Source organism: Plectropomus leopardus, chromosome 14, assembly GCF_026936395.1.
Source record: "Plectropomus leopardus strain MGB_pleo_1.0 chromosome 14, ASM2693639v1, whole genome shotgun sequence".
NCBI lineage: Eukaryota > Metazoa > Chordata > Actinopteri > Perciformes > Serranidae > Plectropomus > Plectropomus leopardus.
In genome coordinates, this window is record NC_142189.1 from 25,634,920 (window position 1) to 25,912,224 (window position 277,305).

At 38.7% G+C, this 277,305-nt stretch overlaps 9 protein-coding genes across 9 annotated transcripts; 4 read left to right on the forward strand and 5 right to left on the reverse strand.

Annotated features, from left to right (window-relative positions):
- Positions 1 to 1,175: 1,175 nt before the first annotated feature.
- On the forward strand, positions 1,176 to 2,725 carry mrpl33 (mitochondrial ribosomal protein L33). The gene is made up of 4 exons (XM_088087243.1): positions 1,176 to 1,315; positions 1,730 to 1,748; positions 1,956 to 2,062; positions 2,589 to 2,725. The coding sequence occupies exons 1-4, from the start codon at positions 1,294 to 1,296 to the stop codon at positions 2,636 to 2,638; spliced, it is 198 nt and encodes a 65-aa protein (XP_087943369.1). The 5' UTR covers positions 1,176 to 1,293; the 3' UTR covers positions 2,639 to 2,725.
- On the reverse strand, positions 2,425 to 42,618 carry rbks (ribokinase). The gene is made up of 9 exons (XM_042500421.2): positions 42,563 to 42,618; positions 39,956 to 40,017; positions 29,175 to 29,307; positions 28,106 to 28,169; positions 27,637 to 27,699; positions 26,432 to 26,596; positions 19,748 to 19,839; positions 11,020 to 11,208; positions 2,425 to 3,416 (listed from the first exon to the last, which is right to left on the reverse strand). The coding sequence occupies exons 2-9, from the start codon at positions 40,012 to 40,014 to the stop codon at positions 3,243 to 3,245; spliced, it is 939 nt and encodes a 312-aa protein (XP_042356355.1). The 5' UTR covers positions 40,015 to 40,017; positions 42,563 to 42,618; the 3' UTR covers positions 2,425 to 3,242.
- Positions 42,619 to 42,794: 176 nt separating this feature from the next.
- Positions 42,795 to 141,134, forward strand: babam2 (BRISC and BRCA1 A complex member 2). The gene is made up of 12 exons (XM_042500946.2): positions 42,795 to 42,938; positions 43,615 to 43,771; positions 44,533 to 44,609; positions 50,782 to 50,876; positions 72,972 to 73,166; positions 74,575 to 74,649; positions 108,990 to 109,099; positions 126,465 to 126,564; positions 137,371 to 137,441; positions 137,601 to 137,683; positions 137,821 to 137,974; positions 140,153 to 141,134. The coding sequence occupies exons 2-12, from the start codon at positions 43,635 to 43,637 to the stop codon at positions 140,214 to 140,216; spliced, it is 1,161 nt and encodes a 386-aa protein (XP_042356880.1). The 5' UTR covers positions 42,795 to 42,938; positions 43,615 to 43,634; the 3' UTR covers positions 140,217 to 141,134.
- Positions 141,135 to 158,202: 17,068 nt separating this feature from the next.
- On the forward strand, positions 158,203 to 167,611 carry fosl2 (FOS like 2, AP-1 transcription factor subunit). Its single transcript, XM_042500437.2, has 4 exons — positions 158,203 to 159,041; positions 161,819 to 162,073; positions 162,901 to 163,008; positions 164,846 to 167,611. Exons 1-4 carry the CDS (start codon positions 158,913 to 158,915, stop codon positions 165,401 to 165,403), a joined length of 1,050 nt encoding a protein of 349 aa, XP_042356371.1. The 5' UTR covers positions 158,203 to 158,912; the 3' UTR covers positions 165,404 to 167,611.
- A 43,756-nt stretch (positions 167,612 to 211,367) lies between these two features.
- LOC121953621 (delayed-rectifier potassium channel regulatory subunit KCNS3-like) lies at positions 211,368 to 217,982 on the reverse strand. The gene is made up of 3 exons (XM_088087565.1): positions 216,353 to 217,982; positions 216,057 to 216,136; positions 211,368 to 214,793 (listed from the first exon to the last, which is right to left on the reverse strand). The coding sequence occupies exon 3, from the start codon at positions 214,728 to 214,730 to the stop codon at positions 213,459 to 213,461; it is 1,272 nt and encodes a 423-aa protein (XP_087943691.1). The 5' UTR covers positions 214,731 to 214,793; positions 216,057 to 216,136; positions 216,353 to 217,982; the 3' UTR covers positions 211,368 to 213,458.
- Positions 217,983 to 218,136: 154 nt separating this feature from the next.
- wdr35 (WD repeat domain 35) lies at positions 218,137 to 235,408 on the reverse strand. The gene is made up of 28 exons (XM_042500820.2): positions 234,947 to 235,408; positions 234,734 to 234,851; positions 233,507 to 233,578; positions 233,288 to 233,380; positions 233,075 to 233,203; positions 232,064 to 232,197; positions 231,694 to 231,859; positions 231,440 to 231,585; positions 230,860 to 230,985; positions 229,721 to 229,906; positions 229,402 to 229,437; positions 229,236 to 229,296; positions 227,363 to 227,507; positions 226,870 to 226,939; positions 226,319 to 226,372; positions 226,112 to 226,221; positions 225,758 to 225,977; positions 225,577 to 225,657; positions 225,127 to 225,263; positions 223,611 to 223,814; positions 223,307 to 223,453; positions 222,120 to 222,252; positions 221,866 to 221,976; positions 221,090 to 221,254; positions 219,984 to 220,124; positions 219,733 to 219,889; positions 219,284 to 219,524; positions 218,137 to 218,653 (listed from the first exon to the last, which is right to left on the reverse strand). Exons 1-28 carry the CDS (start codon positions 234,968 to 234,970, stop codon positions 218,503 to 218,505), a joined length of 3,558 nt encoding a protein of 1,185 aa, XP_042356754.2. The 5' UTR covers positions 234,971 to 235,408; the 3' UTR covers positions 218,137 to 218,502.
- A 1,571-nt stretch (positions 235,409 to 236,979) lies between these two features.
- LOC121953902 (uncharacterized) lies at positions 236,980 to 258,992 on the reverse strand. Its single transcript, XM_088087610.1, has 22 exons — positions 258,210 to 258,992; positions 257,086 to 257,250; positions 253,331 to 254,023; positions 251,410 to 251,529; positions 250,196 to 250,315; positions 249,597 to 249,737; positions 248,376 to 248,495; positions 247,659 to 247,778; positions 247,317 to 247,457; positions 246,903 to 247,022; positions 246,562 to 246,702; positions 246,218 to 246,337; positions 245,370 to 245,489; positions 243,945 to 244,064; positions 243,448 to 243,567; positions 242,552 to 242,671; positions 242,275 to 242,394; positions 241,975 to 242,088; positions 241,484 to 241,609; positions 241,131 to 241,250; positions 238,756 to 238,857; positions 236,980 to 238,177 (listed from the first exon to the last, which is right to left on the reverse strand). Exons 1-22 carry the CDS (start codon positions 258,679 to 258,681, stop codon positions 238,125 to 238,127), a joined length of 3,588 nt encoding a protein of 1,195 aa, XP_087943736.1. The 5' UTR covers positions 258,682 to 258,992; the 3' UTR covers positions 236,980 to 238,124.
- A 2,558-nt stretch (positions 258,993 to 261,550) lies between these two features.
- On the forward strand, positions 261,551 to 266,434 carry LOC121953622 (G protein-coupled receptor family C group 6 member A-like). Its single transcript, XM_042500809.2, has 6 exons — positions 261,551 to 261,755; positions 261,846 to 262,158; positions 262,346 to 263,146; positions 263,360 to 263,566; positions 263,648 to 263,765; positions 264,755 to 266,434. The coding sequence occupies exons 1-6, from the start codon at positions 261,556 to 261,558 to the stop codon at positions 265,678 to 265,680; spliced, it is 2,565 nt and encodes an 854-aa protein (XP_042356743.2). The 5' UTR covers positions 261,551 to 261,555; the 3' UTR covers positions 265,681 to 266,434.
- A 1,980-nt stretch (positions 266,435 to 268,414) lies between these two features.
- odc1 (ornithine decarboxylase 1) lies at positions 268,415 to 273,472 on the reverse strand. The gene is made up of 11 exons (XM_042501202.2): positions 273,322 to 273,472; positions 272,239 to 272,387; positions 271,865 to 272,002; positions 271,404 to 271,577; positions 271,081 to 271,253; positions 270,756 to 270,972; positions 270,585 to 270,668; positions 270,281 to 270,443; positions 270,063 to 270,178; positions 269,740 to 269,954; positions 268,415 to 269,651 (listed from the first exon to the last, which is right to left on the reverse strand). The coding sequence occupies exons 3-11, from the start codon at positions 271,964 to 271,966 to the stop codon at positions 269,474 to 269,476; spliced, it is 1,422 nt and encodes a 473-aa protein (XP_042357136.1). The 5' UTR covers positions 271,967 to 272,002; positions 272,239 to 272,387; positions 273,322 to 273,472; the 3' UTR covers positions 268,415 to 269,473.
- Positions 273,473 to 277,305: the final 3,833 nt, after the last annotated feature.

The following is a 277,305-nucleotide window of genomic DNA, read 5'->3' on the forward strand; positions in this document are numbered from 1 at the left end:
TGACTCACAGTAAAATCCCCCTGACCTGTTTCTGAGATGCCAAGCAACATTAGAGATGCAATGATCTGTGGCATAAAACAGCTTTATTCAGTGTTTTTAGCAGTTTAAATTTTGTAATCCATTTGTTTTGGAGAGAAAGAGACCTCTGCGAATAATTTGGCTACCAGTAAAAACCTCTCGAACAGTGAACACTGAAGGAATTCTGAATAAGTTTCCGCTGGTTGCGATCTACTGCAATTCACTGCTAGATGCCACCAAATCCCAATAAATCTTACACACTGTACTTTAACATGCTGATTAAATTACTCCTGACACAAAAATGTTTAAAAGATTGTGAAACTCTGTTAAAATGGCAGATGACATCTAACTTAACCTGTTCAAGTATAGTCTGTGGTAAGGTGCGTGTTTGGTGCACCACACAGGCAATTATGTGATTAAAATTACTGGTTAAATCAATCCCAGTGTTTATAATAGATGACAGAAACAAATTTGTCTACATGATGATGGACACCCGGATGAAATTCAGAATTACTGCACACAAACATGTCATGTCATTACCACATCACCTTCCTATTTCAATAAAATAACTTTCCTGTTGCCTGTGTGTTACATGTATTGCATTGTGTTTAATCAACAGTGGTCTGATTTTTGCCAGGTTTTCCTTTGGAGTGTTTTTTTTTTTTACATTATTATTTTTGCCTCAATGGAAGTTGTCAAACAAATACCTTTTAATGTCTCAATCATGTTGTTAATAATATATGTTATTACTTTTGTTTTGTTTTGTTGGTCTCTTTCTTTTTTGGGTCCGTTTTTGTTTGTCTGTCTGCTTGTTTTTGTGTTGTTTTTTGTTTTATTTTTTTGTTTGGTAGGGGGATTTTGTTTTGTGCTGTGGGGATGTGTACTGTATATATGTTGAATAATGTAATTAAAATATAGTAGATAAAATAAAGTTAAGTCACTCAGTAAAAAACAAACAAACAAACAAAAAAAACAGCCATTTAACCAGCCTGGTAGATAGGCATGTATCTACTATATCTACTACTATTTATCTATCTATTTATCATACATACTATTCATAAGCTACTCCTTAATTTGAATCAATATAGTAGGTTTGGGTTTGTAATTTCAGCCTCATGATGCTTCTGTGCTGAACCACCGTGGATGTAATATAGCTGCACTACCTCTTTAAGAGGACCCGGAAGTGCTTAATAAACCGGATGTACACACTTTCCAATGTGACTTACCTCAGCTAACACTGTTATGCGTTAATTTTGTCTGGCAGGTGTCTACAAAATGTTTCTTACCACCGTAAATTGTGAGTATATAAATGTATGTAGTTATTTAGAGAGTCACATGCATGCCAGTGCGCGGCTGTCTCGATCATAGCTAAATTAACCAGTTTGCTAACCTTGATTTAGCTAGCTAACGTTAGCCGTCGGCTCTCAAGTAGTTAACATAAACCTAATGTGACACTGTAACTTTAAATCTACTCACTCGTATTCATGTGTTTTTGGAGTTTTTTTTACGATAAGTGTTGTGTGATTAAAATGCTGTCGCGCTCAGCTGTTATTATTTGCGTTAAGCGGTTAACTTGAGTTAGTAGCAGCTAACTGTTAGCCTGTTTACTTCTCCACGATGCTAAATACATTCACACATAATATCTGAACAGTTTGCCATGCATTAGCTGTATGCATCTGCCTAATAAACATCTGTTTTTTTCATATCTCAGTGGCCAAGGCAAAATCAAAGTAAGTGAAAGTTCTGTAATTATTAAAATCACAAGGTTTTTCAACTGATAATAATAATCAATCAATCAATCAATTAATATATTTGGTACATGGGATTATATAAAGTACAATTTCAGTGAAATGTCATTGGTGTTATTCCAGCATACAAAGCTCCAACATGAATATCATAAATGCAATTTCATGTTTACTGATGTTATTTTCCATCAGGACCATCTTAGTGCAGATGGTGAGTGCTGCAGGGACAGGCTACTTCTTCAACACAAAGAGGAACCGTCTCACAGAAAAACTGGTGATTCGCAAACATGATCCATTTGGTAAGATATGACCAGCCAGCTGTTTATATTATACAGATGTAACGTGCACACTAAAACATTAAACATTAGTCTGTAGTGCACTGTACCAGATTGTAAATGCCACTTGGGACTTGGCAACAGAAGCATGTATGTCTGCAGTGTAACGGGAAGCTGTTTCAGTCCCGATCTCTTAAAATCAATAAGTCACTGAGACAAAAAACCTCCATTGAGATACTGACAGTGGTACACATATTTGTCTGGTGGAGCGCTCAGGTTAGGTCAGGTTTTACAAAAAGGTAGCAACCACGTACCAGACTGTAAGCAGCATGCAGGAAGCTATGACAATCACAGACACAGTGCCAGAAAAAAAGAAGAAGCAAATATAGGATTTTGGTTTGGCTTTACTTTTGCTGGTAATGCAATTAAAAACAATAGCCAACAATTTCTGTATAGCACAGTTTTAATAATATGTAGTCATTGCATTGTTTCTCTTTTTATTTGGTCCAGACCGTGCCTCCTACTTAAGATCTTCTTTCTATCTTTGCAGTGAAGAAGCATGTCCTGTTCTTTGAGAAGAAGAAGATCAGATCGATATAATGATGCGTCAAAATATATGGACAACATAAGCCTGCTAGGTTTAACACAGACTATTTTTACTGTCATGGATTATACAAGGTGTTTCATCAGTCAACATCTCCGTTTGCTGTCAGAGGAGTTCTCCTGGGATCTGTCAGAGGGCCTCTGCTTTCTCTCCACCGCAAACCCTGACCGAGCTTCAAGAGAATCTGGACTACAACCATTTTAAATTACTCCTCATGACATAAATTAATGTTATTCAATGGGGCTATACAGTATCATTGATTACTTGTCATGAAAGAAATTGTGAAGTGTGATCTGTTTGGGCTCATTAAGTAAGTTAAGTTCATAAGAAATTAAGTGTTAAGATGTTTTTCAATTATTAAACACTTGAGTTGGCGTTTCACCACATAGGCACTGTTGATGTAACTGTTATATTGACAGTCAAATTGAAATAATGACCGGCTTCATATTAAAATACCATTGATGACATCATTAACAATCAAAAAAAAGTTTCATAACTTTTTTCATTCTCGCATCTCTCAAAAGCAGCTCATGTCATACGACAGTGTGGTTCACAGGTCAGTTAGATCTGTTCAGGTCGAGCTCCATTAACAGCAGCGTCTTAGAACAGTTCAGCCGGCAGGTCCTTTTTGAAGGGGTAAGACGTCTGCGTGCCAACAGCCTGCACGCTCACTCCTGCCACCTGATTGGCTCTGCGGGCCATCTCCTCCAGAGGCATTGTGGGATAATGAGCCATGTAAAATGCCAGCGCACCAATAAAGCTGTCCCCAGCACCCTGGCAAGAAACAATATTACAAGGATGCTTTATTAAATTCCACCTGTGGTTCAAACCGCTCCACTGTGTAATTCTGCAGCTGTGCTCAGCAGAATCAGGGTATGTAAGGAGCAATAAGACAGTGCATCTATGTTAAAATTGCATGATACATTGAAATGTGTTACAGTTAAAAATGTGTCATACAGTGTTTTTAAAAGTGTAGGAACACCAGGTAATATGAAAGGATGGGGAGGCACATTTTCCAATTCAATATACAGTCAACAGTAGGGGGTGCTATGGCATTTGTTAGCTATTTTTCCAAGACTTCTGTTGGTGCCTGAAATCTCAACTACTCTGAAATTAGTTACTGAATTGTTACCTTGTGTGAAAGTGTGCCTCAGTCAGCACTTTAAGGGAAACATCTGTATAACATATCTTCAAATACAGCTCTTAGTGCCATCAGAATTATTAATACAGCCTGAGCAAATCACCTTGATTACTCTCAAAAAACATGGGAAAAAGACAATAAGCAAATGATCTCAAAATCAGCAAGAAAATTGTGAAAAGCTATAAAAATTGCTTAAAAATTAGAAAAAAATCAATATCCCCCAAAACATGGTAATGACCTAAAAAAAAATCTGTATAATAAGTAAAAATTATAAAATAAAATAATGATAACTATAAATATAGTTTTCTGGAAAATTCCCCCTAGCTTAAAAAAAAAAAATCCAAATCAGCTAATATATTTTGCAGTATACAGGACATTCCCTGCCAAGTTGCTCAATGCCTTTCTCCAGGTTTTCAAAAAAAGAAATCAAATCAATAAGCTCTGGGTTCACTTGTGAGAGGTTTCTGAACAAGAATAGACCAAGAAAGGTTTTGTTGATACAGGTTTCAAAGGGTTAATATACAGACAAGCAGAGTATTTTTCACTGAGCTACAAAGACAGACCAAGTCTTCAAGCTTAATCCCCAAATAAACAAATTAACCATTATTTGTTTTTAATGTTTTTATCTAAAACAACTTTCGAAGCAGAAACTGGAACAAACCAACAACAAAGCCTTTGGTGATTGCTTTTAAAGTCAGCTGAGCTGCACATGGCTGCTTTAGTCATGCGTCAGTGGCTTCACCATAACTGCCAACAGCTCTGGTTTTGGCCATCAGTTTAATAAACTCTCCATTTTCCCTCATCATCTATTGATAGAGATGGAATGTGCCGTCTACGCCCCTGAGGGGGTTTGGCAGGAGTGTGATGCGGCGAGAGGAGGGGGGGGTGGCTCGCTGATGGGAAAAGGCACAATGGTATGTGGCGACACGCTCATGTTTAACCACAAATTCCCCCCCTGACGCTGGTTCTCACAAGCCCGCTCCATTACTCATCACTGTGGCCCTCAAAAGAGTTCACTGCACTCTCTCTTCTGAGCACCTCTTTAACCCCCCCCTCCTCCCGACACCCGTCACCCTGCAACCTCAAAGTGACCCTTTTGTCAGGGGTAAAGTTGTCGGTTGTGCCGGGATGAATCAGTGACACGGGGCAAAAAACAAAATCCCTAATGCTGACCCCGGCCCGGCAGAGAGGGCAATGCCCTGTGATTGACAGGGCACCCGGAACAGAGAGGGGCCAAACGCGGTTGGCAGTAGCCGGGGCAGCTGGAGGGCATGGTCCAGATAACATGGACTTTTTCTACAAACATCTAAGCTGGTATCATTTAACCCTTTGAAATCTACTGGATTTTTTATTTTCAAAAACATGGGAGAAATGCAATAACCAACCTAAAAGGAAGTGTACCAAATATTAGCAAGAAAGTAGTTAAGAGTACAAGAACATTTCCTAAAAAATAGCAGAACAAAAAACTAAAGCAAAAAAACCCGAAAGAACATTTAAAAAAAAAAACTTAATTTTTTTTTCTAAATCTAAAATTTCTTTCAGTTTCAAAATAAATCAAACCAATTTGCTCAGGTTTCGAACGATTTAATTACTTGTGAAATGTGTCTGTGCACAGCACAAGAAACGTGATGACGATCCAGGTTTCAAAGGGTTAAGGCTTTGTTCAAATAGGTGATAGATACAAGCAATGTAGGAAAAAAAAAACCTGACATTTGAAAGGCCATTTTTTTTCACCCCACCCCCACCCTCGCTGCACGCCGCTGGTGTGACTCCTGGAGAGATGCTGGAAAGAGTGAGATCAGAGCTCAAACATTTCACAGGCCTGGTGGATTTCCATGTTTAAAGCCATGGTATGTTTATGTCTCCTGTCTGGTAGCTGGGCTGGGCCACGAGACAGTCCAGCATTTGGAAATAAGGCTTTGGTGAAGCGGTCCCACTGGTTCGGCTCTGGCCTCTATCCCAGTTCAAAAATTGTGGTTGAAATGGTGATATCACTCGAGCGGGGGTTGATGTTTGGGAAGAGACGACCAGTGGAGCATAATACAGGGGAAAGATCTGTTTCAACAACTAGATAAGGTGATAGAAAATTAAACATTTTGGTCTTTAAAGTCATGACAAGACATTTTGTTTTGCACGATTTCCTCATTTTTCTTTGACGTTTTGGATCACCTGTTGACAATGAACTAATCTACAACCAAATCCCTGCCAAAACACCCGCCTTTGTTGAGTCAGACTACAATAGGGTGGGGCCAAACAGGTTTCCAAAGGATAATGCCAGTATTAAAGGCTAAACTTGCTAATAGTCAATATTTTTTTTGTGCTGACGAGTAAAATTTCTCAGATATCAGATCACAGAATCAAATCTTAGCAGTTAAGCTCAGAACTATATTCTTTTCAGGGTGTAAAAAACCCACAGACAGAATTTAGATTTAGACAATGTCAGAGTTTTATGCAAATAACATTTCAAAAAGTTTGATCTGAACTGAATGTAAACAGTGACATTTAAATACCTCTCAATTTGTAGCATTGCAAAAATATTTTAATAACCATCTACCTTTTCTGAATTTTCCTCTTCGAAATTTCAATAATGTAATTTCAAATTTTGCAATTTTTGAAAAGTTTAAAAACTTTAAGCATGTTTTCATAAGGTTTAAAAATTCCAGGTTAATTAAACTGGATTGGCAAAAGTATTTCAAAAAAATTAAATGAATCATTTAAACATGCAATATTTGAGGACATTTAATTAAGGGCATCAAGCAGGCGGACAAGTCGTAAGTGTTCGGATCTAAACTTGAAGTCACTCTGCTATACAGGCCGCCATCCAACCGTTCTCAGTCTTACTAGCGTCTCCTCTGTTGAGACTGGCATGTGACGCTACTGGATCCAGTGACTGAAGCTCAACGAGGCTGACAAGCGCTACCCCCTTCAGCCCCGCCACCGCTGCCCTCGACACAGTTTGGTGAAGGTTAGATCTGGAGGCCTGTCAATCAAGTGACACAAGCGCTTGCCGCGGATGAGCTGTGATGCTCTTACTGGTCGAGTCCGTCCGCCGTGTCTTGACCTCTGTGACGCTCCTCTGCCCGCTCTCCTCCGCTACTCAGACTGGAGTTAGAAATTAGGGTGGCAGATTTGTCTCTGCGAAACTTGCCAAATTAACAAAGCATGATTTGGGAAGTTCTCTAAAGTTGTTTGACGTGTGACGCTGCGATAAAAGCATGTGATCAGAGAGCCAGTCATTGTTTTTTGAGAATTAAAGCACTTCCAAAAATGTCCTTGACACTTTTATAGATTTGGCTCAGTTCCATTTAATGTTTCAAAGTGTATTTTTTTCCGTATGACAGATAATTACCTTAAAGTGATTCAACTTGGATCGATTGAACATAACAGTGACACACCTATGGCTACTGAAAGCTTTCCATTTGCTGTTGCAAACACTTTTGTGCCTGGCAAGATGACACAACATCAGGGAAGTGACCTTTTTGTGAATGCGTCAGACAGACAGCAGCTTTAGTGCTGTGAGTTTAGAATAAACAGTAGACAAACTGAATAGTTAACACAAGAAGCAATAACCTCCATGGCTGTAAAGCTAAACAAAGGAGTGCATACAGAAGTCCGTCGACAAAAAATCCAAGGACAAAGACGACAGCGGCGCCCACACGCTCTGATTGACAAGTGATCTTTGTAAAGTGCAGTGCACAAACACCACAGCAATGAGCTCTAAAACTGAGAAAATGCAGATCTCAAGAAAAGGCTGCATGTCTTTCATGTTACGGCGTCCGCTGAACCTTTCGAGCCTCCAAAGCCTGTGACTGTATTTCTCACTCCAGAGGCCTCCTGCGATCATGACTCCCCGCGTGCCATGAACTCCTGTAGCCTACAGCCTTTGTCAATGAAAGGCACCCAGGGGAGAGCAAAGACCAACTGAGGGGCATGTGATGACTCACAGTGGCTTCCACGTCCGGAAGCTTCCAGTAAGACTCGCGAACTGCGAAGCGGCATGGGAGGAAGACTGAGAGATCAAAAACGCATTTAATTGGACCAATTAGTGCTGTGACATCTTTGATCCATCCGCAGCGCTTTGTCTTAGCCCTCTTTCACCCTTTCTGTGTGCGACTCTGATCGACACGGTGCTGGCAGAGGCCTGGCCTAACATCTGGGTCGCCAAACAGCAGCTGCTGCAGCATGTGCACTCCATTAAAACATGGTGATGTGGCAGTTTTTTCTCTCAGTGTCACGCTGACCTTAGCAACACAATGCTCAGGAGGTATTCCCTTACCTTTGGCTTCCAGGAAGGAATCATGCAATTGGCCCTTACGCGTCTCCAGTCATTGGAGAAGACTGGGAATAATTTGACTGTCCGGACCCACCGTGCAGCTGTAATGTCTGGTTTAGACTGCGCTGTCTACCTTTCGCCCTACACAGTGGACCTCCCGGAGCAGTGGAAACCGAGGCCACCCAAGTCCTGCTGGGGCTAAAAGGCGCTGGCTGTGTGTGTATGTGTGTGTGTGTGTTTGTGTACGTGCCTCATCTAACTGTCCACACACACACACACACACAAAAAAAGCCAAGGCTCTGATCTCAGCGAGGGAAGCCTGTACTCAATTTAAGAAAAAAGGGAGACAAATGGATGAGACGGGGGAGGGATGGGGGGAGACCCACAGTGGATGAGTGTGTTATTCACGACCCTGACTCAGCCCATGATTGCTCGTGCCATGTAAGATGTGTTACTGAGACAGCTGCAGGAGGAGCGGATGATGACATAGTTACAGTCTAAATGATTTATCGGCCATATTGGCTCAAAAGAAATGTTTCATCAAAGTGATGAAATGCATCTGATCCAGCCATACACACACAATTTCGGATGTGTTTTTTTAAATTTCTTTTTAATTATAGCTATTATTGTTGTTGTTTTTGTTATTATTAATAATGAAGATGATAATTTTTGTATTTTTTGCACTTTCTCCTTTCTTTCTTTATGCATTTGTGCATGATTGTTTGCCTCTATGTATGAAGCTTTAATTTACACACAAAAAAATGCAGCAGACATGAAGTAATGATTTGTATGAAATATTAGTAAAATGTTGAAAGAAACATTGCGATAAAAAAAAGCATGAGAAATGCTAAAAAAAAAAAAGGTGGATTTGTGTTTGTTGCCATTAGCAGCACGCCATGCCACCCGTGGTGCCCGCAACAGTAGCCTAGCTAAAATAGCGAGAAACCGCAAGTGACTCACTGTGTTGATATCGAAGAATCGCAGCCTAGAATACGGCCTCAATTCACAGTCCGATACAAGAAAAATCCTACTGATGACAAGTCCGAAGCTTTCAAACACATGGCCGTCACTGCTGCTCGAGAAAACACAATCAAAGCAGTAAAAACAATCATAACGAGAGAGGCCTGTGTTACCAGAACAAGCTCAACGGAGTGAATAATGATCTTGATAACAACCTGTTTTTTTTCCCCTCCCTCTCTCCAGTAACAAAGACTTACTGGAATAGGGATTATAATGTCCAAAAGAGTTAAACACTCCAGAATTTATGGGCCCATCAAAGAACACAAGGGGTGGGGTGAGAGCGTGTGTGTGTGTGTGTGCAGGGGGGACATGCAGCAGGCCCAACCACAGCTTTCTGCTGACTGATGCAAGCCCAAGAGGTGAGTCATGGGAGAAGGAGGGGGGAGGACAGAGGTGGTGGGTAAGTTCTCCTGGGGGCTACTGGGAAGTGGGGTGATTGAAGCAATGAATAAGGGTATTTATGCTTCGAAACGTGGGGGCACAGAGGAGGTCGCGCACCGTTAAAGAAGGCCTGCCCTTTGTTCTGGAAATGCCACGGTGACCTGTTGGTAGATGCTGCTGTTTGCTTCAGCTGCACTTCCTTTAGAGTGAAAAAAACACCACAAGATTTACTTTTTTTTTTTTTTACTGCTGTCGTTTTTTCCTGACTTTCACAATACCTAATGTGGGTTTCATGTAAAACAAAGACTCCATGCTAGTCGTTTTTAAGTCGTTTTTTTTTTTTTTTTTTTTAACAATGATGCGTGATGAATAGTATTTGGAAATTACAGCACAATAAAAGTCCCTAGGGGGAACTATTCGGTTGAAGACTCCATTACACAAACAATTACAAGGCTTTAATCAAATGAGAGGTGATTAACACCTCTGTGCAATGACGTGTTTGGTTGGTAGAACACAGGCCCCACAAAACCCTCAGAGACAGGAAATGCAAACATCTTGCCGAGGCTCTTGTGACGAAAACAAGCCACAGAAGCTGGTGTGAAATGAGTCAAGTGACGCTGGCCTTTTTAAAAGATTAGAGTCGTCCTTTTAGGAGTGGAAACAGCCGGTGGTCACCACATCCCCAATGATCTTAAAGCGTTCCACTTGAGCGACACACAGATCTGCAGCTCCACTAGAGCTCAGAGGACTGGGAGTTTATTCGACCGTGATGAACGAGCAGATGAAAGTTCTTCTGTGTGATAATGTTTTGGAGGAATGTGGAATGTGCCCATTTTCTGTGAAAAAGAATTTAAAAAAAAATCCCTCCACTGATGAGTGGGCTGGTTTACATAATTTTTCTTTAAACTTTTTTCTTCTTTTTTTCTAATAACACGAGTGCCATCGCCTTCTGACTAATGAAAACGAATGAAAAAAGAAAAAGATGAACATTTTTAAATATGCAAACTCATTCTTAAAAATGATTATATCATAAATACTTATTATTGCTGTATATTTTAAATGATTTAGATGATAAAAAATAATATTACATATATTACAGACTAAAAATGAAGCAGCGTCAGCATGTATTAAAATATTAAAGACTGACCTAATAATTAAAAGTTAATAAATCACTAAAGGTATTACAATCAATTCTACAGTGAAAATGAGCATTAATGTGTGTGATAAGATTTCATGCACAACTCATGGTGTTGCTAAAAGACAAGCCAGGGGATCATCAAAATTGGTAGGATTTATCATCTGGGGACCATGAATGACTGTACTTAATTTTGGCAGCACTGGTTGTTAAGATATAACAGTGTGGTCCAAAGTGGTGGGTTGACCAATCACCATCCCTAAAGCCATGCCACTAGTGTGGCTAAACATGCTCTAATCAAGCTTCTGAAATGTGATCATTTGCTACTTTCACGATAAACTGAATATATTTGGATTTTAGGATGCCATTTCAATATATATGCTTAACTATATAACTATTTACTTACTATAAGTCACTACACGCTTACCGTAGTGTCCACTGTTGTGACTGGTGTAGCTTGCACATGTTTTGAGGTCGACTCCTGTGCCTTGAGCACCACACAGCCTTGGGGTCCCAAAGTGATGATGACTGACCCACAGCCTCGCTTCAGCAGCTCCTGACTGGCCCGATGCGCTTCTTCCACATTAGCTACTGAGTAACCAGTCAGCAGCTCAGCCTGGAAGGAAAAGCAGCAGAGGTTAGACAGACACTGCAGACACACAGCACTGTATAATCATATATACTACACACTCTTCATTTAAACATTCAGTTAGCATAAGATGATAATGGGACACTATTTCTTTCATTTTCTCCTAAGCCAGTCTATTTTTCTTTTCTAGGTCAGGGAGCTCAGTTAATCAGAGGTTAGGAATTAAAATTAAAGATAGGGCAAAACCAACATTGGTGTGGGATACTGGGAGGATGCATTATGGAAATTCCCCAAGGCAAAAACTCCCAGTACCACGGGACAAGCCAGACGTTAAAGCAGTGCTTTAAAAAAAAAAATAAAAAAAAGTAAATCAACACTAAAAGCTAGTTTTGCCTATCTAAAGAACACAATGAAGTACATCACAACCATTTACTATGTCCAAGGATCCCTAATTAGTAGTCCATTACAAGTCGTTTGCTTACTCGCTTTAGTTTACTGTTTTGTATGAACAGTTCTGTGATGAGTCAGCGCTTAATTACACGCTGACTGTGGTCAGACAGACTCATTAAACACATTCAGTCTGTTAAGGATTTGCTGGATCCGTCAGCAGTCTGCGGGCCAAACATTTTCAAAGAGTAGATTCTCTGACTCCGCCGCTTCATCTGGCTCCAAAATGACTAAACAGTGACAAAGCAGGACTGCACAGCTGATGTTTGAGGAACTTCAAGGAAACTCAGAACCACAGCAGCTCTCTCCTGAGTAATGGGCACCCTTGATAAAGATGAGCCACGTAATTTCTCTGTGGCGATTAAAGACAGTTGCACGGCAAGTTTATTTGCAAGCATAACTGAGGCTTTATAAAGTTATGTGACATATAATTTGTATGAATCCACCCGTCACATATGGTATCAATATTTTTAATTTGAAATATTTTAACGATTCACTGCAGTTTTTATTGACTGAGTGAAAAGACTTGCTCAAACCTATTGGGTCTTCTTTTTTTACTACTTACTGTATTGCTGTATTTAAGAATTTATTTGGCTCAGTTTTTCCAAGCTTCAAGTTTCAATTTGCTAAAACAACTTGCTAAATTAAAATCGTTAAACACAGCATGCCATCCATACATCGTGTAAAACACAAAATCACACGCTCATTCCTCAAAATGTAGACACGTCCTATTCATTCCAGTCCTTACTGCTATGTAAGGTGACTGCAGGCATTTCTCTGTGTTTCCTCTCGTGAGCAGCATTGCAACATAATTGCTCATCACTTTACGCCCACTGCCATCGATTTTAAATAGTGGGGAAAGAAGGAAAAAGAAATGCAATTTCTTTCCGTTTAATTACTGTCAAAATCCTAAAGTGTCTGGAGCATAGTTAGCATAGTGCAAATTGTGGTTTAATGTTCTGTGCGTTCTGTATTTCAGGTAATTACAGCAAACTTAAAAGTTATTTAAATTTTTTAACAGAAACCAACTTTGTGGTTAAAACACAAAAGGAAAGTAAATTGATGCACTTAGGTACATTAACAGTGATCATTTTGTCTTGTGTGAATGTAGAATATATTAAAGTGTGACTACATTATTTTCATTTACAACCATACAGCATATCCAATTTGTATTTCATTTTTTTATTATAATTTGTATAATTTTAAGGAAATAACCACTGCAAAATAAGTTACTTTAATTTGTTCACAATGACGAAGTTTTGTTTTCTGTACTATATGAGATACTGAAAGCAAAAGTAGAAATATGCCATTCAGAAACAGGAGTCCAGCAAATAGAAATATACTGTAAGGTATTATTTTTCCTATTTGACAATTATCTCTCAACCCTTACATACCTCTACACACAGACTGATAGAAACAGTCCTACACACACTCAGAAAGATAAAGTTGATATTTTCAAAAGATGAAATATTGATATAATGTTAATTGAAGAAATACAATATAATATTATTATGTAAACACTGCCTGTTTAAATGATTTCTTCTGTTTTCATTTGGTCTCCTTCTCCACCTCTTAACACTTGTATTTTGAGTGTAATTCATTGTCCAAAAAAAGAGACAAAATGCACAATTCACAAATTTAAAGATATTGTTATTATTATTTCATATGGTCTAGATATATTGTGATAATACCATTATTGTGAATTCTTTTGGCCAAAATAATCAAGAAGTGAGCATCTGATATTGTGCTGGCTCAAAATGCTCAATAAATGGTAATAAAATACATTTTTACCATTTGTGATTTAAAAAAAAAAAAAGACTTGCATGGACACTGAATGTAAACGCACGCTTTCTTTTTACCAAATTGTCTTCTCTGTTAAGCTGATTGCATAAATATTTTGTCACTGTATTACACTAATAAAAAAAGATTGTACTCATACACAACAAAGACATCATCTGCTGTAAATCAAATAACAACAACATTTCATTAATGTGACTTATTTTGCACAGCTTTTGTCTTTTATTATCCAAGAGGGAAAAAAATCATAGCTTTGTTCACAAAACCACAAGTGGAAAAAAGAATGATTCGATTAGTGTTATTTATGAACTGAAAACACTAAAAATAAAATAAATAAACACAATGTGGAATCCATTTTAAGAGTGGACTTCCCCTTTAATTTGCTGCAGCAATTACAGGTCTAAAATCCCTCTGCTCTACAAATACCAGCATCATGAAAAACATACAACCAAAAACACGACCTCGCTGCTATTAGGGCGTCTATGAACGTGTGCGTGAGATCCCTTTCAGATCTGTAGATGATAGAGATGTGGATCCATTTTGGCACGTGAGGTCCTCAGGTGGACATCAAAGATAATTCCCCTCACTATAAAGCACTTCAGCGGAGAATGTGGGCTGAGGATCAAAGAGCGCCTGCACTTTGTCATCCTTAAGCCCCTCCATCCCCGCCCCCCCCTCAGCTTTACCATGGTACAGTGAGACCACACACACACACACACACACCTGTACAGAATGTATGCCAGCTATAACCCCAAACGGGAGGGTCGAGGCTCGGCTCACACTAGTGTTGAATAGGGGTCTGAGGATCTGATCCCCCCCCCCCCGCTTATGTGATCTGTCAAAGTGAACAATGACCTTGGACAGTTCAAAAATAAACCGCAGAGTGTATCGGTGCTTTTAGAGCCCGCAGCCACCCCGGCGTTGTCGGATGCCAAGAGAGAAAAAGAGCCGTTTTGTTAGTCATCAGCTTCACACCAGGGCAGGGAATCAATCTACCTCCCTCTGTGCACAAGAATATGAGAAAGTTGAATTATGTCTCTCTCGCTGTCTCCGTGTGCTGCATCAGTTTGTCTTGACCAAAGCTTTTTACATTGCCATGTTTTCTTTACACACATTTACAGATTGTACAGTCTTTTTTTTAGCATTATACCATAAATTGTTTGAGTAGGAAAGTGAGCATATATATATATATATATATATATATATATATATATATATATATATATATATATATAGTATTGTTATATGAACAGCAGTTAAAACATTTAAGGCTCTTTGATGGATGGGGTACTTTCCTGGCTAAATCGACAAACAATGGAAAATTCCTTAAAGTATTAGTACATTTTAAAAGTTATACAGCTAAATACATAAAAAGCTTTGCAGTACAAGAAAATAATAACAAAAGCATCTGATAACATGTCTTTTTTTTCAATATAATTATACAGTCTTTAAAATAATGCACATATAAAGCAAAGCTCATTATTTACAGGATATTAATTTTTTTTTTTTTTTAATTTTTTGTTGTTTTAGTTGTATAGCTCTTGTTTTTATTGATTTCATGTGTTTAAAAGATTCTTTTGTGAAGCACTTTGCAAATATTATTTTTGGTGAAAGGTACACCAAATAAATTATTAGTATTAGAAAAAAAAGATTTAGTCCAATTATAAGTAGTTTGTATTTAAAGAAATATTGTGCAGACATTTCAAAATTAAACTACATATAAAGCAAAACTGGCCTCTTAAAATATTTTCGCTGACTGCAGCTTACAGCAATAATGTCCCATAATGAATACGCTAAATCTCTGTAGTGCCTCTGATTGTTGTTTTTACATTGTCGATGAGGCTCATAGGTATATAGTATGTAGTGCCAATACAAAGAAGTAACCATATGCACATGTATTTTAAAGTATTTCTTTTTTTTTAACACATTTTTATATGTTTTACCCCTCCCTTTGTCTTGCAGGCTGACGTGGTCGGCCTCATCAGGCAGCTGGCTGATGGGATGCTCATTAGCTTGATAACGCTCACCTGGGCCTTCTCAGGCTATAAAAGCTGGGCAAGGTGTTCACTCGTTTTTTCCCCTTCCTCCAGGAGACATCCACCCTTCATTGTTGGTTGAGTTCTTACTAAATCTCTTGTATGCACTCCCTCCTGAGCCAGTTTGTGACAAACATTATACTTTAACTGTTTGCCATCATGATCCTGCAATAAATTATCAAACTTAAATTAACATTGTGGCAGAAACTATTTGCTCCACATTTTTCACTACTTCATTCCTGTTAAATTAAACAGGAACTTTACTCATTTTCAGAATTCATACTTCTTGTTCCTTAAACAGCCCAACAGCAGCTCACTCCCAAGTCTAACAGTGTTTAAACTCAAATTCATAAACTCTTGAACTGCTCCACAGACAATGGATTGAAAAATATGTTATATCTCTCTGGTTTCTGGCTTTGAGAGAGTGGCTCAGGTTCACAGACACTGACTAAACATGGAGATAACATACTGGAATTCTTAATTTAAGTGGTGCTCCCGTTTAATACCTACGAGGATTTTTTTATTTCCTTTTTTTTGTTAAGACAATTTTAAAAGCCTGCTCACAAGAAGATGATGTCTTAAAAAATTAAATCAAGGCATACTGCTTGAAGTCCAAATACTCAAATATCTATTGTCATATTTATTAATTCATTTGCACTGTTTAATTTGTAATGTTTTTATCCTTGCTTAAGACTACATTGTTTTTATTTCTGTTCTTAGATTCTAGTTCCCTATTTTATGTTGCTTTACCAGGACATCAGTACTTAGTTTCTTTCCCTCTCAGAAATGACGACAAACCTTCGTCAATCGTGAATCTTAAAATAATAAAAGGCTTTGATCCTGGCTACTTGATTAATAAACACGATCAACAGTTATCTAAATCACTGGGGCGCATTTTGATTATTTGTGCACCAACGTCCACCTCATTGTAACAGTTCAAATGTGTCAAATATGAAAGCAATGAAGGATTATATACATATACATTTTATATAGATTTTCTTGAGACAACATGTAACATATAAGATAAGACATATGAAAATAAAAGGAAATAGGAACAATTGTGACGCTAAAATAATGAAAATTATCTTCTTTGTAGCTGATAAAACATGTTTTATACTTTAAACAAGGCAGTGTGCCTTGATTTTTGGGAGATATCCACTGTTCTTCTTGTACACTGAGAATACACTGCCAGTGCATCAGGAGCAGCTGCTTTGTGTTTCATTACTGTCAGATCAGCGCTTCTCCCACTGTTTTTTATTACACTCATAAAGCTCCTTGGAAACAGTAGCAATAATTAAAGTAAGTAACACGTTTTAGTGCTTTAAACTTTAAATCATGATGATGACCATGATAATCAACTAATTATACTTTAAACTGTTTAACATTCAACGTTTGCCTTGTTAAGTGTTTTCTTCTTTTTATTTATTTATTGCATTAGAAACAAAAAAAGCTTGTTAACTGCTATTTCAGAAACTGTAAAAGCAGATTTTTAGATTAAAAGAAAAAAAACAAAACAAAACATTATCAATATTTAACCTGTCCCTAAGTGAAATATTTTAGTGCCCTTTCCACTGGTGCAAACAACCTCATATATAACAGGACTGTGCCTCCATGACCTGAGACTTAAAAAAAAGAGAGGACATGTTGCACTTTCGTCAACTCTCCCTTTCATGTCCCCACACCTGGCTGCAGCTCCTCTACGCCCGCCATCACCACATCAAATACAGACTCCCAGGCAAACTCACATCCACTTCATCCCCGAGGGGCTGGCTGACTCAGCCAAAGAGCACATCTGCCTTGTTGTTTTTACTACAATTCCCATCTAACCCTGCCCCCGCCATCACTCATCTGCCATCACCTGGCAGTCAAGACACGAGGTGCCATGACACTCATTTTTACGGTAAAAGGGTGGAGAGATACCAGAGAGTTTACATGCATGTATGGCTAAAGGCTATATGGGAGGGGGGGAGGGCTTATTGATGTGCTGGCAGGGGTCATGACCCAGAGACACAGCTGAATAACTGTGAAAAGGTGTGTGTGTATGTGGGCGCTCATAACATCTCAAACCTCTGATCTTTTCCTTTCACAGAGAAGATAAGAAGAAATATTTCTACCCGACTCAGAGGCTACGGCTGCACAAAAAGTCTTCCAGTGTTACTGTTCAACAAGTGCTCCAAGTGTTGACACATTCAAACAGCAGCTTGTGTCGATTTTTACGCTAACATCAGGTTTTTTTTGTAGCTCTCCTTTTTCAAAAAGGAAAAGGATTAGTGAAAAGTGTAAGGAATTGAATAAACAGTGTGTTCATCTGCTCTATTGTAAGCTGCAAAAGTTAGCATGCCCGGCTAAGTAGCTTACCATGTTTTTACTTTCAAGGCCAAGGAGCACATCATTAACTGCAACATTTTTTAGTTTGTGGGGTTACAGGTTATATAACACTTCTGTTACGGTAAAAGCCTCATAATGACCAGAACACCCACTGTGAAGTATTACTTCACAATAAGGGAAGCCGCTCCTGAATGTTTATCAGAGTTTAAGCTAACATTAGCTGCTCTTTATTGGATTTTGAAAAGTTTTTGCTCTAATAACTCCAGTGAACATTACCCTCCTTGATAGCGTTACTTTCTAACACACATTCTTCTCCCAAAAACGTTTTCTCCTTAAGTTAAAAGTAAAACTGTTTGAAATTACAAAGAAATTAGCTTAGCATCCAAACTGGCTTTTGTCATAACGAAATAACAAGTGGCAACCTTCAAGGCCAATGAAGCTGATGCTAAAGTGCTAAAAATTGCAAATTCCTGAATGACCACTTGAGGCTGGCTCCAAAACAAAGTCAATCCCCATAGACCCCAATGTGAAAATGTCCAGATCTTGCAGCAGTAATAAACATGTTTACAGCCCGGTACAAAAAACTGTTTTGGTCTCTATAGCTAATTACAACATCCATGCTAACTGTACGGGGAGTGTCTTTCTTTTTATTTTATGACTTAACAATTTACAATGTATTAAGGCCCAAAGTTATGCATATTTACAGGCAGGGGCAGGGACATGCTGTCTGCTAGGCCTACCACAGTCTTTAAGCCAGATCCACCCATACATTTCATTAATGAAATGGCAGCGATTCATTCAAATGGAGTTGCTTACCTACACATACACGAAAAAATGTTTTCCAGCTTCCAGGTTTACCCCTGCAATATGTGGTGCAGTAAATATGTGCATTAGTAGTGGGGTTTCCATTACCCCATTTTTTTTTTTACATAAAATGAAATTGCAAATACAAAATACACCTAATGGAAACACTTTAAAAATAAAAAAAAAACAAAAACTCCCATACCTCACAGAATTTTTAAATTCTTTTTTTTCAGCTTGAGGAAGGTTTTACAAATATAAAACCAAAGTGGTTCAAAAATTGACAATATAAAGAGTAATAATAGATTTTGTTTGCAGTTCGATATTTCCTGTCAACAGTTGTCTTGTACAATGGTGCTTTTAGGGTCCCACAGGATGTTTTAGCTGTGATACTGCAAGCGGCCCCAGGGAAAAATTGGCTGCAAGGCTGAGCGGCTTTCCTGCGGGCTTGGTATTTGCCAGGTGAGCAACTCCATTGAAATGAACAAGCACTGTCTTGGCATCTGGTATGTAGGTATTATTATAAATCTATGAGCACTCCCAGCTGCTCCCTGCCACACTTTTCTATTAAACAAAAAGGCCAGACACACATTCTGAAACATTCTGAAAATTAATGAATATTTGATATTTATTATTAGGACTGATGTTGGTTAAAAAAAATATAGTCAATGAAAGTAGAAAAAAATACTGATGTATAATATTTTATATAGCATGATTTTGAAAAGTGCCCTTTTGTGTGCAGAACATTATAAATGTATGTAAAATGAGTATTTGACAGTGCACAAAAAAAAATAATATATGTGTGTGTGTATGTATATATAATAATCTACTTAGCATGTAGTATATTGATTTTTTGTGTGTGTGTTTTTTTTAATCAAAAAGTGTGGCATCATGACAAAAACCTGGCATTTAAAGGGTGAATTACTTAGCAAGTAGCTGATTAAATCAACTAGCAACAGAAAACTGGTCATTTCAGGACAGACCATTTTGCTGTGTAGGACTGATTTCAGTTTCGTCTTTTCTTTCTTGTTGTAAGTGTATACATGTGTGAGAAGGCAGAGTTACTGTGTGAGGAAGCATACATGCTGCTGTGAAAAATACTGTGAGCTGTGTGTGTGTGTGAGTGTGTGTGTGCATGTGTTTGTGTGATTCATCACCTCAGACTCATTACAGCAAAACACATCAGAGGCTCTGTAGAAATCTGCGTCCAAGTCGGGAATGGCCGGCGCTGGGTTGAAAATTGTCTTTACTGTAACAACAAACCAGGCATTAATCCGTTTTAGTGACCGCAGTGTTAAACATCAGAATCTACAGGTCACTCAGGATTACAAGCAATCATCACCAAAGGTTAAAAAAATACAAACGTTCTCAGTTATAGTTGTCAGCTCGCCTTTAAAAAGGATACAACCGGACAATGTCCCGCAGTGACACATTTTACAATCGTGTGATGTTTCTTTTCCATTTGCTAAGCTTCAATGTCAAGGTCTGACGTTACCTTAATTAAACTTTCAATGGGAACAAAGGCTAGTGGGCCACCACTGGGAATTGCTCTTGCAGGCAAAGCTCAAGTGGATAAGCTTCTATAAAAAGACACCTTTTAAACGATTAAATTAGCATTCCCCGGAAAGGAACACTGGAGGGAAAAAAAAATGCTGATGGAAACAGCCTCACATCCTGCGGCTTTTTGTCGTACGCTGTAACCCCTGCTGTTATAGGATAGTGCGTGTCAACAGTGAGGTATATAACCCTATATATGTGTGTCAGTGTGTGGGTGAGTTGAGTTGTGACCCTTTCTCTGAGTGTTGAGGAGCGCAAGAGAGGGAGAGCAAGTGCGAGAGAGAGCAAGAGTGTTTGTCAGAAGTAATCCTCTGTACGTGTTGCACATCACTGTCTTATGCATATTCATGAGCAGAGAGCATTAATGCATCTAATACCATGATTTCTGTGTATGTGTGAGGATAAGCCCAGCTTGACGAAGCGATTAATTCCGATATCTCTGTGTACAAATTAAAGCCTCATGCAAGTGCGTGTGTGTGTGCGTGTTTGTGAGGGAAATATATGTTCAGCGTTGGTGACATCAAAGTCTGTTGTGCAAAAAGTGTGTGCCTAGTTGCTGTATGTGTGTTTGCGTGGGCACATAAGAGAGCAGCTGCGTGGGTTTGTGCAGGGCTTTGGCCACCTGGCGCTTTGAGGTGGATGCTGGGCTGCTCGCTAGTAAAAGTGGAAATAGCGTCTCCCTCTCGCTCTTTCTCAACACACACTCATATATTGTATGTGTACCCACATGCCAAGGCCATGTCACAAAAAAAGTGACACTAGGCGCTCTCTGATTCCTCTTCTTCTCTCCCTCTGTCAGCTGAATTGCACCTCAGCTTCCATCACTTTGGTTTCCAAGACAAGTGCGAGATCTCTGAAATGCCATGCCTCCGTTTTGCATAAAAGGAGGAATCTCTGTCTTGCCCAGTCGCCTGTTTTTAGCCCTTTCTATCTGTCCTTCATCTCATCCTTCACTACAAATGCTGTCCAGAGATCCTTAGGGTTTTTTTTATTTCTTCTTACTGTCAACTAAAGCCATGAAAAGACCAAAACAAAACCTTATTCACTTTCTCAATACTTTCCAACTCCCCTACACTCTGTGCCACTCCAAACCCATTGGTTCTTACTGAAGAGGAAAATCTTTAGAAATGGGTCACAGACATGAAGCCTTTTTATTCACTTTACTGAAGTATAATGTTATAACAAGACACGTCCTTGAGGTACTCAGAATCATACAAAGTTGGAACCTTTGCAGTTCTGTGGCGATTCATTCAATATGCTGATGAGGACTGTGTGACACACTCCAGAACAGCCTCTGAATAGACCTTTGTGAACAATAAATGTACAGTTTCATTTATAAAAAAAAAAAAGCTCAATAATTTCCTTGAACAGCTAGGCACTGTAGTTATTAGAAATTTCTTTCAGATTATTTTTGAATTTATTATTATAGTATTAATTCTAGGGCTGTCAAATCTAATTTCAAGTCCAGTATTTTGCATTACAAAACAGTTTTGAAGTCCATATTAACAGCGTAAAGCAATTCTTACCAGACTGCCTTGATTAGGAGTCTAAATGACAGCAAAAAACTGCATAGGACTACCATAGAGTGGGCATGTCTGTAAAGGGAAGACTTATGGGTACCCACAAGATTCATTTTCATTAAGATATCTTGAGGTCAAGGGACCCCTGTGAAATGACCATGCCGTTTCTCCATCACCAAAATTTAACTTTGGAGCATTATTTATCCCCTTTCCTGAGAAACTAGCATGGCATTGTTGGTATCACTGCCACTCCTCAGGTCTTATCATTCCAGTATCATCACTCTAACTCCGGTACTGCCTCTTGAACATGGAAATATAGGCCAGCAATAAAGTAACTCAGTAAATAATTATTGGTCTCAAACAGTGGTCTGCAGGTTAATAGGTGTCTTTCTTAGATGTAAGGGCTGAGAGTGGCTTATAACAGAAAGACACGTACCTTTTGATTCACAGACATGCACAAGATCATGAGCTAAAGGACAACCCCATAATGGTTCATATCAGAGTTCATACAGACAGGCATACACACACACTACTGAACTCATGAACCTGTTGTCATAGAGGAGGCATCTTTAGATTTGTTTGTGAGGTTATGAGGTTGAATGTTTGTGTCTGCATGAACGCATTGGACGTCTGCGTGCACAGGGTTGCAGCTATTGCAAATTTGCGCTGGTGCCAATGTCCTTCAAAAACCCCCACGCATATCAAACAGGCGACGCAAATGAAGGACAACAATTGGACCCTCTGATGGTTGATTGCGTTGTTGACTGGAATAATTGTCACAGCATAGGTGGGGTACTTTGGTGGCATTAACAGACGCCAATTAGTCAGTTGTGAAACACTAACAACATACCATGTCAACAATTAAATAAAGTATTGCTGAATCATGTAAAAAGCTTACTCATGCGCTGCTCTGACTATTGTCATGTTATTATTTGCAGCCATGCACAGAACTGGTAGGAAGTGCGTCGTCTTCCACTATCTGCTCCCTTATCTGCCATCTGTGGCGCGATCACAGTGTTTGCGTCAAGCGTGTCACTTCAGTGCCAATGTCAAATGCACAGGCCCAATGCTCATGAAGTATACATACAATTAGAGGATGGAAGCCCATCAATATGCACGCAAGAGCAGCTTGTGTGAAATCCCTAATACGCCGATGCATGCAGGAATCTGCCTCTCTGGTGGAGGGAGCTTCCGCTGCGGACGTCACGTTAACCAGTGTGTCAGTCTCAGGTTGCTTTGTTTTGCTCTCCAGGTGTTGTGTGAAACCACACAAACACACTCCAGCACACACACACGCACACGCACACGCACACACACACACACACACACACACACACACACACACACACACACACACACACACACACACACACAAATACGCACACTCACAGCTGCTGGGACAGATGTGGTAATACTGGGATGTGTGCTTACTGAGTCACGTCTGGCAGGAGAATGTGTGTGCGTGTGTCATGACTCTGTACTTTTTTTTTTTTTGCACAGAGGTTCAAAGTCTGGTCGCACATGCGCCAGAAGAGCAGCCAGAAACAGTTTGTTGCTGTGGCTGGGCTGATTTAGGAGGAAAGGTGGATGGAAAACAAGGGCAGGGGGAAAACAGGGTAAGACAGAGATCTCACACATACACACACACACACACACACACACACACACACACACACACACAAAAGAAATGAGTCATCAGTGAGTATGTGAAAGGGCTTTAAGAGGCTCTAATTGCATCTGGTGAGAAATATAAAAGCGACTTCTTGCTCAGACAAGGAAGAGGGGGAGGAAGACGAGAGGAAGACGGGTTGAAGACGGAAGAAGAAAGAAAGAGTGAAACCACACAACTCCTACCACTTCCTCAGTCCTTAGAATTAATTTAATTCCATTAACTTTTCAGTATTACTTGGCAATGAATGCTGTATATATGTTTTCCTCTCAAAGAATCACAGAGAATAAACTCTTCTTGTTTCTAGTCAAGTGTTTCTGAGAGCTGGCATCCACAGCATGTGTGGCTCGATGGTGACATTTGCGTAATTTGAGCGGCGCTTCACCCCCGCGCCATTAAATCCTCGCCGCCAAACCCATTAACACCCATTCTCTCCAGAGAACTCCATTTACGCAACGCTCTGGTGCGGCAGCATCGAGGTGGCATCTTTTGCCAAGCGTCTTTGCTCGCCTTGCCTCTCTCCTGGCGCCACATGCCGAGCCTAATCCCGTGGTACGTTCGACACGGTGAGGAGGTGTAGGGGGGTGGGGGCCTCGGCGGGGCCATCTGGGTGTCCCATCTGCAACATGGTTATGGCTGCGACTTTTTCATTCTGGCAGCCTGCAGCGAGCGATTACCAGCGACAGGCCCCGATGACAGGGGCGAGAGGCTCCCCAGACGTCTCGAATGACGTGGAGGGCTGCTAATAATAGGATGCTGTTAAAGATGACGAGCTTGGTAACCTGGTTATCATCGAAAAGGTGAAGGGAAGAAGGGACAGCAGGAGGGTGGTGGACTAAAATAGGTTTTGTTCATGCAGGACAAGAAATATCCTGTTGGCTTTTATGTGAGTGCAGACCTGGTGGTCCATGTACAATGCGAGCAGCAGGGACTCGACAATCACTCGTGAAATATATTACATTTATCCACTTCTCGCACTTCGCTTGATAAAGTGATACGAGTCAGTGGGGAGCCTCTCTCGAGAGGAAAGTGTAAATGTGGAATACAAGCTGAAAAGTCACATGACTGATTGAAACAGATCTTTCTCTCTCTCCTGTATTTTTCTGTGGAATCCAACCATGTCTAAGGGAGAAAGTGTTCTGCTGCTTGGTTGTATACACACCTGTGTGAAATGACCTTACTTGTTGATTTGTCGGTTGAAGATAGTTAACCACCCTGCAAATTCTGATATTGCAAAGGTGTGGGGGAGGCGGTTTCAGAGAGTGTTTGACAAGCCGACAAGCGCTTTGGTTTTAGTGCACTGACGCCTTTAGGCGACTGACAGAGGGTGAGTGGAATGGGACAACAAGCAGGAAATAACAAATATGTCTCTTGGTGAGATACAACAGTTTTATAACAAATGTTTGTGATATGGTAAAAGATAGTGTAACTGTAGCAGACACAGAAAAGAGTCATAAGCCCTTTTCACACTGCCCGTTCATGGCGGGAATGTCGCGATATTGTGTTGCCTCAACATTCTGTATAAAAGGTATAGTGGAATGCAGGAACAGAGTTGTCTAGCCTTTGAAATGGTAGTGTAGGTAGTAACGGTGCAGAATTGACATGCGTGTGGAAGTGACAGCTAGCAAGACAGTGTGATGGAGGATTTAAAAAGCAGCTAGCAGCAGTTAGCAGCTATCTCAAAGAGGAAGAACTGTAGCCGGAAATTTCCAACAATTGGGGAAAAAAATGAGGTTTGGAAGCTCCTTATCCTCTGAGCAGAGGACCAGATCAACTATCACAATGCCTATGTAATTTGTCACGCTAGGGGCGAACGCTCTTGTGTGACTGTCAGCCTTCTTTTGTTTCTGTAAAGCATGTATTTTATCCAAAATCACACACTGGGGTGGCATTATGCTGGCGTAGTTTAATTCTGTATAAAAAAAGGAAAGCTGACATAATGAAGAGTCTTTGTTATGGCCCCATAGCAGGATCACTGTATAAAAAAGGGTGCAAAGTCTGCAATTTTGGTTAGTAAAGTCAGTTATACAGCTAAAATAACCAGACCAAGTAAGGCTGCAGCAGCATAGCCTCTGAGTGTGCTAAAGAATCTATTTTTTCATTCCTCATACAGTTTTAAGGCTTCATGAAACTGCATTTAAAGTGGTATATTGTGCGTAAGATTTTTCTTTTCACAATGTCTAATGACACATTAAAGTGTGTCGGCTGTTGTCTATTTGTATTCATAGCAGCTGGAAAAGATTCCAATAATTTGATGGCATCAACATGTATTCCAATTATGCCAAAATAAACTGCTTTCATCTGCATCCTTTTGCTCTCTGCTGTTGATTTTGTCAGTTGCCACATGCATTGGTTTTTACCCATGAGAGCGCCTGCCGTCCACTCCGGTCTTGTCTTAATAATCGGCTAGCCTGACAAACTTGTCGGAATTCCAACTGCAGTTTTCCGATCAGTCACTCTAGCCTCTTCAGTAAATGCAGACAATAAACTTCTTATTTCAGCAATGTGTGCTCTGTTGGGTTTATACAGTGTCATGCTAGCCAATGGGTACGCTTGGACAGAGCAGGCTCAGCAGGGCCGTGCATTAGAATTAAGATCATGATTACAAACTGTCCAAAGCCCTCGCTCTCATTTGGGAGCAAACATTTTCTAGCCTTTATCAAATCAACATGGGATGTGTTTTAAAAGAAAGACTTTGGTTGAAGTCTCACTTTAAAGGTATACTATGCAGGGATTGTGTCACTGTATGTAAACACACAATTTGGCCCTTCCTCCCTTCACTGCTTGTACACCGCAAGCTAATTGCTATTGTAGGGACATAACAATTGTTGTAATGGAAAAGCTGATATTTTAACAAGCCAACTAAGCTGACAGCCAACTCCTACCTGTTGAACAGAAAACAGGCCAGCTGCTTGTGTCTGACTGAACCACAGTTGGTGAAAACAACCACAGTTAATGGAATGCAAATGTATTCCCAGTTCTACATTATGTAAGAGTGGCATTATAATACGTTTTCAAACGTCCTCAGAATTTAGAAGAACCTGAACATGTGCTGTGGACACACATTCACATCCAGTATACTGACGCTTACTGACCTTTGTTCTCCTGAGCCATGCGTAGCGCCTGCAGGGATGTCTGCGGGCTGATCTCCAACTGGCACACAAGCACTTTTGCATGACTGATGGCTGGAAGAGCGTTCTGCAGGTCCTCGCTGCCCAGCAGCATGTTGGCACCGGCCACGATCACAATGGCATTCTCACCTGCCAATGGACACCAAAAGAAACGTGTGAGGATATATTGGCCACCGTGCGATGACTTTGAGAATCCACGGGAACTCTCTGGTCCATAAATAGGGCTATATTAGGGATATGTGATGTAAGACACTGTGATGACTGAATGCAGATTTATTTTTGCACATTTTATTTTACATTTTTAAACTGCTAGCAGCTTAATATACCAACTGACACTGGTGTGAAAATTGAAAATACATACAGTGACCAAAAGGACATCAACAGTCAAGTTTTCATCAAAACTAGCATGCCTTAGTAAGCCTTTATGCATACATCACACTGTAACCTTCAAAATACTTCAAATGAGCCCATTTTTAAACACATAAACCCCTACGTTTTGATATGTTTTGGGCTGCTTTCCTTCTTGAGCATTTCTTTTTATCACTCAGAGAAATAGCTCACCACATTTGAATTAACTGACCTTTTCACATTAATGCAAAATGGCTTCTGCAAATTGTTTTATGAGTGATTATTTCCTAACTGCAATCTCTCAATTAACTACTTTCAGTCCGACCTCTGACTTTTTTCAAAACATTGAATTCAAACACCTAACTGCACAATGATGCACAAGAATGCACTTTCCTGACTATAAATGGTAGAAAAGGGATTAGAATCCAAATGGACATCCATCGATAATTGGAGTTTTACATCACCTGACTGTATTTGCTACATAACAGAAGTTGCTTTCCATGTGGAACGCCTTGTATTGTTGCAGATTGGAACCTGTGGATACTCAGCATGGTTTGATGGTTTGAACTTAAATATTTGTGTGTGTGTGTGTGTGTGTGTACATCCAGTGATTGCAGTCTCTTGAACAGTAGTGAGTCAACATCGGCACTAAATGCTAGGGGTGTGCAGTGAGTCTGTAGTGAGAAAGAATGCACCGGTAGGACACACGCACTCTTAGTTGTGAATGTATGACGCCATTTCCACAACTCAAAGAGCTTCTGGGTTCTCGGAGATTTTAAGATCTCAGCATGGTGGTGTCGGCAAGTGAAAAAAACATTTACCTGCATCATTGACAATGATGGAAGCAGCTCCTGTGGCTGCGTCAGAGGTCTGCCCTGCAAAATCTGAGACAGAGAGAAAGGATCAAAGGTGTTAAACAGAATGGAAAGCATCAATTATTTGTTTTGCTGTCGAACACACCTCTGAAAAAAAAAGTCACCATAGTAACCATTGCTAATTGCATGGAGTGCTTGGTTCAGGTGAGCTTTTTGGCTATGAAGAGAGACCACAAACATCTGGAGTCTGATATGTGCACTGAGCACAACGTTATTTTTAACAAATCCAAATGGTTTAACAGTCAATCCTTATAACAATAGAGAAACTTTCTTGTGTATCCAAAAGCCTCGAGTAACTAACCAGAACTGGCAAAATACAGACTAAAAAAAACATTGCTCTATATGTGAACTTTTTGCCATGCAAGATGGAAATGGCAACCAATTTGGCATGCACAATAATGCAAAAAAACTGTACCTGTGTGTACACCATTGTTCTTGAAATTCTGAATGTAATTGTCTCCAAAGAAGTCTTTACCAACCTAAAAAAGATTGAAGGCAAAACGATTACAACAAAGAGAGTGTCAAGCGGGGTCAGACTTGGTTAGCGGCAACTTTTGAAAAGTGGTCTACTCAAACCTCAGTTGGGTTGGATTTTCGTGTGCCCTGCCAGCATACTGGCATGGTGCCGCCGCCGAAAATGTGCAAAACCTAACACACAAAGTCAACAAACGCACACACGCGCAAACACACGACCAGCTGCGCCAAGCCTTGAAGACACGATAACCCCGCCTTCACGCCTCTTCATGCCCACCTCGCTTTCCCTCCTTCCCCTCTTCCCCTGATCCGCATAGGGATGTCCACATCTGTAGCTACTTTGGGTTGTGGAAGGGGTCCCCACCTTGCCCCGAGGCGCCTACATCGAACCCACGCTTTCCAAAAAACGTGCCAAAACGCGGGCACTTCTAGCTGCCTGTGATAATGGGTTGGACTGGTATTGGCTGCTTGGCCCCATTCTCTTTGAAGAGCGGCCTTCCGTCTTGGATGTTTTTGACAAGCCGGGGTGTCTATTTTTGGGTTCTCCCCATGCCCGGAGAGCTCCTCCCGCACTGGGTTGTTATCGATCGGGCCTCTTTGTTCTGACAGAGGTGGGGCTTCGATGCTTTAGTGCTCAGGTTGAAAGGCCACACTGAGCTTACTGATTGGAGACTCTGGGTTGTATGGTATGGGAATAGGCTTGTTTGAAGGCACTCAAGCGTGGGTGGGCGTATGCATGCGGTATAGTATTGATCAAGAGAAAATGAGGCACGGAGAGTTGATGCGGTGAAATGACTGAAGTGTGAACGAAGCTATAAGGTTTTTGGGAGTTATTAACTAGTTGGTGGAATACAGTAGCTGATGGCTGATTATTTACAGAGTAAGACGAGGATGAGTCAAAGGTTGGACGAGCAAAAGAACTGAAATGCACACATTCATGCTAGGCTTCAAACAAACTGTAACACAAGACTCCATGGCGAATGGCTGCAAACCTTATTCTAGCGTCATACCTTGCAGACCATAGCGGTTTTGGCCCCCAGTCTTGCAGCTTGTATGCACTGGTTGGCCCCTTTACCTCCGAAGCCAATGAAGAACTTGCGGCCGTGGATGGTTTCCCCGGCTTTGGGTAGCCTCGGTGCCTGGCTGAGGGAAAAAAGCAGGCAATGAGCACAATTTTAAGTATGCATAGACATTCAAAAGAACCTCATGGGAATTAAAGGATGAAAATTAAAATTACTTTCCTTACAGGAATGCTTGGCTTGGATTTTTAATCTAAATTTTTTTGCCCCAAAAGTCTCTTCACATTGCCGATAAAAGTTTGTAAGTGTTCCCTCAAACTTTGAAAAATGTTTTATTTGGCAGTGTGAGTGTTCTATATTGAAACAGAGGCGTTAAGGGGGATGCCAAAATATGAAGATAACCCCTCAGGGCCGAATCTTTTCCTGGTTACGCTATTTATTTATCACAGGGAAATGTTTAAAAACCCAGACAAGAGGTTTCTGTCAAGTCTGCTGAGGATTATATCTTTTGGCCTTGTGAAGGTCTTTCATAGAAAGGTCAACAGAATGCAACCACTGCCGGAATAAATGGAGCAAATTAAACTTTTTTCCTTGAGTCTTTCCCCCCCATTTCTTTTGGTTTCCATACTCAAACACAAGAACAGTAATAAAAAAACAGACAGACAGAACGTGGAGTTTGCAATTTCCTCATCACTCAAAAAAAGCACTCTCCATATTTTACCTCAGTCAGGTCTGCCCATGCAAGTGTCTTCAAATTTGCAAATGACGCAACCAGCAAAAACCATAGATGTCTCAACTTGACACTGGCCGCGCCAGTAATGCCTGAGTCATCAGGGTTGGGTGAAGAAGTCCCACCTCAAGGTTGATATGCCACAGGTGGGTGCCCTCAGGAGAGGTTGTCTGTTCCGTGATTCCTCCAATCACGGTGCCAGAGTGGATGGTGAGTAATATGGGGGAGAGACAACAGACGGCTTCATACTGTACGTCAGGATGCTGTGGTCTGGCCCTGGGCCAGCACTGCCCGGGGCCAAAGGGTTTGCGGATGGCAAAATGTTGTCATAAACTTGTTTTTCACCCTGTTGTTGCTCTTTTCTATACTTGTGTGTGTGTGTGTGTGTGTGTGTGTGAGTGTGTGTTTGTGGCAGGTGCGCTATTACAGTAAGCTCACTCAATCCCAGGATTTCCAGTAACTGAGAGGCTGGTGGCAAACACTGGAGGTTGCTATAAATGCTGCTGTTTTTGCACCAGCGTGTGAAAACACTAAAATGCCCAAAGCTATAACAGGATGTAGGGTCAGTGAGACTGAAAAGTGGTGAAAAGGAAACGGAACAAAGGTTGGAAACATGCAAATACACATGCACACACATCTCTTCCACATACACATTACAATTTCTACTTCATGCAGCCTTTTTAATACATTTTTCCCACCTGTGTCACAGCTGTGTGACTCTTGGTGAAAAAAATAGCGCTTGCACACAGACTCTAATGAGACTCAGTGTTGTGCATGTTCACGCTTCACAACAGCTAGCTCAGAGATCAGTTCACACAGATTAAAATGAACTAGTTCATTATCATAGTTCGCAATTTGAATTTCAAACCACGTTAATAGCCCCCAAAACTGGTTGGTGTTCATGTTTTCTAGTTTTTAAATAAAACAAAATCTTGCGATCACTGATTACTTGCAGATATTTCCCAAAAGTGGTCACAATGTGTTGTTTAAATCTTTTGCTGATGAGGCTGACATTCGGACCCGGCAGCACAATTAGCAGATAAATGTGAGGTATTTTCTGTTAGAATCTGCACTGATTTGTTTGCAAAAGTCCTTTACATATTGATATGAACTGGTTTCATCAGTAGCAGCGTTGCCTAAGTTGACATTAGCACCAGCCATGCCGCGTGCCATAAATTCTCAGGTGTTGTAAAATTAGCATTGTTAACAGTTGCAAAAGTGAACAATGCTCATGTTCAAGTTCATAAGTAACAAGTGTGAACCCAATCTGACTTCATGCATTGGTTGTCGACTACTGTTCTGAAGCTCCAAGTTTGGCATCTTGCTTGTCGCCATCTTCTTCATTTGCAACCAGAACTCACTGGAAATTACCATGTTTGGTCAAGAAGGTGGAGCAGGGTGGGAATGATGACTGAGAATTGACTGAGAACCAAAGGACATGATGCCAACCACATATACTGGGAGCAAATTTATTTTTCCTAGGATAGTGAAGACCAGATCTGACCAACTCTGCCTTATTCTTCCTCTGATTGGCTTACCCAGACAACCTTGCCTAACCCCAAACAATCTCACAAGGTGGTTCATGCTACACAAGGACACGAAGTTTGCCTTCTGGCAACCTTACTGCACTGCAATGTCGATAATTTGAACTAAACCCGCTAAAGTGTTTAAGTAATCTTAGCAACATCTGTTAATTAAATATATGTCCATATTTGGCAACAACACATGAGGAGTGACCTTGAAATGTTATTAAAGCTGAAGTTAATGTTTACCTGCAGTATCCAGACACAAAGAATATCTTCCCTGGAAACACCCAGAGATGCAGGGGGATGGCGGGTGCCATTTCGGAGATGATTGACAAAGTCCACAGGTTTGTGAACAGTGTTATGGCCATGTCTGATCAGTGTTTTAAGAGACAGCTTTGTACATCAGCCACACATAATTTTTGACTCTCCAGTGCTTTTTTTTCATGATGCAGTCCATTAAAGCCCAACTATCGCAATGGTTTAGGTTAGATATGTCACTAATACTGGAGCCAATCACCGTCTGGTACAGGAAGCACATACCAATGAGGGAAAAGACTTCAACATAAACCTGAGGCACAGAGCTGACTTGACAGTACAGAGAATAGAGTTTGTATATAGTGAATGTTTTGACAGAAAAAAAGTGTGCAGTTTTTTGGATGCAAACCACACCAATGAGAACACGCTGTAACAAGAGGATATGCTGACCTAGGGCAAACAAACACAGGACTTTCCCCCAAGAGCCTAGTGTTTAAGACCAAATGAACTCTGAGATATTTTTAGGTACGTTCTTGCCATGTTTTCTCCCTTAAACCTAACCTTTGTAGCTTTATGTTGGGAATTTTAACATGACAATACCCAAACATGATTGTTTTCCTAAACTTAACTAATGCAACTTTATGTTAAGCATGCAACTTGTCGTAACCTAACGATACCATTGTCATTAGATATCATACAAAGTGTTATATGAGGACACGCTGACCTAATGGAAGCAGTGGTGGTGGGTGGGGCAAGAAGCCAGCTCCAGAATCTCTCAGTGAGAGAGAGTGATTGAGTTTCCAGCCCCATCAGATTTTTTAAAAAAAGTATTGTTGCTATTATTATTATTATTATTATTTATGTTGGAAAACCGTGATAATTTACAAAATATTTATCATAGCAGAGTATTTTTGCCAGTGTTGCTTAGGTATGGAATAGTACTCTTTTATACTATTTGCTTTCCATTCAAGAGTTAGATAATATGGATAACACTCTGATTTCTGTACACTAAATATGAAGCTAGAGCCAGGATACAGTTGGCTGTGCATAGCATTAAAACTGGAAACAGGGAGAAAGAGCTAGCGTGGCCTGCCAACACCTCTAAAAGATCAGCAGTTACCACAATATATCTTGTTTGTTTGATGCGTGAGCAAACAAAAATGGATAACCTACGCTAAGCTTTAGCTACTAGTGGCTCTAGCTTAATACTATACAATGCATCCATCTTCTCATGTAAGTCTCAACAAGACAACAACCAAGCCATTGAATAACTGGTGCTATCTGATTCACTTGTTAAGATAGACGATGACAGCATCCATTCATGGCCAAGGTCTAGTTCAACTTGATGTTTTCCAATATTTGCTTCTCTTTATTACTTTCTTTAAAAAAGAAATGCTTGTTAACTGACTGATAGGGAGGCTTTTTGTCAGGTGTTGAGGCTGAAAGGATTATCATGCAGGAAGAGGCATATATCTGTGTCCGTCATACACAGTTCATTATCCAATGTTCTGCCTTCCTGCTTTATAAAAATGCCCAATAAAATGATTACATGTCCTATTTCGACCTTAGCATTTAAGTGTTTAAGTGCACACGATTGTGGTAAATAATGAGCACAACCTTTGTAGATTATAAGAACATTTTCAACATAGTGTTTGCCCGACAGCCACCTAAAGCCGGGTAACTGACAGGTAAGATAAACAGATTTCCAAATTCTTAAATAAACCCACCCACGCCTCCTCATGCCCAGAGAGACACTTGGCTATTGTTGTCTGTGGTGAGTGCACCAAACAAACAGGGCAGTTATGTGCTAAAGTGCAACCTCAGTGCGTTTTCTCCCATGGAACCAAAAGGCCAAAGCAGGTGTTCAGTGACGTGAAGTGTTTGCTTTGAGGCTGGCTCTCATTTCCCTCTCCTCCGTCTCTATTAAAGTCATTCCTCAGCTGTTGGTGAGCAACAGGGGGAAGTAGACTTGGACAAAAACAAACTGAAATACTGTTTTCCAAAGTTTGAACTACAGCTTGTCTTTCCAGTTCCAAGTAAAACCTCCAAAGTGAACTTACAACTTGTAAAATAAGATACTGAGAGTGTGCTCAAGCTTTTGTTTTTATTTATCAAAATTTTATATAAGGGCAGAATGATACGTATGGATGCTACATGGTTGTACTAAACACAGAAGCCATTTCAGTCTAAGTGTAATAACCTTCTGCTCATGTTGAGCCTCAGAAAAGAAGCTTTTCAAACCTCTGCGTCACTGAGAGTCATTTTTGTTCCCATCTTGTATAATTTCCCTTTTCCACAAAGGTCCCTTTAGCGGAAGCTCTAGTAAATCAGGACAAGGTGAAGGAACTTAACAAAGAACAGTCTGAGCAAAGCATACCTTACATGGACACTGTGAGCTGCGTCGCTAACAAGAGGTGCAGTGTCGGAGTAGGATGTGGGCGTTTATTTTTGTGTGGTCAGACCATTTGTTGGACCCACGTGCATGTTGCTATTATTCACTCGGTGGTCAGAAACTGCCTATATCAGTGGGTATAATAAGCCACTTATCAACCTATTCAGTGTTTAAATTGGTGCGCTTATGGGAACATTACAGCTTTGTTTCTCTTTTTTTTTGTTTTTACATTTACATAAAAGGTCGGCAGACAGATTTCTGACAGAGCTTATGGTAAATAACCATTCTACTGCAGAATAAATATAACACAGTGGAAAATACTATGAAAGTAACATTTTAATACTTTGTGAATAGCTTTTTAAACCTGAGGAGAAAACACCTGTATTCCACTTGTGAGCATCACTGTATCACAAAGCATCACTGAATTGAAAATGCCCTATGAGGGGAAACTGTGCCAACTAAACTAGAGATGCAATGATTAGTCGATTAAGTCATTAGTCAATCAAAAACAAATTAATCGCAGACTATTTCGACAAACATTTAAGTCATTTTTCAAGCAAAACATTCAGACAATTAATGTGAGAATTTGCTGCTTTGCTTTGTCATTCATGATAATAAATGATGTAGAGCTGCAATGACTGTCGATCCATCGATTAGTCAATTGAAAGAAAATTAATCACCAACTATTTTGATAATTGGTTAATTGATTCAGTAATTTTTCAAACAAAAATATCAAACATTTGTTGCTTTCAGCCTCTTAAATATAGATACTTTGCTGCTTTTTTTTGTCATTTATGAATTAGTTAAATGAAGATCCATTGAGTTTTGGACTGAAAGAAACAATCAAAAGATGTCACTTTTGACAAGCATTTTTCCATTTTTTTTGACATTTTATAGACAAAAAGATTAATTGTGAAAATAATCAGCACGTCAATTGATGATGAAAATAATTGTGAGTTGCAGCCCTGAAATAATGTATGATATAGTTAATATATGACAGTCTTTGGATTTTTGACTGTCGGTTGGACAAAAGAAGCAATTAGAAGATGTCACTTTCAGCTCTTGAAAATCGTAATGAGCATTTATACATTTTTTTGACATTTTATAGACTAAAAGATTAATAATGAAAAAAAAAAGGAATCTTTTTAATAAAAATAACTGTCAATCACAGCTTCATGTTGTACCGATAACAGTGCTTCCTAAACTGGGGGTTTGGACGCCTCCAAAGGTTCAGAAGACAAATCTGAAAGGCCATGAGAGGAATAACTGAATTTCAATGACTTTTCCAAAAATTTCTATGATGTTTACTAATTTCATTACTTTTCAGGCCTGAAAATGTAATTGTGAAATTCTGTGAGTTTTTCAGGTTGTCCATGACCATTTCAACCCTGCTAAACCAATACAATTAAAATAAAACTGAGATAATAAAATACAATAATAATTAAAAAATAGATAATTCAAAATTATTGCAGAATATCTTCTGACTAATTGTTACACTTACAATTGGGGCCCAAATTTGTGAGTTTGCATTTGAGATCACTCTAATAAAAACATCAGATGAAGGTGTGTTTACCATGCTTTGGTTCTGTAGTTCTGCTCTATAATTTGGGAAACTCAGATTCTCAGTGAGCAGGTGATAAGTGTCTCCACTCAGTGAGCTGAGGCAGTAGGGGGCACTGTACGGCTTTGACAATTGGTTAAAAGCCCGAGAGGCTCTGCTGCTCCTCCTCTTAGTGCACTGCAGATAGCAAACGATTAAACGTGACCTTTTACTACCAAACAACATGCCGTAAAAAAGGAGCACAGTGTGCTCTGCAGCCTCTAAAATTTATAACAAACACCAGAGAGATCTGTGTTAAATTTGTGTATTTGTATGGCAAGACAGAAGCAGGGAGATTCACTGTATGTGTGTGTGTGTGTGTGCCTCTGCTGTCTTTCAGTCAATTGTACTGCCACCCAAACACTGGCTGTTCAAGACAACTGGATTTCTAACTTCAAAGCCATGCATATCACTTTGAAGGGCTGCGAATGGATTCCAACTACCCTCCCCTATCCGCATTCTGACCTCCATCCAAAAAGCCCCAACCCCGCACACACATACACACACTCTCCAAAAACAGGCCATTTCCCGTTAGCTTATTAGGGTCTTAATTGACAACGCCTGCCCTTCAAAGCAAAAAGTCACTGGTTGAATTGCTAACGAGCAGCAAAATAAATACTTGCCCACCAAAAGAAAAAGAAAAAAAACAGTAGGAGAAGCATATGTTTTTGATAAGTTGGACCTCGTGAGTGACAACAAAAATGTGACAACTCGCATCAGAGTCGCTAGAATGCCATGAAACTTTTCTCCCACTGGCACATATTTGTTTTTTTTTCGGCTCTCCATTTGCTGGCAGCCAGGTGACAGTTATTTTTCCCCGTGTTTCACATGAAAATATGACACAAGCTGTGTGATAAAACTGTTGCAATAACAACACACTCCTTCACGCTGACAGGGAGACATTTAGGTGGCTGGAGCCCATGAAGATGTGACATTATACTGTATTGACTTTATGTATCTTTTGTGATTGTGTCATCCCTCACAAAGGTTATGGTAAATGAGGATGACAAATTGTTTTCAACTCAACCCATTGTGCTGGAGTTGATGACTAATGATTTGTGGGAATGGATCCTACTTGGCTCAACAAATCTTACCACGTATGACGATGATGCAACACTGACATTTTAGTAAGCAGTAATTATACCAGATCATCTGCACACTTTGAGTGTTTGAAACCGGAGTCAGATTAACGACGGGAGGGTCACACCTCCATCATCTGTCAATGACTTGATCATCGATTTGGTGTGTGTACAGTAATAATGACCCACTGTGATAGCTTAATATCTTAGAGAAACAGCTAAAAAAAAGATCTCTCTTCTGGCAGAAAACTGTTTAATGAATTTTATTAAAAATACTTCTCCATATTTAACAAGAAGCCTGCTCTACATTGGTGGAAGAAGTATTCAGATCTTTTACTTAAGTAAAAGTACTAATGCCACCTTGTGAATATACTCTGTTACAAGTAAAACTTAAGTAAAAGTAAGTAAGTATAATAAGGGAACTGTATTAAAATTATCAAAAGTAAAAGTACCCAATGCAGAAAAATCTTTTAAGAAACTCAAACAAAAAACTCAAAATTATTAAAAAAGAAGAAAAAAAAAATCCCAAAAAGTCAAAATTATGGAAAAAAATAGAAAAAACACCCAAAGCTTCAAATGAAAAAAAAAAAAACACTACAAAACTCAAAATTATTACAACATAAAAGAAGAATCAAAATGTTTGGCTTTCTTATGTGAACTGACTGATTAATTAATCAACTAATTGTTGCAGTTGCATTTGTATTAACTCTTTGGTTATTTAATATATAACGAAACATATATTTTTATTATCCCATCTTTTGTTTTAATGTTTTTTTATGCAAAAATTGTAATTTGTAAACTAACTAAAGCTGTCAGATAAATGTGGTTAAGTAAAAAGTGCAATATTCCCTCTGAAATGTAGTGGAGTAAAATAATAAAATAGCATGAAAATAAAATACTCAAGTAAAGTACAGGTCCCTCAAATTCATACTTAAGTACAGTACTTGAGAAAATGTACTTTGTGCCATTCCACCACTGCTGCTCACTATTATTGTCCAATGGCCTAAAAGCTGTTGTACCCCACACTCTTCGACCAAGGATGTTCTGTACAACAGTTTGGGCATAAGGGACAAGTATTGAAAGAGCAGCCAGCGGCATTATCTAAGTTTAGCCCACTTCCTCTATTCTTGTGTGGACAGGACAGTGCAGTCCATTTCAAGCCATCATGGAAAAAACCCTTCAGACCTTCTGCCATATTTTCCACACGCTTACATGTCAAACTAAAATCCCTAAAGGAAAATTGTGGTTAATAATAATAAATGGGGAACATGTTTCGAGCAAGGACAATTGACCGTTTGCTATGCTAAGCCTGCTGTTGCTCGGCCTGAAGAGCTCTTGAGCAAGTTATAATGCAGTCTACATTTATGATGGTAGTGTATGCTGCTAATTAATATATGAGTCTGAGGATATTATTGATGTTTTCCATGGTCATGACTGTTTGGTGTGTTTTTTATGAGTATGTGCTTTTTGTGTGATTGTATGTCTAATTTGTGTATGAACTTCTTGAGCAGATCTGTCCGGGGACACAAAATAAATTTTGTATCGTATCCTATCCTATCGTATCGTATCGTATCGTATCGTATCGTATCGTATCATAGCAGACTTGATATTCTTAGTCACAATGCATCCTAAATAGACAGACATACACTCCTCATATCTAGCCACCATCGTTAATTTTGCTATCTGAAATGACAACTGTCTGATTTTCCTAACTGTGGCTAGACAGCTAGCTATGCTAACATAGCCCTCATGAGTTGGTTGAAAACACTCTCTGCTGACTTTTTAATGCCGCTTGCTGACTTGTTTTAAGACAAAAGTCTTGTAAAAGTTGGTTTTATGTGAACTTAGGAAAAAGGCAAAAAGTCGGCATCCTAAGCACTTGAAGATCCAAACTGAAGACATGAAAGTAAAGAAACAGCATTATTTTTGTGTTCTGCTGTAGAGCCTGTTAACCCTAGTATTATTCATTAAAACTATATGATCCAACTTATTTCGTTCTAGCAATCCCCTGTTAAGCTGCTTAGTTACATTGCTTCATTTTAACTCAAATTTGGCAGGGGTTACAACTGTGCTAAATACAATGAAAAGCAGAACAGAGCAGCCAATGTTGTAGGTCAAACTCTTCAGGCAACTGTGTATACTAAAACAATGTTGTCTCTGGCTGGTAATATAACGTCCTGCCCCTTTTATGCAAAGAACATCAGCTTTAGCCATCACACAGAAGATTTACGTACCAAAGGCTTGACTGAACAGGTTGAAGAACTCACTTGTTCCTCAGTCTGTGGACCAACTAAATCAGAGTTTGAGAGTTGGGATTCTATGTAGTCTCAGTCTACCTGGGTCTAACACTGAATGTAATAGGGAATGATAAATATATTGCACTGCATCCACTTTTTGCAATGCTTGATGTGATTTAGCATTTAGCACTCATTCTACGTGTAATTCATTCATGTGTAAAAATCCAAAGCTCTACAGGCCTCCTGTCTACGACCAGGGTATGTTTGATAAGACTCTACTTGTGACCTTTAATTTTCATATGGTCTTCACTAAACAGAGATTTTTTTTTCTTGGACTGTTTCATCTGAGGGATTTTTAGAGGCTTGAAGTCATGAAATAGTCCAATATTGTGCAAGAAAACAAAAACAAAAAACAAAAGAGCATAAATTCAACTCAGAAAGTCATAAAAAGTAAATGTAATTGTACAAACATCTTGTGGCTACATTTAAAAAATACATACATAAATACAAATACTAGTCCCAATGCTATAAAATAAGTCTTTCAACCTTTTTAGAGATTACTATAAAAATGAAAAAAATAAAATGAAAAAAAAAGGTGATTTGAGATTTTAAAATCTATTTTCAAAAATACAGGTCAAACAAATCCGCATTGGAAACTCTTTCTACATATTGAGCAAAGCCACACAGGTCCTGACCCAAAGGTTGAGAAACATTTTTGAAATACATGCCCTAATATGATCATGAAAATTTGCCCAGTGTCCGGCTTCCTGCTTGGCCCACCTGAGGAAGCGGAGGAGTTTCCTGAACCCAGATTTAGCTAGAAGTTTTGTGCTCAGCCTTCTCATAAAATAACGTTGATTCAAGGTCATTTCTGGGAGCACACAGAGCGCTGACACAACTTGTTTCACTGATGATTTAGAAAACAATATTAAGTAAGAGCTACAAGTACTCACCTCACCAAGTCAGTCATACAGGAGCCAACCACCATCACATCAAAAGCCTCATCAGTCATGATCTGATTAAGACAAACATTTGTGTTATTTCTAAAGCGACAACAGTCATTTCCGGAAATGAAAAATCTTTAAGATTCTTTATTCAAATTACATGTTGATGATTTGGGAGATTCTCAAATTTCTCAACATCCGTCCAGCCTCTCCAGTAAAACCTATTCATAAACAAGGACGCGATCTAAAGCATGGCGGACTCCTTGGGGGCATATCAGGCAAAATATGTAAACTAGTTTCCCCAACAGCCTCCAAACAAAAATCACTTTATATTATTTATCTCCCACATTAGCATGAGCTTGACTGAAACAAGAAAGAAGGTAAAAATAGAGCATTCATTGCTGGCTGAGTTGGACAGGTTCCAATCTTATTGGGGGTGGAGAGGGGGGGTGTTTCAATGCAACACCACGTGAATGCACCGCAGCCCAGCAAAGTCTATAATTAATTCAATCCTCGGCTTGTATCAGAGCTAATGCTACTGTGTTAATCTCTTCAAATCTCTGCCTAGGCAGTAGAAGACTTGGAAAGCCTGGCCGCTGGCTGCAGGATGGCTCAATTCTCTCTCCCACATCTTGCAGCATATTGTCTTCCTTCGGCAGGCATGAAAAGCTAGCCTAGAACCCTCCACGTCTCCACTGCAGGAGAATATTATGAAATCTTCATTGTCCAACCACTTAAAACAGCAAGGAACCCTCTTAAAAATCTCCTTGTCTTGCTGAATTTGAGGCCAAATTATCATGCAGCAGCTGACCAACTTGAATAAGTGTTTCAAGATACATCTTAATGAATATGGATGAAAGAATAAGTGAGATGATTTATAAGTTGATGCTCACATTTTGAAAATGAAACAATTAAAGCAAAAAGACTGCAGTCTCAAGTTTGGAACATTTTTAGTATAAATGCAAATCAAAGTTGCAAACAGTAAGTTAAACTATTTAGACTGAACAATAAGCAAAATCCAAAAGAAAACCATCTTGGATCCATTTAAAAAAACAAAACAAAACAAAACAAAACAACTTGTAAGATTACATATTTTGCCTGTCTGGTTGGGGAGTCAAGACTCAACTGGATAATGATTGTTGATATAATGATATGAGCATTTATGTTTTAAAAATGCTTTTCAGAAGTTTAGATAGTGACTATAATCACAAAAACACTCCTTTTTCTCTCACGCCACCCCTACTCCATCAAATGCACACACTTTGTTTCCTGTGTCCTTTTCATTTTCAGTGTCATATTTTCCTAACCGTTTAGTGGAGCATTGAACTAATGAGACAGTCTTGTATGCCATTACATGAATTACAACACTAATGGTTAAATGATAACCAACTAAACATGTTTTACTGTTGATGTTTAGATATTTTATCATTCTTATTTATTCTGAATCACCCCCCATGAGGGTGGAATTTCCCAATTGTGACTCAGACCTATTGCCCTCATGCGGAAACATCACTGTCTTGCTGCACGTACTGTTATAGAAACAGTACGTGCAGCCTGTACTCATAATGAATTTTATTTTCCAATTTCCAGATTTGTGCATAACAAACACATATCAGGTGAAATTTCACATGACGTTCTGAATGATTGTCATTCAGTGAGACACCCCCCCCCCCCTTTTTTTTTTGATGGGCTATGATAAATTAAAAAAAAAGCATTTAAGTCAAATAGCCATCCATCTTTCCAGTTTGTAAAAGACCATGTATTTTCTTATTTTGCAGGATTTGAGCAGCAATTTAAAATTCAATTTTATTATGCAAAAATCTAAAATGAAAAACCACTGGTTTGGCTTTAATTAGACTTAGACTTAGACTTAGACACGTTTATTTATCCCACTTGTGGGAAATTAACTTGTAATTACTAAACCTTTCTATATAAATACCAAAAAGGTAAAGGTGACAATATCAACAGAGGATTAAAAAAACAAAAAACAAAACAAAACAAAACATGCATTAGCGTTTGTGAATGTTACATAAACTTTTAGGTATACCTGTATTGTTACACCTTGGCGCAAAAATGAATGATTATAGTAACCATCTACATTTGCTTTTCTACAATATCGAAGTTATTTTCAAAAAAGAGACTTCTTACAAATACTTCTGTTTAACAACACGCACAAAAAAGGTAATAGCAGGCTAATGATAATACTTAAAGTGGGTTCTTACTTAAGTATTATAAAGACAGATATGAATAATGCTGAGAGTTATATTGTTGTATTTACCAGTAAGACGCTATTTGTTAGGCTACTTCACTGTTATTACGTTTACATAAACTAATGATGTGAGTGTAAAGTTAGGCAAAAAACCATGGTATTGGCTTATTGTAAAGTCTGGTTTTCATATAAATTCTTATCGTGCAAGTAACGTACCTGTCGACTTCAGATAAACACTGTCACAACATTTAAACATAAAGGTAACTTTACAGCAACTGTGTGTGTATTCAAACACTCTTTCCAACGTCTGGAAATGACGGAAAATTGAATAAATCACCAAAACGCAAAGAGAATATGATGAACTAATAAACAGACAAAGTAAGATACGATAATTACATAATAATTACCTTGTATTCAAATTTGTTCTTGCAGAGCGAACAACTCAAATACAGACAAGTGACGGCCAAAGTGCACAATGACAGCTGCCTGACTTTATCGCTATTGCCAGACGCATTCTTGTTACTAAGTCAGCGCATACACATTTAGCATTAGTTGGAATTGTTTAAGTATGATTATGTCATAGAAAAATTATTTTATGATTTTTTTAATCTAAAAAATGTGTCTCAAGGAGTGAAAAAGCTCATCGTTTCAGGCAGGCATTATATCAGACACCTGACCGCGGGGCTATCCAAAGGACCCAAACAACATGTACCGGAAATTTTGAGAGCATGAAGTAAACATTGGATGTTAACGCTTAAATTGTCGGACTTCCAGCTCTTTCAGGTACTTTAACTTACACCGCATACTGCATCGAAACTGATAATAATGAGCAGATTATTTTTCAAGTCAGCTTGGTGTTGAAAATGTTAAAATTTGACGCTCCATTCTGTGGCAAGCTAACAGTGGCTAACGACACCAAGCTTGCGAGCATTTACTAAAACATTCGGACAAAAATGTGGCGTACAAACTAATGCCTGAACCGCAGAACACTTAACAACAACCAAAGTGTTGGGAATTTTGTCAGTACTTTATTGTGTACTTCCCATACAATGAAGCTAACATACAAAGCAGTTTCTACTGAGGGAGAGGAGGCAAGTAGTTATTTATTTGCTTGTGACAACTCTTGGTCCTTACACGGTTTTATCATAACCTAAATAATGTCAAGCATACTTTGTCCGCGTGCATATTCCTCTTGTTGAAACATTTGTTTTATCTCCGAATAAATCTCGTCAGCAAGCTAAAATCTCAGATCAGGAAACGTATTCTGACGTTCATACAAAAATCCCCATTACATCAGGAAATGACAGCTAAACATGACCCCGTCACCTCCGTGATGAAGCTCATCACGCTTTGACTGTGCTTTGACTCTACAGTCCAAATACTTGCTTTTTGTTTGTAAAACGCTGTTCTAATAAATGACTTAATAGAATTACCGTGAATTGTTTCTGTATCTTCACAGTTCTCTACAGAGTGGATAAAATGAACAACATGTCCCCTGAGGTTGCTCTGCACAGGATCTCACCTGAGTTGCGGCCTTTGCTGTGCAGTGTTGTGCGAAATGGCAGAGTGGGACTCGACTCCACAAACTGCCTTCGAGTCACAGACCTCAAAACTGGGTGAGGAGCAGTATTGGACCATTAGTTCCTCAATTGAAACACATTGTCCATGCAGTGTATTAAATTTTATTTTTTGTATACATGAATATCTACACATTCAAGATGAGTCATGAATATAATTATTACAATTAGGCCATTGATTATCTGCATTATTGTAAACTGGCCCTTTTACACATAGGTCACACCAGGGTCGCTATGAAGTCCCTTCTTTATGCCTTCTTTGCATATTTTAATAGATTAAAATCTAATTATAATTACCTGTTGCATTAAGCCACTCCAGTGTGTGATTTTAGATAGCATGCTGGCTCAGTGGAATCAAAGGAGGCGAGACAGGTGTGACGTTAAACACAACAACGTTGACTTCTAGTGTGACATAAAACATACCTGTTGGCAGGACTTTCTAAACAATAACAATGGCAATAATGGCAATAACAAGAATTTACAGACCTTGTTTTATAGGTTGATCACATCCTCTGCTCGGAGGGTAAGGAGCTCCTGAATCTCAATGTTACCCCAGTTTGATGACATTTACAGGGGCTGTTTCTCCTCTTTGAGTTAGCCGCTAATTGCTATGATCTGCTTTTTAAATCGTCTGTGGGGGGTTGCACACATATCATGTTGTCAAAACGTCTGTTTAGATAGACACCATTTCAGCGCTGCCGTTTGATTAATCCTAAACCTTCCTGTTGCTTACTGTTACATGTTCTCAGGCTATTAGATTAACTATGTTTTTTGTTGTTTTCATAAATTCCCATGTTCAGATGTACATCTCTGACCCCCGGTCCCTGCTGTGATCGCTTCAAACTTCACATCCCCTATGCTGGAGAAACCCTGAAATGTAAGTAAATGAGCCAGTCTCCTATCTGGCATCTGGTATCTTTCAAATTCTTCGGAACAGTTTAGTCTCTAATGTTGGTTGAGTCATAACAATGATTTATTCATATAGCACTTAAAAACAGAATTTACAAAGTGCTTTGACAAACAAAGCAAAAACAGATATGAGAGACGTCAGAAGGCAATACAGCAACAGAATGCCAAGCGGTCCTACTGAACACAAGCTAGAGGACACTAGGTTAGAGTTAGGATAAAATGAAAAGACAAATAATGCAAGATGCAGGTGGCAAAATGTCAATATAAAATAATACAAAGAAGTATACCAAAAACAACAAAAAGCAACAAAACCACTGATTAAAGGGAAAAAACATAAACAAAATAGATAAAATCAATAAAAATAAATAAAATAGCCACTAATATTTGCTGAGATGATTATTTGTTATAATTCTTTACTTTTAGGGAAATAGTATTGGGAGAGAAAAACTATTAGCAGACAATGATTTACCTTATTAGGTCACATAGACTAAGATCTTGGGGTCACTTTAGGCTCCTCACAGTCTGAGAATTAGGCTTTTCTGTTGGTCTTTGTTTTTCATTCTGCTCTTAGACTGATTTACAGCAAACAGAAATTAAGGAACAGTCACTGACTGAACAATTTTGACCATTTTGATTAATTTTATTCATCCTTTTGTTTGTTGTTGTACACTAAAACGTAATTGCTGACAGCATTTCAATTTACAGGTTTCCCGCTGAACTCAGGTTAATTGTTTTATTTTCTAGAGTAATGGACCTGAACTTTGGAAAAAGATAAAACATTGAATTCCAACCTTGATTAGTTTTGAGAGATCCACTTCTGTCTTACTGTGGACTGGCTTAAAGATGAGAGGTGCTTTCAGGTAAACGCCAGCTGAAGTCACCTACACCAGTGGACAAATTAAATCAAGATGCAATTTAAAACACATATTTTAGGACACTTTGGTGGGAACATTTTGAACTCAAGTTGACTAGAATAAGGGTTGCCAATGAAAGTACCATGTAAACATTCTGTATCACTTGAAGAAATTGCATAATTAACCAAATGGCACCATGGGAGTGTTTCGTGATGGCAGTTTCTTTGCAAGAGGACACGAATTACCCACAGGAATCCTACAAAAACAAGATATTTTTATGATTATGGTAATGCTTAATCAGTGAAATGATACCAGTAAACATGTTGTTGTTGGTGCCACTGAACTTTTACTGGAAGGGCCTCTCACCTCTAAATAAAGTCCCCACATCAGAGACTCTCCTGCATGAGCATGCCTCCTAAAATGCCCAATGGCAAACATCAGCAAATGTTAAGTGATTTTAATCATTGTTAAGAATGATTTCAACTTAGTGTTACTGGAATTGTGGTGACTCACAAGATCCGTCAGGTATGTGTGTAAAAACCGCGTCCAAACAAGATGCTATCAGCTACCTTCTCTCAGGTTTACGTAGACAATATGTTTGTCACTTTTTAAATTACAAGTTAGGAGAATTGCAAAGAAAGTGCTTTAGTCAGTAGATTAGAATTGACTGTGCTCAGAAATGTCGAAACTTAAAGGGTAACTTAAGCATTTTTAAACCTGGACTCTTTCTGTTTTTGTGTCCAAATGAGTATGGAGAAAACTATTTTTGGAATTTATCCAAATTTTGAGCGAGAGCACAAAAGTGAAACATACTGCAGTGTAACCACCAAGGGCATATTTACAGAAGTCTGATGAAAGTGCTTGTTTTTGCCACTGAGGCTCAATAACATTATGGAAAAGATCCCTATGTCTATTTCTGTTTTATTGATGGAACCTTGAGCACTTTAATGTTTTAATGTTTTACCTTTGTTTATGGCATGTTTGCTTAATTTTTCAGGGGATGAGTTGGAGGATGGGGGTGGGCTCTTATGTCCTAGGAGGTTTAAAATAACCTTTAGTTTTTCTGTTTGTTTCCTGTTTGTTCTGTGGCCTGCCCCTTGAAATGGACACTGTAACCTCACTTGACTGCAAAACAAATCTACGTACAGGTACAAATAAAGTAACATGAACCTGAACCTGAACCTGACATCCAAACAAAGATCACCCTTTTTTTTTTTTTTTAAAGGAATAAAATCCTTTTTGTTTAACCAGAAAAGGCTCTAAAATCAACATTGACAAATCCACATGATTCCATGTAAGTAAGCAGTAACTCTATAATTTTAACACACAATGCATAAGTTGATAAAAAGGACAGAACTTACAAAAACTTTCTTGAATCATCTTTCCACTGTTCCAACAATCACCACCTCTGGTTTGATTAAGATAAACCCCTTTTTTCACCACATTAGATGTGAAAGTACGCTAACTCTGTACACACTAAAATGTTTTTTTTATTTTAAAGGGCTCTGGTGGGTTTGGTTGCAGGGATTTTGGGGCTGTTTCTTTAAACAAAAAGGATCTTACTTTTTAACGCAAAGATCTATATTTGTAGGGATTCTTTCCAGAAGTTGTCAGCCACTCATACTTAATATAATAATTAATATAATATAATAACCTGATTTGTAAGTGGCAAAAACACATTGTTTCATTACACATGTTAATGGTGCCAAATGCCCCAAGCGGTTACATTGTAGCCTATTTTGCTGCTGCCGGCTGCAGTGGTCTCGCTCAATACTGGAGTGATTTCAAAAACTGTTGTTCCTATGAGTGACTTAAAAAACAAAAACATGGAAAAATAGGGTCCAGGTTGGAAATACCAGAGTTACCCTTTAAAGGAAGCTTGTTGAGATAAAGATGTTTAACCAATTCAGAAGATGAATCAAATTCTGATTTACACCGAAGCTTGCAAAAAAAAAAAAAAGTTTAATTTCATTTATTATCATTTGTCAGGACAATCTGTCAGAAACCTACTCATGTCAGGGGGTTGCAGAGAAAGAAGGTATCCTGTTCATGTGCAGGTCTAAACAATTAGTAAAGTAAAAGTAAAAAAAGAAAAAAAAAAGCCAAGCCTACAAGCTGCAGTTGATGGGGTCCAAGTCTGCAGTTTGGGAACACAATGAAATGATAAATGCTTGGCTCAGGCTATCTATAAAATTTGATGCAAATGTGGCACTGCTTGGTGAAAAAAAATAAAAACAACAATGTCTAGCAAAGGGAAGTAGGCTTTGCTTATTGTGCAAAATTTGCTCAAGATCTGTCAAGGCAGAATTTATTGTGACCTCAAGATGCTGTAGCTAGACTTGAGGAATGTGTGGATGTAAGGTTTAAGAATGTGCAACACAGCAATAAAGCAAGAAGTACTTTTATGTAGAAGTAGTGTTTTGTATTATAATAGTAACTTTACCTCTGAAGTGATGTTATGTAAATGTAGAGTATCTCTCATAGGTTAGGAAGTGGTGTTGAAACCTGGAAACCTGACAAAAAGCAAACAAATACCAACTAAAAACAGGCCACTAGCAGTCTGGCATGGCATGCGACATCTCTGCAGCTGTTGTACTTGTCTCTGTACCTTCCTGTGCTTTGGCCTGAGGAAGAACGTTTGTTTAATCAAGGATGCAGGGCTGCAGGTTGGTGTCTGCCAGTTTGTGGACCTGCCTACTGATCGCGTGCAAAAGCACAGCACACTCTGCACAGGGCTAAGCGCTATTAATGCAAGCCCAGCCCCCTTCCACGCCACAGCCGTGGCTGGTACTTCTAAACAACAATTTGTAGCAGTTGTTGTTGTACATATCATGCCCTTATGACCTTGATAAAATGCCAGGCAGGAATAGAAGTAAGGCTTTTGAGAAAGCATGTTATGTGGTGACTTGACCACACTTTTCATTCTGGCTATGTGAACAAAAAACTATATAAAAGCCTATGCAACCTGTAAAGGTTGTACTTCCAGGACCTCCATTTCCCTCTGGAGCCACGCCAGTACATCTCTGAGACTTCTAGTGGTTTGTAACAGATTTACAGCATATCCTCTCGTCTCCTTGTTTGACTCCTCTCCACTTGAAAAACATTTCCATATGTTTGCCTCCTCTTGCTGTCGCTGGAACGTTAAAAAAAAAAAAAGAAAAAAAAAAGCAGAACAGAACAGTCTTGCAGCACACAAATAGAATTGTGTAACATAATATCAGAACATTGTGAACCAGCCCAAGCAGTGTGTTATGTGATCATATTATGATGGGCTTGTCCTTGCCTCGATGAGGGCCATTCCCAGCCTGTATTTAATTTTATTATTTTTTAATCTTGTGTCAATGCATTATGCATAATTAAAGTATGGTGTTTCAGCAACTTATTTTTTTCACTCCTTTCAAATCTGGAATAAATGAACTAAAACCATACTTGATTTTAGCTTTGCTTTATGTTGCCTTTATTAAAAATACCAATGCAATTATTTTTACAAGACAGACCTGTTTGGCAGGATTTGAGTGGCTTCAATGGTAAATGTCAAGTTTGCTCATTACTGTAGGTACTTAAATTAAAAGACGTCAGGCTCAAATGCATATCATGCGGATGTTAGGGCAGCAGCTGAGAAAAAAAACATCTGCCTTTTGCATGCAAGATTTTTGATTAGATGGCTAAATTAGGAGAATGTGATGAAGTATTCCCACTTCAGTTTCCTTTGTTTCAGCAGTGTTCAAAATAACCCATCCTTTCTTGAAAGTAGACAGAATAAGGCACATTGCCAAACTAATTTTTCGAAAATGACAGAACTTTTTCACTCTGACAAAGCAAATTACATTTTAGGGCTTGGTGAGACACAAAATGACACATGGCAAATAACAGGAACAAATTTTCAAATTGATCCAGTACTGAACCAGAGCGCTGCAGCCGGCAGCCGTGAAACAAGATGCAATGCAATCCCTCAAGGCAATAGAGCACTGTGAATATACGTCCACTAAATTGACAGGCTCAAATTGTGATAACAATACAATGGAAAGGATCCCTACAAGGAAAAAAAAAAGGTTTTCTTTACCCTTCGCTTGATCTGCTCTGTTTGGTATTGTATTCCTGCAACAACTCAAGCAAAAAAGAAAGGTTTTTCTTTGTCAGACACTTATAATAACAATCTGAGCCTGTCAGTTGAAAAAACAAGCCCTTTCTGCCCCAAGTGGTTACATCGTAGCCTACCTCTTACCTCTCTGCAGCTACCAGCTGCAGTACTCTTGCTCAGTATTAATGCATTTTCAAAACGGTTGTTCCTGTTGGTCATTCAGTGACAAATACATGGGAAAATCATAGACTGTGTATAACAATGGACATAACAAGGTGGAGATAACCATAACGCTAGCTGTTTTTTTGGTTAGCACAGTGTATATACAACTATGGTTAACTTTGATAATACTCATGCTGATGCAATTTTTTGTGAGTTACATTAATAATAATAAAACCATTAAAACAAAAAGTACTTACCAAGAAAAAATTGTGTCTGACTCCTTAGAGGGTCTTCCAGTGCAGCCAAATGCTGAATAAGACTTTTTTGAGGTGACCAAACCACTTGAGTTAAAGTTTATGAACTGAAAACATAGCGAGAACTACGTCTATACTCTGTGAATCTGGGGTGACGTTACCTAACCAGTTATTTTTGCTGTGGGTGGCACCCACACGTCACTCAAAGCGCCGATGTCCTTAATTATACATAACTGACTGCAGTCAAAATCAGGACAGCACTCAAATTATAGCATTTTTTATTGCTACACAGGAGGATTCAGCACCCAGTCTTACAATGTTTAAATGCGAGAGTGTTGTCGTTTTTTTTGAATAATTTTAAGATTTAATAACATTTAAACTAGTGAGTTGTATAACAATTCACCCCCTGTATAGTTGTCATGAAGGTGAAAATTAGCTATAGAGACCAAACCAATTTTTCTACTAGACAGCAAACATGTTTATTTCTGCCATGAAGTCAGGCATTTTAACACGGGGATCGACTCCCTTCTGGAGCCAGCCTCAAGTGGTTATTCAAGGAACTGCAGTTTTTGGCACTCAAGCATTGGCTTTATTTTCCAGCCCCAGATGCTGCAGCATAGGAAAATGGAGTCCAGGTTGAAAAACTCAAAAAATTCTCTTTAAGATTGAATGTTTGTCCTTGCAGAGAGAGTTTAATATATAACAATGAGTTCAAAATGTTGTCAGCTGTTAGAATTCATGTTCATTTTACTTAATCAATCAGGTAATGAGTGTCCATTATTTTCTCAGGGGATATCATATTCAATGCACAGTATCCAGAATTGCCGCCAGATTTTATTTTTGGAGAAGATGCCGAGTTTCTGCCTGAACCCTCTGAACTACCGGTGAGTACCCACACTCGTGAGAACCATTACTTGAACCTTTTTCATACACTGTACAGTATACACATACATACACAAAGATCTCATCCCCTAATCCCCTCCATCACCTGTAAGTAACTTCTCAAATATGAGCCACAAAGATTTGCCACATTTGCCATATGTGCTTTATTTTATTACTTTGCCAAACAAAACAAATGTACTGCACGAGCCAATCATTCACACAAAGCTTGGTTGTCCTATGTGGTACTAAATGTCAGATAGATGTGTCAAATTGCTGATCACAACCTCACTGAACCCAGTAGCCAGAGGGAGTTGAAGCAGTGCCACAAACACACGTTGTAAAAGCACACTTGCCACCATGGGTGTGCGCTGGTAGATAGCTGGAAATGTTGCAATAATTGGCAGTTGTATTCCATTATGCCATAAACTCTGTTTTGACTTACTGGATATCTGCAGATCTGATTATCTCTGTCAAGACATAATTCAGGAGCAAGCTAGCCCAAACAGGAGAAAAGTGGCTGTGCTAGTTTGTGTAGAACATGTATGTGAACCTCCACTATAATAAAGACAGTGCAGATTACCCAGCGCTTGGATGATTGGTATAAATAACAGTTGATTAAATGGATTATGATGTTTGTGATAATGCTGAGCTTCCAGGAAATGCAACATGTTGGGGGAAATTCCAGCATTTGTTCCATCTTAGTTTGCATAATTATAACTTTTATACAACAAACATCATTCTTTTCCAAAAAAAAACACTGTGTTTCCAATGTTGACATACATGCTAACTTTAACCAGAAAAAGGTGTGATAAAGGTGTTGAGACTTAGTAAATAATTATACGTCTCGTATGAGAACTGGTTTTCAAGGAGTGATTGCATCAGCACTGTCTAGTTTCAAATGGGGTGTGGTTTTAATGTTTGTATAGTAATACTGCTGCGCCACAAAAAGTGGTTACAACATGACCATAAAATCCAGATAATCTGTATTCATATTTTAACCATGATTAATTTTCAGTCCCAGGCAATTAATTTAAAAGTCTGATCTTGCAGTTTATTTACAAATGTAGAAAGGATTACCCTGTAAATATTCTCCAGTAATAATACAAATGGGGTACTTTACAGAGATATTTAAAAATCTATTTCACAATTTAATTTTTAAAATTTTTTGTACATGGGCTGTGTAAAACACTTTTTCACCTAACAGATAACATCAACACACCAGGAAGGAATAACTTCCAATAAAGTCAAAGCAATTATTGTTCTCTTGTTACGAAACCTCTAATTTATTTTTGTATGCTCCCCTTGTAAGTCATGCGGGTTCCTTTCAAGACTTTATGCTCCATTAAAAGGCAAGCTTAGCAACAGCAAAATGTTCATCTCTGTCTCCAAAAGTGGAAATGTTAGTGATTATAGATGTTTTATTGTGACTTATGCATTTGAACACTGGGCTCTTATTGATATCTCAGTGATCTGTTCTGATAAATCTCCCATGTGAAGTGACTTTTTCAAAGATCTACAGGTTAAAGAAGTCTACATCATAACTATACATGAACAAACTTTTTTTTTGTTTTTTTTTTTCTCACAACAAACCCTGTAACTTTAATTGAAGGCTGATATTTAGCTCAGCAAAATATTTCTACATTGTAAGGATTTCTTGTTCTACAGTTACATTCAGAAATAGATGCAGTACTGCCAAAACACACCATGACAAAATAACGGAGGAGGTGCATGGAAAAGCTGTTAAGCTGTCAAAGTTATGCATTCACCCATATGTATGAATCTTCCTGACAGTATCTGCACATGGCAACTTGGTTATGATAAGTAAAATATGGCTTGGATATGATTAGGGTTAGACAGCTAAAATATTTGGTTAGGATAGGAATGATTGTAGTTATTGTTGTTGGGAATAATACGGATTAAAAAGAGATGTTAAAGGGACAATTCAATCCAACTCACTGTATCGCCACACAGAAAAAAGCATGCATCTGCTGCTAGCTCACCACCTCAGCTAGCTTATGTTATAGCTCAGCTGAGGACGGCAGTAACGTTCACATCTGGGGCTGTCACGAGCCTCTCCTCTGTGAGTAGATGCATGCTTCCTTCTGCGCAGTGATATGATTGGTGAGAGTATTTAGTTGAAATAAAGAAGTTCCTATATGGAACTGCCCATAACAAGGTCATGACTTCTGGAAAGATGCACTGCTGTCAAGTTTTTGAAATGCATATTTTTGGTGCTTTGAGCCCAACAAGCTGAGTGCCATCCGATTTCATAATATTGGAGAAAAGGCACACATCTCTACAGACAAAATCTTTAACGCTCTGCAGTTTACACCAAAAATAATCTAGATTGATAAATGGCACTGTATTTTTTCATTTGAGGGTGAACTGTCTCTTGTAATTGTATGTTTCCGACCTCAACAAGCTTGCATTTTGCTCCACCACATATAGGGCACCAGACTTCCTGTATTAGTACTGAACGTTTAGGTATTAAATCTAAGTCATGGGGTGCAGTATTGTTCAATGTAGACATACTTTCTAGGGATTCTGGGTCGTACCTTTCGTGTAGTGCCAGAATCAGGCCAAAAATTCTATCCTGTCAGTTCTAAATCAGTCAAATAAATGACCTTGTGCAATGCTGACTGGGAAATGAAAGTCTCTTGGTCTCAGTACGGTCTTGACTATTGGAGATTATTAGGCCCTGACGGAGATCTGCAGTCGATGTACTTCCTTGTTAAGTTACTACCATGCAGTTTACCCGGTGCTATTTTTGAAGCGGCCTAGCACGGAGAAGCTAAATTCCCCTGCTTGTGTCAGAGTCTGGGAGAAGAGAGGGGAGTATTGCTCACCGTCTCACAAATCCAGCTGTGCACATAAGGGGAAGTACCTCTGCTGAGCCAGTGCTTGGCAGCCCATTGCTTGTTTATTTTCCTCACTTATATTCTTGCTGTGTTTTTGCTGTTCATGCTTTCATAATCCTCCTTCATCTGTCTCTCTGCCTGAGATCCCCCTCTCCTACTCACTCCCTTTTCCTGTACATTTTCAGTAAGTACAACCCCCTCTGTTCCCAGCAATTCCTTAAATTTCCCCCCAGTGTCCCTTGGGAATATTTTTACCATCAGCACTGGCCTAGTGGATTCAGAGATAATTGTTTTGTAATGAATGGCCCAGGTACATTTTTGTTGACAGCAAATTATATTTATTAAAAAAAGGTAAATAATACAAAGTATATTGTAATGTGCTACAGATAATAAAGTAACTTTTAATAGATAACATCCATGGGAGCTGCACTTCACTTCTGGCCCTCACAAGCAATATGTTTCTAGCCTTTGTTATCCTGTGGGGGTAAACATTAGGCTAATTTTAGGTCCTCTGTCAGTGGCTGCTTGAATTCTTGATGTCTCAGCAACACATTGCTCTTGTTTACAGCCGGCCAAGGGTATCATTAGCTCCTCTGTTTAGCCTTGTGTTTTCCCCTGCTGTCACCAGGCCTTGAGTTAGGTTAGTTATCCGTGTTTCTGTTTAGACAGAGAAGTGTATTGCTGTTGCAAAAGGAAAAAAAATGACAGGACAGAAAGATACTCATAACAAACCCATGGCTGCAACCCTTCATGACACAGTATCCATATTATCCTTACCCTTATTCTAAAAATGTTTTGATTTTCCGCAAATTAGGTGTGCCATTATGACAGTTTGTTAAAACATAAAAAAATCCCATCACCACAGCCTTCCTGTGCCTGTCCTGCATGAAACCAAAAGCAGAATCAAAACTGAACATTTTTTTAAGCGGCATCAACATCTATTTTATGAGTGTGCTTAACTACAAAAGAAACTGTTGTCTGTTATCTGGTAAATGTGAAATGCAAGACAGTTTCAGTCTGACAATATTTGTAATCAAAAGGAAACTGCCTCTACGAGGAGGATGACCTTGTCCGTAAAACTTTGACCATTTTTTTTTTAACTCAGTTTACATGTAGCTTTGCCAAATTTTAAATTGGTAAAGGAGATATGCAAAAAATGTGTAATATGTGTGTGTATGTGCATGTAATTTTATGCCTGAAAAATCAGCAAAGAGGACTTTTTTTTGCTGTTTACAAAGAGTGATGAGTCTGGATAATAAATAGTCTCAGCACATAATTTTCCAGCCTTACTGCTATAGCAGTTGGGCACTGATCCACAGCTAAGCCTAGCAGATAATAATCAATAGTCGGGATCCCCGATTGTAGAATCAGAAGTTGACCTTACACCAAGTTAAACTTTTGGAGGCAGGCACCATCTTGTGAGGAATGCACTCTGTTAAGTGTGCTGGTCAAGCAGCTGTCTTTGGACGTATTAATTATGATAAACATAGATTCATATGACTTGGCAGCCCAAGGCTGGATTCTGAACCCTGATGCACTACCATCACTCATACGCACAGATATTGTAAACTATCTTTTTATGGACTACAGTTGACCAAAACCTTTGGTAACAGACGTAACAGAGTGAGTACCTCATAAGATGGGGTCCCTGTCCCACAAAGTGGGACGTACCTTCGCATTGACTGTGCTTTATATATATCAAATTCATTTATTTATTTTTTAAAAAAATCACCCTAATCAAGGTCTCAACCAGAGTTTAACCCTGTCAGTCTGTAGAATTATAATGGCTAACATTAGCGCAGGTTCCAAACTGTCAACATAATCAATTTACATAATACCTGCTATCTTCAACTTTAATCATCACATGTGACTTACCAGCAGTGTGTCATAATTAACATAAGTGGAAAACCATATATCTAAGAACAGGTATAACAAGATTTTTGATTGTGATGATTATAGTAATGAAAAAGATGTTTTGTGTACCCCAGTTATTTAGTTATTGTCACTGAATGTGAACTACTGTAAATTGGTCTTAATTTTCTAGACTTTGAAGTCACCTTCAAACAGTACATAAAATATTAGTCAGTGCCACAATACACCCTTAAGTAAGGGGTGTACTTTATCACCCTGTTATATTTTTATTTTATTTTCTTATTTATTTATTTTTGTATCCAACATACTGTTATAATTCCCTAAAATGTCTGATATTAATTCTCATGAAATTTTTAACTTATTTGTAGCAATCACCAGGTGTACAGCTTTTGCATTAGATGAAGCTGACCCTGTACTTAAGCACTAATGGGCCTTTTTGACCCTCTACCAAGGGTCTTTTTCCTCAAACACAGCTGACTGCCTGCATGCCATGACTACAAGGTGTAGTCACCCAAACATGAAATACTCCAGCAATCCTCAAACCTTGGTGATTACTTAGAAATGTCCTTTTAACATTTAAACCACAATGCCCGGGGGATGAAAGAGACCTGAATACCCCAGCTGGATGATGAGAGGCCACATGTCCCTCAAATAAACCTTTTATAGCCAAACAGTTCCACGAGCCATGGAATATGAGTAAAGTCTGCCGCGAATTTATTGAGGTTCACTGTTGCATTGTTGCTAGGGTGCAAGGTTTCACTGGAAAGTGCAAATGGAGGCTAAATAACATCCAGATCGGGGCTAATTGGCCACCAGAGCAGTTCCCCACCTCAGAGTGCTTTGATACACATATTAAAAGGCTTGTTTTTAACTGGTCACTCATGTTGACTCTCACACTAGCTTCATGAGTCTAATGCTGTTAGGGCTGTGGAAAAGTCTAATGGGTTTATTTTGGGCAGGGAGGGAGTCATTGTTCCTTTAAACACAGAAATAAATCTTAAATTGACCCGTGATTGCCATCTTTACTGTAATCATTACTTAACCACTCTGACACATTTATAGCTGTATAACCTGAAGATTTAATTGATTCCAGTTGGCAGTTAAAAGGCAACTTATATGAGATTATTTAATTGTGGTGAACATGTGAAGACTGTTGTTAAAGTTTTTGTAAACATGCAATGTTGATTTTACCATGGGAACCTAATTAACGTTGCTGGACTGGGCTGTGTGCAGGATAACATATAAACAGTACATGTGTACAATTAAGTCGCTAGTTAATTAGGGCTCAGCTAAAACTACTGCAGTTTAGCTACAGCCTTTCATATCCCTGAAATGAATTAGTTCATACGAAATGTCCAACTTAGACCTCTTCCAAATGGCCACACTTGAAAGAGAGACAAAGACCCTGTTGTTCTTTAATTGGCTGGACAGCCAAGACACATCGCTGTTTACGCTTGTGTCTCCATCCGACCACTTATGTTCAGATTTTTTTACTACCTATGTCACCTCAGTTAGAAGGTCAAAAAGACCCATACAGAGTTCATACATCCACACTATAGAGCATATGACAAAATGATGTACAGTAACGCAGCACTTCGTCCAGTTCATTGTAAAATAGGATAGTTATAGACTTCTAGAGTGCTGTCACCAAAACAACCACCATGTCTTACATTCATGACTTAGTCCTTGTTGTGTGCGCATCAGGACACTTAAACTTTTACACTAAGAAAGATACGTGGTCAAGTACTCTTTGTCCCAGACCTCCTCAGCAAGTGGTTTAAGTGTTCGGATCACCATGCACCTTTGTGGTCATTTACTTGTATTAGGCGCTTGTGATCAGATTAACCAAGACGTGTATTAATACCAGGGGTAAATGTAAAGTGAACATGATGGGGTTTGGAAAGTTAAGGTATGGTCTCATTAGCCTTTCACACAATGTAACTTCTTTTGCACTTGGATTGTGAAAATGGACCCGATGTCATGGTTCTAACATGTTGCTCAGGGCGGTCACCGATTTTAAACTGTGTGTAGGAGAGATGCTGCAGTTTTTAGTCTGGTGGTGTGATGTTTGGTCTAATGTTGTACTTACCATGATTTGACAAAACATGTCAGAATAATGAACTTTTCCATCAACACTAAAGCGCATCCAGTGTTTCTACGGGTCACCTTCGTGCCATAAACCTGCAAGGTCAGTTGGTTAAAATGGTCTTTACAATTCACTAGAGCAGGACAGAGAAAGTCTGAAAGTTGAAAAGTCTGCTAGAAGTCTTCTTGTTGTTTCAGCTTCCTTCGAAGGAAATAAGAATCAAATATTCATGTGGTGGAAATGTGATGTGACCACGCCATTACAGAAACTATTGGACAGTAATTCTCCAGTCATGCGCCAGTATATCACTGCAAAGGAAGAGGGCACAATGTGATGTGTTGCTGTAGCCTATGTGATAACAGTACATCATAATATTACATCATCATTTATTTGCTGAATTTGTTTCCATTGCACTTAGTCTTATTTACCTTTTATTGACACACCAATATGTCCACCACCACCACCAAGTGTAAAAACATTTTTGGGATATTTTGAGGTTTTTCATTTCCCAATTTTAGTTTCCAGTCAGGCTTTTTATGCATATTAAAACTGTTGGATGAAAATGCACCTATTATTTAACAAAAAGACAAGCAATTCATTTGAAGCGTACTAGTTGTACCTCCACTGCTACAGGACTTCTGAGGCTGGTTTAGGTTCAGGTTGATTGATTTATTTTGGAACCAGAGGTAGATTTGTTTTGCAGTAAAAAGAAGAGGAATCCATCCAGACACAATTAAAAATAGCAACATACACAGATGGAAGACAAAAACACAAAAAAACATGACAAAAAGTGCTCAGATGCTTTCCTATCAAACTGAAGACTAGGGTAAGGTCAAAAATGACAATATAACACTAAGTAAATAAATACATTTGTGCAAATGTGGGCTTGACTTGTTCAAATGAACAATTGGAGCTGGAATAAAATTATTTTTGCAGCAATTATTTCACACTTTGGGGCTGCAAACCTTCGGCTGGAGGGTAAAATCTGAAATTCCCCATATAAACGATGTGGGTCATCATGAGAGATAGAGTGGGCTTTTCCCTGTAACTTTCTGGTGTAAAGGGACTTTGCGCTCAGCTGGGACTCACCAACAGCCAACAGGACCATTTCACAATCCATCTGATATTGACTTTTGGGAGATTAAAAAAATCAGATCCTGATATATGGGTGGTACCTAATTCTTTTAAAACTCTCGACAGTTGCATCTTGATACAGATCATTAGCTGATTGTGTGTTTTTTTTAAAAAAAACAAACACATTTTACGGTGTAACAATTTCTTGTCAGTGCTGTTTGATGGACAACCTGTCATATTGTTTCTAAGTTATGTGAAACCTAGTTTGGCTTTTCTGCGCTGCAGTTTCTTGTTACTTTTTAGCTGACATGTACCGATAACTGACATATTGGCCTGGCTGATTTATGGGTTTGGCTCTCAATACGGACAACTTAAATCCCATCTTTGTGGAGGTGATATTGTTCAGTATTTGTTGCAGCTGTTTTACACATGTGTTGATGCAGATGTTATTTTAGAGGCTGCAGATGCTGTATTGCGTGATACATTGGAGGAGTTTCGAATATTTATTCTGCCCAGTCCATCAATGAGGGGAGACCAAAACCTTCAGCTCAATGTAGCATATACAGGATTATGGTTTTTGTATACACTGTGTTGACGTGTAAATGAATCTGGTATGGAAGACATGGACATGTTGTGCAAAAATGCTCTGGCATAGAGAAACGTCTTTGCCCAAATGCTATTTATGACATAAACAGAAACTCGTTATATTCATTTATTTTCATTATTGTCAGTCTTTTTGCCTCATGCTTTCCAACAGAACATGATAGGGGAAACATTTTAGCAGTTTTGTCATCATATTCTTTGATTATTATTTAGTCATTCAATTTAATTTTAAATCATCAATCATTGTGAGCACAACAACTTGTTAATTTCTCGTCAAAACTGTTAAAGTTCTGCAGAGGATCTGTTTCCAGACTTTTTCCACTGTAGCTTACAGTAGCAATGACAACACACCCTATTTCAGTCAACATTACTGTTTATTAAAGCTAAACTGGGTGGAGGGCAGAAACCCAGTGGAAAGGAGTTTGGAAATACAGTTCATGTGTTCACCCAACTTAGTGACAGTAACACTACAGAGTAGGTCTGACCACGAGTTACTGGGAAGAATGAGCAGAAAGAAGGAAATGACAAAGACAGAGGCAGGAAAGGAGGGAGGGAAGGTGGAGAGCCAATTACTTAAATCTCTTACGTAGATACACTCTTGCACAACATGGTTATTTCTTCTTTTCCCTTCGTCTTCAGTGATAAGTTGTTGATACGTCGTGCATACCCACATATGTTCAATATGTTAAGGTGATGCAGTTATGTAAATGACACAAAATGAGAAGCCATGAAAGAACAGCATAGGCTGTTTTGTTTGCTTTAGTCCAGTAAATATAAATCATGTGTACCTTAGATAACTAAAACTGGGCCTCACGCATCTGAATTCTCTTAAATGTCTCTTATATTTTCTCTTAAGAGAAAAGAAATAAAGAAAAGTGAACTTCAGATGCACCAAATGTTCTTAACCATGCTCTTACCGAGTTGTGCTGAATGATGAATATAACTTAAACATAAATGTCAGTAGTCTGTTATAAGTTTATGGCTAGTGGCCCCTAAACACTATATAAGGGCAGATGTTGTGCTATGTGCAAAGACACTGATGGATGCCCAAAAATTAGAGATATGCCATCAAAAACAGCGGCTGTAAGAAGAACATCAGCTGCAGTAAAATTTATGTACTGTTAAATAAACATTAAGATGTGATTTTCCAGTGTGTCAATACTGGTGTTGCAGGAAAATCAAAAACCCAGCCATGGCAAAACATTTGTGATGCTGTGTCAGCAGCTGTGGTGGAGGAAGTATTCTTTATCTGATTAAAACTACTAACACCACACTGTAAAAATAATCTGTTACGAGTAAGTCCTGCATTGAAAATGTTACTTAAGTAAAAGTAAGTAAGTACAATCAGGAAATATTAGTAGTATGTGATAAAAGTTAAGGAAAGAAAGGTGAAAGTATGCAATGCAGAAAAAGTGAAATCAATAAAATGCATACAAAAAAATAAATAAATGAAAGAAAGGAAAGCTGGAACACTGAGGTGTTTTTGCATGAGAAATGACTTAATTAATTAACAAAATTGCTGCTTATCAATTTTCTGATCAATCCACTAACAATTTTAGCTGCACTTGTAGATTATTATTATTATATTTTGTGTCTGTAAAAATATTAATTTGTAGGGTGAATAGTAACCAAAGTTGTCAAATAAATGTAATTGAGTTAGACGAATTTCCCTCTGTAGTCGAGTAAAAGTAGAAAGTGGCATAGATTAAAATACTCAATTAAAGCACCTCATGTTTGTATTTAAGCATATAGCAACTGAGTCGATGCACTTGTGACACTTAGCAGAGGGAAAATACCTAAACTAAAAAGAAAAAAGTTTTTTAAAAGCAGTGCTATTTGTAATATTTTATCCATCTCATCAAATAGATCTCTGTGATATCTCAAAACACATTCTGTGTATAAGATCTGGAAGGCCTAAACATCAAAAAGCAGTACATAAGCCATTCAGAGCTGAACGTACTCAATATTTTCCGCGGATTTTATAAGCTTAATTGGGATCAGCTGACCGATAGTATTTATTTAACCCACAAATGTAATTATCCAGTTATTTTTATTTCTCTAAATCATATTTTTTTATTTGATAATATAATATTTATCAATATTTTCTTTTTCTGTTTCTCAAATTTAAAACGTATGTTTCCTTGCATTCGACAACAATTTGTGTTCTGAAAACTACTTTTTTTTCTCACATCTTAAAGGATGCTTTTGACAGCTCCTAAAATTTCTCTTACCTAAGAGCAGAAATTAGAAAAAATTAGAAAGAAAAGGTAAATCTCAGAAATCAGTGGGTCCTAACAAAATAAAACAAATGTGGATATGAACAAAAATAATATTAGTATATTTGTCAATTTCCTGCATGAGGCTCATAGAGTGCTGCAAAGATGGTGTTTTTTTTGTAGGTCAACCCTGAAGTTAGCATGTCCCTGCTTCCCTCAGCAAATAGCCAATGGGAATTTTCCTTTTGGAATTTAGTTATTGCTGAAAATAAGCTCTTGTTAGCAGCTGCCAGACATGTAGAGGCTACAGAATTCTCAAGTGGGGTATTTACTAAAATATTTTATGTCATATAACAAAACTCGATAATCTTTTAAGTGTGTGATAACTGCAAACCTTATTTCAGGTATCAAAACAAAAAGGACATTTCAAAAAATAAAAAAAAATGACATTGAGCCAAGAAACCCATAATTTTAAAAATGTTTAATTATTTCCAGGTTTTAAAGACTCATTTCTGCACCACTCCATTGATTTGGATAAACAGCACAAGAGATCCAGTTCAACCATGCTGAAATTAGGGACCGCAGTACATGACCTGCAAATCTCAGGATGACCTTTAGAATGTTTTAGCTACATTGTCCCCCAGTTATAAACTGACCTGTTTTAATTTTTACTTAATTTAATACATGCAATGCATTTAATGAGTCTTTGTACGTCTCACATGTAGAGAAACCACATTGTGTAGGCTTTTACATTACATATTTGCTTGTGATACTTCATTGATACAGACTTAAACGTAGCCAACATATTCACCAAAGAACATGTAATACTCTCTTAATCTTCTACAGTAAGGTAGCAGTAAGTATGCAGTACACAAGAATCTCTAATGTCACCTTTCTTTCTGCGCACCTAATACTAATACTACTATTTGTCTGCCCCTCTGTCCCCCTCTTTGTGCGTAACGTATCATTTGTCTGGTCTTGACTTGTCCGGTGATGCGTGTAGGCGCTTAACATTTTGGGAGTTCCCCAGTGTTTTGCATCTTTCTTAGTATGTGTGAGTGTGCCTGAGTCCTGGGGTTAGCCCCAGATGCCCTCTCTAGATACAACGTCAACATGTTTCCACTTATCCTTCCTGCATTACTTTGCTGTGTGGCACAGAGGCAGGCTCTGTCTCGTTACACTGGAAGTTCAAGATATGGTTTACATTGCATTGTGTGGATTTTTTCTAGTTTGCTTCTTGTTCTGACACTTGAGAGCCAGTAATTAGCTCAATCTGTTGCATTTTGGGTCAATTTACTGGGTAAGGTGTAGGTTTTGTGTGAACATGGAAATATTAACACATTTTCAATAATGGAAAAAAAAAGTCTGCTGGCTAATTCAGCATATGGATATACATATCCACATATCTGTCCACACTACTCAGGCTTGAATAATAATGATACTCACTGCCATTTATTAGAGTTGGGTACCGAACCGAATTAAGAATAAAACATTTTAAAAAAGGCACCCTCGGGTAGGGATACTGAATTCAGGGTACTGGAACTGGTACCAGTAGTAGTTCAAAATGCGAACAGTACCCAAACCTATTATTTATAGTCTTTATGACAATCCAGTTGCCCCTTTAGTTTCTTATCCTTGCAGACAGAACACCAAATACAGACATATTGTCTGAAAAGCCCATACTTAAAGTAATTTATGGCAGTTTCTTGGTTAGTAAAAGCGGTGGTTTTGGATGTGACCAGCTCATCAGTGTAGTACAGTTGTTTTCCCTCCCTTTAATTTAGTCTAGGATTTTCTTTTGTGATATAAATTGTGTTGACGGGATATCTTGTAAAATCTTGCATGTTAAAGTTGTGGCTTAAACATCAACGTGCTTATTTTCTCCTTGTTTCTAATTGTCAACAAATACCAAACAAAAAAATGAACTGATCCCACCAACAAGTACTAAAACTATTAAACTATTAAAAACACACGAATGAGCTAAACCGTTGAATGTGGTGACATGTTCCCCTCAAGAGCATGGTCACTGTAGACTACTTTTTACAACCAGATGTGAAATAATCCATTGAAAGGCCCTTAATACATTCTCTATACCCTCCTGTTTAAGTAACTTTTGCAGAAAGCTGCAATGCCTACCTATTTTAGGGTATTGTTTAGCCTTAATAAAAAGCTTTGAAAGGAGGACTATGGCATTGTTGGTTTTGCCAGAAGAAAATGTTGGCCTTGTATGTTTTTGCAAACCACAAATAAGTTACATTTGCAAGTTTCATATGCACCATATCAATGTTTGTAAAGTAATGAAGTTTATGAGCTGACTTTGTCATTGGGAGGTGTAGGGGATGGTGGATGGCATGACACCTGCAGAGCTGCAGACTACTATTCAAGACTAATAAACAACAAAATTGCACGCGTTAGTAAGTCATTGGATGCTTTGTAGTGATACATTGCTGTGTTTTCTGCAGTCGTCTTAGGCACCAAATATGGGTGTTTTGAAATGACCTGTTGCAGCATAGTCTCTGCTGCTTCTCTAGCAGGGACTATGCCCCCAAAACTGGGTATTTTAAGCCAAAACATGAGCTTTCCCAAACCATAATAAAGTGCTTCCCAACTATACGATAGTCACAGTGTTCTAGAAATGTAAAGATTCATTGTATCTGCTACATAATAACATGCAAAATTAATGTATCTATGGTTTGCAGGGTACTTAAATGCCAACATTTTTACTGGCAGTTTGGTTGTAGATTTGGTATTTTCATTGGATTTGTTAATGATGAGAAAATATAGAGTAACACCAGCCACATCCTTTTACTGCTTTCATGTCAGTCAGGCCCATTGGCTGGTCATTTGTCCGGGTTTCTTAGATAAAATTGTGTTCTATTTAGTAAGAATTGTTTATTTTCCCACTTTTTTAAAGAATATTAAGACTCCTCTGAGAAGTTATAATCTCAGACAATGAAGCATTGTTTGTAGTTTAGATATCAGGACAACTCCCACAAAGAAAATGGAGTGTAAAGCCAATCTAAGCACTCCTGCGTCTAGAAAAAGGAAACATTCCCAACTTCACGTTACCCCCTGGTAATCTTGTATGCCAAACATTGGTGAGCACTTCCTATCTACTGCTCCAGCTCGTCCCCTGTTACTGCTTTAACAATGGACCTCAGACAGCCCATAAGGCAGCATTATGTCAACTTGGGCATCGTGTACCAACTGTTGCTCCCGCTTCCTTCCCGCTTTAGGGAATAATGCATTCCAGCTTTTATTAGAGTTTATTATTGGCAGGGCTCACTGACAGGTCTGGGAATGCTTTTAGTAGCCAGTCTATTGTTTGCTACCAGAGATGGATGGTAGAAAGGAGTTTGACAATTCTTAAACATCAACTGATGGATGGGAGAACATAAAGAGATGCAAGTGCCAAGCCTAAGATGGGACAATAGTATCAGCCCTCACAGTGGATTGGTAGTGGGTTAAAGCAGCCACATGAAAAATAGTTTGAGAAGTGCTATTTCTGTCAACAAGTTGTACTGTGTTGGACACAAACCACACAGATCACAGTGGGGGAAAAAAAGACACTGGGCTGAGAATGCCAAGTGTCTTAAACACATGACAAGAGCAATTTAGCATGATCTTAGACTTGGCACTCTCTGGGGGCGAAACAGGGTGTGAGCCCACACTTGAATTAGAGACTAACAGAGATTAATTTAATACTTGGGAGTTTTTTAATGCCTCACACTTTCAAGTCTACAGCGATTTATTGGATCAGGTTGCCAGCATCTATAAAAATCACATTTAAGACGTAAAAACAAATATCTTCTCTTGGCCTATATAATTATCTTGCATTTTCAGATGCCAGTCCCTCTCTCATTGGCCTAAGATAAATATTGGATCGAAGATGGTACAGACGGATGGCACAAGAAGACATAATTCTGTCAACTTGGGTCTATTCAGTGGGGAGATGCCCAATTTAGGTGTACATTTTGTTCTTAAAGGAAAACACTGTTTCTCTTGAGTTCTTTACTTATCCTCAACATATTTACAATACTTTAGACTCAATAAAAATGTAGCGTAAAGGAATCATTGCTTAGTGAAGAATATTGAAATGTCTATTAGTTTGATGCAATAAGTCACACATTTAAGGTGAGTAGTTTTGTCTTCATTCAAACACTATTACATGGTAGGCTGTTTCAAGCCATAATCATGGCATGGCTCCAGGGATGCCAGTCAGTCTGTTGGTCCAAACTAAAATATTTTTACACTCATTGGATGAATTGCAGTGAAATTTGCTTAAGATATTCAACAGACTGATACAGAGTGATGGCTAACTGTTGGATGGATTGCCATGAAATTTGTATTGAATTGATGTTCCCCACATGTGGTTTTAAGTGAAACAGAAATTTCAACTGTGAAATCTGCAAAAAAAAAAAGAAGTACTTTATCTGATTCTTTGGTTTATGACCTGCAAAACTAATCTAAACTAACTAAAAAAGCTTTGCTTTGTCTGTCTCACATATGCAATTTTAGCTTCCAGGTTTTTCAGTGACGGTCAATCTGAGCTTTCAGATCACTGAGGCAGTTTGTTTCTGAATTTTCAGCAGTGCTTTTGGATTCATCTCAGCTGTTAGCATCCACACGCATTTTTGGCAGGAAATGCATTTTCTCATTATCACATGTCATGCTAACATACAACTAAGATGGTAAACATAATAAACAGTATACCTCCTAAACATGTACATTTTATCATTGTCAATGTGAGCATGTTAGCATGCTTTTGTTGGCATTTGGTTCAAAGCATTGCTGTGCTGCGTGCAGCCTCACAGACCACTAGCATGGCTGTAGACAATTACTCTTGTTCATAACTGATTGTAGATTTCTAATTAAAGTTGTTTGAAACACATTCGGCCTAGTTGGCTTATTTTACCCTGATTTTGCAACATTTGAAAACTGTTAAATATATTTTCTGGCCATAAAATACTTGCACATTCTGTTTGTTTTAAGCTCATAGAGAAAACTCTCACTCTTGCTGTCTAATTAGAAATGGTGTAATTTCAGCAAATCAATATATAGGCAGAAGGAGCAAGTATTTAATTTGAAAAGGGTTAGTGTTTTATTGTATTTATGTCTGCCAAATGTGCTATTTTGACTGTGATTTTAGCAGTGGCTTAGGCACATTGCTACACTAAAATACTAAATTGTAATGGTAATCCAATATATTTTTAATATGCAGTTTTTAACATTGATATTGAATCAAATCCCAATATCTTAAGGTAATACGATTATAAAATGTTTCCCTTAGAGAAATGTGCTCTTTTCAAAAAAGGAAAGTGTCAGTGATTTATGTATTAGAGGTGCTAGGTTTTATCATAAGCCAAGTTTAGGCTTAATCATTTGACACAGGTTTAACCAGTGTGTTGTGTCAAAATAATTGGATTATAAGGTCCAGATTGAACCAAGGAGTATTGTGGAGGGCAATGTTATCTACCCCCTGTGGATAAAGGCTCACTCTTCCATACAGAGTGATCTAGAGGGCATGTAGATGGATTTTTTTTTTTCAGTTAATTTCATCAAATGTTAAATCTCAGCTCTCAAATAGCCTAGATTGTGACTATTGCATCTTTTGTTTTTTTATGTATCAAATCTGTACATTTTCTGCAGGGCTTATCCTATTCATGAAAAAAAACACATAGATTTGTTTTGGCACACACAGCCTTCAGCAGAGCGTATAAAATCAATTCAGAGAAGAGTCTGTACAGACTCTCATGTCTACACAAACACACACACACAAACACACATAGCAACACATGGACATTTCTTTTTGGCTCAGTGCTTTTCACTTTCTCTCCCTCTATGTTTCGACCAATGCTTTGTTGCAGCATTCAAGTGCTACCTCGTTAACTCAGAGTCAGAACATTCAGTACTATACAAAATGAACCAGTGCAGTATTCTGTTATTGACCACAGTAGAGATGGCAGTGCTGATCAGGGGCTGTCTGTCAGTTGGTCAGTCCACCTGTTTGGATCGAGCTGACAGTCGTAAAAACTTTAGGGTAAAATGCCATTAAATTTGAATCGTCCATGGTTACCAGAGGTTGAACCCTACTGACTCTTGATTTTTCCTCTTGCATCACCAAGAGGTTAGGATTTTTTTTTTTTGTTTTGTTTTGTTTTTATCATGATGTCTTAACAACTATTGGATGGAATACTAGTATGGATGTCAGTTTCACCAAATTTTGCTTTCAATAGAACGACACCCATAAACCTCTATTAACCAGTTAGTTTAAGAGAGAAATAAAAGACGTGCAATACAAGAGGTCTTTTTGCACTCCATTGTCTCAGTGAGCTTTACCACTACGTTTTAAAGCACTATCCATTTAGAGGTTGGGTAAATTTTATTATATTTTGAGATGTAAATGTCTTGCTCTTTACTTTATTCTTATTTTATTTCACGCTGGCTTTGCTGACAGACAGCCAGCTAGTAAGTTAACATTAGGAAACATAGTGCCAACTGTCGCCCCCCAAGTCTGCGATGGTTAGCTAACGTTAACCTTGGCTGCTCCGCACTGCACGCCACCCAGGTCAGCTGGAAGCCAGCTGGCGGGATTGATTTGGATATTACTGCTGGTAGCGGCATCCCACCACCGGGTCGACTTTGCTGTGCAAACATGGCAGCCAACCTTCACAGGTCTCCCTGCTAGGTAAGTGGCTCTTTTTTAAGTCTCAAAACCCCTTTAGCATTAACTTTATTAGTACCACTAACTGTGCTGACGCCGTAAATAGTGCTAACTAAGCCAACAGTGATATGTCACATTATGATACAATACGACATACTTTATTGTCCCCGTAGAGAAATTTGTGTTGGACTCAGATGCTGTACCCTTCACAGTCACAATAAAACAAACCACAAATTAACAAAACAGCACTAACTTCCAAATCACACCAATTAATTGCACATAGTCCAAATTGCACATAAAAAATGTTGCAAATACATTGCACATAACACATATACAGTGACAATGCTAAAGGGGATTTGTGGTTTAAAATTGGGCATCTTACTCACCTGGGCAAAATGGGAGAATCTGAGGGTTGGCACAACGTTTGCACAGCAACACTGTTGTAGTGACGGCATTACATTTTGTAATCGCCAAGATTAACCTATAGACTGACAAACATAACTGCTTTAAAATTTCAGCACACATAATAAACTTTGTCTATACTGGAAGAAGTCAACCAAGGTCTCTTTCAGCAACACCCTGCTTCACCCTGCTTCACCTGGGAGTCACCCAGTACAAGCTCAGCTACTCTGTCATTGGCCAGTGAATAGTTCCACCGTAGCATTTGAGGTTAAGTACTGAGCATGAGAAAACCTTAACCGTAATTACTGAGGGAGTGTTTCTGCTTCACTCCTGTCAGAACATACGGGAACATTTCATTTCTGTGCTTCTTCTGAACAACAGTTATCAGTTGGGTAAATAAATCTTTGTCTATCGTGTGCACATCACAGCTGTACCATTTAAATGTAAAGAGTAGTTAAAATCAACTGCAGCTCTTTTTGTGAATTGCATTTTAAAAGTTCAGTTTTGTTTACAGTGTCAGTATTACCTACCTAAAAAAAAAAAAAAAAATCAGAAGCCTGTTTACACTGGCCTTGGCCTACTTGCCTGAGCTCTATAGCTTTTTTCTTCCCCCTCTCCCACTTCTGATTTCTCCTCCCTGCCTCTTCTCCTCCTCAGTGGAGTTTCACTGATATTCTGTGTCACAATCCTGACACAGCACTTCCTCAGTCTCTCCTCAGTTTCAGCTCGCTCCTGCCCCGGAGCGCTGACTGCCTCTTTTGGACAATGCCCATCCTTGTTTGCATCGCCCCCTCGTTTCGGGAATCCCAGCATTGCTGGTAACCACTGGTGGATCAGGACGATGAGGTCACTGTCTCTGTTTAGCCTGGTATGCCCACCCCACCCCCCCCAAAAAACAATGGAATCTTTCTCCATTGGGCTGATACGGGCTGCCAGACAGACAGGCAGACAGGCGAACAAAAAGACAGACAGTGAAGGAGACAAGCTAATGCAAGTCAAAGACATCCTGCTTCTAATCTCTATAAACAGACATCTGCATATGAATTCAGAGTATGTGGGCAAAGGAACAAAATTTTCTTGTTGGAAACATTCTGGTGTCCAGTTGTAGTCTGAGTAGTACTGACAATCACTCTGGAGTGTGCTCCATGTAGTGAGTAAAAGAGGCGGGACACATTGGCTGAAATGCAATCTCAGAAACCGACTGCAATTGTCTAACAACAGTTAAGCTTTTTATCAACTTTTAAAGAAATGCGTCTGCATTCATGCATGCAGATATCTGTTTATAGAGATAAGCAAACAAAGACCGATGCGCAGAATAGGAAGTCTTGGTCAGGATATCTGCTGGCTACACAGGAACCTCTGAAATAATTGCCGTTGTTCTCAGAGGCTAAATCATTGCCAGACTAATAGCCAATGAAATCATTACCTTCATGTAATGGGGATTAATCTTTACAGTATTTCCAGCGTCTTTTAATCCTTCCTCCCACTCAGTACACACCAAAACAGCTCTATTTCTAACTTTCTCTTCCCAATTTGCTCATAATTTAGGTTGACTTTTATTTAATTGGCTTGAGTGCTACAGCTAAGAGTAATGATGATGAACTGTGGTTACACATTTACTTTGGCGTTGAAGTTATGTCATCAGGTTGCACTGTTTGAGTCTGCAAGCAGTATTTCACTTTCAGGATGAGTTGAGGAATGAGTCACTTTCCCTTTTCAGGACTCAAGAAGCCTAAATCATTCCCCAAAACTACTGTACTTACTGCTCTTTGTATCTCAGATATTGTCACCATTATCTCCATCGTCCAGGGAGAAAAAAAAGGGCACATTCAATTTCACCCTTCTCCAAAGTGACGTGTATTAAATCGTATCAACATGAAAATGTAGGGATCGTGTGAAAACTACAATTGACAAGTGCCAATTCTTCAAAGTGCTGTTTTCTTGAGGCAACATGCATTTCTTTTATTTCACATGTCAAAGTCCTAACAGTGAACTAAACTCCTTAAACTAGTTATGTGGTTTTTTGGGAGGGGTTATTTGCTTTGGTCTTTATTTGTATATTGTACCTCTCCATTATAAAGCTTTCAAAGCATTCATTCCCAAGAGCTCAGCCATCCATTTGTCTTTATTAGACCTGACATGTTTCCTACAATTTATTTTGCACAATGATAGTTGCATTAATTCTAAGCATTTCATTTCTCCTGCGTCATTGGATGGGTTCCCCTTAAGAGAAAAAAGTCTTATGTTTGATAGAATTGGCCTGGTAGAGAGTCACATTTGGTGTTTTCTGCTTACTCACATGTGTTAGGTGGTTGCATGGACCTGCAATATAGACTAAATAATGAGCTCAGATATTTCATATCTAATAAATTTTTGCACCATAATAGAATAGTTTGAGTGTTATACGCTGTACATCCCCAAGTCACAAAGTGCACCAATTTTAAAAATCAATAGCCATCGATTAGTATGGCAACAAAGGTGAGAAAAGTTGCAGATTAAAGAGGTCAGGCTCAGTATTTTTCCATATCAGTCTAAATCTCTGTGGAAACAGGACATCCTTTAGCTGCACAACCCTTTCCTTCTGATCTGGCAATGGGAAATACCGGTTGTCAGGATTAGGCTATTACATTTTTTTCTCCCAGGCAAAATCATTTTCATCTACCATGGTCTAGCAAACTACCCCTACTGATTCAATAGCACATGTTCTACACACTATACTACTACTGCCTTTTCATTCCTAACCATTCTCAATATTATTGACTTGTCATATAGAATCTTAAAGCTGGGGTTTAAGTTTGGCTTCATTGGGCAAAAATCCTTAGCATATTGTAACTCAATCTGTCTGAGAGAAAACTAGACTTCTGCGCCTTCATTTGTCTCTGTTTCCATGCTTTAGAAAATCCTGCCCGTGATGGGAAACTTTGGTCAATCACAGGTTGTTTCAGAGAGTTCCTATTGGCTATTCTACATTTGCAGATGCACGGGCACGTCCCTTCAGTGAAAGCTTAATTCATTGGTGGAAAGTCCTTTAGAAAAAAACTGCTATTTCAGTACTGGCAACAACTGCATACACTGAAAAGCAATACAAAAAAGGGTTACGAACTCGAGAAAAGAGAGTCTAAAGGGAGTCTGACAGTAAATGAAAGAAAAAACGTGTTATAGAAATATGTTGTGTGTTTCAGAGACAGAAAGAAAACATTGCTAATAGTTTGGCCTTCTGCTAACCTGAGCTAAACATTCATAGCTGTTGCTTCAAGTACATGTTTATGTGGCTAAGGTCAGCTAGAGCCTTCAATCACAGTGTGTCCTCCGCCTGAGTCCTGCCACTACAGACCTCTTCGCTTAGAAGAGATTGGGCAGCAGCTCCAGAGACATGCAACCAGTCAGCAGCCGCAGCAGCCCAAATTCAGCCAGTGCAAATCCTAGCTGTTGGGGATTGGACAGTCCCGACTCCCTGTCAGATCAGGAGACTTTCTGTTGCTGCCTTTACCAAGTTAGACTTGGCATGACTACTGGCCACCAGGCCACTCTGATGGCCAGCTGTGGTGGGTTTGCACTGGCCTAATTTGAGCCACTACAGTTGCCGACCAAAGGTTCGTCTCTGTCGCTGGTCCCTGCTGTCCTCCTGGTGAAGCAGTACACAACAGCAAGGATTGAGGCTGAGGGACCGTTGAGTGGCTTTATTTAGCTTATTTTAGTCTCACAAGCAGGGAGAGAAAGAGGGAGGGAAACAAGGGACTGAACAATTAAGCATTGCGCAACTGTACAATGAAATGCCTTTTAATAAATCACTGTATCAGAAGCACTGGGTTAAATAGGTCGTCATCTAACAACACATATGCCATTGAATTCAGATGTTCTCATTGAATTCAGCTCTTCATGTGTTAGTGCTTTGTACCTTTTCTAAATGCTTGAAACATGGATTCCATGGTCAAGACAAATGTAGTCATACACAACATTACAATTCTTCCCTTTGACCGGTGTTTTTTTTTTTATTTATTTATTTTTTTATCAGGGGGTTGCCATTAGAGGTCAATGAAATCTTGAAATCCTAAGCCCAGTTTGTGCGCAAAGCATAGTTTGTTGTTAATGCCATAATGAAATCTCTTCTAAATTCAGTCTTGAGGATCTGCCACAACATAAAAATGAGTAGATGCCAAATAAGGCTGCTAATCCACTCAGTTCATTTGCTCACGGTTATTTTAATGATGATGTCTTGATTTTTTTTTTCTAACAAGTTACTGACATGTTTTTTTTTTCCCCAAAGATGAATGGTATGTCTTATGTCTTTCCTTATGCCTCTTCTCTGGTGTCTACCTCAGCACTTGGTCCAGTGGGATGCTGGAGATCCAGAATGTTTGCTCCAGCTGGTGAAGGAGCTTATCCAGCAGTACCATCACTACCAGTGCCAGCGTCTGCGCGAAAGCTCCAGGCTGCTCTTTGAGTATGACAGTCTGCTGGAGGATCCCAACTATGGCCGCAACATGGAGGTTTATGCTGGACGCAAAAACAGCTGGGTAGGTTATTGTTCAATAACTTTCTGTTTGAATTTGGGTCGTGGGTTACAAAAAACATAAAGGACACTGATCCCTATCCAGTATTTAGTTGAGAACATAAACACTAATGCTTGTTAAAAGTTAAGGTGAGATGGAATTATATGTGCAAGGTTTAACTTTTTTTTATAATCCTCAGCTATTATTAAAAAGAATAATATTTATAGAATACAGTCTAAATTCCACTCAATTCTGTATGCAGGAAATTTCAAAACTAAAAAGAATTTGTGCATATCAGAATCATGTGTTTTTGATTTGTGTTTTTTGTTGTTTTTTATTTATTTTGGCCAGTCACATGCCCTATGGCACATGATTTGTGTGTGTGTGTGTGTGTGTGTGTGTGTGTGTGTGTGTGTGTGAGAGAGAGTGTGTGTGTGTTTCACTCTTGATGATACAATGACAGCAACTCATGAATAATGCATAATCTGATTTTTATGCCTACACTATTTTGTACTTTTCAAGTTAATTATTGGGTCTGGAAGATCGTACTGCAAACATTTGCATATTATTAAAGAAGGCAGACCTTTTATCCTGTGTATATAACTTTTCACAAGTTTGTATAATATCAGCTTGTGTGTATTTGATCAAAAATATATTGACATTAAATGGATTTTGCTAATGAAAATTGAATCGAATGAAAACAATAATTAAAGAAACTAATGGCCTGATGAGCACATTTTCTGAAGGCAGTAATCATATGTTTGGTTTTTAGTAATGTTTCTCTCAGGAAGTGATCATCATATACCACTGTACATGAGCAGTGACCCCAGGCCCGCCTGATAACTCACTTGAACCACTCACTTGACCATGAAGCAACGTGAAAGCAACTGTGTCATTTGCAAATTTAAGAATGTTCCTGTCCTGGTACTGTCTTCTACAGTTGTTGTTGTTGTTGTTGTTTTAGTCATAAACAATTGTGGGGACAGGACACAGCCTTGTGGGGTGCCATTAGAAATAGTGCATAGACCAGGGTTGCCCACATTTTTTTAACTTAAACGGCAAAAATTGAAACTTAATGGTGCCCCACAGACCAAAAGCAAACTAGGTACTGTATCTGAAGTTCCCTTTGCTGAAATTTATTTTTTCTGTGTTCCAGCGTGTCGGCCTATTCATTTTTTTTTCTTACCTCACTCACACTGACTTCTTGCACAAAGTGTCATTTTTATGGTCAAATATATATAAATATAGTATAAACAAACACACACACACACACACACACACACGTATATATATATATATATATATATATATATATATATATATATATATATATATATATATATATATATATATACATATAACTCATTTATTTTCCCTCTGTGACCTGTGTGTTGCACACTGTGTAAAGTTCTTTGCCTCTGTTTCTTCTCAGACTGGAGAGTTTTCAGCCCGTTTCCTTCTCAAACTCCCTGTGGACTTCAGCAACATCCCCGTCTATCTTCTCAAGGTAATCAACTTATCCTCATACATTGGTTCATATATTATTAGAAAAATAATGCCTCTATTGGTTAGACTAAGTTTAGATTTAGGAAAACAACCATGGTTGGATGTTGTAACAAACAGTGGTCTCCTGTGTCAAAGTCCTGTGTTTGCTTGACCAATCCATTCATCCAGATCACCACGCTTAGTGGACGTTGTCGGTCTTTATAAGATGGCACCATTTCTTCCTTTGCTCCCGTCATATGAGGGAGGAGAGCCTGCAAAGCATGGGTCACATGATAAAAGTCTCCTAGCTCATGATCACGTGGGATATGAATGATAGTGCATTACTTTTTGTAGGTATACGTATGAACAGTGAATGAGAGCAGCCTTAGGTGTTTAACAGTCAAACCACAAACACATTTGTGATCAAGGTTCACGCCTTCACATCATACACACACATTGAAGACTTGCAGGCAGCGCTGCAGACTTTATAGCCTCAAAGGAGATTTTTTAATGACACAAGTCTACTGTAGATAGTAGTGTTCTTTTGTTTACATACTTCAATTTTGTTTTTCATTGTTTACATGTATGTGTGTCCATATGTTTTTTCATGTGTGCATAGCAGGGTTTATTCAAATGAACTAGAAATGCAAGTGTGTATGTGTGCATGTGTGTATGTGTATGTGCGTGTATGCAGACTCCGGTCTTGGGGGCTGCGAGTTGACTAATCAGCAAGCCGTCACTCTCGATCTGCTCTGAGCCGCGTGGTGTCTGGAGGCAGCTTAGCCCCAACACTCTCTCTCTCTCTCTCTCTCTCTCTCTCTCTCTCTCTCTCTCTCTCTCTCTCTCTGTCTCTCTCTCTCTCTCTCTCTCTCTCTCTCTCTCTCTCTCTCACTCATCAGTGATTGCCTTTACCCCCTCTCTCACTCTCTCCCTTATCTCCAGTTCTCTCTTCACTCTCTGTCGCTCCCCCTTCAACTGCCTGCTTGCTGCGGGCCCTGGCTCTCTGGCCTTTTCCAGCCCGGCCTCTGTTTGTGAAGGGAAATGATGGTAAACATAAGGGAAACAGCAACCACCATCAGCCTCACATCAGCCTCTGTCCCCATGTTTGTCCGACCTGGAGCACTGAGACTAGTCTCTCACTGCAGGCTTTGAGTGGACTCATCCAATGTCAAAGTTTCTGCATTGCTGGTCTTGATTTTTTTTTTTTTTTACCTGTGTGTCTTGAGGCAGGAAAGTTTCTAGCTTCAGCCCTGAGGGGAGCTCTATTGGTGACATATTTTTCAAACAAGCGTGCTGTCACTAGCTGGAGGTTTCTGTGCAGAGGCTTTAAAAAAATAAAAAAAAAAACGAGGCAGACACACTGACACCTTTAACCAGTGGGTGGTGGTAGCAGTGTAGCCATTGACACAATGTTGTCAAAGAAGAACTCTTTGTAATATTTAGTGATTTTATTAGAGACGAAGCCTTGGATGTGGATGTACATTTCTGTCACCCCAATCATATCATGTTCTCTGCTTCACATACACACACACTCACAGTATTATGCTGTATTTGGCAGCTTGGGTATACATAGTATCACCATGGGAGCACTTGAAGACTAAGAAAGAGTATCGACTCGCGGAGAGAAAAGTAATGAACATCAGCCCACACCTTGTCCTCCTACGCATTACTGAGGAATGGGATTATGCAGCATATAGGCTGGACTCTAAGAACACGAATGCACTGTACGCCAAACCGATGACCTGAATTTTCAGTTTGACAGTTGTCATGCAATTAGTTCTGTCAGTGAGACTGCTGTCTGAAGTCAATTCATTTGTGCATTGCATATTTTTGCACTGCAAGTAATGCCGTACTGTGGCAGAGCAGTTGAAGTGCAATTAATCCACTCCTACAGGACTTCCTGACGGAGCAGACAGATATAGCCCTATATGTTCACAGTAAAGAAACATTGCAACCACAAGCTTGTTAAAATGAATATCATTTGTGAATGTGGTTGCCCCATTTGAATGATTACACATAGAATTTTGCATGTAAAAGCATGTCGTGCCTTAGCAGTTATCCTTGGCCTGTGGGTCAATGTTGCAACCAACCAAGAATGAAATCTATCTGCGTTGATTAACTGAAAAGGTCTTTGCTGAAGCTGAAGTGCTGTCCTCAAAGGCCCATGCCCATGACAGTATAAGAAAGAAAATACATGACATACAGGGGCAGATTTGTCTATTTTGCACCCATTTTTCAGGTGCAGATTTTAAGCATTCTACCTCAGATACATGCTAGGCAAGCCAGACATAGTCGCAGTTTGAGTGTCACTTGTGCAATTTCTTCAAGATGTGTTTACTTCCTTGTTGCAGTTGCATTTAAGACATGTTAACAGTGATTGATCATGTACTCTGCTGGATTTTATAAGGTTACACTTTTTGTGACTGTCAATTTCGCAGTGAAAATTCTCTGATTTTGAAGACCAGCCGTACACATAGCACAAATTGAATTTGCAAGAGCCACAAGGTAGGTTGTAGTGGGAAAAAGAACCATGATTAAAAAAGGGATTGTTAATTATCAATTATTCGAAACACAAACTGGGCTATTATTAATGAGCACTTTGCAGGTCCCATTTAGAGTAAACTACATGGTAAAGGGTGTTGCAACCTTGTGATTGACCATGGTGGATGTCTTCGCTCCTCCAAAGTGCCACTCTTTTGTCCTAATATGACTTCTTCACCTCTAGCTAAAAAGAAACACAAAATGGCAACGGCCAAAATGTTAATATTGAGGCTTAAAAAACAGTCCACAAACCAATGGGTGACGTCACATTGGCTACGTCCACTTTTTTTATACAGACTATGTTCTGAATGTGTTTGTCTCCTCGTGTGTATTGGTAATTAGAAATATGCTAAATATAATGTCCTAGTTTTATTATAGTATTCTCAAAATTTCATTTTATTTTATTTTTCCTGATATAGTTATCTCATATGAATTCTAGTGCTTGAATGCACTTACCAAGCTCTCCTTCACTTTTCTTCTCCTGACATCTGACCGTGTAATGAGCTGCTGCTGTGGTAAATCATGTGCTAAATACATGCAGATCGTTTCTGCAGACGTGGTGAAAACATTTATGCAAAATTTGCTTGACACAATTTACATAGTATACCTGACATTTTAGTTAATTTTTGATTAGCAGAATCTTTTTTTTCTATTCCTCAGCAAATGAACACCAACATTGATATTTACACACTACTATATCAAGAGAATTAGGTGGAAAAAAGACAGGGTAGTCCTGCAAAAATGTTTAAACTGGCAGTTTTTGCTACTATGCAATGCAATATAATTAGACAAGGCGCTGTTTTGGCCCATCAAATACCATAATGAACACCATCTTGGTAGATTACATAGTGTTGACTTCTACCCTAAGATAAAGTTTAGAACTTAAGATAATTGTCATTGTCTCTTGTCTCATAGTATTCTAAACCAATGTGCATTGTATTTGGTGTCTGATAAGTGTGAGTCATAGATCTGTTTCATAAATTCAACTTCCGTGATGTCACTTCACCATTTCACCAGAGGTGTCTGTTTGCATTATTTTATCACAGGGCTGTTTTCAGCCTTAACACCCACCAAGGCCTCAAAATGAGTTCTAACCTGTTTATTAGCAGGTCTTCCTTGACAAAAAGTCCAATGCACAAAATCAAAAAGGTGATGCTTTCCAGACAGAATATAAGCCATCAGCCAGGTATCGTAGGTAGAGGTCAGACTGTTGACCCTGATTTGAATCAGCCTCCTCATCAAATCCACGGATGTCCTTGCTTGAGGAGGGAAGGTTTGGCACCGAAGCGGAAATCTGTTCAGACATAGGCTACTCTGCACCGCTAGTGAATGCCGAGATGTTGCTGGTGGGCGCAGAGCTGTGGAGGACGACTGTTACCTGGAGCGAAGCATCCGCGTGGTCTGAGCTCACCACAGTGGACATGTTTACCTTCCTGCATCCACTGCCCAGCCTCAGGGATGGGGGAGGAATACAAGTTTATTTTTTCATTTTTTTTTTGTTTAAAGGGGGCAGCCCATCATAGTCAAAATGAAAGAGTGGGAAGGACACTGAGAGCGGAGACGAAGGGAAGATAGTGAAATGCACACAGATGAATGATGGCATTTTTCTTCCCCTTTAAAGGGCATGTGGTCCTGTTGGGCACCGTTTTAGTGTCTCATCCTTTGATCATACCTTGACCTCTGGGTTGTCACCCGTTTGAAGTTCTTTTTACTCATATCCTCTCATTTCGTGTTGGCCTTTGACCTCCCACTGTATAGGATATTTGCTCACATTGCTTAGGACTTAATGTGGTGGTTGGTTGCAGGACAGTGTGTTTTGTTCGTTGTCTACCTAACACATTCATTAAGGAAGGTTATGAAAGAAAGATTAGATCAGATATTCAGGTCCAGATTTGTTTATGGCATAAACCTCTGATTCTATCATACATTTCTTATCTTGTGTCTTGCTACTGCAGGATCCTCAGAAACACAGGGAACTGAATTTTTTTAATATGTTCTAGTTACAGCTTTGACCTTTCCGTTAACAGATGTCCTTTTTTCATCTCACTGGGCTGTCTGTCCGTCCATCCTCGCTCTGTGGAGTGCATATATGTGCAGCGGCGGCTTGCCTCTAAATGTCCACACTGATCAGCATGGAGCGACACCGCATTCGTGACTGAGCCCTCTGCTCTCGCTTCACTTGAGCTTTGTTTCCCCCACAAGCACTGGCCCATGTCACCAGCTCCAAAGTGATTGTGTGTGTGTGTGTGTGTGTGTGTGTGTGTGTCTGTGTCTGTGTGTGTGTGTCTGTGTGTGTGTGTGTGTGTGTGTGTGGACCTCAAGAAGCTGTCATTGATCCAATACGATGTTTCAGGTGACCCAAGTCTTCTGAACAAACTGATATCTGCTCTGTTGTGCTGCATTGTGCAAGATAATGATAAAAAACTATGTCCATTGAGATTAAAAATTTCTAAATAGTCTATATAAAACCTGAAAAAAGGACAGAATTGCATTAACTGCATAAAGAATATCTTTTTTACTGAATAGAGGATAATCTTTTCAATATAAATATTAACAAACTCCACATGTGAAATGTTTACAGTCTGTTGTAATTGCAGGGTTTTTAAACTGGACTACATTTTGCGTGCTTTATTAGAGGGTGATTATTCAGGTCAGTTTGTTGTGTTTACCGTCTTTGTTGGCACTCATTTTCAGCACAGTCGAAGGCATAGTTCAACATTTTGGGAAATTTGCCTATTCGCTTTCTTGATTTGGATGGAATGAATGATACCACTCTCCTATCTTTTTGATAAATACATATACTGTGTCAAATGATGGACAAAGCCGCAGTGATGTGGACTCCTGTTTTTGAAGCTTTGAGTTAGGCATTTTGGTTTTCGCCATCTTGAATTTTTGGATCAAATAGTGACTACATTTTGACGAAAGGGTGGAGATAACCCTAATGCTAGCTGCTAGCTTCATTAGCATGGTGCACACACAGCTATACATAACAGTGACAATTCTAATTCTAATTTGTCTTGCCAAAAACAGGCATAAAACCATTAAAGCAAAATGCAAATCTGTGAATCTGGGGTTACGGCATGGTTATGTTACTGAACCAACTTTGTTGTATTAGTGATTTGTTAGCATACTGCACTGATGTGTGACTCAAAGTGGCCAGGCATTTAATTATGCATAACTTTGAGCCTTAATAACATTAAAACAGATACTTTTTATTAAAAATTCAACCCTGAATGTATGGAGGAATTTGCTATATAATCCAAAACTATTTGTGTACCAGGCTGTAAACATGATTATTTCTGCTGTAAAGTTGGGCATTTAGGGATTAACTCACTCTTGGTGCCAGCCTCAAGTGGCCATTGAAGGAACTGCTATTTTTGGCATGCCCATGTTGGCTCCATTTAACAGCTTAAGCGCTCTTCCTGAGGTTTCTTCCTCTTTTTTTTTCCCCGTTACAGGGGTTCTTTTTGGGGAGTTTTTCCTTGGGTGATGTGAGGGTCTAAGGGCAGAGGGATGTCGTACACTGTAAAGCCCTCTGAGGCAAACCATGTTTTGTGATAATGGGCTATATAAATAAAACTGACTTGACTTGACTTGACTTAAATACGAGGCTATAAGCAGCAGCTGGCTAGCTTAGCTTAGCACAAAGACTGAAAAAATTTGAAAAAGCTATTAACAGTTGCAGTAATGTGGCACGCAACTCTCTGTAAAATGCAGAATTGTAATTGTACACCTCAAGTTTTGTACACAACATATAAAAAAAACATTTTTATTAGTCAGTCTAGATTTTTCCAGTCTTTGTGCTAAGCCACGCTGACCAGCTGCTGGCTGTAGCCTTTAACACATGAGAGCAGCATCAATCTTCTCATCTAACTCTGCGCCAGAATGCAAATACGTATTTTACAAAACTGTTGCTCTAAAGCCAGATTAGCATTTGTTCCTTTTCTGAAGCTTTTTTCAATTTTCTTCCAGGCCTCTCCAATGGCCAGCGACCAGTATCTTTCTCCCTCAGGTCAATTTTGCCTCCTTCCAAACTGACTTAAGGGAGGGTTGCGGGGAATTCTTGTATCCTGGGTTTGCCTATAAAAGCTGTGCATGCTTCAACAAGAGTACTTACATCTAATTATTTTTACTCTAATTATTTTTGGTCCTGCATCCTCAGCCCCTCCCCCTGTCCACACACACACACACACACACACAAACAAACACACACACACTTTAACCTTCGGAGCTCCACTTGCAGCAACTGACAGGGGAGTGTCAGGGTGAAGCAGAGCCTTGGGCTCTCGATCTGTCTTTTCATTTGCGGTGCCAGCGTCACTGACTCGATTATTTCTGTACTTCCTTTTCATTTCCTGTCTCCTTTTTTATTCTTTCATCTAAATATCAACACTTGAATTAGCCTTAAGCAAATATCACATTCCACACAATTCTCTCTCTATATATTTTTTTAATTTATGAGAAATGTATAATAAAAGCTAAATACACAAACAAAAGCATAAAACACCCACAATCTGTCACTTCCATTTTGAGTTGACTTTGCCTGTTCAGACTGTGACTTAATCATTGATTTTTGAATCATTCATAGTAAATTGGAGGCCATGTGGTTCCTGACTTTTGTTATTTGAATAATATTTCCTGTTTCTACTATTTAAGAAGCTGCAAATCAGCTCCAGTAAACACTCCATACAGATTGAGAGAGAACATGAAAATTCCCTCCTAATGATCCTCTTAAAATGTGTTCCTGGCACTCCTTGGGGCCTTGTTTAACAATGGCACTGTCTTCCACCTCAGGAGCAGGAGGGTGAGAGCGCAGCTTCTCCCCCCCCCTCCCCCCAGAGGCACAGTGGGGGAGCTGAGGACAGATTGGGGTATTGCTGGGGTTGGCAGCAGAGAGAAATCTCACTGTATTTGCAGAGGCATTTTGGTCTAAGAATCTTCAGAATTATAAAGGCACACAATGAGCAAATTGTTTTCTTGTGCATTTCAGCCGTGGTCATACCTGGGACTTCTATCAGGGTGTTTGATTTTAAAATGCTTGAACAGAGTAGACCAAATCACCATGTTTGCTTATATTAACTTCTGGGTAGAAAATCCCTGCGTCACTTACATAAAATTAAATGTCATGGATCAAACACTCCCTCAGTTGCATAGTTCTTAGCTACCTAAAAAGGCTTACCTAATAAAATCAATACCAGTTATGGAATACTTTCACCGCTGTACTTTGTTCTCATAAGGGAAACTGAAGTCTTTATCTTGCAGCCACTAAACTCCTTTGACAAAAACAGTCATTTTAGATGAGGTAAATTGCTGGTGTAGGGCTAATATGGTGGCTATAAAGTGGCTAATATACATTTTGCTGTGGCTCTGGCTACAGCAGTACATTACTTAGCTATTGTGCCTGCGGATATTTTTTTTTTCTAAGCAAAAACACTGGCAAAGCAACACTGTTCAAAACTGAAAGTTAAGACTGAAAATGACAACACACGTCAAGATGTTTGCCAATTTGTGCATATCTCATAACTGCCAGTTAACTGGAAGTAAATGTTTTTGCTTGCAAAGCATCACAGTGATTTGGTCTATTCTAAATGTGAGGAAAAGGTTTAGTTTCTTTACCACCATCGTTTGCCACCTGGTGCTGAACGATTTGAGGAAAATATTTATTAGCATTTTGTTAAAAAAACAGATATTCCGATTGCAATTTACAAAGCATTATTACACAATTATATTGTTTCTGCAGGAATTAAGTCAGCTGAAATAATACAATTGCTTGTTGTTGAGGTCGTCAAAGTGTTCTCTTTAAAAGCAAACAATGATTCAGAGAAGTGTCAACTGCATACACCTTGCCTTGTTGTCAATACAAAAAATTCCCTTTTAACCTCAAGTTTTTTATATCAGTTGGTTGACATCAATTAATAGCCCTTTTTACAGAGAAAGGGGCCACTACCGTGTCCATTCTTTGCACCTCTTTTGCATTACCCACAACCAAACAACGGCAGCATCAGTGCGTGATTTTAGATAGCATGCTGGCATTGCCAAAGCAAAAGAGGTGTGATGGATGTGATGTTTAACACAACAGCATTAGCCTCTAGTGTGACACATAACATACCCATCAGCAGCGCTTTGTAGACAATTACAATGACAATTACAAGGTAACAACAATCATTTATCATCTCTGTTATATGGCAGCTGATCTCCTCCTCTGCTTGGAGGGTAAGGAGCTCTCGGATGTAATTGTTTTCCCACTCTGTGGACATCTACAGCTGCTGTTATTTTTCTCTGAATTTGCCGCTAACTGCTATGAACTGCCTTTTAAATCTCATGCAGTGGGTTGATTGCAGTTGCATAGTTAGTGACTAGTGGTAATATAACTGCTGATAATTCGTGTCTTATAATGTTTTATATCACAATGATGACCTGACGCTAATGTTAGCACCACAGACTGATAGGCTGAGCTGCATCATGGTCCCAAATATTGCAGCTCCTGAGATTTGTAAACTACACTGAAAAAGCAAATTTGATAGAAACATTTCATTGTTAAGCCCTTACAGCTTCCATGTTGTTTACATTGCTACATTACTTGAGGGCATGCCGCAATACAGAGTTTAAGATGTAATATGAATGATTTACCTCAAAGCTGCTGCCTCCTTACACTGTGATTTTTCTCTACATTATTCCAGTTTTGACACCACCTCTAAAAAAAGAAAAAAAAACAACTAACCTCTAGCCTGTTTAAGTTTGCTCACAGTTTTAGTGTTAAATGGGTTATGAGGGGATAAAAGAGGAAGCGCCACGGATAGCATGAGGTCACCTTTTGATTAATTCAGGGGGCTGATTAAATATGTGTTGTTTATTCTAATCAATAGGTTTTACCATCCCACTCTTCACCTCTGATATGTTGTGTCTCAAAGTGAGGTTTCAAAATAGATCAAGAACATTAACAACAGTTAGTCACGTGATGAACCGATTTACAGCAAACGATGGACCCATAATTCAACAGTAACCTGCATGTTTGCAGTTAAAACAATGACATTGTTTTTCAACCTGCTCTGATTGAGTTTACAGCAAACATGAGTCATGATACATTTTGTCATTGAAAGATGATATGTAAAATAATATTTTCTTTAATATTTGTAATTCTATTAGCACATAGCTTGAATGCGAATGCATTCACTCTAATTAGTTGCATTAGTGCATTAGTTATGTTGCATTTGCTCTGAAGCAGAGTGTGCACATAACCTTTAGTCACATACAGTAATGCTTTGCTATATAACAAAAAGACTTAAAGTAATTTCATTTGCAACATAAACACAGTCTTGACCAAGTACCTCCAGATCAGGTTTGGGCTTTGTGCTGATGATGGTGTGTTGCCCACGGTTATGTTTGCAGGTCACATGACACTTTTCTTTAAAAAAATAACAAGAAAAAATATACAAAATACACAGCTGCAATACCATATATAAATACAGAGCATCACATGCAAAAAACAAATTACTATTTTGTATGATCACAATTTGGAGCCATTATGTCAAAGAAAGTCTTTCCAGTATATTATCTTTGTGCTTTTCATGAAGGACTCTAATGCACTTATAATCTGAGCTGCAACTAATAATTATTTTCATCATCTGTCTTTTTATAAAATGTCAGAAAATAATAATATAGAGGCCTTTCACAGAGGCCAAGATAATATCTTCATATTGTTTGTTTAGTTTAACCAACAATACAAAACTCAGATATTTGGTTTTCAATGATATAAAGCAGAGAACAGATTCAAAAGGGAATCAAATCTGAGAAGCTGGAACTTAGAATGTCTTCTTTAAAATGACTGACAAGACTTATCTATCATAACACAGCATATGTTTTCATTATTAGAATTATAATAATGGTCCTTTTCTGATTAATATTTGTCTTTGATCATCTAATAGATGAACTGATTTATTAGTATAAGCTCATCCTGGAATCCATTTCCCAGTTCTTTTAATGCATCCGTCAAAGCGGAAATCTTGGATATTTGCACATTTTGTTTATTAACTCACTTGGTTTGAGGGTAAATTGACATATGTCATGTTCTTGCCTGATATCAGACTGAATCGTCAACATTTTGTGCTGTTTTCATACCGTTTCCATCTTCAGTATTACATTGCGTCCTCTCAAACTGATTTCGGTTGGGGATGGGGATTTGATTTTCCCTTACCAGTCAATAAAGAGCAACATATCTGCCTGCATCTAACTTCATTTTAAATCCAAGCTGATGCGTATCCATGCCAGTGTACTGGTTTTACTGTTCTTATAAGAGTAGAGTGGAGCGTTGTGAAACCGTTGTGTCAAGAGATATTAGGATGACATGTCGATTTAGAATAGCCTTGATAGCAGCATCTATCTTGTCGCTTACACTCGCCAGTGTTGATATTACTTCGTTACTTCGTATTGGCTCCTTCCTGCACTGCTCAACAAATGTTTGACAATGACCACTGCAGCGCTCATTGGATCATTTTTTATTTTAACAATGAAACTTCTTTTTCATGTCACGATGCCAAACAAATCAGTCAATGTGGTTGAGTGGGTGGGTTCCAAAGTCTGAACCCAGGCAAATGTAATTCCATGTTTTCATATTTATTCCTTCACAACAAATATCATAGCTTTCAGTCAAACTTTGCATTACCCTGTTCTGTATTGTTTTATTAAGCAAATGTAGGACTTTAAAACATTATGTTTGTCTGTCTGACTTTTGTGATACTCCTCTGCATTAACATGAAGCTGCTGTAACTTGATCATAACTGTTAAGTAAAATTCTCACAAAATAATTTGGATTTAATCATGACATTACAGATTGTGCCACATTAAAGCATGAGGGGACAGTAAAAATCCTTCAGAGTAGCGTTTATAGTACCTTGCTTCTCCGTCTTATCAACCTGAGCACGACTGCTCCCTTAAAAACACCAAACCCAGATTAAGAGAGCTGGAGAGTGACACAAAGCCACTTATGTGACGGCCTACACCGCTGAATCACCACTGGCGACGGAGCACCTTTTGGGTATTCCAGGCTGGCATTCATACTTGTTTGTGTGTTTGTCCAAAATTTATTTTTCTTTTTTTTCTCCTTTTTGAGTACATAGTGGCTACCACAGCTTTCCAAGAGATAGGCCAGAAAACCTGTTTGCAGCAGCTGCGGTTACCTTACCTTTCCGGTTGCCACATAATTGTCACTCCTTTCTCAACCGCTCATGAGGCTTTAGTTGTTGCGGTTTTCTGTCCAGTTTACGTCCTAAACGGCGAGGCAGTTGAGCTTTTGGAGAAGTCGTGGCTGAAGATAGCCCTCTGCGTCACATGATGAGTCTTTCACAATTCTCTGTGCAGACCTGGAAAACAATGCTGTGGTCACTACACGCACACACACACACACACACACACACACACACACACACACACACACACACACTCTCTCTCTCTCTCTCTCTCTCTCTCTCTCTCTCTCTCTCTCTCTCACATACTTGCACGAACAGCATCCATCATTAAAGATCCATTAAGGCTATGATTAAAATGGCCCTCAATTGGCCCTTACAGCTGGCCTTTCTGTCTGTCCATTGTGTCATTTTCTGTGTCATAACCAGAGCATCGAATTCAATGGCACTTGTGTCTGCTGTGCACTTTGACTGCTTTATTCTTCTGTTGGTTTGACCTGCTGATTGGGGTTTTTACCACATGGCTTCATATCAGTTTAATAGAGCTGTTGTCAGACAGTTGAATGACTTATTAAGAATGACATGTTACTGGATTATGTTCGAAAAAGACTGTCTTGTTACCAATTTTGGAAACCCAAGACAAAATCAAAAAAAAAAAAAAATCTAATGGCTACCTTCCATCCATTACCTTTTTGTCTTTCTATTCTCGGCCTGTCTGCCTCTAGGAGAGAAAGCTCGGGCCTGTGCGTGACTGTTGAGCATTTGGTGCCAAAGCAAGTGGTTGTAATTTGTGGCCCTGCCGTGCCCTTGCACGGTAAACACTGACTAAGAGCTCAGGAATCTTAAGAGCTATAAAATAATTGCAGGTTACTCCCATAATGCCTAGAGTGTTCTACTGGTTGCCTCAGCTCTGCCTCTTGTGTCTCATCCCGTTCTTTTTTGCACAGCGTCTCACTGGTGTTAGAGTGAAAAAAATAACAGTTTGGGTTTACGTAACTTCTTAGTGGACACACAGGTTGTTTGTGTTAGCAGCAATGTACAGACTAAGTCAAATGAACACAAACTGTTTAGTAAAAAATGTATAAACACAAAGTATTCGTTGATAACAAGTAATTAAAATGATTTAAGTTATAAAAAGTTATTAAAACTTGATGTAATAAAATAAATTTAACACGCTAGTACAGTTTATTTTCTTTCTTTATCAGTTGATGTACATTATAGTAGTTATATGACAAAAAATTGCAAAAATAAATAAATAAAATGAGCATACTGTACGTTTTGATATCTCATTTGAAATTTACATTTAATAATTCCAGTGGTGAAAATGCAAAGTCAATCTTCAGGTCTGTTTTGAATAAATCCAGGGATAAACCAAAGCATATAAAGATGCATTCATTTTGTTTTCATAGTACTTTTTGAAAGTCCTGTTGCTGAGTGATGGCTTATCTGTATAGCACCGACAGACATGGCATTTAATAGGAAAGCAAGTTGCCCAAAAGACATCGTCAAGTAATTGCCAGTTTGGGCTTCACTAATGCAGTGTACCACTGAAATCTGAAAAGGCCAGCCAGTGCTTCCACGCAGATAAACAATTATGTGGCTTTTAAACGGTGGATGTATTATAGCTTGGTATACTCTCAAAGATGAATTTAAATGTCAGGCATAACAGCTCGAAAACAGAAATAAGAAGTCAGATAGTAGGAAGTGTTAAAATATTGGGTTTTTTTTTATTCTCAAGATATTATTTTGTCTTTGTATCTTTATGTTATAACGATAACAATATTGTGATTCCTGATTGCGTTATTAGTTATTGATGTTATTGTTGCAATTAGTATTTTATCAAGTGATACTAAATATGGTTAAGATCTGCTCGTTGATGGAGTCCAAACTGATAGCAGGAAATGCACACCCATCTCCTGAGTTTGCTGGCGCAGCAAACTGAAACTCCTCTGTTGCAAGAGGTTGGATAAAGTTGCAAAAGAATAGGATACAGTGGGTCAGTGGGTTGTGGGTTAGCATCTAACTTAAGTGTTGCATCAGTGGATTTTCAGGGTAACAAGACCTGGTCCTCTCTGATTTAGCTTAATAAAAAGATCTGTTTAGACACCAACAAATAATATATATATATATATATATATATATATATATATATATATTTTTTTTTTTTTTTTTTTACATGAATTGAAATCCTGTTATGTTTTGATATCAGCCTCATTGTTACCTGTTGACTCACCTAATGCTTTTTAAAAAAAAAATTCGAAAAGGGGGCCACAATGTAGACCTCCTGCTTATTTTTGTAGCCAGAAAGCCATTTCCTTCAGCGAAAACAAAGCTTTTATTTCACAGATAAGAAACAATAATTTTTAAAGACCCCCAATTTATGCTATATAAAATATGAAATGCGTATGCTTATAGTGTTTGCATGTTTTTTAGGTTGCAAAACGCTTCTAGTATGAGACAGTTGTTTTTTTCCGCGAACCTAATTATAATGAAGGCAACTTTTACAACCTTAACTTTTTTAAATGTTGCTGTTGTTCCCAGCTTCATGTCAGCAGAGGAAAGGTCTGCTAGTCGCTAGGTTAATTTATGCAATGTAAAATGCCATAGGATTATGCTAACAACATTAGCATGTTGTAGCCATATACCTCACCTGGTGTGGCGCTAAATGTGAGGCAGTAAGAGGAAATGCAGTGCATTTGTCGCAGAGGTTCGAGCTGATGATTAGCAGATTCACCAACTGTTCCTCTGTTGTATTTCTGACAGACTGCATTAAACCCTTACTGCTGTCATTATGAGTAACCACGAGTAGTACCAAATTAATATAATACTAAAAGTGTGGATATGAATTTTTTGTTTGTTAATGTAAAAGGGAATATTGATAATCATTGACACTTAAAATACATAGTTGTAAGGGTTATCTAAGTAGCTTATTGTTCCCTGCAGTCTAGGTCAAATAAAGTAGACAGACTTTTAACACAGTCTTGCATCATTAGGTTATGACCTTAATGCTCCACTGAAATTTATTGAAAGTTATTTTAAGCATTGTTACAAAATCTGTCCCTATAAACCAAGTTTTTGTTCCTTTTTATAAAAGTTTCCAGGAACAACTCCACATTGAAGTCCCCACATTGGTACCAGCCATGATTAGAAAGCAGGACATTGGGGCTGAATGTACCTGTGGTTTATTGATTCAAGTCTGTAATTAGTAGTAATCGAGCCTTCCTGTTTGAGGTCCAGAACTTTGTATCTGACTGGTCTTGTCCACAAGCTGTATGGATCTGAAAACCCTGCTGTGATCACTGCCAGGTGGTTTAACATCTGGAGAAAATGTCACTCAATGAGGAAATAAGAGGTAGTCTGTTGCTCCTGTTAATAACGACATGCTTTCATCTCACTCATGTTTCAGACTGTCACGAAGACTGCGCAGTCATACGGTGGCCTTTAAACTGAAATAAAAGCGCACCTGTGCACTGGTGTGTACACAAATAATGTTTTTAATCAGTAGTGCATGTGACTGATCTCTGAGGCCTCCCTTAAAAGCACCTGTTGTAGTGAAAGCATTAAAATACAGCTGCAAATGTTGTGCTTCCACTCCAACAAGCAAACCTATAAAATATGCACATTAGTTATTTAGGAAAATAAAATATTTCAAGAAGTGGTTAATATGTTAATATGTATATTTATTTGCAGTTTGAATAAGGGCTCTCCCTTCTCAAAGCCGTGTAAAATTCATAGCTTTCACAGTTACTTCCCAGGGCCCCCACTTAATTGTGTCACCCAAAAGCAGATCCCTGTCTCAACTGACATTTATGATGTGAAAAAGGGATCTGTGACCTTCAAAAGTGCGTACAAAACTGTTGTTATTAGACGAAATTAAATACCATCAAATGGTGCTTTTTTTCCTCTCTGCAACCTCTCTGATGGAAAAGTATTTGGCCATTATGAGTCATGTCTTGTTAACAAAATGTCTGTTAACTCATCATATCCATTAATTAAGATTAAAAGCAAGTTAATTAATTAATTGTAAATATGCCTGTGTGAGCAGGAGATTTGCAGCTGCAGTCTGCAAAAGTTGATAGAGTAAGCGAGAGAAAGGTAGAGATGCAAATTTATGTAAAGGAAAACGTGCATCTCACTAAGAAGTAGGCTTGGAGGTACCAGTGATTTTTAAATTATTTTTTTTTCCTTTTTACTAGGTGAAAGATAGCCCTATTTATGTTTGTGATAGCCCTATTTATGTTTAATTTTTTGTGTTATTTCTTTTCTAATCACTTTTGCATTTACATTTAGTTACATTTAATTCATGTGTCAAAAAATATATGCTTTTATGGGGTTATATAAGCACAGAAATTGTTGAAATTGTTTTTATTCGTTAAATAATAATAAGCTGAAAAGTCCTTTGGAAGCATTTAAAAAAAAGAATACTATTGAATGTGAAAGGGATTGTTTTATAGATTGTTTCATACATCTGTATGATCAAATGTGTGCTCATTCAAAGAAGGGCTGGGCAATATGGAGAAAATAAAACATCTCAGTATCTTTTAATGAAAACTTCGACATTGATATTTCAACAGTATTTTAGGGTCAACTATTGGTGCTTTCACGAAATATGACATAATTAAAATTTTCAAGTATAATCGTCAATATTTTGGATATAATGATTACACAAGGTAACATCCACAGTATCCAAAATCTAAGACAACATCTAATCTTAAATCACGATATCCAGATAATATTAATATATTGCCCTAATTCAATGAAAGTGTAACGAAGAGCTGAAATACTTTAAAACAGTTCTGGGTTGCTGTTGCTGTTGTTGTTGTTGTTGTTGTTGAGGCACTTAAAATTCTAAAGTCCGAGCGTTCCATGTGTCGGGTTGACATTGGGACTTGGCCTAAGAAAACAGTGGAAAGAACACTAGTTCTCTGGAAGTTCCAGTTCTCTGGAAGTTTCCTAGTTACACTGAAAACTGGGTTGTTGCAAATTTCAGATAAGTTGTTTCAGCTCTGCTTTTGTGTCACTGTTGTGTAATGACATGAAGTAAACCACAGTGAACGAATTAATCATACTTATCTTACCGACATTATTGTGCAGAAGTCACTTAAGAATGTGAGGTCATTACAGATTACAGCACGGTATGACTGCAGCATCGCCTGGAATAGATATGACTGGACATGTAGACAGCTGGATCTACTGTAACTGTCGTCTAAGTCCTAAAAATAGAAAGCCCATGGAAACCAGAAAGCACTTTATCCATGTTCTAGTAAATATCAATTTGTGGTTAGTGATGCCCACACCCTGAAACACCCAGAGAGCCAAATGTAAATATTTGAACTTGACCTTTTCGCTATGACATAACCATTACTGTTAAACTCCAGAAGCAGCCTGCTGCTGGATCAACTTGTTTTTAGTGTCTGAGAAGGTGCCTGTGTCAATATGTCTGAAGGCAAAACAAAGTTATGTATTTTTTCATCTATTTATTTCCATTTGAAAAGGACCTTGAACAATATTTAACATAAATATTGCATTTGAAGTATTGGACCAGAGTGAACTTTAAAGTCTTTTACATTTGTCACCTTGGAAGGTCATGTTTAAAACATACACACAATGAATCAGAACACTTAATAAAACAGGACAGAATACATAATAATAAAATCCAGCTGTATATCACTTATGCCATATCAATAAGAAGTGTGAAGACTGTGTGGGCTGTGCTTGGTACACATCTCCCTCACTCTCCTGTTTCGTTGTTCCTGCCAGGGCAGGGTAGCTTCGGCAAGTTTTTTATGAGTCTGTACTCATTTTGTTTGTTCTCAAACACACATAAGAGGGCACAAATGTAAACATGAACAATAGTAGCATGTTCCAGCCTTACCTTGGACATACTAATAGCACACACAAATGGAAACGAACCATATTTGAGTATTATTTGTTGCACTTCTGCTTTTCATGCTATCAAGTCAGAATGTCCTTCATGAAAAAAGGCTGTTTGTTTGGCTTTGAAGTGGCTTTCTGTTTTTCAGGTCAGAGCTATGGGTAGACTTATACTGTTAGAAGTTATTGTTGCTGTCAGCGACGATACAGATTATTAATTATTGTTTTGAATTTAGATTTGGAACCAATATACATTTGCAGTAAAAATGCAAGTATTAGTTTCAAAACTTAGAACAACATAAACACAAAACTTTGTTAAAATGCTTTTAAGCATACTCTATGCTCAATAAAGGTGCCCGGGGGAATTTTATTTTTATTTTTTTTTGGCTGGACGATGCACAAGCTGGGATTTTTCTACTGAATGTATTACTATCATTATTATTATTATTATTATTATTATTATTATTATTATTAGAAAATAAGGTCTGTGACAAAACAATTGTTTAATATACATACACATTTTGTCAGTCAAAAGAATATTCACAAATTAAGACCACTTTTAGAATTTTTTTAATTGTTGTTGTTGTTGTTTTGTTTGTTGTTTTTTGTAGGGTGTATGTGTGTGAGACAACATTTTGTTATTTTCTTATTATTCTGTGTCACCACTCTAAATTCTGTGTTTGTTTCGGGTCTGTGAATGCAGCGCAGGCGGAGTTCTACATGCACTTTTTTCACTTTTAGACCCTGCGAAATAAACAGTTAAGTTTCACTTTCACTGTGCTTGATGTTCCTCCGTCTGTGCCCAGAGTACACTTTGTACGCTGAGAGTGCAGTGCAGTCAGTAACAGAGCGGCATATATATTTCAACAGAGCTCGGTCCAGCTTCAAACATAGAAAATCTGTTTTTGGTGCAGTTACATCAGAGCTTAAGTATCACATTTTTTCTATTTTATTGGCTACCAAATTAAAAAAAAAAAAAAAACAGTTCTTACAAAAAAAATGTGATAATACTTGACACTGCACCTGTATTAGTGCAGAGCCTCCAGATTGACTTTTTATTCCAATAAATAATGTGTTATGTGGAGTTCATGAATGCTATTGAAGATTTCACTCTTTGCATTCAGAACATGCAATAAAGCCACAAGTGTACATGAAGTGAGGTGGAAAAGGTCAGAGGCTTCGCTTATTTGTTTGGATACAGATGGCAATTGCTTCGTGTGTCGTACATCCTCACCTCCGTGAGCGCACTTCAATCCACTGACCCATCACTTGCGGCAACAACCCTGGTGCTGCATTGACAGACGGGTTGTCAGAAAGGTCGTGCCCCGAGGTGCAGGAGTCAGGCATTCTCCATCATTCCTTGTTGTGACACATGACGAGTGGCACCAGACCCTCAGCACATGATGAGGTGGTTTGCAGCAACAGCAAACGTGAGCTCCTTGACCTTTTTATTTCTTTCACTTTCTCTTTACTTCACAACAGCTCCTATCCCCTCACCTCCTCCTTTGTGTTTTTCCATTTCCCATTTTAAGTTTCTTTTATACAACGCTGCCACACTAAGCGAGTAAGCCCAATCATAGTTGACAATTTATCAGTGACACCTTAGTGCATTCACATCCCATTGATGATGACACACATTCAGCCTATTAAGTCTTGCTTCATCATATCATAACTAGGTGTTGGACCATATGCAGTGACTAATGCCACAGAATGCCTCTGACGCTGGTGAATTGATAATTGTTTGCACATGAAACAACATATTCCTCACCGTAACTGAGTCATCTCTTGCGTCACGATGTCATGGCAAACATGCAATCAGGGACCATATTTACTCAGCATGTCTCATCTCAGTGGTGATGACACTTTGATGCGATTCTCTTATTTTAATTAGTTTGTTGTTGTTTAGTTTATTTGGATGTTTTTGTTTTGTCTCATGTGCATACGGTGAATGCAGTGAGTGTTGCTCTTTAACTTGATCATTATCTACTATTTATTTATTATTATATTATTATATATTAAGGAGGAATGTCAGTGGTTAACTGCAGAGAATATTTTTGACAGGTTATGCATGTTCATCAATAGGTTCATTCTCCTACTCTTCAGTTAAGTAGTAGTAGCACCATGCTGTACTGCACACATTAAAAGGTATCCATGCGGCATTGGATATTAAGCCTTTAGTTTGTTGGGTGCTTGCAGGTGGGACCACTCATTCAGCCCTAACCTTGTTGTGGATACCTCACGCTTACTATCTGGTCACATTCATAAGGGAAACTTTCAAATTTGAGCACTTCTAAATGGATCGTGCTTCGAGACGTAGTGCTAAAGCTCACTGACACCTGGAACACACTACCGGTGTGAGCAGCGCGTGATGGCAGCCTCACCGAACTGCAACGATTACAAGCTTTTGGTATTCACACTGGCAGCATTGTTGTTGCGACACAAACACTTCAACACAATCATAAGCACATATTCCACTCATTGATAAAGTCGTGCAAGCCTCTGCATTGTCAACAACACAGTCCTGCGAATTTTCACAATAAAATGTCTTGCATCAACAACTGATGGGATTCTGTCGACAGAAATGTTGTCAGAGGACTTTTATTTTGAAACAAAAACAGGGAAGGTTGAGTAAAACTGAGGGATTTGTATTTTCTCATCTCTGTGACAGATAAAGACATTGAAACTGCAGTAAAGGTGGTATAGACTCAATATAATTATCAAAATACCCTTTTAACTGTCTGTTTCTGCTGACAACCGAGCATGTTACTCTGAAAAATCGTTGAGCCTCCGTTTCTCTAGATCATGCCATGGCTGACAGGCAGCTGAGACGCGCCCGACAAGTGCTGCTCATGCAGTCAGTGTGGCTGCTCTAACTTGTTAACATGGGCAGGTTCTGCACTGCTCATGCTCTGCTCATGCATGCAGTGTGTTACAAGCTTAAGTCGATGGAGCACCGAAATGAAAGGAAAAGTCTGTATTTCACCACATTTTGCATTTCTTTCTGAAAAATAAAATATAGAAAAATGGACCGGTTAGTCATTGATTATGGGTGATGGCAAAATTAACCAAAACTGACCTCCATAATTTAAATGCATAATGTGCAGGAATTGTTTGGTGCTGTTTGTAAACAGGATTTCTAGTGAAAGTGAAAGCCAATAACCCAAGATTCACTCTCTTTGCTATATTTGCATTTTTCCAGTGCTTTGTTCACAGATACTCCCTCTTGGATGAAAGGCTCTGCTACCTGGTTGCTATCTTTTTTAAAAAGTCCTGACATCCCTAGGAACATCCTAAATATAAGAATAAAAAAAGGAAAACATATGTAGAGGACAGAGTCTGCAGACAAATACACCACCACACACTTCTAATGGTCATAACTGATGATTAAGGCGGATTACTTTTGTATGAGTCTGTACATTGTTTTTAAGAAAATCTTGCATAGTATACTAGTATACCTAAGCAGTAGTTACATTTCTTCCTGGGTATTGAAAAAAGCCCATCCCCCTTCCACTGATGTTCTCTACATTACCACGAGTACTTAAAAATAAAGCACCCATCTTCTATATGAGGAAATGATGAAGTATCACAAGCCTTTCAGAAGACATGAAACAGTAGATGCTTCGGTCACCTCCTTCTGAAGTGTGGAAGTAAATGGCAGCAGATTATTTAGGGAGATGAAGGAGAGCACCTCAGCATCCTCTGTGGAGTAGGTGAATTAAAGAGAAATCACAGCCTTAGGAGGGAGAGGTTAGAGAGCGTGGAGCTCAAATCCACTCTTTAATGCTCCAGTGACCCCAATATGACTCCCTGATACCAAAGGTCATGCCCGCCTCCTGTCTCCCTTGGTGAATCTGCAATCCACAATCAGTCACCCCAACCCTCCCCCCAATAACCACCCACACTGCGTCTCCAAACGAAGATTCCCACCCACCTGCTTGTACCCCCAGCTGAGCATCAGAGATTTCCAGCATTACAGTCTCAGGAGAACATCCCCCCCTCCTCCTTCTCTTCCTCCGTCCCCCCACACTTCACGCCTCCACGGAATTACTTCTATCTGGCCTACTTTCCGCCTTCGCTCTATATCAACTTGTACACTATCTATATGCTTTTTTTTCTCCCTGTAATACCTCCAAATGTTCTCCATCCTAATCCTTTGTTTGTTTTTCTGACTTCAACCCTGATGTTATTCAGCTTTCATTTAACTTTCAATTCTGTGTCCTTCAACGCGCCTCATACTGCCTTCTGCAGGCTTTTTGTTAACACATCGGTGGCTTCAGGGTGAAATTGTGTCCCTATATGTTTCCCGTCTGCGCTCATTTGCGAGTCTTGGCCTTTGCTTTTCCCTGGCTTACCGATGATTTGAAAAAGCCCCACAGTATTGAAGAATCTGACTTTTTCTGCCTAAGTGCTCTCTCGCCGTCTTCCTTTTCAGTTCTCCAAAGCAATGTGCAAAAGCCTAAATGTAGGCATCATAGCAAATAATCTCAAATTAGGAGAATCCGAAAACGAGTTAACCCAATTAATTGCACTCTCAGATAGATGGAGTAAAACATCAAACATCCAATTTTCTATCCATTCCAGGGCACTACAGCTCAGGCATTTAGCTGCAACTGCGAGTGACAACTTGAGTGTGTGAATGTGAAAAACTGCTTGGTTCAGTTTTGACACCAATGTTGGAAAAATACAGCTATGCTCTGATGCTAATAAACTTGTATGTGTATGCTATCCTTGCTCTTTCTTATTTGCAAAGATCAATGTACAAAATAGTCAGGTAGCAGCTTTTTATTTTTAGCCAATGCTGACAACTGCCTTTGCAGATTAAAGCTAGTTAACATGAGGTCTGTGCAAAACTTGATTACAGGCCAAAACTAAATTTTGCTGATGATGAGTTTATGTGCAATGCGGTGTCTCTGCCTACTAAATATTTTTTTTTTTATGAAGATCCCATCCAATAGAAGTATCACTTTGTAAATTCACTTTTCAGTGAAGAGATTTTATGCAGTACACACAACACCAAAAGGATTAACCTCTTTTGGGAATCAGGCAACATGAAACCCATTAGCTATCGGTCTGATGCATAGACTGTATAAAAATTGGACATCACCCACTGTTTTGTGAGCTACTGTTTTTAAACCTCAAATCTGGCATTTTGGCCATTGCCATCTTGTTTTTTTCGGAGCCAGAAGTGACCATATTTGGACAACAGGTTGGAGCTGTGGAGGAGCGAGGAGTGGATCTGACTCATAGACTGTAGTGATGCCTCACATACAGCCTGTTACCCAAGAGAACCTTAAGAACTTTAAGCTTTGATAAAATGTAAACTGGTGAATAATATAGAAATTCACCACTTGTACAGTTGTCATGAATGTTGAAATTAGCTATAGAGACCAAATCAATTTTTGTTCATGTTTATTTCTACTGTAAAGTTGGCATTTTAACAGGGAGATCTATGGGGATTACGAACCAGCCTCAAGTGGCCATTCGATGAACTACAGTTTTGGGCACTTGCTCTGACCTCATGTTTTAGCCTCAGAGGTTGCCTGTTAGTCTGACTTTGATAAGCATCTGGGTGCGAGGGCCATTATTTTTGGCTTATCCGGGGTAGCCAGCGGATATCCGAGCTTTAGACTTAATCATCTGGTCATTTTGGCTGATCTCCAAAAACAGATGACTGCATATAAATGCAGATTTTATTATTATTATTATTTTTATTATTTAATAGAAAACAAACTTGTTCAGATCGATAGCCAATAATTGTATTATCAATTAACAATTAATTCCGCCTCTCCACACGGGCGGTTTACCTGCTGTTCAAAGATAATTAGTCAACATTACTTAGACTGCAAATCGGAAATCAGAACACTGCTGATACCAAAACCTTATCCACTGTGTGCCGAAACTGTAGCTGATGGTATATGATGAACTAGGCTTAAAAATGTTTTAAGCTATGTCTTAGTAAAGCCAGTTTACAGCTGCTTCTCATTCATACTGTGTTTTTAATGCAAAAAAGACTTGCTTTAAATGCTTTTCTCTAATAAATAAATGTAAGCCGATTGACCTGCATTCATTATTTTTAAACAAACATGAGTTGTAATATTATCTATTATCAAATGATTTTGCTTGTAAATTTGTTACATATTCACTCAACTTTCAAGGGTTAACTGTTTTTGCCATATAGCTCCCACGTGGTATCACATATTAAATTTCTGTGTTCATACCAGCAAGATACCAGTAAATCTGCTACTGTCAGCAGTCCATAGTATTAAATATCAAACTGATGTTACTGCTGTCTGTTATATTTACGTGGCTTGGTTCAACAACACTCCTGAAATGTTCAAAATATGTGCTGTGGTTTGTGTATTGATTGATTTAAAATCGATAAATGCAAATTTTTCAAATTTTAGAATACTACCTTCAAATGGAGACCCGTTTTAAGCTAACAGAACAACATCCTCCTCTCTCTATAAAGCATGGAGCAATGGGCAAAGTGCATGCTTGGAATGCATTTTACATTTACTATTCCTGTTTGTTGGATAGATTGTGCTGAGACAAATCCTCATGAAACATGTCTATTTAGTCATGAGCCAAATTATTTGTAATATCATTAAATGCCTCTATTTCACGGTTATTTAGGCCCAACGTCCCATTGGTCACAAATAGGGGTAGGGGGCTGCAGTGGTTCAAATGACCGGATTAGTCTCATTAACGGTGCAGTGGGACAAAAACACCCTGCAACACTGTCAGTGAAGCAATATTAATGCAATTACAATTATCACCCCCAGAAAATGCCACAATAACCGAACCAGTGTGTTAGGCCCTCTGCTCAAATTTGAGCCTTTTAAGCCCAAAGTTCGCAGAAAGCGTCATTTTCATATAAAATCTCCAAAAAAGGATAAAATTAGAAGAAAAAAAGACTCATTCATCATGCATTAATTTGGATTCAAGATGTTCCACATAATGCTGTCAGCACTTGACTTATAGGTCAGTCTGTATTTTGTCATCAGTATGAACATACCACATGCATTCACTCAATTCTAGAAACACACAGGCGTGCACTTATGCACATGCAAACAAACATACTTGAGTCACCCTTGTGGCTTCAAGCCCTCACGTCACACACTTGATATTCACACAGACAGTACAGCGAAGGCCAGATCATTGCAGTGACATGCTATCAGTGACGCACTATCAGTGGCACTTGGCTACAGTCACACATATGACTCGTGTTCTAGTGAAATAATGATCGGCTCGCTTAAGTGTCTCAGTGGCGCATCTGTTGGTCATCTGCCAGTTATTGTTGCAAACAATGCTCCCGAGGAAGGAAAAGATCATCTAAATAAAAAATATCTTTGCACATTTATCTTTCTGTCACCTCAGATGACTTGTATTGACTGAACTGTTGGCCCTGCTGGTTGTATTAACCTATATGTCACCCATTGTTATGACTCAGTAATAGGTGTCTTGTTCAATCTCATTTCCAAGCAGCTGATGTGAAATGTGTGGGAATTTGGGGTGGAGACATCGATGGGGAAGTCTTTTGCAACACTTTCAGCTGTTGCAGTTTCTTTTGTTTCCTTTATATGGGATAAGTATGACTAAAAGTTCGTGATGAAGTGTGATCTTCATCAGGGCCTTTTATGGAAAAAGCTTGGCCCCTGTATCTGAAACTGTCTGTAGTGTTGATAAATGGCAGCCACTGTTTTTGCTTCAAAATTACTGTTTTGCCTCTTATAGCATTACTTACTTAACATTAACATTAATCATCAAGTGATTGTTTTTGATCTGGAGGAACCTCTGCATTATTTTCACTACTGTAAAATGATACTGAAGGCCTGCTCAAAATTGGAAAACACAACTGCTTTTTCTTCAAATGCTCTTCTTGCACCTTCTAACATAAAATGCCTTATTCTATATCTACATATGAATGGTGTCAACTTCCTTGGAGTCCACCGTGTTGTTTCTACAGTAGCCCAGAACTGACAAGCTAATCACTAGCTCTAGACAGGGCCATTGGTATTTTTGCGTTGATCGTCATAATTCTGCTACACGCATAGGAGAAGTTTCATTTGATTGCTAGGGCTGTGTACTGGCAACAACCTAGCGATATGACTTGTATTATAATTTTAGCAAAAACTGTAAATGCTAGTGGTGCTTTATGAATCTGCCTGTTTTCATAGGCCTGTTTTCCCAGTGTTTATGCTCGCAATGCGTTGTTATGTTGGAAAAGAGCAGTCACATGGCTGAAGATAGATTACAACACTGCTATTTAGCTGTTAGCATTTAAGTCAAACAGAAAATGAGCCACTGCCTCAAGTCTTTGCAGGGAAAGTATTAATTAAAACTTGATACAGTGTTTTTTAGAATAGATGCAGTGTCATAAAACATGATTTTGCAACACTGAAGTTATTCAAAATTTTCTGTTGTTTGTATCTGCAACCTCACCGCTGGATGCCACTAAATCACAAACAGTAGACCTTTAAACGAAAACTATTAATGGGTACAAGTCAATACTGCATTCTCCAAAGTCTGATAAAAGAAAGCTACATCATAGAACACAGTTTTTTTCTATATTGTGTTTCTGACTACAGACAGTGTGGCGGCATTCACTACCCAATTGAATTGAGAACATTCTGGATAAATTATCATTGGTTGCCACACCCATCGTACTAAAAGGCTTGCATGCTCTGCCGAGAGAGGCACACACACACGAGAATACTCTTATTCTTCAGTTTGCAAACACACCCCATGCACAAAGCTTTGACTGTGACTGTGGCAACAGGGCAGTGTTTAGGTGTGTTTGGGTCCTGTTCTACCTACGTGATTCCAGGTGGAGCATGTGTGCTCTGTAATCTCTCGCCCATTGTCCTCATGACAAAATTAAGCTCTGGCACGAGGAACAGCCATGTGGCAACACAAAGTTGCCTGGTCAATCATCTACCATGGCTGTTTTATATCAGCTGCAGCACGAACAGAGAGTTTTTTTTTGGAATGGAGAGTTCGAGAAAGAAAGGGACAGACACGAGATAAGTCAAATATTACAGAGGAGGACGTTTGGTCCTCTTGGACATGCGTGCCAATTGGGGTGTGGTGACTTGTGTTTGCGTTTGCATGTTCTGTATTTTTAGGTGGAGGGAGTGGGTTCATCATGGCCCCTGGAGTACACCACATCTCTGCTCATCCCCTCCCCACAAGCAGCAGCACATCATTAGGAACAATATCCTCAACTCTCTTTCTCAATCAGAACATTTCATGTCATGCAATGAGACATTTTGGCAGCTGCCACCTTGACCCTGTGCTTTCCCGCCCTTAGGGTGTGATGGCGTAAGTCTCTGTCAAACTTATGAAAAGGCTGCCACAAACACATTATTCAGTATGTAGGCATTCATTCATTATATTCAGTTGTCGAAAGTATTATTTAACTTGTTGTACTGGTCAGTGATTTTTGTCTCCGCTCTTTTAAGGGTTCTTGACATTGAACAGAAGATTAGTATTTGTGCTGCCATGGGATGATTGTAAACATTTCTTGCAGGACTTTTAAATGTATTTTTGGGAGAATTCCAGCAACATCCTGCAACGCAAATGAAACGAAACTCGGAAATATGCAGTTTTGCTCTCTTCTACTTTTAATTTGAAGCCATTGTGTTTTAAAAACACCTGAATTGTGACAAATAGCTGGTACATCCAAAGCTGAATTGAAGGAAATTCTACAAATCTCCAATATAACTTTTATTTTACATATATAAATATTATAGTACTTGGCCATAGTATAAGACATTGTCTCTGTTAGTCAAAAGTATGGAGGAGATGAAGAGGGAGAAAGTACTCCCTCTTCTCAGCCAGCTCGTTGGGGCTGCAGGTGATTAACAAAATCATGTATCAAAAGTCATTTCAAGACATTGGCTTGGCTAAAAACAGTAAACCTTACCAAGTAGTCCGCCCTGTTAAACAATAGCAAATCACCTACTGGCTATATCTGCCCCTTGACAGTCTGTAGAAATAGTTTTCTCCATATCTAACTTTAATAACAGCAGGTGTATGAATGATTTCAGTAACAGAGCGTTGTCTGCACACAGTTCTGGACATGGAGGTGGCTGAGCAGGAAGCTAACAGTGCTAGCTCCATTCATATGAGCTCAGAGCAAAGTGGCGGTGATGAGCTAGCCTGTGGGATACACAAAAGCACTAACATGCATGCATGACCAGACTGCTGTACCACAGTAAACCACAGAGATAATTTGTGGAGTTCCTTTATGAAGTTATGTATCACCCGGTGTTTGTCCAGATAGCTAATAACCTTTCTTGTTAGATAACATGGCACCTTGAGCTGCTGCTGGTGCTGAAATGCTGAAAAAAATTGTGGTATGTCACACACTTTGAAGTACACACAATAGGATACAAGCAAAACAGACCATAGTTTGACCTGCTGATCACTGTCTAATAGATCAGGAGAAATCCCCCCACACACAGGTGCACAAATAAGTGATACCATGCCTACTAAATGACTATTGATGACATATATGTGCAGCACTTACACAGACTGCTCCCTGAACATGACCACCAGATGGATTTATAAGAAGTTGCACTGTTGCTAGCTTTCTCACTTTCAAACAATCCAGTGGACGGTTCGTTTGCTTACACACTACAAATAAACTACATGAGAGTCCACTTGAAGTGGAGCAGCCTTTGCAATTGGTGTCTCTCCAGTTGTTTGGTCTGCATAAGGGTTTAAATGGTGACTTCTTCCATAATATATTAACCTAGCAAATACACAGGCGTTTATTTTAATGGAACCAAACTGGTTTTGGCTGAATGCGCCCTAAACTCGTCTTGATCACCAAGTGAAGAACAAGAGTTCCTCAAAATGTCCTACCTGAATTGCAGCCGCTGCCTTGTACTTATTGTGTGTCCAGCGTGTGTACAGGGGCACTCAAAGCTGCTCGCCTAGAAGCTGGACATGTCCTTGCACAACAACCCTGCTGTCAGTCAAGCCGCCCCATTACGTTGGGCATGACATTTAAAGTTGGGCGAAGAAGGCGGACAAAGTGCCCTTACCTCCTCCGTACTAGCCCTGCAGTGGAGCCCCTGTGTAGCGTTTGCGGATGAGTGTGTGTGTGTGTGTTGTGACTTTGGCCAGACTTGGTCTGGCATAAGGACAGCTGTCACATCTCCAACCTGTCACATGCGACACAGAGGAGATGCCAGAGGCCGGGGCATCAGGAGACACAAGGACGGACACAAGGAAAAGTGTCTGTGCGTTTGTGTGTACGTATGTGCTCATGCACCCTTGTGTCTGAAGAGTAAGGAGGATGGAAGGCGCGGGGTGGTGGCCACGTGAAAGGGTTTGACTCGAAGGCACCCTCTAACCTTGATGTCTACACATGCACACACGCGCATGCACAGTCTTCACCCGCTTTCTTAAATCCAGTCCTTGAGCAACTGAGTCACATCCCCCAGGGGCCTGTAGTAAATACTGCTTTGACGTCCAACCACTACCAACCCTCCAGGACCCCCTGCTCGTCTCGCGGTCCTCTGACCTAGGCCATTTCAGTGCTCATTACTTACCAATGAAGAAGTCTCTTCATTAAGGTCCTGCCTGTGGCCTGTGGAGCAAAAGCTTTTTTTAATGTTCCTTCTCTCCAAACTCTTTACATAAGCAAGCAGCAGTTGCCCTCAAGTGCATTTGGTTAAAGTGTGTGTATGTGTGCACAGGAACATTAATGGCCATTTGGGGGCTTTTATTTCATTACAGAGGGAAGAGCTCTTCCGTTTCAATTTAAGTAATGGTTTCAAGGCAGGCGGGTTAAAAGGTTAACTTTTGTTCTCATTAGGATATCTTCTCACAGCTTCATGTAAAGATTTGCAGACTTTTAGAGAATAAAGTCACGAGTGTGTTTTGAAATGCCTCTAAATTACCACCACACTGAAAGGATTCCCCTTCAGCACAATGTGTATTCCATAACCAAAACCAGCTGTCAAGTAAATCATTTGTATTGCCCCTCTACACTTTAATTTACTTTAAAACATGCCACGTAAGCATGAAAAGTTTTTTTTTTCTCCAGAAAATGGCATCATGAAACTTAAGCAATACAGGAGCTTCTAAGACAAACTTCTTTATTCACTCACAGTAGTCATGAAAAAGACTACAAAAAATTTATTTTAAAAAGCAGCATTGCCTTGTCTGATTACAGCAATTTGACAGTCTTCAGATTGCAATAACTTGATTTGGCAGGCGCCCGATACAGCATTTGTCCAAAAATGAAATTTTGTGCAAACATCCATGGTCCACAGAAAAGAGGCCTTGGTGACCCCGTTTTGGTAATCACTAAGGTGATGTTTTTATTTGGTATTTAGTGTTTGGTTCATGATGCAATACCTGGAAAACTATACGTTGTGTTCAGTGGTAATTAGCAAATGCTAGCATGCCAAAATGCTAAACTAATATGAGGAAAACGGTAAACATTATAGATGGTGAAGGTCATTTGCATTACTATGTGGAGCTATTGGTGTGGCGTTAGGCTCGTACTCTTGTGTAGATCTTTTTTTTTTTTTTTTACACCAGAAGATATTACTGGTGATCAAACCTAAGGTTGGGTATCAGTACTACTTATGTTATCGACCAAAATAACTCAGCACCAAGCAGTATCGAAATGTCTCCAGTCAAACGATACCCGCGTTTGATCTGTTTAGTGCCGGCAGTCTTAACTGGGATATATCCAGATAATTATCCGGATAAGACCGCAACTTTCTGTTGCTGCCATCTCTTGAGCTGCTCTCCTCAAGGTAGACAATCAATTCAATGTCTGCCCGGTTAGAATAAGCTAACACAGCAGCAGTGGCTAAAATCCAACAAGGAGCCATTAAACAGTCTTTACAAACTCAACGATTTGAAACCGCTCAACTTGGTCATTAACCAGGGTTGGAAATATCCTTTTTGTCCATCTGCCATTGTGGATTCCAAAATCTACCAGCCACTCAGTAGATTACCATGATTTTTTTGTTTGTTTGTTTGTTTGTTTGGTTGGTTTTTTTGGCTGGTAGGTGAAGCAAATCTAGTAGCCCTGTAAATGGGTGTGCAGGTAGACTCCAACTAACTGTCCCTGGCACAGAGCTAGAAAATGGCATATATGACAGAGTTGGCATTTTAACGTGCCAAGAGGCTACCAAAATATTGAGTAAAGTATGGCAATACTAAACACATTGCATTCACATTTTGGGTATCAATTGCAGTACTCAGTTGGTACCAGTATCACTTAAAGGGTACTGGTATTGGTGCTGGTCTTGCGATCTTTTCAAATCCCTCATTAATCAAACCAGACTGACAGTATATGGTTGTTTTACATAAAAGTGAGGCTACAAATAAACATGTAGAGTATGATGTATAGTGAAAATTAACTGAACAGTGCCTAAAAAAAGTTTTTATCTCCATAGCATGAGCCCCTTTGCATAGCATATTAATTTAGAATGGCAATAGCTAAAAGTTAAAGGGTCTGCCTTTAGTTTTTGTTTGTTTGTTTCACTGATGCAATATGACTTGTGACAGCTCTTCGCTGTCTGCTGGGACGAGATGAGTCTGAATCATTCCAAAAAAAAGGCCTTCCCTTCAACAGCGCCTTTAGTCCAACAGAATCGAGCGATGGTCCGCTGTAGCTTGTACAGAGCTGCCCTGTGTTCTTCTTCTGCCCCTCTCACCTTCCTGTTGCTTCTCATCCATCTGTTTACTCTGTCCCAGTCCAAAGGAAGCATCCATTAAATCACCTTTAAAGATGAGAACGGGACTTGACAGCTACAAACTGGAGCAAAACAATATTTTCCCAAACCCCACGCCCACCCCGGCCCCGCATCTCCTTGCCTGTTCCTATCTGTCCCATATCGTCAGCGGCAGAAGCCGCAAGCACTGCTGTGAGACAGAGAGCAGTTCTTGTTTACTGATGCACGCTATATTGATGTGAGCTGATTCCATCAGGCAACACTTTTGGATGCCACACACCCCGCTGTCTTTCACTGCCTCCCTTCTACTCTTTATGTTTTACCCCCTAATGTATCTGCCACGACAAGGCAGACAGCATGATCGTCAGCGGAGCCACAGCCACTGTTGTGACTGTTAATATCTGCATGTGCTTCACAATAACTATACTGTGTGTTCAAGAAATGTTCATTGATGACCCTAATAGTTGTATTCCATGTCAGATGATTGGTTTTATTGGTTTTTGATGAATGTATGTTTTTTTCTTTAATTAAACACAATAGCTGAAATCATTAGATTACATGCAGAAAAATTATTTCCACTCCACTTGGAAAGAAAATGTTCAGTGAAGGAATTTCTTTATCCGCCCACTCAGCCGTGTTTTCTCAAACCAATGCTCAGTTTAGTTTCGCAATCACCGGAGTGTGCGTAATAAGTTAATAAGCCTGATCACATTCAAGGCTGCCCCGCTGAAAACTGGTTGCGCTACGCCTCTGTCCATCATGTATGGTGGTTAGATTTTCCTCTCACCACGGCGGGCAGCAATTATAACAAATGGATGAGTTCAAACCATCTGTAAGACATTTGATTAACGTCGCCGAGCCTCTGTTGGCGGAGAGAGCCCCAGAATGGTACTTGATGTGGAATTGCACTAATGACAGTGCCCGAGAAGTAGCCATGCTCTAGGAAAAACATCACAGAATGAGAAATTAGAACCTCGGAGAGACAGACAAGGTTTGTATAGCGAGCAGCTCCGGGTGGCCTCTGCATCCATCTCACACATGATTTGATTGGTGCTTCCAGTCATCAGCTCAGCCTCAGAGTGCAGCTGTTGAAGCTAATGTGGCATGAAACAAAACAGATGTTTCTTCTGGTGTCTTAACTCTTCTCCTCTCCATCTCCCTCAATATTTTGGGTAGTGCAAACTTGTTGTGCACACATAGAAGTGTATGATCTGAGTTTAAAACAAATCTTAATCCAGTATTGAATCTGAGTCCCAAAAGTTCTCTCGTCGTTAGGGTTTAACCTAAAATATTAGAAATTCCAAAAGTTATACATGAATTAATATTTAAGAAATAAGATTTACTCTTCAACTGCCACTGCAAAAAAAAAAAAAAAAGTTCTACAACATTGATCGCTTATTTTATGGATAATTGACTATACCTGGAAACCTAAAACCAAACTTAAGAATCAAAAAAGTCAGTGTACTTCAAACAATGTGCTCCCCTTAAGTTGTCCCCCGACATCAAGGATAGAAATGTGGGGGGCTACATCAAGTGGCCAGCAACCCCCACCGCTGAAAAATGAAGCCAGTGTGGAAGTGCCATAAACTGTAGTTCATCCAATGGCCACTTGAGGCTGGCTCCAGAAGTGAGCCTTGACAGCAGGAATAAACATGTTTAAAATAGTTTTGGTCTCTATAACTAATTTCAGAATTCATGATAACCTTTTTTTTTTTTTTTTTTTATAACTCACCCATTTACATTTATTAGGGCTCAAAGTTATGCATATTTAAAGGTGGGACCACTCAAGGAACAGGCTATCGGCCAAAAGTGTCCTTAGCTTCCCAGTCAGATCCAGCCCCTCACTCCCTCACAGCTCTAGCCTCTCATCAAAATATTGTCACGTCTGGCTTCAAAAAAACCAAGATGGTGATGCTTAAATGCCGAACCCGAGGCTTCAAAATGTGAGTCTACAAACCAATGGGTGGTGTCACGATAGCTATGCCCATTGTTTATACAGTGTGTGGGCTACATCCAACCATTTTTGTTAATTTCAAAGGTTCACACGACCATTAACCAGATGTGAGGAGTTGAAAAAGTAGGCAGGAGTTAAACTTCTTTTTCAAGTGTTTTTTTTTTTTGTGTGCATACAAACAAGTGGCAACACTATGAATGCCTTCAAGGAGATTCAGTCCAAAGGTGTGCACCATTAACACCCATTTGAACTATTATTCTGTCTCATCTTCCTCTATAATGGCAGGCTTTTTTGGCGTGCCTTTAAGTGTGGCTGTTTCGAACAGGTACACTTTTGCCTTTCCTGTTAACCCACATCAAAAGTGAGACGTGACCGATGCACTACAGAAGCATTCTGTTCATTCAATCCACATCGACTCCAACCAAGCTTTCTATCAGCTGCAGGTCCTGAAGAGCTGACGGGACAGCAGAACATAGAGTAGTCATGTAGGCTCCACAAGAAGATATCAGCTTTGTTTTATTGATTGATTCACTGATCGATTCCCCTTAACACAACGGGCAAAGGAAATCTGCCTATAGGGAAACACGCAAGTTCTTAGGGAGCCTTAATCATTTATTATAGATGCTCAGTAGGTTCAGAGCATATAAACAACAGGAGATCTGGGTGATTTAAACAGCTGTCCACTGAGATTACACTTCACTAAACATACTGTGGAAAAAAAAAGATCAGAATTGTTGTGGATTGATACATTTTATAAAATAGAAGTTTGGTTTATATCACACACAGATGTAACATAACTTCATTCGCTGCTCTGGAGGCCTTTACTCCAATATATCTTTACATAGCAAACAGTGGTTTACTGCTATATCTGTCATATCATATCATGTATCTATATATCAATGCTAAAGAATGTCATACGCAGCTCCTATGAAGGTGTCAACATCTGACAAACTGCTTAATTTCATGCACAACCCCAGCCTGAATTTAAACAATTCCAGGTGCAGAATCCCAGGCTGTGGTTATGAAAATAACTCCCAGCTTGCTTCATCTCAACAGAGAGTGATTTTACTAAGTAACACTACTAACCTGGCTTTGTCTTCCTCAGGACACAGCGCTGGACCCAGGAGAGGATGTGGCTCTTCTCTCAGTCAGCTTTGAGGATGCTGAAGCTACCCAAGTCTTCCCTAAACTCTACCTCTCCCCCAGCATTGAACAGTAAGTACTTCACATCCAGTAATAAGTTTACTGTTCTTCCATAATCAGTTCAGATAGATGAATAGTTTTGATGGAGTTAGTGATATGTGTTTGCAAGTTGTGACACCACAATCACAAGACAGCAAAGTTGATCAAAGGTGGGGCCCGAAGAACCTCAAAGTTAAACAGTGAGTACGAAATTACAGGGTTTATCCTCCTGTGAATAGAGATTATCAACTTTTATAGCAAAAAATGAGAGGTCTGTGTCATTTCGATCTGTAAGATTCTTTAATTTGTGATGATGCTACAAGTTGTGTACTGTGTCAGTTTGTCCATGAAATTAAATTTTTCTTTAAAATCTTTCATTACACAGTTGCACTGCCAGCAAAAGTCACAGAGTAGTGTCTGGCAACTATGCATGAAGTATAAACATTGTGTTAACCATCCAGGACTCTCTGTCCTTAGATTTCTGCAGTGTGAGGCAAGACTGCAAAAGTCTCCAAGTTTGTTGCAGTAACTCACTAATAAAGACAAGCTACCTTTAGTTCACAGGGAGGGTCAGCCAAAGGTGATGTGGGCCCACTCGCTTCGCTCCTAATTTTTGAGGATGTGAGATGCAGTTGACGGATTAGTGTGCTGTGAATCTAGCGACATATTATGTCATTGTGAATAATCCCACATCCCAGTGTCTGGACTCATCAGTCGGTTCCTCAAAAAACAACAAGAGAAGAACAAAAAAAATGAGATGGATGACACACAGCGTCTGAGCTCGGGATGACTAGATGTCTGCAGACATCTGGGGTGTTAACAGTACAGAGACTGTGTGTGTGTGTGTGTGTACATGCAGGCTTGTATGGAATGTTTTTTGTGAGTCTGTGGGCACCGTGTGAGTGGGTACTTCAGCAGTGTGTGTATTCTCTTTGTTCAAATCCATTGTTTGTCCTTCTAGATTTAGTGTGTATGTATGTGCACATTTGTCAGTTTACATTTGGGTGTGTGTGTGTCTGTGTGTGCAGATGAGTGTGTGTTTGGATGCATGCATGCTTGTGGGTTTTTATATCCCAGATGTATGTGCCTGTTTCATGTGTTTGTGTGCATGCCTCACTATTTGAATAGGCTTTGCTCCCAACACAAAGTCTTTGTAGGTGTGGATGTAGATACGAGAGAGAGTGTGTGTGCATGTGTGCGTGCATGTGTGTGTGTGTGTGAGAGAGAGAGCGAGCCAGGTATGGGCCCACTCTGACCTCAGGGCCCCACGGTCTGGGCTTTCGTGCTCGGAATAATCTCAGGCTGATGTTTATTTACAAGCACACGCCCCGTCGCACCAGGTTAAGAGACCTCTGCTCCCCCTCCACCACCACTCTTTCTCTCTCTCTCATTCTCCTGCCTCACCATGTTTCTATTTCATCCCCATCCTCCGTGCTCCTCTGTGGCCCCTCTGTTTTGTCCCTCTCTCCACTTGTTTGTATCCCTACAATAATCAAACCCTTCCACCCTTCTTCTGTCTCCTGCCATTTTCATTCCATTTTGCACATTTCCTCTCTCTCATTTACTGTATCCAATTATGTCTAACTCTACTCTACGGCATAATCGCTAAAGCAGATACATGCACACGCCCCTTCTCTCCTATATGTAAAAATGAACTCTGACACAACCAAACAAAATACCCTAATTACACCCACAAACCAAAGGTCACTTGCTTTTCCCACATAATTCTAATTTCCTTCACGCTGTGTGTAAAAGCATATACCATAATACATCTTTATGAAATATATCAGTTATACATTGCACTTCTTGGAGTGCAGAGTGTACTCTGGGCACAGACTGAGCAGCAGAACGTCAGGTGCACTGAAAGTGAGACTTAACCATTCATTCTGCTGGGTCTAAAAGTTCGCATTTACTCGCAGCAGCTTTTCCTCTCATCCAACGATTTGATCTGATTATGAATGTCATCTTATTTGCTGATAGGCCAGTGGCAACCAACAAGGCGAATATCAGTCGATACAGATGTTCGCCCGATTGATCAGTGCATCCCTACTCAGCATTCTCGGTCCTTTTAGTTGACTGTGGAGAAATGTGCTGTTTTGATTTTCTGCGCAGAGAATCCACTTGGTTGAAGAGGCTTTCAACAAGAGCGCTGTTATGGTGTTTGCAGCACACCTCAGGGTTAAGATATGTATGTGCATTAAATATGTCTGCATGTTTTATGATGGAGCCGGGTGTGTGTGTTTGTGAAGGAGACTGACCTTACTGCGGTTCCAGACCAGACTGAAGCTGTTGCAGTGGTGTTAGAGGCTCTCTCTTCCTCTGCCAGTTGCATGAGGAGAACAGACAGAAGGAGGCTAAAGGCAGTAGAGTGGAGAGCAGGAAGTGGGGAAACTATGGCACTGGGGATGGAGAGGGGTTGGATGCTGGCGGAGCGACGGGGTTTTAGACGAAGTAGGAGAGGCTATAAAACAAACCCTCCTCATCTAAACCCTCTAAGAAACATCTGAAAATGCAGAGGCTTAACAGCGCTGCACTGAGCCAAGCTCTCATTTACCACCCCTCTTCTCCTGCTTAATGTTTCCTCTTTGTCTTGAGATATTTGCACATATGCATATCAAGGCCGTGTATGAATATGCTCCGCTACATGCCTTTGTGCACCTTTTTGTCAGCTGTGTGGGAGTGTGTTAATTCATGACCCAGGGCGAAAATGTATGTCTCCTTCACCGTTGTTTGAAGACAAACGATTGCGTGTGTGCGCGAGTTCGTGCATGAGTGCATTTGTATTGCATTCACTGTGGATGCTACTTAATTTAGCATGCAGATGTGTGCGAGCCAGCCTCTTGCTGTACGTGTGTTCATGCAGATCTGTTACCCTGTTAGTTTTCCCGCTATGTCCTCACTGCCCCTTGTTAGTCTTTGGTCTTGCGTAGCTGCCCATTGTCTCTGCTTTGGATCCAGTGAAGAGGAAAACTCATTTGTTGCAGTCTTCCTTCACAGTCTCTGTTTTTCTAGCAAGCTTTTGATAGACAGCGACATTCGGGAGCTTCAGCGTTAACCCAGGCTACCACAAATGTTCACAATATAATGTAATGCCAAAATCAGATTCACATCAAAACAGCTTTGGAAATTGTTTAAATCAGTTCTCATTTTATGAAATGGTGAATGTAGCAGCTGTGGACAGCGACAGAAATTGGCTCAGCTTGTAGCTTTGGCACCACTGGATTTCAGTGTTGATACAGGCTGTCATATCAACTACATCTATTCAGTGTCAAAATGTTCTGAGGTTCTTTATGTCTGCAATCTTTCTGTCACTCTAGGTTTTAATAAATCCTATAATTTTCTTCCTTTTTTGTCTTTGCATTCTTCTCTCCTTTGTTTCCTTATTCGCTGTCTTGTCTGTGTACAGTTTTTTTAAATCACGTTACCCAATAGAGTGGCCCAGGGGAATGAGTCCTAAAACCTGGAAATGAGGTAGCACTTTAGCACCTCTGGTTCCGCCATCACAAAGTCAATGGGTTTTGGAATGGGTTTTTGGTTATATTCCTGAAAGAAGGTCTGTGGTTAACACAAGCTTAAGAGACTTAAAAGTTTTGTACTACGACATGAAATATGTCAGAAAGTATTCCATTCGAGAACTTTGAAGCTTTTATGTGTCTTAAAAAAGGCTGTTGCTAACAAGTGGCTAAATGTGACTACAGAACATCATTAAGCCAAAATTGTGCCAAACACAGCAGTACAGCCTCATACTTACTTCTGGCAATTACATTTAGGCTACAAAAATCATGAAAGTGGTGTTCATTTGTGAAGATTATCTTGCTGAACAAAACATGTAAGTATCATAAACATTTGTTTACCACAGAGCTTATTTTCTGCAATGATCCAAAATCCAGTGGAAAAATCCCTTTTTGATGCGAGAACCAGGGCGACATTAGCTACCAGGTTGAGCTACAGAAAAATGTCATCTCTGCAGCACTATATTGTGAACCAACCAATCAACCCTTCTTCCCTTTCCTGCTTTAAGTTGGAATTGATAAAGCCCAGTTAGGACCAATGCTTCACAACAATAAGATACTGTATTAGAATATTGCAGTGGAAAGTTGCAATGGGTTGAACTGGCCTATTTGCGCTGGACTCAGGTTATCATCAGCCTATCTTGTCAAGCAGCCGGTTCGCTGGCTTAAGAACATAAAGAGTGTCACCTGTTTCAACAATCAGCTTGTAGCAAAGTCAGCTGATCATTTCAGTTCCTAACTGTTAGAAGACAGAAATTAATTTGTGGCATTCTCATATACTTTTTTTTTAAAAAAATAATACAGAGAGTGAGCATTGTTTTGTTCTGTAGTCCTATGTGATTACGCTCCACAGTCGTCGCTAACCACAAATACAATGACAAATGCATTATGCTTCCTTGTTTAAATCAGCTTAGGTTTTGGTGCCACTGGATTTGCAGATTGTCATATCTATATCTGTCAAAATGTCTTGGGGTTCCTTTTGTCTGCAATTTCTCCATGTATCTGTCTCCTGTCATTATGTCATTTTGTCCATCGTTCTGTTGTTTCTGTTGTGTTTGTTTTTTTTTACTTCACCTTTTTCCAGTTTTTAACTCTTGTCTCCTCGGTAATATCTTTACAACCCACCCCACCCCTCCCCCTCCCTGCCGTTTTTCGCGTCTGCCGCCTGTCTGTTTTCTCTCCATCTTTCTCCATTTTTCTATCACTCCCTCTCCTCTGCTGATCCCTCTGGCTGATCCTCAAAGGGAACCAAGCGAGTGAGTGGGACTTAAAAGAGAGAGAAGAGCTGTGCTCTACCCAGCAAGGTCGTCCCTCGCTCGACTGAAACGCAGCAAGGAGAAAAAAAACAACACACGGGAGAAGAGAGCTTTTCCCTCACTCTCCTTTTCTCTTTCCTCCACCTCTCTACTCTTCTCTTTCATCACTCCTGAGTTGTTTGATATCTCACTTTTACTCTCCTTCAGCAGGGGCTCGGATCTAACGGCTCTGAACGCAAACTCGTAAGCCCCCTGAGCTACAGTGTTATACCTCGATTCCTATTCCCTCTTCCTCTTTCTTTCTTGCTCTTTCTGTTACTTTTTCTTCCCTTGTCTTCAAACAGACCATCACTGTAATGTTTTCTGCCTTACGGAGCGGCGGGGGGGGGTGAAATACCCCGACAGACACCCACATTTTTACCAATAATGTACAATGTACGTAGTATGTTGCATCGGCTCCTGTCTTTGATGGGACTGCACCGCTGCCTTTGCTGCTTTTTCTGCAGAAATTATTGATTGTGAGATGTCAAATCACTGTTATTCTGGAGGCTTACAGATCCACCTGCTTAAGATTCAGTGTTTATTTGTTATATAATGTTTTACGGGCCGCCTAGAAGAAGATATACTGTGAAAGGCATGGTGTTACGCTGTGTTGCTCCTATGATTTTCCCTCCCTGCTCATTTAAACTAGCTGTTAAGTGTTAAATACATGTCGACATTTAGAGAATGTAAAAGATGTCAGCTTTGGAGGCGGCAGAATTTGTTGTCAAGCCAAATTATTTCTTTAAGCAGTAGTGTTGGAAGTGGAGGTCGTGCTATGATCCAACCAAAAAGCATAAGTATACCAGCAAAACAGAAAAGTTATGAGAAAGGCCAGTAGTGGGGTCACAAGTATAAAGTGGGTTGGGAGTGTGTTGGCTTGGATTTATAAACCTAACAGACAAGTTCAATTAAAGATATGAATAGCTATCGGATTGGGCAGAGATGTTCAGAAGATGCAGATGAAAAGTATCCATCCCTGTGGAATTTTTTAACATCAGTCTAACACAAGGCATCAAACTATTTCTGCACAGCAAACATAGATTAGAGAACCCTTCTGTGGCTTTAGGCAACACTGCTTTTACTTCATTTTTCACCATTTCTCTGAGCTGTATTCGATAGTACATGGAGGCAGCACTCTCTGGCATGGTAAATGATCACTGTCTTTAAACCCATAATTTTTATTGTATTTTATATATTTCTGGCAAAGGAAACCAGCTGTGCTCACAGCAATGAATTATCACCTTTTAGGATGAAATGGCGAACATATTAGGGCCCAATTATTGACACATCCATCAGATACATTACAAAGCAACACTATCATTCAATGGAGTCATATATTCATGTACCTGAATGTAAGACTTCACAGCAGGGCTGAAAAGGACCCTGATGAGAGTGGTTAGGCTGGACCAAACAGTAAAATTATGGGCCAGAAACCAAAACAATAAGCTCAAAGACACAAAAACACTTAGCACAATAAAGACGCACTACACCGTGAGGTTATCTTTGCTTTTTATAACATGTACTAGTGAATATTTACATTTTGTGGCTGGAGACATGGAATAACCTAAAATGATGTGCGCCATTAAAATAGATGGGTTTTTTTGTTTGTTTATTTTTTCTGCTGCAGTCTTGATGCGAGTCCTCATACCTAGTATTTTGGGTATACCAAGGCTGATCCAATATTTCTGTGTACCTAACTGTTGATTAAATATGTATCTGATAGCTGTATCCCACTAAATCGGATGTACCTTGGTATTCATTATGTTATTATGTTATGTTATTAAGACATAAGTAAAGTTTAAGTGGAGAACGTGATAACCATTAAGCTATCAGCTGGAGAGAGGACATATCACTGTGTTTGAGCTGTTGGTCAGTTTACTCTGAGTTGTACATTAGTGTTACACAGAAGCAACTTCTTTCATCCTCATAAACAATGTTTAGCTGAGTACAGCCACTGGCTTCCAGAGGGCACATAGACCTCCAAACATACAAGTTTTGTGTTTGTCTACCATCAATTTACTTTTGTAATTTTAACCACTGAAATTTACAGTCTGCGCTGGCTAAAAATGACAAGCTGTTAGCTGAAGGTTTTTTACTAACTCCCAAAAAGTCAATTAATCATGAGATTTTTTTTACCCAATAATGATGATTAATTCTCATCTAAAAGGTCTCCAATACAATGAGTCAAGGGTTAACTAATGTAGGCGGGACCCACCTGGGGGTGGGTGTGATAGCAAAGTCCTGGATTGGAGATACTCTCTGACTGCAGTAACAATGCGACTGCTTTCTTGTAGGGATCGTGGGAGACTTTACTTCTCTAATATCTAAAATGCTGCTAATTTAACATGTCATAAAAGAGAAAATTACTGTTCAAACACATCTACATGCAGCAATAACCAAAGTTATGCAATCATTCAGAGGCCGTTTAAGCTCATGTGTCAACAAAAACTATTCACAGAACCCCCAGTTGATGCATTACAACTGCTTTATGATTACACTGTGCCTAAACTATGGTTGAACCATTAGGCGACAATGATGCATAATGTCTATTAGTGGTTTTTAGAGTCAACTTTTCTGTGAAACCCCTAGATATTTGCAAATGAGAAAGAGAGAGGAGAGATAACTGATTAGTGACTGTGCAAGTCTGGCTAATTTTGCCAATCTGGGTGTCGGAACAGAGGCAGTCACTGGTGCAATCAAGTAATTTTTCACATTCACACACTATTTTTCACTCTCATATGCAGTGAAATGCTGGCAGTGTAGACCCTGGCTCTTATTAAGGAGAGCAGCAAGCACTGCAACACAAGCAAGCTGAGGTAGAATATCAGAATAAAGTGAAGACTAGTTATAATAAGCTTTTTTTCCCTTTTTTTTAGCCCACACCAATCCATTACTATTTGCCTTGATCAGCTCTGATTCAGAGTCTGTGTGGCTCAGCACATCTTTACTGTTTTTTCTTTAAAAAATAATCTTTTGCTTCTGTTGTATTTGTTGTTGTTGTTGTTGTTGTTGTTGTTAGTGCTGATGCGATAAAATGCTCATTTGCATGGCTCAGAGAGTTCTCATCTGTAAGGACTAGTCCACATGTAGATTCTTACTCTTAAAATCTTAGGTTTTTCGATGCCATTTGGCCTTTTGTCCACAGCAGTGGCTGTACATAAAGGTGGACAACCAAATACCAACCTATGGAGTTAAAAAAAAATCTGTAGTTCCTGGAATGGCCACTTGAGGCTGAGTCCAAATGTGGGGCAGTCCCCAACAAACACCAAATTACAGTGATGGTAAATGACTGTTATTGCCACATTATGCCATTGTTAGTGTTTATTAAGCACCGCCCCGATGCGTTTATTATATGTCACACTAGAGGTGTTGTGTTACACATCACACCTATCACGCCTCTTTGGCTTCTGCGATGCCAGCATGCTATCTAAAATCACACACTATAATGACGGGATTCCACCATTGTTTGGTTCTGTGTAAAAATGCAAAGGCTGGACTTCGTAGAGGCTCCATGTCATGAACTCTGTGTACAAAGGACTAGAGATTTTTTTGGGGGGGCTGCACCAGTTTCAGATAATTTCAGTATTTCAGAATTAATTTGGCTTTTTTAACCTTTAACCTTTTTTTTTTTTTTTTGATGATCTTCTCCAACCAGACTTACCGCTCTTTTCATTTTCACTTTTACTACTCGTTTACCTGATTGTACTGTGCCCATGAGATGAGTTGGATACATCTCTCCTTCCCCCAGAAAACCTGCTGCATGGCATAAAAGAATCGAGTGGGCACCGTCTCTGCCCCCAAACCAGATTTAGGAGCCCAGAAAAATCAACACAGAGAGACAGTTTTAGGCTGCAGTGCACTAATGTTTGTGTATCTGCATTTGCCTGTAGGTGCCTGTGTGTGTATGTGTGCATGTGTGTGTATGTGCCTGCCTGCCTGCCTGCCTGCCTGCTGATGTGTGTGAGTATGTATGTGTGCATGTGCCTGTGTGGGTGTACAGTTTGTGTGTGTCCCTTCTCCAGGGTCTGTAGAGGTGTTTTATAGCCTTTGAAAATCTTTGCATTTCGATCAGATATTTTTCAAGGTTTCGCGAACGTCTTGTCACAGTCAGAAATTGTCAGTCTGATAAAATAAATTCACCACTAACCCGGCAAACCCACTCAACAGTCTAAGATGTCAACGCAGACACTTCTTTCAGTCTCGGCAGCTCAAAGCTCTTTGCCACTTTTTCCTCCTCCCTGTCTCCTTGAACACTTCTGCATTGTGTTTTTCTATCGGTCTGTGTAAAGTGAGTTTTTTGCTGCTGCTTTGTTATTGGAAGTACATTCTCCACAATATGTAGGCCATCTTAAATCTCCAGTGGTTAGTATACTGTATGTGTTTATGCTTAATATCTTCAGTGATGTCAAAAACGTTAGATCTGACCATCTTCTTTAATTATGAAGCTATTCTAAATAGGCCAAAACATGAAAATAGCATAATTAAAAGCCTACAGATAGATTTGGAAATGTTGTGTCTGTTGATATTAATCTGCTGTATTTACAGTAGACATCTAAATGCAGAAATATATATTATCAAGACAGGAAAGGAAAAAAGATTGCAAGATTACACACAGTAAACATGTCCATTACTGTGCAGTATAGAAATGTATAGACATACACACATTTTCTACTTTGATCTGCTTGTGTGTTTGCGTGAGAGACAATGACAGAAACAGAAAGTAACCCCTAAACCCTCTCAGAAAGATGGTTTTAAATCGTACATTTTTCTCTATAATGAAGAAATATTTGTGACTACATAAGTAACACTCAAAATGTCTGACATCGTAGTTTTTACGGTTTGTCCTATACCCTTGGCACAAGGCCTTGACGACTTTTTTTCAGTCTATTCAGCATGTTGAATTGGCGTTGGTGCAGTCAGAGCCTGTCGTGAATGAAGTCACTTTGATTGGCAGTTCACCTCAGTGCATGAGAAGAGAACTGGAAGATCTTTTTTTTTTTTTTTTTTTTAGAGCTCTCTAGCAGAAACAGTTAGGAAGTGTCTGTGTTATTTTGTACCATGACTGTTCTTTCAACATCAGTTTGTGTTACTGTATGAACTGGTTAACAAGTGTCTTGAATCCGTCCTGTTGGTCTTCCAGTTTCTCTATTTGAATGATTAATACAGACGACCTCCATTTGCTGCTATGCTATGCTGCTGGTCAAGACACAGGCAAAGAAAAGAGATGCTACAGTCGACCTTGGTCGCCACAAGTTCCTTGATGTCGGTCAGTCAAGACATCATATGTAATAGCCTCTAATGTCTCCACATTTTGGACATCATCAATAGTTGTTATTTAATACAGTGGACTGAATTCACTGATGGCCTGACTTTTCCTGCAAAGCATCTCAAACTGCATAAACAACTTCACCTGCAGCACCCAATTGTAACTTTCAAATTATAAACTGTGTTTAAATAATGGAAGCAGCCAGGTTCACATTGGTTCTTGGACTTCCATTTTAAAGCCTCATGTTTGGCCTTTTGGCCGTTGTCATCTTGGATTTTTGGAGCCAGAAGTGAGCATACTTGGTGAGAGGGTGGAGCTAGAGAGCAGACAACCTGTCAGTCAAAGCAGCCATGCCCTTAATTATGCAAAACTAGAAGACTTAAACTGGTAAGTCATATTAAAATTCAGCCCTGCACTGTTGTCATGAAAGTTAAAACTTTCTTATGGAGACCATAACCATTTTTTGTACCAGGCTGTAAACATGTTTATTTCGGCTGTTTTAACATGGAGGTCTATGGGGATTGACTCACTTCTGGATCCAGCCTCAGATGGTCATTTGAGGTACTGCAGCTTTTGGCACTTTTGCATTGGCTTCATTTTTCAGCTCTGGAGGTTGCTGTTTGTTTCAGATACATCACATAAGCATGTTTTCGTAAAAAGGCTGGTAATCCACGGATATGCAGTAGTAATAGTCCCTCCCTGATGAGGCTCATGTGGAGTTCACATGGATATGAGCACCCACCCTGCTGCCAAATAAAACAACTACTCCCAGTTGAAGGGGTGATAGTGGACAATGTTGCCTTGTTTTCCAACTTTATCACACACTGGTGAGAGTGCGTAAAACCTGCAGCCTGAAGCTCTTATTAATTTGGTTTTATTCAAATAGATGATGAATGGGGAATCTAAGAAAAATTCAGCACTGTTATGGTCACCTCATAACAGAAAGGTTACTGACTCCTATTGCCACAGGCTGAGCCCGCCTTGTTCAGTGACAGAGGAAGAATGGGACGTTATTTAGTCCAAACAGTCAACAAGCAGAGTCATATGTGGGCCTCCAAGGACCCCCCAGGCTTTAGGAAATGAAGAAGGCAATCAAAATGGAAATGTTGCTGCTTTGAAACTGCATTAGAATCTCCAAACAGTTCTTCTTGGCCTTATCTTTCACTTTGGTAATGAATCATGTGTGCCCTCTTTCCAATTGGGCCTTTATCTGCTCTCACGCTGTCACTGCACTGTCATACACACCCTCTCTCTCTCTCTCTCTCTCTCTCTCTCTCTCTCTCTCTCTCTCTCTCTCTCTCTCTCTCTTTCTCTCACACACACACACACACACACACACACAGACACACACGCGTGCACACACACACACACAGACACAGACACAAAAAAAAAACTACACACGAATAAACAAACCGAGCTTCGTCACCATCCACCTGAGTCACGGAGGATAATCTCTTTGGTTGATGAAGTCACAGGCAGCCCTGTCACTGTACTGCATGAGTGTGTGTGTGTTTGTTTACACGCGTGCATGTACCACTGTCTACTGTAAATATGTCATACAGTAGGTAGCATTGCTCAGAGGGGTTGTGTTAGGCAGCATGTCTGCATGCTGACTCCAGTATGTGTGGGTAGTGTTGAGAGCGATGTCACCATTGGAGACAGAAGCGGGGACTCTTCAGGGTGCCACTTGGAAAATAAAACACCATTATGTTGAGATTCGGAGCCCACCCACAGGAAGCTCAATTTAAAGCAATTGAAAGCTCATACTGGGAGACTGATAACATCAGTATATGAATATAAATACCATACCATTCCAGGAACACTTTACCTTTTGTTTTCTTTAGATTTTCAATAGAAAATAGGAATATGTATTTGTATATATATGCTTGACCTGGATTCAAAATGTCTGTCATTGTGGTCAGTGTTTTCTCAGCCCACCGTTTGGTTAATGGGAGGCTCAACAGATTTTACAACTGTTTTTACAACCTTTATAATGCCTATTTATCTCTTAAGATTTGAGACAGAAAACCTGTGTTGCAATAAAGGGGTGCTGAGTTTCAAGGGCACAGGCAGGGAGTGTCTAACAAAAAGATGCCATTGGATGTAATACAGGGAATGCAGGATCCAGCATTTCTTTTGAGCTTGACTCATATAAGGAACTAAGGCCTAGTCCACATGTACCCAGTTACCTTTGAAAATTAAATTTGTAATTTGTTTCCTCCTTCATTCTCAAAAAAAATCCCATCTACACACACACTGCTGTAAAAACAATATCTGTCCAAATAAAAACACAAAATCACACTTGCCAAACCAACAGGTGGCATATTAACCATAACTTTATCCCTAACCCTAAAGCAAACAAAGAAGATGTTGGCTAATTTGAAGACAAAAAAATAAATACTGAAAGCTACCTGAGGATGTGACATCTTTAGCACAGTCTGACCCCTCAGTTCCTAAACATAGTGGAGGAGTAACTGAACATTTATGTGTAAACATTTAAAAAGTCCTCTGAGCAAGGTCAGAGCCAGCACAATGCACAATGGTGGATGTGGCCAGAATAGGCCACATCCACCATTGCGCAAAATGCTGCCTCATTTTGACACCTCTCACAGGAGATCACAGCACTCACTCTGATGTTACAAATAAAAAAAATCCCCCAAAAAGTTTTGTCTGTACTTAAACACTGAAAACATTTTCTGTACATCCTCAAACTAGAACAAGGTTTCTTTACACTTTCATCCTAGGTGGAATTTTACAAAAGGTCCATTTCAAGTGACCTAAAACACAATGTGCCTGTTGACAAAAGGCCAAAATGCACAGAAAAAGCTGCATCTTCAAAAAATATTTGTATGTGTGGACTAAGCCTAAAAGTCATGATATCTTGGCCTCATCAGTTGGAATAATTTGGATCCTTCTTTTTACAGTCGGTTATGTGAGAGTCCCCAACTTCATGGAGGTGTGATACGAATATCATTGGGTATCCTTTAACTATTTACACAGATATACTCATACATTCATAGGCTGTCATCTTTGTGCATTGTTATAAATGCTCAAATATGAAGTGCAGGTTTGCATATTTTAACCTACTGCCTAATTTAACTCTCCCACTCAGTTTGACCTTGAGATTGAAGTGTAGCTTCTCAAATGTTTGATTCCCAGTTTTTTGGCACCTAAGTGCAATTTATACAGCCTCCCACAGTAAAACATGGCTCATTTTCAAGAAATATACTCCTCAGTCAGCACTTTTCAGTTAAGGTTGTTGTGTCTGTTCAAGGTGGAGGCTTAAAACTAAACTTTCAGTCATGTTTTAGAACAGTTCATCCCAACTGGTTGGTCAGATCCATTCAGAGTGGGTTAGCATCAGAAAAATAAACCTCATTTGAAATATTTAAAATTGTAGGACCGGGAATTTTATGTGAAGTACCATTTTAGGCTTAGAGGCACTCCAACGTGCAACTTAATTACAAAAGTACACAAGTAGCTTGTAGAGTGCTGCAGGAATGATATTTTGTTTTTTGTTTTTTTGTTTTTGTTTTTGCTGGCCATGGTTCCCTCGTCAAAAAGGCAGTGGATTTTTGATTATTAAAGAAAATAAGCTCTGTGGCAAAGAGAAGTACACAGAAGTCAGGGTTTCCTGTACATTCATTTATTTGTGGTGGCCCACCATGATTAAAACGTCTTCAGTTCAAATGAAGCCCTGTTGAAATATGTATATTGCATATTATGCACTGCAGTTCTTGGAGTGCAGACCAAACTCTGGGCACAGATGGAGCAGCAAAATATCAGTTGCTTTAAAAGTGAAACCTTTATTCTGCTGGGTCTAAAAGTTTGCTTTCACTTGCAGCAGCTGCTTCTGTCATCCATTGATCTGATCTGATCAGCTCTGATCGTATCAATGGATCATTTATCCACCCTGCAAGTCACAAACTGCTACTGAGAAAGAACTCATGGAGAGCTCCTTCTGCGCTGCTTTCACAGATCCGAATTTAGGGAGGGGACACATTCAAGAAGTGAAAAAAAAAGAAAGTTGGCTGTCATCTTTGCCTCCCACCTCAAAAGCTATAACTGCACTCTAATGTTTCTTTAAACATCAACTGTACTTACTTAAGTAGTTTTAGTTTGTTTTTTTGTTGTTTTTTTATTTTATTTTGTGAAATAAAAGCATGATACCCTCGGAGAAGAGCATCCTAGATTAGAATCAACTGAGAGGCAAAAAAGACGAATAAAAACAAAATGAATGGGTGTTGAGTCAATGTGGACCTGAATATCTAAGGGAAATGTATTTGGACCCCAAGACTAGACCAATAAGGAACTACTGTTTAGGACTTCTCAAATATTCAAGTTTTGCTTATTGGAGGACTTTCTGTTTGACACTAGTGCAGTAGTCTGGTATTTAGTGAGCCTCCATTCAATTGAGCGCTCAAGAGGCAAAACCATTGAAATCCGAAATGCATCCCATTTGTTCACATGCCTGCCCTTGACACATATGAGTGACGAACACACCACCATCTATTTTGTGCCTCTGTCCGCATTTCCATCTGAATGATATGGAGCTATTCTTAGATCTGTGGGAGGATAGATGGGCATCATTTAGATTTTCATTTTCAAAGGCTTCTCTCCTCGTTGCTGCAAGCCATTTTCAATCGACCATTTGTTGGTGCACAGCAAAATGCGCAAGCTAATGCTAATTATGTGCACAAAGCCTACTGTAAATGGTGGCTTTGGAGTTCTGGAGAAAAAGATTTTGACAATGAAAATGGATTCATGACAGTTTGCATGGCTTGAATAAGACCTTATTAATATTCAGTTGAGCATCAGTTTTGCAAAAAGACAGAACTTAGACCATTGATGTAGAGTGAAAGCTGTTAACATATTTGAATCTTTGTGGATGGGTGTAATTTTTATCTTTAGCTAATTGTAGTAATTTCAGACTATCAGTAAAGCTCCTCTAAGTGACAGATGAGCAGCTGATGAGAAATCAGCTGTTTTTGCACTGAACAGAACACTTTTATTACATATTCCCAATACACCTCTTCAACACTATGCGTCCAGTCAGTGTTGACCTTCCTTTGACTCCTGTGATGACATCATTTTCTCATAAACATTTGTGGTTTTAGGTAATGACAGGTGGAGCGCATGATGTTGTGGTCCACCTCCCTCTTCACTACTCCCACAACCTTTCTTTGGAAATTACAAGATTGTGCAATTCTCAGATCTTGGGTGTTAGCCGCTGCATTTTAGCTTGAGGAAAAAATAAAAAAAAACTTTTTGGCTGTGCAGGAATGATGCAGAGTTGTGGATTTTCGACTTGACTTGGAGTCCTTTGCTGTGAGACTCAACTAAGCTGACTCCAAATAAGTGCCCTAAGACTCAACTTGGCACTTAAGGGCACACTGAGAAGACTTGACTTGGTGACCCATAACTATTGAAAAACTACTGAATGTGTCCTTTGGAGCAATGCCAAACCATCAAGAATCATTTATACCAGGATTGACGTCTCCATAATTCCATGCCACACTCAAATATGTGCTGGTTTCTACCTGTAGTTATTTAAATAGCTCTTTTTCTCTGTTTGTCAAATATTTAAGATTATTGTTGATGTTTTCATTTGACAGTTGCACTAATTATCAGAAATATCAATCTTTTTATGCCATCCCTATCGCGAATACTATATCAAGAAAACATTTTTTTGTATAAATTCAGGTTTTTAACTGCTGACAGGACCGTTTTGAATGCACTAAATATGTATTAGTCTTTGGCTCTTGTTATTAACATCACTACTTTAGAGTCTGATGTTATCTCCTGCCCAACTATAAAATTCTGTCCTTAACATTTAACATTAATAATGAGCTTTTGAACCCATTATGCAAAGCTCTCTAAATTACACTGTAAAAGTATTAATAAGGTTGTTTAAACATGTTGAGTGACCGCTGCCTAAAAATTTAATGTTAATAAAATCCGGTACTGCTAATATGTATAGTCAGAAAATTATTTAGTAAACAGCTGTTTTGCTATACTGATAAGAACTGCTACTGCAGTTAAGACTGGCTTTCACTAAAGCTCATTTTTTTCACTTGTGAAGCTGTTTCATGTTTGATTCCTCGTGTATTATGTTGCCTAATATTACTTTAATTATAGTAATTAATAATAATAGTTTTAGCAAAATATCTTGTTCAGTATCGGCACTGATCCAGGTTTCAATGTGATCAGGCACAAATGAGTGAAAATCTAAACCACAGAAACTCACCACAGGGCTTTTTACTTACCTTTGGTTTGGGTGTGACACATGACTGATTTTTGAACTATTACTTGCATCTGAACATTGAATGCCCTGTTTCCATTTTTTTTAAAAACGTGTTCAGGTTTTCATAAGAAACATTGATAGACCAGAAAAACTTGCTTGTTGGCTTACAATTCGTGTCTCGGAGACTGAAGGCGTGACTTGAACTTGGTTTAGACTTATAAAAACAGCTCTGTGATGATGTGATGGGATCGGTGGGATCATGGCCTTGGTCTGTGACTCACTGTTGTTGTGTTTTACGTTTTGATACATTATTACCATTTTCACATCATAGCCTTTCTGATCAACTAAAGAACAAGCCCTGGGGGCTTCATCTTAACATTTGTGATCTTTGACATTTGACATAATGTTGCACAATGGAGGTTATTTACATGCATCATGCATGCTTAACCTGGTAAACGGCAGTCATCCACTCCGCCATGGCTTTTAAAATAACATGCCCTCTGACTGTCCTGCTGTAATGAAGAATGAAATATAAATAGAAGGCAGCGGAAGACATCCTCCTCTATGCGTCTTTAAATGAGCATTAAAAGCCAATAAGAGGTTCCTTAAGACCTTTAACCTGTCCTCGGGGTATTCCCTCTGTTTTTGCCCCTGATCAGAAAAAAATGAGGGAGTGACTACTTCAGTTGGTTAGTCATTAGGGAGCTGCAGCAGCAGATTTCCTGATTAAACAAGCATGCACTAATCACTTATGGAGCTGTGCTGCAGGATTGAATCGGGAGGATGTCAAAATAATAAAAGAATGAGCAAAGGAGAATGAGAAGGATGCCATGGGCTTAAGTCACTTCATTTTTTTTATTCAGCAACTTCTGGAGATGACAGCCGACTAATGTGCTCAGTGTCCAGGTTTTTTCTCAGTAGTTTACGTACGTTTCCACAAAGACAAGAGGTCACGCAGTCTTCAATTTTTTTTAAGATTGTTGTGGTGTCACAATTAACATGGTAGTAACTTTATGTTTTGTGTAATCTAAATGTGTGTATTTACAGACTAAGTGTTGCCTTTTTCTTATTCAATCAGTGCTCTGGGAGGCTCCTCAGCACTTCATATCCCAGCATTCCCCAGTGGAGGATGCCTTATTGACTATGTCCCTCAAGTGTGCCAGTTACTCACCAACAAGGTAACAATATTTGTCATAACTCATACCTTTACACAGCTTGGTTGGATGATCTTTGTGTGTTGTGTGGTTGTCTTCATCATAAAGACAGGAAGTCTCCAGAGACAAATCTCTGTTAGTGTTTGGGTCTGCATTATTTTACTTTTTTTTTTTTTTTACTCCTTAATGACTAGCAAGAAAAAATAGACAAGGAGACAGTATTGTGTACTTACAAAACTAACTATAATAAATAAAAAATATACAGGAAATGGCTTTAGATTTAGCATTTGGAGGTACTGATGCATGTGTTTATTGAGACTGGGACAATTAAGACTAAACTTGAATGGGCACACCCACTCTGAAAACTAACTGCAACTTGACTGAACTGAAAACACACATTAGAAACGAAATACACATTTTTGAAAAATAAAAATTTCACGCCATGAAAACTCTGCTTCTGCTACCTGGACCTGGAACCAGTGCAGGTTTGGGTCCATGTTTTACAATGGTCAGTCTGGTCCAGGTGGGGTCTCATTCTCATTCAGGTCACGTTCTGTTTATCATAATGTTTTATACCTAAGTGGATCCGAAAATACTCGTGAAGAGAAAGACATTAGTACTGTGGTTGTAAATTAGGCTGATTTAGGGTCAGATTATAAGGGTGGAGGTAAGGGGGTAAGAAGTGTTGAGCTGCAGCAACCGGTGGGGGATGGAGTGGAGGAGAGATGGATGAAGTAGCTAAATAACAAAAACAAAATAAGTCACAATAGAATGAAATAAAATAAAAACACACAACTGAAACCAATTTAATTATCAGATTTGGCAGATCCATAAAATAGACCAGTCCTGTGTCTCAGGTCTCTCTCTTCTCAGGTTATGTATTGGCTTTGGTCTGTAATATCTCTGGCAAAAATGGATTGGGTATATGTATTTATTTTTTTTTTAAATATCTGGTCAAATCAGATCTTGGAACGATATTTCCTGGGTCCATTAGGAATAGGTTCTGTCATTTTGAACCGCTTAAGACCTCCAGTGTATGTGTTTGTTTGACAGGTCTGTAAATCATTTATTACATACTTGTAAGCTTTAGTGCAGCAAAGCTTGTGTTCACTGAGGGATGTCTTTGCCAAGCTGCATGTGTTAACGTTAATGTGTGTATGTGCATTCATGCACGTGTGTCTGCCGACCTCCAACGTGGGCGTACTGGCCATCCTCCATAGGCTGTCTGAGCGCTCCTTGGCCTCCGCAGGTTGACAGGTAGATATGCAGTGTAGACACGATGTTATGCCCTTTCCCTCAGGAGAAATACACATCCCCCCATTACCCACACACACACACACACACACACATATATATACACAGCGCACACGGTTACCCTGCATCTCTTCCTGTTCACCTGGACTCTGAACAGCTTACTCAAGGTGTCTGGAACACTTGAGTCCCTGACTGACCTCCATGTCTCTGGGTGTTTAAGTCCAGCTTTGTCAGAATTGCTCCCTCCACCTCCCTGAGAGAGTCACAGCCTGTGTTTGGAAAGGCATATTGAAAAGCTGCGTCAATAGTAGATAAAGGCAGTGTGACAAAAAGAAGGAGGTATCTTGCTCATAATGTCACCATCACCACCTGAAAGAGCAAGTTTACATTTGTAAGTGTGCAGTGCAATAAATATACTGCCTCTAATGCACATCACTTCCATTCATTTCACGCAGGCCAAACGGCTTGCAGAATGCAAAGCTTAACCCTCTGATACCTGAGGAAATTGGCTTAATTTCTTTCAAAAACATGGGAAGATGATCCAAAAATTAGCAAGAAATTTGTAAAAAATGAAAAAAAGTACAAGGAAATTACCTGAAATTTGTAAAAAAAAAAAAAAAAACAATACTAATAATAATAATAATAAATAAATAAAAATGAATTTGTGGCCGAACTGTTTACAACAGCAGTTAGCACACCTGGCCACTGGCTGTAATCAGTGTTTGCGTGGTGTTAGAGGGCATTGTGTGTCATGCATATATCAGGTTTGTTTTTAAGTTTTACCCCCTTGGATAAAAAGATGCACTGTATGAAAAACAACACCAAACCACAACAAATAAACATCAATATTGGCATCAGCTATAGGCTAAATTGTCAGCCAAATATATTTTTATCATTTGTTTTCAGGCCCAGAATTTCACAAGCGTTACATCCCTGTTGACTTTAAAATTCAAACTATCTTTTGACCTTGAGAAAAAGTCCGTTATGATGTATCCAAATGAAAAAAATATTCAGTGTATAATTGCAGCAGCCTTTGTAGTGGGGGACATTAACAAAATGCTATCACCCTGATCAGTTTCATGCCCATTCACATGCAAGCTGTGAATGGATTATCATGACGCAAGATCATCTGAAAGTGAGAAGTAATGTGTGGAAGCATTGTGTATTCAACAGTGTAGGTGGAAAAATTGTGAGGAAAGATTGATTGATTGACGTTTTCCAGCTATCTAAAATGCAACATTTTTACTCTGTCATTACCACCACAACAAATCTGGAGTCACCCATTGGTAGCCTGATAACTACACTGAACCAACACTTTGTTTCACCTTACATCCATTAACGAATCAGTAATTCAGAGGTCTGGGATCATGTTAATCTGTTAGCTTCTTACTCATGTGAGGCATTGCAAATGAGCAGTTTAATTCGGCAACATAAGCTTCTGCTTAGTCTACATGGGCTGTGTTTAAATCATTCAAACTACAGTAAACAGTGTATATGTGTTAGTTCCCATCCATGGCCATTAACTATTAAAGCAGCTTCCACAGAGAAGACTGTATTGGCTACTATTAGTCAAGCTAGTGTGATAGCTTCTTAGCTAATCATCAGAAAAAGTTTTGATTGGTCTTAAGTATCTACATAGATACATCTTCTAGACTGTGATATTGGAAGTGTGAACTTCAAAATGAGCACAACATTCAGAGCATATCGTGAAGCAAAGTCTAAGTCGGGATTGACTGCACACGGCTCTCAACATGGGAGTGATTGAGCCTTAGGCTAGCAGCTAATGGTGCTAGCAGGCAAACAACAACAGCAACTGATTAGCTATCCAGTGGTGTGCTGTTTTTTTTGTTCCACCTTGTCTGAAAAACACTTAAATAATGCTAATGGGATACACACACACACACACACACACACACACACACACACACACACACACACACACACACACACACACACACAGGGGCCCTCATGCACTAGCATTCACACACAGCCAGTCCATCTACCACAACAGAGAACAGAAAACCTTGGATTACAACTCAAACCTAGGGACTGTGACGTGTCATTGGCATGTCTTTTCTCTGCCTAGAATAGAATAGAATAGGTCTTTATTGTCATTGTAACATGTAACATGTACAACAAAATTAAAAATGCCAACCAGTCACTACACCATGCACAGTATCTAAGGGCTAATGATAAGTAAAAACAGAAATAGCTAAAATGAACAACTAAAATAAATCACAGGAAAAAAACAAGCATAACAGACACAACCATACATTCTTCTGTCGTTTGCACAAGAGGTTAGATCAAGCCCGGCACAAGTAGGACAACATTACTCCACTATATCTTTACAAAGTAAACAGTGGCTTGCTGTTCATTATGTCGTATAAAGGTCCTTTAAATATTACCACTGTCACCATTATAACAGACTTTTACACTTCTGTCGTTTGAGAGTATAGGAGTCCTCTTGGTGCATTTAGTTCAGGCTTTTTTGCGAACATTTTTGTGCCTTGTTCTTGAGTCTCAAAATGTTTCTTGTTATTTGTTGTGGCTTTTTGATGGTCAAGATTACAGGGAGTAAAATTAAAATGGACACTTGGACAGGATAAAGTAGCAATTAGCTATGTCTCTTGTTTAGTAACAGACATGTGGCTTATTTATTTGGCAGAAGTAACATTGGACATTGTTTGGAGTCATTTCTAGCTAAAAAGTAACCTGAGCAGAGATTCATCAAAAAAAAAAGAAACAGCAGAAACACAAAGCAATATTCAGCTCCTGTATGTCTGTTGTTTGTGAGATTCATCAACTGAAGCCAAAGAATGGTAAAGAAAGAAGACATCATTCTTATGATTCGTGCGAGGACAGGCTGTGCAGTCATTTTGTTCTTTTAAAACCATCAATTATTTCCTCCCACGTATTCCAGATGCTATGATTGTATCGACGCAACTTTACTGCCACATACTGTGCGCACAGCTGTGACTGTGACTAGGATGCCGGGTGTCGGCAGCACCTGGCATCTGCACCATATAAAAAATTACTCATGAAAATCATCTCCAGAAGCTAATAGGCCCTTTGGGGTTTTCAATCATCTCCTGTGTGCATACAGTGTGATCGACCCTCTTTAGACTCAGGTAGGAAATTGGCCTGTGACAGATAAGCGAAGAGAAATTAATTTTGAAAGCAGTATAATTAAATGTGTTAAGTTTCTGCTTCAACAATTTTACACTTTTTAAGTTCATTGCCATTGTTCTATGATATTTTTACAAGGGACCAGTACACAACTTATCTCTAATTATAGATATGTTATTGAGGTAATGAATAATCTCAACATTAATACAAGGCTGGTATGTTCTCAATGCTGGCATTCTTATTACATCTTCACACATACTATGCAGAGTAGACAGTAGGAGTTAAAGCAGTCAGCCAACAAACCATAGTGATCGCCTGGATGTTGCACATATTACTACACAACAAATATTTGAAGAGGTAACAGGTTGTTTCTGCCACTGTGATCACTAAATATACAGGCCAAAAATACTGTTGTGGCATCTCACTTGTATAACAGCACAATAACACCGTAATAAGTAATTAAAGGAGCTGTATTTTATATTCAGAACATAAATATAAGAGCATACCACAACTTGCAATGCAAAGATATAAAGGAGTAATGGTATCCTGAGCAGAGAATGAAGTCAGGGTCTGTGTATTGTAATCTGAGCTATTCTGTTTTTTGTTGTGGTAGACTGCCCGGCCACATGTGCATGTTAGTGCATGTGTATGGCTAGATAATTTCCGCTGCTCTGCACTGCACCCTAAAAATCAACTGTGAACTAGTTTTTATGCCTCCACACCTGCAACAGCCATGGCTGAAGCCATTATGTCTTTGGGTTGTCCATCCATTCATCCATCTGTGCCTATGTACGTACATACATCCCATTATTCTAAACACAAAATCTCAAGAATGCCTTGAGGAAATTTCAGTCTGTTCCCCTGCTCAAAGCCACTCTAGTCTGTGCCATTCAATATCACTCTTCGCTTGCTCCAACAAAAGGAAAAAGCGGCGTTGTATTTGAATGTTACAAGAGTGGTACATTTGTATGACTTCTCAGTTACCTTTTAAAAGAACCTTGTAAACTCCATTGTCAAGCTTGCAGATAGAAATGAGACACTCTAACTTTCGAAAACCTCCACTCTGTGCACCATCCAAAATCCTTTTTCTCTTATGCTCCAGCCCTAAGCTCTGCACAGGGGGGCAATTTCCAATCGTTATCAAGGCAAGCATCTATGCTTTCACTATCTGTGTTGCTTTCAAGAAAAACACATGAACTATATGCAAGATTGATCTGTGCAATGACTTTTTCCTTTCTTGCAATATTATTTTCGTCATTCTTTTTTTACCAGTGCGATTTTCCTTTGGTGTTTGGCTTTTTATGTCCATGTGGATTTTATCAGATCACCAAAAAACAAAAATTTTAATGTATTATGGATTAAAATGTATTTGTAGTCAGATAACAGATCTGTCACTCTTAATAACATGAAGCCTGGGGTGGCATCAGTGCGTATGTAACAGAGAAAAAGATTTCTTTATCTCTCAGCAGGAAGCACTTCCGCCAGTATTGCATCACACTCCCCACAGACACACACACACAAACACAATAAATGGACAAGCAGGCGAGGGAGTCATAGGTGCAGGCAGGTTTGAATACTTGCAGAGCAAGATCACCTGTCTTGCATCACTCAAACCTCCAGGCAGCCAGTAAAAACACTTGGCTGCGAGTCGCAGTGGCAGTGGGGGTGGGAGGTTTCTCTGTAAGGGTGTGAAAGTTCAGTGATCCACAGTTCCCTTAAAACGCACACACACACACATGCACACACACAGTGTAACTAGATAAACAGCTTATGTGGCCTTGCAGCTTTTGAGAAAGCTCTACTGTCCCATGTAAACATAATTGAACAGGAGGCTGAGTCACAATGCGTGTCTGTGTTTAAGAGCTCTTGCAGATATGAGACCCGTCTCACACACACACACACACACAACTGTGTGTATCAGAGATTACTACTTTCTTCTTTCACAAAATGCCGTCATTCATACATGGTTGATGAGTAATCACAACCATGCAGTGGCAACGGGCAAGGCAATGCCGTATCCAGCTTTATTCATGATATATCCTGTCCTCAAATGCACCTCACTGTTTTTCTACACATTTTGACTGCTTAGGACTGGGAGAAAAAAAACCATCAATGTGTTGCAATACGGAGATTTATTGTGCATTATAGTAGATGCATTGGCACCAATATCACATTACGTATTTCATCACGTATTTCGTGCATTGCCAGAAAAGACACCCAATTTATCCTTTCATGCCAATATGTGAATGTTGAAACTGCTCTTATTTCTAAAAAGGTGGTGCATAGGACAATATGAAAATTTCATGCTGCAGTTGTTCGGGTGAAAACGATTCCAATTTTTGATATTATCTAAATAATCATCAAAATATGCTTAAAACTTAAAATGGTACTAAAACACTAAGTCACTTCACATCCTACATTTACTTAATACATAAATATTCTTAATGCATCTAAGATACGGCACACTTTTTCCTTGTGGATAACCTTCTCAGTGAAAAACAAATTCAAAATGCCTCTTTTACAGTTATTTTAAATCTTTTGTTGAGAGATTTACCAAGGTTAAATAAGATGTTTTGCATTTTTTTTGAGGTCGGTGTGTATGCAGCTTGTTTTTTATTATTGTTCCTCCAGCAGTCTCTCTGGGTGGTGCTGGACACCATATTCAAGATTATCCCAATACAGAAATTCACCCATTACCAAATTACCACATTACCAAATATCACCTTATTGTGTGTTGTTTGCCACGATCCTTGATAAAATCCTATGTCGTCAAACCCAAGGTGGATGAAAGCATCCATCTACCTAACATTAAAATACGAGTGTGGCTGTTAAATAACCTTAAACAAGCCTCTCACTGATGCAGTCTCTATTGACTGAAATATGTGCACTTCTTGAAATTCAAACTAACGTAAGTCTGCAGCTTTAACGGCACACATCCCCACCTGACTGTGACTGATTAAGAACTTTAATCCACTTTTTCAAACGTGAAGAATTTATTTCTTGGCCGACAACATGCTTTAATTAAGTACTGCAAGGTGAATTTCCAATGTGATTGATCACTTTCATATCTTGAGATGAGTCAAACAGATCCTGACGTATTTTCTTTTTAAATCATTTAATTACTAGGTAACAATCTACTCATCATCTTACTTTTTAAATATGCGGCCTTTGCTGTGTGATAAAGCACCTCTCCTCTCCTTCCCCCTGAAAGTTAAAATGAAATAAACTTAATTAGGGTTAGGGTAGACCTTTGACTGAACTGTCTTAATTTCTAATGACAACATGCCTGTGTTACTGTATAATATCAACTTTTATCATGGGAAACATCATATCTTAATGTGAGTTTGCTTGAGTCCCTCCCCTAATAGTGAGGATTTCTGTTCAGTCCTGTTTGAAGTCAAATGCTCTGCAAATTCATGCAAAACTGAGCCTGAGGTTTGATAAAGTTCTATTGAATCCAAAACCAGTGCAGAATCTGCTTATCAAATGCAAACCCTCTGAACTGTCTCATTGAATCTTTGTAGTGTTTCCAACATTTGCTATTACCTTAAGTTATTAATGATCAACTCTTGTTTAAGTCCGGATTCATATAACAACGGTTCTTGCATGAAATGTTAAACTTTTGTTTTAGTCTGGCCTTTCGTTTATATGACAACGGCATTTTTGGGGCTTGAAAATGCAAACTTTTAAAACTGGTTTCCAGAGCATAATCTTTTGAAAACACAACCCTTTCTGTCGCTGTGTTAATTGACAATGCATGGATCCTGTGAGAGCAGTGACGTCACGGCCGCATTTTGCACATGCATGCGGTGTTCTTCTTTGGTGAGTCATTGCAAAGTTACACTGCCAACTACTGGCCTGGCATGCATACTGCAGCATTTCCGGTTGTTTTTTGTGGATCAGTTTAAACAAGGACCGTTCTTACAATGTCATCATATGAACACAGATTTTTTTTTAAAAGCCCAAAACAAAGACTTTTTCATTTTTAGTAGGGCTGTTCTCCTCTAATAGTGGCCACAGTAAAGTCTGTCAGTCATGGTGTTTTTGAACCAGATCCAAAAGCCACTCAGTTATTGGAACCCGGCTCTATATATTACAATATTTCCACTGGTGTGGTGAAATGGACGTCATAATGTTGCTTTTTATCCATGCCCCTTTGATAAAATGTCTAATTGAAGACTGAGAGAATTCTGCATCACGTGTTTTCATTGTTCAGTAATGTGAACTTTGCCAGCAGGGCCCAGGTCATATATAACCATCCTGCTAAGGCTTAGCCTTGCCAGGTGAAAGGAGCAGGTCACCTTCATGGCTGGCTGGCTGACTGCAGGCTTTCTCACCTGCCCAGGATGCTCAGCAGTCAAGCGAGCCCTGACCTTCTCTTTGGACTTAAAGATAATAGTTAATCACACCTGTCAACACGTGCTAAACACTGTTCAGAACCTGTTCCCGTGTGCATGTGTTAAAAAGTTCCTGAGGAGTTATTGATTGTTTTGTTTTTTGGTTGTTTGGGATTTTTTTATTGTGAATTTTTAATGTCCCCCATCTGTCTAAATTCAGACTCACTCACTCACTGCTGGTTTTTTGTAAGCTCATATATTTTTGAAAACCTGTCGCCTCTTACCAAAAAGGCCAGTTGATAAGTGGCTTGGGGGTGTTTCAGAGTTTTCCTCCTTTTCCTAAGTGATGCACAAGGTTGCTAATCATACATGTAGCTCATGAGATGAATGAAAAACTAAAATGGTAACTATATTTTATATTGAAGGATCCTTCATTTGAAGGATGTTGAGGCCCCATATAAAATATTGGGTGAATTGGAGAAGTTATATTAAAATTAACACAGCACTTTGAATAGGCAGTCTTTTCTTGTTGCATTTGACAGACTCTATGGTAGAGCTTTTAACACCAGCTTATTTAGCTGTCAAGCACTAAGCTAAAGACTTTGTACTTTGTACTGTGACATTTAAATTTGCCTGTACAAAGATTGCATGTAATGCCACTTTTGTGCTCTAAGTCGTCTGGTTTAAAAGTGAAAGCAACCATTAGAAAGTTCACCTCTTGTAATCTCTCTACAGGCCGAGGCATTGTTTACATTCTGGGTAGGTTGGCTCAGAAAACCTCCCTGCTCCAGTGTTATGTACAGTACTGCCAGCATTTCCTCTGAGGCTATACACAGACTGAGTTAGTTTTGCCTGTTAAGGGTTAATTCAGGGCAAGACAGACCCTGAAACCATGTGTGCAGGATAAGATGTGCTGAGGGAAAAAAAAGAGGGATGCAGTTGATGAAATTGAAAACATTGTTCTTGTTCATTAAACCGGGAATCCAACAAACGCTGTTGCTGCAAGGGTATTCTTCCAGGCTGGGGTACTAAGACCTAGAGTCATGCAATCATTACGTCTACAGTTCACGTCATCTCCCCGTCTTTTGATGTTTTCCTGTGCTTTCTAATGATAAAATGTCAGAATTCTTTAAAATCTTTTTTAAAAAAAATGTTGTACCAGATGCTAGCAAATAAATATGATTTTATGTACTACACTGTTAATGTCTGTGGTTTGACATCAAGTGTTAACAGCAAAAAAGCATTTTGTAGCAGTGTACAGCATTACCTTAATACAATATGTATTTATGCCTTCACACTAGAGATAGATGTGGCTGGAGGAATTATGTTTTCGGGTTATGTCTGTCTGTCCATATCTGTCAATATTGCAGGAACTCTTTGAAGGGATTTCATACAATTTAACACAAACATCCAGATGGACTCAAGGATTGGTATTGATATTTAGATGTTGGTTGTCATTGGTCAAAGGTCAAGGTCACTGTAAACTCTTTTGTTTCATTCTTGTGAATGCGATATCTCCGGAAGAGCTTGAGCAAATTGTTTACAGATTTGGCGCAAACATTTACTTAGACTCAACGGTAAACTTATTAGATTGTGGAGGTCAGAGGTCAAGGTCACCATGACCTTGTGTCTGTCTCATTCATCTGAATACAATATCTCAAGAGTTTTCTTCAGAATTCCTACAAATGTGTACTCGAACTCAAGTATAAACTGATTGAAATTTGGTGGTTGAAGATCAAATATCAAGGTCACGGTGACCTCACAAAACATGCGTTTGTCCACAAAACAACTATTCTTATGCTAATTATGACAAAATTCCACACAAATGTCTTATAGGATAAAATAATGAAGTGTTGACATTTTATATCCAAAAAGGTCAAAGCTCAGCTTCACTGTCACATCATGATGTTCTATAAAAAACACTTTTCTGGCCACTAATCTTGGGTGCCCACCTTGAAACTGTGCTGATTTTAGGAAGGAGGAAGCAGAACCCCGCAAGAAAAATTTCTTGCAAGGGTCTGCCTTATTAATTGATTCTAATGCTTTTCGCTGTTGCCATGCATTTTTCCAATTCCTGATTTTGTGTACTGAACCTCTCACTTGTTCCCTCTAGGTTCAGTATGTCATCCAAGGCTATCACAAGAGGAGAGAGTACATCGCTGCCTTCCTCAGCCACTTTGGAATGTGAGTCAACTACAGGGGACCATATCCTCCATTGAAGTGATCACAGCATGTGTTCAGCGATCATTCATCATCACCGTCCTTGTCTTTTTACCACAAAGTACTATTAATGTAAAATGAGAACCAGTGAGACCTTGCAGAAATAATTTGTGTGTATTGCAGGGGCGTGGTGGAGTATGATGCTGAGGGATTTACAAAACTCACTCTCCTGCTAATGTGGAAGGACTTTTGCTTCCTAGTACATGGTAGGAAAGTCCCTAAACACATTTATACTGGGGTGTGTTTCTGATCTGCCTTGATCACTTCTGGTGCATTTACCCTATGATCCTTTTTTTCCCCTCTCTACTACTATTACACATTCCGGTCCCTCTGCTCTTCACAGTGGATCTCCCATTGTACTTCCCAAGGGACCAGCCCACTCTCACCTTCCAGTCTGTGTATCACTTCACCAACAGTGGCCAGCTCTATTCTCAGGTGCAGAAGTCGTATCCCTACAGCCCTCGCTGGGACGGCAATGAGATGGCGAAGAGGGCCAAGTGAGTAGATCCTGACTTATTAGATCCAATGAAGTTTAGGAATGATTCTATAGACTTTTAACCCTTTGAAGCCTGTGAAAACTGGCTTCACTTTTTTTAAAAACATGGGAAGAAGTCAATGAGGAATAAAAGAAGAAATTACCCAAAAATTAGGGGAAAAAAACAAGAAAATAACCTGAAATTCTAAAATAAAAATAAATGATGTAACATAATTTTAGATATGTAATTTGAATAAATATCAATGTAGTTTTTTTTCGTTTCCTTTGACATTTTTTCCTAGCTGGAAAAAAAAGTCAAAATCTACTAATTTGTTACAGTTTGTGGAGCATTTCTTACCAAGTGGTTCATTGCCTTTTTTGCAATGGGCAAACGGCACAAGAGCATGGTGTCGCTTCAGGTTTTAAAGGGTTAAGCTTAACTTAACATTTTTAACACATTTTGCACACAGTCAAAATGAAATACTACATTTACATCTACATAAAAATAAAAGCAACAGAATGCTTTGCAGGTCTTGAAACACCCCCATCCTCCACAGATTTAAGTGCATTTAAGGACAATTCTTCCAAGACTGCAAAGCCAAGTGAAACTGTTTCTGACAAGTAACACAAAGGAATTTATCACAATCATTTGCATTAGATATATAATACAATAAGACCATGTTGTTTGGACTGCACTTCACACAGGCCATTTGTTGATATTCACAGATTTCATTCCACCTTCAATAAACATAAACCTGTCTGACCCCATAAGAGTGAATCTATAGGCGTCGGCTGCAGCCTGAGAAGTGTTTGCTTTTTGCATGGCCGAGGTTAATAACTGCGGTAAATATTTGAAAGATCTCATTGACTACAGAAGGTGCAGAAGGCAAAACATAATCTGTTTAGCTCAAAGGTTATCTGTGTACTTATTTATTTACTCATTTGTTTGTTAGTCATTTGTTTATCTTGATAAATCCACAAAAAAAATCTGCAAACCTATTTGGACTACCATCTGTTAGCTCCTGGATTTGACTACAACAGCTTTGGCTCAGCCAATATTGTTCAAAGGAAAATTCTGTTATTATACCAGCCGAATATTGTTCTCATATTAAAGGCATCCTGACTATAGGTCTTACTAACTTTGCACTGAACCAAAGACCAAGAGATTCAGGAAAACACTTTATTAATGTATATCGGGATAAGCAGAACAAACCTCCTAAACATTTCCAAATATTAGTAGCCCTTTTTAAACACTTAGTCTGAACAGAGAAATTAGCCCCCTGGATTAGCTAATTTGCTAACCACATAGGGATTTACTTAAAGGGCGGTCAGAAGGCTAGCCAAGGTAACTGTCTGGTTAGCCAATATTCATTTACAATAATAAGTAAATAAGACTTATTATTTCATATATGACAAGACCCTAGTTTATCAAAAGTAAATATATTATAAAATCTATTATAAGTTTGTGTCTGAATACCCAAGCCATTGATACATTTTTAGGGGTTGATAGTGCTGCTGCTTACCCAATGGACAGCTGACCGTTTAACCCATACAGCCTCAGTCTTTTCATCCAATTCATTTTTGTTTGATTAAATGCACCTATTACCACTTCAAACGCAATGTCACTCATTGGTGAGTTGGCTTCATTTGGCCTGGTGAAACATGATCCCCAGCACGACAGTCTTCATCAGATCTGTGAATCTGGCAGATTTTTCATATATTTCTTGTCTTGATGTTAAAACCAATATATTGAGCCAAGAGATAGGACAGTGGTATCAATCTTCTCATGTCACTCTCCACAAGAAACTGACTAATTTCCAAAAACACATCACTATGTTCTTGAAGTCTAAGCTGAGCAAACACACAAACCTAAACGCACCACATGTGACTAATACCTTGTGGACTTTTTTTGTTTGATTTTTTATTTTTTTTTTACTTGCAATTGAGTTTTGTCTCCTGTGTTTCCTTCAAAAGTGTTATCACATACAGAGTAGATATCTAATGCAGTGTTGTAATTGTAACAAGTAAACACACTCTGCCTTTCATCTGCACTTTGATACACGCTGGGGCTGCGACTGACCCAGAGAGTTTGTTCGATGCTTTGAAGCAGTCGAAACACAATTATTGTCACATTTTGATGTTTTATTTGCTGTACTCTCTCTCTTTCTCCTCCCCCTCTTTCTCTCTGTCTCTCACCCAGGGCGTACTTCAAGAGCTTCATCCCTCAGTTCCAAGAGGGAGCCTTTGCCAACGGGAAACTCTAGTACTCTCTAGCTTAATGACATGCCTGGAGAGTTGCCTGTGGGAGTGTGTACGTGAGTGTGTGTCTGCTGTACCTGTATGTGAGTATGCGCAGACTGTCACAGTACAGTGAGAATGACAGTGTGCTTACTGCACGCAGACTCTGTGAATTCCATGTTGTTTGACCTTGAAATGGTTGCCTCTCAGTACATTCACCTTTTATTTTAGTTTTAGTCAAAGTAGTGAGAAGCCACTTTGGTGTAGACGTTGAGAAGGAGATGCCACAACAAAGACATTATACAACAAAACTCATAAATTTTCTGAACAGTTAGGAAATAGAATTTACAAGCAAGCAATGTGAAAATGAAGTTTCCCCACCTGTAAAGGATTATGTGAAAATAGCAGACACCTGAACATTGTGCTCATGTCACACTTTTAATTCTGATCAGTTTGAAATTACGATTGGTTGACACGTTCACATTTATTTTGTAAAGAAACTCCAAACCTTTGACAGGAACTTGGCGTGAAGACCTGTGCAATCTGTCAGTCTGACCAACAATAACTAGCATTGTGTGATTGTATTGTGCCAATGACGCCTAGCTTCAAGCAGTCAAACCACAGAGGCTTCGGGCTCGCAACACTCCATCTTGAGCTGCCGTGCTGTGAAGGATATTTGTTGATATGTAAACAATATGTAAACTATTAAATATTCACAAAGAGCTGTAGGGATGATGCAAACGACCTTTGTTTACTTTGTCGCTCATGGTTGTCAAGTTTGCTAGATGTTAAAATAATCCACAACTAATTTTGCCTTTTATTTGTACGTTTGTTCCATTTGAGCGTTAAAAACCCTGTGAAGTCTTTTACTAACAGGTTGACAGTACTGTGAATCATTGAATGTTTTGTTGGAATTTCCATCCAGTAAACAAGTCTGTCACCTCTGACTGTGTCACTGTTTGCGCTTGGTCTGCACTGTCGGTTGTTTTGGAAACTATAGTTTAAAAATGTAAATGGTTTTATACCCTGAAAACTTCTTAGCTTGTGTGCTTCTCACTTTTTTTTTCCTTTTTCTTTTTTATGTCTTCCCACAGGAAACGAAACAAGTTTGGGTTTCTTTTCTTGCTCATACAGCCATCTTGCCAATCATTTCTCATAAGGCTCAGATTGAAGTGTGCCACAAAAAAAAAACACCAACTGTAGGGTCATGTATCTCGAACACTTTGCCCTACCCCAACAATCTGTCCCAACAATACTTGGTAAACCCTACCCCTGATCATAGGATCACCCTCCACATATTTAATAACAATTTGTCTGAGAGAAAACTAAATGTCTGCACCTCTTCTTTGCTTTGTTTTTCCAGGAGTTATAAAATACAGCCAGTGTCAATTTACTTCATTTTTATAGTTTATTTGATAGGGACAAGGCAAATTAACATAGTACAGCCTGTTACAAACAAGCTTTAGTAACTGATGATTCACATATAGAGATTATAGCTACGACTAGATTCCAACTCCTGTCCATACGTTTGGCTTTCAGTAAAGAAAAAAGAGTAGAAAAGAGTAGATATCAAGGTTACATACAATAACATTTAAACAAAAACGGTAATGTAAATATTTAGATCAAGATTACATAGAATTATAACATATGGTTACATTAAAAAAAGGAATCACAGGTCATTTCAAAGAGAGAAGTTTCCTATTTGCTGTTCTTCAAATGCAGATGCACATGCATCTCCCCCCAAATTTAGTCTCCTGTAGGGAACATCAATGTCTGCTGTAAATCGTCAGTTTTAATAGTCGAAGAAATCAATCAGATTCATTGTCTGGAAATAACAAATTTCAGTGTTGAATTTTTCTCTGATCCAATAGCTAAGGGAAAAGTTTGACTGCTGATGGTGGTAGAAATAAAGTGTGGGGATGACCAAATTTATGAGGTTTATTCTGGGGACATCCCAAAAGCAGAAACAGAAAATTCTTTTGAATCAAAGTCAAAGAGACAGCTGTTTGAAAGAAATTGCAATTTTAAGGGAGACAAATTTTTGCAAAACAGATCTTTATATTTTTGTGATGCCATACTTATGAAGTCTAAGTGTGGAATATGCCCTTCAGATGTGCAAAGGTGCACTTTATGCGTACACCTTTGTATCTGTAAGGCATTTGTAAACCCAAGAGATTCTTTTTTTTTTTTTTTCACAGACCCCTAATGTGCTTGTGTAATAAGGAGCCACAGCACAGGATGTGGTGAGGATGTGTGTGTGTGTGTGTGTGTGTGTGTGTGTGTGTGTGTGTGTGTGTGTGTGTGTGTGTGTGAGAGTGTGTGTGCATGCGTGCACATGCCCATGCATGGATGTGCACATGCATGAGGCAGAGTGTGCGCTTGCTTGTTTTCATCATTAAATATGAGGGTCATAGTTAGGGGTCCTTCCTGGCCTGAGGCGGAGCCCTTTGCTATATTTATTGTTGGTAATGCAGCAACTGTCAAGTCTAATTGAGAACTATAGGGTGAATGTATCTGGGGCATTTAATAGCATCAAGGCTCCTAATAAAATAATTAAAAAGCAAGATTCTTTTTGTCTTTTTCACTGCCCCGCTCTATGTTTCTTGCTCTAACCTTTCTCGACCTGCTTTCAAAACATCTCCGTTGTCAGCCCCGGGACGGGCTGCTCTCATTTTTTTGGAGTTCTGGAGGGTGTTTGAGAGAGAGGGAGTTCAAACGAGGGGTAGCAGGCTGATGGGTAGCATCTTTAACGAGCAGGGGCAAAAAATAGTTTAACTTAACAGTCAAGTTGAGACGTCACGACTTGGCATTCGGGAGCTCAGTAGCAATTGATTTTCAATCAGGGTGAACTTGAGTGTGGATTTAGCCCTGTGTGTGAACCTAAGCCTGCCATATCTGAATCGAGGGTTTACATTTGTTGAATAACAAAAGAGTAATTTACTCGGTTTTAACCCTTTGAAATCTGGAGCGACATCACTTTTCTTGTGCTGCATTCAGACACCTTTCACAAGTATTTAAACCTTTGAACCCTGAGCAAATTGGTGAGATTTCTTTCCCGAACATGGAAAAACAGGAAATTAGCTCTTTGGTAATAAATGTTTCACAGATTGCAAGGAATTAGTAGATTTTGAAAATTCTTTTTTAAAAGTCAGGGAAAAATTTCTCAGGAAATAAGAAAAAAGCTAAGGAAAAACTAAAAAGAAAAAAAAAAACCTGAGGAAAAACTATATTTATAATTGTAATAAATATATTTTTAAAAATGTTGTTACAAAATTATTATAATTCTTTAAGCAATTTCCCAGGTCTTTTTTATTTTATTTTTTTTTTAATTATTTATTTATTTATTTGTTAATTACATATTTCAGGTATTTTTCTTGTACTTCTTACTAAATTTTATCTCATTCCTTTTTTCCGTTGTTCATTGCTTTCTTCCCATGTTTTTGAAAAAAGTCCAGCCATGTTGCTCAGGTTTGAAAATGTCAAAAGCGTCTCCTAAATCATCCCCTTGAAAACAGAACATGACGTTGCTGCATGTAAAATGTGTCAATCGTCAATCTAGTTAAAAAGTATAGCCTCCTGAAGTTTTCCTCAGGCCTTGACGTTGACCCAACTTGACATAAGCCCTTTAAGTAACTTGTAAACAATTCCCTCCAAAGTGGCTTAAACTGTGTCACCATTTCGATGCTTAAGTCACATTTTGTTAGCCTCCTCCCTCAAAAAGTGTCTGCGCCCAAACACGCCTCACCTTTACACACTTTTAAGCAACTTAACATGGATTTATCCAGTGTAATGATCCTGTGAAGGTGCTGCTCAAGGTACCTTTTGAAGATGTGTTTCTCAGCCCCCTGAATCACAGTGCAGAGGTCTGCCAACCCTCCGAGCTAATACTCCAAATCCACTAATCCAGCCGTCTTTAAGAGATCTCAACAGCAGTCGGATGGAATAATTAAAGGCTGGAATAATTAGCTTGGAATCTGCGTACAGGGGGATGATTAAATTGATGAGGGTGGGTTTTTTTCGTGGTCTGGCTGAGTTCACGCTTTGGTGGACTCCATTTTTGGAATGATTGAAGATGCAGTGGTCATTTTATCCTCGGAGGATAAACAGACGATTGAGTTGTGTTTCTTTTTGTGTTTTAACCATTTTTTTTTTACTCCATTGTTTAGCTTGAGATGAGAAGAACTTCATCTCCGCCCTACAGGTGGCAGGAACGCTAACCCAAACTAAGCTAACTGAGGCCTGTCTGCTCCAGAAGCAGGTGTCCTTCGCTCCAAGGCAGCAGGCAAACATGAATATTAGCATTAGATTAACATTAACTGCTCTGGTGACAACCCTATAAGCAGCTAGCTCGGAGGCAGCGAGGACCTGCCAGCCCAGAGAACTGACAAGTGTGTGAAACAGGATCACTTAAAGCTCAGCACCTTCCTGGGCAATAACCCGGAGTTAGCTCTTGGCATCACTCACCCCGCTTCACCTCAGAAGTCGCCGGAAAACTTTCTGGAAAGTATGCGGACAAAGTTGCGGGAGTACGGGCGCAGATGCGAGGAGGAGTGTATATGGAAAGAAGATAACAAAAAAGGAGGGAAAGTGATTGAAAGTCCTGAATCATCACCTCGAGATGGTAAACAGCTGGGGCAGCAGCGAGGGTGAGGTAATCAGAGGGAAACCAAAAGGCCTGAATATGTCAGAGAGCGATAACGGCGGACAGCAGCCTTATTCCAGATTGTTTACTCTCCCCTCCTGTCACCGTGTCCGAATCACCCAATCTGTCAGCCTCGCCTGATTCTTTTCTCCATTTTTATTTTTCGACTTTATATATTCCCCCGTAAAAAGACAAAAGACAAACAGTTAGCCACGTGAAAGAGAAAGGAGGGGGTGAAATCACAAACTCCAGTGACTGTGGGGTACTTTGTGTTTTGTCTATAAGTACAAATTCAGAGTGACATCCCCTCATCTTCGTGTTTGGAGGGAGGGGGGAGCGTGCGTGTGTGTGAGGGGTGGATTTCAGAGGCTATGCAGCATTTGCGATGCAGCGTAGGGTTGTTGATGCGAGCCATGTTGAGGATGATGGAGCTGAGAGGCTTAACTAATTTTGGAAAGAGAGAGCAGGAGGAGGAGAGCGGAGGGGGGATTTGGGGCCTTTTGTTACAGCCTGTTTGATCTGGGAATTTAAAAAAAAATGGCCCAGAGATGTCGTGAAAATGAGAGAATTACTGCTCAGGTCCCTCACTCTTCTTTTTTATCAAACTCGAGTAGCGCGGGAATTCTAATGCACTCCCAAGTCAAAGCGTCAGATATTTTCTCCCCCACCCCCCCTCTTGCTTACAGATAATAACTGGATCTAGTTAAACCCTGATTGTTAATTGCTAATTACTCCTCGTACATGAGAAGCCAGGAGAGCGTAGCTAAGCTGATCAAATGAGTCGTCGCTCCACAGCTTGTAGGTTTTTTCCTGTTTTGTCTTGTCTTGGTGTTGTCGAGGCGTTCTAGATGGGCTTGTTTTCGATGGCTTTTGACAAGATAAAGACAGATTTTTTTTTTTTTTTTCGAAAAGAGGGGAAAGAGCGGAGGGGCACTCCCTCCTCCATTTTCCCCTGGGTGCGATCACAGACACTCGATTTAAATCTTTCATGGGTTAACCAAAGCACATCCCGCAGGTGTTTTTCTCTGGAATACAGCTTTTGGTTCCCCTGCGTTAAGCGAGCAGTTTGGCCTCGGTTCAGTGTGCTTTATTGTCGTAAAAGATGAGACGCAATTTGCTTAAAAATACTCAAACTGGCACTCTGTGTTTTTTCACGAGGAAAGAGGATTCTGGGCTTTAATGGAGGTTTTAAAGGTAATGTTTGGCAACAAAGCTCTATCTCACAATCACTCAATAATCAGATGGTTTTATGAAATTTAGTCATGCTGTGTGGATTATTTACTGACTTTAATTTACTCCTCCTGTTGTGCGTGTGTTCTTTTACTCCTCAGCAGCCTTTGTTTTGCCTCTCGCCCCCAGATTCCTCCCTCTTTTCCTCCCGCCCTCCCTCCTTCCCTCTACCAGCTACCTGAGGAGCTGTCAGTCTGGATTGCCACGCTGTCGGTTCAGCCTGTCAGGCTGAGGGACGCGTTCTGATCAGCCGTGGACACTGATAGACCTGTCAGGTGAGATGACAGCTGCAAGTGAAGATGCGCACAGACAGGTACATGTAATGTGACAAGACTCCTTCATCCCTCCACCACCACCACCACTACCCCATCCCGCTTCCCTTCACCCCCCTACCTTCCAAAAAATAAATATCCATGCATTGGAAGTTGACAAGTTGAGGGAAAGTTTTCTTTTGAGCCTGAGCAGATGTGATGCAGCCTCATGATGAAGAACGGCTCAGCCACTAGCTTAGTGTGTTATCGTGTTAACTTGTAATTTGTTATTTCTGTACATTGAATGAAAGGTAAAAGGTCTTTGCTCTCCATATAAGCTTCTTCTAAAAACATTTAGACAAAGAGACTGTGGTTTCCCAAAATGAATCGTCTTCCATGGTATGGAGACTTCACACTGCAGCCGATAGTGTCTGCAGTCACATTGAAATATCAGATCTCATATTTTTGAATTTGTGTGCAACCCCTGGGAAACGACTCCTTTCACAATCAGAATTTGATCAATTTATTCTGATAACATTTGGAAAGTCTAGAAGAGCCTCATGACTGAGTTATTTTATCCCTTTTAAATTTAGCATAGGGCTAAGTTGGAAGTTAGCCAGCTCAGTCGCTGGGTATCTGATGTGCATGTTCTGCCCATTCTAAACAAAAGTAACAATAATCATCTGTGGTGAGTTTCTTACCTTAAAACATTACATAAAATGTGATAGAACTTACAAATGGAGTTACATCAGTCCACCTCTCCTGCTACTGGAACTGACCGTTGTATGCTATACATATGCCAGCCCTCACTAACCCAACTCTAGCATCGACCACCCTTGCGCCGCGGTTTGGGTTGCAGCAGGATTAGAACTCAAAAAACTGTTTGAGCTGGCAGTAGTGATCAAAAATCCAGCAGTAGCGGTATTAAAAAAACAGTCCTCTGCAGGTCTCTATTTGCCCCACAAAAGCACAATATCACTAAGTTTGATTCTCCTTCATTGGCTTATCTTGTGGGCCTTTTTTTGTCAAAATCAAGTTTCAGACTTTAGATATTATGCTGACATGACACATATTGCCAAATAAATTTCCATTTAAATTACCAACAACTAATTGACACACTGGGGCCACCCAGAGTTTTGACGGTGTATTTAGGGGGCCTTAAAGGAAATTTCTGCCCATGGGCCTCCTAACAGGTAAATCCAGCCATGCCTGAGAAAATTATTTTAATATATGTATTCTCTTGACAGAGAATATCAAATAAGTCATAAGTCATCTTATTAAAAAATTGAAGCTAGAGACAAATTTGTCTGAACCAAGTGAGAGAATAGCTGTTACAAAACCACATCTTGTCCTCTTGTAACTGGTGCTCACATCCTTTCGACACCAATGTCACATCATGTCAGTTTCACGTGTGGGTTTACTACTGTGATTAGATGTAAACAGTTATTCAGAAGCCTACATATGAGCTACAACCCAAAATAAAGCGTGCAGTGTCAGTAGCCTTGTATTATAATGTCACACAAGCAGCAAGATAAAAATGGCACTCAGTATGTTTGCCCTCTCCACAGCAGCAGCCACACTGCCTCAGCGTATCCACACATCAGTGCTCGGTGGCAGCTCCACCACATCAGGTCGCACCCGCTTCACAACATCTGTGCAGCTGCAAACTGTTGACCTCTGTCTGCTCCTTTTGACCAGTGGGTCATGTCCCAAAGTACTGTGGGTAAAAATACCCCAAAAAATAAAAAAAAGAGGCGCAATGATGGGGTTGTTGCAAAGGGTGAGTGAGAGGGGGCTGATGGTGGTAGTGGGTGGGGGGTGGGTTGGTGGGGGATGGCTCATACCAAGTGACACAAACGCCCCTTGGCAGCCTAATTAAATTTTCCACTTTTCCACACTCACATTAAGCCTCCATCGAGCCGGAAGGAATGGACGCACCAGAGTCGCCGACCCCAGGAAGAAGATCAACCACCACCACCCCCCCCCCAATTCCCCCAATAGCTTCCAATTCCTCCCTTCAACCCCACATTTCTGTTTAATAAACAACCATTTACTTTAATATGGTTTTTGTGCCATTGTCTTGTTTCTTTACGGAGATAATAAGGCTTAAAGAGAGGTATGTTTCAATATGTCTTTCTTGATTGACAGGTGTCTCCATGTATCAGTCAGTCAGTCCTGGTTGCTGCTTCCATCTTCAGCTCAACTCAAGCTCCATCCTGACACCAAAATGTGTCTTTTTTTGCTACAATTGACTGACAGCATGGCAGCAAGCTTCAAAACATCACTTCAGAAAGCCACCGGTAATGTCACACTCTACCACCTTACAGTGTCCAAAAAAATGATTAAGGATTAATTCTATATCAGTCTTGTGTGTAAGAAAAAAAAAAGAAAAAAAAAACATGTTATGTCCAAGAATATAACGAAATCCACACGTGTTTGGTAAACATGAGGTCAGTGCAGCTTTAAATTATAGATGTTTAAAAAAACAAAAAAGTCATGTTACACAATACTTAAAAAAAATATCTTGCATTTAACTTGTGCAAGTTTTTTTTTTAACCATTTTCCAATTATATTATTACTATAGAATTATTATTATATAATTACAATACATTATAATATTCAAAAAAGTTTAAGATGCCCTGAACACACTTTATCATCTTCTTCTCACCTTTGATGAGGTGAAGCATATCAGATGAAAATACTGATTCCCAGAGAATCGAAAACAGCAGTTTCTGAAGTTTAGCAAATTGATTTCTGTCGTGATGACATTTTGAAAAACTTTGGTTTTAATAACTTGAAATGTCAGTTTACATGGGAAAAAACCTGAGGGTGCCTCTTATGAATATCTCGAGACATCATGACTGTTGGTTAGTTTATTGGTTTTTATACAAACTGGCAGCTTCGTTAGAGGGATGGCAGTGTCGGTCTGATGGTCAGACTTAAATATCACAATTACTATTTTGGGCTGACACAAAAATGACATTTGACATTCATGGTCCCCAGAGAATGAATTGCAATCACTTGACAATCCCTTTATAGTGTCCAGGAACTGTAAGTAACTGTTTGTAATCTATGAACAGTATCACCAGCAAAGGTGACAGCCAGCCCCAGATTCACTCCCCTCTCCTTTATTGGCATTTTAAGGGCGCTGTTTGCATGATTTTGTAGTTTCCTGCTTATGATCCGTTAACTGGATGATACCTTTTTATGAAGTCTCAACCTCACATGCACGCTGTGAGCAGGAACATCCTGAACACAACAAAATAAGACGGCACTAAAAAAAACACAGACAGAGGGCAAAGTCGCTGCAAATAAAATACACCGCCACAAATGTCTAATGGGCTGTAGGTGATGACTGATCGATAATGTGTTTGTTTAACTTGATACATAGTTTTTTAGATAAATCCTGCATGGTTTACCTTAAGCTTTGCAACTGGTGCCATTATTAGGTATCATTATCAAATGGCTGGCAGTGATGTCAGCTGCAGGTATTCTCTTCAGTCACGAACATCCACGTCTATTACAGACCACAGCCTGTAATTGCACCCTGGTTAAAATGGCAATGAGCTGTCAAGTAAATTACGAAAGAGCACAGTGAATATTTTATTCCCCACCTCCCCCTGTAATGTTAGTCTCATGCAAATTGTCATTATGAACAATGCATAGTTCCCTTTAAATCATCCCTTTAAAAAAGAATTGCTTTTCCATAGAACATATTTCCATGTCTGTTGATTTGATGTTAAATAAAATCCAATAAAATGTAAATATTTAAAGCCTAAAAATATTTCAGATATAAGATTTATTTATTTTTTTAAATTATAAGGTTTTACTTTTCTATTGAACATATTTCTGTGTCTGTTGATTTGGTATTTATTTTTTAAACTTAAAAAATTGGCTGCTTAAAAAGCAGCCAAAAAGATGTAAGATTTCCAATTGAGTTTTTAACCTGTTAAAAGTAGGCAAAAATATTTAAGCAGCAAGATTCTCAAGAGATAAACTTGATGGAAGAAGTGACCATATTTCCATGCTCTTACTGTACCTCAAATCTTAATTACTATAAGATATCAGACAAAAAATATCACTGAGGGGCCAATCTTAAAGCTCATCAGTTACAACACTGATATCCTCCCATCTGATTCCACAATAGATTTTCCACTGAGGACCCAGATGAAGGCAGCTAAAACTGTGTATTATTCTACAGTGAAGATAAAGCCTCAGAGTGGCAAAGGAGGGACTGGGCCAGATTTTACCACACAAAGAATTCTGTTTGTTAACACAAACAAGAAATACAAGATTGCATGTAAAGACAAGCCAACAGTGCTAATCTTCTTTAAGCTTCAGCAGGACGTTTTATGAAGTTTTCCCACACAGCACTTGCTTGTTCAAGTGACTCAGTAGCGATATGGATAAAACCGTATCTTGAATCCACGTCTTTTTTTTTTCCCGCCAAGGTGACTTTCTTTCTCTCTTTACAGTAACAGTCAGCACAATTCAACCCCCAGTGCAGAAATGCTTGTTGATTTGTTCAAAAACACTTTCACACTCCTTCCGGTGCATGTGAAGTGGTGAGTTTGTATTTCCAGACATCCAGAAGAAAGTTAGTACGGTGAACACATCAAAAGCTTTGAAACTCAAACATACCACCCACACTGATAGTGATTTCTTGTAAAGTGTATAGTGCCAAAAATACATCAGCAATAAAGCACCAATAATGCTCCAAGACTCATAAAACAGCAGCTCCAAATATATCAGCTTTAAGATTTAAAGGTTCTCTATGTGACATTCATTCCCATTGGCAATCTCATGGCCGTCGCTTTACACTGCACTTATTGGGCAGTTATCACTAATATCAAGACAACAGAGGTGTGGACCTGAGTCACATGACATGTCACAACTTTGATGACACAGGGCTTTACTTGACAAAATGAAACAAAAAACACCAATGATTCGTGACACTCGGACTTGGGCAATTAAAAATAGGCTCCTTAATATCTTCCCTCAAGCCCAAAGACTAAAAAGTGGCTAGGTTATTCAAAAAATGCCACAAATCAATTGATTGCCTTTAATTTCCTGACCTAACTACAGTTAAATATACTTATAACCAGTAAGTTGACACTTAATTCCCCAGATCTACCTTGTTTGAACTAGTCTGACAGCCTTGAATCAGGTGACAGGAGAGAACCATGACAAAGTAACGTTATGTTTCTGAGCACCAGTTGTAAAAAAAAAAAAAAAAAAAAAAAAAAAATTATACCAAAGATACTTCCGTTCATGTCCAAAAAGGATGTTGTGATTAACAAAAAATAAATGGCACAACACAAAATGTTTGGATTGAAAATAACAGAAAGAGACGCAGCAACTTTCAACTTTCTACGACATTTGAAATTACATAAAGGACGTTAAGTCAAGGCTAATATTAAAATACTTAGAGGGCTAACTTTAAAAATAAATATAAGCAAGTAAATAATAGGGTTTTTTTGTATTTTATATTTTACTATGTTTTAAAATGGCATTAAATTTTTAAAGAGCTCATTTTGACTTGGGTGGCACTCAAAACTAAAAATTTAGGACTTTGGACATGTGCAAACACTAAAGACTTGGAAAACAATGGCTTGGTCCCACCTCTGGGGGACAGCATTGATGCATAAGTGTAGTGCCTACTCTCTGGTTGCCCCCTGGTTAACACCATTAGCTCCGTCAGCACTGTTACCATTATTCAGTGTTATTTAGCACCGCTGCTATCCCCTAGCCACCTCCAAGTTGAGAACAATATCCAACAACAACAACTTGTATTCTCTAAATCTCACAGCACCCCTTTAAAGGTAACTTCCTCTTTAAACTTTGGATTGGTTTGGTTTAAATCATCAGCTGTGGAGAGGAGGATGATGGCTTTTCAGCGGAGGTTAAACAACGGCCGGACAACTCCGTTCTTCAACCAAAACCCATTAACATTCCAAGCTGCTCAGCCCTCAGCCTGCTCTCAGACCAGCATGCTCATAAATTACACTGACAACCTTGTTGACGGAGTGAGATAAACTTGCCCATTGTGTGTGCACTGTGGACGCGTCACTCAGACATGCATTTGATTTGACTGTTTTGTGCCAACGACGAGGAAAACAACATGCAGGAGGACCAAAACAACATAATACGCAGATATGAAGCCCATTTTTGTCAAGCTGCCAACATTTTCCTTTCCTCGGTTTCTAGTATCGAGTGGGAAGTAGGGTGGGGGGGGACTTTGTTTTCTTCCACTGAAAACAAGCAGTCCAGTAAAAGTGGAAGGAACCCGACGGTCCTGTTTATTTGCGAGCTGCAGGTGGCTGTGTTGACCGCTCAGAAGTCCCCCGACCACTCGTGCTCTTTTCTCCTCACAGACCCTGTTATTTGTTCACTTCTTCCACCACATGCTCCAACATTTCCCCTTCTCTCTCTGCTGTTTTTGCCCGTGCGGCGTTCCATTCTTCTTTGTCTCGAGGTACAGCGTGTCTGTGACGCACTTCCTTCCATTGTATCAGGAACTGATACCTTAATGCTTGTGAAGTTACTGTCAAGAGTACGTTCGGGTGTGTTGATTGGAAGGTGCTGTATGCTCGGTACAGGTAATTATGTGTGTCTCCACTTGGCTGTTTCCCCGTGGTCTAATGATTAAACAGAGCAGCCTGGTAAATTACAGAATAAAGCACCTTGCAATCTCCCGTGACAAAATTTATTTTAGGTTTGCCAGCAAGTGGACCTGCACAATGACACGAAAACAAGTCAGATGAGGTCACTCGGTTTATTTTCCTCCTGTAGCAGCAAACAAGCATGAAAACATTTGGTTGCTACGTGATGGCATTTAATAAGATGCTCCCACCCCCTAATTCCCACCTCGCTGCAATTCCGGTGCTGCTCTTCTTTTAGTTTGACGTCCAGCAAACAATTTTAGTAAAGGATGGGTTTGTCTCATCGAGAGAATCAATGGTTTAAATACAGTTGTTGACTGAAAAAAAAAAAAAAAGGATATGGAGCTTCACATCTTGCAGTGTCGATGTGTGGGCAGGTTTCAGGTTGCAACACCAGACAACAACATCTCGGCATGGACTAATATTCCTGCATGTGGAACCTCTTAACATAATTTACAGTCAGCAGATAACATATTTAACATATTTAGCATCATGCTTAATGAAAACCCAGACCTTTCCTTAGAGTGACATCTTGAAAATCAACCCATCAATCTCCCTTGCTTCAAAGTTTAGAGGAGTAGTTCAACATTTTTCAAATAGTTCAATAGTTCAGTTCAAATATGCAGTATTGGGATAAGTTACCTTCAAAGCATAGCTTTACAAGCTACCAATTACTTTACACTTAAAGAAGTTGAACTGCAGAAAAACTACCCTTGGGATAAATCTAATTTGGTTAACTAAAGCTACTAAAAAAAGTAGCTCAAACTTCTAAAAAATGATCAAATTAACAATTTACATGTGATACAAACTTATAACAAATTTTCATATAAAAAGTTCAAGTGCCAGCAAAAAAAAAAAAAAACTACTTCATTTAATGGACATAGTGCCACAGTGGACATTATACAACTGAGTAGCACTTCCCATGACAAGTAAAGTGATCTTTATGTGTAAAATTGGTGGAGTGCCTCTTGAATTAATTACTGTGTGTTGATATATGCCAACCGTATGCAGAACTCTGGGCATGTTATTAGTCCGCTGACATATCTAGTATTCTCTGTTGAAAACTGTCGCTAAATACTTGCTCAGTACTTTAGCATATAGAATCTGACTTTCAAGCTGAAACCAAAGGATGTTGACATGACATAAATGTATGTGCTCGCCTTAATATGCAGTCCAGAGAGGCTGTGTATGAACAAGAGGAAGATGCTGTGTCCAGCAGCTGTGGTGCTTCTCGCATACCTGAACGTGATTGGCCTTATTGGAGAATATGCAGCCAATGAATTCATATTCTTCTCTCCACAATCCCACACTCCAGAGGTCAACAGCGATCAAATTATCCCTCTGTGCTGTTGTGTTTGCCTGCTTTACATGAGTCACCAAGGCAACCACTAAATGAAATCACTGAAGGATGGTTACTTTAATTCACAGGAGCTGTCTGCCAGTCTGGCATCCAGCCTCTTTTTTAAAGCCCTGTTCCTGCACAGTGGGCATCCTGATGAAACTGCTGATTAGATTTCTATTTAAAAAGTCCAACTTGCACAAGGCACTGTGACAGGGGAGCACATGTTTCCCTCTGCATTGCCACAGCCAATAGATCTTATTTTATTGTCACAGTGTGGGGAAAAAAGAAAAGGGCAGGAGCTTATTATATCGTGCATCGCTGCTTCTTTATTGCATCATACAACAATACATTAACCATGTTAACAGAGGACTGGCACATCAGTGAATCCCACTGTCAGTCACAGTGACTGTTCATTAACCCACTCTCTATGCTCCAGTCAGCACTTTGGTGCCTGCGTGTGTCCTGCTCGCAGCACCTGAGCTGTGAGATTAGCCATGCTGATCATGTTGAGCTATTATCCAGGTTAAGGCATTACAACATGACAGGAGAGTGACGTTAAAGAAAGAAAAACAAAGGAAGACAAAAGGACAAAAAAAAAGAAAATGCCAGTAACACCAAACAGGATTACTGTGAATTGTGAACTTGCTGACTCAGATAGTCTCCTCCTCTCTGTTCCTCTGAGCTGTTTTCCTCCTAATGATTTGGCAATAAAGTAACTCGCTAATACTGTAATTGATACAAATGCACTCTTTGAGTAGGTTTACAGCTCGTTTGAATCTATTTCATCCTTCACAAAAATTAAAAAGGATGTTTTAACTATCAGAAAAAGCACCTGAGTGAGGACAAAATTTGACCCTTAAACAAGGTATCAGATCCCAGACTTAAGTAAAAGAACCTTCAATGTAAAAACACAGAATTTGACTGGAAAGCCCTACATTTTGCATGTTTTTTTTTTTATTTAAAGTATATCCATAGAAAAATGTACATTAAGTTAACTTTACATTATGTTGAGGCTCATGCACAGCTTCAATAACTTTTAGACAAGTGCTAAGGAGGATCTTGTCTATGGTATAGATGAGAAGAAAAGGACCAAAACTTAGTAGTAAACATGAAAATACTCATAATGCAGCACAATGGCTCCATTAAGGGTTATATTAGTACACATATTATTAGGTACTTTCCAATTTATGCTGATACCTAAATGTGTAAGCAGTATTTTAATGTTGTTTTTTTTCTTCTTTTTTTATTGAAATATATTTAACATGGTTGCATAGCATGGAAAATACAAAACAATAAGTGTAAAATGATGGCACCCTGCAGGAGTAAACATAAATTATTTAAAAAGAAGAACATTCTTCAAACTAGCTTTTGGTTTATTCCACTGAAATAACAGAATAAATCTAAACATAAATGGACCTTTTCAAAACTGGCAACTACTCAGTCATATCAGGTCTTATATCATGTGTTTATAAAACCTTCACTGCAAAGTGACTACCATAGCTGAAGTGGGTAAAAAAATAAAAATAAAAAAGACATGTGGGGTAAAAACACAAAGTACTTTAAAGTGAAAGTTAGATGTATCAATTTATGTTATCATTGGTAGACTGTAACTTAGAACGTGTTCAAGTATGAGTATGAATGGAATGATAAATTATTAGAATAGGCCTATTTTTATTTTTGAAACACACACACCTATAACAGCAAAAAGTGTACTTTCTATGATATAATGTGTTTGTGTGTGTAGATACATAGATAGATAGATAGATAGATAGATAGATAGATAGATAGACCCCCCCCAAAAAAAAAAAAAAAAGACATTTTTGTCATTACTTTCAACTAAAAGCATCTGCCTGCCCTTTATTAACATTCTGCCATTCTGATTTTGCAGACGGGTCCTTGAACGCAGCATTAGGGTCATGAACCCTTTTACGTCAAGAGCACCTGGATCACCACGGCAAGGTAAGCCTCTTGCTTATAGTTTGTCAGAGAACATAATTCCTGTGCGGACGGCCTCTCTGGAGGAGGAGATGTCCTTTATGGGGCTGATTCCTTATGATGTGTGATGGAGGGACACCGACGCATCAGTGGCGCACGACCTGCGGATCAGCCGAGCTCCGTGCGCACACTGACCGACTAACCAACTCGTCACGTGACTGAATCGTCTGACTCTGCACTGTGGCGCTTATGCACTCGGGTTTTTCATAATAAGTCCCTGAAACTGTCATTTGCCATCAACACCCGTGAAACAAATGACAATTTGGAGCAAACCGTCTGACTGACAGGCATCCCATACCGCTGTTTGTTGTGTATTCCAATTTCTGCGTGATATCTCATTATGTAGCCTACTTAAAGATCAAAATTGGACTCGTATAGGAACACAACCTGTCACAGTGCCATACCTTGCTTTACCCAAATTGACGCCGATGGGTGCATCTCAAATTATATTACAGCATTAATTATAGGACTATGGCAGATTAGATTTCCCCCGAGCAATTTAGCAAGAAACTGTGTCGCTTAGCAACACCGTTCCCGCTCAAAAGCGGATGATAAACATTAATCATGAATTAATATCATTCAGAATAAAGATGTGTTGAACATCTGCGTGCTTTCTGTCGCGAAAGCAGAAGCTCGGGGCGCAGCAGCCTCTCCGCACAGATCACTGCACGGGTCAAAAGGTAATGCAGCGAAAATGACACCCACTTACTTTGGAAAGGGTGACATATTGTAGGGACTGGAGAGTAGCTGCAGTGTATTTGACGTGTTCACGTTATGAGCAAGCACATAAACTCAGTCGCTCCGCGGCAACGCGAGTGGTCACCTCAGAAAACCCCCCTACAGATTATTTTCCCTCGACACAACTTCCCCCGACTGCAAACTTTTTGACGGGAGCGACTCTTCCTGGCAAAGAGACGCGCGGCAAACAGCTTTAAGAGAGCTCAGCAGAACCAGTTATGGTGATGCAGATTAAAATAGGAACCATAGCAGATTGGATTAGACTTAATACGCCATTTCATATCGTGTAACGTGTCATATTCTGGGCGCCGTGCCCTTGTTTATGAGGTGCGTCCGAGTTACAATTAGCCCACATTTCACTGGAAATTCCTTTGAAGCAGCCGTGCTGCACTTTTGTGTAGAGCCGAGCAGTGGGCCACATTAATTTGACCAATTGCACGGGATCATGCTGTGTGTTTGTGCCATGCTTTGTGCGCTTTGTACCAATTTGCGCTCTCCAAATCACGCACAATGCGTCGCCGCCAAAGAATACAAAGACGCAATTGTGCAGAAACATTGCATGTCCAATCATTTAGAGTAACCTTTATTAAGAAGAACAGTGGCAGATGAAAGCCGGTGGAGCTCGTGTGTCTTCAAACAGTATGAGTATAGTGCACGCGCGTGGCCTCTGCTGTTATTTAGCTGATCAAAAATGCGCAAACCAACTAAATTCTGGCACATCAAAACTTCAAAAACAGTGCTCAGTGCTCTAAGCTCAGCCATACGTGAGCGCGCGTGTGTCAGTCGGCTTTAAAATAGCGCGCGCCCACGCGCTCCTTAACTACACGTTTAAAGCTTCAGTATCTTCGTTTTTCTACACTGTTCTGTAACCGGACCAGGACCCGCGCGCTCAGAGCTCCGAGTCCGGAGTGCAGTGCGCGAGGGGAGGGAATCCCTCCAGTGTCTGACGCTTCCTTTACCAAGGAAACCCACACGCGCTCTCTGACGCAACTGCCCATTTTAGGAAACATGCGTCAATGGACCGAAGCAAGTCAGACAAACAGTGAACTCCACAGCAGGCGCTGACGTTCGTATCAAAAAATAAATCTCTCCAGACTCCTACCCATATTTCATCTACTTTTACTGTATCCAGCGCGCTGCGAATACATCTCCAGTGTCCGCTGGGCAAAGCATGGTCACGGCGGATCTTTTCTTTTTCACTGCCTTATCCAGAAACGACCCCTCCCTGGACGAAGTCGCAACGCCCAGGCTGTGACGTAGGCTGTTTCGTTGGTGTTGAAAAGCCGTTGCAGTTCTTCATAGTGCCATTGAAGTGAGTCATCTCTAGGAAGTGTGGTAAAAAGGAAAAGAAAAAAAAGTTAGAACTGTTCCGTGAACAGCAGAGAGCTCGGATAGTGTGTAGTAGGCAAGGCGACGGAAAATATTCAGAAGATTAGCCAGGCAATAGGCTTGAAAGCGAATGTTAACCTGCGTGAGTCACTCTAACTACAGGTTGTCTCGACTGGATTTGACCGCCGAAGGTGTGCTGCTGACTTTAGGTTGAAGTTTGCGCACCTGAGAAGATTTACAATAGTGTACCTGCGGTGCAAGAATAATAAAAGCGCAACAAGAAATAGCCTTTACAAGCAGGAAGCACGCGAGAAAAATATTTATTCTAACAGGCAATATCTGTTTTAGGTTAGTTTAGAGGAGCATAATTGCACTTTTTGTCTTTGCCAACTCTTCTCTGGATATCCCAAATTAACAACGAGTCAGAGGATTTTTTTGTCGGTGCCTTTTTTTACTGCAAGGATTTAAAAAAAGAGAGAAGGGGAGTTTCAGATCTCAAAACAGTCCACTGAAATCTTCCTCTTTCCTGGATCATGTACCAGGACTACTCCGGGAACTACGACACCTCGTCCCGCGGCAGCAGCACATCTCCGGCCCAGCCAGAGTCCTTCACAAGCGGCAGCAGCACGATCGGAAGTCCGATCTCTACCTCAAGCTACCAGGTAACAAGGAAACACTGCCACAGAATAATTCTCCAGTATATATCTGCTTTTAATTCGATGTCAAATGCGCAAAAAATACAGCATGTGTCTCATATAGATTTTCCTTTTATTGTCACTGTGCCACGCTCCCACCCGTTCATAGAGTTAATAGATTTTAAAAGCCATTCTCCAAGTCGCTTGGGAAAAAAACGGATGAACCCAATGACACAGATTGCATCTGTGACTCAACAGATGCAAGACTCGATCTATTCACAAGTGTTTTGGACTCATTCCATTTCAATTCTGCCATCTAAACGCCATGTACACCATGTCCTTTTCATCAGATATAACATTTTGCGTACTGGCTGTTGCGCACAGTAAACGGCGAATACGTGACGATTATTCACATTTAATCAAAAAATCCCTTTTTTCCCATCAGCTGGCTCTTATTGTAAAACGAAACTTGTAAACTTGTAAGTTACACCGATACATGCAGTGGCGTTTGTGCGCTTTTTTGGCGCAGAAGAAATGGGACACATTGGATTGAATTTACCAGATATTTGTAGATGTCAGTTTTAGAGCCACTAAAGCTTTCTAGCGCTCACATCTGTCCTATCCGTGCGGAAAACTGTCAAGAAATTGGAGTCTTTGCTCTTGTGACACCCCAATGTAGACGGCGTTTTTCAGCTCATGTATTCTAATTCATTCAGAACACATAAATACCCTGTGCTATCTACACAGTGCGATAGTGTGACAATAAACGGGCTAAAGATAAAGCTATAGTGGAGAGTGCAACAGGCATTAACACAAAGGTTTTGAGAAGCCTAATTTGTCTTTGCAACTAGTTAAGGCATGTTGAGCTCCGGAGGCATGTTGTTGCACATTTTCTTAGAAATCCACTTAAACTTGGCATTTGTGGCACATTTTTTCTCTTATTGGATTATCAGAAATGAAATGATCATGAATGACACATTGACTTTCTTAGATGCACATGACAGATTTTTCCTCCAGCGAGAAGCGCGCACAGACCGGGAGCGCAGAGACGGTATTTTATTACCGGGAAAAATGCCCCAAAACGTAAACGCTACACACTGAAAGGCGGTCAAAAACAACCTACCACAAATCCCTGCAATAAATCTTCTCGACTTTAGCAGAGGTTGGGATTTCATACCGTCTCAGTGAGATATACCCTTTAAGTGTGCCAGTGTATCACTGTGGAGACGCCGTGCCCATAGATTCACAAATAATAGGATATAAATCCGGGAAGAGGCACGCTGTTACTCGCAGCCAATTCTTGCGTATAGTGATTGCACTTCTGTGGAAAAGCCTTGTCAGGCTCACGCAACCTTACGGTAAACGAGTTTTGGCTCCTATCTATCATTGCTCCGGTTCCCTGTAATCACACACTGACTGTCTGTTTCCCATTACAGCGGGCTGGAACATGACCTCTTATGAGTTTTATTGAGACATATCAAAACAAAGCATTCTTTCTCTTGCTTTTATTACACCAAAAGAATTTTTATCACACCAGAGCTTATAGGCTATATCAGTTAAACCGATGCTTTTTCTTTTTTATATCATGACTTTATTTCATGTTTATGCCCTTCACACTCCATTGCATATAATCTATCTTTTTCTTTTTCTTTTTTTTAAAATGGGAATTTTAAAGCTCTTATTTTGAAACCAAACTCGCCAAAAATCCCGCTCCCATAAATCTGGCTGGCTAACTGTCTGGCTTGTTACAGCTGGCTGCTTCCCCCCTTACTGGAACTGACCGCGTTTCTCATGTGCTTAACGTATCCCATACACAATGACTCACCAGATAAACAAAGTTCCAATAGACTGCCGGGATATCCGACGGAAAGTCGGGAATAACGGGGATATGGGGACGTGCGTAATTTACGCACACAGGCAGGCAGCCCGTCTGTTTGTGGTCTCTGAAGACGTGAAGTAATACTGATCCGACATACTTTCTCATACTAGTGATCAGTATTACAGTCAGTTCATACCTGCATTCAGACTGTAGATAAATCTACCTTTAAAAACTTGAAAAAAGGATTTAGTTTAATTTGGATTAAAATAATAATAATAATAATAACAATTGGATAAAATAATGCCAAAGTTTGAAGGCTTTGAGTATTTCCTTTAGACCAAAAACATGCTCTGCATCACAGACATGCAACAACTACACAAGCAAATGCATCATTTTTGCTTTAAACAGTATTTTTTGTAAAAATTAAAGTTGATTCCAACATTTAACCATCACATTTTTGTCACATGTCAGATTTTACATCCTCGAAAATATATGACAGTTATCCTTTCTGACAATAAAAGAAAGGCTATGCCACCACTGCATTACATATCTATTTAGTCAAAAGTGCAACTAATATGTATATTTACCTTCCTGCTGGTCCAGATGTTCAACACATCCCCAGTGCAGTGATTGTCTCAAGCTTATTGTAGTAAAGTGAGATGCACTGGACACCTTGGGCTTTCCCACATGAATCACAGCATGTGTCACTGTTCCACTCCAGGGGTTACATACACAGTGTTTTGCCTATGTGGATTGAATCATTACTATAAGCTTGTAATGTGGAAAGTGTGTGAATTTGATAAATGGTGGGTGGTGGTGTGCGTTTTGTGGAAAGAGGCAGGGCTCGTAGAGAAAACGCTTATGGGATTAATGCATCGACCAGCATATATGTTAGCTTCTTTACATGCCACCCCCAAATTCTTTCTCCTCTGATGTGACCATGCATCCCTTCTCATCACATCTCTCTCATTCCTTCTCTCTCCAGAAGTACAGGGTCGACATGCCCGGCTCCAACAGTGCCTTCATCCCCACCATCAATGCAATCACGACCAGCCAAGACCTACAGTGGATGGTGCAGCCCACTGTTATCACCTCCATGTCAAACCCGTACTCTCGTTCCCACCCGTACGGCCATCACCTGCCCAATGGGCCGGGGCTGTTGGGGCACAACACACTGGCTCGGCCCGGGGTGATCCGCTCCATCGGGGATGCCAGGGGCCGACGCAAGAGGGATGAGCAGGTGAGGAACTGGGGAGAAATAATGTGGGGTTGACAAGGGTTTTCCGGTTTTCAGGGGTTTGATTTATTGTTTCAGAGGGTCTTTCACAAAGCATTTTGAATTATGTCCATTCTTAAAAACTATTTGTTTCAACTTTAAAAAAGAAAGTGACTGTCCATGCTGCCTTAAAATTTTAAGTTGTTCCAGGTTAAGACTGGATTTGAGAAGACTAGTTGAGGTAATTTTGTATTGATTCAAAAGAAATAAACTTTTCTATTAAAATAAAGTTGATCGCAATTCAGTTTTACTTAAATTGTTTAGTTTCAATAGCTTGATCTCAATTTAGTTGTACTTAAGTCGTTTAGTTAACAATTTTAACTTAACCTAGTTATACTTAAATTGTTTAGTTGTGTAAAATCAAGGATTTAAATACAACTACACTGAAATCAAGGGTTTTTTTGACAAGAAAAGATGATTTATTTTGAATTATTATGAATTTATCTCAACTTGTCCCCTCAAATTCAGTCAAATTAAAAATTGAAGTAATTGTTTTTTAACACTAACTTTTGGAACTTGAAACAACTAGTTTCTTTTAACAGTGTAAAAATCAATTAATGAACATGCTTATTCAATGACAAAGAACAAATTAAGTTTATTTTATCATTTCAATGAATTTTACATCCTTGTATCATTATTCTCCTGACAGCCAGCCAGTAGCGCCCAGCTCTTGTTTGTACTCTTGCTCTTCGCTTCATATTGATTGCGTGTGTGTGTGTGTGTGTGCATGTGTGTGTGTCTGTCAAACAGCTTATTTTACCTGCCGTGTTCCTTTTTTTGCTCGCCCTTAGCTCACCCCGGAGGAAGAGGAGAAAAGGAGAGTGAGGCGTGAGAGAAATAAGTTAGCCGCCGCCAAATGCCGCAACCGCAGGCGAGAGCTCACCGAGATGCTGCAAGGGGTGAGTAGAAAACATGAGGACTGGGATCAGATCAGAATATGATCCTGGATTCTGTTTTAATCAAACAAAACGACCAAAAATCAGTGTTGGAGCATCTCGTTCTTCAAGCTAATCAACAACCTGTTTTAGGGGCTAAATTTGCTTATTGTTGATGCAAAAAAAAAAAAAATAATGGCAACAACAGAATTATGTTCACATGCAAAGGGGGAAAAAAGAAGGCACACTTGTTCAGAAGTATGGCAGGAGTCCAGATTTTCAGGGCGACTGAACTCCACACCTTAATTTACAACCTTGCATTACTGGTTTGACTCTCGCTGCGCCTCTGAGTGCAAGGTCTGAGTGAAGAGATGACAGGCGATGAAAAGCTTTTTGTCTCGGGCAGCTGCAGACAGAGGTAGGGCTGTCTCGCAGCCCTGCCTGGCAGACAGTAACGGCATCTAAATGGACTAATTAGCCGAATTACAGTGAGGTTGAGCTTGTCAGGCCTTTAAAAAAAGCCCCAGGAATGGAATTTGCTGTAGGCAGCTGTCTCCATGAATGAAGGACATTTTGTAAAAAGGGGCCAATTGCTTGTCTCACAATCCCACATAGAGACACGCTGCATGCACACACACACACGCACATGGATAAAACACACACACACGCCACAGCCATTGCTTCCAGGGAAAGACACAAAAAAGCTGTTTTTAAAAAAATCCCAAATAAGGAAGTATCGCTTTTCCAGTGGAACGAATGATTTCTACGCCCGTTTTGCTAAGACTAATATCATTTCTTTAAGCGTGTCATTGGGCACCTCCCCTGGCTCCTTGTTTACAGTTTCCTCATACCTTTACCCATGAGTCAAAGTTCTCAGACAGCATGTCCGCTAATCTTTATCTGCCTGACGTCTGGAGCTGCCGGACAGCTTTTGTGGGTCTTTTATGTGACACATTAATGACACACTTTTGGTGCAGATCTCTCCATCTGCCAGACAAACAATGCACAGTTATTATGGGAAACTCAAATTCAAGCAGAAGGCGTTAAAAAGTCTAAATAGCTCACAACAAATTCTTGATTTAATGAGTTGATTGTGCGACTTTCTGTGGTTGAGGAAATGATAGCAAACAAACAGTGCCCCCTTTTGGTGCTTTTGGGGAAATACACATATTATCTTGCTGCCTGATTGGGAAGAAATGTGAAATTATGGCATTATCACAGCACAATTTTTCTGCAGCCATCCTCTCAGTTTCTCAGAATTTTGTATATATATATTCATGAAAATGTCATTAAGTATCTGATTTTATCAGACTTTCTTGCCTATAGTGCAGGGGATATGGTGCTTAACATAAAATACAACATCTTTGGTTCATGTCTGGCTGTTGAACGTTGATTCATCTCCCTGTCCCCTTTTTTCCTGTCATTTTTTTCTACTGTTGCTGTCAAATAAAGGCAAAATGCCTCAAAAAAAAAAAAGAAAAAGAAAAAGAAAAGGGATTTAAGCTTAACTGCTCCACTAAGGAAGCCAGGCAAGAAAACAAAAAACTGCTCCATATCACATAGCAAGATATTTTTCATGGCATATCAACATATTTTTTTCACCTTTTTACCAGATAATTTCATATTATAACAATATTTTTTTCTTGTTATAACAAGAAACATTTTTACAGGTACATTTTTTCATATAATTTAAAAGTATCTTGTTATAATATTAAAATATCCTGTAAACAATGCAAAAAAAAAAAAAAAAAATCTTGTACAAGAAACTTTTCATGTTATTACCTGATATTACTCTTTTTTTTTTCTGGCCTGGTAGTTCAACACTTCCGTACTAAACTATATGACCGGTTTCTCTCCCCAGGAGACTGAAAAGCTTGAGGAGGAGAAAGCCGACCTGCAGAAAGAGATCGAGACCCTGCAGAAGGAGAAAGACAAGCTGGAGTTCATGCTGGTCGCCCACAATCCCGTGTGCAAGCTCCCCATCGATGAGCGCCACCAGCCTGCAGGCCACCAGCACCAGCAGCAGCAGCAGCAGTGCGCCCCCCTCCCCCTGACCATGCGCTCCAACATGGCCACCCGTGCTCAGATGAACCACGTTGTTGTAAAGCAAGAGCCTGAGGATGAGGAGATGGGCAAGCCCCAGCGCTCCGTCATCAAGCCCATCTGCCTGGGCGGCGGTGGCATCGGTGGAGGGATGTACTGCACAGATGGAGACAGCCTGAACACGCCGGTGGTGGCGGCGTCCACCCCAGCCGCCACGCCCAACGCCCCGAGCCTCATATTTACCTACCCGAGCATGCTGGAGCCCGAGAGCCCGTCGCCCTCCTCTGAGTCCTGCTCCAAGGCCCACCGGCGCAGCAGCAGCAGCGGGGACCAGTCATCAGACTCCCTCAACTCACCCACCCTGCTGGCCCTCTGAGCGAGGGCGCTGCTCGGCACGGCTGAGAAACAAACACTGTGGCTGACGGCAAGCACGAGGATCAACTGCGCGCCCCTCCCGCCTGCTCCCCACTCCTCCAGTGTCTTTTAAAGACCCAAGAGCACATTCAAAAGTCCAGACCAAGCTGACCATGTGAGCCGTTTCCCCCCTTCGCAGGGAGACCCACAAGGGCTACGCCGCGTGTTTCTTCTTGTTCTCCTTCAGTGTATAAAAGATTTTTTTACTCGTAAGAGTGTGTGCACCGATCCTAAAACATGTCACCCCTTCGCCATTTCAACTCCAGAGTGTCAACTTGTTTACTGGGAAGACAGTTCAGAAGAAAAAGTGGCAACCGTGAGCTGACTAGAGAGCGCGTTCTTAATATATTTTTTTGGAAATGTTTTAAAAAGCCATGTGGCTGGCACTTGCACTCCGCCAAGACGAATCAATAAATCACTAAGCGAGGTCAGCTTTCTACTGGAATTCCTGAGGAGAAAAAGAGACAATGAGCAAAGACTTCCTCTTGTCTTTTTAGATTTTTTTCGTAACTCGGGACCTCGATTCAGGAACTAAGAGTGTGTACACATTTCTGACGCTATTTCCATCTCTTTAATTGTATTTATGGCCTGTGCTGATTAAATTTTACAAAGTGTTTTTGTTGAGACATTGTCCTCTCCTCAATCTGCCTGTAGAAAAGCGAAACGGTCATCCACGCGGTGACCGAAGCACTCCTCAGTGTTGCAAAGGATACGAGCCAACTTTCAATCAATGACTAGTTCCTCAATACTCTATACCTTCTATTTTGCCATAGTGGCTTGACTTTACAGTAGTATTGGTGTGCTTTTCCTCAGTGATTCTGTACCTGAACTTTACAACCTGTTTATGACAAAGTGTATGTGATTTACATTGATGTCAGGGATATCTCTCATGTGTAGTAGAACCCCCATCGTGACGAACGTTGCACGACTGCAGGCTGTCGTACGGTCTAGCCAGAGTGTCGGGACTTCATCGCTTCATTGTGTCACATCAGGAAAAGGTTTGTCGATGACAAAAGTTTGAACAAACCCCTCCTCCGCTCCGACCTTCTTTCTGTGTTTCTCTAAATAAGGGTCTTACCTTTTTCAACACTGCCTCTCTCGGAGGCAGGTCAGGTTTCAGAACGCCAAAAAAAAAGGTTTTGTTTGACACATGTAATCCTACAATTCGTCCGTCTTTTGTCTAAAAAGGAGGGATTTTGCTCAAATTTTGTGAAAAAACAACAACAAAAAAAACAGCCACTGTGGTCTAGACTGTCGCCAGCTGCCAATGATGTCAACCCTGTTTATACTGTGTTTGTAAATCTGTCACTTTTTAGTAAAGAAATGTTTAAACTCAAGTCAGATGTGCTGATTTACGGGCGTGTGAACATACGCCAACATCGAGGTACTCTGTAGAAACTTTGTTGGCTTTAAAACAAGGGCCAGTTCACTTTTTGACAATAATAAGGAAGGGATGAGAAGACCCTTTTTACAGCTGGCCTGAGATGAAAGAGGGGACACCTTTAGAGGAAGGTGAAGTTCTACGAAGCACTTCTTTTTCATTATTTTTACATGTGTGTATCTTAAAGGGATGAGGGTTTTAAATACTGTGCACTGAGAAGGACACAACAGCGATATTTGGGACTTTTTTGCTTACTTCAAACATTCCTAATGAATATAATGCCAGGGGTCAAAGGGGCGGGGGCGGGGGTCATTTTCATCAGAGGATTAAAAGGTGTGGTTGGAAGACTTTTGTGCTGGATGCAGAACGGACTTTGCAATTCAATACAAGCTGCTGCTACTTTGGAAAGAACATGTCGGCTGTTTCACTTTTGATGCTGTTAGGTTTAACATCACTGGATGCAATGGGGGAGGAATCTCTAATTCCTCTGTGACAACATAAAGAGGTGAAATGAAAACCAAAAACAATTAATGTGGGCGAGTCCGATCTGTCTGTTTGTTAAAAATGTTCCGGAGCCCCTCGACACACATAGGAAAGCCATTGACTGTAGATCTTCTGCTGTACATGTCATCTACTGTCTGTCGCCTGTTTTCAAACTACTATTAACTTCTTTTCCAAATGCTTTAACTGTTGAAAATGATTCAAAATTAAGAAAAACAGCAATATGTATAGCAGTGTTTGTTAATTTAAATGAATAATAATAAAAAAATAATAATTTTCAACCTGAAATTGACCTATTTTGTTCATGCGTTTTCACATATCTAACTGACATCACACTTTCTCCAAATGGCTGTAAGTGAGTCTGTTGCTTTATCACCACTCTTTCTTATTTTGATCGATCCAAAATAAGAAGGACTGTCTGATGCTATTTTTGACTTGGTTGGTTGATTTGAAACTGGGGATGGGGGGTTATGATGATATCATTATCATAACTACATATTTAAAAGACCCTTTGGGGGGTCATTTCTATTTTTGTTCATTTTACTTTTGCTTTGTTGATTGTCTGTTTGTTTGGAAACTAATTTTCACGTAATTGTTTTACTTTTATTTATTTTTTTTTTACAAAATTCTTGCAAATTTTTGGTTAATTTCTATTTTCACTGCACATTTCCTTCCATGTTTTCTTTAAATAAATCAAGCCAGTTTGCTCAGGTTTCAAAGGGTTAACAACAAGTAGCTGGTTAAGAAAAGACAGGAAAAAGCTACAACAGAAACACGCACACAAAAAAAAACCTTATATTAATTTGTGCCATAACTTGATCAAACCTGGGTAATTCCCCCTGTCCACCCCCTAGATGATGTACCAATGGTTTGGTCCACCCCTGCACTAGCTGCTAGAGCACCAACTGACAGTCGTGTCTTTTCCCAAGAAAGAAAAAAATAGTTCAACTAAAACACAAGAAACTTGTGCTCCAGGAAAGGAAAAAGGTGGTGCTTTTATACAGAGAAATGTGCTGTTGGGATAAGTTTGCCTTCAAGGCTTTCTGACAGACAGACCCCAGTAATTGGTTGTGTAGGAAAAAGATCATGGTTTGGGTCAAAATGAAAACATTTCTGTCATAAAGCCCTTAAGGCAAACTTTATTTGCTGTCTGTTATTTGGTCTGCCCGCATTGATATAATGGTCCTTTTATAATGTTTCATGGTAAAATTTTCTCCAGTAGGCCTTTTGTTATATTAAACTAAAACTTAGTTTTAGCTAAGTGTGCTGATAAAAGTGGCAAAAGGGGGTGTATAAAATTAAAGCATTTCTGCCCTCTAGTGGTCACAGTGACTGAAAACATTTGTTCTTCACCAGCAACAAGTCAAACACATGCTGCATTCCAAATCGCATACTTTTTCTTTTTACTTTTAGTAGGTACTATGGCTGTCCTTGCAAAGTATGCACTGTTGCATGCAGTATGCATACAATCAGGACAGACTACTTCTTCATAATACTGCACCTTAAACTTTGACCCTCTCTCTTTCTATAACTGTTACCATGGAGATAAAACAAATCGCCATTCGCCAAACTCAACAGAGACGAAGGTTGACCTAAAGATCTCTGCTATTGTTACTTAACAACTTTTAACCTTTAAGTTATAACTGCATACATTGTGGATTCTAACATTATATATTCATTTTAATAGCCTACATATACATATCTCTATTATTGTTATTTTAATGTATTTTTGTTGGTGGTTATCTGTATGACTGTTTTTGGTTACTTAAACAATATCTGTTGCTATTATTACCATGTGACTGGTCATCAGTCCCTTAAATGCACTGTCATTTATCATTGAAGCTTCTCACAGCTGTCACTCAGCTGTCAAGATGTGATGTATCATCCGCTGTGCAGAGGATTGTGGGTAAGAATAGCCAGAAAAGCATGCTGGCATGCACACTGCAAAATGTCGCCGATGTAGTAGGACATCCTGGTATTTTTGGCATACTGCATTTCAAATACTTCATAATCAGACATACTAAATCTCTTTCTGGCATACGAAATAGTATGGTAGTATGGGTATTGGAACACAGGGAACATCACAAATATTGGGGGTCAGATGGTGGTGATGGTGTTGCTTTGACAGGCAACTTTGAACTTTAATTTAAACATATTGCGCTATGACTTGAATGACTTTTTGACATACTATACAGTGATATTTTTGTTGACTTATTTTGAATATACTGTGCTATAATATTTTGTATGACTGTTTTCAACATATTATACTGTGATCTTAATATGTTTTGCCATATCTTACAATGAATTGTGTTGCCTTTTTTGACATTCTTTTTAGAACATATTATACTATTATGTATGAATTATTTTTTGACATATTATACTATACATTTTAATGACATTTTCATTAAATACTATGCTATGTGTTTTTGGCCATTTTTTAACATGCTATATTATGAGTGTTTGGGGCTTTTTTTGGTCCTTTTTCCAATATGCTATGCTATGGTGCATCTCTATGAGCTATAATAAGCTGTTTTCAGCCATTTTTTGGACATGTCAAAATTTGAGATTTTTGCCATACAATACTATGCAGTTTTTGGCCACTTTTTCTACATGCTTTATTATGAGTTTTGTGGTCTTTTTTGGCCCTTTTTCAAACATACTGTACTATAGCATGTCTATTCGAACTACAATAAGCTGTTTTTTGCCTATTTTTGGACATGTCAAAATTTGAGATTTTTCACCATGTTATACTATGTGGTTTTTGGCCGCATTTTCGACATGCTAAATTATGACTTCTTTAGCACTTTTTTTCCAACTTGCTGTACTATTGCGCGTCTGTATGAGCTATTAGAAGCTGTCTTCAACCATGTTTTTCAACCATCTTTTCGACATGCTAAATTATGACTTGACACTGAATTTTGTCCTTTTTTGGCCCTTGTTCAAAAATGCTATACTATGGCACGTGTCTATAGATATGATAAGCTGTTTTCAAATATTTTTTGGACATGTCATGTCATATTTTGAAATTTTTGCTTTGGTTTTTTTTTCTTTCAGTCATTTTTTGGACACGGCATAATGGGGTGTTTTTGGCCGTTGTTGCGACATTCTATGCTATTGCGTGTTTTAGCCATACTATAGCCTTGCCTTGTTGATCATATTTTCATCACGCTATATCATGGTGTTTTTAGAAATATACTATGCTACGGCATGTCTCTGCACGTTATTATATGATGTTTTTAGGTGTTTTCAGCTGTTTTTGAGACATGCCATATATTTTGCATGCATTAATAAGGTCTTCTTGTCCATTTTAGCAACATTATATGTTAAGGTGTGTCTTGGCACCTTATTTTATGTTGTTTTCAACTGAATTCAACTGTTTTTCAGACATGTAATGTTTGTGAAAAACGCCCTAATATGGCATGTCAAAAAAATGACTGAACAGGCAAAAATGTCCAGTCTGTCTTGGCACAGAATTCTTTGCTGTTTTTAGGTGTTTTCAGCTATTTTTGGGACATGTCATATTTTGACATTTTTGCTGCCTTGGGCTTTTTGGGGATATTTTTGACAAACCATATTAGGGTGATTTGGCCATTTTTGTCACATTCTATGCTATGGCATTGCTCGGCACGCTACATTATGCTGTTATGAGGTGTTTTCATCTGGTTTTAGGAATTGTCATATTTTGACAATTTTGCCATACTATAGCCTTGCCTTTTCGGTCATTTTTTGGACATCCATAATTAAGTTGTTTTTGGTCGTTTTTGCAAAATTCTATGCTATGGCCTGTCTCAGCACGCTATTTTATGCTTTTCAAAGGTGTTTCAGCAGTTTTTAGGAAATATCATATTTTGACATTTTTGCCATACTATAGCCTTGCCTTTTCGGTCATTTTTTGGACATGCATAATTAAGTTGTTTTTGGTCGTTTTTGCAAAATTCGATGCTATGGCCTGTCTCAGCACGCTATTTTATGCTGTTTTGAGGTGTTTTCAGCAGGTTTTAGGAATTGTCATATTTTGACATTTTTGCCATACTATAGCCTTGCCTTTTCGGTCATTTTTTGGACATGCATAATTAAGTTGTTTTTGGTCGTTTTCGCAAAATTCTATGCTATGGCGTGTCTCAGCACGCTATTTTATGCTGTTTTGAGGTGTTTTCAGCAGGTTTTAGGAATTGTCCTATTTTGACATTTTTGCCATACTATAGCCTTGCCTTTTCGGTCATTTTTTGGACATGCATAATTAAGTTGTTTTTGGTCGTTTTTGCAACATTCTATGCTATGGCGTGTCTCAGCACGCTATTTTATGCTGTTTTGAGGTGTTTTCAGCAGTTTTTAGGAATTGTCATATTTTGACATTTTTGCCATACTATAGCCTTGCCTTTTCGGTCATTTTTTGGACATGCATAATTAAGTTGTTTTTGGTCGTTTTTGCAAAATTCTATGCTATGGCGTGTCTCAGCACGCTATTTTATGCTGTTTTGAGGTGTTTTCAGCAGTTTTAAGGAATTGTCATATTTTGACATTTTTGCCATACTATAGCCTTGCCTTTTCGGTCATTTTTTGGACATCCATAATTAAGTTGTTTTTGGTCGTTTTTGCAACATTCTATGCTATGGCTTAAGTAGGCACGCTATTTCATGCTGTTTTAAAGTGTTTTCAGCAGTTTTTAGGAATTGTCATATTTTGACATTTTTGCCATACTATAGCCTTGCCTTTTCGGTCATTTTTTGGACATGCATAATTAAGTTGTTTTTGGTCGTTTTCGCAAAATTCTATGCTATGGCGTGTCTCAGCACGCTATTTTATGCTGTTTTGAGGTGTTTTCAGCAGTTTTTAGGAATTGTCATATTTTGACATTTTTGCCATACTATAGCCTTGCCTTTTCGGTCATTTTTTGGACATGCATAATTAAGTTGTTTTTGGTCGTTTTTGCAACATTCTATGCTATGGCGTGTCTCAGCACGCTATTTTATGCTGTTTTAAAGTGTTTTCAGCAGTTTTTAGGAATTGTCATATTTTGACATTTTTGCCATACTATAGCCTTGCCTTTTCTGTAATTTTTTGGACATGCATAATTAAGTTGTTTTTGGTCGTTTTGCAACATTCTATGCTATGGCGTGTCTCAGCACGCTATTTTATGCTGTTTTGAGGTGTTTTCAGCAGGTTTTAGGAAATGTCATATTTTGACAATTTTGCCATACTATAGCCTTGCCTTTTCGGTCATTTTTTGGACATCCATAATTAAGTTGTTTTTGGTCGTTTTTGCAACATTCTATGCTATGGCGTGTCTCAGCACGCTATTTTATGCTGTTTTGAGGTGTTTTCAGCAGTTTTTAGGAATTGTCCTATTTTGACATTTTTGCCATACTATAGCCTTGCCTTTTCGGTCATTTTTTGGACATGCATAATTAAGTTGTTTTTGGTCGTTTTTGCAACATTCTATGCTATGGCGTGTCTCAGCACGCTATTTTATGCTGTTTTGAGGTGTTTTCAGCAGTTTTTAGGAATTGTCATATTTTGACATTTTTGCCATACTATAGCCTTGCCTTTTCGGTCATTTTTTGGACATGCATAATTAAGTTGTTTTTGGTCGTTTTTGCAACATTCTATGCTATGGCGTGTCTCAGCACGCTATTTTATGCTGTTTTGAGGTGTTTTCAGCAGGTTTTAGGAATTGTCATATTTTGACATTTTTGCCATACTATAGCCTTGCCTTTTCGGTCATTTTTTGGACATGCATAATTAAGTTGTTTTTGGTCGTTTTTGCAACATTCTATGCTATGGCGTGTCTCAGCACGCTATTTTATGCTGTTTTGAGGTGTTTTCAGCAGTTTTTAGGAATTGTCCTATTTTGACATTTTTGCCATACTATAGCCTTGCCTTTTCGGTCATTTTTTGGACATGCATAATTAAGTTGTTTTTGGTCGTTTTCGCAACATTCTATGCTATGGCGTGTCTCAGCACGCTTATTTTATGCTGTTTTGAGGTGTTTTCAGCAGGTTTTAGGAATTGTCATATTTTGACATTTTGCCATACTATAGCCTTGCCTTTTCGGTCATTTTTGGACATGCATAATTAAGTTGTTTTTTGGTCGTTTTGCAACATTCTATGCTATGGCGTGTCTCAGCACGCTATTTTATGCTGTTTTGAGGTGTTTTCAGCAGTTTTTAGGAATTGTCATATTTTGACATTTTTGCCATACTATAGCCTTGCCTTTTCAGTCATTTTTTGGACATGCATAATTAAGTTGTTTTTGGTCGTTTTCGCAAAATTCTATGCTATGGCGTGTCTCAGCACGCTATTTTATGCTGTTTTGAGGTGTTTTCAGCAGGTTTTAGGAATTGTCATATTTTGACATTTTTGCCATACTATAGCCTTGCCTTTTCTGTAATTTTTTGGACATGCATAATTAAGTTGTTTTTGGTCGTTTTTGCAACATTCTATGCTATGGCGTGTCTCAGCACGCTATTTTATGCTGTTTTGAGGTGTTTTCAGCAGGTTTTAGGAATTGTCATATTTTGACATTTTTGCCATACTATAGCCTTGCCTTTTCGGTCATTTTTTGGACATGCATAATTAAGTTGTTTTTGGTCGTTTTTGCAACATTCTATGCTATGGCGTGTCTCAGCACGCTATTTTATGCTGTTTTGAGGTGTTTTCAGCAGTTTTTAGGAATTGTCATATTTTGACATTTTTGCCATACTATAGCCTTGCCTTTTCGGTCATTTTTTGGACATGCATAATTAAGTTATTTTTGGTCGTTTTTGCAACATTCTATGCTATGGCGTGTCTCAGCACGCTATTTTATGCTGTTTTGAGGTGTTTTCAGCAGTTTTTAGGAATTGTCATATTTTGACATTTTTGCCATACTATAGCCTTGCCTTTTCGGTCATTTTTTGGACATGCATAATTAAGTTGTTTTTGGTCGTTTTTGCAACATTCTATGCTATGGCGTGTCTCAGCACGCTATTTTATGCTGTTTTGAGGTGTTTTCAGCAGTTTTTAGGAATTGTCCTATTTTGACATTTTTGCCATACTATAGCCTTGCCTTTTCGGTGATTTTTTGGACTTGCATAATTAAGTTGTTTTTGGTCGTTTTCGCGAAATTCTATGCTATGGCGTGTCTCAGCACGCTATTTTATGCTGTTTTGAGGTGTTTTCAGCAGTTTTTAGGAATTGTCCTATTTTGACATTTTTGCCATACTATAGCCTTGCCTTTTCGGTCATTTTTTGGACATGCATAATTAAGTTGTTTTTGGTCGTTTTTGCAACATTCTATGCTATGGCGTGTCTCAGCACGCTATTTTATGCTGTTTTGAGGTGTTTTCAGCAGGTTTTAGGAATTGTCATATTTTGACATTTTGCCATACTATAGCCTTGCCTTTTCGGTCATTTTTTGGACATGCATAATTAAGTTGTTTTTGGTCGTTTTTGCAACATTCTATGCTATGGCGTGTCTCAGCACGCTATTTTATGCTGTTTTGAGGTGTTTTCAGCAGTTTTTAGGAATTGTCCTATTTTGACATTTTTGCCATACTATAGCCTTGCCTTTTCGGTCATTTTTGGACATGCATAATTAAGTTGTTTTTGGTCGTTTTTGCAACATTCTATGCTATGGCGTGTCTCAGCACGCTATTTTATGCTGTTTTGAGGTGTTTTCAGCAGTTTTTAGGAATTGTCCTATTTTGACATTTTTGCCATACTATAGCCTTGCCTTTTCGGTCATTTTTTGGACATGCATAATTAAGTTGTTTTTGGTCGTTTTGCAACATTCTATGCTATGGCGTGTCTCAGCACGCTATTTTATGCTGTTTTGAGGTGTTTTCAGCAGGTTTTAGGAATTGTCATATTTTGACATTTTTGCCATACTATAGCCTTGCCTTTTCGGTCATTTTTTGGACATGCATAATTAAGTTGTTTTTGGTCGTTTTTGCAACATTCTATGCTATGGCGTGTCTCAGCACGCTATTTTATGCTGTTTTGAGGTGTTTTCAGCAGTTTTTAGGAATTGTCCTATTTTGACATTTTTGCCATACTATAGCCTTGCCTTTTCGGTCATTTTTTGGACATGCATAATTAAGTTGTTTTTGGTCGTTTTTGCAACATTCTATGCTATGGCGTGTCTCAGCACGCTATTTTATGCTGTTTTGAGGTGTTTTCAGCAGTTTTAGGAATTGTCATATTTTGACATTTTTGCCATACTATAGCCTTGCCTTTTCGGTCATTTTTGACATGCATAATTAAGTTGTTTTTGGTCGCTTTTGCAACATTCTATGCTATGGCGTGTCTCAGCACGCTATTTTATGCTGTTTTGAGGTGTTTTCAGCAGTTTTAGGAATTGTCCTATTTTGACATTTTTGCCATACTATAGCCTTGCCTTTTCGGTCATTTTTTGGACATGCATAATTAAGTTGTTTTTGGTCGTTTTTGCAACATTCTATGCTATGGCGTGTCTCAGCACGCTATTTTATGCTGTTTTGAGGTGTTTTCAGCAGGTTTTAGGAATTGTCATATTTTGACATTTTTGCCATACTATAGCCTTGCCTTTTCGGTCATTTTTTGGACATGCATAATTAAGTTGTTTTTGGTCGTTTTTGCAACATTCTATGCTATGGCGTGTCTCAGCACGCTATTTTATGCTGTTTTGAGGTGTTTTCAGCAGTTTTAGGAATTGTCATATTTTGACATTTTGCCATACTATAGCCTTGCCTTTTCGGTCATTTTTGGACATGCATAATTAAGTTGTTTTTGGTCGCTTTTGCAACATTCTATGCTATGGCTTAAGTAGGCACGCTATTTTATGCTGTTTTGAGGTGTTTTCAGCAGTTTTAGGAATTGTCATATTTTGACATTTTTGCCATACTATAGCCTTGCCTTTTCGGTCATTTTTGGACATGCATAATTAAGTTGTTTTTGGTCGTTTTGCAACATTCTATGCTATGGCGTGTCTCAGCACGCTATTTTATGCTGTTTTGAGGTGTTTTCAGCAGGTTTTAGGAATTGTCATATTTTGACATTTTTGCCATACTATAGCCTTGCCTTTTCGGTCATTTTTTGGACATGCATAATTAAGTTGTTTTTGGTCGTTTTTGCAACATTCTATGCTATGGCGTGTCTCAGCACGCTATTTTATGCTGTTTTGAGGTGTTTTCAGCAGTTTTTAGGAATTGTCCTATTTTGACATTTTTGCCATACTATAGCCTTGCCTTTTCGGTCATTTTTTGGACATGCATAATTTAGTTGTTTTTGGTCGTTTTTGCAACATTCTATGCTATGGCGTGTCTCAGCACGCTATTTTATGCTGTTTTAAAGTGTTTTCAGCAGTTTTAGGAATTGTCATATTTTGACATTTTGCCATACTATAGCCTTGCCTTTTCGGTCATTTTTGGACATGCATAATTAAGTTGTTTTTGGTCGTTTTTGCAACATTCTATGCTATGGCGTGTCTCAGCACGCTATTTTATGCTGTTTTGAGGTGTTTTCAGCAGGTTTTAGGAATTGTCATATTTTGACATTTTTGCCATACTATAGCCTTGCCTTTTCGGTCATTTTTTGGACATGCATAATTAAGTTGTTTTTGGTCGCTTTTGCAACATTCTATGCTATGGCGTGTCTCAGCACGCTATTTTATGCTGTTTTGAGGTGTTTTCAGCAGTTTTAGGAATTGTCCTATTTTGACATTTTGCCATACTATAGCCTTGCCTTTTCGGTCATTTTTGGACATGCATAATTAAGTTGTTTTTGGTCGTTTTGCAACATTCTATGCTATGGCGTGTCTCAGCACGCTATTTTATGCTGTTTTGAGGTGTTTTCAGCAGTTTTAGGAATTGTCCTATTTTGACATTTTGCCATACTATAGCCTTGCCTTTTCGGTCATTTTTGGACATGCATAATTAAGTTGTTTTTGGTCGCTTTTTGCAACATTCTATGCTATGGCGTGTCTCAGCACGCTATTTTATGCTGTTTTGAGGTGTTTTCAGCAGTTTTTAGGAATTGTCCTATTTTGACATTTTTGCCATACTATAGCCTTGCCTTTTCGGTCATTTTTTGGACATGCATAATTAAGTTGTTTTTGGTCGTTTTTGCAACATTCTATGCTATGGCGTGTCTCAGCACGCTATTTTATGCTGTTTTGAGGTGTTTTCAGCAGGTTTTAGGAATTGTCATATTTTGACATTTTTGCCATACTATAGCCTTGCCTTTTCGGTCATTTTTGGACATGCATAATTGTTGTTTTTGGTCGCTTTTGCAACATTCTATGCTATGGCGTGTCTCAGCACGCTTATTTTATGCTGTTTTGAGGTGTTTTCAGCAGGTTTTAGGAATTGTCCTATTTTGACATTTTTGCCATACTATAGCCTTGCCTTTTCGGTCATTTTTTGGACATGCATAATTAAGTTGTTTTTGGTCGTTTTTGCAACATTCTATGCTATGGCGTAAGTAGGCACGCTATTTTATGCTGTTTTGAGGTGTTTTCAGCAGTTTTAGGAATTGTCATATTTTGACATTTTTGCCATACTATAGCCTTGCCTTTTCGGTCATTTTTTGGACATGCATAATTAAGTTGTTTTTGGTCGTTTTTGCAACATTCTATGCTATGGCGTGTCTCAGCACGCTATTTTATGCTGTTTTGAGGTGTTTTCAGCAGTTTTTAGGAATTGTCATATTTTGACATTTTTGCCATACTATAGCCTTGCCTTTTCGGTCATTTTTTGGACATGCATAATTAAGTTGTTTTTGGTCGTTTTTGCAACATTCTATGCTATGGCGTGTCTCAGCACGCTATTTTATGCTGTTTTGAGGTGTTTTCAGCAGTTTTAGGAATTGTCCTATTTTGACATTTTTGCCATACTATAGCCTTGCCTTTTCGGTCATTTTTGGACATGCATAATTAAGTTGTTTTTGGTCGTTTTGCAACATTCTATGCTATGGCGTGTCTCAGCACGCTATTTTATGCTGTTTTGAGGTGTTTTCAGCAGTTTTTAGGAATTGTCATATTTTGACATTTTTGCCATACTATAGCCTTGCCTTTTTCGGTCATTTTTGGACATGCATAATTAAGTTGTTTTTGGTCATTTTGCAACATTCTATGCTATGGCGTGTCTCAGCACGCTATTTTATGCTGTTTTGAGGTGTTTTCAGCAGTTTTAGGAATTGTCCTATTTTGACATTTTTGCCATACTATAGCCTTGCCTTTTCGGTCATTTTTTGACATGCATAATTGTTGTTTTTGGTCGTTTTCGCGACATTCTATGCTATGGCGTGTCTCAGCACGCTATTTTATGCTGTTTTGAGGTGTTTTCAGCAGTTTTTAGGAATTGTCCTATTTTGACATTTTTGCCATACTATAGCCTTGCCTTTTCGGTCATTTTTTGGACATGCATAATTAAGTTGTTTTTGGTCGCTTTTTGCAACATTCTATGCTATGGCGTGTCTCAGCACGCTATTTTATGCTGTTTTGAGGTGTTTTCAGCAGGTTTTAGGAATTGTCATATTTTGACATTTTTGCCATACTATAGCCTTGCCTTTTCGGTCATTTTTGGACATGCATAATTAAGTTGTTTTTGGTCGCTTTTGCAACATTCTATGCTATGGCGTGTCTCAGCACGCTTATTTTATGCTGTTTTGAGGTGTTTTCAGCAGTTTTAGGAAATGTCATATTTTGAAGTTTTTGCCATACTATAGCCTTGCCTTTTCGGTCATTTTTTGGACATGCATAATTAAGTTGTTTTTGGTCGTTTTCGCAACATTCTATGCTATGGCGTGTCTCGGCACGCTATTTTATGCTGTTTTGAGGTGTTTTCAGCAGTTTTAGGAATTGTCCTATTTTGACATTTTGCCATACTATAGCCTTGCCTTTTCGGTCATTTTGGACATGCATAATTAAGTTGTTTTTGGTCGTTTTTGCAACATTCTATGCTATGGCGTGTCTCAGCACGCTATTTTATGCTGTTTTGAGGTGTTTTCAGCAGTTTTTAGGAATTGTCCTATTTTGACATTTTTGCCATACTATAGCCTTGCCTTTTCGGTTATTTTTTGACATGCATAATTAAGTTGTTTTTGGTCGTTTTGCAACATTCTATGCTATGGCGTGTCTCAGCACGCTATTTTATGCTGTTTTGAGGTGTTTTCAGCAGTTTTAGGAATTGTCCTATTTTGACATTTTTGCCATACTATAGCCTTGCCTTTTCGGTCATTTTTGGACATGCATAATTAAGTTGTTTTTGGTCGCTTTTGCAACATTCTATGCTATGGCGTGTCTCAGCACGCTATTTTATGCTGTTTTGAGGTGTTTTCAGCAGGTTTTAGGAATTGTCATATTTTGACATTTTGCCATACTATAGCCTTGCCTTTTCGGTCATTTTTGGACATGCATAATTAAGTTGTTTTTGGTCGTTTTTGCAACATTCTATGCTATGGCGTGTCTCAGCACGCTATTTTATGCTGTTTTGAGGTGTTTTCAGCAGTTTTAGGAATTGTCCTATTTTGACATTTTTGCCATACTATAGCCTTGCCTTTTCGGTCATTTTTTGGACATGCATAATTAAGTTGTTTTTGGTCGTTTTTGCAACATTCTATGCTATGGCGTGTCTCAGCACGCTATTTTATGCTGTTTTGAGGTGTTTTCAGCAGTTTTAGGAATTGTCCTATTTTGACATTTTGCCATACTATAGCCTTGCCTTTTCGGTCATTTTTTGACATGCATAATTAAGTTGTTTTTGGTCGTTTTGCAACATTCTATGCTATGGCGTGTCTCAGCACGCTATTTTATGCTGTTTTGAGGTGTTTTCAGCAGTTTTAGGAATTGTCCTATTTTGACATTTTGCCATACTATAGCCTTGCCTTTTCGGTCATTTTTTGGACATGCATAATTAAGTTGTTTTTGGTCGCTTTTGCAACATTCTATGCTATGGCGTGTCTCAGCACGCTATTTTATGCTGTTTTGAGGTGTTTTCAGCAGTTTTAGGAATTGTCCTATTTTGACATTTTTGCCATACTATAGCCTTGCCTTTTCGGTCATTTTTTGACATGCATAATTAAGTTGTTTTTGGTCGTTTTGCAACATTCTATGCTATGGCGTGTCTCAGCACGCTTATTTTATGCTGTTTTGAGGTGTTTTCAGCAGGTTTTAGGAATTGTCATATTTTGACATTTTTGCCATACTATAGCCTTGCCTTTTCGGTCATTTTTGGACATGCATAATTAAGTTGTTTTTGGTCGCTTTTGCAACATTCTATGCTATGGCGTGTCTCAGCACGCTATTTTATGCTGTTTTGAGGTGTTTTCAGCAGTTTTAGGAATTGTCCTATTTTGACATTTTTGCCATACTATAGCCTTGCCTTTTCGGTCATTTTTTGACATGCATAATTAAGTTGTTTTTGGTCGCTTTTGCAACATTCTATGCTATGGCGTGTCTCAGCACGCTATTTTATGCTGTTTTGAGGTGTTTTCAGCAGTTTTAGGAATTGTCCTATTTTGACATTTTTGCCATACTATAGCCTTGCCTTTTCGGTCATTTTTGGACATGCATAATTAAGTTGTTTTTGGTCGCTTTTGCAACATTCTATGCTATGGCGTGTCTCAGCACGCTTATTTTATGCTGTTTTGAGGTGTTTTCAGCAGTTTTAGGAATTGTCCTATTTTGACATTTTTGCCATACTATAGCCTTGCCTTTTCGGTCATTTTTTGGACATGCATAATTAAGTTGTTTTTGGTCGTTTTTGCAACATTCTATGCTATGGCGTGTCTCAGCACGCTATTTTATGCTGTTTTGAGGTGTTTTCAGCAGTTTTAGGAATTGTCATATTTTGACATTTTGCCATACTATAGCCTTGCCTTTTCGGTCATTTTTTGGACATGCATAATTAAGTTGTTTTTGGTCGTTTTTGCAACATTCTATGCTATGGCGTGTCTCAGCACGCTATTTTATGCTGTTTTGAGGTGTTTTCAGCAGTTTTTAGGAATTGTCATATTTTGACATTTTTGCCATACTATAGCCTTGCCTTTTCGGTCATTTTTGGACATGCATAATTGTTGTTTTTGGTCGTTTTTGCAACATTCTATGCTATGGCGTGTATCAGCACGCTATTTTATGCTGTTTTGAGGTGTTTTCAGCAGTTTTTAGGAATTGTCCTATTTTGACATTTTTGCCATACTATAGCCTTGCCTTTTCGGTCATTTTTTGGACATGCATAATTAAGTTGTTTTTGGTCGTTTTTGCAACATTCTATGCTATGGCGTGTCTCATCATGCTATTTTATGCTGTTTTGAGGTGTTTTCAGCAGTTTTAGGAATTGTCCTATTTTGACATTTTTGCCATACTATAGCCTTGCCTTTTCGGTCATTTTTTGGACATGCATAATTAAGTTGTTTTTGGTCGTTTTTGCAACATTCTATGCTATGGCGTGTCTCAGCACGCTTATTTTATGCTGTTTTGAGGTGTTTTCAGCAGTTTTTAGGAATTGTCCTATTTTGACATTTTTGCCATACTATAGCCTTGCCTTTTCGGTCATTTTTTGGACATGCATAATTAAGTTGTTTTTGGTCGTTTTTGCAACATTCTATGCTATGGCGTGTCTCAGCACGCTATTTTATGCTGTTTTGAGGTGTTTTCAGCAGGTTTTAGGAATTGTCATATTTTGACATTTTTGCCATACTATAGCCTTGCCTTTTCGGTCATTTTTTGCACATCCATAATTAAGTTGTTTTTGGTCGTTTTCGCAAAATTCTATGCTATGGCGTGTCTCAGCACGCTATTTTATGTCGTTTTGAGGTGTTTTCAGCAGGTTTTAGGAACTGTCATATTTTGACATTTTTGCCATACTATAGCCTTGCCTTTTTTGTAATTTTTTGGACATGCATAATTAAGTTGTTTTTGGTTGTTTTTGCAACATTCTATGCTATGGCGTGTCTCAGCACGCTATTTTATGCTGTTTTGAGGTGTTTTCAGCAGTTTTAGGAATTGTCCTATTTTGACATTTTGCCATACTATAGCCTTGCCTTTTCGGTCATTTTTGGACATGCATAATTAAGTTGTTTTTGGTCGTTTTTGCAACATTCTATGCTATGGCGTGTCTCAGCACGCTATTTTATGCTGTTTTGAGGTGTTTTCAGCAGTTTTAGGAATTGTCCTATTTTGACATTTTTGCCATACTATAGCCTTGCCTTTTCGGTCATTTTTGGACATGCATAATTGTTGTTTTTGGTCGCTTTTGCAACATTCTATGCTATGGCGTGTCTCAGCACGCTATTTTATGCTGTTTTGAGGTGTTTTCAGCAGTTTTAGGAATTGTCATATTTTGACATTTTTGCCATACTATAGCCTTGCCTTTTTGGTCATTTTTTGGACATCCATAATTAAGTTGTTTTTGGTCGTTTTTGCAACATTCTATGCTATGGCGTGTCTCAGCACGCTATTTTATGCTGTTTTAAGGTGTTTTCAGCAGTTTTTAGGAATTGTCCTATTTTGACATTTTTGCCATACTATAGCCTTGCCTTTTCGGTCATTTTTTGACATGCATAATTAAGTTGTTTTTGGTCGTTTTGCAACATTCTATGCTATGGCGTGTCTCAGCACGCTATTTTATGCTGTTTTGAGGTGTTTTCAGCAGTTTTAGGAATTGTCCTATTTTGACATTTTGCCATACTATAGCCTTGCCTTTTCGGTCATTTTTTGACATGCATAATTAAGTTGTTTTTGGTCGCTTTTTGCAACATTCTATGCTATGGCGTGTCTCAGCACGCTTATTTTATGCTGTTTTGAGGTGTTTTCAGCAGGTTTTAGGAATTGTCCTATTTTGACATTTTTGCCATACTATAGCCTTGCCTTTTCGGTCATTTTTTGACATGCATAATTAAGTTGTTTTTGGTCGCTTTTGCAACATTCTATGCTATGGCGTGTCTCAGCACGCTATTTTATGCTGTTTTGAGGTGTTTTCAGCAGGTTTTAGGAATTGTCATATTTTGACATTTTTGCCATACTATAGCCTTGCCTTTTCGGTCATTTTTGGACATGCATAATTAAGTTGTTTTTGGTCGTTTTGCAACATTCTATGCTATGGCGTGTCTCAGCACGCTATTTTATGCTGTTTTGAGGTGTTTTCAGCAGGTTTTAGGAATTGTCCTATTTTGACATTTTTGCCATACTATAGCCTTGCCTTTTCGGTCATTTTTTGGACATGCATAATTAAGTTGTTTTTGGTCGTTTTTGCAAAATTCTATGCTATGGCGTGTCTCAGCACGCTTATTTTATGCTGTTTTGAGGTGTTTTCAGCAGTTTTTAGGAATTGTCCTATTTTGACATTTTGCCATACTATAGCCTTGCCTTTTCGGTCATTTTTGGACATGCATAATTAAGTTGTTTTTGGTCGCTTTTTGCAACATTCTATGCTATGGCGTGTCTCAGCACGCTTATTTTATGCTGTTTTGAGGTGTTTTCAGCAGTTTTAGGAATTGTCCTATTTTGACATTTTTGCCATACTATAGCCTTGCCTTTTCGGTCATTTTTTGACATGCATAATTAAGTTGTTTTTGGTCGCTTTTGCAACATTCTATGCTATGGCTTAAGTAGGCACGCTTATTTTATGCTGTTTTGAGGTGTTTTCAGCAGTTTTAGGAATTGTCCTATTTTGACATTTTTGCCATACTATAGCCTTGCCTTTTCGGTCATTTTTTGGACATGCATAATTAAGTTGTTTTTGGTCGTTTTCGCAAAATTCTATGCTATGGCGTGTCTCAGCACGCTATTTTATGTCGTTTTGAGGTGTTTTCAGCAGGTTTTAGGAACTGTCATATTTTGACATTTTTGCCATACTATAGCCTTGCCTTTTCGGTCATTTTTTGGACATGCATAATTAAGTTGTTTTTGGTCGCTTTTTGCAACATTCTATGCTATGGCGTGTAGGCACGCTATTTTATGCTGTTTTGAGGTGTTTTCAGCAGTTTTAGGAATTGTCCTATTTTGACATTTTTGCCATACTATAGCCTTGCCTTTTCGGTCATTTTTGGACATGCATAATTAAGTTGTTTTTGGTCGTTTTGCAACATTCTATGCTATGGCGTGTCTCAGCACGCTATTTTATGCTGTTTTGAGGTGTTTTCAGCAGTTTTAGGAATTGTCCTATTTTGACATTTTTGCCATACTATAGCCTTGCCTTTTCGGTCATTTTTGGACATGCATAATTGTTGTTTTTGGTCGCTTTTGCAACATTCTATGCTATGGCGTGTCTCAGCACGCTATTTTATGCTGTTTTGAGGTGTTTTCAGCAGTTTTAGGAATTGTCCTATTTTGACATTTTTGCCATACTATAGCCTTGCCTTTTCGGTCATTTTTGACATGCATAATTAAGTTGTTTTTGGTCGCTTTTGCAACATTCTATGCTATGGCGTGTCTCAGCACGCTTATTTTATGCTGTTTTGAGGTGTTTTCAGCAGTTTTTAGGAATTGTCCTATTTTGACATTTTTGCCATACTATAGCCTTGCCTTTTCGGTCATTTTTGGACATGCATAATTAAGTTGTTTTTGGTCGCTTTTGCAACATTCTATGCTATGGCGTGTCTCAGCACGCTATTTTATGCTGTTTTGAGGTGTTTTCAGCAGTTTTAGGAATTGTCCTATTTTGACATTTTGCCATACTATAGCCTTGCCTTTTCGGTCATTTTTGACATGCATAATTAAGTTGTTTTTGGTCGCTTTTTGCAACATTCTATGCTATGGCGTGTCTCAGCACGCTATTTTATGCTGTTTTGAGGTGTTTTCAGCAGGTTTTAGGAATTGTCATATTTTGACATTTTGCCATACTATAGCCTTGCCTTTTCGGTTATTTTTGGGACATGCATAATTAAGTTGTTTTTGTCCGTTTTTGCAACATTCTATGCTATGGCGTGTCTCAGCACACTATTTTATGCTGTTTTGAGGTGTTTTCAGCAGTTTTTAGGAATTGTCCTATTTTGACATTTTTGCCATACTATAGCCTTGCCTTTTCGGTCATTTTTTGGACATGCATAATTGTTGTTTTTGGTCGCTTTTTGCAACATTCTATGCTATGGCGTGTCTCAGCACGCTATTTCATGCTGTTTTAAAGTGTTTTCAGCAGTGTTTAGGAACTGTCATATTTTGACATTTTTGCCATACTATAGCCTTGCCTTTTCTGTAATTTTTTGGACATGCATAATTAAGTTGTTTTTGGTCGTTTTTGCAACATTCTATGCTATGGCGTGTCTCAGCACGCTATTTTATGCTGTTTTGAGGTGTTTTCAGCAGTTTTAGGAATTGTCCTATTTTGACATTTTTGCCATACTATAGCCTTGCCTTTTTCGGTCATTTTTGGACATGCATAATTAAGTTGTTTTTGGTCGTTTTTGCAACATTCTATGCTATGGCGGGTCTCAGCACGCTATTTTATGCTGTTTTGAGGTGTTTTCAGCAGGTTTTAGGAATTGTCCTATTTTGACATTTTGCCATACTATAGCCTTGCCTTTTCGGTCATTTTTTGGACATGCATAATTAAGTTGTTTTTGGTCGTTTTTGCAACATTCTATGCTATGGCGTGTCTCAGCACGCTATTTTATGCTGTTTTGAGGTGTTTTCAGCAGTTTTTAGGAATTGTCATATTTTGACATTTTTGCCATACTATAGCCTTGCCTTTTCGGTCATTTTTTGGACATGCATAATTAAGTTGTTTTTGGTCGTTTTTGCAACATTCTATGCTATGGCGTGTCTCAGCACGCTATTTTATGCTGTTTTGAGGTGTTTTCAGCAGTTTTTAGGAATTGTCCTATTTTGACATTTTTGCCATACTATAGCCTTGCCTTTTCGGTCATTTTTTGGACATGCATAATTAAGTTGTTTTTGGTCGTTTTTGCAACATTCTATGCTATGGCGTGTCTCAGCACGCTATTTCATGCTGTTTTGAAGTGTTTTCAGCAGTTTTAGGAATTGTCCTATTTTGACATTTTTGCCATACTATAGCCTTGCCTTTTCGGTCATTTTTTGGACATGCATAATTAAGTTGTTTTTGGTCGTTTTTGCAACATTCTATGCTATGGCGTGTCTCAGCACGCTATTTTATGCTGTTTTGAGGTGTTTTCAGCAGTTTTAGGAATTGTCCTATTTTGACATTTTTGCCATACTATAGCCTTGCCTTTTCGGTCATTTTTGACATGCATAATTGTTGTTTTTCGTCGTTTTCGCAAAATTCTATGCTATGGCGTGTCTCAGCACGCTATTTTATGCTGTTTTGAGGTGTTTTCAGCAGGTTTTAGGAATTGTCCTATTTTGACATTTTTGCCATACTATAGCCTTGCCTTTTCGGTCATTTTTTGGACATGCATAATTAAGTTGTTTTTGGTCGTTTTTGCAACATTCTATGCTATGGCGTGTCTCAGCACGCTATTTTATGCTGTTTTGAGGTGTTTTCAGCAGGTTTTAGGAATTGTCCTATTTTGACATTTTTGCCATACTATAGCCTTGCCTTTTCGGTCATTTTTTGGACATGCATAATTAAGTTGTTTTTGGTCGTTTTTGCAACATTCTATGCTATGGCGTGTCTCAGCACGCTATTTTATGCTGTTTTGAGGTGTTTTCAGCAGTTTTTAGGAATTGTCCTATTTTGACATTTTTGCCATACTATAGCCTTGCCTTTTCGGTCATTTTTTGGACATGCATAATTAAGTTGTTTTTGGTCGTTTTCGCAAAATTTTATGCTATGGCGTGTCTCAGCACGCTATTTTATGCTGTTTTGAGGTGTTTTCAGCAGGTTTTAGGAATTGTCCTATTTTGACATTTTGCCATACTATAGCCTTGCCTTTTTTGTAATTTTTTGGACATGCATAATTAAGTTGTTTTTGGTCGTTTTTGCAACATTCTATGCTATGGCGTGTCTCAGCACGCTATTTCATGCTGTTTTAAAGTGTTTTCAGCAGTTTTTAGGAATTGTCCTATTTTGACATTTTTGCCATACTATAGCCTTGCCTTTTCGGTCATTTTTTGGACATGCATAATTAAGTTGTTTTTGGTCGTTTTTGCAACATTCTATGCTATGGCTTAAGTAGGCACGCTATTTTATGCTGTTTTAAAGTGTTTTCAGCAGTTTTTAGGAATTGTCCTATTTTGACATTTTTGCCATACTATAGCCTTGCCTTTTCGGTCATTTTTTGGACATGCATAATTAAGTTGTTTTTGGTCGTTTTCGCAAAATTTTATGCTATGGCGTGTCTCAGCACGTTATTTTATGCTGTTTTGAGGTGTTTTCAGCAGTTTTTAGGAATTGTCCTATTTTGACATTTTTGCCATACTATAGCCTTGCCTTTTCGGTCATTTTTTGGACATGCATAATTAAGTTGTTTTTGGTCGTTTTTGCAACATTCTATGCTATGGCTTAAGTAGGCACGCTTATTTCATGCTGTTTTAAAGTGTTTTCAGCAGTTTTAGGAATTGTCCTATTTTGACATTTTGCCATACTATAGCCTTGCCTTTTCGGTCATTTTTTGGACATCCATAATTAAGTTGTTTTTGGTCGTTTTCGCAACATTCTATGCTATGGCGTGTCTCAGCACGCTATTTTATGCTGTTTTGAGGTGTTTTCAGCAGTTTTTAGGAATTGTCCTATTTTGACATTTTTGCCATACTATAGCCTTGCCTTTTCGGTCATTTTTGGACATGCATAATTAAGTTGTGTTTGGTCGTTTTGCAACATTCTATGCTATGGTTTAAGTAGGCACGCTTATTTTATGCTGTTTTAAAGTGTTTTCAGCAGTTTTAGGAATTGTCCTATTTTGACATTTTGCCATACTATAGCCTTGCCTTTTCGGTCATTTTTGGACATGCATAATTAAGTTGTTTTTGGTCGTTTTTGCAACATTCTATGCTATGGCGTGTCTCAGCACGCTATTTCATGCTGTTTTGAGGTGTTTTCAGCAGTTTTTAGGAAATGTTATATTTTGAAGTTTTTGCCATACTATAGCCTTGCCTTTTCGGTCATTTTTTGGACATGCATAATTAAGTTGTTTTTGTTCGTTTTTGCAACATTCTATGCTATGGCGTGTCTCAGCACGCTATTTTATGCTGTTTTGAGGTGTTTTCAGCAGTTTTTAGGAATTGTCCTATTTTGACATTTTTGCCATACTATAGCCTTGCCTTTTCGGTCATTTTTTGGACATGCATAATTAAGTTGTTTTTGGTCGTTTTTGCAACATTCTATGCTATGGCGTGTCTCAGCACGCTATTTTATGCTGTTTTGAGGTGTTTTCAGCAGGTTTTAGGAATTGTCGTATTTTGACATTTTTGCCATACTATAGCCTTGCCTTTTCGGTCATTTTTTGGACATGCATAATTAAGTTATTTTTGGTCATTTTTGCAACATTCTATGCTATGGCTTAAGTAGGCACGCTATTTCATGCTGTTTTAAAGTGCTTTGTCAGCAGTTTTTAGGAAATGTCCTATTTTGACATTTTGCCATACTATAGCCTTGCCTTTTCGGTCATTTTTGGACATGCATAATTAAGTTGTTTTTGGTCGCTTTTGCAACATTCTATGCTATGGCGTGTCTCAGCACGCTATTTTATGCTGTTTTAAAGTGTTTTCAGCAGTTTTAGGAATTGTCCTATTTTGACATTTTTGCCATACTATAGCCTTGCCTTTTCGGTCATTTTTTGGACATGCATAATTAAGTTGTTTTTGGTCGTTTTCGCAAAATTCTATGCTATGGCGTGTCTCAGCACGCTATTTTATGCTGTTTTGAGGTGTTTTCAGCAGTTTTTAGGAATTGTCCTATTTTGACATTTTTGCCATACTATAGCCTTGCCTTTTCGGTCATTTTTTGGACATGCATAATTAAGTTGTTTTTGGTCGTTTTTGCAACATTCTATGCTATGGCGTGTCTCAGCACGCTATTTTATGCTGTTTTGAGGTGTTTTCAGCAGGTTTTAGGAATTGTCGTATTTTGACATTTTTGCCATACTATAGCCTTGCCTTTTCGGTCATTTTTTGGACATGCATAATTAAGTTGTTTTTGGTCGTTTTTGCAACATTCTATGCTATGGCGTGTCTCAGCACGCTATTTTATGCTGTTTTGAGGTGTTTTCAGCAGGTTTTAGGAATTGTCGTATTTTGACATTTTTGCCATACTATAGCCTTGCCTTTTCGGTCATTTTTTGGACATGCATAATTAAGTTGTTTTTGGTCATTTTTGCAACATTCTATGCTATGGCGTGTCTCAGCACGCTATTTCATGCTGTTTTGAGGTGTTTTCAGCAGTTTTAGGAATTGTCCTATTTTGACATTTTTGCCATACTATAGCCTTGCCTTTTCGGTCATTTTTTGGACATGCATAATTAAGTTGTTTTTGGTCGTTTTTGCAACATTCTATGCTATGGCGTGTCTCAGCACGCTATTTTATGCTGTTTTGAGGTGTTTTCAGCAGGTTTTAGGAATTGTCATATTTTGACATTTTTGCCATACTATAGCCTTGCCTTTTCGGTCATTTTTTGGACATGCATAATTAAGTTGTTTTTGGTCGTTTTTGCAACATTCTATGCTATGGCGTGTCTCAGCACGCTATTTCATGCTGTTTTAAAGTGTTTTCAGCAGTTTTTAGGAATTGTCCTATTTTGACATTTTTGCCATACTATAGCCTTGCCTTTTCGGTCATTTTTTGGACATGCATAATTAAGTTGTTTTTGGTCGTTTTTGCAACATTCTATGCTATGGCTTAAGTAGGCACGCTATTTTATGCTGTTTTAAAGTGTTTTCAGCAGTTTTTAGGAAATGTCTTATTTTGACATTTTTGCCATACTATAGCCTTGCCTTTTCGGTCATTTTTTGGACATCCATAATTAAGTTGTTTTTGGTCGTTTTTGCAACATTCTATGCTATGGCGTGTCTCAGCACGCTATTTTATGCTGTTTTGAGGTGTTTTCAGCAGGTTTTAGGAATTGTCATATTTTGACATTTTTGCCATACTATAGCCTTGCCTTTTCGGTCATTTTTTGCACATCCATAATTAAGTTGTTTTTGGTCGTTTTTGCAACATTCTATGCTATGGCTTAAGTAGGCACGCTATTTCATGCTGTTTTAAAGTGTTTTCAGCAGTTTTTAGGAATTGTCATATTTTGACATTTTTGCCATACTATAGCCTTGCCTTTTCGGTCATTTTTTGGACATGCATAATTAAGTTGTTTTTGGTCGTTTTTGCAAAATTCTATGCTATGGCGTGTCTCAGCACGCTATTTTATGCTGTTTTGAGGTGTTTTCAGCAGTTTTTAGGAATTGTCCTATTTTGACATTTTTGCCATACTATAGCCTTGCCTTTTCGGTCATTTTTTGGACATGCATAATTAAGTTGTTTTTGGTCGTTTTTGCAACATTCTATGCTATGGTTTAAGTAGGCACGCTATTTTATGCTGTTTTAAAGTGTTTTCAGCAGTTTTTAGGAAATGTCTTATTTTGACATTTTTGCCATACTATAGCCTTGCCTTTTCGGTCATTTTTTGCACATCCATAATTAAGTTGTTTTTGGTCGTTTTTGCAACATTCTATGCTATGGCGTGTCTCAGCACGCTATTTCATGCTGTTTTAAAGTGTTTTTTCAGCAGTTTTTAGGAAATGTCATATTTTGACATTTTTGCCATACTATAGCCTTGCCTTTTCGGTCATTTTTTGGACATGCATAATTAAGTTGTTTTTGGTCGTTTTTGCAACATTCTATGCTATGGCGTGTCTCAGCACGCTATTTTATGCTGTTTTGAGGTGTTTTCAGCAGTTTTTAGGAATCGTCCTATTTTGACATTTTTGCCATACTATAGCCTTGCCTTTTCGGTCATTTTTTGGACATCCATAATTAAGTTGTTTTTGGTCGTTTTTGCAACATTCTATGCTATGGCGTGTCTCAGCACGCTATTTTATGCTGTTTTGAGGTGTTTTCAGCAGGTTTTAGGAATTGTCATATTTTGACATTTTTGCCATACTATAGCCTTGCCTTTTCGGTCATTTTTTGGACATGCATAATTAAGTTGTTTTTGGTCATTTTTGCAACATTCTATGCTATGGCTTAAGTAGGCACGCTATTTCATGCTGTTTTAAAGTGTTTTGTCAGCAGTTTTTAGGAAATGTCCTATTTTGACATTTTTGCCATACTATAGCCTTGCCTTTTCGGTCATTTTTTGGACATGCATAATTAAGTTGTTTTTGGTCGTTTTTGCATCATTCTATGCTATGGCGTGTCTCAGCACGCTATTTCATGCTGTTTTGAGGTGTTTTCAGCAGTTTTTAGGAATTGTCCTATTTTGACATTTTTGCCATACTATAGCCTTGCCTTTTCGGTCATTTTTTGGACATGCATAATTAAGTTGTTTTTGGTCGTTTTTGCAACATTCTATGCTATGGCGTGTCTCAGCACGCTTATTTCATGCTGTTTTAAAGTGTTTTCAGCAGTTTTAGGAATTGTCCTATTTTGACATTTTGCCATACTATAGCCTTGCCTTTTCGGTCATTTTTTGGACATGCATAATTAAGTTGTTTTTGGTCGTTTTTGCAACATTCTATGCTATGGCTTAAGTAGGCACGCTATTTCATGCTGTTTTAAAGTGTTTTCAGCAGTTTTTAGGAATTGTCCTATTTTGACATTTTTGCCATACTATAGCCTTGCCTTTTCGGTCATTTTTTGCACATCCATAATTAAGTTGTTTTTGGTCGTTTTCGCAAAATTCTATGCTATGGCGTGTCTCAGCACGCTATTTTATGCTGTTTTGAGGTGTTTTCAGCAGTTTTTAGGAATTGTCCTATTTTGACATTTTTGCCATACTATAGCCTTGCCTTTTCGGTCATTTTTTGGACATGCATAATTAAGTTGTTTTTGGTCGTTTTTGCAACATTCTATGCTATGGCGTGTCTCAGCACGCTATTTTATGCTGTTTTGAGGTGTTTTCAGCAGGTTTTAGGAATTGTCGTATTTTGACATTTTTGCCATACTATAGCCTTGCCTTTTCGGTCATTTTTTGGACATGCATAATTAAGTTGTTTTTGGTCGTTTTTGCAACATTCTATGCTATGGCGTGTCTCAGCACGCTATTTTATGCTGTTTTGAGGTGTTTTCAGCAGTTTTTAGGAATTGTCCTATTTTGACATTTTTGCCATACTATAGCCTTGCCTTTTCGGTCATTTTTTGGACATGCATAATTAAGTTGTTTTTGGTCGTTTTTGCAACATTCTATGCTATGGCGTGTCTCAGCACGCTATTTCATGCTGTTTTGAGGTGTTTTCAGCAGTTTTTAGGAAATGTCCTATTTTGACATTTTTGCCATACTATAGCCTTGCCTTTTCGGTCATTTTTTGGACATGCATAATTGTTGTTTTTGGTCGTTTTTGCAACATTCTATGCTATGGCGTGTCTCAGCACGCTATTTTATGCTGTTTTGAGGTGTTTTCAGCAGGTTTTAGGAATTGTCGTATTTTGACATTTTTGCCATACTATAGCCTTGCCTTTTCGGTCATTTTTTGGACATGCATAATTAAGTTGTTTTTGGTCGTTTTTGCAACATTCTATGCTATGGCGTGTCTCAGCACGCTATTTCATGCTGTTTTAAAGTGTTTTCAGCAGTTTTTAGGAATTGTCCTATTTTGACATTTTTGCCATACTATAGCCTTGCCTTTTCGGTCATTTTTTGGACATGCATAATTAAGTTGTTTTTGGTCGTTTTTGCAACATTCTATGCTATGGCTTAAGTAGGCACGCTATTTCATGCTGTTTTAAAGTGTTTTCAGCAGTTTTTAGGAAATGTCATATTTTGACATTTTTGCCATACTATAGCCTTGCCTTTTCGGTCATTTTTTGGACATGCATAATTAAGTTGTTTTTGGTCGTTTTTGCAACATTCTATGCTATGGTTTAAGTAGGCACGCTATTTTATGCTGTTTTAAAGTTTTTTCAGCAGTTTTTAGGAAATGTCTTATTTTGACATTTTTGCCATACTATAGCCTTGCCTTTTCGGTCATTTTTTGGACATGCATAATTAAGTTGTTTTTGGTCGTTTTTGCAACATTCTATGCTATGGCGTGTCTCAGCACGTTATTTCATGCTGTTTTGAGGTGTTTTCAGCAGTTTTTAGGAAATGTCCTATTTTGACATTTTTGCCATACTATAGCCTTGCCTTTTCGGTCATTTTTTGGACATGCATAATTAAGTTGTTTTTGGTCGTTTTTGCAACATTCTATGCTATGGCTTAAGTAGGCACGCTATTTTATGCTGTTTTAAAGTATTTTCAGCAGTTTTTAGGAAATGTCGTATTTTGACATTTTTGCCATACTATAGCCTTGCCTTTTCGGTCATTTTTTGGACATGCATAATTAAGTTGTTTTTGGTCGTTTTTGCAACATTCTATGCTATGGCGTGTCTCAGCACGCTATTTTATGCTGTTTTGAGGTGTTTTCAGCAGGTTTTAGGAATTGTCATATTTTGACATTTTTGCCATACTATAGCCTTGCCTTTTCGGTCATTTTTTGCACATCCATAATTAAGTTGTTTTTGGTCGTTTTTGCAACATTCTATGCTATGGCTTAAGTAGGCACGCTATTTCATGCTGTTTTAAAGTGTTTTCAGCAGTTTTTAGGAATTGTCCTATTTTGACATTTTTGCCATACTATAGCCTTGCCTTTTTGGTCATTTTTTGCACATCCATAATTAAGTTGTTTTTGGTCGTTTTCGCAAAATTCTATGCTATGGCGTGTCTCAGCACGCTATTTTATGCTGTTTTGAGGTGTTTTCAGCAGTTTTTAGGAATTGTCCTATTTTGACATTTTTGCCATACTATAGCCTTGCCTTTTCGGTCATTTTTTGGACATGCATAATTAAGTTGTTTTTGGTCGTTTTTGCAACATTCTATGCTATGGCTTAAGTAGGCACGCTTATTTTATGCTGTTTTAAAGTATTTTCAGCAGTTTTAGGAAATGTCTTATTTTGACTTTTTTGCCATATTATAGCCTTGCTTTTTCGTTCATTTTTTGGACATGCATAATTAAGTTATTTTTGGTCGTTTTTGCAACATTCTATGCTATGGCGTGTCTCAGCACGCTATTTCATGCTGTTTTAAAGTGTTTTCAGCAGTTTTTAGGAATTGTCCTATTTTGACATTTTTGCCATACTATAGCCTTGCCTTTTCGGTCATTTTTTGGACATGCATAATTAAGTTGTTTTTGGTCGTTTTTGCAACATTCTATGCTATGGCGTGTCTCAGCACGTTATTTCATGCTGTTTTGAGGTGTTTTCAGCAGTTTTTAGGAAATGTCCTATTTTGACATTTTTGCCATACTATAGCCTTGCCTTTTCGGTCATTTTTGACATGCATAATTAAGTTGTTTTTGGTCGTTTTTGCAACATTCTATGCTATGGCGTGTCTCAGCACGTTATTTCATGCTGTTTTGAGGTGTTTTCAGCAGTTTTTAGGAAATGTCCTATTTTGACATTTTTGCCATACTATAGCCTTGCCTTTTCGGTCATTTTTTGGACATGCATAATTAAGTTGTTTTTGGTCGTTTTTGCAACATTCTATGCTATGGCGTGTCTCAGCACGCTATTTTATGCTGTTTTGAGGTGTTTTCAGCAGGTTTTAGGAATTGTCATATTTTGACATTTTTGCCATACTATAGCCTTGCCTTTTCGGTCATTTTTTGGACATGCATAATTAAGTTGTTTTTGGTCGTTTTTGCAACATTCTATGCTATGGCGTGTCTCAGCACGCTATTTTATGCTGTTTTGAGGTGTTTTCAGCAGTTTTTAGGAATTGTCCTATTTTGACATTTTTGCCATACTATAGCCTTGCCTTTTCGGTCATTTTTTGGACATGCATAATTAAGTTGTTTTTGGTCGTTTTTGCAACATTCTATGCTATGGTTTAAGTAGGCACGCTATTTTATGCTGTTTTAAAGTTTTTTCAGCAGTTTTTAGGAAATGTCTTATTTTGACATTTTTGCCATACTATAGCCTTGCCTTTTCGGTCATTTTTTGGACATGCATAATTAAGTTGTTTTTGGTCGTTTTTGCAACATTCTATGCTATGGCGTGTCTCAGCACGTTATTTCATGCTGTTTTGAGGTGTTTTCAGCAGTTTTTAGGAAATGTCCTATTTTGACATTTTTGCCATACTATAGCCTTGCCTTTTCGGTCATTTTTTGGACATGCATAATTAAGTTGTTTTTGGTCGTTTTTGCAACATTCTATGCTATGGCTTAAGTAGGCACGCTATTTTATGCTGTTTTAAAGTGTTTTCAGCAGTTTTTAGGAAATGTCATATTTTGACATTTTTGCCATACTATAGCCTTGCCTTTTCGGTCATTTTTTGGACATGCATAATTAAGTTGTTTTTGGTCGTTTTCGCAACTTTCTATGCTATGGCGTGTCTCAGCACGCTATTTTATGCTGTTTTGAGGTGTTTTCAGCAGGTTTTAGGAATTGTCATATTTTGACATTTTTGCCATACTATAGCCTTGCCTTTTCGGTCATTTTTGCACATGCATAATTAAGTTGTTTTTGGTCGCTTTTGCAACATTCTATGCTATGGCGTGTCTCAGCACGTTATTTTATGCTGTTTTAAAGTGTTTTCAGCAGTTTTTAGGAATTGTCCTATTTTGACATTTTTGCCATACTATAGCCTTGCCTTTTTGGTCATTTTTTGCACATCCATAATTAAGTTGTTTTTGGTCGTTTTCGCAAAATTCTATGCTATGGCGTGTCTCAGCACGCTATTTTATGCTGTTTTGAGGTGTTTTCAGCAGTTTTAAGGAATTGTCATATTTTGACATTTTTGCCATACTATAGCCTTGCCTTTTCGGTCATTTTTGGACATGCATAATTAAGTTGTTTTTGGTCGTTTTTGCAACATTCTATGCTATGGCTTAAGTAGGCACGCTATTTTATGCTGTTTTAAAGTATTTTCAGCAGTTTTTAGGAAATGTCTTATTTTGACATTTTTGCCATACTATAGCCTTGCCTTTTCGGTCATTTTTTGCACATCCATAATTAAGTTGTTTTTGGTCGTTTTTGCAACATTCTATGCTATGGCGTGTCTCAACACGCTATTTCATGCTGTTTTAAAGTGTTTTTTCAGCAGTTTTTAGGAATTGTCCTATTTTGACATTTTTGCCATACTATAGCCTTGCCTTTTCGGTCACTTTTGGACATGCATAATTAAGTTGTTTTTATCGTTTTTGCAACATTCTATGCTATGGCGTGTCTCAGCACGTTATTTCATGCTGTTTTGAGGTGTTTTCAGCAGTTTTTAGGAAATGTCCTATTTTGACATTTTTGCCATACTATAGCCTTGCCTTTTCGGTCATTTTTTGGACATGCATAATTAAGTTGTTTTTGGTCGTTTTTGCAACATTCTATGCTATGGCGTGTCTCAGCACGCTATTTCATGCTGTTTTGAGGTGTTTTCAGCAGTTTTAGGAAATGTCCTATTTTGACATTTTTGCCATACTATAGCCTTGCCTTTTCGGTCATTTTTTGGACACGCATAATTAAGTTGTTTTTGGTCGTTTTTGCGACATTCTATGCTATGGCGTGTCTCAGCACGCTATTTTATGCTGTTTTGAGGTGTTTTCAGCAGGTTTTAGGAATTGTCATATTTTGACATTTTTGCCATACTATAGCCTTGCCTTTTCGGTCATTTTTTGGACATGCATAATTAAGTTGTTTTTGGTCGTTTTCGCAACATTCTATGCTATGGCGTGTCTCAGCACGCTATTTTATGCTGTTTTGAGGTGTTTTCAGCAGTTTTTAGGAATTGTCCTATTTTGACATTTTTGCCATACTATAGCCTTGCCTTTTCGGTCATTTTTGGACATGCATAATTAAGTTGTTTTTGGTCGTTTTTGCAACATTCTATGCTATGGTTTAAGTAGGCACGCTATTTTATGCTGTTTTAAAGTTTTTTCAGCAGTTTTTAGGAAATGTCTTATTTTGACATTTTTGCCATACTATAGCCTTGCCTTTTCGGTCATTTTTTGGACATGCATAATTAAGTTGTTTTTGGTCGTTTTTGCAACATTCTATGCTATGGCGTGTCTCAGCACGCTATTTCATGCTGTTTTGAGGTGTTTTCAGCAGTTTTTAGGAAATGTCCTATTTTGACATTTTTGCCATACTATAGCCTTGCCTTTTCGGTCATTTTTTGGACATGCATAATTAAGTTGTTTTTGGTCGTTTTTGCAACATTCTATGCTATGGCTTAAGTAGGCACGCTATTTTATGCTGTTTTAAAGTGTTTTCAGCAGTTTTTAGGAAATGTCGTATTTTGACATTTTTGCCATACTATAGCCTTGCCTTTTCGGTCATTTTTTGGACATGCATAATTAAGTTGTTTTTGGTCGTTTTTGCAACATTCTATGCTATGGCGTGTCTCAGCACGCTATTTTATGCTGTTTTGAGGTGTTTTCAGCAGGTTTTAGGAATTGTCATATTTTGACATTTTGCCATACTATAGCCTTGCCTTTTCGGTCATTTTTGGACATCCATAATTAAGTTGTTTTTGGTCGCTTTTGCAACATTCTATGCTATGGCTTAAGTAGGCACGCTTATTTCATGCTGTTTTAAAGTGTTTTCAGCAGTTTTAGGAATTGTCCTATTTTGACATTTTTGCCATACTATAGCCTTGCCTTTTTGGTCATTTTTGGACATCCATAATTAAGTTGTTTTTGGTCGTTTTGCAAAATTCTATGCTATGGCGTGTCTCAGCACGCTATTTTATGCTGTTTTGAGGTGTTTTCAGCAGTTTTAGGAATTGTCCTATTTTGACATTTTTGCCATACTATAGCCTTGCCTTTTCGGTCATTTTTTGGACATGCATAATTAAGTTGTTTTTGGTCGTTTTTGCAACATTCTATGCTATGGCTTAAGTAGGCACGCTATTTTATGCTGTTTTAAAGTATTTTCAGCAGTTTTTAGGAAATGTCTTATTTTGACATTTTTGCCATACTATAGCCTTGCCTTTTCGGTCATTTTTTGGACATCCATAATTAAGTTGTTTTTGGTCGTTTTTGCAACATTCTATGCTATGGCGTGTCTCAGCAGGCTATTTCATGCTGTTTTAAAGTGTTTTCAGCAGTTTTTAGGAATTGTCCTATTTTGACATTTTTGCCATACTATAGCCTTGCCTTTTCGGTCACTTTTTGGACATGCATAATTAAGTTGTTTTTGGTCGTTTTGCAACATTCTATGCTATGGCGTGTCTCAGCACGTTATTTCATGCTGTTTTGAGGTGTTTTCAGCAGTTTTAGGAAATGTCCTATTTTGACATTTTTGCCATACTATAGCCTTGCCTTTTCGGTCATTTTTTGACATGCATAATTAAGTTGTTTTTGGTCGTTTTGCAACATTCTATGCTATGGCGTGTCTCAGCACGTTATTTCATGCTGTTTTGAGGTGTTTTCAGCAGTTTTTAGGAAATGTCCTATTTTGACATTTTTGCCATACTATAGCCTTGCCTTTTCGGTCATTTTTTGGACATGCATAATTAAGTTGTTTTTGGTCGTTTTTGCAACATTCTATGCTATGGCTTAAGTAGGCACGCTATTTCATGCTGTTTTAAAGTGTTTTCAGCAGTTTTTAGGAAATGTCCTATTTTGACATTTTTGCCATACTATAGCCTTGCCTTTTCGGTCATTCTTTGGACATCCATAATTGTTGTTTTTGGTCGTTTTTCCAACATTCTATGCTATGGCGTGTCTCAGCACGCTATTTTATGCTGTTTTGAGGTGTTTTCAGCAGGTTTTAGGAATTGTCATATTTTGACATTTTTGCCATACTATAGCCTTGCCTTTTCGGTCATTTTTGCACATCCATAATTAAGTTGTTTTTGGTCGTTTTGCAACATTCTATGCTATGGCGTGTCTAGGCACGCTTATTTCATGCTGTTTTGAGGTGTTTTCAGCAGTTTTAGGAATTGTCCTATTTTGACATTTTTGCCATACTATAGCCTTGCCTTTTTGGTCATTTTTGCACATCCATAATTAAGTTGTTTTTGGTCGTTTTCGCAAAATTCTATGCTATGGCGTGTCTCAGCACGCTATTTTATGCTGTTTTGAGGTGTTTTCAGCAGTTTTTAGGAATTGTCCTATTTTGACATTTTTGCCATACTATAGCCTTGCCTTTTCGGTCATTTTTTGGACATGCATAATTAAGTTGTTTTTGGTCGTTTTTGCAACATTCTATGCTATGGCTTAAGTAGGCACGCTATTTCATGCTGTTTTAAAGTGTTTTCAGCAGTTTTTAGGAAATGTCTTATTTTGACATTTTTGCCATACTATAGCCTTGCCTTTTCGGTCATTTTTTGGACATCCATAATTAAGTTGTTTTTGGTCGTTTTTGCAACATTCTATGCTATGGCGTGTCTCAGCAGGCTATTTCATGCTGTTTTAAAGTGTTTTCAGCAGTTTTTAGGAATTGTCCTATTTTGACATTTTTGCCATACTATAGCCTTGCCTTTTCGGTCATTTTTTGGACATGCATAATTAAGTTGTTTTTGGTCGTTTTTGCAACATTCTATGCTATGGCGTGTCTCAGCACGCTATTTCATGCTGTTTTGAGGTGTTTTCAGCAGTTTTAGGAAATGTCCTATTTTGACATTTTTGCCATACTATAGCCTTGCCTTTTCGGTCATTTTTTGGACATGCATAATTAAGTTGTTTTTGGTCGTTTTTGCAACATTCTATGCTATGGCGTGTCTCAGCACGTTATTTCATGCTGTTTTGAGGTGTTTTCAGCAGTTTTTAGGAAATGTCCTATTTTGACATTTTTGCCATACTATAGCCTTGCCTTTTCGGTCATTTTTTGGACACGCATAATTAAGTTGTTTTTGGTCGTTTTTGCAACATTCTATGCTATGGCGTGTCTCAGCACGCTATTTTATGCTGTTTTGAGGTGTTTTCAGCAGGTTTTAGGAATTGTCATATTTTGACATTTTTGCCATACTATAGCCTTGCCTTTTCGGTCATTTTTTGGACATGCATAATTAAGTTGTTTTTGGTCGTTTTCGCAACATTCTATGCTATGGCGTGTCTCAGCACGTTATTTTATGCTGTTTTGAGGTGTTTTCAGCAGTTTTTAGGAATTGTCCTATTTTGACATTTTTGCCATACTATAGCCTTGCCTTTTCGGTCATTTTTTGGACATGCATAATTAAGTTGTTTTTGGTCGTTTTTGCAACATTCTATGCTATGGTTTAAGTAGGCACGCTATTTTATGCTGTTTTAAAGTGTTTTCAGCAGTTTTAGGAAATGTCTTATTTTGACATTTTTGCCATACTATAGCCTTGCCTTTTCGGTCATTTTTGGACATGCATAATTAAGTTGTTTTTGGTCGTTTTGCAACATTCTATGCTATGGCGTGTCTCAGCACGTTATTTCATGCTGTTTTGAGGTGTTTTCAGCAGTTTTAGGAAATGTCCTATTTTGACATTTTTGCCATACTATAGCCTTGCCTTTTCGGTCATTTTTGGACATGCATAATTAAGTTGTTTTTGGTCGTTTTGCAACATTCTATGCTATGGCTTAAGTAGGCACGCTTATTTTATGCTGTTTTAAAGTGTTTTCAGCAGTTTTAGGAAATGTCCTATTTTGACATTTTTGCCATACTATAGCCTTGCCTTTTCGGTCATTTTTGGACATGCATAATTAAGTTGTTTTTGGTCGTTTTTGCAACATTCTATGCTATGGCGTGTCTCAGCACGCTATTTTATGCTGTTTTGAGGTGTTTTCAGCAGGTTTTAGGAATTGTCATATTTTGACATTTTTGCCATACTATAGCCTTGCCTTTTCGGTCATTTTTTGCACATCCATAATTAAGTTGTTTTTGGTCGTTTTTGCAACATTCTATGCTATGGCTTAAGTAGGCACGCTTATTTCATGCTGTTTTAAAGTGTTTTCAGCAGTTTTAGGAATTGTCCTATTTTGACATTTTTGCCATACTATAGCCTTGCCTTTTTGGTCATTTTTGCACATCCATAATTAAGTTGTTTTTGGTCGTTTTCGCAAAATTCTATGCTATGGCGTGTCTCAGCACGCTATTTTATGCTGTTTTGAGGTGTTTTCAGCAGTTTTTAGGAATTGTCCTATTTTGACATTTTTGCCATACTATAGCCTTGCCTTTTCGGTCATTTTTTGGACATGCATAATTAAGTTGTTTTTGGTCGCTTTTGCAACATTCTATGCTATGGCTTAAGTAGGCACGCTTATTTTATGCTGTTTTAAAGTATTTTCAGCAGTTTTAGGAAATGTCTTATTTTGACATTTTTGCCATACTATAGCCTTGCCTTTTCGGTCATTTTTTGGACATCCATAATTAAGTTGTTTTTGGTCGTTTTTGCAACATTCTATGCTATGGCGTGTCTCAGCAGGCTATTTCATGCTGTTTTAAAGTGTTTTCAGCAGTTTTTAGGAATTGTCCTATTTTGACATTTTTGCCATACTATAGCCTTGCCTTTTCGGTCATTTTTTGGACATGCATAATTAAGTTGTTTTTGGTCGGTTTTGCAACATTCTGTGCCACGGCGTGTCTCAGCACGGTATTTCATGCTGGTTTGAGTTGGTTTAAGTAGTTTGTAGGAAATGTCCTATTTTGACATTTTTGCCATACTATAGCCTTGCCTTTTCGGTCACTTTTTGGACATGCATAATTAAGTTGTTTTTGGTCGTTTTTGCAACATTCTATGCTATGGCTTAAGTAGGCACGCTATTTTATGCTGTTTTAAAGTATTTTCAGCAGTTTTTAGGAAATGTCGTATTTTGACATTTTTGCCATACTATAGCCTTGCCTTTTCGGTCATTTTTTGGACATCCATAATTAAGTTGTTTTTGGTCGTTTTTGCAACATTCTATGCTATGGCGTGTCTCAGCACGCTATTTTATGCTGTTTTGAGGTGTTTTCAGCAGTTTTTAGGAATTGTCATATTTTGACATTTTTGCCATACTATAGCCTTGCCTTTTCGGTCATTTTTTGCACATCCATAATTAAGTTGTTTTTGGTCGTTTTTGCAACATTCTATGCTATGGCTTAAGTAGGCACGCTATTTCATGCTGTTTTAAAGTGTTTTCAGCAGTTTTTAGGAATTGTCCTATTTTGACATTTTTGCCATACTATAGCCTTGCCTTTTTGGTCATTTTTGCACATCCATAATTGTTGTTTTTGGTCGTTTTTGCAAAATTCTATGCTATGGCGTGTCTCAGCACGCTATTTTATGCTGTTTTGAGGTGTTTTCAGCAGTTTTAGGAATTGTCCTATTTTGACATTTTTGCCATACTATAGCCTTGCCTTTTCGGTCATTTTTTGGACATGCATAATTAAGTTGTTTTTGGTCGTTTTTGCAACATTCTATGCTATGGCTTAAGTAGGCACGCTATTTTATGCTGTTTTAAAGTATTTTCAGCAGTTTTTAGGAAATGTCTTATTTTGACATTTTTGCCATACTATAGCCTTGCCTTTTCGGTCATTTTTTGGACATCCATAATTAAGTTGTTTTTGGTCGTTTTTGCAACATTCTATGCTATGGCGTGTCTCAGCAGGCTATTTCATGCTGTTTTAAAGTGTTTTCAGCAGTTTTAGGAATTGTCCTATTTTGACATTTTTGCCATACTATAGCCTTGCCTTTTCGGTCACTTTTTGACATGCATAATTAAGTTGTTTTTGGTCGTTTTGCAACATTCTATGCTATGGCGTGTCTCAGCACGTTATTTCATGCTGTTTTGAGGTGTTTTCAGCAGTTTTTAGGAAATGTCCTATTTTGACATTTTTGCCATACTATAGCCTTGCCTTTTCGGTCATTTTTTGGACATGCATAATTAAGTTGTTTTTGGTCGTTTTTGCAACATTCTATGCTATGGCGTGTCTCAGCACGCTATTTCATGCTGTTTTGAGGTGTTTTCAGCAGTTTTTAGGAAATGTCATATTTTGACATTTTTGCCATACTATAGCCTTGCCTTTTCGGTCATTTTTTGGACATGCATAATTAAGTTGTTTTTGGTCGTTTTCGCAAAATTCTATGCTATGGCTTAAGTAGGCACGCTTATTTTATGCTGTTTTAAAGTATTTTCAGCAGTTTTTAGGAAATGTCGTATTTTGACATTTTTGCCATACTATAGCCTTGCCTTTTCGGTCATTTTTTGGACATCCATAATTAAGTTGTTTTTGGTCGTTTTCCAACATTCTATGCTATGGCGTGTCTCAGCACGCTTATTTTATGCTGTTTTGAGGTGTTTTCAGCAGGTTTTAGGAATTGTCATATTTTGACATTTTTGCCATACTATAGCCTTGCCTTTTCGGTCATTTTTTGCACATCCATAATTAAGTTGTTTTTGGTCGTTTTTGCAACATTCTATGCTATGGCTTAAGTAGGCACGCTATTTCATGCTGTTTTGAGGTGTTTTCAGCAGTTTTTAGGAATTGTCCTATTTTGACATTTTTGCCATACTATAGCCTTGCCTTTTTGGTCATTTTTTGGACATCCATAATTAAGTTGTTTTTGGTCGTTTTTGCAACATTCTATGCTATGGCGTGTCTCAGCACGCTATTTTATGCTGCTTTAAGGTGTTTTCAGCAGTTTTTAGGAATTGTCCTATTTTGACATTTTTGCCATACTATAGCCTTGCCTTTTCGGTCATTTTTGGACATGCATAATTAAGTTGTTTTTGGTCGTTTTTGCAACATTCTATGCTATGGCTTAAGTAGGCACGCTATTTTATGCTGTTTTAAAGTATTTTCAGCAGTTTTTAGGAAATGTCTTATTTTGACATTTTTGCCATACTATAGCCTTGCCTTTTCGGTCATTTTTTGGACATCCATAATTAAGTTGTTTTTGGTCGTTTTTGCAACATTCTATGCTATGGCGTGTCTCAGCACGCTATTTTATGCTGTTTTGAGGTGTTTTCAGCAGGTTTTAGGAATTGTCGTATTTTGACATTTTTGCCATACTATAGCCTTGCCTTTTCGGTCATTTTTTGGACATGCATAATTAAGTTGTTTTTGGTCGTTTTTGCAACATTCTATGCTATGGCGTGTCTCAGCAGGCTATTTCATGCTGTTTTAAAGTGTTTTCAGCAGTTTTTAGGAATTGTCCTATTTTGACATTTTTGCCATACTATAGCCTTGCCTTTTCGGTCATTTTTTGGACATGCATAATTAAGTTGTTTTTGGTCGTTTTTGCAACATTCTATGCTATGGCTTAAGTAGGCACGCTATTTCATGCTGTTTTAAAGTGTTTTCAGCAGTTTTTAGGAATTGTCCTATTTTGACATTTTTGCCATACTATAGCCTTGCCTTTTCGGTCATTTTTTGGACATGCATAATTAAGTTGTTTTTGGTCGTTTTTGCAACATTCTATGCTATGGCTTAAGTAGGCACGCTATTTTATGCTGTTTTAAAGTATTTTCAGCAGTTTTTAGGAAATGTCTTATTTTGACATTTTTGCCATACTATAGCCTTGCCTTTTCGGTCATTTTTTGGACATCCATAATTAAGTTGTTTTTGGTCGTTTTTGCAACATTCTCTGCTATGGCGTGTCTCAGCACGCTATTTTATGCTGTTTTGAGGTGTTTTCAGCAGGTTTTAGGAATTGTCATATTTTGACATTTTTGCCATACTATAGCCTTGCCTTTTCGGTCATTTTTTGCACATCCATAATTAAGTTGTTTTTGGTCGTTTTTGCAACATTCTATGCTATGGCGTGTCTCAGCACGCTATTTTATGCTGTTTTGAGGTGTTTTCAGCAGGTTTTAGGAATTGTCATATTTTGACATTTTTGCCATACTATAGCCTTGCCTTTTCGGTCATTTTTTGGACATGCATAATTAAGTTGTTTTTGGTCGTTTTTGCAACATTCTATGCTATGGCGTGTCTCAGCACGCTATTTTATGCTGTTTTGAGGTGTTTTCAGCAGGTTTTAGGAATTGTCATATTTTGACATTTTTGCCATACTATAGCCTTGCCTTTTCGGTCATTTTTTGGACATGCATAATTAAGTTGTTTTTGGTCGTTTTTGCAACATTCTATGCTATGGCGTGTCTCAGCACGCTATTTTATGCTGTTTTGAGGTGTTTTCAGCAGTTTTTAGGAATTGTCATATTTTGACATTTTTGCCATACTATAGCCTTGCCTTTTTGGTCATTTTTTGGACATGCATAATTAAGTTGTTTTTGGTCGTTTTTGCAAAATTCTATGCTATGGCGTGTCTCAGCACGCTATTTTATGCTGTTTTGAGGTGTTTTCAGCAGGTTTTAGGAATTGTCATATTTTGACATTTTTGCCATACTATAGCCTTGCCTTTTCGGTCATTTTTTGGACATGCATAATTAAGTTGTTTTTGGTCGTTTTTGCAACATTCTATGCTATGGCTTAAGTAGGCACGCTATTTCATGCTGTTTTAAAGTGTTTTCAGCAGTTTTTAGGAAATGTCCTATTTTGACATTTTTGCCATACTATAGCCTTGCCTTTTCGGTCATTTTTTGGACATGCATAATTAAGTTGTTTTTGGTCGTTTTCGCAAAATTCTATGCTATGGCTTAAGTAGGCACGCTATGTCATGCTGTTTTAAATTGTTTTCAGCAGTTTTTAGGAAATGTCATATTTTGACATTTTTTGCTATACTATAGTCTTTCCTTTTCTGTCATTTTTTGCACATGCATAATCAGGTTGTTTTGGGCTGTTTTTTGAACATTCTTTGCTATGCCATGTCTCGGCATGCTACTTCATGCTGTTTTGACATGTTTTCAACTCTTTTGGGGACATTTTTACATTTTTGTCATACTATAGCCTTGCCTTTTTGATGATTTATTCGACATGCATTATTACGGTGTTTTTGGCAGTTTTTTCAAAATTCTATGCTATGGCATGTCCCGGCACACTATTTCATGTTGTTTGAGGTTTTCTTCAGCTGTTTTTGGGACATTTTTACATTTTTGTCATACTGTAGCCTTGCCTTTTTGATGATTTATTCGACATGCATTATTACAGTGTTTTTGGCAGTTTTATCAAAATTCTATGCTATGTCATGTCCCAACACGCTATTTCATGTTGTTTGAGGTTTTTCAGCTGTTTTTGGGACATGTCGTATTTTGATATTTTCTCCATACTGTAGCTTTGCCCTTTTGAGGCTTTTTTTTCGTCATATTGTTTGTGGGCAGTTTTTGCAACATTCTATGCTATAGCATATCTCGGCATTCTATTTTATGCTTTTGTAAGGTGTTTTCATCTGCTTTTGCATGTGTCAAAATTTTAGTTTTTTTGCCATATTACACCGTGCGGTTTTTGGCCCTTTCAACATGGTATATTTTGGCACGGCTGTACGAGTTGTAATGAGCTGTTTTCAGCCATTTATCGGACATGTCAAAATTTGAGATGGCCATTTTTATTGACATGCTATATCATGAGTTTTTTGTCCTTTTTCAGCACGTTTTCCAACATGTAAAACTATGACGCATCTGCATTAGCTACACTAAGCTGTTTTCAGGCTTTTTTTGACACGTCAATTTTGAGATTTTTTGCCATACTATACTATGTTGGCCATGTTATGGAAATGCTATATTATGACTTTTATTTTTGCCTTTTTGGCCCTTTTTTCAACATGCTATACTATGGCGTGTCTCTATGAGCTACGATGAGCAGCTTTGAGCCATTGTCAAAATTTGTGATTTTTAGCCATTCTATACTATGCAGTTTTTGGCCATTCTCCTCAACATGCTATATTATGACTTTTTTGGCCCTTTTTTTGACAAGCTATACTATGGTGCGTTTCTTCGAGCTATAAAAAGCCGTTTTCAGACTATTTTTGTACATGTCAAAATTTGAGATTTTTCATCACACTAAACTATGCGGTTTGCGGCCATTTTTTTTGACATGCTAAATTATGACATTTCTAGCCTTTTGTTTGACTTTGTATGCTGAGATGCTACTTTACAAGCTAAATATGTCATTTTCAGCCATTTTATGGACATGTCAAAATTTGAGATTTTTAGCCATACTACTGTATACTTTGCGGTTTTCAGCCATTTGTTCAACATGCTAAATTATGACGTTTTTGGCCTTTTGCTTGACATTGTATGCTGTGGCACCACTCTAAAAGCTATAAATTGTCATTTCCAGTCATTTGGCCACGTCAAAATTTTTTAATTTTTTTGCCATACTATACTATGTAGTTTTTGATCATTTTTTTGATATGTCAAATTCTGGCTTTTTTGGGCTCTTGACATTTTTCACTTGATATTTTAAAATTAACTTCTAAATATATACAAACTAGCCTACCGATTTAGGTAGTAGTAGACCAGTGGTTCCTGTTTTTGTCAGTGCAGTCTGGCTTTGATAAGAGCAAGGACAAGTTTCACTTTCACCTAAGTTTCCCGTCAAAAAGAGCTGTCTGCCCTTCAGAAAATCTGATCCCAAACTCTAGCTGCTGTACCAAGTTGCCCACACTCGATAACAGTGGCAGGGTGTAATCATATGAATATGTCAGAAGATTGTAATCTGATTGCGCTTTTCAGATATCAATAGCTGTAATTCTAGCATGGGCACTTTTCTTGAAATCAAACACTGAGTTTCTGGGATCTGAGTCAAGCACTTGGCACAGAGATATTGTGTAATTTAATCGCGACAAACGACTTTGCTTGGTTTGCAAAGACAGCTGTGACACCTGAGAGCTTTTAATAGACTGAAATGTGCACTTGTGCAGTGTGTAAGTTTATCTAGTTTTCATTCATCACATTAAGGCCATACTCTATGACACGCAGCAAGTGTTGCAACCTGGATGAACATATTTCTCCATTATCTCTCTTTCCTGTTACTATTAAATGTGCTTAGATTAAATCGATTTCTACCCTGAGATCTGATTACAGCTCAGAGTGAATTATAGACACAGAATCATTTTGTGACCTTTTATTCTTCTTTGGTCATTTTTTCAGGTGATATTTCAGCCAGAGTTCAGGCTTTTTTGTCACCCACTGCAAAAGTTGCATTTCAAGAACACACCCTTCATCTGAAAACAACATGTTTATGTGAGTGAATGAGTATGAGCTGAGTAAGCAAAGCAGCTGAGAACCCCACAAGGGTAATTAAAAAGAAATTGATTTTTGTCTTGTGAAGCCAATCTGAAAGTAGCGAAGCAGTAAAAACCTAACAACAAAGCTAATAATCATTAGATGTGGACTTATTGAGGTATGTGGCTCAAATCCTATTCGATAGCCAGTGAACTGCTGTACAGACGTTTGTATGGTGCTGGAGTAAGAGGAAAAAATGTTCAAAATGAGGCTGCAGAAAATATTGTAAGATGTGATATTTTACATATAGAAAACAAAACTCTTTAAAGTGGTTTTAAGTTATTCAATAGATGTTCTTTATGCTTTTTGGTAAGTTCCTATGTTTTTTCTTAATAATAATTTTTAAGAGAAGACTAGCCCAATCACCAGATCTCTTAAGCTCAAGCTCAGTGAGTGTCCTGGGTTCAAACCCGCTGACCAGTTTGGGCCCTTTCTGAGTTTGCATGTTTATAAAGTAAGGTTTTAGTAAAAATGTTTATGTTTGGGAAGTACTGAGCATAAGACTGGAAAAAAAACGTCTGGATTATACTGCATGAGAGTTTGTGTATAGATGTTTGATTTAAGTATGCTGTTGTTAAATGTGGTCCCCAGTCATCAAACAACGTGGTCTTTAAAGGGGCTAGATAATAGACAATAAAAACAAGCAAAAAATAAAAATAAAAAATTCTAGGACAGGTTTAAAATACAAAAATGAAAAATGACTGTGCTGTGTAACAAATGAATGAATTAAAAGCAACTGAGGGATTTTTTGCAATACTGCAAGTCTCTCAGCTAAGGAGAATTTAAACTTAAAGTGTCATTCTTGAGGAGAAATCTTCAGGGTTTTGGTACAACTCAGTCCAGTTTCTCTGTTAATTGATAATTAACTGGCTAAGCTTAGATTGGGTTCAGTAAAAGTGTACAAGTGCACCTAAATAAACTACTGTGATTGTACAGTATATCTGTGATTCGTAACATATGTTCAAAAATGCTTCAAAAAATATATATATGTTCAAACATAATATTCATTTAGTTAAAGAGATTTCTATTAGTCAATGCAAATAGCATAAGGTCTTGGCATCCCAAATCCAGCAAATCACATTAACACTGTATACAACATCTCATTTGTGTTACGCTATGTTTATCTCATGTGCACCCACACTGTGTTAATGAAGAAAGTGTTCTTCCAATTTTCTTTGCATTAATTCCAATGGACATTCAATTTCAATGTATTTGATTAATTAGTCTCAGAATCAGTCAATGAATAAGCCTCAAGGGCCATCACTGGGGAACAGAAAGACATTACGTGACCAACACTGGACCATTGATCATGTCAATAAGTAATGATTTCTTAAATGGTTTTTGAATGAGGATTTGCTTTGGGATTGATGTACTTAGTAAAGGGGGCAGCTATTCCAATTATTGTTGGCACAATTAATAATTACAGCAGCTTTTCACTAACACAAATGAGCTCATAGTAAAATAAACAATAATTTCCAAGTAAAAACAAACAATATATGTCAATAATGATTGTAGGTAAAAACTGGCATTACATCACCTTTAAAACAGGCTTTTATCGGCTCCTCACAGCACGTCAGTGTGTCAGCAGAGCAGAGGCACTGGATCAAACCTCACCATTACAGTCTCCCTACGCCCCTCCTACGCTCCACCTGCTTGGCATAAACCACAATAGTTGCATTTTGTTTTTAGACTTAATTTTCTAATGTCACTTGGGGTTCTTCCCCTTGTTACATCAATCAACCTTAACATGTCACATTTAAATTCTGTTCTGTGGTGATCATTATTGTCCATTTTTAACACAGTCTTCCACTTAGTTCCTTCCTTTTTAGTGAAGGTGTGAACAATCAGTCTCTCCCACCTGCCTCCATCTTGGTGCAGGTGTGGGCAATCAGTCTCTGAAGTGAGTATTTAATCAGGCAAAGTCTGGCACACAGCTTCTTTGGAAGCCAGAGGGTGAGTGTTAAACTGAGAATGTAATGAGAGGGTGGATACTGGGTGTGCACCCCCAGTGAAGCCACACTAGTTTGTTTGATCCTTTGATCCTTTGGTCACAGTCCTCTTAAAGGCATTAAAAGTAGTGACTGACAGAGTAGGGGGGAGTGAATTTAATAGTAGACTTGATTGAACTTCAAATAAGGAAAATCTACTTGTACTGATTTCATAATGAGGTCTAAATTATATTCTAGAGCAATTAACAAACAAACAATGAATAAAGTCTAAACAGCTGCTCAACTAAACAAGGCCAATTGTGTATTTTAATCATTGCTACCAAGGTGTTTTTTGGTACATTTCACCCCCTTTGCATGTTAGTTGCTATCATCTTGTCAGAATCATCATCAGCTTTTGAAAAACCTCATTAAGGTCACCAGCAGGTTTCGGCCTTTCATGATTAGAGTACCCCAACAGCACAAAGTCTCTATCTCGATGTTACAGTGTAGAAACTACCTGGCTGTCCTTCAGCTTTGAGATGACTACAGATATTGCTGACGGTGACTTTCACTTGAAAAGACCGAAGCAATGAACTAAATCAGAGTGCAATACTGTGTGACTTTGAGCATAAAGGAAGGACGCGAGAGGAGGGACCCAAGCGTAAAGGGTGACCATACCTGAATGCTGACGTAGTTGTTTATTGAAGAGCTGAAGCCACAAGCAACTACACAATTTCCTGACAGCTGCAAAATACAATAAATGTTGTAGTCATCAGCTGCCAATTAAAATAATTAGACTAAAGATCACCACCTCACAACAGACAATATTGCAGGGGCCATGGTTTAATTTGAAATCACTTGGATTGAGATTAAAGTTTCTTCCACAGTATTGGCAGCTTTTGGAGGGCAACTCGGATATTTGGTCTGTTTTCATTGATCGGCACATTCTTATCTGTCGAGGCGATGACACAGATAAAGCACGCATAGGTAGGTACTGCTGATGAAAGTAACTGCAGCAAGACAGGGAGCATTAAACCACAACAGGCTTGAATGTTGGCTTAAATATATATTTAAAACAAATATGAAATTTAAAAGCTGCATTGATGAAATACAAATCCTGTGGTACTGACAGTAACTCAAGACACAAACTTGTACATCCTGTCAGTCAAGTCAATGGAGTTTAAATATCAGTTTTACATTATGGGAAGTTCCTTGCTTATTGCCTAAGTTAGATGAGAAGATTAATACCACTCCCAAATCAATGACTACGTAACTGGAGTCAGTAGCTGGTTAGTTGCACCTGACATAAAGACTGGAAACAGGGGAAAACCATAGTGTACCAGACTGTAAAAATAATGGATGTAGCTACCATGATGACACCCCTTGGTTTATGGACTCCCCGTTTTAAGCCTTGATTTTGGCATTTTAGCAACCGCCATCTTGGATTTTTGGAGCCAGAAGTTGGCGTATTTGGCTGTGAGGCTGTGAAGGAGTGAGTGGTTGATCTGACTGAGAAACTGAGGCCACTATTGGCTGACAACCTATCACTCAAATTTCTGCATAACTTTAAGACCCAACGAAATGTAAACAAGTGATTATATATATATATATATTGAAAATTAGCTATAAAGACCGAAATCTTTATTTTGCACCAGGCAATAAACATGTTTATTTCAACTGTAGAGCTGGGTGTCTGTGGGGATTTATCCTGTTTTGGACCCAGCATCTAGTGGCCATTCAAGGAACTGCAGTTTTTGTCACTTAAGCAAAAACTAGCCCACCAGGCTCCATCCACCTATCTCACTTAACGTCACTAATTAACATGTTTTATCTGTCGAATTCTTAAATCTGAATTACAGTTTGCTTACTATATTTTGTTAGATGTTTATTGTGTGCTTCTTTTTTGGAAGGGCCCAGTAACTTCAAGGAGTTTATATCGGTCAAGAAATAGTCTGCACTAGTAGTTGGATTTTGTTTTGTCCAGATAGAGCCAGGTTAGCAGTGTTGCCAGACCTTAACAAGCTTTTATTAAGCTCCAACTGAGGCAACCAGCCAGTGGTCCTCACATATACAGTATACTGTACAGAAATGAGTGGTTTTAATCTTTTCATCTAAATCTTAACACGAAATTTATAAAGCAAATTTCTCAAAATTTAAAACTATTCACATAGAGGAATACTTATACCCACAAATGACCACTTATATGTCAACTGCTCACCCCAGGTACATCTATTTCTGTCATGCCTCCACAGTGAAAGAAAAAAAGAAAATTCTTAGTATGTACGACTGCAATGAAAGTGAAACTTATCCATAAACTCCTCAAAACCAGCCCTCATCAGCAATTTCAACACAGCTAGTTCGTTTCAGCAATTTCAGCAATTGCTGAACATGGGAGTTGCTGGTCTACTGCTGCCTTGATTAGTTTGTTTGTGTTATTGTGTGACTTTGGTGTTTTAAAGTTTGCTACTTTGGATTCATCAAAGTCACACAATAACTCAAACAAACTTACCATGGTGTCAGTGGTAGACCAGCAACTCCTGTGTTTCATCAAGGTAAAATCACTATTTGTGTCGATGGAGTCTGGCTTTGAAGATGGCATAGGTAGGTCTCATTTCTAGATTTAAGCAAAAAACCATGTATTTGGGAAGTAGTGAGCAAAGGACTGGATAAATGAAACTTGGATAATATGTTGAACGAGTTGGGTCAATTTGTAAGTTGTTATTTGACTTAATTTTGCTGTTGGTAAACATAGATACCTATGACTTCAGTTCATCAAGAATTTTCTGTCTTTGCATTCTTCGTACACTGGTGGCATGCAAGTAAAACCAAATTTTCTTAACACATTCAAGGTAACACGGAGTAATTGATATACAAATGGTCATGGTTAAGTATTTCTTTGAATCATAAAGATATTTGTCACAAGAATACTAAACCCTCATTCAGCCATGTTCATTACTGTACATTGTGCTGCTAACCCCTTTTACCTGATCATGTGTGATGGTCACAGCTTCTTTTACAACTTCACATGAGTTGTAAGTGATGAAGGAGTTTCTAGGGTTAAAAGTTTTGACATTGCATCTTAACTATTTTTGAATGCCCCTGCACTTGCTGGATATGGTTCAGTTATTTTGTTGTCTAACATCTACAGATGTTTTTGCCTCTGATAGAACTTGGAGAATTTATTGAAGATGTTAGTAATGGGCAGAGCCACTATTAGCAGCCCGCAGATAATGCACAACGTTCCTATCAGTTTTCCAGCAAGCGTGACAGGAAAAGTGTCCCCGTAGCCCACTGTAGTCATGCTAATGGTGGCCCACCACCAGCCAATAGGCATAGTCTGCAGCTCTGACTCTTGAGTTTCTTTCTCCACAAAGTAAATGAGAGCAGAAAACATGGAAATGCCCACAGACAAGAAAAGCACCAGCTGTCCTACTTCACTGGAGCTGTGTCGCAGTGTGGCACCAAGAGAGCGTAGGCCTGCGGAGTGGCGAGCAAGTTTTAGGATGCGAAACACTCGCATCAACCTTAAGATCTGCACCACTTTGCCAACATTCCCCAAGTCTGTGCTCTCACCTTCATCCATTATATCACAGGCTATTGTGACATAGAAGGGCATAATTGACATCAAGTCGATGATATTGAGAGGGCTGCACAAGAACTTTCTGGCTGATGGTGCAACAGCCAGACGAAGAATGAATTCTGCAGAGAAAAAAACAATACAGAGGCTCTCAAAGAAAGCCAGCACTGGGTTTTCAATCTCCTTCTCGTTGAGGTCCACTTGATGGAAGTCCGGCATGCTGTGGATGCACATGGCTAGAATTGAGATAATGACCAAAGCTAGGGAAGCTACAGCCATCACCTTAGCTGAAGTGGAGTGCCCTGGATTCTCAAGTCGAATCCAGATATTCCTGCGAACGTCTGCACACCAGGAGCCTTCAAAGATTTCTACATCTTCCTCCAAATATGACAACTCTTCAACAGATGAGCCAAGCTGTGTCTCATCGCTCCTCTGATCCCAGCACTTATCTTCGGCAAGCTCCATTAGTTCATGGTATTTGTTGCTGCAGCAGAAGTCCAGGTGGCGCTCCTTGATGCCCCAATACTCAATCTCTTGAAAAAATGACACTATGCACAACCCGTCCACCAGGTGGATTTTGCCTGTGAGGTAAAAGTTCAGCACATAGCAGAAAAAACGTGGGTTTCGGTCAAAATAGTATTCCATATCAGAGGGACTGAAATCATCGCAGAGCTCCAGGATTGCTTCTTTGGAGCTGCAGCACAGGAGGCGACCCAGACGAGTCTGTGGGAATCGTTTCAGAACGTTGTGCTCCATTCGTTGTTTGAAACCACCAACATTGACATTAATGAAGCAATCATCATCAGCGCTGTGCGGATGGAGGATCTGCCCATACATCGTGATGAAGCTGCTGGAGGGCGTTCAGCTGTTCTTGAGGGGAAATCTCAGAGGTCTTGTTGCCTGCACACAAGGACACTGGAATTAGAACACCTCACATTTTCTTGTATGTCATCTGATCATATTGAAGTGCGTTACATCACAGCCGGCAAGTATTGAGTTGCATCTGGGTTTCAATATATATAGTTACACATCATGACAGTGCTCTACAGAATGAGTAATGCATGCAATGATCAGTAAACAACAGTCTTCAACTTTTTAAGATGGATGTTTAAAAATGCAACGGAAATAACCTGATAGCCTCAAAGCAAGCAGAAATTATATAAAACATTTCATATCTAAAAGACACCTCAAGTGCTTTACAGATTAGCCAAGTCATAGTTCATTATAACCCAATCACAAAGCAGGCCATAAAATTATTGATCAAATTCTGCAAACCAATGATATTTTTATTTCAGACCAATCATATTGATATTATTTGAAATGTACTATATTAATGATAACAATATTCAGACATGCTGTGCTGCTATGCAATGCTATGCCACTACAGGCACTCAGTGGTCTGAAATTATCACTAGCAAATTTAATAATAAACATAGTAACACTTTAATCGCAATATGATTAAGGTCCAAACATAACATGTTATTTTTTTAACACTTTAGTTGCATGCCGCTATTTTGTCCCTTTGATGCACTCTTGCCAAGCCGGCAAGATGCAAATGCAAATGTCGCATTAAGCAGGGATCATTATATTGGTCATATTGACACTGATTGTTCATTGCACTCCTTCTTTACCTCTAAGCCTTGGTTTCAAAACCACACCGATGTAATAGTGCAGCACTGATTTGGAAGAAATATATCTAAAAGTCAAGATCATAAATAAAAAATAATACAAAATAAAATTTCTTTGCAATATTTTTCTTCCCTAACAAGACAGTCTGGTAAAAATAACTTAACCTTGTTAACATGGACTTCAAAACTGTTTTGAAATGCAAAATAATGTAATTTTAATCATGCGCTTAAAAATATGATCAATCGCGATTAACGATAGAATTTCAGGGTTTATCATAATTGTAAAATTGTAATCATTTGACACCCTAAACTTAATATAACATAATATAGTATAATATATAATGCCCCCCGCCCACCAATGTTGACTCCATGGCTATGGCCCTGTTGTAGACTTACAAAGTATCAAACCAAGTATTACCAACATTTTGCGTGTATACATTAACTTGGTTATTGTAAACAGTCATCCATACCTGCTGTCACCCCTGTAGCTCTCAAACGAGCAGCAGTCTTACTTGTCTTGTATTGTGTTACGCACCGTCGTGTTTCAAATTGCAGTGAAGCCAAGGTCAGATTTGACACGTTTCTGTCAGCAACACAGCTAGTTCGTTTCAGACTCTAGAAAAGACAGAAAAAAAGAAAAGATTGAAGTGAAATAAAACATACTTTGGGCGCAAATTAATTGCAAGGACAACGGAAATTAGGCATCAAATACTTCAAAAACTGTGCGCAAAATAAGACAAATAATATCAACGGTCGCAGCAGGGGAGTAATATTCCATGTTCAAACAGCACCTCTACATAAACTTAGAAAGTGAAGGAGACAACAGCTTACCTATCCATGAGCGCAGATGTCCCGTGGCTGTGTCTCAGTCCGGAGTGACCGGTGTTCATTGCAGAGCTGTGTTGGTGTTTGTGTGTCCAGCAGCGGCGCAGGGCGGGACGCAGCTTACAGGACAATTGATCACACAGCTGGCACATTATTTACTCCCCACTAACAGGCTGTTTTATACAACTTTAAACTTTAATGTGTAATGTGCTACCAGTGTCCGTGCTGCGCCAGCTCGTTTAGGTGTGCCAAATTTATCACTGTAAATATTTTATGATTCTTTAGGCGAAGTGCTCATATTATTCTTTAGGGGCTGCCTGCTGTTTCTCATCTGTTCTCATCTTATTGTGATTATTTTCTGTGATGTCTGGGTTTGCTGCTATGTCAAGTAATATTAAACCTTTTGGGAAATAAACTGCAAAGTAATACAATGTAACCCAAGGAGATATAAGGAATAAAAAAGTACTATATATACAATGGTTGCAAATAAATAAAATGGAACAAATACCACCTTTTGCATGTGCACCATTTGCCTACACACTGTTATGGACACACATAATTTTGATGCACTTTGATGACCAGGCAGCAGAGGGAGGAGTAAAAGTGTGCAGGAGAGCTGGGGAAGATTTAGTGTTTAAATATTGGAGAAGGATGGCACTGTCAAACTGTGTGGTCAGATGCTACATTACTAAGGGCACACATTGAGATAGCACCAAACCAAGAAATACGCCTTAATCGGCCAAGTGATAGTTAAAAGAGTTTAAAGGTCCACTGTAAAGGGCATCTATAGGTATGAATGTTATATAATGTTCATACCTGTGTTTTCATTAGAATAGGTGTGATTTCAATAATTACAACAGGAACATTTGTTCCTTCAAATAAAAACAGGCCAAAAGTATGACATTCACACCATAAATTAATGAAAAAATGCCAAAAATTGGTGCACAGATATTCAGGACTGTGGGAAATTAAGTGTGTCCGACTCAAAATGTGCAACTGCCCCCTTAAAGTAAAACATGCAGGGAGCAGAGGACCTCTATCTTGATAGAATTAAATAAATTGTTGCAGAAAAGGAACAAACTGGTGCATGGAAATTCACCAGAATGCAGAAGTGTTTGATGCTAAAGACAGAAATTCTGGCAGAGTGATGCTGTGATATTGGAAATCTTTGGGACAAACAGAAAGTCCTTATTCAAGTGTCATTACTCACTGACTCTAACTCACTGATGCCATTTACGGACAGTAGATGGCAGGAGAAGATTGTATCAAATGACAGGTCAACATGGATCACCGATAAGCAACAAAACTGCAAGGGGCATTTCAGTGCAGTGGTGGAGCCACAAAGATTCTTTGTTTTACATTAAATTAGTGAATTAATTGTTATTCATTCATTCATCAACCATTAGCATTATTATACACCATCAATGCAGGGGTAAAGTTTTTGAAACCACTTAAAACATTTTTGTCTTGACACAATGTAAAAGAACAAAAAACTTCCATCTTGTCATGTACCAAATTAAAAACACACAACAGAAACAGTGTTTCCTTTTAAACCATGCTCTAATTATCTACCAAAACACAGGGCATATCCCACTTAAAGGTATATTTCATCCAGTCAGATGAATACTCCTATCCTTACAGATGGTCAGCACAGATACTTATTCGTTAAGCACTATTCCCAAGCGCTGTGGTGTTAACTCTACTGATGGTGTGGGTATTGTTTCCAAACAGACTAGCTGGTGATAAATAAGATGCATTAAAAATGTCAGCAAAATGAAAGCCAAGAAAAATACACTTCAAACTGTTGTATTAAGGTGACAGTTTATCCACTGTGAACCTTCATATAAAAATAGTTAACAAAGCCGTTGTATTCAATCACTTATTTTACAACATTCAAGGCAAAAGAAATGCATTTAACTAAATTTTAAGAAATATAAACTGAAGCTCACAGAATATATACTCTGCTTTTTCTAAATGTGGACACAACACATAATTGTTCTTGCTCAAGATCTTGAAACCAAGTGCAGCTATTTCCACAAGTTAATAATTTCAGTTCATTTGCTCCACAAACTCATAAAAAAGAGTCATATATGCAGGCTACAACACAACACAATGCTTAAAAATGTGAAAATGAAGTGTACTTATGGGACTGAGCTTCACGCTACAGGACTGTGACACAGTGGGCAACAGTTATACTTGCTGATTTCCTGCCCTAGAGCACAGTGTTTGCACACATTGCACATCCAGAACTGGTACTCCTGGATGGGCAGACCTGTCACAATGCATGTGGGTAATTTTCCCTCCGTCCTAAAAGGGAGAAAAATAGAATAACTTAAAGTCAACACACCAACTGAGTTCTTCACAGTTCTTCACACACTTCAGGTTTCTCCGGCTTTTTTTTAGCCAGAGAAAAAGCAGAGAATTTTTAAAAGAAAGAAAGAAAAAAAAAGAGTGATGTGGGGTTGTTCTACCATCAGCCAGAGGGAGGAGCCACTGAGCTACTTGTAGTGCCACAAAGTTTAAGAGAGAAAGTCTTGCTCCTGCGCCACAGTACACCTTAGGCAGGTCATCTTAAACCTTAGATCGCATTGCCAGTAAATTCTTTTGGCCCGGTAGGTACACTGATGTTCAAAAATGTTGCAAAAGTTGTCCTAATAAATTGTCAAAGCAATTACTTTTTTGTCTTTAATATGTCTCTGATTCTCAAGAGTCAGTGAATTGGACCCAAGCCAGCCTCACTACATGGACCATAAAAACATAAGGTCAGCATGCATAAAATTGTCTAAATCTGTGTATGAAAGAAAGTTCCCTAAAACATGTCATTTAAATTATTTTAAATAATATGATAGTGCTATGTTGCAGTCATGCAGTTTAGGGCACTAGTCTTCTGTCAGTGTTTGGACCCAGAGTTTGATGTGAACTCCTTGGTGCGCTCACCCCTCTGATGATCCGTACAGCTCTGTTGAGTGGCTGTCCTTTGGGGTATGCTTAGTGAAGATCTCCAAGGCCAGATCTTCGTAAAGCTGCCGCTGTTCAGGGTCCAGGCTCTCTAGGGACTCCAGCTTGATGAAGGCCTGCGAGCATGTGCCGAAGGCCCTGCTGGCTGCAGAGCAAATGGCGAGCAGAGAGTAGATCTCCACCGGTGGGATGATGTCCTCATACTCACGCAGGTGAAGGGCTTTAAAAACACAAAAACAGTGAAGAGTCAAGAATTTATGACTTTGTTTTCGTGACAAATGTGAGTCTAAGTACGAGATATAAAAAGGGAATGCACTATGTAAACTAAATAACAGCTCATTAACTAAAACCTGTTTTTTAATCAGTGTGGAAAATATTATATGATAGTTCTAACATTACACAGTGAAGAGTCCTGTGTGATTTGATACCTGTGCGCATTGCATTTTCAATGTAGCCATCATATAGCTGCCTTTGAGCGAGCAGAAAGAAGTGATAGGCCTCCGCTCCACGCCAGGCATTGTCCACAATACGATTGTCTGAAGACGTCGCATCTTCCTCAAGCAGCCCAGCGAGTGCAGATGTTGCCTGATATAGTGTTATTATATTTAAATTTAAATTTTATTAAATGAAATTAAAAACATTTTCCCATATGTATAACGTATTAGTAGTAATTAAGTACCTCAGACTTCTTCCCTTTTGCTTTGCTCTGCTGTGACGTTTTCACCTGCTCGTGGTAATTTTCAACCAGACACGCTGCCAGCACATAGAGCTTCTTCACCCGCAGAGGTCGGGTCCTTTTCTCCGCCTCCTCATCTGCTATCTGCACCAGCAGCCACAAAGTCCAGGCCAACAAAGTTATTCCAACAATTAATTATTCTCAAATCAGAATATATATATCGGTCAGTCATTTTCTGTAACCGCTTGTCCTCGTGAGGGTCGTGGGAGAATATATATATATATATATATATATATATATATATATATATATATATATATATATATATATATACAAATATATATATATATTGCAGAGTGGTATTTCTCTCAGTTATCAAATTCCCTTTAGTCCAAGTCAACGTCTGGCCAAATTTTAAAAAATGAGATATCACTTTTACAAGAATGAGACGGATGCCAAGTTACAGTGACCTTGACCTTTGACCACCAAAATTGAATCAGTTCATTGTTTAGTCTAAGGGGATGTTTGTGTCAAACATGAAGGAGTTCCCTGAAGCCACTTTTGAGATATCACTTTCACGAGAAGGGCAGACTGGTAGACAAGCCGACTACATAATATCTCCAAAAGTGGCTATTGGCAGTGCGGAGGAATAAAAAGTGTTGAATAAAACTTTTTTTTTAAATTCCTATGAAAAGTCCTTGTTTGTGCAAAAAGCTAAAAAGGTTTGACTTCCTGGGTATAAAATCACCCAGATCTTCCACATCATGGGGCCCATAGAGCAGGTACACTAAAGACTTAGCCAGCTGAGAATCTAACTTCTGGTTTAACCCTATAAAATTATAAAATGCTTTAACTGTGCACTTTTTCTATACTTTCTAAATGTAATCAGATGGACTGGATCAAATCCAGATAGTGAAATGAGTTGTTTTGCGGGGTTGTGATGCCAAGAAAATGTACCCGCTGATTTACAGACAGTCTATGGTAAAAGGTAATTCTGGTTCACATGACAGAATTTAGTGGTTATGCAGTTTGACCACTGTGTCAAATTGGCTCCAAAGTTCAGCACACTTCCTGGGGGCCTGAAAGTAAGCATGAAAATGTAAGCCTACCTTAAACATGAGTTTGGCTGCATCGAGGAAATGGTGGGCTTTCCGATACAGTTCCACTGCCTCTAAAGTTTTATTCTTCTCAAGAAGATGTGAAGCATATTTGGAAAGAAGAGATTTAATCTCCTTCATGTTGTGGGTCCTGGCAAGTTCCACTGCTTTGTTCCACTGTAAGAAAATGACAACAACCATTCAAAAACAAAATTAGCTTGTAGCTTTTTAGGAGTGATATTAGTGAAATGAATGTGAAATAATAATCTCACTAACGGTCATGAGATAACACAAGAAGCCACTGCATTTAAAGTATTTTTCAAACTCTGCAGGGATGAGACAACAGGGCAGTAAAGAGGAAACAGTTAAAGTGACGTCCTGTTTATTTCTCTGCCAAAAACACAGTATTTACACAGCAAGAGAAACTGCCTTGAGGGGAGGAAATAGGGAGTTCTAACGATTTCTCCTTTTGGATAGACAGGGTCAATTACAAGATAAATTCTACATCCTTTAAACTAATGCCAGCCATGGTATGAGGAAGTTCCTACTTTTGTCCAAACCTGAGCAGAGAACAGCCAAATGTTCAAATTTACTCTGGAAGCAAAGTTTGAGGGCAGAATTCTCACTCTGGTGCTAAATATGACACAGGAAGAGGATGAGAGTGGGAGGACAGCAGGTGCCACAGTGAAGTGTGTGTGCAATCTGAAGATGGCTGAGGAAAGGCTGTGTGTGTTCAGAGTGTCGCTTAGAAACTCTGGCGCCACAAGTTTTCTGTTGATATCTCTCACCTGGTTCAGATGGACACATGTGTCGACAGCAGCTTTGGGCTGGTTGCACTTAAGGTAGGCGTTCACAGCTTGTTCACACATGCCCACAGTGGCAAACATTTGTCCAATTTCCTGAAAACAGAGACAATGGAGAGTCGACAGAGAGTTTGTTTTTAAAGATTCAGAGTTCTTGATGTGTAAAACTTCTACATTAAAGTTCAGAGAAGGTAGCAATAATGAGTTGTTGAGAGGTCAAATGTGAACATTTGGCTCACCGGTAAAAGAGAATGATTCTCTGGCAGCAGAGCGGTCAGCTTCTCAAGACCATAATAGTCCTCTAACATGTAGTAGCATTCTGCCAGCCTCTCCTGGTTACGACCCTGCAGGTAGTACTGCACTGCACTGACCCTTGAAACAGAGAATTCATGTATAAAACCAAATGTGAGACAGAGTTTCCTTCCATTTTCAGGTTTCTATTTTTTCAAGACTGTCTTGAACATAACTTACTTTTTAAGTTTCCCTGAAGCTAATATGAGACTTCAAAATTAGCAGTTAGTACAATCAAAACAGTTGGGTGTCTTATAAAGGTATGGTCTTTACCATACAAAATGTCCTCCTTTTGTTCCTCCCATAAGTCTCAGCAAGGAAACGAAAGGAAAAAGAGAGAAGGTAGTTTGCACTCTGATAACGTTCTTATCTTTGGAGGATACCCACATAATCTGACTTAGACTGCTAAAGGCTCGTATTATCTTTGGCTGAACCTCCAAATGCATTTTTTTGCACAGAATGAGGATGCTGGATTTTGTCCTCCATCGTTCACACTGGACTCATGTCAGGAGGGATTACTTCACAGCTGATATGAACAGAAGGAATGATTAAGGTGGTCAATATTTAAATGTATATATGGACATGGGATTAAGATAGAATGTGCATAACGTTCATTTATTCTTTGATTATGGACTTTAATTAGTTGGTTTTTTTTTCCCAAAACTATACAACTGAGATACTAATGGCTTATAATTAGTATTTCTTGATGCTTGCAATATACTTAATATATTGCATGGTACTAATGACAGTCTTGTGCTTAAGAATATGTGCTTATATTTGGATGATTTGTTTATTAATTACAGCTCTGTGCCATTTCAATAATGCATCCCTCTGGATGCGAGATGGATTCACTTGAGAAAAAAAAATTTGGCCTGTTTTTTTTACTAAATTGACGAAGTTACCACAGAATTATGAGAAGTCTTTTTAATTCAGAAAAATTCTTAAAAAGTTTTTCTTCTTATTTGCGCGCACAAGCTATTATCCTCTGCAGACAAACTGTTATCAAATTCTCACAAGATAATATTGGGAATTTCTGGGGTCTGTAAATTTTACCACATGTAAACATTGCTCTTATGATAAATACACTTATACACTAAACAACCAAAGAAAGACAAGGTAAAGTAAAATTAAATACCACTTCTGTCTGTCAGCAAAGTAGTCTCCAATTGCATTGTACGCCTGTTCCAGCAGAGCATCATCACTGTCCCCAGAGCCAGTTTTGAGCAGCTGGTGCACCCTGAACCAGTCTCCCAGCTTGATCCTGAGGCCGATGGCAAGGTCCCTGCAAGAAAAAAAAACATCAACATGCCTAAAGAACAGGTACCGTAAGGTTACATTAACATTAAAAATGTCAAAGTGAACAAAAGCAGAACTGAATCAATTTGTGTAAACTTTGATATCACCATCCAATACACCCCAACACATATGGCTAAATGTACCTGCGATCCATTTCCAGGTACATCCGCTCAGCTTCCTCGAACCTGCTGAAGTAAGCTGCCACCTCTGCCTGTTTCATGGGCTCATTCTGCAGGTTACCAAGTCGCTTTACGAACTCAATGCCCTGGTAGTCTTTGCAGCGGACAAAGGCCTGTTCAGCCATCTTCAGATCCAGTTTCTGAAGGGCTGCCTCAGCCAATAGACGCCTGGGAGGTTCATAATGGAGAGAGGGGGCAGTTAGCTACTATCACCAGTAGGGCTTCAAGACATGATGTGTATGCATGAAACCTTATCCTTCTAATATGATTCATTTAGATTCAAAACAGACTTAGACCTAAACACCAATGACTCGTGACTTCACTTGCAGTTGAGCCCTTTGATTTGGAAATTCTTGATACCTTTGCATGTTATTTAAAAAGTGTTCCATGATTCAATTAATTTCCCGTCATCTCTTCAATTAACTAATGTTATGTAATCTATTCCTATCAAGTTGACACTTAATTTCCCTGATCCACTTTGTTTGCACCACTCTGACATCATCCAGTCAAGCTGCAGGGGGAGAACCACGAAGAACTTATGTTACATTGCTGAGAATCAGTTGAAAAAAATGATACCAAAGTTAATATTGCTTGTGTATAAAAACCATGTGGTGGTCAACTAAAGAAAATAAAATAAGTAAAAAAATGCAGTTTGCCAAACAAGCAGATTGAAGGTTACAAACTAAGATTCAACAACTTCCAACAAACTAATTCTAACACGTATAAATTTTAAAAAGCCTTTAGGATATTTGTAATTAGATATATTATAACTCTGTTGTTACAAGGCATTACAATTGGTGAAGAGCGCATTATGTCTTGTTTAGTACCAGAAACGTTGGTACTTGGTTCAGGACTTGCTTGTCTTGACTTGGGATTTGGGATTTGAGTGTAAAGACTTACTTGTGACTTGCAAAACAGTGACTTTTTCCCACCTCTAGTTACTTAAATATATATCATTATCTTAACCTAACTATTGCTTGTAATCAACCCATCTGTGTCAAACTTAATGATTCTATGATTTTAAAACTTGATTAAAAAAAAACATCAATGCAAAAAAATCCTTAAATCAAAGACTGGAATCTGACTCCTTGTATTGACTCCCATTTATGTTGCCAGTGTTTGAGGAATGCAGCAAGACTTGACACACTAGCCAGAGGACACAAATAAGCTAAAGTGATCACATTGCTGCTACAAATGAGTCACCACAAATCTCCTGTACTCTACAATAATCAGCTTACACCAGCATACATAGTATATGCTCAGATGAAAGTGGCAATCATTTGGTGCAAACTTGACAACAAAGTTAAAATGTTGTTTGAACGGACAATATAGAATAGTTTTTGAGAACTGATTTGTGTGATGTGTCACTGAGTGATGAGACCAGTATTGTGACAGGCTGAGAGTGAATTTATTTTAATAAGGCCCTTAAACTCTATGTGTTATGCTGAATCAAAAGTAAAGATTAACACTTTGCATTTACCAGAGTCTTGGGTGAGGATTGTCTTCGATGAACTGCGAGGCATCCTCAATCCCCACCTTTTCAATCAACGCACGACTGTCTCTCAGGGAGCGGATTTCAAAGTTGATGAGGTTGTCTTTGTTTGGCCTCTCTGGATCCTGAAGAGCATGATCCCAGAAGTGTTTCATTAAATAAACAAATAAAAACTGCACTTTAAAAGGTGCAGCGAAGTAGTTAGGCAAAAAGAGAGACTTTCCTCAAATTAACACTACAAAAAGATTCATTCTCATCATTTTGCAGTAAGCTGTTACCATTTTAGCCAACAGATATCATCAAGATAAGTCAACAATAAGTCTAAACCATTGTATATCCAATTACTTTAGGATATTTACGAGGCAAAACAAAACTTGTAATTATGAGCTATTATGAGAAAAAGTTTTTTGAGTGCTACTCTTTAAACCAAGGATTTACCTTCATGATTTCATCAAGCAGGACAGATTTGATTTCCAGGTCTTCAAAATTGCAAATATACCCAGATGTTTGGATGGGTTCCTGTTTTTAAAAAACACAATACATTATGGAAATTGTTGCTAAATATTTGGAAACAATGAAACAATGCAGCTGACCATCACACAAAGACCTTTGCCCTCACCTCTGGGTCCAGGTTTCTGAAGACATACATCCTGGTCTTCTCCATCATGGCAAACAGATCAGGATTATCGTTCGCCCACTTCATATCCCAAACATCCTTGCGCTCAAACTTGGATGGATCTCCGGCAGAAGCCTGGTTTCCAGAGCTGTCGTCTAAGGAGGCACGAACCTCCAGGTCCAACAGAGTCAGCACACCCGCAATGTCGATTATGGCTAGACGACTAAAGAAAATAACAATTAAAATTTTATGAATAATTCAACAGCTTTCAGATTTGACAAACTGTGATAGAGCTGGTTAATAATAGATATCTGCGCAGCAACAAATCCAATCTGCATAACACCAATTCATGCTTGCCTGGAGTTGCAGTTCAAGGACAGATAGTAGGCTCTGTTGTTCAAAGTGTACTTCTGGATGAGAACAACATTTGGGAGGCTGTATCTATGGATGGTGCCGGACTCACGGCCCTATAAGCACACATACATGCAATGTTTTACTTAAATTTTACTTTTTTATTTTAATGCATGATTAAAAATTGCATAATTAAACCAGAACTGTACATACCACAATCAGGGTCCTGTCTGTTGCTGTAATACAACAAATGGGATCTCGAGTTGCCTGAAACAGAAGACACAAACATGCAACCCATGACAATGAAAAATACCAGACAAAAAAAATAAAATACATTTTAATGAGAATTCAGTCATTTTTTTACTACAAATAAATATTTGTTGTAAAAAAACACAAAATTCTAATTAAAATCTTTCCTTTTTGAGCTGACTATTTATATAAATTTTTACTTATTTTATTTAAATTATTAATACTAGTATATATGTATGTTTAGTTGGTCATTTTTTTACCAACATTTTCAGGGCTTCACATCTAGTATATTATCTTTTTTTTTTTCTTTTTTTAAAAATTTTAATAGTAAAGTTGAATTTGCTACATGGAGACAAAATTAAATTAATATTCAAACTGAAATGTAATGTACAAGTTTTACAGCATATTGTTCTAAAAATGTCTCAGAAGTGTCTTTGCAGTTATTTTTTTGATTTTGTGCAACAACATGGCTGTTACATACCCTTTGCCACATTAGAGATAAAAATGTCTCTTACTGTGAAGGCTTTTGCAAAATCTGGACCACTCTCATTGGCTCCAGATGGATTGCTGTCAATGTGGTAGACCCTAGAAAGGCGGGAAGTAAGAACAAATGAAAAAGAGCCAGACACAGACAGACACTTGTCCTTTCCACTGAGGTGAATTGTGGTCCAGGTGTTAGGAGAGCCCTGGCAGAACATCATGCCTGTCTGGAACCTCAGTGGCATCTGATTCAGATGAATGAATCCTTTTCATAGCACTGTCAGTACCCACACTCTACACTGAAACACTGAGCCACTAAAGTCACTGACTCAGAATCTAGCCTTGTGGTTATCTTGTCTCCCTGAAACTTTCCATGATTTGTCTAATGTGTACTGTAAGTTCTGACACAGGCACTCTATTTTGTCCACACCCACTACCCGGCTTTGTTAAATACAGTTCTTATGACATCCTGTTAAGATGCCGCGCCACTGCACTGTAAATGTCATGCCAATATCTGAAAAAATGTACCTCTCTCTTCCCTCCTTCTTAGTCCTGGTCACCTGGTTGATCTCCAGGGCTGTTAATTTCTTTGCCACTCTGTACTGCCACAAGTAGAAAGCTTCTTTGGATGCAGCGATCACATGTGTCTTTGTCATGGTGACGAAAAGTGGATCTGGCAAAGTAGAAAAATGGCAGATTTAATGACAAACATGAAGATCAATGTAGATATAATTTTGTGTCATTTGGAAGCAAGTAAATAAACTGTATCCATTTCTCTTTTTTGCCATTCGTTGGGTAACGTGAGGGCCCAGCTTCTGGAATCTAATTTCAGAAGCAGAAGGCTGTGTTAAAGGTGCATCTCCATTCACCTTTCTTTATCAACATTTTCATTTTGTATATAAAAAGAGTGGAATTGCAAAAAATTCAAAAAGATCTTGAAATATTGCAACAAAAAGGGCATTTAAGTCTGGGGGAGGTGGAAAGTTTTTGTATGGCGGAAAGGCAACAGATATAACAAAAATATGATGATATATATTCATGACATACTGTCACTGCATCGTCACTGCAAGCTCTCTTTATCATCTCTTGGTAGTTTTTAACAGGGTTACGTAGGCACACAGGACTGATATCAGAACTTTTCCAAATAAAGTTTAATTTAACTCTCCATTATAATTCTTCGGTTTTCCTTCCATTATTATACATCCACTATTTTCTTTTGTTTGAGGTATAGGCACATCAGAAAAGTTAGTCTCTCTGGCAGTAATCTCTCTGCCAGGAGGCCTTTCTAACAATAACTGGTTAATGTTTTGAGAGGGTCTATTTCAGCTCTAACCATGATCTTTTCCTACACCTAACCAAATGGTTTAGTTGCCTAAATGTAACCCAATTGTGACTGAAAACCGAAAATAATGATAAAAAAACACATGGCTTCTCGCAGGGCACAAACCCCAGTCCCCTGGGTGAAAGTCCTGTCTGTGTTTGACCCATTCATCAATCGCTCCTCCTTATGCATGCTTTGTCACTCTTTAAACTTTACTTTATACTAGCCTCCTGGCTGAAAGCTGTCAGGCAGCTTTCTGGCAGAGAGCCTTGAAGGCAAACTTTTCCCAACTGGCACTGGCATTTTATTATGACCTTTTACTTGGGCGGTAATATGATACATACATTACAATTCATTCTCTTACAGTGAACAACACCAAACTATAAGGAAAAATCTGAGCACATTATATAAATCACTATAAATGCATCTTTGTTTGTAACTTTATGCTATAAGATCAATTCTGTGAATATTTTCGGTTTGGAAAATGCAAGAACATAATGCAGTGTGTTCTAAAATAGATACGCTTTGACTGGTCTGAGAAAAAATGAAAAGGCTGGGTGAGAAGAAACCTCCAAAGTGACACACACTTGAACTCACTCTCATTATTTATCATGTGGGATATCTGAGCCTTTCAGATCTGCAGACTTTGAACTGTCTTGACCTGAGCTTCTCAGCAAACATTCAACCATGTCAAGCAGAGACAGAATGCTGAATATCTGTGAGATATCATCCTGACCCTGTGCTAACTGTCTATTTGCTATAGGATGCTGTGAAGCAATGAAAGATGTAACTGTGGGCTTGCGGCAGGTGGCAGAACGCCAACCACCATTTCTCTATACATGTGGTGTGATCTCTCACATTGGCTTGAAGAAATACACCAACCTTATGGTAAATGAGGACTTAGATCATCCCACGGTTGTGTCACAAGATTACTACCAAGTTCACTTCTGTGTGCAAGCTTGCAGGGCACGTGGTTATTTAATAGATGGTATAATGAAAGAAATTGTCCTTTTAATAATATTTTAACTAAAACATGAAAACATGGCATCACAAGACATATTTCTTTCTGTATAAACTCACCAATGTCAATGTATTTGGAGTCCAGGGGAGTCCCGATGGAGTTGCACAAAATCAGGACATACTAAAAAATATGCAGCAGTGCAACATTATTCTACAGGTCAATTTATGATTCTTTATTTAATAAATAGTTCTCATTTTGAGTGTGTGGGTGTAATTTATATATTACCCTTGCATGACTGCCAGACTCTAACTCTGCATCCTCCTATGTGGCGATGAGGCAGGAAGACAGAAGGTAAAACAGCAGAGAAACATTTGTCATACTTACTATTACAGCTCACTCAGATATTCATCTATACACATTCTCCCTCACTTAGATTTTAGAATATATCTGTCAAAAGCACTTGATAAACTTGTCTTGAGTCATACAGCATGCAACCAGCATAGCAAGTCAACCTGCAATGTCTTATAAATGATTGCAAGTCCTGTTTTTGTTGCTTTTTCTAACAGTTTCCATGTTGAGACATAAAATCCAGAGGTTTTTGTACCTGAGGCTGGGTGTCATCTGCCTTGCTGGCCAGGATGCAGAAGTCCCCTGAGGTTGTGATGGACATCAGGCTCTTTACATATTTGACAAACTTCTCGTTATTTTTGGTGTCCCAGAACACCACACAGTACTCTTGCCGCTCTGGTTTTGTGTAGGCATACACCACCGTGCTGCAACAGTAGCCCCACTGTTAGGAGACATAAGGAGCTGGTGAGATTCACCTTCTTTGTGCAGCTTCTAGACTCTGAGGAGAAATATGATCAAACAAAGATACATTCCCCTGAACAACCCTATTTTAAGAAATAAGTAATTTGGAGGTGTAGTCCAGGAGATATTCCCCCAGGTATTCATTTTTTTACTGTAAGTTCATAGGAAAAACATTCGTTTTCTTCTGTAACTGAAATTATTTAAGTTCCACTTGAAGCATGATGTGAAACTAACAATGTTAGTGTTAAAGAATAATAATCTTCATATGACTTTTACTGACCCTATCCTATCACTCGACTACGATTAATGACAACCCCTTTATTTGAAGCTACAATTGGTAACTTTGTTAAAATAAAACAACTTTTTGTCATATTTGCTGAAACTGTCACTGCATACACAAAGTATTGCTTGAGGAAAGTAGTCTGTTTTTTTGTTTCATTATTTTTCTCAAACCACGGGAAAACTATTGGGAGTCACAATATGCCTCTAACACAATGCCTGTAGCTAGCTGGAAAACATTTGATTTTGGTATATTAGAGGATTCTTTTAGCACCCGATGTCTAATTGAGAGGCAAAGTCATACAGACTAACTCAACATTGTCATGTAGCTCAGTGCTCTTTCTCCTGACCTTGCTTATTTTGGAGAAATGATCTAACTGAATAGCTAGATGTGACATACTTTGATATTTTCAACTATTTAACCGAGTCACTAGGTAAGATCATCATTTAACATAACAAAGACTAAAAGCAGGTTAGTTATCTTCAACCTCTACAATTTGTCACGCCAAACAAGCAAAATGCTTGCTACGTTTTGGTATACTATGTGTCAGTCAGTGGCAGATTTGGGCCACTTGGGCTTGTAGTTTGAACATAGTGTAAGATAGCTGTTTTATAAAAATTAAGCTACAGCAAGCTACAGGCATTACCATTTACCTTGTAGTCTGGTCTGATGTTGGCAAAGTAGATGTAGGAGTCCACAGCCAGGCCAATTCGCAGCCCTCCTCCCTCCCAGCCAATTCCTGTCATCTGCTTCCCCGGTACTTTAAGAGTTCTCAGATGCTGTTTAAACAAGAAAAGGCATTTTAAGTGCAAAATCTCAAATTTTTTCCTATCTTGTTCCATTTTTATTTTCTTACTGGGGTTAGTAAGGCGTATGGGTGTGCAAGGGATGATTTTTAATCAATATTTATGACTCAAAAACTATTTTGCCAAAGATTTCAGGCTTTCAGAGCACAATACCAAGCCTACCTACATTATTAAACATTCAACAATGTAGGATGGCATAACAGAAAATTGGCATTGTAAGGGATTTTTTTCTTTAATAAATCAAAAATAAAATGAACCTTAAGACATTCTTTATCATCTCAGTTTATTATATGTAAATTCTTCTTTTTTGGTTCCATGTAGTATAACACTGACAGGAGCACTGCATTTAAGTGTATTGCACATGCCTCATATTCTTGTATAAAACTCTGTAAGTAAGTGTGTAAGGGAACAAAGTCTTCAGTCTCACCTCTCCAAATGGTGTGTAGAACTGCACAACATTGAATTCTTTCTCCATATTTGAGGCCCTGAGAGAACCGGCGACTGCCAGAACACTGCCACAATGATTCCACTGGATACTGACCACATTCATCAGAGTGTCAATACACACTGGGTCTGAGGAAAAGAGCAGCAGCATAGCTCATCACCATGGGGAAACATTTCATTTAAGCGTGAGAATATACTGCAGTCTATGAAGGGTTTTTTTAGTTAAATCTCTCTTACTTTCATCATTCTCGTAGCGCATGATCTGACATCTTCCATTGTCAAAACAGATAGCGAGACATGGACAGTCTGGTTCAACGTAACCTCCAGTTCCTGCGTACCAGTGGATACCTGCAATACTGACAGCCCCAGTCGCATTGGCAAGACAGCTAATGGTCATTTTCATCTGAAAAAAAAAAACAAACATTTTTTTGTATTAATGTAAAATGGGTACAAAATGAAAAGTGTACCTTAAAGCAAACAATGGAGCTGGTAGTGGAGCATTTTCATCCACAATATTAACATCCTATAAGTCAGGAGGCCGTGTAGTTCTATGTGAGAACATACTCAAATAAAATGACATTTCTTTTACTTAAGCTTATGCACTTACTATGAAGTTTCCTTGATTGTCATAGATTTGCACTTCACCGTTGGCCATGCCGAAGAGGAGGATCTTGCTGTCAGGTGACCATGCCACATGAGCAAGCTGATTTCCCTTTAGCTCCTTTCCCCAAATCCGGTTTCCTACAAAGAAGAAGACATTTACGCCACTGTAAACGTTACTACTCATTTCCTCAGTATGTGAACACAGCAATGCAGGTCAAGAAAACCTTCAATATTTTAATATTCAGTCAGTCAATATTGCGACTGTTCGCCATTTAGTATGATTTTTTTTTAGCAGTAACACTTAAAACGCTAACATGCACAAAATAGTCCAGTTTTGCCCCCTGTTTAAATGCAACTGTGCATAATCCAATTACTGTGCCCAAAAATGCTATTTATCACGTCAAAATATGGAATAGTGGAACAGCTGTTGCTTGTGTAATTTAGCTTCTTTTGATCAAAAAATTATTCATTCAAAGATTCCCACTGGTGGTGGACTTGTTAGATTGTGTGAACACAGCTCCCCTCTTTCATCCCTTCAACCACCTTCTTCAACGCACATGTGCTGCGATATTTGAACATATCCAAAAACCTGTTGATATCCAAGTATTTCATGATGTTTAAAAGTAGCCATGTTTCTCCTTCTGACCAGAAATGTTGGCTCTCTTTTGGGTGTGTATCCTTACCCCACAGTCTTACAAACTGTTGGCTAGGTGATTTGTGTACAGCGCATTCATGTCAACGCACAGAGCTGACTGTCAACAAGACGGAGGCTGTTTGTCACAAACTGCGGTAAAAAAAATCCACAGACCCAAAGTATGCTGCTAAAACCAAACTAATACTATCATATCTAGCATCTTGATTGGAAAATGTATCATTTGGAAAAAGGCATAATTCAGACTATCTAAACAGACTATGCTGTTTACATGCTGTATCAAATTCAGAATATCATCATATTTGGAAAAACAGTGAAATATTAGTGTGAATGTGAACATAGTCACTCTAAATCTGTTTTTACCATCCACAGATCCAACAATGACCGCTCCATCTTCATACACAATGCAAATCTTCTGACCATCAGCATTCCAGCTCATGCTTCTCACTACTGACTTGTTCCGGTTGTTGATCATCTCCTCGTACCATGCACCTTTAGGAGGGGTAAAGACAAACAAGTATAAAAGCCGCATTTATTGCAAACAACTTACACTTTGAATTTGAAAGCAGTAATCACCTTTGTAGAGCATCCACACAATGATGAGTCCATTCTGGTCACTGGTTGTCAGCTTTTCATACTGTTCATTCCATGTGACCACTTGCACTGCACCTGCAAGTGTGGTAATCATGAAGTGTTAGATCATTTTCCAGTGGCTCGTTCAACATCCCAAAACACTCTAACATGTCTTTTATTTTGTAAGGATTAAGGCTTTTGCAACTACTCAGTATAATTTACCACTGTGTCCTTCTAGAGTCTGGTTCATTGACAGATTACTGGGTGCAGCAAGTCCTTTGAGTTTGGCATCATCTGTTGAGAAAGCAGGCAAAGAGTTCAGATTTTAAACCTCAACAAAGTTCAAACAACTTTTAACATAATACCAGTGGGCCTGTTCAACAGATGGTGTGGACGAAGTGGTACAGTTACTCACACTGAGGCACAAGAACAGTCAAAAAGCTTATGCAAGTTTCAGAAGATTTCTCGCACACTGTAAGAGCCTTCAAATCTCAACCACATGAGTATTACATAATGTCATTGACTGTGACAGATTAACTTTAACAGAGTTGAATGAATGAAACACTATTCATCAAATCCAAAAACATTACAGTCTTCTCAATGTAATTTCGCTGACCACTTTTCTATGGAGCAAAATAACCGCAATAAGTAAGTAAATAAATGCAATATTTTCAGGGTTTGTACAGCTTTTTAAAACTATTTTAATGCCACTCAAAATTAAATTTAAGACAAATTTTACAAACAGCAATGCTGAAGACAACAAACCTAAATCCACATCAATTACTTAGATTAAAGGGCAATTTTATGTTATTATTGAAACATAAAACATAGAATGTGACTCTCTAGATATATTTTTTAAAGTTATAATACCAATTTAATACCAATTAGGGTCTTAACTTTAAATTAATGAATCATATACATTTTAATATATACTACATATATTTTTTGAGGATCCACGGGGACCCAGATATTGGAATTTAAATGAGGGCACACTTGGCCCAGCCAGCATAGGGTATCGGTACTCAAAAGCTGACTTTTTTAAAATAACAGTTCTTACATGCTGGCCTTGGGCTACACCATGTATTTATCACTATTATCATTTTGTCAATTCTTAACAACTTAGAAACTAACAAAGAAATTTTATCAGGAGACATGAGCAACAGCAGTCCAGTGATTTAAGGAGGGACATGGGTTATTTTTTATCCAGCCTATCCCACAGTTATATAGTGTAAGGCACTTCTCATGTCAAGTAACTGTGCATTATGTACTGTGTTAAGTAACTTGTAGATTCCCTTTATAATGATTCAGATTGCCATTTTCATGCAACAAGCTGTTCACTTGTGGCTTTACCATCTAATGCTATAAAGCCAGGGGAAGCTGGAAATAACCTGGAAATCACGAATATGTGCCAGGACTGTGCAGGTTATTAGCTGCATCCCCTGAACTTACCTGTCTGAGTTTCAAGCTTGAGTACTCTGAGGAGACCATCGTCTCCTCCACAGGCGATGAAACCTTGATCTTTGTTCCAGGAGACACATTTTAGATGGATATTATTGGGGATAGCAATCTATAAAACACGGAAAATTGAAGCCACACTGTTAACCTGCGCTCTTTAATGGTGCATTCATATGCAGGTAGGTATGTAGAGGTTTAGACACTCACCTTCTTACTGAGGTAGATAAACATGGTGGTGTTGATACCGTCACAGGCCTCTATCAACCCGACATTAATTTTTTACGACGCTTAGGCTCAGTTGTACTATTTTACATTAACAATACACTAACCTAATACCAATTAGCTCGAAAACTATACAGCTGAAGTGGGCTAACTTTTCCAGCTTAGTTAGCTATGCTACATCATGCGGCCTGAATATGGTGAGTGTATCGTTAGCTTATGTACCGTTAACTTTGCTAGTTACCTGCGTAACGCGACACAGTTTACATAACTAGAGCCAAAAACGTTAAATTAAAAGGCCTACTACTCGTACACTTTATAACGTTTGCAAACGTGTTGAAAAAACGGCTCAAATTTGACGTTTCATTGCTTGCGTTGGCAGACTCCAGTACTGAGCGGTTGTAGCTTCCCTCGGTTTCCCATAGTAACCGTAGACCGGAAGAGGATTCTTCTTCTTTTGTTGGGTTTAACGGCGGTTGCTGTCCATAAAGTCGCATTACCGCCAACTACTGGATTCAACCTAAGGTGTCCACTGACTAAGGATAAACAGCAATACCAATAATAATAATAATAATAATAACAATAATCAAAACACCACTTCCTATCCCGCTCCCTCTCTAACGTATCTGAGCTACTTCTCGGCTGGTTGAGAGAGCCTAAAAGCGTCTCTCTGTAGTTGCTGTACATCCTCTCCCGAAACGCCTCCAACGTCCGGAAACCTTACTGCCGCATCATTAATGACCTCTCTTTTCTAGGACCTTATAACAATACCAGCAGTACAATTAATTACCATCGCCCCAAAGGCCAAAAACCCCGTTCTCAATTTCTTTCGTTTCTCGGTCGATCTCCCGCTTCCACTTTCAAAGACTTCTTACTTGGAAGAGGATTTCAGATGTTTCTGGTAGTTGTAGTTTTTCTTGCTCGTGCTCTGGCAAACAGTCCCATTCTCTTGGCTCAGTCATTTAAATGAGCTGTTCATTTGTTTATTTGGGAATACAATTTTCAGTTTTATGAGGGTGAGTCAACACTCATAAGCACTGTTCTTTATTTATCAGAGAAGGGAGACGGCTCAGGTGTAATTTTTTTTTTTTTTTTTTTTTTAAATCTTGAATCTTTTTTTAAATCTTTTAAATCTTTTTTTTTAAATCTCCTCAGATGTTTCCTTAAACCTCTATGACTGAGCCTCCTTTCACCACAAATAACCATGGGCTTTATTTTTAATATCCACATCAAATGTGGTTACTGGAGCCAAATATCATGAACACTGTAAGCTACACAACAGTGGCAGTTAATTGGCATGGCAGACGTCTTTAGACTTTAAAAACATATCTGATGTTTAAAGTTCAAAGTATAAAACAAAATCCTGGAGTTGGAAAAAAACAATTGGATTTTCACAACTGTCTTGCAGAAGCACATTTTAATGTTTTTGTTGTTGTGCTTCTCATTGTTTTACGTTTTAACTCAGACATGTAGAATTAAGTGATTTTTAAAAAGCCTACACTGCGCACAATGTGTGAAAACATGTTTGAAATCTGAAAATCGGACAATAATTTATGTTTCTGGCTATGATATAAATGGTGTAGGCTAAATTTGATGATTATTAAGACATGCCTATAAAACCTGCCACAGGGATTTTTGGTCAGAGGATATTTAAAAAAAATAATAATAAAAAAATAAATATATATAAAACAAAAATAAGAATTATTTAAGTGCCTCCCCAATACCCCCACCTTATAAATGATAAACAGTTCCTTAATAAACAAGCAATACAATAAAAACTAGGCCTATTTTTAATGCAATGTTGCACTCAATTGTCCAGTGCTATCAGTGCCCACTGCAAAACATTTATTAAAAAAGATCATTCCAATGAATGTATAACAAGATGGCTTGATTCGAACAATTTGTGATGCTAAAAAAACATACCATGATATTATGAGTTTTAAGCATTTTAGGCATGGGTTGGTAAGTATAGGCATAAAAATAAAATACAATAAAATAAACAGTGCATGAAATTTGCAGGATCCATTCTTCAAGAATATTTATTTTCCATGTGCAACTGTACATCCAATAGAAAATATACAGATAAGTTCTTTTCTAACACAAAAGCACCAACAGTATGCCATGCACATAACTGTCAATTTACACAAAGAGCCCTTTACCACAAATACTTTAAGTCCGTACTTAGTTTTGCACAATATGACAAAATAGAAAATACAGCATGTTTGTACTGCATGAGTAAAATACTGTGCAGCAAAACTTTTAACTGGATGCAAAAACTGGGCGGATCTTGACTCAAAATCTCACAATTTCAAAACTTAGTGCACTCATTTAATTGTTAGGATGGCTACGACAGACTTTGGTCCAAGACTTGCCAAGTTAGCAAAATACAACTGAAGCGGTCCAATGACCCTTGAACTCTTTAAACTGTTTTTCCTCTCTCAACACTTGTTGGTTACAAACAAAACATCGTTTACAAATTGGTTTTGCGCAATATAATTGTTTCAGGTATCAAAGTAAAGGATTATAGTATCCTAATTCACTGTGATGTAACACTGCTATGGGCTAATTAGATCAGGCTTTATTTTGGTATTTTCTCTACATAATAATGCTGCAATCGGACGGGAAACAACAATGCTCTTGTTGTATAAGAGATTAGTTGGTGTGTAATGGTTATGTATGGAGGCTTTGTGTTCTACCGAGAACACTAACCAAGAAATGCTCTCTGAGCACTGAGTACACAACAACACTTTCTCCACCAAAAACATTGATTATGAAAATACACTTTTAACACGTTTGTTACTTTTTTTTTTTAAGAACTTTGCACTTCTTTTGATTCCATAACTTCTGTGATGATCTTACATAGTTTGAGTCTTAACTCAATGGCTTACCGTGCCAGGAGGAAATGTAGCTTTTCTTACAAATATACAAGTACATGTAAACTTTTACAACAGTTATACCTGACTTTACTTTAAGATGCAATAACAGATAGTGTTGTGAAGGTAAAATGCAGATTTATAATATAAAACAGTAATGCATCCTGCATAAAACCCCAATACCATGTGGACCTCTACCAAATCTTTGACATTTTAAAATGTCTTCCCCTGGTCAAAATAATTGGATACATTGCTAGTCCTTAAGATGTCTGCTGATATCTTCATTGATGTCCTTAATACTGCTGTTGGCCATCAATCAGGCTCACTTTATCTGAAAGTTCATCAAGTGAGCAGGTAGTCAAGGAAATAGAATTTGAAAAGTGTAATGTTTACCATCATCACACAGATCATTTCTAAAATTGTACCACTAGACATCGACAGATTCAAACTTAAATTAATAAAAAAACTATATTTGCAGCAGCCTGAGCTGGTGCAGATTTCTAACATTTTTAGAGGCAGTTGTTTCTCTTACATAATGATCAACATTTGTATGCGGGAGCCCACGGGTAGTAAAAAGGCTTAAAATGGGTACTCTTTTGGTTTGTCCATGGGTTTTATAATGGCCCCATGCCAGCTGCCCACATGGGTTTACCCAAGTGGGCCTCTTATGGGTTATGCAAGGCCTACCTGGGTACAAAGCGGGTATAGGCCCAAAACAGGCATCCTATCTGGGGTCCGCTTGGGTAAACTCACCCACGTGGGAAATTGGCATGGTGGAATTATGTAACCCATGGACAATCCCATGTAGGGCCCAATTTTTAGCCTGTTTACTACCCACATACAACATACAAATCTTGTCTGGGTTTAAATACCCTAAATTAAAGTCAAACTGGATCCTTCTAAGCATTCTAAGCAAAAGGATATGTTTTCTGCTCAGCTCCTGGATGGTTGACTGTACTTTTTTCTGGAACACAATCTGAGCTTCACACATGCAGGCATCTTGAGTTATTTCACTTCTCATTTCCTCTGAAAGAATGAGACAAAAATATTAGGAAGGTCAAAGCATGCCAGTGGTTTTTCACCAAGTTAGCGTAGCTTCTTCTTAAAACTCCATTTGCTGCTTGGAAAAAAAAAAATTACACATCCCCCAAAGAGTTGATGTTGATGTTCAATGTGAAAATATTTTGGAGCGAACAAAATCTGATCAAAGTTAGGTGTTTTAAATGGAAACATAGGCATAACGGATGTTGATTGAACAATACAGCAGAGATCAGATACAATCATGGTTTATCTTTTATGAGTGAGATTAGAAAACAGAGATTAGAAATTAGAAGAGAAAAAATCCACTTCAACTAGTTAATCACAACCTGGGAGTGCTCAGTTACTGAGGTCAGGTGTGAATAGCGTTAAAGAGGACACATGTTAACAATTGTTTGAGCTATATACTCACAAATACATACAAGACCAATTCACTGAAATGATACAATCACAAAAGACAACATGAAAATCAGTTACAACTAAATTTGTTGGTCCTTTACTTGGACCAACATTCTCTTAGGGCTCCCTCACAACTTCCATTGCAGTCTCTCATTCCTTAAACAGGCAGCACAGCACACTTGCATGTCCTGTAAACTGTACTGTTAATGACTGGATCAGTCGTATTGTTTGTCATTGGTTTTGGTAGCGTTGATTGCAGACCTCTTCACAGCTAAAGAATGCAAAAAAGACAGGCATTAAAGAGATGACATTTTTTAAAATCAAACTCATTGTAATCCTTAGTCTTCAGACATCAGGCTGAGAACCCTATCAGTGCTATAGGCTTGACCAAGTTCTGACCTGCAGCAGTGCACTGAAATTTACGTGTGTGAGAACAGACAATAAGAGCTTAAGTGACTCAGTTTTACCAGTACAGTGATTTGTGTAGGTTGGCTGACAAGTTAACAGAAGTCAAAGCACTGGGGATCCTTAAGTCTTGCATAGCCAGATGCAGGGGAAAGATGTTACAAATACCTTAACATTGACACACAATTGCTACATAAAGGGTCTGGCTGTGCACCTACTCAAAATATAAAATGTAACCACGCATCCATGGTATGTGGTCTTCACAAGCATGATAAATTGTCTATTTGAAAGGAAGTTGATTCAGGGACAACTGGGACTCTTCTTCTTATCACTGGCAAACCCTAGCCTGGTTTGAGTCACGTGTAACCAGTGCACACTTTAGAGACCTAGTTATCACCATAAGGTTTTCTGGGTAGGCATTTATTACTTACTACCATAATATTGGCAGTCTTTGATGGAAGGAAGACCTTGCAATGCATCTGCTTACGGACTGTCTTGTTTTACAAAGCATGGTACAGCCAGTGATGAAGCCTATGGCTGTAAAAAAAAAATTCCAGGCAATGTGGTTTAGCTGTTTGAGCTGTGTAGAAATTAGCTAAATTCCATGTACCCGGTATCGCCTTTTGAGCCAGAATATCAACAGAGCACATTTCAAAGTCCAGATGAATCTGTTCAACAGGGACCAAGTACTACCATTGCTAAAACTTCCTGCACTTTAGGTTGCCTGGACTGTCCATATACATTGGCAGATGTCCCTGAGAATAAGACCAGGGCAAGAGAGGAACCACTGCATGGAGTCAGCACACAAAGATGGCATTGCCTTGACTGACATTTTTCCCTTCTATGTCTACATTTGTGTTTCCAAATGCAAAGGAAAAGTGGATGCAGAGTGAAGTCATATTGTCCTTAAGTACAGCCAGACCAGCTTCCAAGAAGGCAAATTTCAGCACCACATTGCATAAGAAAATGGTCAAACCTAGAGGAAATCTATATTGGATTTGTGGATCACTAGAATGTCTAAATGGATAGCACTGGGAAAACACCTTCATCTAACCTTACCCTCTCACCTCAAATCGTCCTCCATAGTTCAGGATGATCTGAGAACAGCTCTTGTCAAATCAAGCACATGGTCCAACCCGTCTTTGATAAAACCTCTCCAATTTTATAGCGGGAGAGTATTCAAGGACCCCCTGGCCAGCAGTTGAAACCTGGTTGCTTGTAGTTCCTTTGAGGACTCCAAACATGTCCATGTAAGCCACACCTTTCACTAAGTTAGTGCCAGTCTAGCACACCTTTTCAGTCAGCTAAACACTAGTTGTACAAGAGAGCTTACAAGGGGATATCAGCAGGTTGGGTGACAAATTACTGAGATAAGTACTTCAGAAAATAGATTTTTTTTTTTTAAAGTTTCAGTATACAGACAGTATTATGCATGTTGAAAAAAAAAAATTCCTTACGTGAGCATGTTTTCTGGTCTGCATTCAGCACATATCCCACTCGACACTTGCAGTTGTATGAGTCAGCGTTGTTGATACATATATGCTGGCAGTCATGTCCCTGAGCACATGCATCTGAACCTAGAAAGAGACACTCCCACATCTGACTCGATCTAAGTAATTCAAGGTCAAGGAGCTCGTTTATCATTACTTTAATATTGTGAAAACATGACCAAATGTAGGCTCTATGTGTCTAGCACAATCCAATTTCCTTGGTAGCTCTTGTTACAGAAGTCTTTGGAGCTACTATGGAATAACACAAGCCATCTTGAGATACTGCACTAATTTTTACTTGAAAGTAAGAAGTTTCTTACGTGAGCATGTTTTCTGATCCATGTTCAACACATAACCCACTCGGCACTTGCAGATGTAGGAGTTCCCATTGTTGACACAAATGTGCTGGCAGTCATTTCCCTGGGAACATGCATCCAAATCCGAACCTGAAAAGAAAAGCTCACACCTTAATGACTTAGTCTCATGACATCAAAAATGATCACCTTGCTTTTTTTTTTTTACAGCGCCTTTAGTCACAGTTCCCTTTAAAATAAGCAGATTCTTCAGCCTTGTGACCAATACATTTAAATGTTCCCAGTCTCTGTGTCTCCAGCTTAATAACAATGACATAAAAATATGTTTCCAGTGTGTTTCCACAAGACCAACTATCTCACCAGCTCCTAGTCTCCAGTTGGAGCTTCTGGTGCTTTTATCTGAAGGTCCAAATGTGGTGCTTTGTTGAATATCTGAGATGCTGAATCACACCACAGACAAATATGAATATTGAACAAAATCAGGTTCTTACGTGAACATGTTTTCCGGTCTGCATTCAGTACATATCCCACACCACAGTTGCAGATATACGAGTCATCACTGATAACACAAATTTGCTGGCAGTCATGTCCCTGGGCACATGCATCGGATCCTAAAAACAAACACTTCCATATCTGACTCAGCTTAAGACACCCCCCCCCCCTTTTAACAGTTCTTGACATCTATGGTCATGTATACTGTTCCACTAGTTCTGCTAAACTAGTGAGATTATAGGAAAATCTGATACACTTTACCAAAGAGGTGACATCATATATTTAAGAAAGGTCCAGGTTCTTACGTGAGCATGTTTTCTGATCTGCATTCAACACATATCCCATTCGGCACTTGCAGACAAAAGAGTCATCAGTGCTGATACAAATATGTTGGCAGTCATGTCCCTGGGCACATGTATCTGAACCTGAAAAGAAACACTTTAACATCTGATGGGCCCAATTTACATAAATCAAAGAGCCCTTAGTGATCAGTTCAACCTGGGCCATTATGGTCAGTTACTTAAATTAATAGACTCTGAAACAAATTTTTATCATCTTTTAAAGAAATGTCCAGGTTCTTACGTGAACATGTTTTCTTATCTGGATTCAAAATATATCCCACTCGACACTTGCAGATGTACGAGTCATCTCTGTTTATACAAATGTGCTGGCAATCATGTCCCTGGACACAAGGATCAGAACCTGAAAAGAGACATTTCCACATGTAATATGACACAATTTAAGCAGGGCTTGGACTAGAGGAGCCTCTACACCAGGCATGTCAAACTGGTCCACAGGGGGGCCGGTGTGGCTGCAGGTTTTTGTGCCAACCAACCAAGAGCACACAGTTTGACCAATCAACTGTCTGAAGACGGAGATCAGTTGATTAAATGAGTCAAGTCTGGTGTGCTGCTACTTGGTTGGAAACAAAACCTGCAGCCACACCGGCCCCCCTGTGGACCGGTTTGACATGCCTGCTCTACACTGTTTCATGATTCTGCAGTGTATGCCTTCCAAGTGTGTCAACGTATTCAGGTTGACACAAATACCCTTCGGAGTCATGTCCCTGCACATGGGTATTCAATTTTGTAAATGGATGCTCTGCAGCTGACATCTACAGTAATTACATCAGTCAAGGGGCTTTTAAAGTCCCGCCAGTGATGGCCATGTAAACTACACCTCTAGGTGTATCAGCCGCAGTGTCTGGTAATAGGCCACCATCACGCAAGTTTTGTTAGTCAAGTCTGCTCTGTTCAGAACAAACTGAGCTGATGCACATTGTGTCCAAAGCACAGTGCTACACCAGATAAAAACAATTTGGTACTTATTTTTTGCAAATTCCATTCCTATATGGACTTTTTAATGCACCAGAGAGGTCTCTGGAGCATCCTGTTATGCACCCAAAATAAAGGCTCTTGAGGGAAACCTGAGACAAAGCACTACAACATGCACATCAAATGTATAGGTAAAGTTCTTACGTGAGCATGTTTTCTGATCTGCATTCAATGTATATCCATCATAACACTTGCAAAGTTGAGAATCACCACTCGTGACACAAATATGTTGGCAGTCATGTCCTTGGGCACATGTATCCAAACCTGGAAAGAGACACCTCCAAAGCTATCATCCACACCTAACAAAGTCTGACATTATCAGTTAATGCTCTTTGGCTTGTTGTGGAGCTGAAGGTTTGTCAACAGTAATCAAATATTCCTTACCCTATGTTCAAATCTGTATTTATTCAAGTACCGAAATCCATGCATTTTTTAAATGATTTGTATACATCTCATTAAGACATTTGTAATATCCAGATGTCTACATGAGCAAACTTCCTTAGTGAAGATGTTTGGCCAAAAGCTAATTTTGAAAAATTATAAAGGCTAGGCCAAATGTTCCATGCCTATTTCTGTGTTTAATCAAGTATATACAATAATAGCAAGCATATCCAATAAAATTATAAAGTCCAAGTTCTTACGTGAGCATGTTTTCTGGTCTGCATTCAAAACATATCCCATACGACATTTGCAGATGTACGAGTCATCACTGACAACACAAATATGTTGGCACTCGTGTCCCTGGGAACATGAATCTGAACCTGAAAAAATACACTTATACTTGTAATTGACTCAATTGCCATTAAGAAGCATTTAGCCTGTTGTGGAACTTTTAAATTGGAACCAATAGATTTACAGTTTACGCCATGACCATGAGCTCAGTCCCAATCTCCCAACTTCCTGCTCATTCAAAAATAAATTCATATTTACCTTCCTACTGATTTAAAACAACCCAAAAGAGCTAATGTACATATGTGCATCCACAGCACAGTAATTTCACCAACTGTTGCAGTCCAAATTAAACTTTGGAGTGACAAACACCTATGTATTAATAACAGACTTCAAAGGAGACCCAAGACACTGCAACCTGACATATGAAATACATATACATATCCCTCACAATATTTGCAAAGGTATGAATTATCATATGTAACACAAATATGCTGGCAGGCATGTCCCTGGTCACATGTATTCAAACCTGAAGAGAGACACTTTCACGCTTACACTGAATTGAACAAAATATGTTGGCCTCACCAAATCCTTTCAGACTTTTCCTGCATTTTTTAATCAGACTCTAAGTGTCTACATTAACCAGTGACACTGCATTACGACATGCATATTGTATCATAAGGTCCTTAAGTTCTTACATGAGCATATTTTTTGGTCTGCATTTAACTTATATCCCACTTGACACTTGCAGATGAATGAGTCATAATTGTTTTCACAAATGTGCTGGAAACCAGGTCCATAGACACGTGGATCAGAAATCGAAAAGAAACATTTCCACATGTAACTAACATATGATGCCATCATCCTTGGAGAGCCTGGACTGTTAGAGCCTCTGCTGGCTATTGTTCCTTTTAATATTAATGTTAACCATGGTTGCATGCTCAATTCCTCTGTCTCTATCTGTCAGTCACTGAGCTATTAAGACTGAGCAACAACACCATCAACAACTGACTCTGAAAGTGCTCAGAGCAAACTGCAATATAAGTCACATGAGACATAAAGAAAGTATGTCTGTACACAATGCCTCAACAACCTCACAATTGCAATATTTTTTTATTCAGAAAAGGCACAAGTCCAATTCCCTTGTCTGACAAGCACAGGACTATGACCAAGGAGGCTGGTGTTTGTGTCTCATGTGAAACACAAAAATCAACATTGTGTTACTTTGTCAATTCAGTTTTAGCCATGAGCCATTAGTTAGTGATTAGTCGCACAAGTTGATTCATGCAAATAGCTTAAACCCCAGGTTGGTTTGCATTTACAACCCATTTGACTTGTGGAGATGTAGACAGAAAAACACAAACCCCCAATTTAACTAAAAGGACAAAGGCGCTTACGTGAGCATGTTTTCTGGTCAGCATTCAATATATATCCCAAAGGACATTTGCAGATGTAAGAATCCTCAGTGTTTACACAAATATGTTGGCAGTCATGTCCCTGGGCACATGTAGTTGAACCTGAAAACATATAACTTTCACTTATAACACACTTAATCAAATTACATCAGTCGAGCACAACATAGCTGAAACTTTAATGAGCCATTAGTTGTTTGTTTGTTTGTTTTTTTGTTTTGGTTTTAAAAAGCACAAGTCATGGCCTTTTCCTTGAAATGTCTGTGCATCAGTTCCTGTCCCCTAGTTGTAAGCTCTCTGAAATGAATTGAATATATATGCCCACTGCTGCACTTTCAGAGCAATCCAAAAAGTGCCCTAGTGGCACATACTGCTTCATCAAGAAAGATTTGTGGAAAATCTATGCCAAGACCCAAACATAAAGTCTACCTGAAAAGCCCAGGCTCGTTTGTGAGCATGTTTTCTGGTCTGCATTCAAAACATATCCCATTCTACATTTGCAGATGTACGAATCACCACTGCTGATACAAATATGCTGACAGTCATGTCCCTGAGAACAAGAATCCAAACCTGAAAAAAGAAAAAAAAACATCCACATCTGACATGAAGCCCTTGTTGTGGAACTTATTGTAAAGCCTTGATCAGCAATCAATATTTTCACAGCTGCACGGTAAACTAAAACATCTCCTGTTCAGCCAAGCTAAGTGGTCCCCATCAGACAAAGTGTCTCACCAACTTTTGCTAAAGTATATGGAGGATACATGGAACCTTTCAGTCATGCAAAACAGGAACTGGCATAACACCAACAAATCTGTGAAAAATGTGGTTCTTACGTGAACATGTTTTCTGGTCTGCATTCAACACATATCCGTCATGACACATGCATATTTGAGAGTCATCATTTTTGACACAAATATGTTGGCAGTCATGTCCCTGGGTACATCTCTCCGAACCTGAAAAGAGATACTTCTACAACTTACAAACTAAGTCCCATTATATACTGCCTGTGCATCAATTCCAGTCTCTCAATGGTTTATTTTTTCAGATAAAATCAATATAAACAGATGCACACTCATAACAGTCCAAAGTTAAGTGCCTCTGCAGCTCTTGCTGCTTCATCAAGAAACATAACTAGAATTGCAGGAAATCTTTGCCAAGAAATAAATATAAAGGCTACCTGAAAAGTCCAGGTTCTCAAGTGAGCATGTTTTCTGGTCTGCATTCAAAACATATCCCATTCGACAATTGCAGATGTACGAGTCATCAGTGCTGATACAAATATGCTGGCAGTCATGTCCCTGTGAGCATGAATCCAAACCTGAAAAGAAAAAACTGCCATGTCTGACATGAACCCCTTATTGAGGGACTTATTGTAGAGCCTTTCATTGGCATTTATTATTTTTACGCTCATACAAGCTTAAGCATCTTCTTATCAAAGAAGCTAAGTGGTGCCCTTTCAGTCATGCAAAACACGAACTGACATAACACCAACAAATCTGTGAAAAATTTGGTTCTTACGTGAACATGTTTTCTGGTCTGCATTCAACACATATCCGTCATGACACATGCATATTTGAGAGTCATCATTTTTGACACAAATATGTTGGCAGTCATGTCCCTGGGTACATCTCTCCGAACCTGAAAAGAGACACTTCTACAACTTACAAACTAAATCCAACTACATTTAGCAATGGCATCATAACAAAGACTTTAATGAGCTATCAATTATTTTAAAAGTCATGGCCATGTGCTCAAACTACCTGTGCAACAATTCCAGTCTCTTAACTGTTTATTTTTCAAATATAATCAATATAAACTGATGCACACTCACAGCAGTCCAAAGTTAAGTGCCTTTGTAGCTCTTGCTGCTTCATCAAGAAACATAACTAGATTTGTTGGAGATCTTTGCCAAGAAATAAACAAAAAGGCTACCTGAAAAGTCCAGGTTCTCAAGTGAGCATGTTTTCTGGTCTGCATTCAAAACATATCCCATTTGACAATTGCAGATGTACGAGTCATCAGTGCTGATACAAATATGCTGGCAGTCATGTCCCTGTGAGCATGAATCCAAACCTGAAAAGAAAAAACTGCCATGTCTGACATGAACCCCTTATTGAGGGACTTATTGTAGAGCCTTTCATTGGCATTTATTATTTTTATGCTCATACAAGCTTAAGCATCTTCTTTTCAAACAAGCTAAGTGGTGCCCTTTCAGTCATGTAAAACAGGAACTGGCATAACACCAACAAATCAGTGAAAAAAATTGGTTCTTACGTGAACATGTTTTCTGGTCTGCATTCAACACATATCCATCATGACACATGCATATTTGAGAGTCATCATTTTTGACACAAATATGTTGGCAGTCATGTCCCTGGGTACATCTCTCCGAACCTGAAAAGAGACACTTCTACAACTTACAAACTAAGTCCAACTACATAGGCTACAGCAAAGACTAAAATGAGCCATCATACCTTTTAACATGCATGGCCATTTGCTCAGTCTCTTAATACTTTACTTTTTCAGAACAAGCTTTTGCAGCTCGTGCTGCTTCATCAGGAAACATAACTAGATTTGTGGGGAATCTTTGCCAAGAAATAAACAAACAAACAAATACCTGAAATGTTTAGGTTCTCTAGTGAGCATGTTTTCTGGTCTGCATTCAAAACATATCCCATTTGACAATTGCAGACGTATGAGTCATCAGTGCTGATACAAATATGGCATGTGATCATGTCCCTGTGAGCATGAATCCAAAACTGAAGGGAGAAAACTCCCACATCTGACATGACCCCTTTATTGAGACACCTTATTGTAGAGCCTTTGAATGACAATTATGATTGTTCAGTCAAGCTAGTACTTGGTGCCCATCATACAAAGTGCCTCACCAGCTCCTGCTACAAAATATGGCAGATACATAAAAACTTCAAGTCACGTAAAACACAGGAACTGGCCAAACAACAAATCTATGAAAAATGTACTGCTTCTTACGTGAGCATGTTTTCTGGTCAGTGTTCAGCACATATCCCACTTGACATTTGCAAGTATATGAGTCATCATTGCTGACACAGATATGTTGGCAGTCATGTCCTTGGGCACAAGTATCCGAGTCTGAAAAGAGACACTTCCACATCTTAGGAGGTAAACCTAATATAGACACATTTTATCTCGGACTTTTATGAGACCAAACCACCATTAGTTTTAAAACGTATAACTGATTGAACTGTGTGCATCAATCCCAGTTTCCTTATTCAATGTTCTTTCATAAAAACTCAATATGTACTGCTGCACACACAAGACAGTCCAAAAAACTGCCTTAGCAGATCTTGGTATCAAGATCAAGTTTTAAAGCTGTTTGGCTAAGACAGCTGAAATGCTCCAAATAATAGGCTTAACATTTATTCAAGTACCAGCAACAAGGAACTTTGGGGAAATCTCAGACAATGCACCAAGAGATAGACAAGAAGTCTGTCAGTAAGGGTTCTTATGAGAGCATGTTTTCTGGTCAGCATTCAACACATATTCCTCGTGACACACAGAGGTAAGATTCACCATTTTCGACATAAACATGTTGGGAATCATGTATGTATTCATATCTGAAAAGAAACATGTTCATATGTAACGGACTATAGCTGAACACAAGAGCAACAACAGTGGTGCACTACTGAGGGAATCCCCATAACAATAGTCAAGAGATGATTGGTTCTTGACACTGTAGAAACTCAAGCTTAACTGAGCCCTGACTTCCCACTTTTGAGAATAACTCGAATCCAAGAAATGACTGCCTAAATTAAAGCAAAAATCAATGTTTAAGTGCCTTGAGGTGCAGTTACTTTAATAGCTGTTGTAATGGCTCCATCAACACTTTAACCAGTGGTGTCATGGAGGGTATACACAGGTATACCCATCTCTTTTCTGGTCATTTACAGTATACCCACCTATCAGCCAAAAACCCACTGGAAAATATAGGAGAGTAAATCTACTTCCTCCTTGGCAACCTACCCATCTACCTAGGAATAAACCCACCCCACCAACTACCACTGATCCACTGACTTCAACAATATCATAAGACTGGGAGAAATTCAATTTTCCTGTTGTGACACAAAAAAGTCTCACCAACTCAAAAGTCAATGCATTTTTTCAGCTTTTGTTTCATCAAGAAACAACTGGATTTGTGGAAAATCTATGCCAAGAAACAATCATAAAGTCTACCTGAAAAGCCCAGGCTTGTTTGTGAGCATGTTTTCTTGTCTGCATTCAAAACATATCCTGTTCGACATTTGCAGATGTACGAATCATCAGTGCTGTCACAAATATGCTGGCAGTCATGCCCTTGAGAACATGAATCCACACCTGAAAAGAGAACACTGCCACATCTGACATGAAGCCCATACGGTGGAACATATTATAGAACCTTTGATTGGCAATTATTCTTTTTATAGCTCAAATGAACCAAAGTCAAACTAAGGGCTGCCCACCACTGCCTCAACAAATCTTGCTATGTATAATATATGGAGGATACATAGGAACTTTCAGTTATGCAAAACACAGAAACTGGACAAACGACAACAGATCTCTTAAGTGAGCATGTTTTCTGGTCTGCATTCAACACATATCCCATTCGACACTTGCAGACAAACGAGTCATCATTACTGACACAAATATGTTGGCAGTCATGTCCCTGGGCACATGTATCTGAACCTGAAAAGAAACATCTGATGTCCTAAATTTACATCAATCTAAAATCTCCCAGTAAGTATGGACTCTGTAACAAACTTCCATAACTCTAAAATAAATGTTCAGGTTCTTACGTGAGCATGTTTTCCTGTCCGGATTCAAAATATATCCCACTCGACACTTGCAGATGTACGAGTCATCACTGTTTATACAAATGTGCTGGCAATCATGTCCCTGGGCACATGGATCAGAACCTGAAAAGAGACATGTCCACATGTAATATGATATCTCATGACATCCTTCCAGGGCTTGGACTGTTGGAGCCTCTGTCAGGTCATTGTTTCAATTGATGCTACTATGTGCCTCCCAAGTGTTCGACCTATTCAGGCTGCCACAAATATTCCGGCAGTCATCTCCAAAACACCAATTGTATAAGGGCATGCACTTGAAACTCAGACCTTTAAATTTTTATATTATGTACGATTTATTCATACCATCCCTGAGTAAGATTGCACCAAGATAGACTCAGGTATGGATTGGCATACCGTGCGGTACACAGTGTTCATGGTAAGCAAACAAGCTGGACTTTGGGGTCAAGTGTAGTCGGATCCTGGTCAGGGTCCCTGATATTAAATTCCCCTAAGTCTTTACACACCACTCAGATGGCTGTGGAATGAAACTTTAGTTGTCAACTTTCACCTACGTACTTTAGAGCCACAAAATTCAAATTAAGATGTATGCAGTTGTCTAAAGACCATGGACAGAAAGTTGGTAGCAAGCAAAAAACCTCATTCCAGTTTCAAACACCCAAGGGCTGTTGGGGTAGCTGACCTACTGAACACTTTTATTCAGTCAAGCCTTTGACTCGGTGAGAGGATCTGTTTGTCCTTTGTGTGGACCCTCTAAGTGGCCATCATTACTTTTAGAATTTGTGCCTCTCATCAGTCCAGGCATTCATCATGTTCTGCTCACTTACTGTGTGCTGAATAGCGCCTGCCCTAATCTATTTAGGACAACCCAAAACATTCGTAACAAGAGATGGTATGCACTGTGTCCATAGCACAAAGTGCCTGACAAACTGATGTCCAAAAGAAGATTCAAAGCTTTGAATGTGGAATTCTGAAGTGTCAGATTTTGGACATTAAATATTCTAAATGTTAGAATTTTCTGTCTGTAATAAAACACTTTTCCCATTCAATCTCATAGTAATGTTCAAGCAAGATTCAACCAAAATATAACTTCAAGCTATGTAGTAACTCTAAAATGGTGAATCATGCAAAACCAGAATAAGATACTGTGACAATGAGACACTGGACAAAACTATTAAGACAAAGATAAAGATTCTTACGTGTGCATGTTTTCTTGTCCGGGTTCAAGACATATCCACTGCGACACTTGCAGTTGTAAGTGGTGCCATTGTTGACACATATGTGCTGGCAATTGTGTCCCTGAGCACATGCATCCAAACCTGAAAAGAAACACTCAATGTCTGATTGGCTTAAGCCTAGTGAAATCAATCATTTTGTAATATACTTCTGTGTTAGTAAATTGTGAGTATGTGTTGTTTAGTTGTGCAATTGTGCGATTCTACATAGCCACATGCAGGTTAGTTTGCTTGATCTCTGTGCATCAACTATAGCAATGTTATAGTAAATTATTTTTGTTGCATTAAATTCTGTTATTTGGAAAGGAAGGAAGAGACATGGTCATTTGTTGCTTTCAAATGGTATACTGGCGTTACACCTAAATAATTATCCATCTTAATTTTCCATCAAAATATTCCATGCATTTCAGACCATGCAAACACAAAGTCTACTAAAGGCAACACTCTGTTATAATCATCGCATGTCTTTGGCAGTGATGTCACTGTTGTGAATGGACAAAAGTTGGTCACAGTGAAACACAGAGGTTGGCTGAACTCACTCCACAGGTTCAAGCTGTCAATCAAAAACAAGTTAATGAGTTTGTTTGACTATAGACATGAGCTTCAGTAAATTCAACACCTGGGAGAAGGTTGCATGAATAGCATGAGTAACCTGAGCAGTTACCTTGCTTTGGGTGGTACCAAAAGTTTAAAAGAGAAATTAAAATGTGACTGTTTTAAATTTATATAAATTATGGACAGTTAGCCAAACTTACTGTGCCATTCAATCACAATGGTTTTTGTTACCTTGCATACATTTTGTTTTCCCCCAATACAAGAGTTGAAGAACAGCTTTCGGCCAACCGCCTTTTACTGTACAGTGTATTGTAAAATAAGACACCATACTGACACTGCACACAAAACTTCTTGCAAGAAAACATATAACTAATGTGGGGAATTTGTTGAAAAAAAAATCTAATGTGACTTTATTTGGTCTGCACGAAATTATTTGAGAATCATACTTTAGTTTTAAAACCCTCCTAGTTCTTATTCTCCAACCCCTGATATCACCCAAATATATCATGGCAATGAGCAGTTGGGCTGGCATTCCTGAAGCCTAAAAGCATTAAACATTACTACATTATATTGAAATACTTCACATCATTAGCTGTTTTTTCCAGAATTGTAAGGATGGCATTTATTTGTACATGTTGAACAAATTAAAAAGCTAATAAGTGTATTTCCCAAAACGTTAAACTATTCATTTACATGGGTTTCTTGTATTTTTATGAGCACATTTAAAGATAACATAATGTCAAAACTTAAGTTTTCCTAAAATGTCTAATAATCTACTCCACAAAATATATTTTGGTCAAATTTAGCACAAGCTAATTTAGCCTTTGCCGAGCTGGATGAGTGGCCGTTAATGTTCTGGCACAAAGTGCAAAGCCCAAATTGTGGAACTGGGTAGCTTAGCCTTTATGTAATTAGCAGGGCACGCGGCATGAGGCACAAGATGCAGTGCAGAGTGCAAAGAGCAGCGCGCTCCATGTGAACGGTACAGGCAGCACCATGTTGGGTTTCAACCATTTTAAAGTGTACAAGGTTGTAGAATTCACTCTGAATTGGTAGATCAACCAGTGATCAGAGGATTGCCTTCTTCTTTCAGTTGGTTAGTACATGACTTACTGTACAAGTTGACTGCATTAACTACACTTATTATCACCATTTGCATGGCAACAGTAAGTGAACAATTTTTTGTGGGAAATCAAAACACAACAAGCGGCAGTAAACTGCCCTTGTTCTTAAAACAAAAGAAGAGGACCAGTGACTTTAAAATGGAGATTCCTTCTATGGTGCTGCCCATATGATCACAGATGAAATTTGAAGGACGGATCTGACATACCATTGTTTCTTTCTTCATTTCTTCCATTAGGCCTACCGTCTTTTCTGCCCCCTAGTCCATAATCATCAATTTCACCATCTATTGGAACATCCGCACTCCCATTATCATCATCCTTACCACACAAGGTTTCCCTAAATTTGGAAGTGAGCTTCTCTATGACGCCATAGGTCTCCACATAGAAGACGTGGTCATCATGTGGTTGACTGGCCATGAGGCGTAGCGACATCATATCAGCTCTGTCTACTCCCACTGCGTAGATCTCGATCCCAGATGCCCGAGCTGCAGCTGATACATCCTCAACCTTGTCCTGGGGCCTCCCATCTGTCACTATGATGGCTACTTTGGCAATGTTCATGGAGCTAGTTCTGGCCCCTGCCTCCGCTGTAAAGGCTTTCTCCATGGCAGTCTTGATGGCCATTCCTGTCATGGTGCCTGAAGCGAGGGGCTCAACACGGGCCAGTGCCTGCTTCAGGGAAGACTTGGAAAAATAAGTCTTGAGTAGAAACTCAATCTGCACCGTGCTGGCGTAATTGACAAGGCCCACTCGTGTGGCGTCTGAGCCAATCTCCAAGCTTTCCACCATATCTTGAAGGAACTCCTTAGCCTTTTCAAATTCAGCGGGGCGCACACTGCGGGAGCTGTCTATGATGAAGACCAGGTCTATGGGACGATTTCTGCAGTTAGATCTTATTGCTGTAAATAAAAAAGAGGATGTTTTGATCAGATTAAATGTGTTAGTTTCTACAAACAATGTAGATGTTGCATTTGCATGTTATTATGTAGCAGATATGCTCAAACTTTATGTTATAACATTGTTTAATGTGTATTTAGATTAAGGTTCAAAAAATACTTGGTTATGGTAAGGAAAAGATAATTTTTGGCTCAAAATACCTGGTTTTGGTAGCACAATCCCAATAGGAAATGCAGCAATGTTACAAAAAGAAAAACCTGGCATTATCCCTACTAGAAAAACAGCGACAAGTCCTTTAAAAATATATTTGTTGGCTAAGAAACACTATGATTTGATAAAACACAATCAGGACTGTTGTTTGTTGTCCTCAAACAGTGGTCTGCAACCACCATCCCCACCACATCCTGATGACAAAGTCAGCTCATATACAACAGCACTTTCGAAACGTTGATATGATACCATGCAAAATGTTACATATTCTTGATTTGCAGAAGCGTACAGTGCCAACATTCTCTTCTTTAGGCTGATTGAAGATACAGCACTACATCTCTCCTATTTTGTGGTAATGGAAATCTTCTGGTTTTGTCACACTGCATGCATTTCTACACACATGTATAGGCTATTGTGTACATTCTCACTGAAGCACAAACACTTAACATCACAGTCTAACTGGTTGATTCACTTGAGAAGCAAAAAAAGCTGTACCAAATGCTTATAGTCCAAATTACAAAATACTTAAGTACCATAACAACCAATATCTAACTTTCAGATACTGTATATATTCTATCAGATCAGCAAAGTGAACACTACTTTTATTATATGAATGGCCCTTGTAAAGGTAATATATGCAATTTAAGTCCATCAGTGACAAATCATTGGAAGAAATTATCTCCAGTCTTAGTTCCTCCACTTGCTGCCTTGATGGTTTACCCACCCGCTTCTTAAAACTGTTCTGAGCAGTCTGGTAAAACAACTCACTCTTATAGTTAATCTGTCTCTCCAATCTGGCACTTCTTCAAATTCTTTGAAAACTGCAGTCATCAAGCCTCTCCTAAAGAAGAGCACCCCAGATGCCACTGTGCCACTATCGGCTGATTTCAATCTTCCCGTTTTTCAGTAAAGTTATTGAAATAGTTGTCCACCAGCAACTTAGCAACTTTTAAAAGCAACAAAGAAGCCTACCACAATTATGCAGATGACACGCAAATATACATATCACTTTCACCAGGGGATTATGAACCTGTAGAAAGTCTGTGTCACTGTATTGAGCAAATCAATGATTGGATGCATCAAAATTTTCTCCAACTCAATAGAGATAAGACCAACATCCTTGTCTTTGGGCCACAGAAAGAAAGGCAAAGTGTCAGCTCTCACCTTGAATCCCTCTCATAACTCTGAGTCAAGCAAGAAACCTCGGGTTTATCCTGGACTCTGATTTAAATTTCCACAGTCACATCAAATCAGTAACTTCATCTGCCATTATCTATATTATATTATCTATTATCTATCATTTAAAAACCATTGCCAGAGTCAGAGGAATAATGTCAAAGCAAGACCTTGAAAGGCTCACCCACGCCTTTATTTCCAGTAGGTTAGATTTCAGCTCATTCAGAATGCTGCTGCGAGGGTCCTGACAAAAACTAGGAAATATGACCTCATTACTCCAGTTCTAAAATCCTTACACTGGCTACCTGTCACTCAGAGAATTGATTTGAAAATCTCGCTGCTTGTCTACAAATCAATCTGTGTCTCAGCGCCAAAATATATCTCTGATGTGCTTGTGTAATATGAACCTTCAAGGACCCTCAGAACATCAGGGGCCAGCCTACTGAGCGTCCCAAGAGTCAGAACTAAACATGGTGAAGCAGCGTTTTGTTATTATGCAGCACAAACCTGGAATAACCTCCCAGATGCCCAAACTCTGACCACTTTTAAGTCAAAGTTGAAAACATTCCTTTTTTACACTGCCTACTCCACCCGCTAATGACTACAAACTAACTTTAAACTTTAATTTTTAACTATTTAGTAATTAATTTTACCATGTATATCTTATCTCCTTTTTCTTTTATTGTAAATCTGTATCTTTTATTGTGTTTTTATATATTATTACTCTGTAAAGCACTTTGAATTGCCCTATTGTATGAAATGTGCTGTACAAACAAAGCTGCCTTGCCTTGCCTAGTGTTAAAAGATCAACTCTCTTAAGTCTCTATGGCTCTAGCTAGCACCCCCAAATCCCCAAATGATGTGTTTTAAGTGTTGATCATTTAAATAGTGTACCTGTAAGCTTGATTAGAAAACACAAGTTTAAAGCGGGCCAATTAAAGCATAATGCTAGGCCTATAAGTGTGAAATCCCATTCAAACCACATGGCAGCACACTAATCGACAGTGGAAAAGGAAGTATTCAGCTCTGTCACTTGAGAAAAAAGTACTAGCAATACTTGATTGCAATAACATTCTGTACAAGTAAATCCTGCATTCAAAAATCGACTCGAGTATATAAAAGTACAAAAGCATCAGCATCGAAAAATGCTTAAACTACTCACTTTGCAAAAATGCCTATATGTCATTTGCAAGTAAAGCTGCTAAAGGTGGTGCTCATTTGAACCTTTAAACTGATCATATACTGCTGGGTAGTTTAATGCATAATATTGCATCATCATTTATTAGTTGATTTATATTTTGTATAATTAATCTGAATTTCAAAATCAACAAAAGATGCCACATAAATGTAATGTAGTAAAAAGTGCAATATAGGCTTCAAAAATATAGTGGAGTAGAAATGTAAAGTAGCATAAAACAGAAATACTCAAAGTACAAGTACCTCAATATTGCAGGCAAAAGAAATAATACTCTAATGAAACTATTGAAACCTTTGGTGTTCAATATCAGTGGAGTGCTATCCTCTTTCATCCTCATTGGAAAATATGAATGTTTTTAGCCAAACAAATGAGAAAAAAAAACATGGGGCATGTATGACACTCTTGAGACTGCCCACAAATCCACATCTATATTTTAGGAGCTGAAGGAGAACATATTAGTAATGGCTGAAAGTTAACTACCTGCTTCGGCTCTGATGGATGTGAGAGAGCCACCCAATTCTCGAGCAGACTGCCAGGATTCAAACGGTGCAGCTTTGTCCTGCAGCTGTGAGGGCGGCTGGCTTCCCTTTGGCGGCTCCTGATGGGAGGACTGATAGCGGTTAAACCTGGAATTAGTGCCACCAGCTTTGCAGAGGGAGGGAAGAAAGACAGAAGGGAAGTGTTAGAGCAGTCATTATTTTGGTTTAACACAAGCAAGATTAGAGGCAACGTGATGGACATGCATGATGATTATTGGCTTCATAACAGCTTTTCAATGTGAATATCACAAAAAGGGAAAGTAGTATGCACTGTATGCATTTGATATATTGATATCTTAACTATAAGATCATTTTAACGTATCCCCATGTGCCTGTTATGTATCAACATTACATGAGTCACAAAACTAAGCATCCGATTTTCTGAAACAGTTACTGCTGTTCTGAATGTTTTTCCAGAATCCTCTAGGGCTTTTCTAAACATCTGCATAAAAAATACTCAATTTTGTGCCCCTTTTTTATATTATAATCAAAACAAAAAACTGGAAATGACATATCCTGTTGCTTAATTATAACATAAATTAAAACTGACATTTCTGTATCACCTATATTTGTGCATATTGATGTTTATTGATGGATCTCTTACATGTAAATACAAAATGACAACAAATTATACATATTTTTTCACTGTATCCAGGTGTAAGGACATTAAGTCATGTCTGGCTATTATAAAGGAATAGGATTTTTTTTTTTTTATCCCTATGGTTAGCAGAGCAAGGGTTATTTATCAACCCTCTGAGTTTTTCAGTGGGTCGCAGTGCAGTTAGGCTTACAGTAACTCTAATGTAACGATATATTACAGGCACAAAGAAAAGCTAAACTGTGGACATGAAATCATATGGGTCTCTGGTATTATGAATTAAATAATTCATTTAAAATACAAAGAGAGAATACAAAAAGAGAATAATAATAACAAGTAGTCACTTTTAAAGCACCAAATTTAAAAAAAAAAGGAGTCTAAACAATGACAACAAATGAGAGTGATGCACATGCATGCACTGCGCATAGATGGATATTGACAATATTGGACACATGAACTCAACTAACCTCCATTGTCAGCAATACGCCTGTCCTGGGCTAAGTGGTTTTTGCCATCAGGTCGTGCACCTTGCTGACGCTGCTGGAAGCCTTTAGCCATAGTACCACTCAGCCGGACCTCTTGAAAAGTTTCTGCACTTGGTTCTTCATCAGAGTTTTCTTCAATAGACTTAATATCCTCAAAGCGCTGGTGGACCCTTGGAGGTACTTGCGAGGATACTCGTGGGATCAAAGGACTAATTGAGTGGATCTGCCGGTTGCGTGACCCAAACTGTGGGAAAGTTCCCAGAGTTCCCGGTGCCAGGATGCCAATGAAACAGAGCAGTCCCCACGTTAATGAGGTCATGTTGCACAGTTGTGTTCCGCCTGCCTCTGGTCTGGATGCACTTCGGTCCACTTCCACAGCTGACTGTGGCCTATTTATATGATTCAGTCCACTGCTCACAAGGCGTGGAGAACAGGAGGCCCAATCCAGGCACATTTTGGGAAAGTGAAAGAAGGCGTGCACAAGGGAGGGTAGGTTCAGCAGCAGCAGATGCTGGTACTTCTCTGTAATTCTGCACTAGAATTTAATTTATTTGCCCTCGATTTCTAGTGTTACATTCACATTAAATATTGTTTTATTATTAATTAAACAAACAATACATTTTTATTTTAAAAACTGTTACTTTACTACAGCTAATACATTTAGCCAGAAGTTTTGAGATATATGTACAATTGTTTGTTGCTAATGCTTTTTTGCAATGTTTTTTTTTGGGAGTATCTGCACGTCATTCAAGTTTTATATTTCTGTCAACTTTGACTTTTACTCCACTACATTTCCCCCAGGCATTTTGTCACATACTAGAAAATAAGTAAGGTAGGGAGGCAGGGAGGAGGGGACGGACTAATAAAGGAATGGGAGAGAAGAAAAAAAATATTTTTGTTCTTTAATTCCTTTAAGTTGTAATTTTTTTTTTTTTAAGACTGTTTTTCTTTAAGCATAATGTGCACTCTATTTTTAAAATAAACTTTACAATCCTCAAAATTCTGACTACTTGCTTTTTTACTTTGTATTTTATCGTACTTTTTTACTTTCAATACTTCACTTTTCTGTTGCACTGTAGACATGTCTGTTGCTCAGTTTTTGTTGAAAATAACTCCACGATGCATTGTTATTTCTTTTTATTCAGTTTACATATTTTTGTGTTTTAAAAAAAATGCAGAAAAATAATTTAGGCTTAAACCCAACCAGAAAAGTTTTAATTTTGATATAGGTCATGGGAGTGCAAATGAAAAGGCAAATCTATGTTTTAATATAAAAATTATCAAAACTCATTCATTTTTAAATGAGGAATACATTTATCATAAACACCAAATGTTTTTTAAAATGTAAAAAAAAAAAAAAAGTGGTATGTGTAATGTTATGTAACATTTCAGATCTTGGATACTATGGGTAGTGTTTCAAAAAAAGTTACAGAAATGTGTTAAATGCGGCTCAAATTTTTGTATTTTATATCCCTCATAATTTTCTTTTAATGACAAATGGGTGCAGGTTCTTGTGGGTTAAGCTATTTGAAACCGTGACTTGTTGACCCTCCTTGGTAGCATGTTGCCCTCTTATGGACTCCTTTGTAAATTGCACCACAGTTACTCTGCTTTGTGGTCACTAACTTTAAGGGGGAACACTGTCAAAATGAAGAATTCCAATATAATATTTACATGGCCATGGACAGTCAATAATCAATATATTTTTTTAACAGCTCGAGTCAGAACACAGAAGTCTCCAATGTATGATGTCATTAAATATAAAGTCTGAAGATGAGGGATTTTGTTGACAAACAAATTGTTTGTTTTATTTTATTTATTTATTTATTTTAAATAGCCAAATTAGCTATATTCTATTGTAGTGTTGTCAGTTCTGAATCAGAAGACACACCCATGTACTCTGTTCATTGTCCTGGATACTCTCAGTGTCATAGAACATCTTTCTCAAAATAACTCTCCCTGGAGCAACCTCAGTGTTCAGGATGAGGTTCAGATGGAGAGGTGTGCTATCATGAGTCACTGAAAGTCAGAATGCATCAACCATGAGGACTTAATGTTCAACAAAAACTCAAGAACAGCAAATAAACTTAAACAACACCATCTCAATAAGGACAAATAATGCTCTCTTAAACTAATCATGCACAGGATTAATTTAAGAGAAAGAAACTGTTTACCAGCAGTCCCGACCCATGTGATGATCATGACAGTGTTCTTCTTCTTTTAGTTTACTGGCAGGCTACAAACATTAAAGGTGCATGCCGCCACCTACTGTATCAAAGTGTGTAGAATCATGACTCTTCTGCTCATTCAACCACTGCGTCCTTCAGTCTGCTTCTTTCTGCTCTGAATTTGCTACATTTTACATTTATCTCAGAGTGAGTGACAGGGTGTGCAGGGTTTAATTAGGGAGTGAACAGGTGAGCATGGAGTTAAAGGAACCAATCAGTGCTGAGGAGAAGGGAGGGAAGGAAGTGAAGTAAACTCATTGAAGAAAGAAGTGTCAAAATAAAGAGGAAAAGAAATCTGTACTGCAGCTCTTCTCAACTGGGTCGCAGTGCAAAAGTGGGGCCAGGTCCATTCTGAATGGACTGCAAGTGACTCATGATCATGTCAAGGTTTGGGTTTTTTGTTGTTTTTTTTTAACACATTTTATTTGGAAGTACAGCCGATTTCGGGCCTGGAGATTTTATTTTAAAGTGCAATTTCTTTTTATTATTGCAGTAAGTTTTATTTCTTTGTGTTATAATCCAAGGTGTTGTTTACACTTTGTGAAATAAAATTGTGGTTATGTGGTAATTTATCTAATGTGTGGACCTTGAACTAATGACTAAGGAGAAATCTGGACCCCATGGCTGGACCTGCTGGGAACCACTGCTTTACTACATCCAGACTTTATACCCTATGACATTACAAATTTGAGTTTTACCACTCTAGCTTTTGGAGTTGTTCATTTTTAAAAAAAAAAAAAAGTTTAAAAGGGCGTTGTTCTTTTAAAAAAAGAAAAAAAGAAAAGAACCCTTGCATGATTGAAAATGCAGTCAAATATAGACACCTGTCTTGTCTAAACCAATTTATTATCTGAAGACAGGCAATCATAAAGGCAGATATGCATTATTTATATAGATCTGCCCTTATAAGCAATTCAGATAAGCATGCTGCTCTTGTGCCAAACCAATGTTTGAAAGAAGTGTTATGAAGAGCGAGTGTTTTGCACTGAGTTACAAATTTCATCTGACCATGCAAATGATCCTGTCTAACTTCCTACAACATGCCATTATATGAGAGCTGTTGTCCAGGAAACCAGTATACTTTAGAGAGGAACGAATGCATGCATGAGTTTAACCCCTGTGCATCCACAATGTTTTCATTATGGTTATTTATCAGTATGGTGGATCTATTTTGCCCTTGTTTGGGAAAGGATGATCTCCTGCATGCATACTCACCCGGGGACATCATCATTGGAGGACTTTTCCCTATTCACTTACAAACCAACAGAAGCAAAATACCTGGATCACTCTCCTGTAGACAGTAAGTATGATCTCACTGAAATTAATCCACTAACATAATATAAATGAATCATTTTGAATATTCCCTCTGACCTCCGTCAAATTTTTGTAGCTATGATATCCGAACGTTCCTTCAAGCTCAAATGATGATATACGCCATCAGGGAAATAAACCAGCGCACACCAAGAGTTCTACCCAACATCACCATAGGATACGACATCTTTGACACTTGTGGGGATGTCAGCTTCGCCATCAGAGCAACACTCCAAATGCTGAAGAGTCCGTCAGACCCACAGAGCTATTTAGTACCTGGGAGCTTTCAATCTGCTTTACCTGAACCCAAAACAAAAGCAGTGATAGGTGAAAGGTATTCTGAAGTATCAATAGCTGTTGCACGAGTTCTTGCTCTGTCATCAGTTGCCCAGGTATGTCTTCATTTAAAAATACTTAATATTTTGGATGCCTTTGATTATGACAGAATTATTATCTTATTCTAAGATTATGTAACTTGCAAAACAAAAATGGTAATAAATATAATCTCTAGATTTTAAACAAAAACTGCTGCAAACAAAGTATAACCATCACAACATGATTTATTCCTGTTTATTACAGATAAGCTATGCCTCGACTAGTGAGCTGCTCAGCAGGAAGTTAAAGTTCCCCACTTTTCTGCGAACAATACCGAGTGATGAGTATCAGACAAAGGCCATTGCAGAGCTAGTGAAGTGGTTTAATTGGAAAACAGTTGTCATTGTAGGAAGTGATGATGAATACGGGAAGTACGGCAGTGACAATCTTGTGAACATCTTCAATGAAATGGATACCTGCATCGACTTCATTGACATCCTGCCTGGTGACTTTTCCCAAACCCATTCCAGACTGGCTGAGTTGGTGAGCAATATCAATAAGTCCTCTGCTGAAGCCATCATCATATTCACCAAGGAATCAAATGTTGCCATCATCATTGAAGCAGCTATTAAACACAACCTCAACAAAACTTGGATTGCGAGTGATACATGGTCTGCCTCTACAAAAATCTCTACACTGCCAGGCATTAAGATGGCCGGGGAGGTTTTAGGATTCATCTCCAAGAGATATGAGGTGCCTGGTTATAAAGACTATGTCAACTCAATGTTCAACAGGACCACAAACGCCATTCTTGAACATTTCCTAACTCAGTATCCACCTTGCTCTAATCAATCTGACAAGAACAAAGAAAGGGATTGCTCACTAACAAACAGTCTTCAGGGGTCCCAGCAATGTCTGGACCCAAGCTGCTTGGTCAGCTACATTGACCAGGATCAAACGTACAATATCTACCTAGCTGTTCAAGTCATAGCTGAGGGTCTCAGGCACTTGCTAAAGTGTGGCAGCCACCAGTGTGAACGTAGCACCAACTTTACAGCCTTGGAGGTACAGTAAAGTTATCTTGCTAACTAACAAATTTTGCTCTGATATAGCCTCTGTCTGTCTAGCAATAGTCTCAAAGTTTTGGAAATACATTTAGATGATGATCTAGGCTATAGACTGCCCCAGGAATGAGTCCTAAAACCTGAAAATTAGTTAGCAATTCAGCACTCCCAGTTTACCCAGCTGGAACTCAGTGGTTTATGTTTGTCTCCACAGCTTCTCAAGGAAATCAAGAAAGTCAACCTCTCTGTGAACACCACGCCTATAGTCTTTGACCCCAATGGAGACCCAACAAGCTTAGGATACGATATTGTGTATTGGAACATGAGTGAATCGAAACAGCTCACACAAATACAAACCATTGGAGAATACTGGCCTAATGGAAAAATGAAAGTCCCAGATGATCGTTTTAAAAATATGATGGTAGGATCAAAACTTAATCATTTATTCCCAGAAATAATCTATGTATATCATGTTGTACTTATTTTGTTATGTCTTTCACAGGTAATGGTTCACAACTGCTCGAAAATGTGTAAACCAGGGCAGGAGTTGAAGAGGCAAAGAAAACAGTGCTGTGGTGATTGTGTTCCTTGTGCGGATGGAGAGTTTTCTGCAGGAAATGGCAAGTGTTTAATTCTAAATCTTAAGAAAAATTTTCTTTCCCATAGTAGGTATTCAGCACCTAAAATAATAAAAACCCTATCTTCTGTGAAATCATACACACACACACACACACACACACACACACACACACATATATACACACACATATAAAACAATGTTGATTAAAGTAGTGGCTATGTGTATTGAACGAATCCATTATTCGATGTGCCAAAATTATCTGCCATTAAACAAAGTGTATTTATTTGGACACATAAAAGAGTTACTAATCTGCTGGTTGACACAAGTCACTTTAAAAGTCCATTGGCATCTACTGGCAGAAATTGTATGTAATATTTATAATTAAGTTTTCATCAGTTTATAATCACCTGAAAATAAGAACTGTTGTGTTTTTATTACCTTTTTAATGAGTCATTTGTAGATTGACATTTCGACAATTCACAAAGGTTGTCATATTGTTCTACAGTAGCCCAGAATGGATAAATCAAACACCGGCTCAAGATAGGTTTATTCACATTTTGGCACTGGCCACCGTAGTTCTCCAACATGCTCCAACAAAGGTTTCAATCTGCTACCTCACCACTAGATGCCAGTAATCCCACACATGGAATTATTTTTATGTGTGTTACTGTCTTTTAAGTGCGTTTCATTTTATATCTTTCCTTAATTTCTTTATGTCTTATGTAATGAATTTTGCATTGCCTTACACTGTAAAGACAAACATTATAAAAAGGCTGAATTATTTTTGTTTCCTGTCTTGTTTTCCCAAATATCCAAAGTCAGTTTTGCATTAATTTGCAAATACTGCTCTACTGTCACACTGCAGCATGGTATTCAATGCTGTGGTTGTGTATCTCTTCGTGTATGTAAAACAAAATTCTATTTTTTAAGTTTTCCTTTCATACTCATTTTCAGTGGAATGTATTCTGCATGATGAACACGGTATTTCTTCCTGCATTTTAATTTGCATGTCTATTTTTACTTGTCTAGGTGAGGAGTGTAAACGCTGTGACCCTGAGAAGTATTCTACTCCACAGAGGGATAGGTGTTTGGATAAAACTGCTGAATACCTCGAGTGGTCGGATCCCTTCGTTATCTTCTTGAGTTGCTTGGAAGTCCTTGGTATAATTGTTACCATTGTCCTTGCTATTTTGTTCACAGTCTATCGAAACACTCCCATTGTGAAAGCTGTTGGAGGTTACTTGTGCTTCTTGGAGCTTTTTTCACTACTGGCTTGCTTCTGCCTCACATTTAGCTTTGCGGGAGTACCCACTGCTGCTTCTTGCATGGTAGGCCTCCCACTTTTTGGCATCGTCTTCTCCCTCTGCATCTCCTGCATCCTGGCCAACCTGCTGCAAATCTTAGCGGGCTTTAGCTTTAATTTGACGACAGGGTCCTGGATTAAGAAGCTCAATCAGCCAGTGCTAGTGGTGACCATCGTCTCTGGGATCCAGCTGGCGCTGTGTGTGCCATGGATGCTTTTTTTCCCACCATATCCTACTGAATCAAAATCAAGCAAGACTGTCCTGAAGCTGTGTGACAAAGGCTCCATTGGCTTCTTTATCGCCATGTTAGGCTACAACGCTTTCTTGGCCCTCATTTGTTTCCTGTTTGCATTCAAAGGCAAACAGTTGCCAGATCTGTATAAAAATGCAAGTTTAGTCACCGTCAGTATGCTGCTCTTTTTAATCGTTTGGATATTCTTCATCCCGATCTATATAGAAATGTTTGGGAAGTACAAACGAGCCATTGAAAGCACAGCCATTCTCATTTCTAGCTACAGCATCCTGGGCTGTCACTTGGCCCCAAAGTGTTACATTATGGTGTTCAGGAAAAAGATCAATAATGAGAGCGCCATTACTGCGTACATCAGGAGGCATTATGAGCAGAGGAGCATGCCTGTGGTGACATCATAATCTGACATTGACATCCACAACAATTATCTGCACATAAAAATCTCTTCCTGTGGTGAAATCATTCCATTACTGATGCTTTTACACTTGCAATAAATGAAATGAAATATGATGTGTAAATTACTGAGCTTTAGTTAGGGTGATTGGCAGATTAGACAGAGCCAGGATGTTTTCCTGTGTCTGCTCTATGTGCTAAATTAGGCTAACAGCCTGCTGGCAGTTACCCTTTATATTTAAGGATCAAACATAAGATTGGTATCACCACTACCAGAAGTGAGGTTTTTTTCTTTCTTTCCCCCCAAAATGTTAACCTATTCTTTTAACAATTAGAGTGTTATCAGTGACACACTGTAAATGTAGCCTACATCAGGCTACTTGTGTCTCTCATATGCAAGACATATGCAGTAGTTGTTGCTACTTGTATAGAATCACCAGAAGTTTTAATGGTTGTGTCAGTGATACATCTGTAATCACAACTCCTACTACTGCTGTTATTGCTGTCGCTTAATCATATTTTGTTTAGAAATTAAACTATTATATGATCTTTACTCTCTTGAAATTGTTTGTTTAAAAACATTTCATGTTGTATACAGAACCAAAAACAAAAAAAAGAAAGACACTGTAGTCTACATGCTAGGTAAACATGTGCGTGGTTAACACTGCCTGGTTACCTTTAACTTTTTAACTACAAAATACACTATTTATATAATGTATGGTTTGTAATGTGTGCTACTTAAAAAGCATAGAGTATGCCTATTTAAATAAAGAACATGCTTGCAACTATTGTGTATAGAGTTCATCGTAGCCTACACCTTAGTTTATAGTGAACAATGTGCACTACCTATATAGGCTACTTGTAGTGTAAAGAGTACAATGTATCTTTTTTTATTAATGTATAGTGTACAATGCACACTATTTAACAGTGTATATAGTACAATGTGCCCTTTTTAATAGTGTATAGCGTACACTGTGCACTATTTAATAATGTAGAGAGTACAACATGCACTATTTAAGTGTATAGTGTACAGTATACACCGTACAGTGGAGTGTACAGTAAATCCTCTAACAGTGTATAGTTTACATTTTATTCTAGTAGTGTGAAGTTCACACTATATAATAGTGTATAGTGTGCAATGCTATGGTACCATGTGCTCTTTAATAATAGATAGTATACATTGTACTCTTTAATAGTGTACAGTGTAAATTATACACTGTTTAATAGTGTATAGTGTACAATGTACCTCAATAGCGTATAGTGTGCACTTAATTAAATTTAAACCATAACGTTTTAGGAGGAAAATATAAAATGATAAAAATATGGACATTAAAATACACAAAAAGGGCCAGAAATTTTATGATAAATTTAATGGGTGTAATGTCTCTGATGACAGATGTCACTAGAATTTCTAATTGTAGGACATGTAAATTTTAGCAGAATTAGGTGTGTTGAATATATATCTATATTAATATATACATTCATATTATATGAATGTATGCCTGTATCAAAATATTGCAGTTACAACAGGGTAACCAACCCCCCTTTACAGAGGGTCAGATTACTCACATCACATGCACAACATATATTCCTATTTAGCCTTAAGTCTCAGTGAAAACTGTTATGTAAAAGAAGTGACTCTCTGGAGCAAAGTTGACCTGTTATCTTTAAGCTTTTCGTGTTATACAATCCAGTAGTTGCACTGTGCAAACTCAGCAGATAATTTACATACCAGGTACAGATAAGCATTTTTAAACCATGTCTGAGCACGAATGATATGTGAGTAAGGGGGTTTACTTCAGTGTGATGATCCTATACTGGTATGAAGAAAAACTGCTAATGTTCTGTCATGTCTAATTGTCCTCTAACTAAGCATTTGGCCTATTTTAACATTCATGTTTTCATTCATACTTTTAATTGTATGCATGCTTTTAGGTTTTTTCTGTTTTAGCTGCAATCTTCTCAGGGACGACAGATGAAAATTAGCCATCGGCTAACACTGGCACATTTGCAGCAGTGTTAATTAATGTGCTTTGACCTTGTAAAAATAAAATCACAAATTAATGAATAAAAATCAGTTACAGTTGTGACTGGAAATTGACAGATGACAGTGATGGGGAAAAAAATAATTCTTCACAGGCAGCTCTGGTTTGTATCAGTTCCAGCTGCAAACACTAGATGGAACTGTTTGTGTGTAGCCCGGTTGAAGATCTGAGGGCTGCACAAAGAGTTGACATTTTCAAAAGCAAACTTGACACCTAATTTGGTTTGGCTCTTATATGAACTTTACCTCATTTATTATATTTATATATTCAATATTTTGGTCTGTTTTAATAGTTGGTATATCATTTTATCATTTTGAACAAATTTAATTACTATTTTACTTTGCCCTAATATACATGCATTTACCTCTTATGTACTGTTTAGAGTGTTTTACTCACTTATTATTATTATTTTTCTAATTACTTATTTTTATGTTTCTAACTATCTATCTAGGTTTTATTGAAGTTTCCTCATTTATGGTAGTGTTTCCTAAGTTCTTGGTTGTAGTTAGTACTCTTATTTTATTATTCACTTAATTACAAAGTCTTGCTTTTGGGGGCATGGGGGGTTTTGTGTTATAGTGCTAGACAATTTTTTATTTATTTATTTTATTTGTGTTACATAGTGCTGCAAAAAAAAGTCTGATAATGCTTCACAAGTGGTCACTGCACTTTCATACAAAATACACAACATCTATAATTCGGCTCTGCACCTAATGCTTTATTTATTAAAAAAATACAAAACTTCAAAAGTTTCCATAGGAAAGCATTATGAATTTGCAATCCCGTCTCTTTCATATCCATTTCAAATGTCTGGTGTAACACTGCTTCTTATTAATATCATGAACAGACTTCTTGCCTTCTACGAGTTACAAAATGTAAAAATAAAATAAGGAGGAGAAGAGGAGAGGTGCAGTCTGCTTCTTGAGTCCCTGTGTTTTAAGTGTTAATCTTGAAGATTTGTTATTGGTCGCACCTGTCGTGTCAGCAGACCAGGATAAATATGAGGATCACGTGCGCCATATGGGTAGCTGAAGTAACTATTAAGTGTATAGTGCTGTCAGAGAAATGGTTTGAAATGTTGTAGCCATATCAGCATGTGGTGTTCTGACATGCAGAACGTGACGCATGCGTCTTGCAAGTTTCTGTGTGTACATGTTCAAATTTGCGTGACTGCTTCTGGCCGTCAACAGAGAAGCACTTACAGAAGAAAAGTCGAAATTTGAAAAAAAAAAAAACAAAAACAAATATTAACATCTTGAGGATTAACACTTCTGAAGTTCTGTACAGAAGTGGAGATCATGGAGAGATAAATATAAACATAGCAGCCATTTTTTGAGGAATTAAATCACCCCTCCAACCACCTCTTTGTAACTAGCTGGGGATGCGACTTCAGATGTTAACAGGGCTTCCAAGTTGATAGTATTAAAGTAATAGCACAAGTAACCCTTCATGTTTTGGACTTTTGCTATGGTTTCGAGTGTTGTGCATCCTACAGTTTTGGGGAACTGTCAGTGAAATAGTACAGAGTTGCCCTGTAACACTCAGGAACATACAGAGACACTCAGGGTGCGATTCAGCCTCAGCCTCACTTCTTTGAGGATTGATCCCCGCTTCCATACAGAACACACAAATTTGTGCAACATTTCCCTCTCATTCTCCTGTCAAGTAACTGGCCTTGAAATTTCACGTACATTTTGGGGAGAAGAAAAAAAACAGATGGAAAACTTCCTCCAATAATTAATAACAAAGAGGGATGCTAAATCTGGAGAACATTGCTGTGATGCACAGTATGTGCTGAAACCACATGGGCCTGGCAGGGCTTGGTGGGCATCTCCAAGCTGCTCTCTCGACCACAGCCCGCTGGCACTTCAAACAGGCAAGACTCCTCCGCAGGAGCTGGCATGCCCTGGGAACAGATCTGCTGCACGTGTTGCCTGTGGAAGCAGATAAAAGTTACAAATATACTTAAATCTGAAAAGTTTTCCTCATGATCAGACCACCTCCAGATGACCATGTACTCACCAGGCAGAGCGGGACATGACATAGTGAATGTCGGGTCTTTGGAAGCCGTTGAAGGTGGAGGAGGCGGCCACCGTGTAGGCACCCATGTTCTCGAAGACCAGCCAGTCTCCCACTTGCAGGTCAGGCAGGTTGCACTGCTCAACAATGCGATCAAGGCCATCGCATGTTGGGCCCCAGATGCTGCAGGGGTACATGACCTCATCTGGCTTTGGCTTCTATTAGTATAAAAAGAAGAGGTTGGGGGGGCAGGGATCATTAACATCTGTTTCACCTTTCACTGACCCTTATGAATGAAAAGAAACTTTACTTGAATTCTCCTTTACCTTATGTAGTGTTGGCAAACAGTGAGCGTGGTCATAGAGTATACAGTTGAAGGATCCATACACTCCATCATTGACATAGTACATCAGGGTCCTGTCACTGGTTCCTTCGTCTTCCTCTGAAGAAAGCATGACTCATTTTACTAAAGAGATATGTTACAAATCTGCTTCCAGAGTTAACTTTTTCCAAAATCGTAACCATTTTAAATCAAGGCTGTTACCATCAGAAGCCGCCTCATCGTCCATGATGACCTTCTTGGCAATGATATTGACGACCAGTGTGTAAGCAGAGGCCACATAAAAGCGCCCTGGCTCAGCAATGACTTTAACACCAGAGTCCGCAGGGAAAAACTTGTCCAGGGCTGGGTTGATTACTGCTGTGATCTAGCAAGAGGGAAAAGTGTCCACGGGTAAATATATATCAGACTACAAAGTCTGTACTGTCTGGTTTTGTTTCACAAGTTCAAATCTGGTACAAAATTATGTTCAGCCCATTAAAAAACGGCAAAAAAGCACACAAGATACCTCTTCAAATTTGAGTTCAGCATCGTCCGAACCAGGGAAACCACCTCCGATGTCTAACAGGTTCATGTTGAAGCCAAGCTCATCCTAGAGGTCACAAAATTCAGATTAGTACGCTTGGTGAAAACGCACATGGTTTAATACAGTTATATATGCATCTCTGTCACAACTCACCCCCATATCGAAGACACAGCGGGCATCAGCGATAGCCTGGGTGTAGGTCTCAGCATCAGTGCAGCCACTGCCAACATGGAAGCTGACGCCAATCACATCCAGGTCCAGTTCTTTGGCCCGCTCCAGAAGACCTCGACAAGCTTTTAGAGGAGCCCCAAACTTCACACTCAGGCGACACACTGCCTTTGAGTCATCTGTGGCAATACGCAGCACCAGCCTGGGCACAAAGCAGAAGCCGTTAGTGGAAAAAAAGGGAGATGATGGCAGATAAATAAAAATAAAATACCACCAAGGCTTTCATATTATGGATGGTAAGATGTCTTACTTGGCATTGTCATGGCAGCGGGCCACTTTCATGAGTTCCACCTCGCTATCAAAAGTCATCATCTGGACCCCATGGGCAGACGCGTACTTGATCTGAGAAACTTGCTTGCAGGGGTTGGCATAGATGATTCTGCTTGGATCAACTCCCAGGGACTGAACTATCTGAATCTCCGTCTAGAGGGAGACAATGACAACAGTCAGCAAAAAAAAAATGCTAATTCAAAAACACAAGCTGCCAGTGCAATTTCAGCCAGTCATCAAGAGAGCTTTGTATAATGTTATCCTGAGAGAGTCTAGCGCTACGGGCGATTTTCCAACACGCACCTTGCTTGCACAGTCAAATCCAGCTCCCAGGGATGCCAGCGTCATAACAACAGCCCGGCTGTCGTTGCATTTGACAGCATAGAAAGGAGTGACGCGAGGCAGGGCCCTCGCCCAGCGTAGGTGTTTCTTTAGTACATCTCCCAGGTCACAGACGTAGAAGGCGTCCCTGTCATCCTGTGATGGAATGGATAGGAGAAAAAAGAACATATGCATTTAACAAAAAACATAGTACAGTATAGAATTAGATGCACCACTGAAAACTATGAACCCTATGTGTATTAAAGCTGACATTTACACCAGCATAAGAGTTAAGAAGCGAAGTCAAACAAAGCAAAACCAGTAACATGAACAAAGGAGTATGGTGTCATTTCAACCAGTTGCTTTCAGTTGCATCCTGACATTTATCAACAAACAAAAGGTGCCATCTGATCCCCTAAATAATGTCAGCACAGGAGCCTTACCGTCATTGATGACTCATTGATCTTCTGCTCAACAGTATCCCGGGCAGAAAAGCCCTCCTCAAGAAAAGAGAAGTCAAACTCGGTGGCAGTTGCAGTGTTCATGGTCACAAGAAGTCCTTTTGATTAGTCACTAGGAAACTAAAAAAGGAATAGGGACATATTAAGTTTGCATTCATCTTTGAGAACACAGTGTCTTTTCTGTCCTTGATTACTAAAGCCCACTTCATTTCCCACAAATGGGAAAGTCTCAAAATAGTGCAAGTGTTAGCAACTCCCAAAGTATGGTACGGGACTGAATTACAGTTTTGTTACAGTGGTATATGTGCAAGATGACAATGCTGTGTTGAGTAAAATTGAAACAGTGAGACACTTACTTGGATATGAAAGAGATGAAATTTAGTGTTGCTGTTACTCAGGTGCAGAGAAGCCAAGGTGGCTCACCGGTGAAATTGAATCCCTTCAAATAAGACTCAAGCCCAGGGCCTGCTGAGTAGCCAGTGTGCGTCTTCCTACAGTGATTATTCTGTAAATAAGAGCATTATAACATTAAAAAAGCTGCATTTCCTTATGGGGGAAAAGCTGCATCAGGAAAGAAGTTGCAGAGTTGATTGTTAAAGCTCAGGATTAAACTTCAAATTGCAATATGAATGTATTGTTTCTTTTCAAGGATTTTTTCTTTGTATATTTTACACAAAGTTACAGATTATTTTATTAAACCACTTTAATTATCCAAGTCAACAAGCCTCAGACATGCCCAAAACGCACAAATCGCGTCTGTAGTCTTTAATAGCACTCCATTTTCTACCTAGCTGTGTCATGAGTCATGTCTACCCGGCACGATCTGCACAGAAAAGTCATTGAAAGGGCCATGTGTTGAAATCCCGCCCAGCCCACATTTGAGCCAATCAAAAAGAAGATCCGCCTCCATTAAAAGAATGGCATGAAAACGGACCAATCGGTGAGCGATAAATTACGCCGACGTCAATATGCCGGTTCCGTTTAGAGCTATCCGTGCCATGAGGCGATTTAGCATATGAAGTTACCGGTAACGTGGTTTAGCCAAGTTAACAGTCAATTTAACAACTTGTTCAGTATAACATGAACACGCCGTAGTACACAGCCCTGACAAATTGACACCACGGGTTAACATTATGCTTCAGTTAGTTAGCACGTTTATAATTACATGATAACGTTGGCTAACCGGCCGCCTGTCACACCGGCCACGTCGTATTGTTAGGTAATACACAGGCGCGAAGAATGAATGAAAAATGGATGAAATTCGTATTACGATTACGGTTAAATAGCAATAATACCCCAAACCAAAAGGAATCAATTTCACCGTGCTTTTAAAGCCGCCATAACGCATTAGCCTGCTACTTCGCGTTTTGCTACCGTTAGTTGAAAAGCTTTTAAGCTAAAATGTGACGTTGTTATTTGTACAAAAATCCTTTGCTTACCTTAAAAAGCATTTACAAAGACTGTGTCCATTAGACCAGAATGCTGGGATTAAAAAAAGCGGTTCTCTTCACGAAGAAGTCCGCAGCAGACGGTTTCGCCTCTGTGAGGTCTGAAACTCGAATGGAGGCCGGTAAAGGATCGCGACAGTATTTATAGACTGCTCGTTACTACGGCAACGCAGCCAGCTGAAACCGGCCTCCCATCCACGTATGAACCGGTTTGCTCTCGTAACCTCATCCACATGGTGAGGAAGACAGACAGACAGACTGACCGACAGACTGACGGACAGACAGACTGACGGACAGACAGTGGCCAACAACTACCTACAAATTGCAAGATTACTTAAGTTAACAGCGTGTCCAAACAAACCGTGTGTCTGTCGTTCAAATTGAAGCTTTTTCATTGCATTGTGGTAAAGACAAGACAAACAGGGCCCACCAGTCAGTGGTGGAGGAAACACTTGGATCATTGAATAAAAGTAGGCTACTAACGCCACAATGTGAAAAAAACTCTGTTACAAGTAAAAGTTCTACATTGAAAAGTAGGCCTATAATCAGGAACATTTACTTAAAGTATTGAAAATGATAGTACCCAGTGAGAAAAAATATTAAAGAGAAAAAAGAAAAAAAAAACACTCAAATGAATCAAAAGGATTATGTTTTATCTAAAAATAGTTGCAATTATCTGTTAACTGGCTAATTGATTAACTGACTGTTTTTTGCAGCTGTACTAGTATTAACTATTGGGTTAGGGTTAGGGTGAGTTTAATTTATTATAAAACATATTTTATAAACTTGTTATATGTTGTTGTTTTTAATGAAAAAAAAAAGTATTTTGAAAAGTGACCAAGGCTTTTAAATAAATGCAATGAAGTAAAAAGAACAAATTTTTCCTCTGAAATTTTGTAGGGGAAAAATATAAAGTGGCATTAAAAGAATGTATTTATGTAAAGTACCTCATATTTGCATACTGTACTGTGAGCAGTATGCAGTTAAACATACTTAGTCATATTCCACAACTCCCACCCGTTAATTAATGTCTGTTAACACTCATGCGAATGTCTAGCCCCAGTTTACAAGTATTTCTCATGTAAAATTTCGGTCTGCATTGTCTTTTTTGTGTGGTTTCCTTCCCTTATTGAAAAAATACATTAAGATTGAAGACTTTAAAAAGTCTATTTGTTAATTAATGTTAATCGTTTTAGTTTTTTCCTTCTTGGACAAAGTCACATTCACTAAACACTGTAAAAGAATGCATTTTTAACTGTATGTTCAACTGTCTACTCATCCCTAGCATGGATTTAACCTATCTACAGGCAACATGTTTTTTGTTCAGGCTGGCTTTGGCAGAAGGGATGCTGACAGTGGTGATACGCAGGTAGGGGAGACCGGGGCATATTGTCACACTTTTTACACTCATATATATCTTGGAATCAAAACATCATATATATAAAAAAATATGTACCAGATGAAAGACCAAAGTCTCAGGTATATATTTTGTATTCATGTCATTTTCATATCTTGTGTCAGTGCAGAGTTATAAGCAATCTAATGGAGATTGTCACCATGTGACAAGTTGCCCCACCAACGGGTAAGTTGTCACACTATGTGGGGTAAGATGTCACATTGGATTTTGCAACCATTAAAATAAGGACAAAATTATTGTTGTTGTTATTTTTTTAATTGAAGGTGAATAAATGACAATAATTCACTTTTATTACTCATAAAATAACATGAAACATGAAATATTATGCAACATCATCATTTGCATCATGCATTACGAAACTGACACTTAAACTGGTCCTGGAACAAAAGAAAATCTCACTAGTCAGACTCCTCATCTGAGTTGCAGTTTTGGCATAGCATATGTAGATTGAATTGCCGGGAGCACATGCATCTTATGAAATAACATGAAATAAAATGAAATATTATGAAACATGCATTATGAAACTGTCACTTAAACTGGTCCTGGGACAAAAGAAAACCTCAAACAAAACCTGAGCTCACTAGTCAGACTCCTCATCTGAGTTGCAGTTTTGGCATATGTAGACTGAATTGCCAGGGGCGCATTCTTCATGTCCCCATCCTTTGCATATCATGCACTGCACCCATGTTTCTCCTGGGTGGCTGTTTCCAAATGGCTCTATGCAGACCAGGCACAGGGACTCATCTTCTTCCGATGAGGACTCATCTGGAGTTTTTCTTTTTGTATCTGCCCTCTGTGTCTTCCCTGTGCTTTGCTACTTTGGCATTTTAGATTTGGTTTCCTTGCCTTTCTTTTTGAACAGTCTTTTCTTCCCTTGTGCCTGCCTTTCAGCTTCAAGTGCCTCCTTCACAGGTGTGTCAGTGAGAATAGAAGTTTTTCTCTTCTTTTTCTGCTGGGTAACTTTTTTTTCTTGGACCAGCTTTTGGGTAAGGCCTAATATCCTCTGGAGTAAATGTGTTGGTGGAGGAGGCTGGGTTACTAGGGCCTGGAATAGCTTCTTGGTTGGTGCCTGGGTCTGGAGCAGCTGGATCAGTGCTGGGTCCAGGAATGGCAGGGTTGGTGCTGGATGGGTCAGTGCTGGGGCCTGGAATGGCTGGGTTGGTGCTGGATGGGTCAGTGCTGGGGCCTGGAGAAAATGGTTCAGTTTCGGAGCCTGGAATGGCTGGGTTAGTGCTTGGGCTTGGTAGAGCTGGGTCCTGGTAGGAGCGATCTGAGACCTAAGATGGCACAAATTCTGTCTCCAAGAACACATCCCTGTTGTAAGGCTGAATCCGTGTTGCCCGAAAGCCGGCCTGAATATTAAGTAGGGGTTGCAGCCAGGGGATAAGCAGTTGCTACAATCCCAGAGATGTCATAGATGCTGAGTGTTTTCCCTGGGTTGTTCCTCATCCAGGAATCAGAGACAGAGTTTACATGCTTTTTAAATGGCCCGTAAACACTTCTGTCTAAAGGCTGCTGCCTGTGTGAGCAGTGGGGTGGGAAGGACAACATGATGATGCCATTTTCTTTGGCAAAATTCAGCCCATCACTAGAGAGATGTGAGCAGTGGTTATCCAGAAGGAGTAAGCAGGGCTTCTCCTTTGAGCACTTGGCATGTTCCACAAAATGCTTGAGGAAATCAACAAAGTGTGGTTCTTTCATCCACCCTGTGGGATTTGCTCCTCCTTTGCAGCCTGGTGGCCCATTGTTGATGAAATGATCACGAAAGTGCACCCGAGGAAATATGAAATAGGGGGGGATGCTGTTCCCTGTGGCTGAGACTGCGCAGGCAAGGGTCACCAAGGTACCCCTTTCCCCAGAAGTCAGTGACCCCACCTGCTTGAAGCCACGCCTGGCTACCAATCGGTCTGGTTTCTGTACCGTTGTCACTCCAGTTTCATCCATGTTCCAGATATCTCCTGGTCCCAGGGAATGTCTGGTTAACACTTTCTCTAGATTGTCAAAAAAAGACTTCACATTCTCCTTGTTAAAGGCACTAGCTCTGGCAAGGCTAGTTGCCTCTGGTTTTCTAAGAGAAAGTGAGGGGTGCCGCTTTAGGAAGCCTGTAAACCATTCGGCGCTGGCTTTTTCTTTGTCTGACCAAGCTTGTGGAAATTTCAGGCCCTTTGCCACTGCAAATTCATATGCCAGCTTTCTCACCTCTGATGGAGACAAACCAAAATATATGTCAGAGGATCTCTTGATATAGTTCTCAAGCTGCAGTTCCATCCCTGTGCTGAAAACCTGCCGTGGTGATTTGTACCCAACCACTGTAGTTGGGATAGCTGTCTGACCCTGAATTTCAGCTGGTGTGAATGTTTTACAGTACCACGCCAAAGTAGTTGACATTAAAGTCCTTCGCCGTACTCCTGATGGACTTGTGACCTAGGATCACCTGCCTGACTGCCCTCAGCATCACGTCAGGTGCTGCACTGCCATGCTCTGTTTTTCTTTTATAACTCCTGACCATCTTCTCACTTTCTCCTCTCTTTTAAACCACTCTTTTTCTGTAAAAATAA

Bases quoted from the DNA above. Each gene is read 5' to 3' on its own strand.
- mrpl33 (XM_088087243.1), top strand. From the start codon at position 1,294: ATGTTTCTTACCACCGTAAATT. The intron at 2,063-2,588 runs GTAAGATATGAC...CTATCTTTGCAG, and splicing joins TCGCAAACATGATCCATTTG to TGAAGAAGCATGTCCTGTTC.
- rbks (XM_042500421.2), bottom strand. From the start codon at position 40,014: ATGACTGATGAGGCTTTTGATGTGATGGTGGTTGGCTCCTGTATGACT. The intron at 28,170-29,174 runs GTATGACGCTAG...AATCTTTTTTAG, and splicing joins AAACCGCTATGGTCTGCAAG to GTTGGTAAAGACTTCTTTGG. The intron at 11,209-19,747 runs GTGATGAATCAC...TTTTCCTTCCAG, and splicing joins TTTGCTGTAATGAGTCTGAG to GCTGAGCTGCTGACTGGTTA.
- babam2 (XM_042500946.2), top strand. From the start codon at position 43,635: ATGAACAACATGTCCCCTGAGGTTGCTCTGCACAGGATCTCACCTGAG. The intron at 109,100-126,464 runs GTAAGTACTTCA...TTATTCAATCAG, and splicing joins CTCTCCCCCAGCATTGAACA to TGCTCTGGGAGGCTCCTCAG. The intron at 137,684-137,820 runs GTAGGAAAGTCC...TGCTCTTCACAG, and splicing joins CTTTTGCTTCCTAGTACATG to TGGATCTCCCATTGTACTTC.
- fosl2 (XM_042500437.2), top strand. From the start codon at position 158,913: ATGTACCAGGACTACTCCGGGAACTACGACACCTCGTCCCGCGGCAGC. The intron at 162,074-162,900 runs GTGAGGAACTGG...GCTCGCCCTTAG, and splicing joins GACGCAAGAGGGATGAGCAG to CTCACCCCGGAGGAAGAGGA. The intron at 163,009-164,845 runs GTGAGTAGAAAA...TTCTCTCCCCAG, and splicing joins TCACCGAGATGCTGCAAGGG to GAGACTGAAAAGCTTGAGGA.
- LOC121953621 (XM_088087565.1), bottom strand. From the start codon at position 214,730: ATGTATGGGCAGATCCTCCATCCGCACAGCGCTGATGATGATTGCTTC.
- wdr35 (XM_042500820.2), bottom strand. From the start codon at position 234,970: ATGTTTATCTACCTCAGTAAGAAG. The intron at 229,438-229,720 runs GTACAAAAACCT...ATCGCCACATAG, and splicing joins CAGATGACACCCAGCCTCAG to GAGGATGCAGAGTTAGAGTC. The intron at 225,978-226,111 runs GCAAGCATGAAT...TATTTTCTTTAG, and splicing joins TCCTTGAACTGCAACTCCAG to TCGTCTAGCCATAATCGACA.
- LOC121953902 (XM_088087610.1), bottom strand. From the start codon at position 258,681: ATGTGCCTGGATTGGGCCTCCTGTTCTCCACGCCTTGTGAGCAGTGGA. The intron at 246,703-246,902 runs GTAAGAACCAAA...TTTTCTTTTCAG, and splicing joins AGACCAGAAAACATGTTCAC to GTTTGGATTCATGCTCACAG. The intron at 244,065-245,369 runs GTAAGCGCCTTT...GTATTTTTTCAG, and splicing joins TGACCAGAAAACATGCTCAC to GTTCAGATTCATGTTCCCAG.
- LOC121953622 (XM_042500809.2), top strand. From the start codon at position 261,556: ATGCATGAGTTTAACCCCTGTGCATCCACAATGTTTTCATTATGGTTA. The intron at 262,159-262,345 runs GTATGTCTTCAT...TGTTTATTACAG, and splicing joins CTCTGTCATCAGTTGCCCAG to ATAAGCTATGCCTCGACTAG. The intron at 263,766-264,754 runs GCAAGTGTTTAA...TTACTTGTCTAG, and splicing joins AGAGTTTTCTGCAGGAAATG to GTGAGGAGTGTAAACGCTGT.
- odc1 (XM_042501202.2), bottom strand. From the start codon at position 271,966: ATGAACACTGCAACTGCCACCGAGTTTGACTTCTCTTTTCTTGAGGAG. The intron at 270,973-271,080 runs GTAAGACATCTT...CTTTGTGCCCAG, and splicing joins CGCTGCCATGACAATGCCAA to GCTGGTGCTGCGTATTGCCA. The intron at 270,669-270,755 runs GTGAGTTGTGAC...TGTGACCTCTAG, and splicing joins GCTGTGTCTTCGATATGGGG to GATGAGCTTGGCTTCAACAT.